Genomic DNA, 288,358 nt, shown 5'->3' with positions numbered 1-288,358 from the left:
GCCAAAGCGTCCCAATCTTTACAAGGACATTAACCATCAGGACATTGACCTTCCGCCTGATCTCACCTACGGTGAGAAGCTGATCCGCATTCTGGATGAAGCAGAGCGTTGCACCAGAAGCCGCTCCATCAAGTATTTCATGGTTCAATGGAGCAACCACACCGAAGCAGAAGCAACATGGGAGCATGCAGACTATCTCCGATCTGAGTTCCTAGACCTTTTTAGCACCTAGCTTAGCAATCTCGGGGACGGGATTATTGTAAGGCGGATAGGTCTATCACACCCTATTTTTGCTACCACATTCTCTATAATGCAAAAATCTGAGCTTGTTAAACCTTTTCCAAAACTAATGATGTGAGTGCCATGATTGTCATTGTATGCTTGTGTGTGTGTGATCATGTGATGATAAAAGCCCCATCTCACAATATTGAATTATTTCTAAAAATCCTTACTTGTTTCTAATCAAGTTAAAAACCCTACTTTGAGTTGCACTGCATGCCCTTGATGGCAAGAGGTGTTTTTACCCAAAGTTGGTGATCTGATTTTACTTACCTTTATATTCCAAAACCACAAAAATAATCATTTTTATAATTATTTTCTTAATTAATTGCATGTCCATTTCTGAGGCCAAAATTGGCATTCCTATATGGAAAAATACTTTTCTGCCTTAGAAAAATTTGATTAAATTTAGTAATGATGAGAAGGACATATATTTCCCTACATAAGATTTTAAACACTATTTTATATTATAATTATTGAATAAAACCCTAAAAACCATTTCTGTCTGTTTTCACCTTTTAAAATATATCCAAAGGAAATATTCTCAATAAAATCCTAGAAAATTCCAGTGGTATCCCTAAGCCATATTTGGTGTCCACATAATGTTTCACCTTGATCCAAGGTGATTAAGGACCCCAAATAACTCTAAAACCCCTTCTGTCCACATTGAAGTTAGAACAGCTCTACATAGCAAAGTTTGTCCAATGATGCTGAATCTTTGCAGGAGTGCCTAGTATCTCAAATGAGGGTTCCACACCAAAAATGGGATTTGTGGGACTTAGTTCTCCCATACTCTCTTTGGAAGGGACATATCTGGTCATATGGAGTTGTTTTCAAGTTTACAAAGCTAAACTTGCCCAATGGAGCTCAAACATGGTGAAACCCCATGTTTTAGCACCAAACCCAAACCTGTTAAGTTGCAGCACCAGTGGTGGGGTGCAAGCCCCTCAAACCACTGTCGAGAACCTTCGGACAGAAGGGAAAAAGCCATCTGAGCCATAGCTAAACCCAACCCCTTTGCTCCAAACTCATAGATTAGGTGGCTAGTATCCATACCCAACCCCAGTCAACTGGCCCCTCACTGGTTCAAATTGGAAAGGCCAAAAACTGCAGTTGAGGCTTCAGTTCAAGGCTGACAGCACCAGTATTTCTTGTCTCCCTTGACCAGCCGAAGCTCCCACAAGACCCAAACGGCTAACCACACTCCTAGCCAGTGCGAGGACATGCTAGACACGTCCAAAGTGCCTCAGAGCGCACTAGCATGCCGTGGCATGCAAAACTGATGGAAATATGCCCTAGAGGCAATAATAAATTAGTTATTATTATATTTCTTTGTTCGCGATAATCGTTTATTATCCATGCTATAAATGTACTGGTTGGAAACTCAAATACACGTGTGGATTCATAGACAAAACACTGTCCCTAGTAAGCCTCTAGTTAAATAGCTCGTTGATCAAAGATGGTCAAGGTTTCCTAACCATAGACAAGTGTTGTCACTTGATAACGGGATCACATCATTAGGAGAATAATGTGATGGACAAGACCAAAACTATGAACGTTGCATATTGATCGTGTCCTTTTATTTCTATTGTTTTCTGCGTGTCAAGTATTTATTCCTATGAGTTAGTATGGATCAAGATGGGATTTGTCACTCCGTGTGATGGAGAGGTATCTTGGGGTACAACATCACACACAAGCCTTGCAAGCAATGTGACTAAGTGTCAGTCACGGGATCTTGTATTACGGAACGAGTAAAGACACTTACTGGTAACGAGATTGAAATAGGTATGCAGATACCGACGATCGAATCTCGGGCAAGTAACATACCGAATGACAAAGGGAATAACATACGGGATTATATGAATCCTTGACACTAAGGTTCAACCGATAGCATCTTCGGAGAATATGTAGGATCCAATATGGGCATCCAGGTCCCGCTATTGGATATTGACCGAGGAGTACCTCGTGCCATGTCTACATAGTTCTCGAGCCCGCAGGGTCTGCACACTTATGGTTCGACGATGTTTTAGTATAGTTGAGTTATATGTGTGGTTACTGAATGTTGTTCGGAGTCTCGGATAAGATCACGGATGTCACGAGGGTTTCCAAAATGGTCCGGGAACGAAGATTGATATATAGGATGGCTTCAATTGGTTATCGGAAGGTTTTCGGGCATTACCGGGAATGTACCGGGAGTGACGAATGGGTTCCGGAACTTCACCGGGAGGGGGCAACCCACCCGGGGGAAGCCCAATAGCCCTAGGGGTGGCACACCAGCCCTTAATGGGCTGGTGGGACAGCCCAAGAGGGACTTGGCGCCAAGTAAATAAAACGAAAGAAAAAAAAGAGAGGTGGGAAGGAAGAGAAGGACTCCACTTTCCAATCCTAATTGGAATAGGATTGTAGTAGGACTCCTCCTCTCCCTTGGCCGGTGCACCCTTGAGGGCTTGGCCCTCAAGGCAAGCCTCCTCCCCCTCCCTCCTATATATAGTGGTGGTCTAGGGCTGATTTGAGACAACTTTTGTCACATGCAACTCAACCCTAGACCACATAGTTCTATCTCTAGATCGTATTTCCGCGGAGCTCCGGCGGAGCTGGGCAGGAGTAGATCATCACCACCACTGGAATGCCGTCATGCTGCCAGAGAACTCATTTAGTTCTCCGTCTTGCTTGCTGGATAAAGATGGCCGAGATCATCGTCGAGCTGTACGTGTGCGGAACGCGGAGGTGCCGTTCGTTCGGCACTAGATCGGAACGGATCGTGGGATGGATCGCGGGACAGTTTGTGGGACGATTCGCGGGGCGGTTCGAGGGACGTGAAGACATTCGACTACATCAACCACGTTTCTTAACGCTTCTTGCTGGGCGATCTACAAGGGTACGTATATCCAAATCTCCTCTCGTAGATGGACATCACCATGATAGGTCTTCGTGTGCGTAGGAATTTTTTTGTCTCCCATGCAACGTTCCCCAATAGTGGTATCAGAGCTAGGTTCATGCGTAGATGTTATCTCGAGTAGAACAGAAAGGGTTTTAAGGACGATGATGTTCGATTTTCTACCGTCCTTAGTCTTTTCTCAATTCGGTGGTATTGTTGGATTGAAGCGGCCTGGACCGACATGGGATGCAACCTCGTTGCATAAAGATGACTCGCGGGTGTCGGTTTCTTCAACTTCAGTAGAATTGATTTTGACCGAGGCGGTCCTTGGAGAGGTTAAATAGCAATTTGCACATCTCCATTGTAGTTTTTGCGTAAGTAAGATGTGATCATACTAGATACCCATAACAACCACATAAAACATGCAACAACAAATTAGAGGACATCTAACTTGTTTTTGCAGGGTATGCTTGTGATATCATGTGGCCAATGACGTGATGTGATATATTGGATGTATGAGACGATCATGTTGTAATAGTTAATATCGACTTGCACGTCGATGGTACGGCAACCGGCAGGAACCATAGGGTGTCTTTAAACTAACGTTTGTGTTTGCAGATGCGTTTACTATATTGCTAGGACGTAGCTTTACTAGTAAAAGCATAAGTAGCACGACAACCCCGAGGGCGACACGTTGATGGAGATCGTGATGATGGAGATCATGGTGTGGCTCCGGTGACAAGAAGATCATGCCGGTGCTTTGGCGATGGAGACCAAGAAGCACATGATGATGGCCACATCATGTCACTTATGAATTGCATGTGATGTTAATGCTTTTATGCACCTTATTTTGCATAGAACGACGGTAGCATTATGAGGTGATCTCTCACTAAAATTTCAAGACGAAATTATGTTCTCCCCGATTGTGCACCATTGCTATAGTTCGTCGTGTCGAGATACCACGTGTTGATCGGGTGTGATAGACTCAACATTCACATACAACGGGTGCAAAACAATTGCACACGTGGAACACTCGGGTGAAGCTTGACGAGCCTAGCATGTGCAGACATGGCCTCGGAACACATGAGACCGAAAGGTCGAGCCTGAATTATATAGTTGATATGATTAGCATAGAGATGCTCACCACTGAAACTATTCTCAACTCACATGATGATCAGACTTGAGTTAGTGGATTTGGATCATGTACCACTCAAAGACTAGAGAGATGTACTTTTGAGTGGGTGTTCTTAAGTAATATGATTAATTGAACTAACTATTATGAATATAGTCTAATGGTGTTTGCGAATTACGATGTAGCTTGCGCTATAGCTCTACTGTTTTTATATGTCCCTAGAGAAAATTTAGTTGAAAGTTGGTAGTAGCAACTTTGCGGACTCAGTTCGTAAAACTGAGGATTTTCCTCATTGCTGCGCAGAAGGCTTATGTCCTGAATAAACTACTCGGTGTGTTGCACGTCGAGCGTCGTCTGTGGATGTTGTGAACATCTGACATACACATTTCTGATGACTACATGATAGTTCAGTGCATAATACTTAATGGCTTAAAAACAAGGCGCTGAAGACATTTTGAAACGTCACAGAACATAAGAGATGTTCTAAGAGATGAAATTGAGATTTCATGCTCGTGCCCTTGTTGAGAGGTATGAGACCTCCGACAAGATTCTTTGTCTACAAAGTAAAGGAGAAAAGCTCAAATCATTGAGCATGTTCTCAGATTGTCTGAGTACAACAATCGCTTGAATCAAGTGGGAGTTAATCTTCCAGATGAGATAGTGATGGCTCTCCGAAGTCACTGCCACTAAGCTGCTAGATCTTCGTGATGAACTATAACATATCAAGGATAGATATGATGATCCTTGAGCGATTTGCAATGTTTTACACTGTGAAAGTAGAAATAAAAAAGGAGCATCAATTGTTGATGGTTAGTAAAACCACTAGTTTCAAGAAGGGCAAGGGCTAGAAGGGATACTTCTTGAAACAACAAACCTGTTGTTGCTCTCATGAAGAAACCCAAGATTGAACCCAAACCCGAGACTAAGTGCTTCTGTTATGAGCGGAACGGTCACTGAGGCAGAGCTACCCTGGATCCATGGTGGATAAGAAGGCTGGCAGAGTCGACAGATGTATATTTGATATACATGACATTGATGTGTAGTTTACTAGTACTCCTAGTAGCACGAGGGTATTAGATACCGGTTTGATTGCGAAGTGATTAGTAACTCGAAGTAAAAGCTACGGAATAAACAGAGACTAGCTAAAGGCGAGGTGACGATAATTGTTGGAAGTGTTTCCAAGGTTGATGTTATCAATCATCACACGCTCCCTCTACCATCGGGATTGATGTTAAACCTAAATAATTGTTATTTGGTGTTTGCATTGAGCATGAACATGATTGGATCGTGTTTATTGCAATATGGTTATTCATTTAAAGAGAACAATAGTTGTTCTATTTGCTTGAATAATTACCTTCAATGGTTTATTGAGTCACGATTGTAGTGTTACACATGTTCATAATATTGGTGCCAAAAGATACAAAGTAATAATGATAGTACCACTTATTTGTTGCATTGTCGCTTGAGTCATGACGGTATAAAATGCATGAAGAAGCTCCATGCTAACGGATCTTTGTACTCACTCATTTTTTAAACACTTGATACATGCAAACCATACCTGTTGGTATTAATGCATGAAGAAACTCCACGCAGATGGATCATTTGCACTCGCTTGATTTTTAATCACTCGAGACTTGCAAAACATACCACATGGAACAAGAGAGTAACTTGTTGGGAGTGATACATTTTTGATGTGTGCAGTCCAATGAGTGCTGAGGCACATAGTGGATATCTTGATGTTCTTACTTCACTGATGATTTGAGTAGATACAGGAATATTTACTTGATGAATCACAAGTCTGAAATATTGACAAGTTCAAAGCTATTTCAGAGTGAAGATCTTCGTGACAAGAGGATAAACTGTCTATGATATGATCATAGAGATGAATATCTGAGTTGCGAGTTTTTGGTGCATAGTTAAGACAATGTGGAAATTGTTTCACAATTTATGCCACCTAGAACACCATAGTGTGATGGTCTGTCCGAACGTCATAGCTACGCCCTATTTTGATATGGTGCATACTATGATGTCTCTTATCAAAGTACCACTATCGTTTATTGGTTATGCATTAGAGACAACCACATTCACTTTAAATAGGGCACCGCGTATTTCTGTTGAGATGACGCAGTATAGACTATGGTTTGGAGAAACTTAAGCTGCCGTTTCTTAAAAGTTTGGGGCTGCAACACTTATGTGAAAAAGTTTCAGTCTGATAAGCTCGAACACAAAGTGGATAAATGCATCTTCATAGGATATCCAAAACAATTGGATACATCTCCTATCTCAAACCTGGAAGCAAAGTGTTTGTTTCTAGAAACGGGTCCTTTCTAGAGGAAAGGTTTCTCTCGAAAGAATTGAGTGGGAGGGTGGTGTAACTTGATGAGGTTAGTGAACCGTCACTTCAACCAGTGTGTAGCAGGGAACATGAAGATGTTCCTATGGCCCCTATACCAATTGAGGTGGAAACTGATGATGGTGATCATTAAGCTTCGGATCAAGTTACTACAAACCTCGTAGGTCGACAAGGTCGTGTACTACTACAGAGTAGTACGGTAACCCTGTCTTGGAGGTCATGTTGTAGAACAACAATGAACCTATGAGTTATGGAGAAGCGATGGTGGGCCTGGATTGCGACAAGTGGCTGGAGGCCATGAAATCCGAGAGCCGATCCATGTATGAAAGCTAAGTATAGACTTTGGGAGAACTACTTGATGGTCGTAGGACTATTAAGTAAAGATGGATCTTTAAAAGGAAGACAAACGATGATGGTGACTATTCACCATCAAGAAAAGCTCGACTTGTCACAAAGATGTTTCTGACAAGATCAAAGAGTTGACTATGATGAGACTTTCTCGCTTGTAGCGATGATAAATTCTATTGGAATTATGTTAGTAGTTGCTGCATTATTTATGAAATATTGCACATACGATGTCAAAACATTGTTTCCTCAACGGTTTCCTTAGGAAAGGTTGTATGTGATACAACCATAAGGTTTTGTCGATCCTAAGGATATTAACAAGTATGCAAGCTCCAGCGATCCTTCTATGGACTGGTGCAAGCATCTCGGAGTTGGAATATACGCTTTGATGAGATGATCAAAGCTTTTGGGTTTGTACAAGGTTTATGAGAAACTTGTATTTCCAAAGAACAGAGTGGGAGCACTATAAAATATCTGATAAGTATATATGGTTGACATATTGTTGTTCAGAAGTAATGTAGAATTTCCATGAAGCATAAAAGGTTGTTTGAAAGGAGTTTTTCAAAGGAAGACCTGAATAGAGCTATTTGAACATTGAGCATAAAGGTATATAGAGATAGATAAAAATGCTAAATGGAAATCTCAAATGAAATGCATGCCTTGACAAGTTTTGAAGGAGTTCAAAATAGATCAGCAAAGAAGGAGTTCTTGTCTGTGTTGTAAGGTGTGAATTTGAGTAAGACTCAAAAGCCCGACCACAGCAGAAGAAAGAGAAAGGACGAAGGTCGTCCCCTATGCCTTAGCCATAGACTCTACAGTATGCCATGTTGTGTACCGCACCTGATGTGTGCCTTGCCACAAGTCTATTAAGAGGTATAGAGAGTGATCCAGGATTGAATGACTGAATAGCGGTCAAAGTTGTCCTTAGTAACTAATGTACTAAGGGATTTTCTCAATTCTGGAGGTTGTTAAGGAGTTCTTCGTAAAGGGTTACGTTGATGCAAGCATTGACACTAATCCGAATAACTATTTGTAGTAAAAACGGATTCGTATAGTAGAGTAGATGTTTGGAGTATTTCCGAATAGCACGTAGTAGCAGCATCTATAAGACGACATAAAGATTTGTAAACCACACACGGATCTGAAAGTTTCAGAACTGTTGACTAAAACCTCTCTCATGAGCAAGACGTAATCAGACCCCAGAACTATATGGGAGTTAGATTTGTTAAAATCACATGGTGATGTGAACTAGATTATTGACTCCAGTGCAAGTGGGAGACTGCTGGAAATATGCCCTAGAGGCAATAATAAATTATTTATTATTATATTTCTTTGTTCGTGATAATTGTTTATTATCCATGCTATAATTGTATTGACTGGACACTCAAATACATGTGTGGATACATGGACAAAACACTGTCCCTAGTAAGCCTCTAGTTGACTAGCTCACTGATCAAAGATGGTCAAGGTTTCCTAACCATAGACAAGTGTTGTCACTTGATAATGGGATCACATCATTAGGATAATCATGTGATGGACAAGACCCAAACTATGAATGTAGAATATTGATCGTGTCGTTCTATTGCTATTGTTTTCTGCGTGTCAAGTATTTATTCCTATGACCATGAGATCATATAACTCACAGGCACCGGAGGAATACCTTGTGTGCATCAAACGTCACAACGTAACTAGGTGACTATAAAGGTGCTCTACAGGTATCTCCGAAGGTGTTCGTTGAGTTAGTATGGATCAAGACTGGGATTTGTCACTCCGTGTGACGGAGAGGTATCTCGGGGCCCACTCGGTAATACAACATCACACACAAGCCTTGCAAGCAATGTGACTAAGTGTCAGTCACGAGATCTTGTATTACGGAACGAGTAAAGAGACTTACCAGTAAAGAGATTGAAATAGGTATGCAGACACCGACGAGCGAATCTCGGGCAAGTAACATACCGAAGGACAAAGGGAATGACATACGGGATTATATGAATCCTTGACACTGAGGTTGAACCAATAAGATATTCGGAGAATATGTAGGATCCAATATGGGCATCCATGTCCCGCTATTCAATATTGACCGAGCAGTACCTCGGGGCATGTCTACGTAGTTCTCGAACCCGCAGGGTCTGCACACTTAGGGTTCGGTGATGTTTTAGTGTAGTTGAGTTATATGTGTAGTTATTGAATGTTGTTCGTAGTCCCGGATGAGATCACTGACATCACGAGGGTTTCCTGAATGGTCCAGAAAAGAAGATTGATATATAGGATGGCTTCATTTGGTTACCATAAGGTTTTCGGGCATTACCGGGAATGTACCGGGAGTGACGAATGGGTTGCGGAAGTTCACCGGGAGAAGGGCAACCCACCCGGGGGAAGCCCAATGGCCCTAGGGTGGCACACCAGCCCTTAGTGGGCTGGTGGGAGAGCCCTAGAGGGCCTTTGCACCAAGGAAAGAAAACCAAAGAAAAAAAAGAGGTGGGAAGGAAGAGAAGGACTCCACTTTCCAATCCTAATTGGAATAGGATTGGAGTAGCACTCCTCCTCTCCCTTGGCCGGCGCACCCTTGAGGGTTTGGCCCTCAAGGCAAGCCTCCTCCCCCTCCCTCCTATATATAGTTGTGGTCTAGGGATGATTTGAGACAACATTTGCCACGTGCAACTCAGCCCTAGACCACATAGTTCTACCTCTAGATCGGAGCTCGGGCGGAGCTCCGATCTACTTCTCCGTCTACTTCTCCGTCTTGCTTGCTAGATCAAGAAGGCCGAGATCATCGTCGAGCTGTATGTGTGCTGAATGCGGAGGTGTCGTCCGTGGGATGGATCGCGAGACGGTTCGTGGGGCGGTTCGAGGGACGTAAAGAAGTTCCAATACATTAACCGCCTTTCTTAACGCTTCCTGCTGTGCAATCTATAAGGGTACGTAGATCCAAATCTCCTCTCGTAGATGGACATCACCATGATAGTTCTTCGTGTGCGTAGGAAATTTTTTGTTTCCCATGTAATGTTCCCCAACAAAAACTGCGCTCTGGGCGCGCTACAGGAAGCTAGCGAGGTGGGGGCGACGCTCTCGGCAAGTTCCAGCCTCCCCCGATGTGTCAAACCTCTTCCACGACAACCCCTCTGCGTCGAGCAACCCTCAGGGCCACTCCTCCCCCGCGCTAGAGCTCGTGCAACGCGTGCCCGTGCGCACCAGAACCGGCCATGGTTGCACGGTCACGGATGCTCGACTCCTCCCTCTCTCCCTCTGTAGTAGATGGTTCTGGCAGTCCCAAACCATGTCCTGAGACCGTGGTTTCGACCCCAGCTCCTCCCTGAACCCCATGCACGCCACGGTGAGTCACCGGCGCTACCGAATTGGCTCACCGTCGAGGGCCTATTTATAGCCCTCCCCCTCGCTCCAGCACCCCTCGGAAAGTTTCATCACGACCACTAGCACCTCCCTAGCCACCCAGCAAACCAGTAGAGCCCCTGTGCTCGATATCGACCGAGGACCCTCCGCCTCGGAGCTTTGATCAATCTCCTTCTACACGACAGATCATGCGTCCGTGGACCCACCAAACTGATCCCCTTAAACCCAGGAAGCTTTCCCCCAACTCGCCCGAGCATTTCCATGCCCCTAGCTACCTCCTCGACCACCCCGGAAACTCCTCCACCGCGGCCATCTCATCGCCGGCGAACCCTTGCCACTCCGACGTTGTTCCGACCACCAGGAGGTAGGCACGTCATGGTGAACCCATTCCTGTCATTGTTGGGGCTTGAGAACGTCGGCAGCCTCGCCATTGTGCTCCTCCTCCTCTATGGCAATAGGTAGGAGACGACCCCGACAATTGTGCTTCACCTATTGGTGGCCCAGCCTCCTCCCCCGCGCTTCCCGCAGCCACTGACCGTAGGGCCCCACAGGTCAGGTTCAAACCTGACGGCGCGCGCGCCTGGGCAGGCTGTCGGATCGCCATGGGCCAGCCCAGTTCCAGGCCGAGCCATGCCAGGGACTTAGCCCATTTCTCTTTATTTTTAAAACCCGATTTCTAAGATTTTTATAAAAACATTTAACCAGTGTAAAAAAATAATTTTTCCACTGTTATTCTTCTAAAAATATTTATTATTTAATGACATGATTGGATGAATTTTTCAACAACTATTCTGTTTTACAATAATAAAAAGGACTAAATTGGAATAGTTTTTCTTCTGTTTGGTTAATTTTAAAAATGTTCCTACATGAGAATTTGAGGCAAATATTTTTCAAAATGACAACTTAGATTTATCAATAATAAAGAACACTTTTACAATAAGTCTGTGATCTGTTTCTGAGTGAGCAATTTCTTATTTATTCTTTTCTCGACGATAGAATATCAGTGTGACGAGGGAACCAGAGCGGAAGCCCTCGAAGACCCCGGATACCTAGCTGACCAAGGCAAGCAGCTCTTTGACCATGACTGAACATATGTTATGTTGCATATTAAGATAGCAAGTATTTCTGTTGCATATGACCATAAGTGCCGGTAATAATTTGATATGATTTTACCGATGTCTCCTCCGGAGCGCATGCATTCAGCTTGATCCTACCCCTTTTGAGGATCACGCTATTATCATGTTGACAAGTAATGCTAGAGTAAATAGCATAAGCATGTTGTTGGTATAAATCAAAGAGTTTATGAAAACCCCGTCGGTGCCACTAATGCGCGAGGGTGATGATGAGTTAGGTGGCCACTTTGGGTGAAGTGGTGCACCGGGTATTTTGAGTGAGTATGGTTTCGGAAATGGGATTAGATTTATGATGTGTTGACCGTCCTAACCTTACCAGTACGACCACGTTACCCCTTATGGGATGGGGCTATGTTTATTACTCTGGTCGGTGCTAGCAAAGAGCCACATTACTAGTGGTGGGAGTGATGTGTGGACACTCTCATGATGGGGTCGTGCCAGGTAGGACGACTATGACATTTTTATGAGTTCCAGGCACACCGTTGGTCCCTGCATGGTTGATACTGTCCAGAGTTGGTGCTTGTAAGACATACAACATGTGGTCTGGGTACCAATCGAGTGGACTTCTTTGTCTAGTATCGTCAGGGGAAAGGCATTGATCGGGTACTTACCTCGGGTACGTTATATACCGCGAGTCGTGGATGACATGGAAGTTTCCCGGATCTCGTGGGTCCAGCATACTACCTCTGTAGAGTGTAAAACTATTCGAATAGCCGTGTCCACGGTCAAGGACAGTTGGGTAATCCTGCTTAAACTACGTCAAGTTGTTTCCGCATAAACCAAGTGTGTGTGAGTAGTGTTAAAAAGGTGTTGTTATGAAAGTGATGATATGACCAAGTTCGGTGACTTGGCATATAGGGTGAACCCGGATGGTTCCGCCCTCGACAGATATATTGATATCTGTAATCTGTTCTTCAAAAGTAATTCTTTAATTTGATGCATATTCATGATCATTCCACCAAGAGTAATTCCACCAAAGTTGCATGTTATTGTTATCCTTCACTTTCAATGTTCATATCATGGGCTGATTGCGAGTACATTCAAAGTAATCATTGGCTTGCCACTAGTTATGTTATTGACCAGACATGGAAGGACCGGAGTTTGGAGATGAGTATGTCTTCGAAGACGCCCTTGCGAACTAGGACGCTTCCAAGTCAGATTGCCTGTCGGTGTAGGCTTAATGGCATGGGCAACCATTTAGCCCCTATGATTTCCGCTACTAGTTGTATTTGAGTGATATGGACTTAGGCCCTGCCTAATGAACTTGACCATTCGGTCTTGTGTTGTAATAATCAGTACTTGGATGCAATACTCTTTTATTCGGTATCTCTGTTCGGTGAGCATTGATCTCTGGGATCACTAAGCACGGCGATCTCAACTCGTAAGTCGGGGTCCCCACAGATGATGATCATTATTAGAGCATTGTCCTAGTGAGGAAAGGATGATAGAGACTATGATTACCACACAATTCGATATGAGACTCCGGAAGAAAAATAAAAAATGGTGGAGGCCAAATGAGCCCAACAAAAAAAAATAGAAATGGGGGAGGCGACAAAAAAGAGCCCACCATGAAATATATATATATATATAAAAAATAAATAAATGAGATAAAACTAGAGAAGGGACTTTTCTGCTATCCTTTACTACATGTGTGCCTCAAAGGGGCACCATGTTCTTCATATCACTAGTACAAAACAGGGCTTTGGTTCGGGCCTCGCCAGCCCATTAGTCTCGGTTCTTCACGAACCGGGACCCATGGGGGGCATTAGTCCCGGTTCATGAGACCAGGGGGCCGGCCGGGGCCTCGTGGGCATTGGTCCCGGTTCGTCTGGACCCATTTATCCCAGTTGTAGGCACGAAACGGGACCAATGGGCCGTGCTCCTGGCCCACGTCCATTGGTACCGGTTCGTGCCTTGAACCAGTATAGAAGGGGGGCGTTAGTCCCGGTTTATGCCACGAACAAGGACAAATAATTTGCCTATACATACCCATCGCTGCAGCAGAGCACTTTGTTTTTTCTGGCCGGCAAGGGGAGAGCATTTGGGTGACCTAGCTCACCTGCTATGCACATGAGGTGGTCGATGAAATGCCCGAGCCACACTAGTTAAGCTTTCTCCTCTCGAAGCTGGACCTCGGAGCTCCATTTTGCCCGAGATTTGTCTAGATTTAGCGGTCTGTCACGCCTCGTCCCTTTTTTCACCACCGTTGATCGCACGCGTCGATCTCGTAGCCGGCACCAGCGTGCTGAGCCTCTTGTTCTTATCTTGTTTCTGATTTTCTTCCTTTAGATAGAGACTTGTCTGATTTTCTTACTTTAGATAGATACTTGTCTGATTTTCTTAATTTTGACACACATAATTATATATAAGGCACGCAGATGAACCGGCAATGGATGTATGGTGACAAACACACCTCCGAGTACATTAAGGGCGTGCATAATTTTCTCGAAGTGGCCGAGGCAAACAAGCAGAATGCTTTCATGTGTTGTCCATGTCCTAAATGTGGGAATACGAAGTCTTACTCTGATTGGAAAATACTTCACACCCACCTGCTTTACAAGGGTTTCATGCCACACTATATTGCCAAAACGTCAAAAATTCATAAAAAATAAAATATAACTCGGATAAAAATAATTTATATATGAAAAATTATCACAAAAATGGAAGGAATCCAATAGTACCATTTCCGTGCATGTTTCAACAATTTAACCTTGCTGAAAATGACAAATTCACAATAGGTTTATATATGAAATGTAAGTGGATTTTGAAAATGATTTATATAGATCAAATAAACCTCAATCAACTTGTGATCACTTGCATTAGGTAAAATAAGCATCATGATAACCTGCCATGGTCATGCATCATTGTGAAGCATTTGCCGTGATTAACCTATGCTTGTTTGATCTGTTGATAGACCTTGCGAGATGTACTTATCACCGACATCGAAGAATAGATGAGTTCTTCTGATCAACTAGCAAGCAAAACCCCCTAGTCCATTCCGATACAATCCCACTCTCCCGCTCTTGCTCTCATTTCAATGCATTAGGACATAAAGATTCAACTGCTACTTATGTTCGGTAGATGAACCCATTCCTTTGCATGACCTGTCTTTGTCACAATAAATAGTTAAACCAAGCAACCTAGCATACCTGGTAGATGTTTGAGCCATGTTGTGGCATTACCTTGATATTTTTTCTAAGCTTAGAGTTGAGTTGGTGTGATCATCTAGATGATGAATTGGAATGATCATGTCCTACTGATGAGAGTTAAGTGTGTGAACCTGTTTTGGTAACGGTAGCGATGAGAGGCCATGTAGGAGTACATGGTGGGTTGTCTCATTGTCGCCGCACTTAGGACCTGAGATCTTGTGTTGGTGTTCCAATACTAGCTACTACCGCACATTGGGTTCCGGTAACTCGAACCCTCTCGGCCTATTAACTACTATGTTCTCAGTCCAGGAGTCGCAGCAGTTCGAAACGTTCATATGTTGTGGCACGGCCTGTTAAGTGGATGAACGGCCCACTCTGGACCGACTTGGGGCCCTGCTCACATCGTTTGAGGCCATGTTGGAAACCTCGGCCGAACTTCCATTATGGGTTCTAACTTAGATAGGCGACTGCCTTGGGCGTGAGTCATTATAGGTTAACGTCCGTGGCCGACTCCCTCGCTAGGATTCCGCTTGAAGGTTGCCGAGGTGCTTGTTTTATGTGCACTTGGCGCTAAGTGGAGGGAGCATGTGTGACAAAGTACACCCATGCAGGGTAATTATCTATTCAAATTGTCGCGTCCTCGGATATGGACTGCTTGGATACTTGCATGGTTCATAGATAACTTTAACGGATACTCTAAAATGGTCCACATCAGTGTGAGTGCTATGGATGGCCTTCTCGTAGGATGACGAGAGACGATCCATGGTGGTGTATTGATGTGATGGTTGTGTGGACTCGGGTGCGCTCTCTCGTAAGCAGACGAGAGAGGTATTAAACATTGTTGTAGAATAGATTAGCCAAAGGTCAAAGCTGGCTTTTCTGCAATAAACCCCACAATTTCGTTCATTGATACATGATGCATATGTAGTTAGTTCTGATGTAAGTCTTGTTGAGTACCTTCGTACTCATTGTTGATTATTTACATTTTTGCAGAAATAGACGTTGTTCTCTCGATGTTACCTCTTGACGTTAACATTGATGGAATAGCTTGGTAACCCAGATAGTGATCTGACTCCTATGGTAGGGTCATGGTAGCTTTTAGGATCTTCCAGCCGCTTTTAATAGATGTGTGTACCCAGACATGTAACTTCCGCTTGATGCTTGTATGCAATGCATTGATATGTGTGGGATTCGACACCTAGTTCTGTGCCTTTAGTAGTACTCTTTACAGGGAAATGCCGCTTTGTGCTTCCACCGAGCCTTGGTAGCTTGCTACTGCTCCGGACACATTGATTTACCGGCATGTATCCTTCTTGGCTGCTTTGTTTGTCCCCTCGGGGAAATGTCACGCGGTGTAATGGAGTCCCTGTGCGTAGCTTGCTACAACTCGTCTACACTCACTGATGACCGACACCTGCCTTGTTGGGTTATGTATGCATGTCCCTGTACGGATGTGCCACTTGGGTTCATCACTAGCTATGTCGATCCAGGTTCTCTGACATATGATTGCTGGCGACATAGTCATATACGTGAGCCAAAATCCGCAAACGGTCCCGGCCAAGGTAAGGTGGCAGCCATGGTGATTATCGTGCGTGAGGCCACAAAGTGATATGATGTGTTACAAGCCGGAGTTGTACGGCTTAGGATCGGGGTCCCGACAAGCATGAGTCGGGTTTGATTTTTCACAGTGGCCCGAACCTGGGTAAAAAACCCCGGGTCTCATCACAGTGTTGTTTTTTGTAGTCTCTCCTCTTTGTGTGATACGACCTCCCCACCAAACCACAAGGGTCGTGAAGGTCCCATGGGTGACCATGTGCACACCTGCACCAACAATGCTCGAAGAAAAACATATATCATGTGATGACTAAAAATATAGCTCCAAGTGACATACCGATGGATTGAGACGAAAGAGGGTATGTTTTCTAGGGCATCCCAAGCTTAGACGCTTTAGTATTCCAAGAACTTGACTTTGGGTGCCTTTTTCATCACCAATCTTAGGCTCTTGCCAATCCTTATTACTTCATTCATCATGATAACACCCAAAACCTCAAAACTTCACAAAAAAAAACTCGATAGAAAACTCGTGAGATCCATTAGTAGGATAGGCGAACCATACACATTAGGTAATATTATAAATTGCTTAATATTTTATTATTGCACAAGGCACTCTCTTCTAACTTCTCCATTACTTATACCCCCCGATATAATCCATAGCAACATCAAAACTAGCAAACTATGCAGGCAAAAATAGAATTTGTCTAAAACAGAACAATGTATAGTGATTAGCAAAGACACCTTACTTCTGTAACTGTGAAAATTTTGAACAATTAGGAAAATCTGAGGAATTTGTATATAAATACTATGTAAAAAATGCAGACCAAAAACACGTTCCAGTAAAATCAAAGAAATTATGTAGTGGATGCAAAAGTTTATGTTTTTGCACTTTAGCAATTCTTCTTATCATTCAAATCGTCCGAAAGGCTTTACATGGAAAAATACTAATTTAAACATAAAAACACAATCATTACAGTATAAATAATCATTTGATATCCAACATATAAAAAGTAGAACAAGAAAAATAATATAACTACTGGGTTGCCTCCCAACTACCGCTATTGTTTTACGCCCCTAGCTAGGCACAATGCATATGATCAAGTGTTTTCATCTTTGACAATCCCCCCAATAATTATCCCTAATGATAGACTCATAAGGTGGTTTGATTCTCTTCCTAGGTAAGTGTTCCTTATCTTTCTGAAATGGGAACTAGAACCTTATGTTTCCTTCTTTCATATCAATAATTGCATATATAGTTCGTAGAAAAGGTCTCCCGAGTATTATTGGACAAGATGGGTTGCATCAAGAACTATGAAACCTGTAGGAAAATAATTTATATTAGCAAGTATGAGAATCTCATTTATTCTTCCCAAAGGTTTCTTGATAGTAGAGTCTGCAAGATGTAAGTTGATGGAATACTCATGTATATCGTTGAGACCAAGGACATCACATAAAGATTTAGGTATAGTTGAAACGCTAGCACCAAGGTTGCACGAAGCATTAGATTCCTATTCTTTGAGCTTAATTCTAATAGAAAGTTCCCACTCATCGTGCAACTTCCTAGGAATAGAGATTTCTAGATTAAGTTTCTCCTCGTAGGCTTTTATCATTGCGTCTACTTTATGTTTAGTAAAAGATTTATTTTGTTCACAAGCATAGGGTGAGATAATAATAGATTGCAGAAAGGAAGTACATTATACTAAAGAGCAACTTTCATAATTAAATCCCTTGTAAATCAAGATAGTGGGCACATCACTATTTAAAGTTGTGACCTCTCCAAACACACTTATTTCAATTTTATCATTAGAATCATCACCCTCAAGCAAACGGGACACCTTCTAGATAAAGTTGACTCATATCCAGTCCCTTCATCATCTATTTTCAGGTTAGTAATAAAAAATTTAATGGGAGACGTACCAATAATTTTAAGATCTTCATCATGATTACGATAAAAACTAGGTGGAAGAGCCTTTTCTAAGAATTCTCGTTTGGCTCTCAACCTTGCGGTCCTCTCCTTACTCTCATTAATAGATATTTGTATGGATTTCCTAGACTCGTTGATATCATGCTTTGGTGGCATGTTTTTATTTTGAAGAGTTTCCCCATCAAGAGTAGTTATACCCATGTTCCTAGGCAAATCATCAACTTTATGCAACTTTTCTCCTACCATAGTATTAAAAATATTTTGAGAACTAACGAATTAATTAATTTTGTTCAAAATCTCAGAGGATATCCTATTGTAATTTTTAGAAGAAAATCATTAAGAGTTATAATAGTTGTTAGAGGAATTACCGGGGTATCCTCTAGTGTTGAAATTTCCTCTGTAAGCATTGTTGTTGAAGTTGTTTCGCGATTTAAAATTCACAAAAATAGCATTATCATTTTGCTCAATTAAAGTAGATGAAGTAATATCATTGGGATCAACATGATAATTTTTAATAGGAATCATATCAATAAGAGCATCCACTTTGATGCAACTACCTAGGAATAGGGACTTCTAGAATTTTTAATAGCAACCATATCAATAAGAGCATCCACTTTCCTCAACAGAATTTACCTTCTTACCAATAAGAGCTCTTTATGTATGCCATTGAGAATAGTTTCTCATGATGTTGTACAGAAGTTTCGTCGCCTCTCCTAATGTCACCTCCGTGAAGGTACCAACTACGATATAATCTAGAAGATATTAGACACAAAATTTAGTCCAACATAGAAATTTTAGATAATCATCCATAAGTACAAACCATGAGTAGGGCAATAATTAATCATTAATCTCATATGATCCCATGCTTCCACAACATGTTCTTGGTCATGTTTCTTAAAATTCATAATATGATTTCTAAGGGAGATGATCTTAGCAGGAGGAAAATACTTGGTAATAGAAGCATCTTTATAGTTATCCCATGTTCCAATACTAGTACGTGGTAAAGATTAGAACAAAGATTTAGCTTTTTCTCATATAGAAAACGGAATTAATTTTTGTTGATGCTCTCATTTATTCTTCCCAAAGGTTTCTTGATAGTAGAGTCTGCAACATGTAATACTCATGTATATCGCTGAGACCAAGTACATAACATAAAGATTTAGGTATAGTTGAAATGCTAGCACCAAGGTTGCACGAAACATTGGTTTGATATTCTCATATTAAGTTCCCACTCATTGTGCAACTTCCTAGGAAAAGAGACTCCTAGAATTTTTAATAGCAACCATATCAATAAGAGCTTCCACTTTCCACAATAGAATTTAAATTCTTACAAGTAAGAGATCTTTCTATATGCCATTGAGAATAGTTTGTCATGACGTTTTATAGAAGTTTGGTGGCCTCTCCTAATGTCACCTCCATGAAGGTACTAACTGCGATAGAATCTAGAAGATATCTAGAAACAAAATTTAGTCCATCATAGAAATATTGGATAATCATCCATAAGTTCAAACCATAAGTAGGGGATATTATTAATCATCAATCTCATATTATCCCATGCTTTTGCAACATGTCCGTGGTCATGTTGCTTAAAATTCATAATTTGATTTCTAGGGAGATGATCTTAGCAGGAGGAAAATACTTGGTAATAGAAGCATCTTTATAGTTATCCCATGTTCCATTACTATTACGTGGTAAAGATGAGAACGAAGAGTTAGCTTTATCTCATACAGAAAAAGGAAATAATTTTAATTTGACCACATCATTATACATGTACTTTTCATTTTGTATATTAAATAATTCAACAAAGGTATTAAGATGAGTTACGTGATCCTCATTAGGACTTCCAGAAATTTGTTCTTTCATCACAAGATTCTGCAATGCAACATTATATCATAAACCTCTACAATAGTGGTGGTTTGTATATGACTACTAATAAAATAATCATTATTAGTATTTGAGAAGTCACACAACTTAGTGTTATCTTGAGACATTGTCACCGAGCAAGCAAAGTAACAAGCAGAACAAGTAAACTAGCAAGTAAAGCAAGGAAAATGTATTTTTTATTTTTATAGGAAGCAAAATATAACAGCCAATAAAAAGTAGAACAAGTGAATGATAATTTGTTAGAAGGTACCTGAGAGTAAATTGGTGATACTCCGTGGCAACGGTGCCAGAAATACATCATGATACTTGTGATATGACTTTGGGTTTTCCCCAAGATGAGGGGATGGTGCAGCAGAGTACAAGTAATTATTTACCTCAGTGAGAACCAAGGTTATCGAACCAATAGGAGGATCACGCAACTCCCGTATTCTGCACCTACGCACAAAAGATCAAACACTTGCACCCAACGCGGGCAAGAGGGATGTCAATCCCCTTAAACTTGTTACTTGCAATAAAATAAGTAGTGTAGATTATATTTTGATAATTAGAGTGGAAAATAAATAAAAAGTAAATAATGGAAGGAAGTAATAGTAGAATTTGTAAATATATATGTGAATAGACCCTTGGGGCATAGTGTTCTCTAGTGTCTTCTCTCTCGAAGAAAGCATACAATGGGTAAACAAAGTACTGTTGGGTAATTGATATAAAATTGCATAGTTATGCAATATTTATTCATGGAAATTATCATGTATATATAGGAATCATGTTCATAAGCATGTAGTCCGACTCCTGTCTGCATTTACTACTATTAATCCACCCGTCGCCCGCTATCTAGCATGCACATAGAGTATTAAGTAAAACAGAGTAATGGTTGGAGAACAATGACATGATGTAGACAAACAAAATCCAATTAATATGAATATGCCCCATCATTTTGTCCTTAGTGGTAGTAATAAACTTATGTATAATGTCCCTTTCTGTCACTCGGATTGAGCACCACAAGATTGAACCCACTACAACGCACCCCTCAGAAACCAAATTAATAGATTGGAGAGATTTACGAAGCTATAACAATCATGAAAATAAGAATCATATAATAATTTAGAGCAGACTCAAATGTTTTTCATGAACAATCTGAACATAAACACATAATTCATCGGTTCACAACAAACGCACCGCACAAAGTAATTACATCGACTAGATCATCGCGAAGATGCGATTAACTTTGTATTGAAGAACATAGAGACACAGATAGTCATCTAGGTACTAGCTATGGGCCCGTAGGTCTGTGGTAGACTATTCACAAATAACCATGGGAGAAGTAAGGTTGATGTAGAGGCCCTCCATGACCGACGCCATTTCGACAGGGCACCAGAACAGAGCACCAAATGGGCACATGGAGGAACAGAGACTTTTAGCGGCGAAAAATGTGTTTCGGGGTCTCCCCTAGGGTTATTGGAATATATGAGAATTTCTAAGTCAGAGAACAAGTTCAAGATAGCCGGGATGGGCCCACAAGCTAATAGGGCGTGACCACCCCCTGGCCACGTCCTATTGGATCTTGGGGCCAATGATGTCGGGACCCCGATCCTAAGCCATAGGAATCCCGCCTGTAAGACATCACATCTCTTTGCGGTCTCACGCACAGTTATCCCCACGGCTGCAGCCTTACCTTAGTCGGGACCGTTTGCGCCTTTTGACTCGCGTATGCAATTGTGTCGCTAGGATTCCAATGTCAAAGAACCCGGATCGACATGTCTAGTCCTAAACTTAATTGGCAGTTCCGTACAGGGACAGACATACATCACCCAGCAAAGCATGTGTCGATCAACAGCGAGTGTAGACGAGTCGTAGCAAACTACAAGGACTCCATTACACCGCGTGACATTTTCCCAAAGAGACAGACACAACAGCTAAGAAGGACACATGCCGGTCAACCAATGTGTCCGGAGCAGTAGTGAACTACCGTGGCTCTGTGGAAACACAAAGGGGCATTTCCCCGTAAGGAGTGCTACTAAGGCATACGACTAGGTGTTTGAACCCCATACATATAAATTACAACACACGTACGCATGGAATACCGATATGCATAGATACATTGATGGCATCACAATATAACCATAAACGTACAAATTTTATTTAGAAGGCTCGGAAGAACCTCACAATAATATTACACAGATAGGGGTCTCACGACCCATCATCACAAGTCATTCAAACAAGTCTTAAAAGCCAGCGGAAGATTAAAACTGTCTGAGTACACACATATGGAAAGGTAAAGGAACATGGCCTGACTATCTATAGACCCAACCTAGGGCCAGGTCGTAGCTGTGACACCAGCTACTCGTCGTCGTCAACGTCTAGATAGAACTCTCCATTAGGGTCATTAACAACCTCTGCAACAATTTATTAAGCAAACGTGAGTACAAAAGTACTCAGCAAGACTTTAGGATAATCTATCTACTCATGCAATGTATCAACAAGGAGTTGTGGGGTTTCATGCAGAAAGCCGGCATTTGACTCTTGGCTAGACAAACTTGCATTTTCAAATAGCTTTGACAACTTTGTTTTCTCGCACACGAGTCCACTAACACCAGAACAATACTCCACCGTGGAATCATTCCGTCTCCCTACGGAAATGCCATCCACGACACTCACACTTATCTAGACAGTTTTAGGAGTATCCATTATAATTGTCTATGAACAACATATGTTTCCAAGTAGTCCATATCCGCGGACGCGACTATTCGAATAGATCATAACCCTATAGGGGTGTACTTCTTCACACGCGCTCTCGCCACTTATCGCCATGTGCACGTCATGCTCCTCGGCAACCTTCAAGCGGACGCCTAGCGAGGGAGTCGGCCACGACTTTTAACTACTCTAATACCTACTCCAGGTTTATCGCCTATCTGAGGGTAACCCGCACGGAAGTCCGGCCGAGGTTTCCGCCACGGCCCCAAACGATGTGCGCAGGGTTCCCAAGCCCACTATCCGGGTGCCACTTGGTACACCGTGCCACTGCCTACCGCATCATAGCCCACCTCTAAGGTTACCGCTACGCACGGCTTCCAACATGCCTATAAACACCAGAAACTACTTGCAACTCCTGGACCGAGTACTAAGCGATTAATAAGTCGAGCGGGGTCATATTTCAGGGCCCAGCATGTGGTAGTATCTTTTCTTGTATTACATACACGGAACTCAGTTCCTAAGGATGGTTCCAATGAAACAACCCACCATGTAGTCCTACATAGCCTTTCACTGGTACCTTTACCAAATCAGGTTCAACACACAACATTTCTGAACTGAACACATTCTCATGATCCTGTTCATCATCCAGATGACAGACCATACACAACTCTAAGGATAGCATGCATAGCAGGATAAGGTACATCAGAGTTCAAGCATCTACCAGGTATGCTAGGTTGCAAGGTTCAGCTATTTACTGTGACAAGGACAGGTCATGCAAAGGAAGTGGGTTCAACTAACGTGGTAAAGCATTGAAAACATTTTGACGTAATGCAATATGTAAGAGCAGGAGCGAGAACATGGGATTTATCGGGATGATCAAAATGGTTGCTTGCTTTGTTGCTCAACAGAAGGGTGATATCCACCAGTCGGATATTCAGTCGAATCCGGAGGGGCGGAGCCTACCGGAATAACGACAACAATCAATAACACTCATATGCAACAATATAATGCATGAGCATGGCATGAAAATATTGTTGCATATGAGAGCCTACCGGATCCCTGTTAATTAACTATTTCACTCATATGCGACACTCATATGCAGCAAGTTTGTAGTTTAAGTTTAACTTAAATAGTTAATTAACAGGGCTGGACCCACATGTCAGTGAGTGTTTAGGGTTTAATAAATTCTTTAATTTTTTTATTAAACTTCATTGGTTTGAAGGTGGCCCCACATGTCAGTGACTCTGAGGGGCTCAGATCCACCGGCGGTGATGTGGAACTTGCCGACGGTGACCTCTGGGGACCACAGAGACGGCAGAGGGGCTCGGGTTTCCTATTCCGGCAACCAAACACACGGCAGAAGGGCTCATTCGATCTGCCACTCGATCGCGAGCAGAAAGGAACAAGCCACAGGGGCTGAGATGACCGTAATCGACGCCGGCGATGATCTCGGCGGCTGCCGGAGCTCGGCCATCGTCGAGGTCATCGAAACAGAGGGCATTTCGTGCGAGGCTAGGCTCCTAGAGCATCTATGCGATGAGCTGGAGCCATTGCAGGCCTCGGGTGGACCAACCGGTCACCGTAGGATCACCGGCAACGAGCTACCACGGCGGTCCTCGTTGGGCTTCGGTGAAACTAGGCCTAGAGCTCAGAATCGAGAGGGGAAACAAGGGGGAAAGCACCCTGAGCTCACAGGGAGCTAGAGACATTGAAAGAGGGATCGGGGATGGCCTGAGGAGGCAGAACGGTGGTCGTGAACGTCGGCGATCCAAGGAAGAAGACGACGGTGTTGAGGTGATGCACGGCTCGAGAGCTTGCGTGACTTGCTGGAGAGCTTTAGGAGTTCTCGGTGGTTCTTTTGCACGGATCAGAAGCGAGGGAGAGGAGCTGGAGCGGCGGCGAGCTCGAGCACGGCTCGGGCTCTAATGGCGACCGAGAGGAAGAGGGTAGAGAGACCGAATGGAGAGAGGATGAGGTCGGGAATGGATCTCGGAGGACTTATCCCTCCTCTCCAGCGCATCAGGGAGGTCCAGGCAGACGCACAGGTGGGTGCCGCGCCGGAACGAGCGGCGGCCACCTCCTGCTGCTCGCTGGCACGATGTAGACGACAGGAGAAAAGGTGGGCTGGGCCTCAGGTAAGCGTTAGATAGGGTTTTTTCCATTTTCTTGCTTTCCAGTTTCTGTTTATTCTTCTGACATTTGTTTCCATTTTAATTTTGACTCAAAACTAAATCAATAATAGTTTGAAAAATACTAGAGTGTTAGTTGGAATATTTCCAACCACACATAAAGTTTTCAACATTTTTGGAAACATTGAATTATTTGAAATCAAATATATAATTGATTTCAGTGACTATCAAATTCAAAATAAAATGCCAAAAGCATTTTGAAAATATGTTTCACCCCTGATATCTTGTTTTCAACATTGATCAGAAAAGATGAACTTTTCTAATGGCCATTTTGGGTTCATTGATTTAGCACTAGTTGAATTTTTTTTTCGAAAATGAGTGGCTAGGGTTTTGCTTTGATTTCACCACTTCCTTTGAGTTCATTTCCATTTCTTGAATGCAAAGAAAGAAAACATGAGCACAACTTGCTGAACTATAATAGGGATCAGGGATGTGACACTTGAGAGGCCCTCAACCTTCTCCCAAAGCTTCCACGTCTTCTTTTGGTCTTGAAAAAACATCAAAAAGTTTCATGATATTTGGACTCCGTTTGGTACTATAAACCCGAAAAGCCAAAAACATGCAGAAAACAACAACTAGCACTTGACACTTGGTTAATAGGTTAATGCTCAAAAATAATATGAATCATCAAATAAATGCCCAAAAAGTATCCTAGAATGATAATATTATAGCATGTACCAATAAAAAATAATAGATAAGTTGGAGACATATCAGGGGCTGGTGCCTTGGTGTGCTATGGATGTCGAGAGGATGTTGTCGTCGAGTGTGGAAAGCACGAGGCTGCCGAGTGGCTCGGGTTGGACGGTACTACAGTGCGAGAGAGCACACGACAATTGCATTCCAAGGCATGCCCCATGCGCTCTAGGTGTGCCTTCCCTTGTACATTAGCCCCTGGGGGTTCCGGACATGCCATATGTAGCTTAGGAGTTAACGAAAGGGGTAGGGAAACTAAAACTGTGGGAGAGGGTGGTGCTACCATGGCAATCCGGGGAGGTAAATGGGGTTTTTCTCCTTCAATGAATGAGCACTAGATAGTGGTGAGTTTTTGGGGGTAGGGGGTAACTAGGCGGAGCTACGGTAGAAGGCTCGAGTTATGATGAATAATAAAATTGATCAAAACTATAACTTTTAGAAAAATTACTAGAATCTGTTTGACATGGATTTGAGCTAGCTAAATGATTCTACTTGCCATGATATTGAACATGAGTGAAGGGTATGGCCAAATGAACTTGCTAACAAATTTTTAGCGCATTCGGAGAAAGTTGTCAACGCAATTATTGCAAACCGTAGAAATCAACAGTAACATATTTGGTGGGATTTGAGCAAGTGTCCCTATTCTCCTTAATGCACCACCTTGTGTACATGCATAATTAGAGGACTTGACAAGATCTACAAAGTTTGAGCTCAGTTAGTGACACTTGGCAACGCAAGGGTGATCGAACTTGGATCCGAATAGAAAGGGTTTTGTGGCACTTTTGTGAATCAAAACAATTTGGATTGAGATGAAACTTGCTAAGATCATCATAAGATGAAACTTGCTAGAGTTTTGCTAGATTTATTTGACAATAGTTCTTACAGAAATATTTCAAGTGCTTAAAATATCCAGAAAGGGATTTGCAGGGTTTTGTCCAATATTTCAAAAACGATCATGTGTTCAAACTCGTATATATGGAAAATATGTGTCCACTAAGTTTCCGTAAATTTTCACAAATAGTTTTGAAACATTAAAATAAATTTTCCCTATAAAAGACTACTTATGTCCTCTTAAAAAGGCATTTAAATAAAATACTATAATAAATTTTAAAATATTTTTTTATTTTTGGGAAGTATCCTAGATAATAGGTTCCAAATAAAATATACCAGGTAAAATATTTACCTTAATTTAAGGACTTGTAGTTCAAACCTCAATTTAGGGGATTTTCGAAACCTAAATTTGATAAATGTTTTTTGGCCAAAATAAATTTATATAGAAATAGTTTTATGCCCTATACACATGGCATGATCGTTGGGTAAGGATTTCGATCAAGTAGTTGAGTTTTGAGAGTAGGAGGATTTTTGTGAATTAAAGCACATACAAGTAAACAAGCAATTAGTAAATCACTCAAGCATCACATCCACACAAAAAGTTTTGTTGGTCCATATTTTTAGATTTATCCTCTATTCCTAAATAGCTACAACCCATTACCTAATTTTCCTAGTCATGCAACCATGACACATAAGCACGTGCGCAAGAAAGACATAAATAACATCTTATGCATTACTCGACGCATGCAATGGTGCTACATCATCAATTCATGCATATTACTCATAAGCAGTTTTCTCTATTGGCGTTCATCCTCCACATTTTGTTAGAAATTACATTTTAACTATAATTTAGACTCTCTTTTTATACGGTTTGTATTTTATTGTTTTTAAGATTAGATACGCTTTCCATTAGTTATAGATTTTTTTATAACAAATGTTCCCGCAGCAACGCGCGGGGCATCATCTAGTGAACATAGTGATGTGATACAAAACTCAGGTTGTGACAGACCTACCCCCTTACAATAATCTTGTCCCCAAGATTCCTAAGCTAGGCGCTAAAGAGATAATGAAATTCGGATGTGAGGTAGTCTTCACGTTCCCATGTTGCTTCTACTTTGTCACAAAAGAACTCTTGTTCTAATTCCTACTCTTCCATGCCTGGCAAATAGATATGCATGGACAAGACCGGGAGTACTTTTGAATGTACTCGCAAGCAACCCATGTTGGGAACAAAGTAAACAATGCATGGTGTAGCACTAAGTAGGCATTTTTGCAAAAAGCTAGATTTGATTCCAATATCAAGTCCTATCATTTTGTAAAGCATGCATCATGAGGATACAGATATCAACATAACAGATTTTGACCAACACAAACTTAATAAACTCAATTTTAATCATCTCATCATGTCATTCGACTTAGTTCAAGGATTTCTTTTTCACACCAAAGTTTTGTAAAACATAGGACATAGTTTAAGAAGGACCACCCAACTGTCTATGGATGTGGAGATGGCTATTCGAATAGTTTGACACTCATTAGAGGTTGCACACTTTACCCACAAGACCGAGGGAACTTTCTTGTCATCCACAACAAGTCATATATTAATTACTCGAGGTAAGCACACGAACAATACCTTTCCCCACACGCTACTAGCATTGAGCCGAGTTGTTGGTACTCGACCCTCATGTCAATACCTCGTAAGTGAGGAAAAATACATGCCACACGCGAGAGGATAAACACATCTAGGTCAAGAGCAATGACACCACGACGCGAGGGGACACAACGGTGTGCCCGGTGTTTGTAAATACAACCATAACCATATATTCACGCACGACCCCGTATTGAGAGTGAACATTTCACTTCCCCCCACTAGTATTACAAACTCTTCGCTAGTGATGAGCAAGGTACTCAATAAAAGAGAGCAGTGATTTGGCCCCGGGCTTAGATGAGCCCGGGCATGAATAGTACATTGATTTCAAGTAGAGAAAAAGTTACAAATCCAAAAGAAATTGTGGTGCAATATGCTTCTGCCCAGGACTTCCGTACAAATTTTTTTGAAATTTGGACAATCGAGGAGCTCGTGGCAAAAAGAAAAATTTCAGATGTCTAAGAAACTTTTGAAAATCGTACTATTCACGCGTGATTTTCTCTTTATTGCCACGAGTTCCTTGAAAGTCCAAACTTCACAAATATTTACACATATTTCACGTAGAGAGCATCTTGCACCACAAAAATTTGAACTTTTTTGAGCTTTTCTTCTACTATAAATCATGGTACCATTCACCAAGCTCAGACGAGCCTAAGCTCAGTGTCCATTTATCGTTAATAAAGCCCTTCCCATAAAAGGTATGGTGTGGTTGTACATGTATAGTTTGGACGATCAGTAGATGTGAAATCTCTCTATTTTTTAAAACAACACGCTAAACTTGCCTCTATACACCAATTTTTTATCAAGTTGTTACCTAGCTCAACCTATCCCACTGGTATTAGTGGCATCCAATGGGGTTTTAGAAAGTCTTCGGTAAAACACTTTTGTTTCCATCTCGATGCATATCCCTGTCCCACTTGCGTAGCAACTACTTAGCTCCTAACTACTTCCCACCCACATAACTACAAAGGAAATAGAGTGATGGACAATGCAAGAATCAACGGAATATGCAATGGGGACAAACCTAGTATGTTTTTCACCAGAATCATCATGCCTTTGATGCTAGAGTAAAGTGCAGTAAGGACATGAATATAATGGTTTCATCAACATGGTCGAAGGTTGCTTTCCGAGATCAGTAAAGCCTTCAAAGTCTTCAAATGCTTCTACTCCAACTCCTCCATCAATAACATGATCTAACATTGCAAAATAACGGGCCACAAATAAGGCCATAGCAAAAACATGAAAAATAACGCACTCACAAACATGTCAATCTATTTTTATTAAATAATACATTTAAAACTAAAAATACCATATTTGTTAGATTTGGAGTTGGAGTGATAAAAACTAAGATTTTAATTTTTAGGAGAGGATTTAAATGTGAAAATAAGGATTTAATTTTGTACAATACACAAAAGATTGTCCAAATGTAGTGGAAGTTGCAACCTTAAATAGGTTCGATTATCACAAATTTTTAGCAATTTGAATCACAAGATTTGGAAAAATATTGGAATCTCTCTAAGTTTTCGAAACCACTAAAAATAGAAAAAGAAAATGGCCACACGGCAGCTGGGTGAAGGCAGACCCAGCTGGGCCAGCCCGGAGCCAATACAACCCAACGAAACGGTGCGCGCGCACCGCGATCAAGCCCGACTCGCACGGCCCAGGCGCCACTAACTGAGAGATGGGACGGAGAGAGAGGAGAGGATGATGGGTGAGGACCACCTCTTGTCTCCTTCCTCATGACAGGGACATGGCGATTTAACCGACGCTGATTTGTAAGATGGCAGGGGAAACATAGGGTGTCCGACATCGCTCTGTGAGTGAGCTCCTAATTCTCAAAAATCCACCTGCTCTCATAACACTTCTTCTGGATCCAAAATCTAGCCCAATGATCATGCCATGTGTATAGGACATAAAACGATTTTTATACCAAATTATTTTGGCCAAAAAGTATATATTATATTTTGGTTTACAAAACCCACTAAATTGAGGTTTGTACTACAAGTCCTCAAACTAGGATACAAAAATTATCCCAAAGATTTTCTTTGGAACTTATTATGTTTAAAACTTCCCAATACAACAACAAATATATTTTCAAAGTTATTTCTATATTTTATTTAATTTTTTTCTGAGGACTAAAATGGTCTTTTATAGGGGAATACTATTTTAACGTTTCAAAAATATTTGAGGACATTTAGAGAAACTCAGTGTACATATATTTTCCATATATGTGAGTTTCAACACATGGTCATGTTCGAAATATTGGACAAAACCCTCGAAAACATTTTTCTGGATATTTCAAGTATTTGAAATATTTCAATAAGAAATATTGTCAAATAAATCCTAGAAAAATCTAGCAAGTCAAGTATGCCTCATATGATGATCTCGGTTTCATCTCAATTTTTTTGGTTCATCAAAGTGCCCCAAAACCCTCCTTGTCCATTTCCAACTTTTACCAACTTTACATTGCCAAGTGTCACCGAATGAGCTCAAATTTGGTGGCCATGTTCAAACCCTCTAATGATGCATCTAGATCAAGTGGCGTCTGAAGGAGAACAGTAACACTTTCTCAAATACCACCAATCTATTTCTATTGAATTTTAGGTTTTGCAAGAATTGCATTGGCTACTTTCTTAAACCTCATGGCAAGAAGAACCTTGTAAGCAAGACCATTTGAACCTACAATTAACTCTTCTTAAACCTCATGGCAAGAAGAACCTTTTAGCTATCTCAAATCATGATCGAACACCTTCTGTTGAAAACTAGAAGTCGCTATTTTCACTAATTTTACTATTCTCCGTGACCCTAGATTTCTACCATAGCTCCACCTAGTTACCCCTACCTCTAGTAAAAGTCCTAGACCCTCACATAAATTATTGGAGGGGTAAAACCCCCATTTCCCTTCCTGGACAGCCATCAAAGCAGATCCCTCTCCTCTACTTTTCTTTTCCATACCTCTTTACTTAGCTCATAAACTACTAAGGGCATCTCAAGAACCACCAAGATCTAGTGGAGAAGGGTGGGCACGTCCAAAGCACGTGGGACACACTTTGGCATGTAAAGTCCACGCTCTGGAGCATGCTATAGTGCACACCCACATTGTAGGAAGGATGTCGTGAGGACCCGACCACCTAGGGCACTGGGAAGTTTTTCTCCCACGATCGTCTTGGCATTCGTAGTAATAGGCCCGACCCCCTCCTTCCTCACCCCTCCCTCACCATACTTGTGTGTACCCGACACTTCCAAGCTCTACCACTCCTTGCTCGCGCGAGGGCCCCGCCTCAGCCTAGCCCCACTCCCTGTCTCACTCCCTTTCACCCTTGACTACCCCTACGAGCACCCAGAGAGCTAAGGTCACCCAAATCTGCAATGCCATAACATATATCAAGTGAATCACTTTAATACCCCAATGTCACTACGGCTATCTACATGCAAGACATACATCGAGTGTTCTCAAACCAAAATATTCAATCCAAAATAACAAGATCTTAAAGGGAAAGATTCAGTTCATCACAACAAGTTAGCAAGGGAATAACATCATATGATCCAACTAGATTAACATGGCCCGTGATACAAAAATTCGTGCCATATCAAGAACATGAGAGAGAGAGACTGAAGACATAACCTCAATCCCGAGGGTGAATTACTCCCTCCTTGTCATGGCCTCTGCCGGGATGATGAAGATGGCTACCGGAGATGATCTCCCCTCTCTGGTAGGTTACTCCAAAGGATCTGGATGGATTTTTCATCGATAGAGAAAGTTGCAGCAGCAGGGAGGAATTTCTTTCAATGTTTCTGGGGTTTCTAGTATATATAGGATTTTTCATCATTGGAATCACACCAAACGGAGCCACGCGGGCTTCACAAGCCATCTTGGCGCGACCTAGGGGGTACCCTATTGGCTTGTGGCCCACAGGTTGCTCCCTTCCGTTGGTTCTTTGATCCAATATTACTTATTTCCTAGAGAATGAATTACAAAAGAGTTTCAGGTGATTTTGAGAACTTACATTTTCTGCACAAAAAGAACACATGGCAATTCTACTGAAAAAAGCATCAGTCTAGGTTAGTTCTAAATAAATCATATAAAGTGCATCAAAACCATATAAACTATTGTACACAGAGGAAAACATGTCATGAATACTTCATTAATTATTGATACGTTGCAGAGGTATCATCATCCCCAAGATTAATTCCTACTCGTCCTTGAGTAGGTAAATGACAAAAGAAATAATTTATGGAGTGTGAATGCTAGGATAGTATGTAAGTTTGATCAATGGTAATTCCAATCACTTTCACGAGCATCATAACCAGCAATTTTTTCATAAAGATCATCATGAGTGAGTAGCAATCAATTCACATGTCATGGCTCAAACATTGCATTTTCTTAAAACTCAACATCATATGTTCTTAGTCATCAGTCAATTTCAATGCGTCATCAATTCTAAGTAAGAGCTCCACATACTCAATTATCATATAGTCTTTGATGATTGCTAATACTCAAGGCATATTTTTAGAACAAACAACATCCAGCGAACACAGACAAAGATAGGGCTTTAAAGCTTCATCTCCCAACATATTTATCATAATGATAATTGTCAACAATAATGAATCATGATCAAATGTATTTGAGTGGATATATATGTTTGGATATTTCCCCACCACATGGTGCTTGACAACTAATAGACTGAGGTGGACTTAATAAGGTGACTCAACATGAAAAGTAAGTAACATGAAAGTAACTGGATTGTACCTTTGTATAGGGAAGAAGGGATTTGCAGTGGTGCCAGAGTTTATTGTTTTCAAATAGAGATGAATATGTAGTTTTGGGTGGTGGGACTTTCATGTCAACTTCAAAACAGAGTTTTCAATATCTTTCATGCTAATCACATTATTGGTGGTTCCCAAAAAGAATTGAAATTTTAAACCCCCTTAACCATTCAATCACATTCCATGGGTGCCCTGCAAACAATCAACTTCCTAGGGGGAGTTATTGTTTTTTTGTGTGTTATGCAGGACTGAGCATCCGTTTTACCATCCTCTCTCATGCAATGACAAGTGAATAAACACTCATCATGAGAATAGATCGCTTAGCATGTAAGATAATGATCGCCCCGTCGCTCCGTGAGCGGTACAAGCACACAAAACAGATGTTCATTTGAATGTTTAGAGGTGGCACATGAAAGTTTACTTGGAATGGCAGTGAAATACCTTATATAGGTAGGTACGATGGACTCTCATGGAAGAAACTTGGCTCAAGGAGTTGGATGCACGGGTAGTATCTCTACATAGTACGAAGTTTTGTCTAGAAAAAGGTTCTAAACAAGCACCACATGTTGGAGTATCCATAACAATATAACTTCTATGCAAATATACCGAAACATAACCATTAAGTTGTCTTTCTTGTTCCAAATCCAGATTTTGATTAAATTTGAAAATAATTAATGGGTGTTCACAATCATAAAATATATCCAAGATAATATATTTATAAGTGCAAATTCCCTTTCTTATACTAGTCATTCATCAATTACTTGTATGACCAATACTATGATTGTCTAACTTCGATGGATTTTGCTTTCTAAACTAAATGTCAAACTACTATTAAGAATATAGAACATTGATAAGTTCATATTTATGATATTCAATTCATTCAAAATTCACTCTTAGGATATAAGTGAAGCACAACAGCAAGCAATTAAACTACTCTCAAAAGATATAAGTGAAGTCCAATGACTAGTCAAACAATTAAGTATCTATGTAAGGACTCTCTATCTGTCTTTCTCTATCAATAAATTTTCAGATCTAATTATTGTATTCAAACATAAAACTAAATAAAAATGCACTCCCAGAATAGCACATATCATGTGGACAAAAAAAACTTAGGATCAACATCGTCTAACCGATAGTTGTTGATGAAGAGAGGTGGGATGCGTAGCATCCCAAATCTTAGATGCTTGAGAACTCTTGTAATATTTAGTTGGGGTACCTTGGGCATCCGCAAGCTTGAGCTTTTATATCTCATTCAAACCTCTCATATCCCGGTGTCACCTAAGTCTCAAAAACTTCATCCACACAAAACTCGAAAAACTCGTGAGATAGGTTAGTACACATAAGAATAAATCAACATTTCATGTACTGCCAAGACAAGTTGCATAATACTATCATTTCTACAATTTATATGCACTATTGTAAGCAATGAATACTCTAGGATAAGTATGTTGGAAATGTGCCCTAGAGGCAATACTAAAATGGTTATTATTATATTTCCAGTTCATGATAATTGTCTATTATTCATGCTATAAGTGTATTAACCGGAAACCGCAATACGTGTGTGAATACATAGATCACAATGTGTCCCTAGTGAGCCTTTAGTAGGCTAGCTCATTGATCAATGGATGATCATGGTTTCCTGATCATGGACATTGGATGTCATAGATAACGGGATCACATCATTGGGAGAATGATGTGATGGACAAGACCCAATCCTAAGCATATCACTAGATCGTGTTGTTCTTATGCTAAAACTTTTCTAATGTCAAGTATACTTTCCTCGGCCGTGAGATTGTACAACTCCCGGATACCATAGGAGTGCTTCGAGTGTATCAAACGTAACTGGGTGACTATAAAGGTGCACTACGGGTATCTCCAAAAGTGTCTGTTGGGTTGGTACGAATCGAGACCGAGATTTGTCACTCCGTGTTACGGAGACGTATCTCTGGGCCCACTCAGTAGAACATCATCATAATGAGCTCAATGTGACTAAGTAGTTAGCCACGGGATGATGTGCTATGGAACGAGTAAAGAGACTTGCCGGTAACGATATTGAACAAAGTACGGGGATACCGACGATCGAATCTCGGGCAAGTATCATACCGATAGACAATGGGAATTGCATACGGGATTAAGTGAATCCTTGACATCGTGGTTCATCCGATGAGATCATCGTAGAACATGTGGGAACCAACATGGATATCTAGACCCCGCAATTGGTCATTGATCGGAGAGTTTCTCGGTCATGTCTGCATGCTTCCCGAACCCGTAGCGTCTACACACTTAAGGTTCGATGACGCATGTGTTATATGGGAATAGTGTATGACGTTACAGAAGGTTGTTCGGAGTCCCGGATGAGATCCCGGATGTCACGGGGAGCTCTAGAATGGTCCGGAGGGGAAGATTGATATATAGGATGAGGGGTTTGGGACACCGGAAATGTTTCGGGCGTCACTGGTAAAGTACCGGGACAACCGGAAGGGTTCCGGGGGTCCACCAGGAGGGGCCACCAGCCCCAAAGGGTGACATGGACCAAAAGGTGGAAGGGAACCAGCCCAGAGTGGGCTGGTGCACCTCCCACCAAGACCCAAGGCGCAGGTAGAGAGGGAAGGTTGGAAACCCTAAAGGAGATGGGCCCAAGGCCCATCTGGTGTGCGCCACACCCCCTCCTCCCTTCCTGGCCGCCACCACCAGCCATAGATGGGGCTGTCGCACCCCTTGGAGTTAGAACGCTAAGGGGGGCACCCCTTCCATCTCCCCCTATATATAGTGGAGGGTTTTGGCCCTTCGAGGATACACAAAAATCGTTTCCCCCCTCTCCACGCAGCCCAGTTCTTCCTCCTCTTCCGCGCAGCGTGGAGAAGCTCCGCCGGAATCCCTTGTAGCTCCACCGCCACCGCACCGTCGCGCTGCCGGAGCTCTCCCTCATCCTCTCCCTCCTCCTTGCTGGATCAAGGTGCGGGAGACATCGCCGGGCTGTACGTGTGTTGAACGCGGAGGTGTCGTGGTTCGACACGTAGATGGGAATCACACTCCAATCTGAATCGCTGCGAGTACGACTCCATCGATCGTGTTCCAATAACGCTTCCTCTTAGCGATCTTCAAAGGTATGAAGATGCTCCACCCCATTACTCGTTGCTGGTTTCTCCATAGATAGATCCTTGTTTGGCATAGGATTATTTTCGAAATTACCACGTTCCCTAAAGTGGCATCCGAGCCAAGGTTCTATGCGTAGATTCTTTGCACAAGTAAAACACAAAATTTGTGGGCGCTGATATTGTCTATTGCTTGCCATTACTAGTCTTATCTTTATTCGGTGGTATCGTGGATGAAGCGGCCCGGACCGAATTTACACGTACTCTTACGTGAGACTGGTTCCACCGACTGACAGGCACATGTTGCATAAGGTGGCTAGCAGGTGTCTGTTGCTCCCATTTTAGTCGGATCAGATTCGATGAAGAGGGTTCTTACGAAGGGTAAATAGCACTGGCATATCAACATTGTGGCTGTCACGTAGGTAAGAAACGCTCTTGCTAGAAACCCAAATCAGCCACGTAAAAATTGCAACAACAATTAGAGGACGTCTAACTTGTTTTTGCCGGGTATGCTATGTGATGTGATATGGCCAAAATGATGTCATGTTACATATGGGATGTATGAGATTGATCATGTTCTTGTAATAGGATTCACGACTTGCATGTCGATGAATATGACAACCAGCAGGATCCATAGGAGTTGTCTTAATTTATTGTATGAGATACAAATGCCATGTGATTACTTTACTTTATCGCTAAACGTTAGCTATAGTAATAGAAGTAATAGATTGGCATGACGACTTCAGGGAGACACAATGATGGATATCATGATGATGGAGATCATGGTGTCATGCCAGTGACATTGATGAGCATCGTGCCCCGAAGATGGAGATCCAGGGAGCAAGATGATAATGGCCATATCATGTCACTATATGATTGCATTTGATGTTTATCATGTTTTACATCTTATTGCTTAGAACGACGGTAGAAAATATAAGACGATCCCCCATGAAATTTTTAAGAAAGTATCCCCCTAAGTGTGAACCGTTGCAAATTGTCTCGAAGCACCATGTGATGATCGGGTGTGATAGATTCTAACGTTTGAATACAATGGGTGTATGCCAGTTTCACACGCATGACACTTAGGTTGACTCTACGAGCCTAGCATGTACAAACATGGTCTCGAATATGGGAGAAAGAAAGGTCGAACATGAGTTGTATGGTTGATACGATCAGCATGGAGATGCTCACCATTGATGACTAGTCCATCTCACGTGATGAGCGGACACGGGCTAGTCGACGTGGATCATGTTTCACTTGGATGATTAGAGGGATGTCGATCTGAGTGGGAGTTCATTGAATAATTTAATTATACGAAATTAATCATCATGAACATAGTCAAATGGTCCTTGCAAATTATGCTTGCCCTATAGCTCTACGGTTTTTGATATGTTCCTAGAGAAATACTTAGTTGAAAGATAGAAGTAGCAATTATGCCGACTGGGTCCGTTAACTAAGGAGTGTCCTCATTGCTACGCAGACGGCTTAGTCCTTAATGCACCGCTTGGTATGCTGAATCCCAAGCGTGGTCTGTGGATGTTGCGAACATCTGACATACATGTTTTTGATAACTACATGATAGTTTAGTGCACAATGCTTAAACGGCTTAGAATTGAGGCGTTAAATATGTTTCGAACGTCGCTGGACATATGAGATGTTCCAAGAGATGAAATTGGGATTTCATGCTTCTTCCCTTATTGAGAGGTATGAGACCTCTGACAATATTCTTTGCCTACAAAGTAAGGGAGAAAAACTCAATCGTTGAGCATGTGCTCAGATTGCCTGAGTACTATTGTCGCTTGAATCGAGTGGGAGTTGATCTTCAAGATGAGATAGTGATAGTTCTCCGGAGTAACTGCCACCAAGTTGCTAGAGCTTCGTGCTGAACTATAAAAATATTAGGGATGGATATGATGATCCTTGAGTTATTCATAATGTTTGACACCGTGAAAGTAGAAATCAAAAAGGAGCATCAATTGTTGATGGTTCGTAAAAGCACTAGTCTCAAGAAGGGCAACGACAAGAAGGGATACTTCATGAAACAGCAAACCAGTTGCTGCTCTAGTGAGATACGAAGGTTGAACCCAAACCCGAGACTAAGTGCTTCTGTAATGAGGGGAACAGTCACAGAAGAGGAACTACCCTAGATACTTGGTAGATGAGAAGGTTGGCAAAGTCGACAAAAGTATATTGGATATACATGACATTGATGTGTATTTTACTAGTACTCCTAGTAGCACCAGGGTATTAGATACTGGTTCAGTTGCTAAGTGTTAGTAACTCGAAATAGAAGCTACAGAATAAACGAAGACTAGCTAAAGGCAAGGTGACAATGAGTGTGGCAAGTGTTTCCAAGGTTGATGTGATCAAACGTCGCACGCTCCCTCTACCATCGAGATTAGAGTTAAACCTGAATAATTGTTATTTGTTGTTTGCGTTCAGTATAGACATGATTGGATTATGTTTATTGCAAGACAGTTATTCATTTAAAAGAATAATGGTTATCCTTTTTACTTGAATAATACCTTCAATGGTCTGGCACCTAAAATGAAGGGTTTATTTAATCTCGATCGTAGTGATACACGTGTTCATAATATTGTTGCCAAAAGATAGAAAGTAGTAATGATAGTACCAGTTAGTTGTGGCACTGCTGCTTAGTCACATTGGTATAAAAATGCATGAAGAAGCTCCATACTGATGCATCTTTGTACTCACTCATTTTTGAAACGTTTGATACATCCAAACCATGCCTGTTGGTATAAACGCATGAAGAAATTCCATGCAGATGGATCGTTTGGACTCACTTGATTTTTTGAATCACTTGAGACATGCAAATCATACCACATGGGCAATATGACTGAAGACCTCGTTTTCAAGTGATATGGAACAAGAAAGTAACTTGTTGGAAGTAATACATTTTGATGTATGCAGTCCAATGAGTGTGAGGCACGCAGTGGATATCATTATGTTCTTACTTCACATATGATTTGAGTAGATACTAGAGTATTTACTTCACGAAACACAAGTCTGAATTATTGAAAGGTTCAAGTTATTTCAGAGTGAAGTTGAACATCATTGTGACAAAGAGGATAATATGTCTACGATGTGATCGTGGAGGTAAACATATATATATATATATATCTGAGTTACGAGTTTGGTAAACATTTAAGACAATGTGAACATCGTTGCACGTGAAAATTGTTTCACAACTCATGCCACCTGGAAAACGATAGTCTGATGGTGTGTCCGTATGTCATAGTCGTGCCCTATTAGATATGGTGCATACTATGATATCTCTTATCAAATTACCACTATCGTTTATGGGTTAGGCGTCAGAGACAACAACATTCACATTAAAACAGGGCACCACGTAAATCCGTTGAGCTGACACCATATGAACTATGGTTTAGAGAAACCTAAGCTGTTGTTTCTTAAAAGCTTGGGGCTGTGATGATTATGTGAAAGAGTTTTAGCCTGATAAGCTCGAACCAAAAGCGGATAAATGCATCTTCATAGGACCCACAAAACAGTTGGGTATACCTCCTATCTCAGACCCGGAAACAAAGTGTTTGTTTCTAGATATGAATCCTCTCTCGAGGAAAAGTTTCTCTCGAAAGAATTGAGTTGGGGTATGGTGGGGACTTGATGAGGTTACTGAACCATCACTTCAACCAGTGTGTGTAGAAGGGCGTAGGAAGTTGTTCCTGTGGCGCCTACACCAATTCAAGTGGAAGCTAATGATAGTGATCATGAAACTTTGGATCAACTTACTACAAACCTCATAGGACGACAAGGTCATGTACTGCTGCTATAGAGTGGTACAGTAACCCTGTCTTAGAGGTTATGTTGTTGGACAACAATAAACCTACGAGTAATGGAGAAGCGAAGGTGGGCCCAGATTCCGAAAAATGGTTGGAGGCCATGAAATCCGAGAGAGGATCCATGTATGAAAACAAAGTATAGACTTTGGAAGAACCACTTGATGGTCATAAGACTATTAACTGCGAATGGATCTTGAAAAGGAAGACAGGCGATGATGGTGAAATGTCACCATTAATAAAGCTCTACTTGTCACAAAGATGTTTCCGACAAAGTTCAGAGAGTTGACTACGATGGGACTTTCTCACTTGTAGCAATGTTGAAAGTCTATTGGAATTATGTTAGTAGTTGCTGCATCATTTATGAAATCTTGCAGATATGATGTCAAAATATTGTTTCCTCGACGGTTTCCTTGAGGAAAGGTTGTATGTGATACAACCAGAAGATTTTGTCGATCCTAATGGATGCTAATAAGTGTGCAAAGCTCCAGTGATCCTTCTAAGAACTAGAGCAAGCATCTCGGAGTTAGAATATACGCTTTGATGAGATGATCATAGATTTTGGTTTTATACAAAGTTTATGAGAAACTTGTATTACCAAAGAGGTGAGTGGGAGCACTATAGAATTTTTTATGAATATATGTGGTTGACATATTGTTTATAGGAAATAATTTAGAATTTCTAGAAAGCATAAAGGGTTGTTTGAAAGGAGTTTTTCAAAGGAAAACCTGGATAAGCTACTTGAACATTGAGCATCAAGATCTATGGAGATAGATCAAAATGCTTAATAGAACTTTCAACAAAATGCATGCCTTGACAAGTTTTTGGAAGTGTTCAAAATAGATCGGCAAAAGAAGGAGTTCTTGGATGTGTTGTAAGGTGTGAATATGAGTAAGACTCAAAACCCCGACCATGACAGAAGAAAGAGAAAGGACGAATGTCGTCCCCTATGCATCAGCCATAGGCTCTACAAGTAAGCTATGCTGTGTACCGCACGTAAAGTGTGCCTTGCCATGAGTCAGTCAAGGGGTAGAAGAGTGATCCAGGAATAGATCACTTGACATCGGTCAAAGTTATCCTTAGTAACTAATGGACTAAGGAATTTTTCTCGATTATGGACGTGATAATAGAGTTCGTCGTAAAGGAGTTACGTTGATGCAAGCTTTGTCACTAATATGGATGACTCTGAGTAGTAAACCGGATCGTATAGTGCATCAGTAATTTGGAATAGTTCCAAATGTGCATGTAGCAGTATCTATATGAAGACATAGAGATTTGTAAAGCACACACGTAAATGAAATGTTCAGACCCGTTAACTAATAAACCTCTCTCACAACCAAGACATGATCGAACCGCAGAACTGTATGGGTGTTGGATTCATTGCAATCACATAGTGATGTGAACTAGATTATTGACTCTAGTGCAAGTGGGAGACTGTTGGAAATGTGCCCTAGAGGCAATAATAAAATGGTTATTGTTATACTTCCAGTTCATGATAATTGTCTATTATTCATGCTATAAGTGTATTAACCGGAAACCATAATACATGTGTGAATACATAGATCACAATGTGTCCCTAGTGAGCCTCTAGTTGGCTAGCTCGTTGATCAATGGATGATCATGGTTTCATGATCATGGACATTGCATGTCATTGATAACGGGATCAGATCATTGTGAGAATGATGTGATGGACAAGACCCAATCCTAAGCATAGCACTAGATCGTGTTGTTCATATGCTAAAGCTTTTCTAATGTCAAGTATCTTTTCCTTGGAACGTGAGATTGTACAACTCACGGATACCGTAGGAGTTCTTTGGGTGTATCAAACGTCAGAACGTAACTTGGTGACTATAAAGGTGCACTACGGGTATCTCCGAAAGTGTCTGTTGGGTTGGTATGAATCGAGACCAGGATATCTCACTCCGTGTGACGGAGAGGTATCTCTGGGCCCACTCGTGTCGGCGACGCTAGTTCGACACCTAAGGGAATCAACATGATAACCTTGTGATCGTAGGGCGGGGAAACACAACGTCAACAGCAGAGCTAATGATCAACACCCGGTAATCCTTTTTACCCAGATTCGGGCCACTTATGCGTGAAACCCTACGTCCTGCTCGTCTGATCGTATTAAGCATTTCGTTGTTCGTTACAGTGCCCGATGATAACCGTCTTCTTGTCCAATCCCCAAAGAGTCTAACCCCTGGTGAATGAGCTAAGGGCCTCCTTTCATAGGCAAAGGGGTCACCTACAGTGCTCAATTGTAGGTTCACGAGAAGTTACAGTGAACCTAGAGTGGTGCTTATCCATATACCGCTGTTAGGTGCATTAAATGCACGTCTTGTCCTGGTCAGCACCGTGCTGGGGAAGACATGTGTCTTGGTTTTTCGACACTTAGAAGCCGCACTGGCGCATGCGGAATGCGCTGGAACTCGGGGGGCGGTGGCACTGTGGAAAGGGCGGTCACCCTCCAGTGCATAGCCTCGTCATCCTGGCAAGGGAGCTTGCCGGGGCGTTGGATCTTCGTCCCGGAAAGGAAGCTTGCCGGGGGCTTCGATTGTATTCCCGGCGAGGGAGGCTCGCCGAGGTCTTGTGCTTGGTGCATTCATCATGTCCACTAAACGGGCGTGGCCTTGGTAATATTCCCAGCAAGGCAGGCTTGCAGGGGCCTTGGTAATCTTGGGGGTGTATCTTTTCTATATCCCGCTACACCTTGACGTCAGGGGCTCTTTGCGCCTGTGCACAAGTCTGGGGCACTAGGGACCCCAGTCTTTAGTGCACCGACAGGAGCCCCCGGGCCTGGTCCACACACGCATGCGAAGCGTTGTTGGGCCAGGACCAAAGAAGTGCACGGGCCTTAATGGCTGGATCTGCTGGCGCTTGTATTTCCCCATGCCGCGCATTGGACGGCGAAGTGGGAGGTCGTGCGTGCAGTGGCCCAGGCGGCCGGAAGCGTGGCGAACCGTTGGTAGAGATTTCAAAGGGTCGGCCCGTGCCCCCATAAGAAGGGGGAAACACAAGCTCTTCTAGCCCATTGTTCCCGCTCCTTTCCCAATCTCAAACACCGCCACCATCGCCACCCTTTGCTAGAGCCTCTCCATGCCTTCCCTTCCTCCCTACGGCTCCGCTTCGGGCGATAGCATCGATCTTCTGCCGTCGTCATGCCGCGAAGGTCTCCGGGGGAAAGGGTGCCACCTCGGAGAAGGAGTTGGCGAGGCTGCGGAAGAAGTACGCATACTTCCCCAAAGGTCTGGATATGGGCACACTGAGGAGCCGCTAACATATTAGGTGGGCTGCCGAGACGAAGGCGCATTCGGCCACCGAGGAGCTCCCCGGGATGGGAAGCGGGGGGCCGGACTAGCTCCCCTTCTTCGTCGACTATTTCTTCTGTGGGCTTTGACCGGCATTTTCATAGTTCTTCCTTGACCGCATGCACACCTATGGCTTCCGCCTCCTCGACTTTACGCCGAACGCGGTGACGTGCATGTCCATCTTCGTGCACCTCTGCGAGAACTTCGTCGCGATCACCCACAACACAGCTCTCTTCTGCCACTAGTTCACTCCTCACATCGAGGGTGGGGAGGCCCTTTCGGGCTCCATCGCCTGGGTCCAACGGACTGGGCGCAGTGAGGCGTACCTAGGTGGTACCCTTCACGAGAAGTGGGATGAGTGGCGGGGGAAATGGTGTTCGATCCATCAGGAGGGGTACCTGCCCTGCTGCGATCCCAGGACCTCCAGAATTGGGTCCCAGGGAGAGGGCTAGAGCGATCTGTCCCCTGATGGCGACAAACTGACCATCGCCACCACCCGGATCCTCCACCTCAGGGCTGCGGGGTTGACGATGGACATGGTAGCCGCCGATTTCATCCGCAGGCGTATCACCCCCCTCCAGTATAGGGGAGGGAGGACAGCCTCGGCCTTCGTAAACGTGGCGAATGTCATGTGGCTGTGACCAAGGGTGGAATATAGTCTGACGGCCATGGAGGTTGGGTACTTCTGCCAAAAGTTGTTTAGCTCCAAGCTGAAGATCCGGCTGCCGTGAGGGGTCTTCCCACTGTGCAACAGCTCGGTCCTAAGCAGCCTCACGGTGATGATGCTGGATTGCGATGCCCACGACGTGGTCGCGACCTGGCTAGAGCGTGAGGCGGAGGTGGTCTTGACTTTCTTTGATAGGTTTTCGGAGATCCCCCTCTGGGAGGAAACCAGCCTCATCTGCAAGACCACCGCCGGGGAGGAAGCGCACATCGCCCGCCGGATGGAGGATCATACCCTCGCCCTCGGGGCTGGGGGTGCGGTCCCCCAGGGCGGGGAGGTGGCTGGTGGAGAGGCGTCGCCGCAAGCGAAGTTTTCCGAGGGCGCTGGCGGCTCGGCTGTCGGGGTTCTTCTAGAGGAACGGGTGCCTGCCACCGTGGCGCAGGAGGAGGAGACGGAGGAGTGCCTGGCTCGCCGGAAAACCAGGCGAGTGCTTTGTCGCGTCGGCTCCAACATCCCGGTGCATCAAGGCCCTCCTGCCGCATCCTGCAAGCGTCCGAGGGTTCACCCCCTTCGGTGGGCGCCAGGGTTGAGGTGGATTACGACATATCGACCCTCAGTTCGGGGGAGGAGGAGGAGTAAGAGTTTGTTCTCCCGTCTCCCCCTCGCCCTTGCTTGTTTGTTGCTTTTGTTTACTTGGTGCTGTCATCCACCCATAGGGACACCCAGACGCTGGCCCAAAGGTCGGCGAAGAGGGCCAGGGCGTGGGCAAGCCCTAAGTGCTCGGCCGAGGGCGCCCCTTTCATGGATGTTGATGTGTCGGTTGGTGAAGGTCCCCCGGCAGGTGCCACGAGGCCAACTAGTGGCGATCCCTTGACGGACACTCCGGAGGCTCCTCCGGCGCCTTCGGGCACTCTCGTGGCTAGCCCTCGGCAAAGCCCCGAGCATGCATCGTCTGAGCAGGTGGAGCTTGAGGACAAGCCCCCGGCCACGGTCGTCGTCGGGGAGGGGACAGCTACCATCCACCAGTAGGAGGAAGGTGAGCGCCTGTCGAGAGGCATCCGCAAGTTGGCTCTTGATTTTTCTTCCTGGTTAACTTGTCTAATCTCGATCATCCCTTTTCTTTTCCTGCCCCATAGATCCTTCTCCCGTGGAGGAGATGGCCGTCGACACTGTGGTTATGGAGGTTTCCCGTGAAGCATCGGCTGAGGCCTCCGACGCCATGGCGCGAGAGGCCGTCCACGAGGAGCGGGAGCAGCAGCAGGATATCCAGGAGCTTGCAGAGGGGCCCGTTGAGGGACCGGAGGCGCACAATGATGATTTCTGCCTGCTGGGTTAGAGCAGACTGCCAAGGGTGAGGAATCCCATCCCACCGGCAGGGAGGTAGGCGTCGGTCAACCCCCCAGTCCCGAGGATATACCGGGCAGCGCGTATCTCTCTGTTGGGGAGTAGATGTTCGTCGTCCCACCGGGGGCGGAGCGATCGAGGGTCTTGGTGGAGGGGGAGATCGTTGATGCGGAGGTTTTCGCTGGCATAGGCCCCGATGCCCCGGTGGGGAAGGAGACCGGCGACAGAAAACTCAGCGAGGAGCAGCTCTTCTTCTCCATGAGAGACCACGTCAGCTAGCTCCAAGCCTTGTACCATGTTAGGAGGGAGAAGTTGGACTCCCGGGACGCGGTCATCAAGGCGGCAGAGGAGACGTTTGAGAAGCGCTTAGAAGAAACGCGAGCTCATTTCGACGAGGCCTACAAGGTGCTGCAGGCCGAGCGCGAGAAACTATAGGCCGAGGATCAAGCGCTCAACCTTTGGTCGGATGACATCCGGAAGGAGGAGGAAGAGTCTCGGCGTCGAACCGCAACCGAGGAAGCCCGCCTCAGCAACATCCGGATTGGCCTGGAGGATCATGAGAAGGAGCTCGCCGCCCGCGAGTAGGCGCTCAGTGAGGGGCTCCGCGCCAAGGACGAGAAGGTCGAGAAACCGGTGGCGCAGCGTACTCACGAGCTGGCGGACCAGTTCAAGAGCGACCTCGAAGCCTAGGCTTCAGAGTACGCCGGCAATCTCCAGGAGGTCACTGAACTAGCGTCTTTCGCCCAAGTCGCCAAGGATCGGCTCACCGGGATGGTGAAAGAGCTCGAGGAAGAGCTCGATGGCCTCCATGATAAGGTGTCGGTGCTTTCCTCTACAAGGGACACAACCCTCGCCAGCTTAAAGGATGTTGAGGCCGCTGTGACTGACAAGGCCGCCCAGCTTCATAGCGCCAATGTCTCCCTTGGAGCCCTGCAAAACTAATTGACTCCTATGGAGGAGGCGCCTAAGGAGAGCGCAGCCCGGGAGAAGGACTTGACTCGGGGGCTCCAGGCTACGGTGGAGCAGCTCGATGGCACATCCACTGACCACAGCAAGTACGTGAAGATGGTCAAGTTGTGGACGTAGCACCTTGTTAACGCTGCGTCCGCCATCGCCGACCAGCTGGCCACCATGGATCTCAAAGGACCTGGCCATTCTCCTTCCCAGGGGCTCCTCCGAGCGTCAAATTGGCTCTATTCTTCGAGAATCTGACCGACGCCCTGAAGTGTCTTCAGACCGATGAGGCGACGCGGCTGGAGAGCGAGGTCCGGCGCCTCTGCCGGAATGTTCTCCTCAAGGTGCTCACCAACATAGCATAGAGGAACCCCGATCTAAACCTCTCTATGGTACGCTGATACTTCTCCGTCGTATCTACTTTTCCAAACTCTTTTGCCCTTGTTTTGGACTCTAATTTGCATGATTTGAATGGAACTAACCCGGACTAACACTGTTTTCAGCAGAATTGCCATGGTGTTGTTTTTGCGCAGAAATAAAAGTTCTCGGAATGACCTGGAAATTTACGAGGATTTTTTGTAGAATATACAAAAAATACTGGCGCAAGAATCAACCGATGAAGTGGAGCGTGGAGACCACAATCCCACAAGGCGCGGCCCACCCTGGCCGGTCCTAGCAGGCTTGTGGGGCCCTCGGAGCTCCACCGCCTCCAACTCCAGCTATATTTAGTCCCTTTCGTTCGAAAAAAAAATTCAAAGAGAGGAGTTCATCTCGTTTTACGATACGTAGGCGCCACCACCTCTTGTTCTACCTCTGGAGGGCAGATCTGGAGTCCGTTCTGGGCACCGGAGAGGGGAGATCGTCGCCATCGTCATCACCAACCTTCCTTAATCCCCAATTCCATGATGCTCGTCACCGTTTGTGAGTAATCTCATTGTAGGCTTGTTGGACGGTGATGAGTTGGATGAGATCTATCATGTAATCGAGTTAGTTTTGATGGGGATTGATCCCTAGTATCCACTATGTTCTGAGATTGATGTTGCTACTACTTTGCCATGCTTAATGCTTGTCACCAGGACCCGAGTGCCATGATTTTAGATCTGAACCTATTATCTGGTCATCAATATATGTGTGTTCTTGATCCTATCTTGCAAGTTGTAGTCACCTACTATTTGTTATGACCCGTCAACCCCGGAGTGACAATAGCCAGAACCACTCCCAGAGATGACCATAGTATGAGGAGTTCATGTATTCACTAAGTGTTAATGCGTTGGTCCGGTTCTTTATTAAAAGGAGAACCTTAATATCCCGTAGTTTCCATTAGGACCCCACTGCCACGGGAGGGATGGACAATAGATGTCCTGCAAGTTCTTTTCCCTAAGCACGTATGACCACATACAGGATACATGCCTACATTACATTGACGAACTGGAGCTAGTTACATATCTCTCCGTGTTATAACTGTTGCATGATGAATACCATCCGGCATAATCATCCATCACCGATCCAATGCCTACGAGTTTTTCCTACTCGTCCTTGCTACGTTACTTTGCCGCTACTGCTGTCACTGCTGCTACTGTTACTCTGTCGCTATTGCTGTCGCTGCTGCTACTGTTACTCTGTTACTACTGCTGTCACTGCTGCTACTGTTACTATTGCTACTATTGCTATCACACTACCTTGCTACTGATACTTTGCTCCAGATACAAAGTCTTTCACGTGCGGTTGAATTGACAACTCAACTCCTAATACTTGAGAATATTCTTTGGCTTCCCCTTGTGTCGAATCAACAAATTTGGGTTGAATACTCTACCCTCGAAAACTGTTGTGATCCCCTATAATTGTGGGTTATCAAGACCTTTTTCTGGCGCCGTTGCCGGGGAGGCCGAGCACTATTCTCTGAGTCACTTGGGATTTACGTCTGCTGATCATTATGAGGAATCCGAGAGATCCAAAAACTAAAGTCTTGCCCTGAACTACGAGGACATGTAAGGAACTGCCATCTAGCTCTGCACTTGATTCACCTTCAGTTATGAGTAAGTTTGCGACACCACCTCCTGCTAAATTTTTTGATGTGTCGCCTGTGCTTGATGATGCTACTTCTGCTATCCATGATACTTGTGATGATGCTATGCTTGATACTGCTTTGCGACTAGGTGCATTCCTTCATGCACAAATTGCTAGAGTTGCTGCTAGATGTGATGATACTTCTGAAACTGCTGAGATTATTGAAGTAGAACCTGCTATTTTGCCTGTTAGAACTAGCTCTCCTAGATATGAATTGCCTGATATGCCTGAGGGTTATGTTATGGAGGGAGAGATAGCTGAGGACTTTCTTGCTTGTAAGGATAGCTATGATGTTGAGAAATTACTACGCAAGTGGAAAGAAAAATCTTTGAATGCTTGGATGAAATAAGACCTGAAGTTTGCTACTTCGCCTATCTTTATGACCGATAAGGATTATGAATTCTCTGTCAACCCTGAGTTAATCACTCTGGTCGAATGTGATACTTTTCATGGTTATGAGTCTGAAAGGGTTGTAGCCCATCTTACCAAACTACACGATAGAGCCACCCTATTTACGAGTGAGGAAAATATCCACAACTACTATATCCTTAAGTTGTTTCCTTTCTCGCTAAAGGATGATGCTAAAATTTGGTTCACTTCTCTTGCTCCTGGTTGTGTGCATAGCCCCCAGGGTATGATCTACTACTTCTCTGAGAAATATTTCCCTGCCCATAAGAACCAAGCTGCCTTGCAGGAAATATACAACTTTGCACAAGTTGAAGCAGAGAGTCTCCCAGCTACTGAATGCTTTGCCTGATCACCCTCTTGAGAAGAATGAAATACTTGATATCTTCTATAATGGACTAACCGATGCTTCTAGAGACCACCTAGATAGTTGTACTGGTTGTGTTTTTAGGGAACAAACCGTAGAACAACCTGAGATCCTATGGAATAATATCTTGTGCAATGAGAATGCTTGGACTATTCCCGGACCACCTCCGAAGCCAACTCTGATGAAAAGAGGTATTCTATTCCTCAGTCCTGAAGATATGCAAGAAGCTAAGAAATATATGAAAGAGAAAGGCATTAAATATGAAGATGTCAAAAATCTACCACCTATCGAAGAGATCCATGGTCTTGATAACCCGATACAGGTAGTAGAGGTAAATTCTCTTCGTAGATTCAATGAGAGTGATATACCTTTTTATAAACCTGCTAGCTTATGCCTGGATGAATTTGATAACTTTGTTGCCAAACAACAAAGTTTAAATGATCATGTTAGCAGACAATTGGAACAGAATGCTCGTATGCTTAGTCGTTTAAGTGCTTCTGTGGACAGAAATGTCAATGATCTTAAGCTCTTGAGTAAACATGCGTCTATGGTTACCACTCAAGTAGAACAAGTACTTAAGGCTTAGAATGACTTGCTGAGTGAGTTGAATGACAATTCTGTCAGAGTCTTCACTAGAGGCGGTAGAATGACCCAGGAACCTTTATATCCTGAGGGTCATCCTAATAGAATTGAACAAGATTCTCAAGGAGTTAGCACTGATGCACCTAGTCATCCTAGGAAGAAGAAGAAAGATGATAGGAACTTGCAGGCTAGCAACCCTGTTGCTGTTACACCCGAGAATCGAAACGATGTCTCTGATGCTGAAACACAATCTGGCGATGAACATGAGCCTAATGATAATATCAATAGTGATGTTCATGATGATGCTCAACCTAGCAATGATAGGGATGTGGACATTGAACCTGTTGATCTTGATAACCCACAGCCTAAGAATAAGAGATATGATAAGAACGACTTCGCTGCTAGGAAGCATGGTAAAGAAAGGGAACCATGGGTTCAGAAACCCATGCCATTTCCTCCGAAACCATCCAAGAAAAAGGATGATGAGGATTTTGAGCGATTTGTTGAAATGATTAGACCTGTCTTTCTGCAAATGTGTTTGACAGATATGCTCAAAATGTCTCCGTATGCTAAGTACATGAAGGATATTGTGACTAATAAGAGGAGGATACCTGAGGTTGAGATTTCCACCATGCTCGCTAACTACACCTTCAAGGGTGGAACTCCTAAGGAACTAGGTGATCCCGGAGTGCCCACTATACCTTGCTCCATTAAAGGCAACTACGTTAGAACTGCTTTATGCGACCTTGGAGCCGGTGTTAGTGTTATGCCTCTCTCTCTCTTTATCGTAGGCTTGAATTGGATAAATTGACACCCACTGAAATCTCTCTACAAATGGCCGACAAATCAATTGCTTTCCCTATCGGCATTTGCGCGGATGTACCTGTTGTGGTTGCGAACATTACAATCTTAATGGACTTTGTTATTCTGGATATTCCCGAGGATGATGCCATGGCGGTCATCCTTGGAAGACCCTTTTTAAACACTGCAGGGGCTGTTATTGATTGCAAAAAAGGCAATATCACTTTCCATGTCAACGTTAATGAGCATACGGTGCACTTTCCGAAGAAACAATATCGAGTACATTGCATCAATGCTATCGAAAAAACTTCATTGATTCTTAATGGGAGCTTTGAATGCCCTATACCTACTGTCAAGATGAAGTATGATTTGCTTGTTGGGGATATGCACATCCCTATTGAGGTAACCTTGTGGCTATTCGAAAAATTCTCTGTTTTCTTTTGCGATTCAAAAAAGTTTGTCAAGCAGACTTGATCAACCTCATTGACGATTTCTTTCAACGACCATGAGATGGATGAATCAAGGAGTCACAAACCTCTGTTCAATGCTTTCACCTTTGGTTGCTTAGAAGAAAAATGATAGATTTAGCTTTAGTGTCTCCTGTTTTCTGTTTTTAGCGTCCCGTAGAAAAGTACCCCGAAAATAAAAATTCTCCTAATGACGTGAAAATGAAGTATGATTTTTTGTGGAATATTTGAAAAACTCTGAGACGGAGAGCTAGTCAGGGGGATGCAGAAGTGGGCCACAACCCCTGGAGGCGCGGGCACCCCCCTGGCCACACCTACCAGGCTTGTGGGGCCCACATGTACCCCCTCTACTTATTCTAGCTCCCATCTGCTTCTCCTACCTCCAGAAAAAATCGTTTCGCAGGTCAAACCCGTGTTCTTGCTCTTCTTGCTGCGATTTTCGATCTCCTTGTGCAAAGCCCCATTCACCAAACTGTTTTGGGGAAATTGCTCCTTGGTATGTGACACCTCCATTGATCCAATTAGTTTTTTCTCTAGTGCCCTATACGTCGCGTATTTTTGCTGCCTTGGTGACCCTGTTCTTGAGCTTTGCATGCTAATTTTAGCTGGTCCCAAGTAGTTTTGATGCTTGATATGGCCTCTAGGCACTTGTAGGAGTAGTTGCTATGAGTTTCGTTGAGCTTTGTTCACTTTTCCTTAGAGTCACTTAAAATTTCAAAAAAATTCAGAGATAGAAAAAGAAAAAGATGAGGAGGTTCTTAAGAGGCTCTTCAAGCCATGACCCCAAGGACGATGCAAGTGATAAGAAGAAACCCAAGTATCCTGTCCCCCGAGTTGCAGAAGTTCGAGCGTGCGAGTGGCCAAACAATGTGTTCTTACGCGCCGCCGGACTTTATGAGGACTTTTACTACTTGGTGGAGAACGCGGGCCTTACCGCCTTCGTTGAAGATAAGGGTCCGCAATACCTCCTCCTCACTAATATTTTTGTGCAAAGCTTTAATTTCTATCCAAGGAAGAGTCCTCCTATGTTGAGTTCAAATTATATGATATCCCCCAGCGCATGTCACTTCAGGATTTTTGCAATGTTTGCAAATGACCTTATGTTGGGGATATTCATGAACCTCGTCCACGGGACTTGGAGGCTTTCATAGATACTATCATTGTAGGAGAGGAGAAAGGAGTGTCTTGCACTAGAGCTGCTAGCATACATTTTCCCGTGCTTCTGTACTTCTCATTATTCGTGGGAAAATGTTGGATTGGCCATGGGAAAGCTAGGCCCTTAGCTCCCCAGATCTTGCAGTTTTGCGCGAAGCCCTTTATAATTATAAAACTTAAGCTTGGGCGCTATAGTAGCTCAACGGTTGAATACGAACCATTCTAAAGGCGTTGTTTATGGAGGTATGTATGCTACTCGTCTTGCTAGACATTGTGAGATACCTATTAGACTGGACGAGGAAGAAGAGATTCTTCTTCCTGAGAGATATCTAGATTATGATAGCATGGTTCGCCATGACTTTCTTGTTAAAGATATAAATAAGAGGATGATTTATAGCCTGGTATTTAATCAGGCTACTCGTGAGACTATTACCTTGACTGCTCCTTATTTGTTCAATTTTCATCTAGGCAGGTACATTATTATGCCCTCAGACATCTACGCATATTGGGGCATAGCCCAACCACAGGCGCCCATGCCCGAGCTACCAGTCGAGTACCAGCCGCCAGTTTATCAGTGGGAGCCAGAGGAGCTCACACAACAGTGACACCCTCAGTCCACTCTGGAGTACCCCGGAGACGGTTACTTCCCACCTTGGGAGTAGACCAACTTAGGCCAAAAGCCTAAGCTTGGGGGAGTACGTGTTTCTCACCGACTTTATATCCTTGCTTACACTTTCACTTTGTTAGTCGGTGTTCACACTTTGCAACTGTATCATCCATGCTAGTTTATTTATTTTCCTCGTTTTCTTCTCGTGTGTTTGTCTAGTTTGAGAAAACCCAAAAAGATTTCCCGTTCTTCTTTTGCTTGTTGGGAGCTTTCCCATGTAAATAGTTTTATTTTTCTTTGGGTCAAGGTACAAGACCATGGTTACAATGTTTAGTGGCTCTTGCATGCATATCTGTTTATCTGTCAAAGAGCCATATTACTTTGCAGATTCCATCTTAGTCCAATGCACGAGCACTCTTATTATTGTTCACATCATTCGGTCGTGCAAGTGAAAGGAAATAATGATGATATATGACAAAGTGAATGAGCCTGGAAAAGATGGTAACAACTCGATCTATTTTGTTTTTGTAAATATGACTAGCTCATCTTTCCCAATTCAGCCTTGTTGTGAGAGAAACATGTTTGCAATGACAACTTAGAGATCATAGTTTCTGATGCCATGCTTAATTAGCTAGGAGCTTATAATGGTTTGTCTTGGATGCCAACATGAATCTTGAGATGATTATCATGTAGTATGATAGGATGGTATCCTCCTTTGAATGATTCAAGTGGCTTGACTTCGCACATCTTCACGCTTGTAGTTGAAACAAAATCAACATAGCCTCTATGATATTCATGTTCATGGTGATTTATGTCCTACTCATGCTTGCACTCAATGTTGGTTAATGTCAATGCATTTTGATGATTGTTGTTGCTCTCTTGTTGGTCGCTTCCTAGTCTTTTGCTAGCCTTCACTTGTACTAAGCGGGAATACTGCTTGTGCATCCACTTCCATAAACCCAAAGTTGTTCCATATGAGTCCACCATACCTACCTATATGCGGTATTTACCTGTCGCTCCAAGTAAATTTGCATGTGCCACTCTCTAAATCTTCAAGAAATAATCTGTTTTGCATGCCTGAACTGCTCATGTGGTGACACGGGGCTATCAGTATCTTCCATGCTAGGCGTATTATTCTCGATATGTGTTTATTCACTATCCCTCACGAGAAAGGGGTCGGTAATTGGAATGCCCAGTTCCATGCTCAAATCGAAAAGATAATTGCAAACAAAACTCCCCTTGGATTGTTGTTGGTATGGACGGCACCTGAGTATTCGGCTAGTCGTGGAGTGTGATTGATCGGTGGTGGGGGAGTCAAAACTTTACGTTTCTGTTTGGGAACCGCCTATAGTATGTGTAGCATGGAAGATGGTGAAAACTCTAGGTCATTGCGTTGACAATGAAAGCATGCCACCCAAAATTATTTATCTCTATCTTCAAAGCTTGAGCTCTGGCATCTGTGCCAATCAATGCTTCCCTCTGCGAAGGGCCTATCTATTTATGTTTCTGCTGAGTCATCCTCTTCTTATAAAAGCACCAATTAGAGAGCACCTCCGTCATTTTTATGCTTTGCTTTTGACTGATGTTGAGTACGACTGTGACTAGATCTTCTTTCCCATGAATTACAATGTTTAGTCAACCCTTGGTCTTTGAAGGTGCTCTGCATTTATGTTTTGCGGTCTCAGAAAGAGCTAGCGAGAAACCATCTGTTTATACTGCTTCATGATTGTTTTGATTGAAGTGTTGACGTTTGAAACTTATTATTATTGCTCGCTAGATGATTATGCCATTGATATGAGTTTACCATGAGAACTAGATGTCATTGCTTATGTGGTTTGCTTGTGATCTTGCTGAAATTTTGGATATGAGTTAGGCAAAATTGCAACAACAAGATCAAATAGAGTTCATAAAAGTTTTTCTTTTGTCTTTTTCAGTTTGTCAACTGAATTGCTTTAGGACAAGCAAGGCTTTAAGCTTGGGGGAGTTGATACGTCTCTGTTGTATCTACTTTTCCAAACTCTTTTCCCTTGTTTTGGACTCTAATTTGCATGATTTGACTGGAACTAACCCGGACTAACGCTGTTTTCAGCAGAATTGCCATGGTGTTGTTTTTGCACAGAAATAAAAGTTCTCGGAATGACCTAGAAATTTACGAGGATTTTTTGTGGAATATATAAAAAATACTGGTGCAAGAATCAACCGAAGAAGTGGAGCGTGGAGCCCACAAGCCCACAAGGCGCGAGCCCCCCTCGCCGCACCTAGCGGGCTTGTGGGGCCCTCAGAGCTCCACCGCCTCCAACTCCAGCTCTATTTAGTCCCTTTCGTCCGGAAAAAAAGCAAAGAGAGGAGTTCATCGCGTTTTATGATACGGAGGCGCCGCGACCTCCTGTTCTTCCTCTGGAGGGCAGATCTGTAGTCCGTTCTGCGCTCCGGAGAGGGGAGATCGTCGCCATCGTCATCACCAACCTTGCTTCATCGCCAATTCCATGATGCTCTTCACCGTTCGTGAGTAATCTCATTGTAGGCTTGCTGGACGGTGATGGGTTGGATGAGATCTATCATGTAATCGAGTTAATTTTGACGGTGATTGATCCCTAGTATCCACTATGTTCTGAGATTGATGTTGCTACTACTTTGCGATGCTTAATGCTTGTCACTAGGGCCTGAGTGCCATGATTTCAGATCTGAACCTATTATGTGTCGTCAATATATGTGTGTTCTTGATCCTATCTTGCAAGTTGTGGTCACCTACTATGTGTTATGACCCGGCAACCCCGGAGTGACAATACCCGAACCACTCCCGGAGATGACCATAGTATGAGGAGTTCATGTATTCACTAAGTGTTAATGCGTTGGTCCAGTTCCTTATTAAAAGGAGAACCTTAATATCCCGTAGTTTCCATTAGGACCCCGCTGCCACGGGAGGGATTGACAATAGATGTCATGCAAGTTCTTTTCCCTAAGCACGTATGACTACATACGGAATACATGCCTACATTACATTGACGAACTGGAGCTAGTTACATATCTCTCCATGTTATAACTGTTGCATGATGAATACCATCCGGCATTATCATCCATCACCGATCCAATGCCTACGAGTTTTTCCTACTCGTCCTTGCTATGTTACTTTGCTGCTACTTCTGTCACTGTTGCTACTGTTACTCTGTCGCTATTGTTGTCGCTGCTGCTACTGTTACTCTGTTACTACTGCTGTCACTTCTGCTACTATTACTGTTGCTACTGTTGCTATCACACTATCTTGCTACTGATACTTTGCTGCAGATACTAAGTCTTTCAGCTGTGGTTGAATTGACAACCCAACTGCTAATACTTGAGAATATTCTTTGGCTTCCCGTTGTGTCGAATCAACAAATTTGGGGTGAATACTCTACCCTCGAAAACTGTTGCGATCCCCTATACTTGTGGGTTATCATACGCCTGCTGAAGGACGTGGAACTGAAGCCCTTTGAGTATAAGGTCATGTCTATCGTCGACGGGGTAGACAAGGTTAAGAGAGTGCAAGTTCCACGCCGGGTCGAGCCCCCGTGCTCCTTGTTATTGCAATCTGTTTCTTAAACGTAACAATTGTTAATTTTTAGTATATTCAGTGCTCCGTTTGAAAGAGCAATGCTTCTCTTCCTCTATTGCCCCCTTCTCTTTTTTCTGTGATACCTTGTTGGGGCCGTTACTATTGGCAGAATACCCAGCTATCTTTCTGGCCTTGTCGCCGAGCATGCTTCTTACAAAAAAGGTATGCCGAACAGGCCACCTCGGTTATTGAACGCGCTTCGAGGCAATGTTTGGAAGGCTTCTGACAGTGATCCCCGGCGCACATGTTTTTCCTCGTGAGAGAATCTAGGACGTCTTTAGACAAGAGAGGAATGTACTCACCCAATAACTTACTCAAAGCATTTGCAACTCGTATGCCGGTTGCGTTTACTTTTTCTTCGTCCTTGAGTGGATTGTCTTGGCTCTTGTTACTGCTCTAGGCAACCCCACTATCTCTGTAGGCGTCCCCACTATCTCCCCCCGGCAAACTTGTGCGCAGAGGTTATACCTGTCTTTGAAGGGAAAGAATAGAGGGAAAATATCTGTCGGGGCTATGGTCCCCTTGTTAGCTTATGCGTTTCACAAAGTCATAGATGCATGCATGTTTTCTATCATGAGGATCTATATGATGATGCGGAACACTATGCTTTATTTGACTGCGCTCATGGTCTTCACATGGCTTTGTACAAAGGATTACATGCAACTTCGGCAAGACTTGTACAAAAGGTGGTCGCCGGTTAGCCCGGTAGTTCATCAATCCAGTGGTTTCCATGCTCGCGTAGCTTTTCGAAAGTTCTGGTCTTCAGCTCGCGCAGTACCTCGGCATTTGCTCTTTCAGCTTGACCGTTGCTCCTTGGGTGAGCGACGAAAGCGAAGCATATTTTGCTGCCGAGGTCCTGGGCGTACTGCATGAAGATGCGGCTCGTGAACTGGGTGCCGTTATCGGTGTTGACCCTGTTCGGGAAGCCAAAGCGACAGACTATCCCCTTGAAGAACTTGACGGCTGATTGTCTTCTTACCCTTCTCGGTGGCTCCACTTCTGGCCACTTTGTGAACTTGTCAATTGCGACATACAAGTACTCAAAGCCCCCGACGGCGCGGGGGAAGGGCCCGAGGATATCGAGCCCCCAGACCAAGAATGGCCATGAGAGATGGATTTTTTGGAGAGCTTGCGCTGGTTGATGAAGCTTTCTTGAATAAAACTGGCACGCTTCACACGTGGTTACTAGTGCAGTTGCATCCTAAAGGGCTGTGAGCCAGAAGAAACCTTGCTGGAACGCCTTGCCGGCAAGGGCCCTTGAGCCTATGTGTGATCCACATATCCCTTTGTGAATTTCCGCAAATAGCTCCAGTCCTTCCTCCCGGGGGATGCACTTTAGCTTCACGTCGTTCAATCGTCTCTTGTAGAGGGCATGCTTGACTGGCGGGCTACTTTTTATGCTTCCTCAGGTTCCTCGGGCAATTCCCCGGTTTGGAGGTATCGGCCTATGTGTTGCGCCCACGCCGGAGCGCGTGGCTCGACGACGAGGACTAATGGCATGTCTTCTGCCGGGGTGGGATCCCCCCGACACGCTCTGCTTCTCGTCCGACAACTTCTTCCACGGCAAGGTCCTTGTCGGGGCTCCTTGGTAGGTCTGTCAGAGGTACTTGCTAGAGTTAAGCTTCTTCCTTTGGTCCTGCTTGGTAGATGGTGCCATGGCAGGTTGAGTCACTCGTAGTTGGAAACTCCCTGGTTCCTGAGGAAGTTTAAGTGCTGCACGCTTTGACAGGTCATGTGCGATGGTGTTTTCGGCATGGGGTACTTGCTCCATATTGTAGACCGTCAAAGCGTTCCTCCAACTTTCACACTTCCTCCACGTAGGATTCCATCAACGGGCTTTGATAATCCTTGTTGACTTGACGGATGACTAGCTGGGAGTCACCTCTGTTGATGAGCTTTCTAATTCCAAGATCTGTCGCGATCCTTAGCACGGCAAGCAGCCCTTCATATTATGTTGTGTTGTTGGTTGACTTCTCTCGGGGGAAATACATTTGGATCACGTACTTGAGATGCTCCCTGGTAGGCGCGACTAGCAGCACGCCAGCCCCGGCGCCCTGGAGGGAGAACGCTCCATCAAAGTACATGATCCACTCTTGGGTTGATTCCCTCCCCGGGAGGGTTGATTCTGGTATTTCTTCGTCTGACGTTGGGGTCCATTCTGCAATGAACTCCGCCAAGGCCCTCTCTGTATGGACGAAGTAATCTCGAACTTGAGACTGAAGCCGGACAATTCGAACGCCCTCTCCACTATCCCGCCGGTCGCGTCGGGGTTTCGCAGAACCCTCTACAGCGGGAAGCGAGTGACGACGGTAATCTCATGTTCTTGGAAGTAGTGGTGCATCTTCATTGAGGCCATGAGGAGGCCAAAAAGCAATTTCTGCACCCTGAAATATCTCGTTCTGGCCCCTTGTAGGAGGGAGCTGACGAAATAGACTAGGCGTTGCACCAACTTCTTCTTTTGCATATGTCCGTTGGTTAGCGAGGACTTCTCTTGGTCGCCCTCTGCCACCGTAGGGGTCTCTCGCTCGCCACCATGCACATCCTCATTGAGTGGCGTCGCCTTTGTCGGGGCTTCATCGTCTTCCTCCCTCTGCGCCACCAAGGCAGCCCTGACCACCTGGTTGGTTGCCGCTAGATACAAGAGCAGTGGCTCTTGGGGTCTAGGGGCCACCAGCACAGGTGCGGAGGAGAGGTATTTCTTCAAGTCTTGTAGCGCCACTTCCGCCTCAGGAGTCCACTTCATCGGCCCCACCTTCTTTAGGATTTTGAAGAAGGCAGGGCGTGTCCAGCGGACTTGGAAATGAATCGGCTCAGGGGAGCTACACATCCGGCTAGGTGTCGCATATCCTCGACACGCTTCGGTGCCTCCATTTGTTTGGTGGCCTTGATCCTGTCGGGGTTAGCTTCGATCCCATGTTGGGACATGAAGAACCCGAGAAGCTTGCCAGACGGGACGCCGAAGACGAGTTTCTCGGGGTTGAGTTTGAGGTTGATTTTTCGCTGATTGGCAAATGTTTCTTCCAGGTCTGGCACAAGTGTGGATATGTCCTTGGTTTTGACCACTATGTCATCCATATAGGCTTCCAGATTTCCATGGAGTTGGGGTTCACAACCGATTTGGATCACCCTTATGAAAGTCGAGCCGGCGTTCTTCAACCCAAAAGGCATCCGTACAAAGCAATATGTGCCAAATGGGGGTGATGAACGCGGTCTTTTCCTCATCCTCCTCGGCCATGTAGATCTGGTGATAACCGGAGTAGGCGTCAAGGAAGGACAGTAGGTCATAGCCGGCAGTGGAGTCGACAATCTTGTCGATGCGCGGTAAGGGAAAGGGATCTTTGGGACAAGCCTTATTGACGTCGGTGAAGTCAACATAAAGCCGCCATTTCCCGCTCGCCTTGCGCACAACGATTGGATTCGCCTACCTTGTAGGATGGATGACCCCCCTAACAAGGCCGGCTGCTTCTAGCTTCTTGATTTCTTTGGCAATGAACTCTTGCCGCTCCAGGGCCTGTTTCCTGAGCTTCTGCTTGATCGGTCGCGCGTGTGGACAGATGACAAGGTGGTACTAAATTACCTCCCTGGGAACGCTGGGAATATCTGACGGTTGCCACGAAAACACATCAAGATTTTCCCCTAGGAGGGCGATGAGCGCGCTTTCCTATTTCTTGTCGAGGGCGGAACTGATCGTGAAAGTTCCGCCCGAGCCGTCTTCCTTAGCTGGCACCTTCTTGGTCTTAGGCGCAGCGGCCCTGGACCTTTTGCTTCGCGTGGTGGAGGTTTCAAGTATGTCCTTGCCGGTACCGCAGCACTCTAACGAGGCGCGCTTGCCGGGGTCGACACGGGAGGCTCCCCTGCTATCCTTCTTTTATCCTGGGATCCTTGCCAGGGTCGACGCGGAAGGGGCCCTGGCGACGGGCGCCGCCACGGCCTCCCTATAGAGGCGGTCCATGCATCGGAGCGTGTCTTTCTTGTCGGTGCGGACGATGATGACGCCGATCAGGCCAGGCATCTTCAGGGTACCGTAGGCGTAGTGCGAGGCCGCCATGAATTTGGCCAGTGCTGGACGCCCCAGGATCCCATTGTACGCGAACGAGTTATCGGCAACGTCGAAGATGACCTTCTCCGTCCGGTAGTTCTGGTCGCTGCCGAAAGTTACCGGCAACGTGATATTTCCCTTGAGCTGGATCTTCCCGGGTTTGATCCCTTGGAACGCGCCTGTGTCCTCAAGGTCTTCTTGGGGGATCTGCAGCTTTTAGATCACATCCGGGGAAACGAGATTCAGGCCAGCCCCGCCGGCAACCATCATTTTTGTCACTCTAAGGTTGCGGATCGTCGGTGATACCAACAACGGCAATCACCCAACCACGGTGACGCGGTCTGGGTGGTCCCCAGAGTTGAAAATGATCGGTGTCTGCGACCATCTCAGGGGCTTGCGTGCGCCGATGATGGGCTCTGCTGCAATCACTTCACGCGCCCACTTATTGAGTTGGCGGTGGGAAGAAGAAGAATGCAACGAGGCGCCTGCTTCAAGGCACATCATATCCATTGACCTCTAGAATTTGTGGTCGCTGGAGTCGTTGTCGGGGCAGTCTTCATCACCATCCTCCTCCGTCTTCTCTCGTGGTTGCGTGGGCCTTGCTTTCTTGCCCTTGAACTTGCTAAGACGGCTCTCTTGGACGCCCTTCTTCCCCCTTGACCCTTCGTCACCTTGCTGGGCCTTCTCTTTATCGCATCTTTGGTATTCGGCTAGCTGCTTCTCGGGAAGTGTTCGACCTGCTGACAGTGCTGGAGGTCATGGCCCTTGGTGCGGTGGATCTTGCAGTACTGGGCGTCGGAGCCATCCGGTTTGTCGGCGGCCACCAAGGCCCGGCAGGAGCTGCACCCGGCGGCATCCTTGCCGGAGGTCTCGGCTTTCGCCTTCTTCGCGGAGTCATCATCTCCAGTCGCCTCAACGGCAAACATGGTTTTGCCGTTCCGCTTCTTTTTATGCTGCTTTCCCCTCTTGGTGGGATGTCGGCGTCTTCGCCTTTGGAGTCAGCTTCAACACCGACATTCTCGCTAGGAAGCCTCCTTCCTTCTTCTGCACGTGCGCACCTATCCGCCAGAGCGTAAAGCTCGACGACATCTCATACTTTATTCATCGCTAGTTGTTCGTGCATCTTCCGATTGTGCACATTCTGGTGGGACACGCTGATGATGGCAGCTGGGTGGACGTCCGGGATGTTGTGTTGGATGCGGCTAAACCTCTGGATGTACTTTCGCTGGGTTCACCCTCCTTTTGGGGGATGATGTGCAAGTTGCTTTCCTCACTAGGAGCTCAGTGGCCGCCGGTGAAGGCACCAACAAAGTCCTGGCACAATTCCTTCCAGGAGGAAATGGAGTTCTTGGGGAGGTGCATCAACCACGACCTGACGTTGGGCTTAAGCACCAACAGGAAAATGTTGGCCAGTATCTTCTCATCTCATCCCCCGGCAGCCTGCACCGCGATGGTGTAGATGCTGAGGAACACCGACGGGTGGGTCCTCCCATCGTACTTTTCCGGGATCTCCGACTTGAAAGTACGGGAGCTGGGCCACTGGACGAGTCGTAATTCGCGGGTAAACACTGGACAACCCACCTCGTAGGGTAGGTCACGAGGGTCCCCGAACACGACGTGCCAGCGGCGGTCCCAGCGGTCATATCTGATTGACGGAGAGTCTCGCGCCGTCGCTTGATGAGGGTGCGGGCATCTTCCCTCCGTCGCTCTCGGAGAATGTCCCGCTGATCACGACGATGGCGAGGGTTTGAAGATCCAGTCGAGTCGTCAGACACGATGACCCGTTCCCGCCGCCTTCGAGGAGAGTGCACGGTGGCCGTGGGAGCTCCTGCCTTCTTGGCACGGTCCCGAGCGTGCTTTCTGGAGGGTCGTTTCGACGTCCCCATCTGCTGTAGCTGGTGTCCATCGGCGACTGGGAGGAGGCTCTGGATGTTGGCTCTCCACTCCATTTGCTTGTCCGCAAGTGGAGGAAAATCTAGGAGCAGCTTGGCCCGCTTCAGTGCTTCCGCCGGTGCGGGCGGCGGCGAGATGTGCGAAGTCCTTAGAGGGCTCTTACTCCAAACCGTGTTGGAAGGAGCTCCATGTTGGTCACGCGGTGGCCCGCCAGCCCGCGCCGTAGCAGAGCAGGTACGCATGCTCGGCGTACCTCGAGAATGGGGTCCAGGGGTCCCCTTAGGTGGGGGCGGATCGCGGCCCTCCAGGGGCAATCCGTCATGCGTGGCGTGAGAAGGCCGTGACGTCTGAGCTCGCGTGGGTGCCTTGAAAGGCGCGGACGCGTCTTTGGCCATGGCCGGACCGTCGGTTGGCCGCGCGGCCGTGTCCATCGATGCACTAGGGTGAGGATGACCGCCGCGGCCGCGGGCGACACCACTCGCCTAGGTTTGCTGTGCAGAATGCTGCGGAAGCTCGGGGCCTGCGCCTTCTTGTCCCGCGCCCGCACCTTCTCCTGCCCCCGCCGGGACCGGAGGACTGGGTACGGGAGCGTTGGTCGCCGGAGTGCCCCTCCTCTTGGGGGCCATGGCGATGAAGAAGAGGTTGTGCGCTGATGGCTAGGTCAGGTCAATGCAACATTCCCCCCCCCCTACGTGGCGCGCCAAAGATGTCGGCGATGCTAGGTCGACACCTATGGGAATCAACGTGATACCCTTGTGATCATAGGGAGGAGAAAGACAAACGTTAAGAGCAGAGCTAACCCCAGCAAGCCTTTTTACCCAGGTTCGGGCTGCTTACGCGTAAAACCCTACGTCCTGCTCATCTAATCACATTAAGTGTTTCGTTGTTCGTTACAGTGACTGATGATAACCGTCTTCTTGGCCAATCCCCAAAGAGTCTAACCCCTTGTGAATGAGCTAAGGGCCTCCTTTTATAGGCAAAGGGGTCACCTACAGTGCTCGATGGTAAGTTCACGAGATGTTACAGTGAACCTAGAGTAGGGCTTATCCATCTACTGTTGTTAGGTGCATTAAATGCACGTCTTGTCCTTGTCAGCACCGTGCTGGTGAAGACATGTGTCCAGGTGTTTCGACACTTGGAAGCCGCTTTGGCACATGCAGAATGCGCTGAAACTCGGGGAGGGGGGACGGTGGCACTGTGGCAAGGGCGGTCGCCCTCCAGTGCCTAGCGTTGTCATCCCTTGCCGGGGCCTTGGATCTTCGTCCCGGAAAGGAAGCTTGCCAGGGGGTTCTGTTGTCTTCCCGGCGAGGCAGGCTCGCAGAGGTCTTGTGCTTGGTGCGTTCTTCACGTCCACTAAACGGGCGTGGCCTTGGATATCTTCCCGGCAAGGCAGGCTTTCTAGTGCCTTGGTAATCTTGGGGGTGTATCTTGTCTAAATCCCGCTACACCTTGCCATCAGGGGCTCCTTGCGCCTGTGCACAAGTCTTGGGGCACTAGGGACCCCAATCTTTAGTGCACCGACAACTCGATAGAACATCATCATAATGAGCTCAATGTGACTAAGGAGTTACCCACGGGATGATGTGCTATGGAACGAGTAAAGATACTTGCCAGTAACGAGATTGAACAAGGTATGGGGATACCGACGATCGAATCTTGGGCAAGTATCATACCGTTAGACAAAGGGAATTGCATACGAGATTAAGTGAATCATTGACATCGTGGTTCATCGGATGAGATCATCGTGGAACAGGAGGGAACCAACATGGATATCCAGACCCCGCTGTTGGTTATTGACCGAAGATTGTCTCGGGCATGTCTGCATGGTTCCCGAACCCGTAGGGTCTACACGCTTAAGGTTCGATTACGCTAGGGTCATATGGGAATAGTGTAAGAGGTTACCGAAGGTTGTTCAGAGTCCCGGATGCGATCCCGGACGTCACGAGGAGCTCTGGAATGGTCCGGAGGTGAAGATTGATATATAGGATGAGGGGTTTTGGGCACTGGAAATGTTTCGGGCGTCACCGGTAACGTACCGGGACCACCGAAAGGGTTCCGGGTGTCCACCGGGGGGGTGGGCACCAGCCCCAAAGGGTGACATGGGACAAAAGGTGGAAGGGAACCAGCCCACAGAGGGCTGGTGCGCCTCCCATCAAGGCCCAAGGCGCAGGTAGAGAGGGAAGGGGGGAAACCTAAAGCAGATGGGCCCAAGGCCCATCTGGGGTGCGCCACACCCCCTCCTCCCTTCCTGGCCGCCACCACCAGCCCTAGATGGGGCTGCCGCACCCCTTGGGGGTGGGAACCCTTTGGGAGGCAACCCTTTCCCTCTCCCCCTATATATAGTGGAGGGTTTTGGCCTTTGGAGGATACACATAAATCGTTTCCTCCCTCTCCAGGCAGCCCAGTTCTTCCTCCTCTTCCGCGCAGCTTGGAGAATCTCCACCGGAATCCCTCGTAGCTCCCATTCCACCGCACCGTCGCGTTGCCGGAGCTCTCCCTCAACCTCTCCCTCCTCCTTGCTGGATCAAGGTGCAGGAGACGTCGTCGGGCTGTACGTGTGTTGAACGCGGAGGTGCCGTGGTTCGGCATGTAGACCAGAATCACACCGCGATCTGAGTCGCTGCGAGTACAACTCCATCGACCCCATTCCAGTAACGGTTCCGCCTAGCGATCTTCAAAGGTTTGGAGATGCTCTACCCCATTACTCGTTCTTGGTTTCTCCATATATATATCCTTGTTTGGCGTAGGAATTTTTTTGAAATTACTACGTTCCCCTAAAAGTAAATAACAAAACTTTGACAACAATCTATCCACATAGTATAGTATATAGAATTCTATTAAAATAGTGTACTTTTTTAAATCCAAAGATTCAGAAAAATTATGAAGTGATAAAAATTTTGTATGGAATTAGTGTGTAAAAATTGCAGAAACTTTCCATCCAGTAAAGTATGATAATTCAAATAGTACAGCATAAGTTTCTGTTTTTGTACATCACACATCACACATGCAATTCAAGCATTCTAAAGGCAATTCTTGGAACTTTCTATGGAAAAAGAAGATAATAAAGAACATACAACAAAGTAGAACAAAATAAAATGATGCTCCAAGGAAAACACATATCATGTGATGAATAAAAATATCGCTCCAAGTAAGATATACCGATAATGTTGGAGATCAAAGAGGGGATGCCTTCCATGGCATCCCCAAACTTAAATGCTCGAGTCTTCATTGGATATTATGTTGGGGGTTCCTTGGGAATCCCCAAGCTTAGGTTCTTTCTCCTCCTTATTTTCATCATATTTGTATCTCCCCCAGAACATGAAAACTTCAATCACACAAAACTTGACGGATCTTCGCGAGATGGGTTAGTATGATAAATTTAGATCATTCTCTTAGGTACTATCAAGATTGTATGCTATAATTGTTAACACATAATACCTATTGTATTATATCATTCCCATAATTTATATCACCAAATATAAGTTGTGGAAAGATTAATATAAACAAACTATGCATCCAAAACAAAATGTGTAAAAAATAGAACAGTCCGTGAAGATCTGAATGAACAAGGTAGGAAAACACAGATCATTTGAAATGATATTTTGTGTAAATATTTTAGAATTTTTTGGCTCTCTAGTACAATCACATAATTCATACACTCGATGCAAAAGTTTCTGTTTTTACACAAAATCTAACAAACGAGTATCCACACTATCCTAAAGGCTTTACTTGGCACTTTATTGAAATAAAAGCTAGTAAACATGACTACCACAATAGCTTAAGAATGTGCGGACAAAAAACATAAAGTAAAAGTGTTGGGTTGTCTCCCAACAAGCGCTTTTATTTAATGCCTTTTAGCTAGGCATGAGTGTTTCAATGATGCTCGTATAAAAAGTAGTAACTTGGGCATGCAAGAGCGCATCATGAATCAAATGACATGAACATTTAACTCTAGCCCACCTCCTATGGATAGGGATTTTGCAAGTAAACAATTTATTGTAGAAATAATTAACTTGCATAGGAAGGCAAAACAAGCATGACTTCAAAACTTTGAACACATAGGGAGGAAACTTGATATTATTGCAATTATTACAAGCATATGTTCCTCTCTCATGCTAATTTTCAATAGCATCATGAAGGAATTCAACAATATAAGTATCACATAAAGCACTCTTTTCATGATGCACGATCATAGAATTTTTATTACTACCCACACAAGCAAAATTCTAATCATTCATAGTAGTAGGAGCAAACTCAACAAAATAACTATCGTGAGATACTTGATTGATATAATACATGTGAAAATTAAAATCATGATGACAAGTTTCATGGTTATCCTTATTCTTCATAGCATAACTGTGATCACAATAATAATCTTTGATAGGAGGCATGATTTCATCATAATAAATTTCCTCATCAAAACTTGGGGGACTAAAAATAGCATCTTCATCAAACATAGCATTCCCAAGCTCGTGGCTTTGCATATCATTGGCATCATGGATATTCCGAGAATTCATACTAACAATATTGCTATCATGCTCATCATTCAAGGATTTTACATTAAGCATTTTCATAAATTCTTCCTCTATCAATTGAGCATAATTTTCCAAACCATTATTTTCACGAAAGACATTTTAGAGATGAAGCAAATGAGGCAACCTAAATTCCATTTTTGTAGTTCTATTTTATAAACCAAACTAGTGAAAAACAAGAAACTAAAATATTTAATTGCGAGATATAAATATATACCTTCAAGCACTTACCTTCTCGGCAACGGCGCCCGAAAAGAGCTTGATGTCTACTACACAACTTTATTCTTTTATACTATGTTGGGCCTCCAAGCGCAGAGTTTTGTAGGACAATAGAAATTTTCCCTTCAGTGGATGACATAATGTTTACTAATCCGTGGGAGGTTTAGGATGAAGATGGTCTATCTCAACCCTCCAATCGAATACAAAAAATCTCATGTGTCCCCAACACACCCAATAAAATGGTAAACAGTATAGGTGCACTAGTTCGGCGAAGAGATGGTGATACAAGTGTGGTATGTATAGTAGATATATGATTTTGTAATCTGAAAATATAAATTCAGCAAGTAGAAAGTGTAAAATAACGAGAAAAACATTGTATAAATGCTTGGTAATAAGGCCTAGGGTTCATACTTTCACTACTACAATCTCTCAACAATGCTAACATAATAGAATCATATGATCATCCCTCAACGTGCAACAAAGAATCACTTCAAGGTTCCTATCTATCAGAGAAAAATAAGATGAAATTGGTGTAGGTAGTAGAACCAACTCAAAGTTATTCTTTTTGATCAATCTGTTGAGCAATTCGTATAAGTGACACAAACAGCCCTAGAGTTCGTACTAGAATAACACCCATGATACATATCAATCAACCCTAATGTCACCTAGATGCTCCAATGTCACCTCATGTAACCGTGGGCTAATTATACGACATGCATCAAACAATTTCAGGTTCATCATATTCAGTCCAACACAAAGACTTCAAGGAGTACCCCAAGATTACTATCATAGAACGTAGTATGAAAACATGCAATCAACTTCTATTCATAGATCCCCAAGGTCGCCGGTATCTGCAACGCCATAACATATATCAAGTGAATCACTTGAATACCCCAATGTCAATACGGGTATCCGCATGCAAGGAATACATCAAATGTTCCCAAACAATAATATTCAATCCAACATAATGAGATCTTAAAGGGAAAGATTCAATTCATCACAAAAATGTAGCAAGGGAATAACTTCATATGATCCAACTTAATTATCATTGTCACATCCCTGAAACCCTAATCAAGTTAGCATTGTGCTCATATCTTCTTTGCATTGCATCCAGGAAAATTTCAACAAGAACAAAGCAAGTGGTGAAGGAAACCTCAAAAACCCTAGCCACTTCTCAAATTCAAAGGAATTATAAACTTGTTCAAATCAATGAACCCAAAATGGCCTCAAGAAAAGTTCAACTTTTCTGAAAATTCTTGAAAGGAATTAAGCAATGAAGAAAACCATTTTCTTAATACATTTGGCATATTAAATAAATGCAAAAGACTACTCGTTTCAAGTTTTAAATTTGAATTCAAAAATATATAGTTTCCAAAAATGCTGAAAACTTGATGGGTGATTGGAAATATTCCAACTAACACCCCAGGATTTTTCAGACTATTTCTTAGTTTGCTTTTGAAGCCAAAACAAGTAGAAATCAATGTCAGTATTAAAACAGAAACAAAAGAGAAAAAAAGAGGAAAGACTTACCTGTCGCCCTGAGGAGGCCCAGCCCACCAGGGGCGGGGTCGTCTTCTTCCTGTGCCTTCTAGTAGAGGAGAGATCGACCAAGGCGGCCTCCTCCACCTCCTGCTTCGTCGTGGCGACCTCCGGTGCCCCCAAGGACAGCGTGACAGCGGGGTAACCTCCCCGGGCACGTCCCTATCCGTTCCCGAGTGCCATTTCCCCCTCTCCTCTCAGGTTCTCTCCTCCCTCCTCCTGCCGCCATTGCCAAGAGCTCGAGCTCGAGCTGCCGTGCCCCTAACCACAGGGAAGCCCCCCCGAGTGTTCCATCCTCTCCGCAACGTCGAGCCCGACAAGCACGACGTCGAAACCATCCTCCCCGACCCCGGCAACGCCTCCAGTGTCGTCGTCTTCAATCTTCGGCCGCCGGCAAATCGATGGTGGATCGCCGGCTACAGCCCCTCCCCGAGCAGTCTGAGGCCAGCTTCACCTCCACCGTGAGCTTGCGAGCATTTCCCCTCTGTTTCCCCTCTCTCTCCGGCACTCTAGCCCCGAGACCCATGAACCCGAGCTCCAGCAGCCGCCTCGGCTCGTCGCCGGCATGCTCCAGCCATCCATATCCCCTCCTGATGCCCGTAGAGGATGAGGCCGAGCCTGGGGATCATCCCAGTGCTCTCGGCACTTGATTCCGAGCACCACAGTGCGTTTTAGTGCGTCTCCGGCGAAGATCAGTCGCGGATCTGTTCGCCATCGGTCAGTCTCCGGCGGGGGACGACGTGGCCGGCCTAATCCTGGTGGATTAGCACTAAGAAACCACTGACAGTGGGCCCTAGCAGTGGGTCAAACCCACTTAGGGGCGGGTCTGCGCGGGATTAGCTCCTGAGAGGCTGACCAGTGGGTCCCCCCTGTCAGGTTTGACCTGACCAGGTTAGTTGACCTGCTGACGGATTGCTGATGTAGTTATGACGCAATAAGTGGATTTCTGATTTAAAAGAATTCCAGAAAAATGCCAAAACTTTTATAAATCATAGAAATTAATCTGTAACTCCAATGAAAATAATTTATATATGAAAAAGTATCAAAAAAATCCAAGGAATCTGAATATGTCATTTTCAAATATGTTTGAAAATGTTACTGGACCCAAACATACAGAATAATGAATAAGTTAAATTTTATAAATACTTTGGAGATGGAATTTGGAAATCATTTGAATTCCACTTCAAATGATATGATCAAACATTGTTGAATCACAAACCAGCAACCTAACATGTCATTTCCATGCATGTTAAAAACAAGTTGATCTGAGCATCAGGTCGAATCAATTAAAATGGTATTCGAGAATACCTCGTTTGAAGTAATATTTGAAGCTGATTCAAATCAACTTCAAACCTAACAAATGTTAGCTATATTAGCAAACCACCTTGCATCCTCATGCCATGCTCATGCATCATATTGTTGCACATGATTGTTATTGATTGTTGTCATTCCTTTCGGTAGGCTCCGCTCCTCCGGATTCCACCGAATATCCGACTGACGGATATTGTCCCTCCTCTAAGCAACAAGGCAAGCATCCATTTTGATCATCCCGATAAATCCCATGTTCTCGCTCCTGCACTTACTTATTGCATTAGGATCAAATGCTTCAAATGCTTTTTCCATGTTAGTTGAACCCACTTCCTTTGCATGACCTGTCCTTGTCACAATAAATAGCTGAACCTTGCAACCTAGCATACCTGGTAGTTTCTTGAGGCATGAGGTGCCTGTTGGGGAACGTCGCATGGGAAACAAAAAATTTCCTACGCGCACGAAGACCTATCATGGTGATGTCCATCTACGAGAGGGGATGAGTGATCTACGTACCCTTGTAGACCGTACAGCAGAAGCGTTAGTGAACGCGGTTGGTGTAGTGGAACGTCCTCACGTCCCTCGATCCGCCCCGCGAACAGTCCCGCGATCAGTCCCACGATCTAGTGCGAACGGACGACACCTCCGCGTTCAGCACACGTACAGCTCGACGATGATCTCGGCCTTCTTGATCCAGCAAGAGAGACTGAGAGGTAGAAGAGTTCTCCGGCAGCGTGATGGCGCTCCGGAGGTTGGTGATGATCTTGTCTCAACAGAGCTCCGCCCGAGCTCCGCAGAAACGCGATCTAGAGGAAAAACCGTGGAGGTATGTGGTCGGGCTGCCGTGGAAAAGTCGTCTCAAATCAGCCCTAAAACCTCCGTATATATAGGTGGGAGAGGGGGAGCCTTGCCTTGGGGCTCAAGGAGCCCCAAGGGGGCCGGCCGAGCCAAAGGGGGGAAGGACTCCCCCCCAAACTGAGTCCTACTTGGTTTGGTGGGTGGAGTCCGTCTTTCCTTTCCCACCTCCTCCTTTTTTTTCTGTTCTCTTTGATTTTTCTTCCAATGCGCATAGGGCCCTTTTGGGCTGTCCCACCAGCCCACTAAGGGCTGGTGCACCACCCTCAAGGCCTATGGGCTTCCCCGGGGTGGGTTCCCCCCCCGGTGAACTCCCGGAACCCATTCGTCATTCCCGGTACATTCCCGGCAACTCCGAAAACCTTCCGGTAATCAAATGAGGTCATCCTATATATCAATCTTCATTTCCGGACCATCCGGAAACCCTCGTGACGTCCGTGATCTCATTCGGGACTCCGAACAACATTCGGGAACCAACCATATAACTCAAATACGCATAAAACAACGTCGAACCTTAAGTGTGCAGACCCTGTGGGTTCGAGAACTATGCAGACATGACCCGAGAGACTCCTCGGTCAATATCCAATAGCGGGACCTGGATGCCCATATTGGATCCTACATATTCTACGAAGATCTTATCGTTTGAACCTCAGTGCCAAGGATTCATATAATCCCGTATGTCATTCCCTTTGTCCTTCGGTATGTTACTTGCCCGAGATTCGATCGTCAGTATCCGCATAACTATTTCAATCTCGTTTACCCGCAAGTCTCTTTACTCGTTCCGTAATACAAGATCTCGTAACTTACACTAAGTCACATTGCTTGCAAGGCTTTTGTGTGATGTTGTATTACCGAGTGGGCCCCGAGATACCTCTCCGTCACACGGAGTGAAAAATCCCAGTCTTGATCCATACTAACTCAACGAACACCTTCGGAGATACCTGTAGAGCATCTTTATAGTCACCCAGTTACGTTGCGACGTTTGATACACACAAAGTATTCCTCCGGTGTTAGTGAGTTATATGATCTCATGGTCATAGGAACAAACACTTGACACGCAGAAACAGTAGCAACAAAATGACACGATCAACATGCTACGTCTATTAGTTTGGGTCTAGTCCATCACGTGATTCTCCTAATGACGTGATCTAGTTATCAAGCAACAACACCTTGTTCATAATCAGAAGACACTGACTATCTTTTATCAACTGGCTAGCCAACTAGAGGCTTGCTAGGGACAGTGTTTTGTCTATGTATCCACACATGTAAATGAGTCTTCATTCAATACAATTATAGCATGGATAATAAACGATTATCTTGATACAGGAATTATAATAATAACTATATTTATTATTGCCTCTAGGGCATAATTCCAACAGTGCCTTATCCTGCTACGCATGCTATGCTTAGGGTTGTGTATGGTCTGTCATCTGGGAGATGAACAGAATTGTGAGAATGTGTTCAGTAAGTAAAGGTGGTGTGTTGAACCTGATTTTGTAAAGGTACCGGTGATAGGTTATGTAGGAGTACATGGCGGGTTGTTTCATTTCAACCGTCCTTAGGAACTGAGTTCCCTGTATGTAATCCAAGACTAGATACTACCACACGTTGCGATACTTAATTGACCCTCTCGACTTATTAATCGCTTAGTACTCGGTCCAGGAGTTCCAAGTAGTTTCTGGTGTTTATAGTCATGCTGGAGGCCGTGCATAGTGCTGACCTGAGCGGTGGGCTGTGAGGCGGTAGGCAGTGGCACGGTGTACCAAGTGGCACCTGGATGGTGGGCTTGGGAACCCCGCGCACATCGTTTGGGGCCGTGGCGGAAACCTCGGCCGGACTTTCGTGCGGGTTGCCCTCAGATAGGCGATAAACCTGGACTAAGTATTAGCATGGTTAACGGTCGTGGCCGACTCCCTCGCTGGGCTTCCGCTTGAAGGTTGCCGAGGTGCATGACATACACATGGCGATAAGTGGCGAGAGCGTGTGTGAAGAAATACACCCCTGCAGGATTATGATCTATTCGAATAGCCGCGTCCGCGGATATGGACTACTTGGAGACATATGTTGTTCATAGATAACTTCAATGGCTACTCATAAAATTGTCAAGATAAGCATGAGTGTCGTGGACGTCAGTTCCGTTTGGAGACGAAATGATTCCACGATGGAGTATTGTTGTGGTGCTAGTGGACTCGTGTGCGAGAAATCAAGTTGTCAAAAGTATTTAAAAAATGCAAGTTGTCTAGCCATGAGTCAAATGCTGGCTTTCCGCATCGACGACGACGAGTAGCTGGTGTCCCAGCTATGATCTGGCCCTAGGGTAGGTCTGTAGTATAGTCAATCCACGTGCCTCTTGTTTCATCAGTCTGTACTCAGACAGTTTAATTACTTCCGCTGGCTTGTAACTTGAATGATTGTTATGATGGGTCGTGAGACCCCTACTGTGTATTATTATATGTGTGGCTCTTACGAGCCTCTTAAATAAAGCTTGTATGTTTATGGTTATGTTGTGATGCCATCGATGTGTCTATACAAATTGGTATGCCATGCATACGCGTGTCATACTTGATATGTATGGGGTTCGATTACCTAGCCGCAGACTTTAGAAGCATTCCTTACAGGGAAATGCCCCTTTGTGATCCAACGAGCCATGGTAGCTCGCTACTGCTCTGGACACATTGGTTGACCGGCGTGTGTCCTTCTTAGCTGTTGTGTCTGTCCCCTTTGGCGAAATGTCACGCGATGTAATGGAGTCCTTGTAGCTTGCTACGACTCGTCTACATTCGCTGGTGACCGACACCTGCTTTGCTGGGTCATGTATGCTTGTCCCTGTGCGGAACTGCCACTTTGGTTTATGACTAGACATGTCAATCTGGGTTCTTTGTCATTGGATTGCTAGCGACACAATTGCATACGTGAGTCAAAAGGCGCAAACGGTCCCGGCTAAGGTAAGGCTGCAGCCGTGGGGTTAACCGTGCGTGAGACCGCAAAGAGATGCGATGTGTTACAGGCTGGATTCCTATGACTTAGGATCGGGGTCCCGACAACGTTGGTATCAGAGCCTGACTGACTGTAGGACTACTAAGCCAAAATGGTCGAAGTTGAGTCTAAAATTGCTTAGTTATATATAAGGGAATTGTTTGTGGAAGGGAACGTAAGACTCTTGTTCTCTTCTCAAGTTATTCTGTTCTGGTTATCCTCGTCTTTTCTGCTGGAATTAAGGACTAGGTTACTCATCTTCTTCTAGGCTCGTGTTTCTCATCGATAGATTATAAGACTACAGGTCGAGAGATATTTGGGTTTCTTTTATCCCTAGGAAGAAGGAAGTAAGTTCGATGATCATAGAATTGAACTTCATAAGTTGAGTGGTTACGCCATCCTATTTTTGGGGTTGTCTCAAAATTGTTTTTGACCATTTACAGCCGTTATGCTGCCCAATTTTGCATTCAGAGCTCTAATGCTTTTGCATTACTCTCTATTTTCAGATGCCTGGCCGTCCTTCTCGTCAGGTGGTTCGTCTGACCAGGTGCATTGATGTGCCGGGTCATATGGCCATGCTGGTCACGGTGATGTCGGTGTGCGGTTACCACTGGAACCCAGAGTACACAATGGAGGAACAGTACCGAGACTTCAACCAGAGCGAGTATATCTGCACTGTTAGGGTATTTCCAGACTACCCTGGAGCTGAGGAGCCAATCCATTGGTCCTATGGGTTGGGAGTCACAGTTGACATGGCAGTACAAGATGCTGCCTATTCAATACTGACCATTATGAGGGTGAGACATACATTACTGCAGAATTCAGAGTTCTGCTATGTTCCTGCCTCTTAGCCTGGTGAAGAGGCATACCTCAACAGGGTCTATTTTGATTCGTCTATGGAGGATACGCTACTGCAGTCCATTGCTGAGATGCTAGAGAACAGAGACACAAATGCTCGTGCTCTCCGCATGGAGCTTTATGCCACACGTGCCTGTCTGTGGACGGCTTTGATGCAGCTGGCACCAGTAGTCCAGACAGGGTACGGAGATATGGAGATGTTGAACCCTGCTAGGACCCATCTTCCGTCCCATGTTGACTGGCCCGCTATAGGAGGAGTCACCCCTCTTCGGGGACCCCTACTACCACCAGTCAGGGGACCAAAGCCACATCCGTGTCCTTATGGATCCCAGGGATCTCAGGCCAGAGTGTTTCCTGATCCGCAGGTTGAGCTTCCAGGCCATGCAAGCAATCTTTATGAGATGTTCCATGCGGATGCCTGAGCCGTGAGTGGAAGGATAGCATGGTAGTAGCCGTACGTTCGCAGTCCTGTGTGACTTGTCAAGTATGCTTGTGATGTGAAATATATTCCGGAGGCCTAGATAAATAATGTATAGGAAGCTTGTAAGCCTCTAATGAGTAGTTTCATGATTTCAGTAGTTTGCTCTTCGGTTAAGGTTGTACTAAACTATGTAAGGGTGTGTATGAACCATGGTGTATATATAGCAGTTGCTTGTTACCATGTTGTTCGGATATTCATTTCCGCATTCCATGTGTTCAGTGCATTCTTAATCCACAGCTAGTATTAATAATGATATTGGTCTAAGCTGTGAGTTTGTTTGTCAGGATGGTGTTCACCAGGTTGAACCGTGCCCCTGCTCATGAGCAAGGCGAGGGTAGTCAAGCATCGCAGGAAGACCTGGCTCACCCGCCCTCTCTGGCGGAAGTGATGCTTGAGGCAGAGAGGAACAAAAGGGAGACCAACCGACTGTTAGAGCGTATTGAGCAGAATACGACTCGTTAGCCTAGGAATGCTGCAGTGTCCCTCAATGACTTCGTAAAGCTGAATCCTCCAAAGTTCCATCACTCCGTCGATCCCCTCGACGCTGATGACTGGCTGTGCAGTATCTCACGTAAGATTCGCTCTGCGAATGTTTCTGAGGCCGACAAGCTGACCTTTGCGGCATACTTTCTGGAAGGACCCGCCAATCTGTGGTGGGAGAACTTTGAAGCTATGCGTCCTGCTGAACCAGCAGCCACATGGGCACACTTCAGTGCAGCCTTCCGCCTACACCATATTCCAGAGGGCCTGATGGACAGAAAGAGAGAGGAGTTATGTGCATTCACCTAGGGAAAGTTGACCGTGGATGCCTATAGCCGCGAGTTCGGTAACCTCGCCCACTATGCAACAGAGAGGAGTCTACTAACGCCAAGAAGCAAGCAAGATTCCATAAGGGTCTGAGCCCTGAGCTTCGTCGTGATTTGCGCCTTCACGAGTGTGCAAGCTTCCAAGCCCTGGTTAACAAGGAGATCAGTGCCGAGACTGGTCATACCGACTTTAAAGCCACAAGGAAGCACTCCCGTGACTTTGGCTCGTCATCTAATCCCGCGATTCCAAAACGCAGGCTGTGGGTTCCAAATAGTTCTCTGCCGCCAAGATACACTCCGAGGCCATCCTACGTGGCTACTCAGACGAATCAGACCAACCCTCCAGCAAAAACTTATGGTGGTCCAGCTAGCAATGCTGCACCACGTGCTAACCAAGTGATATGCTACAAGTGTGGAGAACCAGGGCACTATTCCCGTGAGTGTCCACAGAATGTGGGTGCCAAGCAAAACGGTAAGCTCGTCGGGCAAGGAAAGTCGGGCAAAGCTTACTATGTGAAGCCAACTCCTACACGTGGCCGTGTGAACTATGTCTCAGCAGAAGAAGCTGCAGAGGATCCCGACGTCATACTGGGTACGCTTCTTGTTAATCATCACCCAACGTCTGTTTTTTTGACACTGGGTCTTCTCATTCCTTCATTTCAGAAAGTTATGCATAGTTGCATAACATGTCTTTTTGTGATATGCCAATTCCATTGGTTGTCGAAACTCCCCGTAGTAAATGGCAAACCTCTAGGATAACCTATGACAATGAAATTCTAGTAGACAAGCTAGTTTTTCTAGCCTCATTGATAGCCCTGAAATCTTCGGATATTAATATCATCTTGGGTATGGACTGGATGTCAGCTCATTATGCCAAGATTGATACTCAAACTAGAAATGTTCAGCTTACCCATCCCTTGGGTGAGATAGTCAATGTCTCTACTCGAGTTGCCAAATGCCAACTCTATTCCCTCAATGCCAACCCTCTTCCGGAACTTGAAGACATCCCGGTAGTCCGTGACTTCCCGGATGTTTTTCCAGAGGAACTGTCAGGAATTCCACCTAACAGAGATGTAGAGTTCGTGATAGATCTTGTTTCGAGAACTATTCCCATAGCCAGAAGACCATATAAGATGGCACCCTTGGAGCTAGCCAAACTTAAGAAGCAACTAGATGAGGCCTTGAATAAAGCTTTCGTTCATCCTAGCACTTCTCCTTGGGCTTGCCCCGTCCTCTTCGTCAAGAACAAAGACGGAACGGATCGGATAGTTGTATATTACCGACCAGTTAATCTGGTCATCATAAAGAACAAGTATTCGCTCCCCAGGATCAACGACCTGTATGATCAGCTCGCTGGATCCTCGGTCTTCTCCAAAATGGATTTGAGGTTGGGATACCATCAAATCAAGATCAAGAACGGGGACATTCCAAAAACGGCTTTTGTTACTCGTTATGGCCAATACGAGTACACCGTCATGTCCTTTGGTTTAACCAATGTCCCAACCACCTTCTCTCGTCTGATGAATTCAATCTTCATGGAGTATTTGGATAAATTCGTCGTGGTATACCTCGATGATATTCTCATCTACTCGAAGAACGAACAAGAGCATGCCGAGCATCTAAGGCTGGTATTGATGAAACTTCGAGAGCATCGCCTTTATGCCAAGTTTTCAAAATGTGAATTTTGGTTACCAGAAGTGACCTGTCTAGGTCACGTAATCTGTGGTAAGGGTATTGCTATCAATCCCGAGAGAGTTCAAGCCGTCCTTGATTGGACTCAACCTGAATCGGTTAAGCAAGTTAGGAGTTTTCTTGGTCTAGCAAGCTATTGTCGCCGCTTTGTCGAGAATTTCTCCAAGGTTGCAAAGCCTCTAACTGAACTCCTCAAGAAGGATAAAAAGTTTGAGTGGACACCACAGTGTGAGCATAGTTTTCAGGAACTGAAAAGACGCCTGACTTCCGCACCTGTGTTGCTACCACCATATTTTTCCAAGGACTTTGTTATCTATTGCGACGCCTCGCGACAAGGATTAGGTTGCATTCTCATGCAAGATCGTCATGTGATTCCATACGCATCTCGACAGTTGTGTACACATGAGGATAATTATCCCACACATGATCTTGAGCTTGCAGCTGTAGTCCATGCACTAAAAACCTGGCGACATTACCTTCTAGCTAATCGTTGCGAAATATTCACTGATCACCAAAGTCTGAAATATATCTTCACCCAGCCGGATTTGAATCTCATGTAAAGATGGTGGGTTGAGTTGATCTCGGATTACGACTTAGGGATAACTTACACCCCGGGGAAGGCCAATGTTATGGCTGATGCACTAAGTCGTAAATCTTATTGTAACTATTTGATGCTACAACAAGGTCAACCACATCTCTATGAGGAATTTCGGAAGTTGAATCTTCATATTGTCCCTCAAGGATTCCATTCTACCCTGGTGGCGAAGCCTACTCTTAGGGATCAAATCATAGCCGTGCAGGCTTATGATAAGGGTATATCCCGGATTAAGGAGAATGTTGCTAGCAGTAACGCTAGGGATTTCTCCATCAATGAGAAAGGTGTTGTGTTCTTTCAGATCCGTTTAGTGGTACCTAAGAGCAAACATCTGCGGCAATTAATCCTTAAGGAGGCTCATGATTCTCCTCGCACCATTCATCCCGGTAGTACTAAGATGTATCAGGACCTACGCTAGAGGTTCTCGTGGATTAGGATGAAGAGAGAAATTGCTGAGTTCGCTGCTAACTGCGCCGTTTGTCGTCGAGTAAAGGCAGAACATCAAAGGCCTGTTGGCACCCTTCAATCTTTAGCTATTCCTGAATGGAAATGGGATAAAGTTAGTATGGATTTCATTACCGGATTTCCCAAGACCAAGAAAGGAAATAATGCTATCTTTGTGGTCATCGACCGTCTCTCCAAAGTAGCTCATTTTCTTCCAGTTCGTGAGAGTATAACAGCTAGCTAGCTAGCAGAGTTATATCTCTCTCAAATAGTGTCTCTTCATGGTGTTCCCGTGGAGATTAACTCAGACCGTGGGAGTATCTTTACTTTACTCTTCTGGGAAAGTTTTCAGAATGCTATGGGGACTCACTTATCTTTTAGCACTGCTTTCCATCCTTAGTCGAGTGGTCAAGTCGAAAGAGTAATCAAATCCTTGAAGATATGCTCCGAGCTTGTGTTATATCGTTCGATATGAATTGGGAGAAGTGCCTTCCATTCGCCGAATTTGCTTATAACAATAGTTGTCAATCAAGCTTGGGCAAAGCTCCTTTTGAAGTTTTCTATGCACGAAGATGTCGAACACCTCTTAATTGGTCAGAAACCGGAGGGAGGAAACTCTTTGGCCCGGGTATGATCCAGGATGCACAAGAGCAGGTTCGCATTATTCGTTAAAAGTTGAAAACAGCCCAGTCTCGTCAAAAGAGCCAATATGATCGTCATCATAAGGCTGTGACCTTTGAAGTTGACGAGGAGGCTTACCTTCGGGTTACACCTTTGAAGGGTACCCATCGATTCGGTATCAAGGGCATGTTGGCTCCTCGTTACATTGGTCCTTTTCGCATTCTTGCCAAACGAGGAGAAGTTGCCTACCAATTGGAACTTCCTCCGCATCTTTCCAAGGTTCATGATGTCTTCCACGTCTCGCAACTCAGGCGTTGCTTTTCGGATCCTATCCGTGAAGTGGACCACGAAACGCTTGATCTCCAAGATAACCTTTCATACCGAGAATACCCCGTGCGTATTTTTGATCAAGCTGAGTGTACCACTCGACATCGAAACCTCAAGTTTCTTAAAGTTCAATGGTCAAATCATTCTGAAAAGGAGGTACCTTGGGAAAGAGAGGATCGTCTCTGACTTGAGTATCCTGCGTTATTCCCGACGACTTCTAAATCTCGGGACGAGATTATTTTGAGTGGGGGTCAGTTGTCACATCCCTGAAACCCTAATCAAGTTAGCATTGTGCTCATATCTTCTTTGCATTGCATCCAAGAAAATTTCAACAAGAACAAAGCAAGTGGTGAAGGAAAACTCAAAAACCCTAGCCACTTCTCAAATTCAAAGGAATTATAAACTTGTTCAAATCAAAGAACCCAAAATGGCCTCAAGAAAAGTTCAACTTTTCTGATAATTCTTAAAAGCAATTAAGCAATGAAGAAAACCATTTTCTTAATACAGTTGGCATTTTAAATAAATGCAAAAGACTACTGGTTTCAAGTTTTAAATTTGAATTCAAAAATATATAGTTTCCAAAAATGCTGAAAACTTTATGGGTGATTGGAAATATTTCAACTAACACCCGATCATTTTTCAAACTATTTCTTAGTTTGCTTTTGAAGCCAAAACAAATAGAGATCAATGTGAGTATTAAAACAGAAACAAAACAGAAAAAAAGAGGAAAGACTTACCTATCGCCCTGAGGAGGCCCAGCCCACCAGGGGCAGGGCCGTCTTCTTCCTGTGTCTTCCTGCTTTGCCGTGGCGACCTCCGATGCCCCGAGGACAGCGCGACAGCGGGGATAACCTCCCCGAGCGCGTCCCTATCTGTTCCCGAGCGCCATTTCCCCCTCTCCTCTCAGGTTCTATCCTCCCTCCTCCTGCGGCCATTGCCAAGAGCTCGAGCTCGAGCTGCCGTGCCCCTAGCCACAGGGAAGCCCCCCCCCCCCGAGTGTTCCATCCTCTCCGCAACGTCGAGCCCAACATGCACGACAGCGAAACCATCCTCCCCAAGCCCTGCAACGCCTCCCGTGCCGTCGCCTTCAACCTTCGGCCGCCGGCAAATCGACGGTGGATCGCGGGCTACAGCCCCTCCCCGAGCAGTCTGAGCCCAGCTTCAGCTCCACCGTGAGCTTGCGAGCATTTCCCCTCTGTTTCCCCTCTCTCTCCGGCAATCTAGCCCCGAGACCCATGAACCCGAGCTCCGGCAGCCGCCTTAGCTCGTCGCCGGCATGCTCCGGCCATCCATAGCCCCTCCTGATGCGTGTAGAGGATGAGGACGAGCCTGGGGATCATCCCAGTGCTCTCGGCACTCGATTCCGAGCACCACAGTGCATTTTAGTGCGTCTCCGGCGAAGATCCGCCGTGGATCTAGTCGTCGTCGGTCAGTCTCCGGCGGGGGACGACGTGGCCGGCCTAATCCGGTGGATTAGCACTAAGCAACCACTGACAGTGGGCCCTAGCAGTGGGTCAAACCCACTTAGGGGCTGGTCAGCGCGGGATTAGCTCCTGAGAGGCGGACCAGTGGGTCCCCCCTGTCAGGTTTGACCTGATCAGGTCAGTTGACCTGCTGACGCATTGCTGATGTAGTTATGACGCAATAAGTGGATTTCTGATTTAAAAGAATTCCAGAAAAATGCCAAAACTTCTAAAAATCATAAAAATTAATATGTAACTCCAATGAAAATAATTTATATATGAAAAAGTATCAGAAAAATCCAAGGAATCTGAATATGTCATTTTCAAACATGTTTGAAAATGTTACTGGACCCAAACATATAGAATAATGAATAAGTTAAATTTTATAAATACTTTGGAGATGGAATTTGGAAATCATTTGAATTCCACTTCAAATGATATGATCAAACATTGTTCAATCACAAACCAACAACCTAACATGTCATTTCCATGCATGTGAAAAACAAGTTGATCTGAGCATCAGGTCAAATCAATTAAAATGGTATTCGAGAATACCTCGTTTGAAGTGATATTTGAAGCTGATTCAAATCGACTTCAAACCTAACAAATATTAGCTATATTAGCAAACCACCTTGCATCCTCATGCCATGCTCATGCATCATCTTGTTGCACATGATTGTTATTGATTGTTGTCATTCCTTTCGGTAGGCTCCGCTCCTCCGGATTCCATCGAATATCCGACTGACGGATATTATCCCTCCTCTGAGCAACAAGGAAAGCAACCATTTTGATCATCCCGATAAATCCCATGTTCTCACTGCTGCATTTACTTATTGCATTAGGATCAAATGCTTCAAATGCTTTTGCCATGTTAGTTGAACCCACTTCCTTTGCATGACCTGTCCTTGTCACAGTAAATAGCTGAACCTTGCAACCTAGCATACCTGGTAGTTGCTTGAGCCATGATGTGCCCTATCCTGCTATGCATGATATGCTTAGAGTTGTGTATGGTCTGTCATCTGGGAGATGAACAGAATTGTGAGAATGTGTTCAGTAAGTAAAGGTGGTGTGTTGAACCTGATTTGGTAAAGGTACCGGTGAAAGGCTATGTAGGAGTACATGGCGGGTTGTTTCATTGGAACCGTCCTTAGGAACTGAGTTCCACGTATGTAATCCAAGACTAGATACTACCACACGTTGCGATACTTAATTGACCCTCTCGACTTATTAATCGCTTAGTACTCGGTCCAGGAGTTGCAAGTAGTTTCTGGTGTTTATAGTCATGCTGGAGGCCGTGCATAGTGCTGACCTGAGAGGTGGGATGTGATGCGGTAGGCAGTGGCATGGTGTACCAAGTGGCACCTGGATGGTGGGCTTGGGAACCTGCGCACATTGTTTGGGGCCGTGGCACAAACCTCGGCCGGACTTCCGTGCGGGTTACCCTCAAATAGGGGATAAACCTGGACGAAGTATTAGCATGGTTAACGGTCGTGGCCGACTCCCTCGCTGGGCTTCCGCTTGAAGGTTGCCGAGGTGCATGACATGCACATGGCGATAAGCGGCGAGAGCGTGTGTGAAGAAGTACATCCCTGCAGGATTATGATCTATTCGAATAGCCGCGTCCGCGGATATGGACAACTTGGAGACATATGTTGTTCATAGATAACTTCAATGGCTACTCATAAAATTGTCAAGATAAGCGTGAGTGTCGTGGACGGCATTTCCGTTTGGAGACGAAATGATTCCACGATGGAGTATTGTCGTGGTGCTAGTGGACTCGTGTGCGAGAAATCATGTTGTCAAAATTATTTAAAAAATGCAAGTTGTCTAGCCACAAGTCAAATGTTGGCTTTCCGAATGAAACCCCAAAATTCCTTATTGATACATTGCATGAGTAGATAGTTATCCTAAAGTCTTGCTGAGTACCTCCGTACTCATGTTTGCTTAATAATTGTTGCAGAGGTTGTTAATGACCCTAATGGAGGGTTCTTCCTAGACATCGACGACGACGAGTAACTAGTGTCCCAGCTACGATCTGGCCCTAGGGTAGGTCTGCAGTATAGACAGGCCACGTGCCTCTAGTTTCACCAGTCTGTACTTAGACAGTTTAATTACTTCCGCTGGGTTGTAACTTGAATGACTGTTATGATGGGTCGTGAGACCCCTACTGTGTAATATTACATGTGTGGCACTTCGCAGCCTCTTAAATAAAGCTTGTATGTTTATGGTTATGTTGTGATGCCATCGATGTATCTATACATATCGGTATGCCATGCGTACGTGTGTCATACTTGATATGTATGGGGTTCGATTACCTAGCCGCAGACTTTAGTAGCATTCCTTACAGGGAAATGCCCGTTTTTGATCCAACGAGCCATGGTAGCTCGCTACTGCTCCAGACACATTGGTTGACCGGCGTGTGTCCTTCTTAGCTGTTGTGTTTGTCCCCTTTGGGGAAATGTCACGCGATGTAATGGAGTCCTTGTAGCTTGCTACGACTCGTCTACATTCGCTGGTGACCGACACCTGCTTTGCTGGGTCATCTATGCTTGTCCCTGTGCGGAACTGCCACTTTGGTTTATGACTAGACATGTCCATCCGGGTTCTTTGTCATTGGATTGCTAGCGACACAACTGCATATGTGAGTCAAAAGGCGCAAACGGTCCCGGCTAAGGTAAGGCTGCAGCCGTGGGGTTAACCGTGCGTGAGACCGCAAAGAGATGCGATGTGTTACAGGCTGGATTCCTATGACTTAGGATCGGGGTCCCCACACATACCCTCAGCCCCGAGGGTAAACTACTTCCTCCTCATCATGGCCTCCGTCGGCATGACGAAGATGGCCACCGTAGATGATTTCCCCTCTCTCGCAGGGTACTGGAAATGCTCCGAATAGGTTTTTCATCAATTCATTGAGTTGCGGGGGCGGAGCGGAAGTTCTCTCTTTATTTGTGGGGTTTCTGGTATATATATGATTTTTTCAGCGTTGGAATCACGCCAAGCAGAGCCACGTGGGCCTCACAAGCCATCACGGCTCGGCCCCTATTGGCTTGTGGCCCATAGGGGGCTCCCCTCCATTGGTACTTTGCTCCAATATTGCATATTTCCTATGGAAAAAAATATAAAAAAGTTTCGTGCGGTTCCGAGAACTTTCATTTTTTGCACAAAAACAACACCATGGCAATTCTACTACAAACAACATCAGTCCGGGTTAGTTCAAAATAAATCATATAATGTGCATCGAAACCATATAGAAGTATTGTAAACATAGGAAAACATGACATGAATATTTTAGATCTTATCGATATGTTGGAGACGTATCAGCGGTGCACCGACGCTTTCCCGTAGGAAGCCCCCGGGACCTCTCTCTGTTCACATGCCTCTCCCACCTCCTCCCAATTGTGTTCCTGCATCATCCCAACATGCCCTGGAGCACCCCGAGCTCGATATCAAGCTCGAGGTCCGCCTCTCCAACCGTTCGACCACCACACGGTATAGAGCATCTGTGGCCCCCCTTTGGTCTCCCCAATTCTCTCTCGTCCCCATGAACCTAACCCTGTCCTCTGTTTGACAGAGTTTAGGTGAGGGCGAGCAAAGCATCTTCCATTTCCTCCCTCGCCACTTGGGTTAGACATTGTTATTGATCACGTCACCACCAGCGACCATTTCTACTAGCACCCGACTATCGACGCTCCCGTGATCTCTTCGGTACCCTCAGTGGGCGCCGTCGTTGACTGTATCATTGCCGATGAGCCCCATGCTCTATGTCATGTGGTAAGGGATGACATGTGGATACCACATTTCACACCCTCACTCTCCCCCTCTCACTTCGAAGATGGTCCTATGGATAAGTTAAATAGAAACATGTATCATGTACTGCTTTGCCCTGGGTCGGATCCCTTCTCTGCGTGCTCGGCTATCCCAATTTTTTCCTAATGTGAACAATGCTATTTCACGTTTTCTATTGGAAGAAATTGTGCAAAAAATCCTCCAGTTTAAATACTTGTCCGAAGGCAGTGATTTAAATTCCTATAATCTTCTAAAAATCCAACTTCCATATTTTTCCACCACACTTCTATGTATTGTTCAAATTTAAATTTAAATTCGAAGTATGAAAAGCCCACTTTGTAAATCCTTAGAGCATTCATTCTAGCTCAAAATGGGATGACTCCCATTTCTATGTGATCTATATATCATGCCCTATTTATCTAAAAATAGTGGGCATTTTTCCCAAGCTTTGTTTCTATTGGATCTAATAAATAGTCCGCTTCGCCATTTGTTCAATCCTGGAAACATCCTAAAATTTTCAACTCAATTTCAAATCCAGTGAAACCAATTTCTAGATATTTCTAAAATCATGCCTTATTTAATGAGTGCTTTAACTCATTTTTATAAATATATATTGTGTTAACTTAGTGGGATTTTTACCGTAAATTCATTATTCCCTCGTTTCCAGCTTAATGGGATTGTTAAACAATCCCTATTGATCCAAATCTAGTAGAACTACTTTAAGTATTTTTCTTATAACTAGAGATGTCCTAGAAAATTAAACTCCTATTTTTAGCACTTTTATTTTTCTACCTTGTTTTGTTTCTTATTCTGATTACTTCTGATGTTAGATGACGAATGAAACGGAGTGCTTGGCAAAGGACCACAAGAGTTGAAGACTTACCAGATCCATTGTGGGGACAATGACTCATAAGTCGGAGTCATAGAATGCACATGTACAATGATCCGAGAGATCAATGCTCACTAAACACACATAAGCTGAATAATCAAGAGTCTTACATCCACTACATACCATCTTACACAATTATGACCATTATGGTCAGTCTTACATAGATAGGGCCACGAAGGTCAAACACCAAACATAAACTTGGAGCCGAAATCTTGAATGATAGCGTGAACCCATGCTACTACCTTAACATTTGTTTTCGAACTCATGCATATTCCCGTCCCACTTGCGTATCAACTACTTTCTCCTAACTATTCCCACCCACATAACCCTCATTGGAAGGTAGGGTCATACATCATGCAAGTATCAATGGGCAATGCATCAAAGACAACCCAACAAGGTGGTCACCATATCATCATGTTATATCATGCAACGATTCAAGTACTACAATGCCATGCATAAAAATAGTTTCACGACATGGTGAAAGGGCTCCTTGCGTGGCTCAACAAAGTCGTGGGGGTCTTCAAATGCTTCTGGTCCAACTTCCTTGTTACATTGTAATCTAACATCGCAAAATAACGGGCAGAAATAAAGCCATAGCAAAAACAGGAAAAATAAAACATGTAGAAAAATGTCAACCTAATTTTATTAAATACAAGGTTTAAAACCAAATAGTACGTGTGTTGGTTTTGAAGTTGGAGTGACAAAATGAATATTTGGATTTTTATTGTGATTTTAAATACTCCAACATGGATTTAAATGGGAACAGTGTATAAAACTTGTTCCAAACGGTCCATAAGTGGCACCATTAAATAGGTCAGAATTTAATAAAATTTACAACTTTGAATCACTGGATTTGGACATGTATTTGGATCTATAGAATTAGTGCAAAAGTCTACAAAAAAGGAAAAAAGAAAAAGAAAAGACACTAAGTGGGTCGGCTTGAACAACCCATAGCTTGGTTGACCGGTGCGCAGACGCGTGCGTTTAAACCTAATGACTAGGGCCCGACGGCGAGTGATAGAGAGAGGAGGGAGAGAGTGGTGAGGATGAAAAGCAGGACCTACCTGTCATCTTCAACCTCATGACCAGGGTGTCGGGGACATCACCGCCAACAACTCCGACCATCGCGAGGCAAGCTGATGGTGGGAATGGAGTCAGGGTGATCCCATCATTTCGGTGAAGGGAAGAGGACGTCGGTGAGCCCTGGTTTACTGGTAACGATGAAGAGCAATGGAGAAGCTTCGGGACGTTGTCGTCACAGTCACCTCTGACTCAAAAACACATGGAAGGAAGGAGGAGCCATGTCAAGATGATGTGGAGCGCCCGTAGGGCGACCGATGAACATCGGAAAGGCTGCCCACCGTGAGATCGCCGGTGTCCCGATGCGGCAGAGCTCGAGTTTCATCTTGAGATCGGGTGGCTCAGGGGAGGAGTGGGTGTCCTAGGGGGTCGAGTAGGTGGGAGAGAGAGGGCGAGGGAGGCCCTAAGATATACCCAGGGTAGCTTAACTATCGGTGGTGTTGTGCATCATGATCTCTGCTCACGGGTGCCCGCGGGATCGGCTTTGAAAGTCGTTGGAGAGGGCCATCTGGAGACTATGTTGTTCAGGGGCGTTATTGTCACACCCTGTGTTTGCACCACCTTTCTATGCTTTGAGTTTATATAAATTTGGACCAATTAAAACTTTTTGTGTGCTCGTGATGCTTGAATTGATTGCTATTTCCTTGAGTGCTAGTTTGGGTTTTAAATCACAATAATTCTCCTTCTCTCAAGACTCATCTTATTTCTCTAAATCTTTTCCCAATGACCATACCATGTGTATAGGACCTAAAACTACATTTTACAAAATATTATTTTGACCAATAAGAATTTATTTAATTGAATCTTTCACAAACTACTAAATTGAGGTTTGTACTAGAAGTCCTCAAATTAGGGGAGATGTTTTGTCCGAAGTAATTTATTTGGATCCTATTATAAAAAAGATTTTCCAAAACCACAAAATATTTATTTTAAAAGTTATTTTAATACTTTATTCCGAGGCTAGAAATGGTCTTTTATAAGGGAAAACTATTTTTATGCTTCAAAACTATTTGAGAAACTTTAGGGAAACTCAGCGGACATATATTGTCCATATATAAGAGTTTAAACACATGGTCATGTTCAAAATATTGGACATAACACTTCAAAACCTATCCTGCCTATTTCAAGTATTTGAAATATTTCTATAATAAATATACTCAGATAATTCAAGGAAAATTCTAGAATGTCACACATGATATATGTGATGATATTTCCAAGCTTCATCTCAATCCTGATTGTTTTGTTTCACCAAAATATTACAAAACCCTCTCTGTCCAGATCCAAATTTGAGAAACTCTAAATTGCAAAGTTTTCCCACTTGATCCCAAACTTTGTAGGCATTCTCTTATCAACAGATAATACCACCATACCAAGTGGTGCATTGGGACTAATAGTTTTGCATGACTAGATCTAAAGAAAACCATTTCTATTGATTTGTAGGGTTTACGAAGTTTGCATTAGCACCTTTCTCTAAATGAGCACAACTTGGAAATCAAGCTTGTTTATTCCAATCATTTGACCCTGCTAAGTATGAACACCATTGGAGCACCAGTGTCAACCCAAACATGGATCAAACACCTTCTGGTGGAATCCAAAGTCCAATAATTGAGCCCCCGAGACTCTTATCCTTGGGGTGAAATTTTTACCACACCACCAGCTAGTCCTCCCCCACCTCGGGTAACTTTCGTAGCACCTAGTTGCATGATTGCATGGGTGAAGAAAACCCCTCCCCCTCTCTGGAACAACCACATTTCTCTTTTCTCTCTCCGCTCTCTCCCACTCATAGCCGTGTCCATTGCATCCAAGGCCACTTTCTAATTGTTTACTCCCCCTGGCAAAGGTAGACACTCAAAGACTAGCGAGAGCGTGTAAAAAGCCTGGGCATGCAGAAAAAAGTCGTGCTCTGGAGCGCGCTTCCGCGCTCTAGAGAGTTGACCTCTCTCTCCTGCCCACGTCAGGCCTCCCCCTCATGCTAGTCAAGGCACCTTGGTGTCCACAACACGTTGTTTTGTCGGGCCGCTCCTCTCTCTCTATCCCTCCAACGAATCCTCACATGCATGCCATTTCCAACCCTCTTAACCAATCAGCAGCCTCGCATGCACGAGTGCTAGATTTCTTCCCCGCTTCTTCTCTTTCCTCCCCTAGTCATAGACCACGCCCAACAACTCCCCACACTCTCGCGGCGGATACACCCTCGTCGGAGCATGGGCGTATGGTGGACCTAGCCCAAACTATTCAAGCCACCCCTGGGCCTCCCTCTCCCCTCTAATTCCTCTCTTATCTACCCAATCGCAGCCCGAGACCACCCATTTCTATCCAGGAGCTCTCGACCTCGAGATCGAGCTTGAGGTCTGCCGCATCGGCTCGCTAGAGATCCCTTGGTACGGGCCCCCTCTAGTGACGCATTCCTTCTCCTTGGCCCCCACACACCTTTCTGGCGCCGTCCAGCCTCTTTCCTATGCAGATTGCGGTCGAAAACGACTAGGGAAAACTCGCGCGGAGCTCCATCTGCCACGTCCATTCGACCTCGACCTCCTCCCGAAAGATGACGACGCGCTGAACCCGTTCCTACTCTCAACTCCCTCTATTGTTCCGCCAAGCGTCGTCAGTGAGCCCCTTCACCCTATGGATATGGGTTGACGATGACCCTGATAGAACGGCCCCGTTTGTCAGCCTCTCGCAACCCTCCCGAGTCTCTCTCTCTTTTTGCCACAGGGCCCGCCCATCAAGTTTAAAACCTGGTGGCGCGTGTGCGCCTAGCTCGCCTAGGCTAGCTAGCCTCTGGGCTAGCCCAGCTATGGGTAAATCTAGCATAGGGCATAAAGCCCTTTTTATTTTTCCTTTTCTGGCATTTTCTTTGAAAAATTCCATAGAAATAAATACTCATCCAAATCCAGTGATTCAACTCTGTAATTTTTTGTTAAAATACCACCTATTTAATGATACCACTTGTGCACCATTTAGAAAATATTTTTTGTACTATTTACTTAAAACCCTCTTTTGAATATTCAAAACCACTTTTCAAATTCTTCTCACCACTTTGGACACTTCAAAAGCAAATCCTAATAAATTTTACAATGCTAGTATTCATACTCGTATTTTACAAAAATGATTTTTCATTTTTAAGAATAGTTTATTTTCTCTAGATTTCTCGTGGCCTTATTTGTGCCTTTATTCTGCAACGATAGATTACGTTGTTGACGAGGGAGTTGGATCAGAAGAATTTGAAGGCCCCGAAGACTTTGTTGAGCTAGGCAAGCAGCCCTTTGTCCATGTTTAAGAAACCCTTTTTGCAAGTTATATAGCACATTATTTGTTGCATCGAATCATGAATGAAACGGTGACCATTTCGATGGGTTACCTCCATTGCTTTCCTCATTGATACTTGCATGATGCACGACCCTACATTCGTATGAGAATTGTGCGGGTGGGAAGTAGTTAGCATGCTAAGGGAAAGTGCGTTATATCGACTAGAGGGGGGTGAATAGGTGATTTTTACAAATACATCATTGAGAAAATTCCTTGTGAGGAATGTCCCCTGTCATGAACTGAGTGCATCGGAAATAGTAATTGACAGATATGCAAAAGCGACTACAGCAAAATACTTAGAGTGAATTGATAGGTTCGTTTGCACATGCCACGTATACAGGATAAGTAGGTGATGAATACCTCAGGTGAAGAATTAGAGGTGAGAAATTCAGAGAAAGTCTTCAGTCAAATTCTTCGAATAGTACAGATGAAAGTGTTCAACATGCAATTGACGTAATGCAGTACAAATGAAAGTCTTCAGTCAAATTCTTCAGATAGTCCATATGAAAGTCTTCAGACAGTATAAATGGTTGCTCTATAGACAAAAATGGATCTTCGACCAGGAAGTAGTTGATCACCGGATCATCATCGGTCTTGGGGTCGACCGAAAAGGAAGTGACGTAGGGGAGACACAATAAATAAGAGAGCAATCAAATGCATCACAAAGCATGACATAGCTATATGCCGCGCTATGCATGAGCTTATGCAGTAACACCCGTCATGGACGGATCGGGAAAATGTCTGATGATATTTTCCGGGTCCCTAGCTACTACCGGGCATGCAAAATGGATGGAAAAGTTCCATGTTCTCTATGACAGAGACGCGTGACAGAAAAACGGATAGCGTATTCGAGCTCGTCTCGCTTATGTGATCAACTTTCATGTACAAATATTTTCATCCGAATTACAGGTTATGTTATATTAATTTTCAGATTTTCATAAATTATTTAAGTATTAAATAGGTTTAATTAAATTCAAGAAATAGCTATGAAATCAGCATGTTGTCATGCTAACATTAGCAGTCAACAAGGGGTTGACTGATCAAACCAAACAAGTGGGCCCCAAGTGTCATAGACTCCGGTTAACTAATCTTTTAGTTAACTTCAAATAGATTAATTAATAGGTGAGATCCACATGGCATAGAGTGGTTAGTGTTATTAATTAGTAGACTTAATTAAGTTGTTTTAATTATCTAATTACCCTGCAATACTCTTTTTGTTAAGAGAGTGCAAATTTAATCTAATTAATATAATTAAATTAATTAAATTGCTAATTAGTTACTTATTTAATTCAATAATTAATTAATTAATTATCTAATTATTTATTTTTATTTTTATTGTCTAAGCAACATTGTTTTTGCTAACAAGCGCTTGGCCATACATGTCATATGACCAGGGGGGTTAGTGGGGGATCAACCCCACTACCGGATCGATTTAAAGAGGGGGAATGAGCCCCTTTGGCCACCGGCGGTGGCGATGGCCGGCGATAGCGAGAAGCGGCATTGGAGGCTAGGGTGGACGGGGCCGGCATGTGTGAGGAGTGCAAGCCGAGATACAACCAGGGGGGCACGGCTGTGGCAATAGCCGGAGCACAGCAGAGGGGTGCAGCCGGTGCGGCGCAGTGACATGGTGTTCGGAGTGGCCACGACAGAGACATGTGTGAGGGGGGTCGAGCGGGCTCACCGGAGGGATATGGGTCGCCAGACCAGGAGGAAAGGACGAGAGGGGCGGGATCCTCACATGCCGGTGTAGCTGGCAGGGGATCGGGGGCGAGGTGGGGGAGCTGCCGGCGGTGAGGAGGACGCCGAGGAGGCGATAGTGGGCGCTGGCGGAGGTGGCCGATGTGGTCGGGGCGCCAAGCGGTGGCCCTGGGAAGCACCGACGGGAAAAGACCGACGAAATGAGGCGGACGGCGGCGGGGGGTGCTCATGCTAGCGTGGGGCGGCGACGGGGCAAGTCGGGGGTCGACCCGATCCATATCGGGACTAGAGGGGAGGTAAGAGATGGGGTGGGGGCGAGTGAGGGGAGGGAGTGGGTGCGGGGGGGGGGGGGGTGGGGCTAGTGCTGCCCTAGTAGGTGCGGGGGTGTTTCTTTTTTTAAAACAAATTGTTTTTATACTTTTTTTGCTTTATTTAATTTTTTGTATCAAATTTACTTTTGTAAAATTAGGTGACTTAGCCCAATATTTATAATGCAATATTTGGCATGGCCAAAAAATGTTTAAGGGTTCTTTTTGAAAAATATTTGAAAACCACATAATTAAAAAGACATTTAATTAAATGATTTGGCCTCTGTTTTATATATTTTGAGGCACTTAGATACTCACAAAAATGTTGGTTTCAATTTGACTAACACTTGAAGAATATTTGCAATCCAACCAAGATTTGAATTTATAGTTTGAAGAAAGAATAATTTGACTTTATTTTTAAATTGAAATATGGCTTTGATTTTACTAAGTGACAATCTGGCTTAGACAAACTTGATGACCTGGCATCATTAGGGTGCGATTAGTGTAGCTTAAATACCGGGGCGTCACATCGGAAGTTATTTATTGCCTGTGTGCATCCCGCCACGATATGAAATTAATGCCCCTAATGGTATGACTGTTGGGTGGATAAGATTGGGGACAAGTGGCGCACGGTGGGGCAACGGTCGGAACTTTCAACAGTGAAAGTCCTCATGTATCTCATTTACCTCACTTGAAGGATTTGGTAGGTGTAGGTTTGAGTTGAGCATCATGAGGAAATTCTTTACATACTTTTACCTTGACCCCCTTTAATAGTATGGTGTTCTTATGACTCAAGAACGAAGAAAATGAAACAGAAAGAGTAAATATTCAAGCTTCAAAGTCTTCAGAGCATTTTCTTTGGGACACACCGAATTCCTCATTCTTGAATGTCTTCATGAGGAATATCAATTTCTTTGCAGTAAAAGTCTTCATGGAATGACCAAAGTCTTCAACCGAAGACATACATTTTTAGGGTTCGATATTCTTTCAATAAATCAAACTCCTCAGCGACTTATAAAGGCTATGTACACTCACAAACATATCAGTCTCTTAACCTATAAGTCTTCAGTCCACCAAAGTTACTAAGGGGCACTAGATGCACTTATAATCTCCCACTTTTTGGTGTTTGAAGACAAATAGGTTAAGTTTGCAACGGGGATAAAAATATGAAGTGTAATTACAAAGTTTAAGGAATTTGATTGCAAGAGATAGAGAAACTCCCGTGAACATGTGCATATTTGAGTAATTTTCTTTGGACTGCATATGCCCATTGATGATTTATATCATGGAGATCTCCGCCTATATCTTGTAATTCATGCATGCATTTAACATATAGTATGAGGAATTTGAAATGCATGATGAACAATGGTGTCTGACGAATTTTAGCATGTATGCATTTAAACAACTTGAGGAATAAGCATGCGAGGAGAAATGTTTAAAAGCAACAGACCACCACCGGGCTTGAGTTACAACTCATTACAATAACAACTTCAGAAGAACGAGAGTTTGGAACTTAATAAAGTTTATAATAGCCCATAAAGTAGACCCGCTTGAAGACGAACTCGGATTTCTCCCCCTTTGTCATCAACGTCTTCAGCTTCATTGGTTATGCGGGTTGAAGAAAATGAGTTGACTACCAGTTGAGGAACAGGGATCTTCTTGAACTTCTTCTTTGGAGGCCAGGACCAGTCATAGTCTTGCTGGAAGTCCATTTCAACAGGATCCTTAGGAGTATTGTGGTGAGACCGAATAGCCCATGTGCTATCAAAGATCTCCTGCAGGTAGTAGTGATTTTTCTTCACGGCATTCCTGGTTGCACTAAGGTCTTTCACAATTTCTCCAACCTGACTCTTGACCCAATTATGGTTGCGATCAACCTTCCGATGAAGACTTAACAGTAGCTCACGGTCAGTTATCACACGCGGTGCAGTTGGGCTTGGTGGTTTTTGGGATACAGTGTCATCATTTGTAGAATCTGATGTTGGTTTGCAAAATTGTCCATCAAGGGACCTTGGGGCTTCATGAATCACTGATTTGCCTTTCCCTTTAATTCATTAACGGAGCTCTTGACAACTTCAATTGGAGGTAGATAAGTCTGATGATTCAGAATGTCAGTCTTGTATGGAATACCTGACCTCTTTCTAATGAATTTCATGATCCATGGAGCATAAGGCTTCAAATCAAGTAGTGAGAGAGCGGAGTGGGACAAAGTCCTTATGAAGAAGTCATGAATATTTATGGGAATTCCATGTATGATGTGAAAGAGAAAATTCTTTATGATGCCCACTCTTTTTTCATCATTTGAGTCATGACCCTTGATAGGACAGAATGTCTTGGCCAAGTTGCGATGAACTACCCTTGGCACATAGATTAATTCCTTTGTGAGGAATTTGGTTCTTGGTGGTTGACCAGGTGCCAATGGCTTCATGAGGACTTGCATATAGTGATCTCCCAGTTCAGGTTCATCATATACGCATCTGGCACCATCTGAGGGTATTGGCAAAGGAAGAGCCTGAACCAATTCCGTTGCTGGGGCTTTGAAGTGTGTGGCCTTTGTCATCCAGTCCATAACCCATGTGTTGACATCTTGAGGAACTCCTGACTGGTGCAGTGTAGCATAGAACTGAAGAATAATTTTTTCATTCCAGTCGCAGATTTCCGAGGAGAAATTCAGGAGGCCAGAATCATGAAGAACTCTCGGTACTTGTTCGTACGAGGCAACTTCCTGCATATCTGGATGAGGAATATGCATGTGAAGAAAAGCCCTTTCTCTGTCAAAGAGCACAACACTTTAGTAGTTCGTCTGACTTTGAGTCCAAAATCTTCTACGCCTATACCGAGGAGATTTGTATGGACCAGGGCCAACGATGTAATGATGTTCATCAAAGAATTGTGCCATGTCAAACATTGGCCTTTTTCCATTGTACGTTTTGATTCCCTTCGGCTGAAGATCTGGCTTGAAGCGGCTTCCAAGTCTTCAAGTATTTTCTGCTTGAGAAATGTGAGCCACCACAAGTATTGTCTGAGGATTTGCAACATGAGGTTCATCAGCACATTCGTCATTTTGTGCCAAAGCAGAGTCTTCAGGCACATGTTCTTCAGTTTGAGGAATATGCTGGATCAGTGTATCAGTTGCGGGCACAACAGTTTCTTCCACATTTCTATTTTCATCAACTGATGCAGCTGATTCCATAGCAGGAGCAGACTTCGCTGGAGTGCTCTTTTCTTCAGAGCCAGTCGAAACTTCAGTGGATGCATGAGGCTCGGGGATTTGAGGAATTGGAGGGACCATTGGGGAGTTTGGATGAGTCTGTTTGCAAAAGTCATCATGAATCACAGGTGTGTTGCAGCCAATGTACACATCGTCCTCCTTTTCTTCACCAGTCATCTCAGGGTTCTAAGGAGGAGAGTTGAGACTTGAGGAATTTCATCAGCTTGAATTTCCTCATCTATGGGTGTGGAAGCAGCAGACCGATTTTCATCCATTTCCTCATCCCTTTCTGGAATGACATGTTCTTCACCAAATCGTACAATCATGTATGATGGTGCAACACTCATAGGAGTTGCATCAATTGGCGCAGATGAAGCAGTAGGCAAAGTCTTCGGGTGTTTTGGCTCTGAAGACTTTGAAGGTGTTGATGTCTTTCTCTTCTTGGCTTCTTTCTTAGCTCCTTTTGTTTTCTTCACTTCTGATGCAGAAGGAAGTGTCACTTTCGTCGCATTTAAAGACTTTGGTGAAGGTGCATTTTCTTCAGGCGTTGCATATGTTGTTGCAGGCCTGGCAGATTCTTCAGCAGTTTGATCAACTGTAGTTTCATCAGCAGCGGGTGTATAAGCAGCAAGTTCGTCATCTTCATCAGTCAGGTCTACAGTGTAGCTAGCGTGAGGAATTGATGGTTGCGTTGGGACTACAACCCTGTTGTTCTACTCAGCAATGGCTTTAGTAGCAGCCTTGACAAACCTCACTTTGACGGCCATATTGTTAGCTTGAAGACTTGTGTATTTCTGAGTGAGGGTTTTCAGCTCAGCTTGAGTGGAGACAAGTTGCTCTGGTGTCAAGGTCAGAAGATTTTGTTGCAAATAGTTATCCTTTCCAACCTTTGTTTTTCTGAGCTTGTTTGGCTTGCTGAGCCTTCCACTTTTCTTCGTTGATGAATGAGGCCACCATGTGACTAGGTCTAGGTGGAAGCTGCAAGTCATCAATGGGTGTCTTGGGTTCTTTGTACCAAAGGTCGATGACATTTAGTATCACCTTCGGATCTAGTGCGAGAGGAATGGTGAAACCCTTAGCTTGTGCAACCCTTTCTTGCTTGTTCACGATGATGGCTTGAAGGGTTTCCTCATCATATTCATCACTTTGCTCTGATGCACAGGGAACATTGAGGACAACTGTATTAGGACTGGACCTAATTCCTGGCCGAGCATTCGTCTTTGTCTTCACTATGCCACTTGAGGATTTGTGGGCAGTGCCACAGGGTGATGGTTTTGAGGGAATTGAGGTCCCTTTTGGTTGCTGACAAGACTGGGGTTGCACAGGAAGTGAATATTTTACTGGAGTTGAGGACTTCGGAGTTGTTCAGGACTTTGCAGTCCTAGTTGACTCTGTCTGAGGAATTTTCTCTTTGGACGGTGTTGTTGAGGACTTTAGTTTGACACCGGATTTACTCACCAGTGCCTTCTTGGGAAGTTGTTCTGTGGTAGAAGCCTCAGCAGCAGAGGAGGAGGCAGCAGCAGCCTGAGCAGCAGAATCCTCATTGAAGTTCTTCAGAACTTCTTTGGCGTTTTTCCTTAGTTTTGCCAAATACTTGGCCTTCTCATCAGGATAGTATTCAATTCTGACCATGCTTGAGTGATGGGAAGTTTGTTGCCGTTCTAGAGGAGGTCTGGAGCAAGGATTCTTGACGAAAAACTTCTTGGCATACTTTGGAGTGACATACGTGTATCTCTTCCACTCCCGAGCCCATCTTCTTTCAATCTTTTCAAGCCTGATCTTGCGCTTCGCAGAGGTTTCTTTCCCACATATCTCTTCATGAGGTGTGCAATTGTCAGCATAGATGTCATCGGGAATCTCAAAGGAAGTCTTCTTTTTTGGCTTCATGCCACCCATCTCTTGCTTGTCATCTTCCATTTTCTTCAGTTGAGAACTTCGCTGAGGAATTTGTATTTTGGAGGAATCTGATGACACAGGTATATTTTCTTCAAGAAATGGTGCAAATGAGTTAAGTTGATGAGAACATAGTGATTCATCAGCTGATGGTTTTGTATATGTGAACAAAGTATAGGTGCGAAGAATTTGGAGGTGTCATATGTGTTCTCAGATTTGAGGAATTTGAAAAACGAGTGATGGTGAGGGAATTTGACCAGTACTCTATTGATGAATTTTTCTAAGCATTCTGATCTTGGGTTCTAGAGTTGTGCAAATTTTGAAATTTACATAATTGAGGAATCTCGTGAAGAATTTAGTAACTTAGAGAAATTGATCATGTGTTCTAGCCATGTATGTGTTCATTTGAAGGATTTTCTGAGGAATAACAGATTTCACATATCTAATGAAAATGAATGCGTCAACAGGGGCAGTGAAATTAGATTCTTATTACCCTATGTGAAGAACACGATGAACTAAGGAAGTGAAAACTGAAGCTCGTCAGTTCAGATCTCAAGTGCCCTAACTCATCGACTGAAGATAGCTACGGCGACGAGGGAGGGAGATGAACCGCAGTCGGTGTGAGTCCGGCAACGGTGAGGTCGAGGCAGCAAAGTTGTTCCTCATCGGCAACGAAGATTTCCAGCAGTGGCACTAGGGTAGAGATCGAGCGAGGGAGGATGAAAGCGAGAGGATTTTCATTGGAGGGGGTAGGGGCAATTTATAGCTCAGGTGAAAATGGTCCAAAGCGAAACTTTTGAACTGAACTGCCCCTACCCTTTCCTCTCCACATGACACGTGTTACCCACGTACGAAGTGGTGGAGATAGTGTAGATCGTGGTTATCCTATCGTGAGTAGTGGGTGCAATTAGAGAGGTAACGATGGGAAAATTGAAGTTTTAAAATTTTGAAGATTTTATAGCAAAGTCTTCAGCTGACAAGGACACAGTGAGGACTATGAACAGGTATAAATTGGAACGCATATGAAGAATTTATAGTTTGGTTGAGCTTAGCATAGAGAGGAGACGGGTCCGATCACATTCACTTAGATGAAAATCCAACTTGCAAACTTAGCAATAAGTGAATGTTGTGGAGAACATTGAAAGCTAATATATATATATATATATATATATATATATATATATATATATATACAGTCAATGAAGATCATCAGGAAAGTTTGAAGACTTTGATTTTTTTTGAATATTTTCAAAACTTTTAGGAATTTGCAAAAAGTCTAAGTTTTGAAGAATTTTAACTTTGAAGAACTTTGAATTTGAAGAATTTCAAATTTTGGTGGTGGCGTGACCCACCATATAATAATGATGATTTCAGGTGCCGCGTACAACGGTCATAGGGCCATGAGAATCAAATTCTTCATTAATTTCTTCGCACTTAGAGTGTTATTCTTCATTGATGGAAGAAAAATGCTACTTCATGTGTTGCGCATCTAACTAATCAATTTTGCTAAGTGTTAGGATGTGTGCATTTCTACAGAACATTTGAAGATTCTAGGATATTTAGCTCACACCTCAACTTGCAAAACCTTTTCTCATCCAAGGGCTTAGTGAAGATATCTGCTAGCTGGCCTTCAGTCTTCACATGGTTGAAGATGATGTTGCTCTTGAGTACATGATCACGAAAAAATGGTGACGAATCTGGATGTGATCGGTTTTCGAGTGTTGTACTGGGTTGTAGGCGATTTTGATTGCACTTTCATTGTCGCAGTAGAGGTAAACATTCTTCATGTTAATGTCGTAGCCCTTGAGGATTTTATTTATCCATGACAGTTGAGCACAGCAAGATCCAGCAGCAATGTATTCAGCTTCAGCAGTGGAGAGGGATACGCGGTTCTGGTTATTTGAGGACAAACAGACTAAGGATCATCCGAGGAAATGACATGTGCCTCACATTGACTTGCGCTCCACACAGTCAACAACATAATCAGAATTAGAATATCCAATGAGGTGAAGATTTGAGACCTTGGGGTACCATAATCCAAGTGTTGGTGTGTGAGCTAGATATCAAAGAATATGTTTCACAGCCTTATGGTGTGATTCCTTCGGTTTTTTCTTGGAAACGTGCACACATACAAAGACTAAGCATAATGTCTGGCCTAGATGCACATAGGTACAATAAAGAGCCAATCATAGAGCGATATACCTGTGGATCGAATTCTACACCATTTTCGTTAGTGGAGAGGTGACCGTTGGTAGGCTTAGGAATTTTGACGCCTTTGTATTCATTCATGCCGAATTTCTTCAGGACATCCTTGAGGTATTTCTCTTGAGAGATGAAGATGCCATTGCGTTGCTGACGTTGAAGCCCTAGGAAGAATTTCAGCTCCCCCATCATATACATTTGAAATTCTTCACCTATCAAGTAGCCAAATTCATCACTCTAACGTTTGTCAATACAATCAAACATAATATCATCCACATATATTTGGCATACAAACAGTTCATTGTCATAGGATTTTGTGAAAAGAGTGGGATCGAGTGAACCGGGTTTGAAGCCTTTCTCCACAAGGAATTCCTTCAATGTATCATACCATGCCCGAGGGGCTCGCTTGAGGCCATAGAGTGCCTTTTTTAGTCTGAAGACTTTGTGTGGATGCTTCAGGTATTCAAAACCTTGGGGCTGAGAAACTTATACTTCTTCCTCAAGCTTACCACTGAGGAATGCATAGTCTGATATTCCGCAAGCATAGTCCATGCCATTTCGACCAGAGTCATGTCCTTGCATTCAACTAGTACATTCCATTGAGGAGTATAAGGAGCAAACAATTCGTGAGTAATACCAAGTTCATCAAGATAATTATCAAGGCCAGTATTCTTGAATTTTGTCCCATCGTCACTCCTGATGTGTTTGATCTTGACGCCGAAGTTCATCGAGGCCCTTGAGGAAAATCGTTTGAAAACTTCCTGCACTTCAATTTCATACATAATTATATAAACCCAAGTATATCTAGAATAATCATCAACAATGACAAATCCATATAAATATGTTGCATTGGTTAGAGTAGCATAATGAGCAGGTGTCGGATTTTGGGCTCCGCAAAACCCTAAGGAATCGAACATTGGTGCGTGTACGAAGTTCTCTCCCTGCTCAGCCTCACCTAGCCTACTACTCGATGGAAACGATGAAGGACTCACTCTATGGTGATGGTATCACAGGACACAACAGTTTACCCAGGTTCGGACCGCTACGATGCGTGAAACCCTACTCCTGCTTTTGGTGGATTGCCTCTCGCGGAGGTGGTGGATGAACTAGTATAGTGCTCCCGAGCCTCCGGAGGCCAAGTGGCTAGGTGTATTGTTCTACCGTTGGAATGAACTCCCTCTCTCAAGTATCCTACCCTCCCTATTTCTAGCGGAGGCCCGGGTCCTCTTCCCCCGTAGCTTCGGCAGGAAGGGGTCCCATAGCGGCCAATTTTAAAGGGGAACAGGGGAACACGGGAACATGCTCCCCTGCCCAAAGGTTGTCTTCGCGTGCGAAGTAATTGTCCGTGCTGCAGAGACGGGCCCGAGGATGACGTTTTCCCTACTGGCGGGCGGCGGTGGCTTTGTTGCACCAGAAAGGAAACCTTTGGAAGATGCCTTTGGAACCCCTGTACGCTCTCACCTCCTTTGCACCATAGGGGAAACTACCCCGTCCTACCATCTTCTGCTCGTCTGTACTTTCCTGGTGTCACCCTTGACTCTTGAGGCCCGACCTTTCCTTGAAATATCCGCCACTCCAGAGGGGTCCTGAGGAGGCCCCCTGCGGGTCTTGACGCTGCTCCTCCTCGTGAGGCTTGGCCCCTCACGAGGGCCTTACCTTGAACGATGTCTGGCCCGTTGGTTTGTTCCGCTGAGGTGAGCCCACCCTGGGCCACGGGTAGGCAGGTCTGGGTACCCCAATCCCCAGAACGCTGACAGTAGCCCCCAGGCCCCTGGAGTGCTCGGTTGGCTTCGGGGCGGAGCCTCGGGGGGCTGCACGAGGCGCCGTGGTCCCTCAAATGCTTGTGGGCCAGGACGGCGCGCGTCACACGGCTGGTGTCGGGTCCTCCTTGTCCTCTATCTCTGGCCCGCTTATTAGGTGCCCTCCTTGTAGCTTCGGTGCCTTATTGCTTTCCTTCTTCCGTCCCCCTTCTTCTTTGGTCTCCAACTCCATCCAGCACCTCCCTGATACAGTGCTGCATAGCTCCTTGCCAGTTGAGCAATGGCGCTCGCCGGCAAGCAGAAGCTAGAGGGGCATGGTCCGGCCCCAGCTTCTCCGCTCCTGGAGTAAGCCGTCTCCAATGACGTGAATCTCGTCCCCGCGCTTCCATGAATCGTGGCCAAGTCTAGCGAGCACGAGCGAACCCTGATTTGGCCTGGCGTAGTAGAGGAGCGGCCCGCGCCCGGGGCGGTATACCCCTTCTTCCTTCACAGTATTTTCGCTGGGTTGGTGCCGCCTTTGTCCTGGTTCTTCTCAGCTGTCTTGGACCACTATGGGGTCCAAGCCCTTCATCTCCAGCCCAACCCCTTCTTGCTTTTGTCCGTCTATGCTTTCTACTATGAGTCTTTCGTTGGCGTGCAGCCTTCGGTTTCCCTCCTCCGCCAGTTCTTCAGCTTGTGCGAGCACGACGGTGCTCATTTGTCGGCGTGCGTTTCCTTCGTCGTGGCCCAGAGCGGCAACATGCTCTTGAAGGCCGGGAAGAAGGGGTAGAACTTTAGGCACCGTTGGGTCCATATGTGTCGCAAGGATGCCAACCCTTGGCTCGAGGAGCCGATGGAGTTGTCGGAGAAGACCTCCGCTTGGAGCTTGGCAAAGCTCTCCGACCCTCAGGTTTTCCCGCGACATTAGCACCAAGAGGCTGACCGGGGGAATAATAGTGAAGGAGTTCCTGGCGTAGCGCTTGGCGCCTTTTCAGGCACATTCCACGCCCCTGTGGGAGTACGGGGCTGGCGATGACGAGCTCCTGCTCCGGTCCCAGGACCTCCGCACAGAGGACCTAAGCAGGGCCATGGCGATTTTGCTGGGCGGCGACCCTAGCGACCTTCTGGAGGCCCTAGGTCCATTATACCATCGTGACGACCGGGCCGACCTGCTCGCTACGATGCCTGTCTTCAACGAGCGGGGGCTCCTCCCGGCTGATGGCTCCGGTCCAGAGGAGGTGTCATCCAGTAACACCTCGGTGAAGGGGACTCGGAGAAGACCGTCGATGACGTGCGGCGAGCGTGCCTCTCCCGTCGCAATCCGCCCTTCTGCGCGAGCTCGAGGATTATGATGCCACTGGTGATATCTGCGCTGGGACCCCCTCGTGCCTGGCCAGGGCCTCCAGGGGGCCCGTGCCGACCCAGCGCGCCACGCGGTGTGCATGTGTGCTTGCTTCCCGGAAGCTCGGGGCTGAGTCGTCCCCGGTGCACCCCGCCTCTGCCGGCGGGAGATCCAAGGCGCCGAGCTCGCCTCCCTCCATGGGGGCCCTGTTACCTCTGTTGTCACCGAGGTGGAGAGGAGGAAGAAATGGCGCAATGTCAAATAGTAAGTTACTTGCTTCAGAATGCATTGTGTGTCTATTGTTCGTGCTTGGCTGATTTACTCCTTTTTACTTGACGTCTAGGGATGTTATCTCGCCGGGGGCGAAGAGGAAGAAGACGGTCGATAAGACGAAGGCGACTCCCGACGCCCCGCCTGATCTCTTCGGCGCATCACTGTCTGTAGGTGGGGAGGAGGAGGCTCGTGGGGCGGTCTCCCTGGCCTTGGTCGTCGATCCCGTCGAGCCCCCGAAGCATCCTGAAGTGACCGTGGGGATGCCGCTGCCCAGGGGGTAGGCCTGCGAGCGTCCACATGCTCCTGAGGTGTTGATGCCCGCAATTGTTGGGCAGTTTTCGAGGCCCCTTATTCTTCATGGCACTGCCCCTCCAGCAGCATAACCCGCGCCTGCGCTGGAGACTATTCAGGAGGAGGTCCAGAAAACCTCGATGCTCACCCAAGGTGTCTTGGATGCGTCCTTCACCGCCTGGGTGATGTCGCAGTCAAGATGAGCAAGGCCGAAAGGAGATCTAGGCCGCCTGCGCCGCGTGGGAAAAGCCGCTGAAGGAAGCCAAGGCTGCTATCGAGCGTCGTGAAGACGTGGAAGCTCACCGGAACGTCCTCCAAGGAGAACAAGCCAAGATGGCCGAGCAATGTCGTGTGCAGGGGGACGAACTTAAGTCCAACGAGATCAAGCTCGTTGCCTAGGAGGGAGAGCTGTCCCAAGAGGCGAGCAGCTTCAGCAGAAGCAGGCACGCTTGGAAGAGCAGGAGAAGGAGGCCGCCTCGAGGAAGGCCCTCCTTGACGCCCGGAAGAAAGCTCTCACCACAGCCGAGGAGAGGAAGACCGTGGAGCTGGCCTTACGTTGAGCTCAGGCTTCGCACTGCGCTCCGCTCCCTATGCCGGGACGAGTTTGATGAGCCCCTGGCCACCCCGGAGGGCGGGTTTTCTGCTCCCACAAAGAGGCTCGTCGCGGCGCTGGATATCTCCATTGTGTAGGTGGACAAGATCTTGGACAACGAGTGCAGCGACCTCTTCTTCGCGACTTCGACTCGCTTCTTCAGCCATCTTCATCTTCGGGAGCCGGAATTCGATCTAAGCACCATGATCGTGTCGGTCCCTGCCGAGGCCCACGACCGCGCCGCGGAGGCGGTGAAGGGTCATGTGGAGTCGTTGGTGAGGAGGTCCGCCCGCTTTGTGGATCCTTAGTTTCCAGGTGCCTTCGAAGCCGATGATGGGGAAGACGACTCCTATGACATTGACGACCAGCCCCCCATGGTTGGGGCGACCGGCGGCGGCTCCTCCTGATTTCCTATCCCTGTTTTTTTCCTGCAATGCACGTCGTGCCTCGTGGAGGCATTCAACTTATTTGTGTTAATAAGAACTTGGTCGCGGTTTGTAATAACTGAATGCCTGAATGTTTTCCTCGCCTTGTTCCTGTCATGTTTGCTGTGTTACCCTACGTCGGCACGGCCCGCCCCACGCGTACTTTCCCGCGATTGAACCGACCAGAAACCAAGGACGGCCCAAAGGGGGAAGGGGCTACGAGCGTAGTTAGGCTCCTGAGTTGCGATGGTCAAGAGCCCCTGTGGACACGTGAGCTACCCTGATGAGGAGAATGCGACGAAGATTTCGAAAGATGGGACATCTTCAGCACTCCGTGTCGGCAGGGCCTGCCCCACGCGTACCTCCCCGTGGTTCGGCCGACCGGAAACCAAGGATGGCCCAAAGGGGGAAGGGGCTACGAGCGCAGTTAGGCCCGTGAGTCGCGATGCTCAGGGGTCCCCCTTGACGTATGAGTGACTCCAATGTTCATCCTAAGAAGCCCATAATTTCAGACTCTAGAACTCCTTCAGCACTTTGCGTCGGCAGGGCCCGCCCCGTGCGTACCTCCTCGCGATTGAACCGACCGGAAAGGGTGGCTCAAAAGGGAAAGGGGCTATGGGCGCAGTCCAGGCTCCTGAGTCGCGATGATCAGCAGTCCCCCTTGACGTACAAGTGACTCGAGTGTTCTTCCTAAGGGATCCGAGGTGAATTGTGGAGCGCAATGGGCTCTGCATCGGTATGGCCTGGCACATGCGTACCTTCCCGCGGTTGAACCGTCCAAGGACGACCCAAAAGGGGGAAGGGGCTACGGGCACAGTTAGGCACCTGACTCGCGATGCTCAGGGGTCCCCCTTGATGTGCGAGCGGCTAGGTACCTTCAGCTCTTTGCCCCATGTACTGGGCTTGGGCGAAGTTGCGGGGGACTGTATTGATCTCCTTGCCGGCCGAGGGAGTAGCCGCTGACGGGATGTGTTGGTGCTTGTTGTGGGCATAGTCATTGGCAGACTGCATTGGTGCCAGCTGAGGGCGTAGTCATTGGTGGACTGCATTGGTGCCAGGTGAGGGCGTAGTCATTAGCGGACTACATTAGTGCTAGATGAGGGCATAATCATTGGAGGACTATGTTGATTGCCCCTATTTGTACCCAGCACGGAGCATAGGTCTTCCACTGGGCATGGGTGGACCCCTCCTCGTCCTCGGGGGGGCCTGGGCATATACAACCTCGGCTCGGTATTATGTGAGAGTTTCATGGTGGGGGTGTATATGGGAAATCGCGAGGACAGTTTGGCCCCGCGAATGTCCCTACCCTTGAGTCATTGGTGGACTGAGCTTCTCCCCAGCGCGGAGCATAAGGCTTCCACTAGTCGTGGGATGGACCCCTCCGCGCCCTTGGGGGGCCCTGGGCGTATACAGCCTCGGCTCATTATTATATGTGAGAGTGTCATGGTGGGGGTGTATATCGCAGGTCGTGAGGATGCTATGGCCTCGCAAGTGTCCCTACCCCTGAGTCATTGGTGGACTGAGTTGATTTTGTTTGGGTCATTGGTAAACCATGCTTACTTCTTCTTCTATGGAGCGCGGTTGCGTATCTGCATGGACAAACTTCGACCGGAGCCCCCAAGAGGGGGCCGACCGCCAACAATAAGCAATGCAAAATGTTAGGGTTCTGGACGGGTAAAACTGAACAACGAAACGATGCATAAACGAAAGTAGGAGTCGGAGGAGTGTCCTGAGCTCGGGGAGACCGCAGGGCCCACGGGGTGCCCTCAGACGGGGTGAATAAAAAAGTTACGTGGCAGCAACCAACAAAAAGTCACCTAGCAGTCGTGCCGCTGAAGTACCGAAGATGACGTCGTCGATTGATCTCCTGTCTCCGCGATCGCGACCCTCACGGGTCTACCGCCTCGAGAGGCTCGGGGCCTTCGCTTGGCCCGAGCATCTCCTCCCCTTCGTCGTGGTGCCCCAGCAGGCGGGGTACGAGCATGGCCCGCTGGAGCCTCTGGTAGGTGGCAGTCGCGTTCCCCAGCCCGAAGGGCATGACTGCATTGGCATCCGGGTAATCCCACCGGTAGCCAGCGAGTGTAGGCCAGAAAGGGCCATGTGCCGCGGCGATGTTGGTTATGGGCGCGTTGATGCAGATGCGGGGCTGGTCAACCGTGCTGACGACGGCGACTGCGATTGGTGGTGCAGGGAAATCACCCTGTCACATGGCCAGGGCCTCTCGAAGTTCTTGGATTGCTCTAATGATGGATTCACGGAAGCTGGGTGGACGTGCTCTTGAGCGCATCCCCGGGATGTGCTCGAACGCCGCCCCCGCCTCACTGGTCAAACGAGGGACCTCCCAAGCGGGAGCCCCCAGCCCTAACCTAAGGGGGGCCTCGAGCACGTATTCCTATGCAACGAGGGGCATGGGCCCGTCCCCTGGAACGGAGCTCAAAACCCCGACGTGCTCCGTGGGGAGGAGCTCCTTCTTCTTCTTGCGCGGGTCCTCGGGAGGCAGCTCGTCTTCTTTGTCGTCCAAGCGTTCTACCGCCGCCTCTTAACGCTAGAGAAAGTTCCCCCCCCTTTGTTTTTCGAACGTCAGGCACTGAAAATTAGAGAACAACTTATGGAACCGACAAGTGTAAGTTCAGGGAATTTTTTTTCGAAATCCAAGAAAAGCAAGCAAACGCCGCATCCGGCACTCGGGTTGGCATAGTCTTTGGCGGACTATATGGGTTTCCTTGCCAGCCGCGGGCATGGTCATTGGTGGACCATGCTGATTGCCTTCGTCTTCTCCCCAGTGCGGAGCGTAGGGCTGCCACTAGGCGTGGGGTGGACCCCTTCCGCGTCCTCAGGGCGCCTTGGGCGTTTACAGCCTTGGCTCGTGATCACATGAGAGTGTCACGGTGGGGGTGTATATGGGAGGTCGTGAGAATGCTTTGGCCTCGCGAGTTTCCCTACCCCCGAGGCATAGGCGCGTGATTCTTGAAGTCATTGGTGGACTGTGTTGGTTTCCACCATCTGTACCCAGCGTGGAGCATAGGTCTTCCACTAGGCATGGGGTGGAACCCTTACGCGTATTCGGGGGGGGGGGGGCTGGGCATATACAGCCTTGGCTCGTTATTACATGAGAGTGTCACGGGATGAAGTAGGTTCCGGAAGGATTGAAGGATGATGCAGAGGTTCGACGGGTTGATGCAGGTCCTGCGTGTTCCTTCCCCGGAGGACAATTAAGGGCTTTTATGGGTTTACGTTGACAGGTCCCAGTCCCACACATTTCCCTGCTATCGTGAGGCGCCTCACGAGGCAAGGCCTCGACATCGCCTGATACCGACCAAGACTAGACATCACCTGGGTAGTCAAGTGGCTTTGTGACCGGTAAGGCTCCTAGGGCGCGATGCTCCGGAGCCCCTCTTAACATTCCATCGGGTTTACGTCACTAGGATCCAGTCCCGCAAATTTCCCAACCACCGTCGCGTCTGACCGAGTGAACGAATGTGGCTACGGGGTCACGCCCTTCCACTCCTTATAATGACCGGCTAACCGAGGACGCTGTGAAGGGCGGCAGGTGGCCATGTGACCGGTAAGGCCCGTTTGAGCCAATGCTCAGGAGCCCCCTTTTAACGTTCAAGCGACTCTGCATCGCCAGGATCCAGTCTCGCACATTTCCTAACCACCGTTGCGTGTGACCGAGTGAACGGATGTAGCTACGGGGTCAGGCCCTACCACCCCTGATAACGACCGAATAACTGAGGACGCTGTCAAGGGCGGTAGGTGGCCTTGTGACTGGTAAGGCCCCTGAGCCGCGTTGCTCAGGAGGCCCCTTTGATGCTCAAGCGGCTATGATTTTATCATGTCGATTGTGGTCTTGGGGAGCCGCGGGGCTTCCCATCCTCCTTCGTCAGGGCGAAGCGCACCGGCCGGAGCCCGAGCGAGGGAGGTAGATCGCCCAAAGATGCAGGCAAGGCAGCGTGTTAAGTCACCCAAAGATGCAGCAGAAATCATAAAAGATTGCGCAATAGATACGATTCGCATAAGCATGCCCTTAATATTTGAAGTTCCTGCAGTCAGCAGACACTTCCTAATGCATTCAATCCAAAAAATTACCTCAAATAGCTCCCTTGTGCCCGAGGAACGTCTCGGGAGGCTTGGCCCTCGGTGCCCAAGCCTGCATCGTGGTTGCCGCGTGTGACCCGTGCCGCTTGCGCCCCGTCGCTGCACTCGACTCGTCCTCTTGAGGCCTGGGGTTTGGCCCTATGTAGTCCTGTCGCGGGGAAGGCGGTTGGCGCCACGTCCCACGGCTCGCGGGCGCCTCCCTGCCCGCACCTCTTGGGCCCGACTCAAGGAGGGGCCCCAAGGTGTTCCTCACTTCTGAGGAGGATAGGCGTCCGGGGGGACGCCTGAAGCTCTTCCTCGTTGGGAGGGTCAGGTGACGCCGCATACTCAGGCACGTACGACTCCATGTAGGCGTTTGATCGCCCTCCGTGGCCGCTCAGAAGTGCGATGGTGGCGGTCCCTCTCGATGGTGGAGGGGGATCTCCCGAGCCATACTGCTCGGAGACCTTCCTACGATAAGCCTCCGCGCGAAGTCTCTTGGTCCTATTGCTGCCATTGGCCGCTCCTGGCGCCGCCCGAAGCTGATTCCCTCCTTGATGCCCCAAAATGTCTCTGTCGTCATAGTTCGCCCACGCCTGCGCCTCCGCCCTCTGCTGGTTGCGCCGCAAGGAGCGCTCTTGTATTACCGCCCAGGGCTGTCGGGGGGTAACCTGGTCTTGGTGATGCACACCGGCGTGTTCGTCGGTCGTACCGCCATCCCCTTCGGGCCCGTGGTGGTTGTCAGCTTGATGTCCCTCGGGGCTTGCCGCCGGAACCTGGAAGAGGAATAGGGCTGCATGGGACGCGTCTCTCTCGGCCCCGCCCAGCATAGGAGGGGACCTATTGCTCACAGCCCCAGGGGCCGGAATAAGGTGCAAGCCCCCGGAGCCCGACGCTAGCGGCCTTGAAGAAGAGCGGGTTTGGACGGAGTTCCGAGCGATGGCGATCAACTCCATGATGTGGCCTGCCCAGGCGTTAAAGCCCCCCTGTGTCAGTTGTTCACGGAGCATCTCGCCCGCCATATGCAACGCGTCGTGATCGCCGAGGTCCCCCAAGTTGATGCGATGCATTGTGGGTGCCGGGGGCACCACCTAACCACCGGGGCGCCTCGGTGGCGCGGGTGGTTGCGACGGTGGAGACGACGTTCATGATCTGGTACGAGCCGCCCGGTACCATAGTGCCAGCGTGTGCGCTTCCGGCCGCCGTGACGTAGTGGTTCGTGGCCAGCTCGATGAGGCTCGAAGATGCCGGTTGGTCACCAGCCATCTGAGCAGCGGGCCTGCGATGCCGGAAGCTCGGAGAAGACCTTCACACGCCCCTACCTGGCATGCCAAATGTCGGATTTCGGGTTCCGCAAAACCCTAAAGATTCGAACACAGGGGCATGTACGAAGATCTCTCCCTGCTTAACGTTGCCTAGCACGCTACTCGATGGGAACGACGAAGGACTCACTCGATGGTGAGGAAAACACAGAACACAAGAGTTTACCTAGGTTCGGGCCACTCGGAAGCGTAAACCCTACTCGTGCTTTGGTGGATTGCCTCCCGTGGAGGTTGGCGGATGAACTAGTATAGTGCTCTCGAGCCTCCGGAGGCAGGGTGGCTTTGTGTGTTGCTCAAAGGCAAGAATGAACTCCCCCCTACAAAGTATCCTACCCTCTCTATTTATAGCGGAGGCCCGGGTCCTCTTCCCTTATCACTTCGGCGGGAAGGAATCCCACAATGGACAATTTCGAAGGGGGACAAGGGAACATGCTTCCCCTGTCAAAAGTGGTCTTCGCCTGCAAAGTAGCTACCTGCGATGCAGGGGTGGGCACAGCGATGACGTCCGTCCTGCTAGCGGGCGTCCATGGTCTTGTTGCACAAGAAGGGAAACCTTTAGAAGATGCCTTTGGAAACAACATTCGCCTTTGCCCTCTTTGCACCAAAGGGGAAATTGCACCGCCTGTTGCTTCGCATGTCCTCCCTCTACTTCAGCCTTGACTCAGGAAGTTGGGCCTCGCCTCTGAATATCCGCTGCTCTGAAGGGGTCCGGAGGATGCCCCCTCCGGGTCTTGATGCCGCTCCTCCTCGCGAGGCTTGGCCCCTCACGGGGGCCTTCACCTAGGTGGTGTCGTGCCAGTTGATCTTATTTTGATGAAGTGGGCCAGCTTTGGGCCGCAGGCAGGCAGGTCAGGGAACCCCCATTCCGAGAACGCCGACAGCCCCTCCCATGCCTAGTGGCAGCCCTACGCTCTGCACTGGGAGAATACGGTGGCAATCAACTCAGTACGCCAATGGCTATGCCCTACCCAAAAGGAATCAGGCGCCTATGGCTTGGGAGTAGGGACACTCGTGAGGCCAAACCGTCCTCGCGACCTCCCAGATACACCCCCATCGTGACACTCTCACGTAATAACGAGCCGAGGCTGTATACGCCAAGGGCCACCGGAGGACGCGAAGGGGTGCATCCCATGCCTAGTGGAAGCCCTATGCTCCGTGCTAGGGGGGAGACGGAGGCGGTGAATAGCTTAGGTGCCGAACGCGGCCGTTTTCTCGTTCCTTTCTCGTGTTTTCAAGTTGTGGCCCTCGAGGGCCTCCCCTTTTGTATTTGGAGCTATCAAAAGCTCGAAGATCTCTTTGCTTAATGTTTTGAAAAGAAAAGAAGGGCGTGGATTTCTTCTCTATGTTTCTCTCATATTACCAAACTCGAGTCCTCTTTCTCCCGTTGTTTTGATTGGTGTTTTGCGGAAACCTCGGGAGACCTTCGGGCCTCCCGAGGAAAACACAAGAGGGGCGGAGTGGGGAATCGCTAGAGCATCAAAGGGGACTCCTGAGGCTTGCCTCAGCAGGCTTACCGGTCATAAGGCCACTTTCCCCCTTTGATGTCGTCCTAGAATACTGGTCGGTATTAGGGGAGGCAGGACAGACGTAGAGCGGTTTGAGTATCAAGGGCGACTCCTGAGAAACATGCCTTAGGAGCCTTACTAGTCGCAAGGCCACTCGGCCACCTAGGTGTCTCCCATGTCGGCACCTAGGACATCGGGGCTTTGCCCGGTGAGGAGCAACCTTGGTAATGGGTTGTACCTCACGGTGGTAGGGAAATGTGCAGGACCGGACCTGCAGACACAGAGTGACAAAAGGGTCCTCAACTGCCCCACAAGTAGGTAGGAAGGGCCACGAATGGAGCCGTGCTCGCGGGCTAGACCACGAGCGTTGCGACAACACGGGGCTAGCAACGACCACGGTCAAGAGAAAAGTATGGTGCACACCTCATCTTCAGAGAACACACTGAAAGGTACCCTCCAGATTCATCAAATCTGTTGTTAAACCTAGTACATAACCCTATCAGGAGAACAAGGCGGCGGATCAAGGGGACGCATCATCGCCAGAGCTCACGCCGCAGCCCTCGGGAGCTAGCCTTGTCACCAGGTCTTCTACGTGGACCTCGACGCATTCAGCCAGGGCGGCGCGGATCGTCTCTCGCACCGGATCAAACACTATGGTGACGTCAAAGTCTGGGTTGAGGCGAAGGAGGTGGCTGAAGACGTCCGAAGCCGCTTGACACAAGAGGTCACGGCTCTTCTCCTCAGCGAACGCGTGGGCCATCTCGGCACCTGCCTCAAGGCATTTCACAACCTAGAGGAAGAAGCGCAAGTACCCAATGTCGTCGGGGATCAGGGGGCTTGAGGCACCCTCGCCGAAGATGTCACTCAAAGCCCGGGAGGCTCTCCTCTCGAGGGATTGGATCATCCGGGAGCGTTCAAGTTGGACGCCGCGAGCATGGATCGCCTCTTCAGAGGCCTCTCCAACCAGGGAAACCGTGCGTTTCACATGTCTGTAAAGAAGAGACAGTTTATCTTCGGCAGTAGCCTGGGCGTCCAATTTGACCTGCCGACATTTCACTTCATGATCCAACCTTTTCCGGAGGGCATCGACCTCATTTTTCAGGTGGCCACGATGCTCATGGGAGCCTCAGCTTCGCACGATAGTCAAGAAGAAGGGAACGTTGAGCCTCCGCCACTCCTCTGCGATGTCCTCCTAAAGCTTCGCCTCACTTGAGGCAAGGGATTCCTCAGCAAGCATCACCTGACGCTCCGTCACCTCCAAATGCTCCTGCTCCAAGCTCTGATCCACCTCTACAAGCGCCGGCGAATTGGCGAACACTCTAAAACCCACGCTCACAGGGAAGAACTCAGCACGCGGACCCCCTAGGGTGACCCTCCGCTGAACCTGCTCTTCAAGATCGGCGTTGAGGGTGCAAAGCTCCCTGTGGCGAACCTCGGAGGCCCTACGCCGATAATTAGCCTCCCGAGCCTCGGAGAGAGCACGCTCGTGGGCTTCCGCCGCCATGACAAGGGACCGTCTGCCTCCATGTGAGCGAGCTCACACTACAGACAGCCGAGGTTCACGGCAACTTCAAGCTGACGCCACCCCGATGTAAGATGTCATCACCCATCCTCAAGGCGGACTTTATTGATGGCAAGCCCCGCTCTTAGACACTGAAGTGCATCCACCTCGGTGCGAAGAAAGCTCCACGGCATGGCATGCACACCTTCAATAGGCTCTAGTGGCCAACAAGAGTTCGCACTTTCTACATGGCGGACGGGGAGGCGTGCGAGGAGTCTCTCTGCCCGAATTCATGCTCGGGGGCTGGGGGCTCATGCACCGGCGCTTCGCCGGAAGGAAGCGCTCCCTGAGGCCCCACGTCACCAAGTAGAAGGGGTCGGGAAGGGGGGCGCAACACGACCCTAGGAGGGGGCCCAGGCGAGGGGAATGGCACTCTTTTGGGAACCCGGAGGCCACGGGCAAGGAAGACCGCGGGATGGTCACGCGCGAGGTACTCGGGAAGTGGAACCCCGCGGGGTGCGGGGGAAGAAACCACAAGATGCTCGGCGATCTCAGGGATGGGCAGCACCGACCCGCCTCCTCTGTCGATGGTGGAGAGCCTGCACAACAAAGACTCGGGAGGGAGGCTCAGAAAGAAAGGATGATGGAAGGTATGGGCGCTTACTCGTCTACAGCGGGGCCCACCGCGTCGAGGTGCGGCCGCCCTTAGGCGACAACCTCTTCTATCCGACGCAGGTGGCCTAGAATGGAGACCCGGCGGCCCTCGGCTGAAGCTTGGAGGCGAAGGCAGTGACTTCCACCATCGACCGGTCGTGACCACCAACCCCGGCTCGACCCGAAGCAAGAGCCGGGTTAGCGGGCGGCGATACACCGCCCACCCCGGTTGCGGGAAGGGGCCGCACCACCAGAGTAGTCGTGGGCCTAAACCCCAAGGGTCGAGCCACCCTGGGGGCGCACTGTTGGAAATATTCCCTACGGGCAATAATAAAGTTGTTATAATTATATTTCCACTTCATGATAATTGTCTATTATTCATGCTATAATTGTATTAACCGGAAACCGTAGTACATGTGTGAATATATAGATAACAATGTGTCCCTAGTGAGCCTCTAGTTGGCTAGCTCGTTTATCAATAGATGATCATGTTTTCATGATCATGGACATTGGATGTCATTGATAACGGGATCACATCATTGGGGAATGATGTGATGGACAAGACCCGGTCCTAAGCGTAGCACTAGATCTGGTTGTTCGTCTCCTAAATCTTTTCTAATGTCAAGTATCATTTCCTTACAGCATGAGATTGTGCAACTCCCGGATATGGTAGGAGTGCTTTGGGTGTATCAAACGTCACAACGTAACTAGGTGATTATAAAGATGCACTACGGGTATCTCCAAAAGTGTTTATTGGGTTGTACGAATCAAGACTGGGATTTATCTCTCCGTGTGACGGAGAGGTATCTCTGGGCCCACTTGGTAATCCATCATCATATTGAGCTTGGTGTGACTAAGGAGTTAGCCACGGGATGATGTGTTACGGAATGAGTAAATAGACTTGTCCGTAACGAGATTGAACAAGGTATGGGGATACCTACGATCGAATCTCGGGCAAGTATCATATTAGTAGACAAAGGGAATTGCATACGAGATTAATTGAATCCTTGACATCATGGGTCATCCGATGAGATCATCGTGGAACATGTGGGAACCAACATGGATATCCAGACCCCGCTGTTGGTTATTGATCGGAGAGGGGTCTCGGTCATGTCTGCAAGCTTACCGAACCCGTAGGGTCCACAAACTTAAGGTTTGATGATGCTAGGGTTATAGGGAAATAGTGTACATGGTTAGCGTAGGTTGTTCGGAGTCCCAGATGAGATCCCGGACATCACGAGGAGCTCCGGAATGGTCCAGAGGTAAATATTCATTTATAGGAAGTGAGGATTTGGATGCCGGAAGTGTTTCAGGCGTCACCGGCAATGTAACGGGACCACCGGAAGGGTTCTGGGGGTCCACTGGGAGGGGCCACCAGCCCCAAAAGGTTACATGGGCCAAAAGGTGGAAGGGAACCAGCCAAAAGTGGTCTGGTGCGCCTCCCTCTCTCAGCCCAAGGAGCACAATGGTGGGGAGGGGCAAACCCTAGGCGTGGGAGGGCACCCTTGGGCCCAGAGCCCACCCTAGGGCGCCTCCACACCTTGGCCGCCGCCCCTTTGCCCTAGATGGGGCTGCCGCACCCCTTAGGGTGGGAAACCCTAAAGGGTGGGCAACTCCTCTCTCTCCTCCTATATATAGTGGAGGGTTTTGGCCTTTTTGAGACACACAATTGATCTCTCCACAGCGCAGCCATACTCCTCCTCCTCCTCGTCCTCCGTACAGCTTAGCGAAGCTCTGCCGGAATACCACGTAGCTCCACCGTCACCATGCCATCGTGCTACCGGAGCTTTTCCCCAACCTCTCCCTCCTCCTTGATGGATCAAGGCATGGGAGACGTCACCGGGCTGCACATGTGATGAACGCGGACGCACCTTCGTTCGATGCATAGATCGGAATCCACCGCGATCGGAATCGCTGCGAGTACGACTCCATCAATCGCGTTCATAGTACTGCTTACGCTTTGTGATCTTTAAAGGTATGAAGATGCTCTAGTCCTTTGCTCATTGCTGGTTTCTCCATAGATAGATCCTTGCAAGGCGTAGGATTTTGTTTGAAATTACTACGATCCACAACAGTGGCATCCGAGCCAAGGTTCTATACGTAGATTCTATGCACGAGTAGAACAAAAAACTTGTGGCCGTTGATTTGTCAATTTTCTTGCCGTTACTAGTCTTATCTTGATTCGATGACATTGTGGGGTGAAGCGGCCCAGACCTACTTTACACGTACTCTTACGGGAGATTGGTTCCACCGACCGACATGCACTTGTTGCATAAGGCTGCTAGCGGGTGTCTATCTCTCCCACTTTAGTCGGATCTGATTCGATGAAGAGGGTCCTTATGAAGGGTAAATAGCATTGGCATATCTATGTTGTGGCTATCACGTAGGTAAGAAACGTACTTGCTAGAAACCCTAACCAGCCACGTAAATCTTGCAACAACAATTAGAGGACGTCTAACTTGTTTTTGTAGGGTATGCTATGTGATGTGATATGGCCAAAAGGATGTGATGTTACATATGTGATCTATGAGATTGATCATGTTCTTGTAATAGGATTCACGACTTGCATGTCGATGAGTATGACAACCAGCAGGAGCCATAGGAGTTGTCTTAATTTAGTCTATGAGATACAATGCCATGTTGATTACTTTACTTTATCGCTAACGGTTAGCTATAGTAGTAGAAGTAATAGTTGGCGTGACGATTCCTGGGAGACACAATGATGGAGATCATGATGATGGAGATCATGGTGTCATGCCCGTGACAAGGATGATCATGGTGCCCCGAAGATGGAGATCAAAGGAGCAAGATGATATTGGCCATATCATGCCACGATATGATTGCATGTGATGTTTATCATGTTTTACATCTTATTGCTTAGAACGATGGTAGGAAAGATAAGATGATACCTCATAAAATTTTGAGATATGTCTTCCCCTAAGTGTGCACCATTGTGAAGGTTCGTTGTTTTGAAGCACCACGTGTTGATCGGGTGTGATAGATTCTAATGTTCGCATACAACGGGTGTAAGCCAGTTTACACGCGCAAAACACTTAGGTTGACTCGACGAGCCTAACATGTACAGACATGGCCTCGAATATGGGATACCGAAAGGTCGAACATGAATCATATGGTTGTTACGATCAACATAGAGATGCTCACAATTGATGACTAGTCTGTCTCACGTGATGATCGGACACGGACTAGTCGACGTGGATCATCTGTCACTTGGATGACTAGAGGGATATCGATCTAAGTGGGAGTTCATTAGAAATTTGATTAGATGAACTTAATTATCATGAAATTAGTCTAAATGTGTCTTTACAAATATTGTAGATCCAATGGCCAACGCAAATGTCTTGTTCAACTTCAACGCGTTCCTAGAGGAAACCAAGCTGAAAGACGATGGGAGCAACTATGGGGATTGGGCTCGTAACTTAAAGCTCATCCTCAATGCTGCCAAGAAGGCATATGTCCTTACTGCACCACTGCATGATCCTCCCATCCCTGCGGCAGACCGAAACACTAGGACGGCTGGTAGTAGCGGAGTGATGACTACTCTCTCGTTCAGTGCGGCATGCTTTACAGTTTAGAACCGGGGCTCCAAATGCGTTTTGGGAAAAACGGAGCATATGAGATGTTCGAGGAGCTGAAACTTGTTTGTCAAGCTCGTGCCCGGGTCGAGAGATATGAAGTCTCCGACAAGTTCTTTAGCTGTAAGATGGAGGAGAATAGTTCTGCCAGTGAGCGCATACTCGGAATCTCTGGGTTGCACAACCGCTTGACTCAACTCGGAGTTGAAATTCCAGATGATGCGGTGTTGACATGATCCTCCAATCGCTTCCACCTAGCTATAAAGGTTCGTGATGAATTACAACATGCAAAGGATGGAGAAGCCTATTCCCTAGTTGTATTGAATGCTGAAATCTGCAAAGGTAGTGTCACACCCTGTTTTCACTACCATCTTTCTTTATAATGCAAAAATCTGAGCTTATTAAAACTTTTTCAAAACTAATGTTGTGAGTGCCATGATTGTCATTGTACGCTTGTGTGCTTGATCATGTGATGATAAAAACCATATTTCTCAACATCAGATTAATTTCCAAACCCTTTCCTCATTTCTGTATAAAATAAAACCCTACTTTGAGTTGCACTACATGCCCTTGATGGCAAGGAGTGTTCTCTCCCAAAGTTGGTGGTTTGATTCTAGCACTATTTTAGTGCACCAAAACCACAAAATAATTATTTTTTGAATTATTTTTCTAATTTAATTGCATGTCCATTTCTAAGGCGAGAAATGGTATTCCTATATGGAAAAATACTTTTCTACCTTAGAAAATATGATTAAATTTAGAGATGATGAGAAGGACATATATTTTCCATACATAAGACTTTAACCCCTGTTTATATTAATATTAATTTAGTAAAACCGTGAAAACCATTTCTGTCTGTTTTGACCTTTTGAAATATTTCCAAAGGAAATATTTTCAATAAATTCCTAGAAAATTCTAGTGGTATCCACATGCCATAATTAGTGTCCACATAAAGTTTCACCTAGATCCAAGGTGATTAAGGACACCAAATAACTGCAAAACCCCTTCTGTCCAGATTAAAGATAGATCAACTCTACGTAGCAAAGTTTGTCCAATGATGTTGAAACATTGCAAGAGTGCCTAATACCTCAAATCAGGGTTCGACACCGAAAATGGGATTTGTGGGACTTAGTTTGCCCACACTCTATTTTGAAGGAACATATCTGCTCAAATGGTGAAGTTTTCAAGTTTACAAAGCTAAACTTGTCCAATGGAGCTCAAACTTGGGGAAACCCCGTGTTTTAGCACCAAACACAATCCTGTTAAGTTGCAGAACCAGTGGTGGGGGTGCAACCACCCTACCCCACTGTCGAGAACCTTCTGACACATGGGTAAAAGCCCCTCTAACCATAGTTAAACCCAACCCCTTTGCCCCAAACTCTCAGATTAGGTGGCCAGTATAATGCCAAACCCCAGTCAACTAGCCCCTCTTTGGTTCAAAGTAGAAATGCCAAAATCTCCATTCTAAGCTTCAGCTCAAAGCTATGAGCACCTGTTTCTCTTGTCTCCCTTGACCAGCCGAACCCCCCATGGGACTTCAACGGCTAGCCACATCCCAGCCAGTGCCAGGACATGCTAGACACGTCCAAAGAACCTCAGAGCGCGCCAGCATGCCAAATTGCGCTTTGGGCACGGTACAGAGAACTCCAAGATGGGGGCGACACCCTCGGCCAGTTCATGTCTCCCCCGAGGTATCCAACTACTTCCCCAACAACCCCTCTGCATCACGCGACCATCAGGGCCCCTCCTCTCCGGCCCTAGAACTTGTGCATGTGTGCCCGCGCGCACCAATACCAGCCAGAGTTGCGTGGTCGCTGATGCTCGACTCCCCTCTCTCTTCCTTCCTCGCAGTAGGTTCTGGCAGTCCAAAACCACGTCCTGAGACCGTGGTTTCAACCCGAACTCCTCTCTGCACCCCCATGCGCGCCACGGTGAGTCACCGGCGCTCCTGAGTTGGCTCAAAGTCGCGGGCCTCTAAATAGCCCCCCTCACTCCAGCACACCTCAGACAACATCGCAACAACCTATAACACCTCCCTAGCCACCTCAACAAGCCAGCAGAGCCACGATGATCGAGATCGACCGAGGCCCCTCCGCCTCGGAGCTCCGGTCGATCTCCGGCTACACGACGGCTCCTGCGTCCCTCTTCCCACCAAACCACTCCCCTTGACCTCAGGGACCTTTCCCCCAACTTTCGCAAGCTAACCCGTGCCCGTAGTTACCCCCTCGACCTTTGCCCGAAACTCCTCTGTCATGGCCTCCTCGTCGCGGGTGAACCAGAGCCTCTCCGTCGTTGTTCCAACCACCAATAGGTAGCCAATGACTAGCCGGACTCATTTCCGTCTTCGTTGGGGCCCGAGGACGTTAGTAGCCACGCCGGCATGCTCCTCCTCCTCTCAGGCCAGAGGTAGGAGACGACCCCGACAAGTGTGGCCCATCTCTCTCTCCCTCGCTGCCCGCAGCCACTGACTGCAGGGGCCCGCTCGTCAGGTTCAAACCTAACGGCGCGCGCGCCTGTCCATGCTAGCTGGCTGGCCTTTAGGCCGGCCCTGTCCTAGGCCAAGCCAGGCCAGGGGTTGTAGCCCTTTTTCTTTATTTTAATAACTGGATTTTCAAAGCTTTTTATAAAAAGATTTAACCAGTGTAAAAATATAATTTTTCCACTTTTATTCTTCTAAAAGTATGTAGTATTAAATAGAACCATTGGTTGAATTTTTGCAGCAACTATTCTGTTTTATAAGAATAAAAAGGATTAAATTGTAATAGTTTTGCTTCTGTTTAGTTGATTTTAAAAATATTTCTTCATTGGAAACAGAGGCAAATATTTTTAAAATAACATCCTAGAATTACCAGAAATAACAAACATTTTTAAAATGGCTTTGTTTTGGAGTGAGCTATTTCTTATTTTATCTTTTGACGACGATAGAAAATCCGTGTGACGAGGGAATCGAAGCGGAAGACCTCGAAGACCCCGGATACCTAGCTGACCAAGGTAAGCATCCCTTCGACCACCTCTTCGGCGTCTTGTTGACCGAAAATACCCCAACCCCCGACGCCAGTGGCCCTCGACCCCCGACGACACTAACCCCCGACCACCGACACAACTAACCATCGACATCCGAGCCACAGATACCCGACACCACCGACCATTGACGCCACTAAGCCGACAGGGTCATAGTTTTGTAAATTATGAGTTAGGTCACATAGTTATGTTAATTATAAAAACATCATATTTGTGTTGATCATGTGAATTTCAATGTGCAGTTGTTCAACGACCTCCACGTGTGTTGGACGAGCTCCGCCCCTCCGTTTGTTGGTGAGCACAAATGACTTCTCCTCCTACCCCCTTAATTTGCTCTATTCCGGTCTTCGTGCCGATGAAAATTTCTAGCTATAGGTTTCTTCAATCATGAGTATGCGTGACCAGTATGCGTCTCCCGTTCAAAAGGGAGACATCTATAAATATGCATCTCTTTGCATATTTATAACCGCCATCCTTTTTAATATCCAACGTTATCCATGGACAGCCTCAATATGTGTAGATTGGGTTCGTTTTCCCGTATGCTGTGCTCCGGATCTGATGCGGAATTTCATCAGTGCCTCCCTGTTGTTCTCCACGTACACATCCTCTCTGCTTATTGCCGAGACGTGTATCAGGAGAACTGCAGGGAGGTGCTGCCAAAATTCTGTGTCACTTCTGGAGCAGAGCATGGGAAAACGAACCCAATCTACACATACTTAGGTGGGATTAGGACCTATCTTTACCTATTAGCGTGTAGGTTGCATGGACGTAATAAAACTAACAAACTTGATTAGCGGATGAATATAGATGATGAATTATATATTTATTTCTTGTGCGTCCATAGGTAGCTAGGGAACATGAGTGATCGTGCTTGGATGTACACTGGCCACCCTAGTCAGAAAGACATGACAAATGAATGGTTAACAAAAACCAGGGGGTTCGTGAGAGCCGCATTTTCCAAACAGAGTTTAACAAAAACATGGTGCCCCTGTCCCAACTTCGAAAACTGGAAAATGCAGACAGAGTTTGAAATGGGTAAACACCTGTAGAAGTGGGGTTTTACGCCTAATTATACGGTGTGGACTTTCCATGGTGAGTCTGACCAACGTGCCAGAGCTGAGGTGATTCGTCGTCATAGCGACGAGCATGGTATCGGGATCGAAGACATGGTGCAAGACTTTGACGATGTTCGGGATTGAGACGATGAGATGGAGGAATATGCAAAGGCCTTCTATGAAATGTTGGAGGCTTCAAAACATCCTCTCCACGAGCAGATTGAGCTTTGTCAGCTGGATGCCATCGCGCAAGTAACGGCGCTGAAGGCTCAATTCAACCTAGGCAGAGAATGCTACGACGCGATGATGACGATATTTGGACGCTTTCTACCCAAAGGCCATGTACTGCTAGCAAACATGTACCAGTCACAGAACATCCCCCGTGTACTTAAGATGCCCTATGAGAAGATACATGCCTGTGAGAATGGATGTGCCTTATTTAGGCTTGAGTATGCAGCCTTGAACTATTGCCCCATTTGCAATTCTTCCAGGTATATTGTGGTAGACAACGGTATGGGTGAGAAGAATCAGACCAAAATCTCCATGAGTTTTCTTCGGTATGTGCCAATCATAGCAAGACTTCAACGACTTTTTATGGTCGAAGAGACGGCCAGACAGATGACATGGCACAAATTGGGCAAAAGAACCGAACTAGATGCAGATGGGAACAAGATTCTCGTACACACTTCAGATGGTTTTGCATGGAGGCACTTTGATGCATTACATAAGGATAAATCGGAAGATCCAAGGCATCCTAGAGTTGCCATCAACACAGATGGGTTCAATGTGCATGGTATGATGGCAGCACAATACAGTTGTTGGCATGTCTTTGTCATTCCACTCTATTTCCCACCCGGAGAGATTATGAAAAGAAAGAACATTCTCCTGACGTTGATAATTCGAGGGCCCAACTATCCGGGGAAGAATATGAATGTGTACATGCAGCCGCTTAGGGATGAGTTGCAACAAGCCTGGGATAATGGGATCAAGACCTACGACGCCACTACCAAAACAAATTTCAAAATGCATGTGTGGTACATGTACTCGACGCATCATTATCCGGCGTTTGCGCTATTCGCTGGCTGGTGTGTGCATGGAAGGTTCACGTGCACCACATGCAAGGCTGCTCTTCAGTTCCGTTGACTGCAGGCTGGTCGCAAGTTTTCTTGCTTCAAAATGCATAGACAATTCCTGGATCCTGACCATAAGTTCAGAAAAGACAAGAAGAATTTCATCAAAGGTAGAGTTGTCAAAAACACTGCACTAGCTGCGTTGACAGGCCAACAGACCCTTGATTAGTTGAACGCTCTCGAGCCTGATCCTTTGCGTCCAGGATACTTCAAAGGGTATAATACGAAACACGCCTGGACTCACAAGTCATGCTTATGGGATCTGCCTTACTTGAAAGACCTCCTTTGCCCACACATCATCGACGTGATGCACACTAAAAAGAACATTGTGGAGGCCATTTTTGGTACATTGTTCGGCATAGAGGGGACGTCAAAAGATAATCCTAAGGCTAGAATCGACCCGGAGGCTCTATGTGATAGACCGTTGCAAGACTTGCGACAACAGAAAGAAAAGCAAAGCATAGCGAACCCAAAGGCATGGTTCAATCTTGAAAGGCCAGCTATGAGGGAAATGCTATTGTGGGTGAAAATGTGGTTGATGTTCTCCGATGGGTATGCTGCGAATCTAAAGAGGGGAGCGAGTCTTGAGAAATGGAAAATATTTTGTCTCAAGAGTCACGATTGGCACATATGGATTGAGCGGGTAATGCCGGTGATGTTGCGTGGCCTTATCCCTGAGGGTGAATGGCTAGTACTGGCAGAGCTGAGCTATTTCTTCCGTTCTCTTTGTGCGAAAGAACTATCGCCTCGCATGCTAGATGAAATGGAAGAGTTGGCGGCGGAGTTGATCTGCAAATTAGAAAAGATCTTTCCACCGTGCTTCTTTAATCCAATGCAACATTTGATTTTGCATCTCCCGACCAAGGCAAGAATGGGGGGCCCGTTGAAAATCGATGGTGCTACTGAACTGAGAGGATGTAGAAGACGCTTCGAGCTAAGTGTAAAAATAAACATAGAATTGAAGCATCGATGGCCGAGGCATTCATTACTGAGGAGGCGGCAAACTTCGTGACAACACACTACGAAATGAAAAGTCATCATTTGCATAACCCGAGGCCTCGGTACAATGACAGCGATAAAAAAAAAGCTCGATCCAACCTCAACCTATTCAAAGGTAAGCTCGCACCATCCGGAGCTTCGAAAGGGAAATTATTGGATGTCGAAGAATGGCGGACCATTTCATTGTATATCTTCACCAACCTAACAGAAGTTCGGCCATACATCGAGTAACTTGTCGGTAAATTATTGTTCTGCAACTTCTAATTCCTTTCAACTACTCTTATTCTCGGATATTTGATATAGTCGATACATCTCGGATGGAGCGGTCATCGAAAAGGATTTCGTCGAAGAGTATGAGCTTCTCGCAAAGCATTGAGGCGACTATCCCAGTTTCATCTCTTGGTTGAAACAAAGGGTAATTAATTACCATTAATGGCCCATTTGATTTCTTAGTCTAATTTGTAGCTAATGCATCCATTCTTTCGTATTAAACTTGTATGCTGATGCAGAGTCTATGGACGCCGAGTTGAGACAAGTCGCTAATGGTTTTGACTATAAGGTCCGTTCATTTGACAAATACAACATCAACGGGTATCACTTTCGTACCTTTGGCAAAGAGCTATCTATGCCCGACCTAAAGACTACAAATTGTTCTGTCTCTGCTATCGGCGAAGGAGGCACTGAGTATTATGGAAGAGTTGAAGCAATTTATGAACTTCTATTTTATGGTGAAAACCCACCGACCGTCGTAGTCTTCAAATATTATTGGTTTGGGCGGAGGGAGACTAGAAGGACTCATGAACATATAGGACTACTCAAGATCAACCCAAACACCGACTTAGATGTTCCCGATGTCTATATTACGGCTCAACAGGCGACACAAGTTTTCTATCTACCGTGGGCCTGCCAAACTCATCCAAATCTCAAAGGTTGGGATGTCGTTTATGAAGTGCCACCACATTTTAGACCACCTACCCTCAATGAGGAGGATTACGAACCTCACATTAACCCAGACACATATGAAGGAGAATTCTTCCAAGAAACACGTATGTCCAAGAAACGTTTCAAGAACCGCTCTACTTCACCCTAGAACATTGAAGTAGACAGCGACAGTGATTCCATCTAAACCCCTGAGCCCGAACAGGAAGAGCTGGAAGAAGAAGAGTTACTGATGCGGATGATCTGTCACTTCTTGACCGATTACATAATGGTGGCCTTCCACATGTTCTTCCTGATAGTGATGATGATGATGCATTTATTGATGATAGTGATGATCATGATGCATTTATTTACCCCAAAGCATATATAACGAGCACGATTGTTATTAGTTCATGTCAGGTATTCAACTATTACTATATATAAATTTTGAGTTCATGTTACGTATTCAATTTTTATTAGTCATGTTGGTATTTATGATGATGATACACTTCAATTATATACATTTTATTACTCATGTTGGTATTTATGTTGTACTAATTTCATTTACTCTTTGTCATGACAGGTGTTGAAAGATGGTGGGAAAGGGTCGAAAGCACTCCGCGTCTCCTTCTTCGTCGGCGGGTGGTGGGATGGGTACTTACATTCCTGCCTCGCCTCTTCGTAGAGCGTTGCTCTCTACTCTGCATGGAGCACCCCCCGTGAGAGGAGGTCGACCCCCCGCGAAGCCGAGAGGTACTGAAGGTATTACTCATGTTGGTATTTATGTTGTACTCATGTTGGAATTTATGTTGTAGGCATGTTGGTATTTATATACATTTTATTGCTCATGTTGGTATTTATGTTGTACTAAAGGTACACGTGGCCGCGGGAGAGGTAGGGCGGTGGCTGCCACGCCTTCCTCGCCGCCACCACAAGCTGATTCACCTGAGCACAGGACTTCTAGGGTGGATTCGTCTGAGGTGGAGGCTACACGGTCTCCGGTTCATGAGCCTCAGGTCCACAAGCCTCAGGTCGACTAGCCTTCGACCCACGAGACTCGTGTCCCAGAGGCTTCGTTTCAGGCGACTCCGGCGCAAAGCAGGGATGAGGGTACGTCCCCAGAGTCCAAGTGGGATACCTGGGATGAGCCAAGTGTCCATGCTGATAGCGACGAGGAGCTGGGTGAGGGGGCTATCGTCTACCAGCGTGGTAGTTCGTGGCTCCTGCTCGCCGGCGACCCGCGACCAGAGGTGGCTGATTAAGCCAAATGGGGACAAGTAAGTTCATTTAATCTTATTTAAACTTTTGCCTTCACGTTTTCTCAAATATCTAATGTTTTGGCTTTAATTTGTCATACTGCAGGGGTTGGATTGTTGCCAAGGGTGTCCGCAAGCCCAACAGCGTCCTTGGTGTCCTTTGCCATAAAAACTTCCGAGGGTTTGTTATGTTGCCCGGTCGGGAGTGAGAGGTAGGAATGACATGGGAGCACTACTTGGGTGCCCCAGCCCCGCCGGAGGTGGAGATCGACGGTATTTGGTGCCACACGAGGGCCGACATGGTGATCCGATAGTTCTGGGTAATTTCTCCTTTACACAATTATAAATCAACCATAGCTAGTTATTGTACTAATCCGTGTTGTCTCGTTTGCAGACCTACTACACGTGTGAGGAGGGATACGAGGAGGACGCAACAAAGGTTATCGAAACAGAATGTCGCTGCCTACATCAAAACTTTCGGCATGAGGCTCGGGTGTAGGCTGTTCAAGACTACTATGCCTCATGGCGTATTAGGAAGGACAAGGCGAAGTGCCGTGATTCTAAGATGGAGAAGGAGCATTACATGAAGCTAATTACATATTATTAAGGCTTTGTAGTTAGTTTCCTGGATTTGGTTCTTACGTGCTCAAATTTCTCTTTATTAACTTAGGTGCCCTCGAGATGTTGTGTGGATAAGATGGATTGTTGGGAGGCCTTGGTGGATCAATGGTGCTCCAAACGTAGGAGGCCAGCCACAACAACGCCAAGGAGAGGCGTGGCAAAATGGTTGGTATGCCACACGATCAAGGGAGCGTCAACTTAATCCAATTTGGCGAGAATTGCGTATGTGGTTTGCTTCATGCCTCATGCAATTCATTATTAATGCTATATTGAGCCCTTTACTACTACAATTTTCCTCTCTCTTTCTTTTAGGCGCGTCACAATAAGACGGAGGTGCCACAGATGTACGACCTGTATGCGATGGCCCATACTGCCTCGTACAAGAAGGTCAAGGCATTCTCTGAGTCTGACCTCGAGCATCCAGAAAACTTCACCAACATCTCCTCCCACCACAAGCTCGTGAAGTACAGAGATCACGGGAAGGCGAGGAAAGGGGAGGAATTTCAACCGAGCGATGGGCCTATTGATCAAGACCTGGTGATGTTAGCTGGCAACGGGAGGCCCCATGGCTCGATTGCCATTGGAGATGGCCTTATACGTTGTCCTATCACTCTCCGGTAGATAAAGGCATGCCAAACAAGCTCATGTCGTGAGATAACACCTCGTCCACGGCCAGTCAAGCTCGCCATCGAGGTTAGTTTAATGGACTCAGCTATCTTTCCGCATTATGTTGTGCGTTGGAACCAATATGATTACAATGCTAACAATGAGTTGTGTTGCAGGCTGCTATTCTGAAAGAGAGAGAGGCAATGCAGGCGGTTTTGGCGGAGAAGGATAAGGAGATGAAGGAGGTGGAGGAGAGGACGGCTACATTGGTGGAGGCGGAGAGGGCATGGAATGATGCGTCTAATAGGGCCATATACGAGCTCTTCGTGGTAAGATTCTTCTTCATATTATTTCAAATCTTGTATTTTAATGTCCGTTTCATTAATAACTAAAAAGTTTGACTCGTCGAAACCAAGTCCCTCCGGCAATGCCAGTCCTTAACATGGAAAGTCTATGTGCGAGAACCTTGGTTAGCTCAATAAAATGTACAGTCTATGTCCGAGAACCTTGGAAAGCTCATTAAAATGTACAGTCTTTGTGCGAGAACCTTGGTTAGCTCATTAAAATTATATAATAAGCTCATAATGGACTATTTAATAAACAATGAGCTATACTTACCTAATTATTCTCTAAAATGACATAATTAGCTCCAAAAAGGCATAATTAGCTAATTTAGCTCGAAGAAGAGGACAAGAGGAGCTCAAAGAGGGAAAATGAAAAGAAGGAACAAGAAGAAGAAGAGAAGAAGAAGGAGAAGGAGCTAGCCTCCTCCTTCTTATTCTTTTCCTTCTTCTTCTCCTTCTTCTTTTCTTCTTCTTCTCCTCTTCCTTCTCCTTCTCCTTCTCCTGCTCCTCCTTCTCCTTCTTCTTTTTCTTCTCCTTCTTCTTCTCTTCTTGCTTCTTCTCTTACTTCTTCTACGTAGATTATTTTCCCCAACATCGACATACTTAGCTAATTTCCTCCAAAATGACATAATTAGCTTAGTTAGGTAAAAACATCATCAAAACCTTGGTTAGCTCATTAACATGACTAATTTAGCTCCAAAATGACATAATAAGCTCATAATGTCCTATTTAATAAACAATGACCTATACTTACCTAATTATCCTACAAAATGACATAATTAGCTCCAAAAAGGCATAATTAGCTAATTTAGCTCGAAGAAGAGGACAAGAGGAGAAGAAAGAGGAAAAACGAAAAAGAAGGAAGAAGAAGAAGAAGAGAAGAAGAAGGAGAAGGAGCTAGCCCCCTCCTTCTTCTTCTTTTCCTTCTTCTTTTCTTCTTCTTCTCCTCTTGCTTCTCCTTCTCCTTCTCCTCCTCCTCCTCCTTTTTCTTCTCCTTCTTCTCTTCTTGCTTCTTCTCTTTCTTCCTCTACGTAGCTTATTTTCCCCAAATATACATACTTAGCTAATTGTCCTCCAAAATGACATAATTAGCTTAGTTAGGTAAAAACATCATCAGTACCTTGGTTAGCTCATTAAAATGACTAATTTAGCTCCAAAATGATATAATAAGCTCATAATGGCCTATTTAATAAACAATGACCTATACTTACCTAATTATCCTCCAAAATGACATAATTAGCTCCAAAAAGGCATAATTAGCTAATTTAGCTCGAAGAAGAGGACAGGAGGAGAAGAAAGAGGAAAAATGAAAAAGAAGGAAGAAGAAGAAGAAAAGAAGAAGAAGAGAAGAAGAAGGAAAAGGAGCTAGCCCCCTCCTTCTTCTTCTTTTCCTTCTTCTTCTCCTTCTTCTTTTCTTCTTCTTCTCCTCTTCCTTCTCCTTCTCCTTTTCCTCCTCCTCCTCCTTCTTTTTCTTCTCCTTCGTCTCTTCTTACTTCTTCTATGTAGCTTATTTTCCCCAACACATACATACTTAGCTAACTGTCCACCAAAATGACATAATTAGCTTAGTTAGGTCAAAACATCATCAGTACCTTGGTTAGCTCATTAAAATGACTAATTTAGCTCCAAAATGATATAATAAGCTCATAATGGCCTATTTAATAAACAATGACCTATACTTACCTAATTATCCTCCAAAATGACATAATTAGGTGCAAAAAGGCATAATTAGCTAATTTAGCTCGAAGAAGAGGACAAGAGGAGAAGAAAGAGGAAAAATGAAAAAGAAGGAAAATGAAAAAGAAGAGAAGAATAAGAGAAGAAGAAGGAGAAGGAGAAGAAGGAGAAGGAGCTAGCCCCCCCCTCCTTCTTCTTTTCCTTCTTCTTTTCTTCTTCTTCTCCTCTTCACCTTCTCCTTCTCCTCCTCCTCCTTCTTCTTCTTTTTGTTCTCCTTCTTCTTCTCTTCTTGCTTCTTGTCTAAATTAGCTCATGAATATTATATAGTTAGCTTGGCTTCTACCTAAATAACATAATTAGCTAATTTAGCTCCAAAATGCCTTAATAATCATAGTTGGCTCCAAAATGACATATTTTACCCAAGTTAGCTCTAGAATGGCCTATACTTAGCTTGGCTTCCACCTAAATGACATAAGAACCTTGGTTAGCTCATTAAAATGACTAATTTAGCTACAAAATGACATAATAAGGTCAAAATGGATTAATAATCATAGTTGGGTACAAAATGACATACTTTATCCAAGTTAACTCTAGAATGACCTGTACTTAGCTAAGTTCTCTCCTAAATGACATAATAATATTATATAGCTCCAAGATGACCTATTCCACCTAACTTAGATATTAAATAGCATATAATTAGCTAAGTTCTCTCCGAAATAACCTATACTTCTCTTCTTCATTTAGTATTCTTCTTCTAACTTTCTTAGATCATTTCACAGATTACATTCACTTGACGGGAAGCTTGGATTATATTGATGGAATGCTTGAATACGGTTTACTGTACCATGGCTTCACGGAAGCTTGTATTGAAACTATTGTAGTATATGGATAAATATGAAACTTTGTATATGCATGGATGAAACTTGTGTAATATATGGTTTGGTTTGCCGTCACCGGATATTATTTTGTCATCTAGTTTGCCGTCCGCTGACGGACGGCAAAGCCTTTGCCGTCTGGGGTTCCCCCCTTTGCCGTCAGCCATGGCAGACGGCAAATTCTCAAATTCCTATAGTGACAAGTCTGAGGAAGCTTCTGACTTCCTTCACACTGCTTGGGGATTACCATTCATTCACAATTTCCATATTGGCATGATCCACTAACAAACGTTCTACAGTCAACACATGACCCAAGGATCCAACAAATGTTCTACATGCCATAATTCGCATTTGCTAAACTTGGCATAAATCTGGCGCTCTTGAACCTTGTGTGGCACCATTCTCAAGTGTTGCTCATGTTCTTTGTAAGACATGGAGTAGATGAGTGTGTCATCAATGAAGACAACGATGAAGTTGTCCAAGTACCCCATGAAAATTTGTTCATGAGGTACATGAATAAGCTAGGGCATTGGATAACCCAAATGACATGACCATGTACTTGTATAGTGTTGATGTCCTAAGAAACAGGCTCCTTAGTCCCCTTGACTTAGTCATTGGCAGCTAAGACCCTAGGCTAGCAACTCCTTGCCGGGATCACTCTAGCTACCTAGGCAAACCCAGACCAAGGCCGAGGCGGGCCGGCAAGACTCCCATCATCCTACACATACGTCCACTCATGGTGCGCAGAAAGATGCCATCCCGCCAAGCCGCCGCTCCACCTCACCGGGGGCTGATTGTCTACATCAGTCGAGGTGTCGAGCGTGAATAGGGCAAGCAGAGCTAGTAGGGGCACTTGTTGTGGCAGCGGGCATGTCCTAGTGTTGGAAATATGCCCTCGAGGCAATAATAAATTAGTTACTATTATATTTCCTTGTTCATGACAATAATTTATTATCCATGCTAGAAGTGTATTGATTGGAAGCTCAAATACATGTGAAGGTAGATACACAACACACTGTCCCTAGTGAGCCTCTAAGTACTAGCTCATTGATGAAAGATGTTCAAGGTTTCCTGGCCATAGACATGAGTTGTCATTTGATAATAGGATCACATCATTAGGAGAATGATGTGATAGACAAGACCCGAACTATGAACGCATCATATGATCGTGTGAGTTTATTGCTACTATTTATGCATGTCAATTATCTGTTTCTATGACCATGAGGTCATGCAACTCCCGAGAACTGGAGCAATGCCTTGGGTGTATCAAACGTCACAACGTAACTGGGTGACTATAAAGGTGCTCTGTAGTTATCTCTAAAGATGTCTGTTGGGTTGGCGTGAATCGAGAATGGGATTTGTCACTCCGTATGACAGAGAGGTATGTCTAGGGCCCACACGGTAATACAAACATCACAATGAGCTTACAAGCAATGTGACTAAAGAGTTAGTCACGGACTTCGTATTACGAAATGAGTAAAGAGACTTGCCCATAACAAGATTGAACTAGGTATAGAGATACCGACCATCAAATCTCTGGCAAGTAACATACCGATGGACAAAGGGATAAGTATATGGGATTAACTGAGTCCTTGACATAGAGGTTCAACTGATAAAGATCTTCCTAGAATATGTAAGAGTCAATAAGGGCATCGAGCTCCCGCTATACGGTCGAGCCAACCACCCCGGGGGGCACATAGGCCTAAGAGGTGGCGCACCAGCCCCTAGTTGGCTGGGAGGCCAGCCTGATGGGCCTATGCAGCCGAAATAGTGGAGAAGGGGAGGCGTTCGACTAGGAGGAGGAGGCCTCCTAGAGCCTCCACTAATCCCACTTGGTGGAGGACTCCTCCTCCTCTTGGGTGCGGCCGGCCAACCCTAGGGGAAACCTTAGGGCTCCACCCCATCCCCCTCCCTCCTATATATACTAGAGTAGAGAGAGGGCAACCTAGACACAATCCAAGGCTCAGCCCCTCTCGCTCCCTCTAATTCGTTCTTCCTCTAGATTAGGTTTGGCAGTGAACGACAAAGCCCTGCCGGATCAGCTCCACAACCACCGTCGCCATGTCGTTAGGCTGTCAGAGAACTCAGCTACCTCTTCGCCCCCTCTTGCTGGATTAAGAAGGCAGATATCGTCATCGAGCTGTACGTGTGCTGAACGCGGAGGTGCCATCCGTTCAGCACTAGGTCAAGATGGATCGTGATGGGATCGCGGGATGGATCATGATGAGATAGCGGGACGGACTGCGATTTGGATCGCGAAGATGTTCGACTACATCAACCGCATTATATAAGCTTCCGCTTAGCGATCAACAAGGGTATGTATATACAATCTCTCCTCTCATAGATGGTCATCACCATGGATAGATCTTGTGTGTGCGTAGGAAATTTTTTGTTTCCCATGTGACGTTCCCCAACAGTGGCATCATGAGCTAGGTCTATGCGTACATGACATATCGAGTAGAACACAAAAGAGTTTGTGGGCATTGATATTCAGATTTCTTCCCTCCTTATTCTTTGCTTGATTCAGCAGTATTGTTGGATGAAGCGTCCCAAACCAACATTACTCGTACGCTTATGAGACACCGGTTTCATCGACTAACATGCAACTTGTTGCATAAAGATTGCCGGCGGGTGTTTATTTCTCCTACTTTAGTTGAATCAGATTTGACACATGCGGTCCTTGGAGAAAGTTAAATAGGAACTTGTATATCACCATTGTGGTTTTGCGTAAGTGAAATGCGATCATGCTAGATACCCATAGCAGCAACGTAAAACATGCAACAACAAATTAGAAGACGTCTAACTTGTTTTGTAGGGTATGTTGTCATATGATATTGCCGAAGTCATGATATGATATATTTGATGTATGAGATGATCATGTTGTAATAGTTAAATAGCGACTTCCATGTCGATGCTACGACAACCGACAGGAGCCATAGGGTTGTCTTTAATTATTTTGTGCTTGGTGATGCTTTGCTTTATCGCTAGATCGGTATCTTTGGTAGCAACAACATAGTTAGCATGACAACCTCGATGGCAGCACAATGATGGAGATCATTGTGTGGCTCAGGTGACGATGGAGATCATGTCGGTGCTTTGAAGATGGAGATCAAAAGCACAAGTTCATGGCCATAACATGTCACTTATGGTTTGCATGTGATGTTAATCCTTTTATGGACCTTATTTTTCTTAGAACGACGGTAGCATTATAAGGTGATCCCTCACTAAAATTTCAAGATAAAATTGTGTTTTCCCCGAGTGTGCACCATTGTGAAAGTTCGTCGTTTTGAGACACCACTGTTGGAAATATGCCCTAGAGGCAATGATAAAATAGTTATTATTATATTTCCTGTTTCAAGATAATCGTTTATTATCCATGCTATAATTGTATTGAATGAAAACATAGATACATGTGTGGATACATAGACAAAACAATGTCCTTAGCAAGCCTCTAGTTGGCTAGCCAGTTTATCAAGGATAGTCAGGGTTTTCTGACTATATGCAAGTGTTGTCACTTGATAACTAGATCACATCATTAGGAGAATCATTTTATCGACTAGACCCAAACTATGAACGTAGCATGTGATTGTGTCATTTTGTTGCTAATATTTTGTGCGTGTCAAGTATTTATTCCTATGACCATGAGATCATATAACTCACTCGCACCGAAGGAATACCTTGTGTGTATCAAACGTCGCAAACGTAACTGCGTGACTATAAAGGTGCTCTATAGGTATCTCCGAAGGTTTCCATTGAGTTAGTATGGATCAAGACTGGGATTTGTCACTCCGTGTGACAAAGAGGTATCTCGGGGCCCACTCGGTAAAACAACATCACACACAAGCCTTGCAAGCAATGTGACTAAGTGTAAGTCACAGGATCTTGTATTAAGGAACGAGTAAAGATACTTGCCGGTAACAAGATTGAAATAGGTATGCGGATACTGACGATCGAATCTCGGGCAAGTATCATACCGAACGACAAAGGGAATGACATACGTGATTATATGAATCCTTAGCACGGAGGTTCAACCGATAAGATCTTCGGATAATATGTAGGATACAATATGGTCATCCAGGTCCCGCTATTGGATATTGACCGAGGAGTGTCTCGGGTCATGTCTGCATAGTTCTCGAACCCACAGGGTCTAAACACTTAAGGTTCGATGATGTTTTAGTATAGTTCAGTTATATGTGTGATTACCGAATGTTGTTCGGAGTCCCGGATGAGATCACGGACGTCACGAGGGTTTCCGGAATGATCCGAAAACGAAGATTGATATATAGGATGGTTTCATTTGGTCACCAGAAAGTTTTGGGCATTACCGGCGGTGTACCGGCCATGACGAAAGGGTTCCGGGTATTCACCGGGAGGGCCCCACCCACCCGGGAGTGAGCCCAGTAACCCTAGGGTGGCGCAACAGCCCTTAGTGGGCTGGTGCAGCTAGCCCAGTAGGGCCATGGCGCCACAAGTGGAAAAAAACTAAAGGAAAAAAGGAAAGAGGGAGGTGGGAAGGAAGAGGAGGACTCCTCCCCCAAACCGAATCGGAGAAGGTGTCCTCCTCTCCCTTCGGCCGACGCACCCTTGGGGTCCTTGAGCCCCAAGGCTAGCCCCTCCACTCCTCCTATATATACTGGTGGTTTTAGGGTTTTTGAGACACAACTTTGCCACGTGCTACTCAAACCTATACCACATAGTTTTACCTCTAGATCGGATTTCTGCGGAGCTCGGGCGGAGCCCTGCAGGAGTAGATCATCACCACCACCGGAGCGCCGTCATGCTGCCGGAGAACTCATCTACTTCTTCGTATCTCTTACTGGATCAAGAAGGCCGATATCTTCATCGAGCTATACGTGTGCTGAACGCGGAGGTGTCGTCCGTTCGGCGCTAGATCGGAACGTATCGTGGGATGAATCGTGGGACGAAGGTGATTTGAATCACGAAGCTGTAAGACTACATCAACCGTGTTTCTCAACGCTTCCCGCTTAGCGATCTACAAGGGTACGTAGATCTAATCTCCTCTCGTAGATGGACATCACCATGATAGGTCTTCGTGTGCATAGGAATTCTTTTGTGTCCCATGCAACGTCCCCCAACAGTGGCATCATGAGCTAGGTTCATGCGTAGATGTTATCTTGAGTAGAACACAAAAGGTTTTGTGGATGTTGATGTTCGATTTGCTTCGCTCCTTAGTCTTTTCTCGATTCGGCGGTATTGTTGGATTGAAGCGGCCCGGACTGACTTTACTCGTACACTTACAAGAGGCGGGTTTCATCGATTGACATGCAACTCGTTGCATAAAGATGACTGGAGGGTGTCGGTTTCTTCAACTTTAGTTGAATTGGTTTTGACTGAGGCGGTCCTTGGAGAGAGGTTAAATAGAAATTTGCACATCTGCGTTGTGGTTTTTGCGTAAGTAAGATGCGATCGTACTAGATACCCATAGCAACCATGTAAAACATGCAACAACAAATTAGAGGACGTCTAACTTGTTTTTGTAGGGTATGCTTGTGATATGATATGGGAAATGACGTGATGTGATATATTGGATGTATAAGATGATCATGTTGTAATAGTTAATATCGACTTGCAGGTCGATGCTACGGCAACCGGCAGGAGCCATAGGGTTGTCTTTAAACTAACGTTTCTGTTTGCAAATGCGTTTACTATATTGCTAGGTCGTAGCTTTAGTAGTAATAGCATAGATAGCACGACAACCTCGATGGCGGCACCATGATGGAGATCATGGTGCGGTGCCGGTGACAAGAAGATCATGCCGGTGCTTTGGTGATGGAGATAAAGAAGCACGAGGTGATGGCCATATAATGTCACTTATGAATTGCATGTAATGTTAATCCTTTTATGTACCTTATTTTTCTTAGAATGATGGTAGCATTATAAGGTCATCTCTCACTGAAATTTCGAGATGAAATTGTGTTCTCCCTGACTGTGCACCGTTGCAACAGTTCAACGTTCACATACAACGGGTGCAAAACAGTTGCACACACGGAACACTTGGGTTAAACTTGATGAGCATAGCATGTGCAGACAGGGCCTCGGAACACATGAGACCAAAAGGTCGAGCATGAGTCATATAGTTGATATGATTAGCATAGAGATGCTTATCACTGAAACTATTCTCAACTCACGTGATGATCGGACTTGAGTTAGTGAATTTGGATCATGTACCACTCAAATGACTAGAGAGATGTACTTTTTGAGTGGGAGTTTATCAAGTAATTTGATTAGTTAAACTCTAATTAGTTTAAACATAGTCTAAGTCCACTTTGCCATATTTGTGTTGTAGACCAATGGCTCACACAGTAGCAATCCTGAATTTTAATACGTTCCTAGAGAAAGCTAAGTTGAAAGATGATGGAAGCAACTTTGTAGACTGGGCTCGTAATCTAAAGCTGCTCCTACAAGTTGGGAAGAAGGATTATGTCCTTAATGCTGCGCTAGGAGATGAACCACCCGCTACGTCTAGCCAAGATGTTTTGAACGCCTGGTTAACACGTAAAGTGGACTACTCAATAGTTCAATGTGCAGTCTTGTATGGCTTAGAGCCGGAAATTCAATGTCGCTTTGAGCGTGATGGAGCATATGAGATGTTCCAGGAGTAGAAGTTTATCTTTCAGAAGAATGCCCGGATCGAGAGGTATGAGACCTCCGATAAATTCTATGTTTGCAAGATGGAGGAGAATTCGTCTGTCAGTGAACATGTGCTCAAAATGTCTGGGTTCTCAAACCGTCTAGCTGAGTTGGGGATAGAACTCCCGAAAGAGGCTATCACTGACACAATTTTCCAATTACTGCCACCTAGCTATAAGAGCGTTGTGTTGAACTATAACATGCAAGGGAAGAACAAGTCACCCGGCGAGTTATTCGCGATGCTGAAAGTCGCGGAGTCAGAACTCCGTAAAGAGCATCAAGTGTTGATGGTCAATAAGACCACTGGTTTCAAGAGAAACGACAAATGCAAGAATGCTTACTCCAGGAAGAGCGGCAAGCATGTCGCCAATCCGAGGAAGAAACCCAAGGCTGGACCTAAGCCTGAACTAGAATGTTATTATTGCAATGGACTAGGTCACTAGAAGCGCAATTGGCCCAAGTATTTGGCTAATAAGAAGGCGACCAAGGAGAAATCAGGTATATTTGATATACATGTTATTGATGTGTACTTAACCAACTCCCGTAGTAGTGCCTAGGTATTCTATACCGGTTCTGTTGCTCATATTTGCAACTCAAAGCAGGAACTGTAGAATAAACGAAGGTTGGCGAAGGATGAAGCGACGACGCGCGTGGGAAATGGTTCCAAAGTTGATGCAATCACCGTCAGCACAGTCTCACTTCAGTTACCATCAGGATTAGTTATGAACTTAAATAAAAAATTTAGTGTCTGCGTTAAGCATGAACATTATATCTGGATCTTGTTTATTGTGAGACGGTTACTCGTTTAAGTCAGAGAATAATGGTTGTTCTATTTCTATGAGTAATATCTTTTATTGTCATGCACACAATGTGAAAGGACTGTTCATATTGAATCTTGACAATGACACACATATACATAACATTGAGACAAAAAGATGTAGAGTTAACAATGATAGCGCCATGTTTTTGTGGCACTGCCGCTTAGGTCATATTGGTGTAAAGCGCATGAAGAAACTGCATTCCAATGGGCTTTCGGAGTCACTTGATTTTGAAGCACTTGACACGTGCGAACCACGCCTCATGGGCAAGATGACTAAGACTCCGTTCTCCGGAACAATGGAGCGTGCAAGTGACTTGTTGGAGATCATACATACCGATGTGTGCGGTCCAATGAGTGTGGAGGCGCGCGGTGGATATCGTTATTTTGTCACCTTCACCGACGATTTGAGTAGGTATGGATATATATACTTGATGAAGCACAAGTCTGAAATGATTGAGAAGTTCAAGCAATTTCAGAGTGAAGTTGAAAATCATCGTAACAAGAAGATCAAGTTCCTACATTCTGATCGTGGGGGTGAATATTTGAGTTTCGAGTTTGGTGCTCACTTAAGACATTGTGGAATTGTTTCACAGTTGACACCGCCTAGAACACCACAGCGTAATGGTGTGTCCGAACGTCATAACCGTACTTTGCTAGACATGGTGTGGTCTATGATATCTCTTACCAATTTGCCGTTATCATTTTGGGGTTATGCATTAGAGATAGGTGCATTCACTTTAAATAGGGCACCATCAAAATCCGTTGAGACGACACCATACGAGCTGTGGTATGGCAAAAGACAAAAGTTGTCGTTTCTTAAAGTTTGGGGATGTGATGCTTATGTCAAGAAGCTTCAGCCTGAAAAGCTGGAACCCAAAGCGGAAAAGTGCGTCTTCATAGGTTACCCAAAGGACACATTTGGGTACATCTTCTATCTCAAATCCGAGGGAAAAGTATATGTTGCGAAAAACTGAGCTTTTGTTGAGAAGGAGTTTCTCTCGAAAGAATTGAGTGGGATGAAGATAGAACTTGATGAGGTTGTCGAACCTCTAATCCCTCTAGATGGTGGCGCAGGGCAGGGGGAAACCTCTGTCGAAGCGACGCCGGTTGAGCGTGAAATTAATGATGATGATCATGAAACTTCGGATCAAGTTCCTATCGGACCTCAAAGGTCGACAAGACCCCATACTACTCTTGAGTGGTTCGGTAATCCTGTCTTATCAATCATGTTGTTAGACAACAATGAACCTGTGAATTATGAAGAAGCATTGGTGGGCCCGGATTCCAACAAATGGCTAGAGGCCATGAAGTCCGAGATATGATCTATGTATGAAAACAAAGTGTGGACTTTGGAAGTATTACCTGAAGGCCGCAAGGCTATTCAGAACAAATGGATCTTTAAGAAGAAGACGGACACGGATGGTAATGTGACCGTTTATAAAGCTCGACTTGTGGCAAAGGATTTTTCACAAGTTCTAGGAGTTGACTATGATGAGATGTTCTCACCGGTAGCGATGCTTAAGTCCGTCCGAATCATGTTAGCAATAGCTGCATTTTTCGATTATGAAATCTGACAGATGGATGTCAAAACGGCGTTCCTTAACGATTTTCTTAAGGAAGAGTTGTATGTCATGCAACCCGATGGTTTTGTCGATCCAAAGAATGCAAACAAAGTATGCAAGCTCCAACAATCCATTTATGGACTAGTGCGAGCATCTCGGAGTTGGAATAAGCGCTTTGATGAGGTGATCAAAGCATTTGGGTTTATACAAGTGGTTGGAGAATCTTGTATTTACAAGAAAGTGAGTGGGAGCTCTCTGGCGTTTCTAATATTATATGTGGATGACATATTGCTGATTGGAAACACCGTGGAGTTTTTGAGAGCGTAAAGCATTACTTGAATAAAAGTTTCTCTATGAAGGACCTAGGAGAAGCTGCTTACATTCTAGGCATTAAGATCTATAGGGATAGATCGAGACGCGTGATAGGACTTTCACAAAGCACATACCTTGATAAAGTTTTGAAGAAGTTCAAAATGGAACAGTCCAAGAAGGGGTTCTTGCCAGTGTTACAAGGTATAAAATTGAGTAAGACTCAGTGCCCAGCAAGTGCGGAATATAGAGAATAAATGAGTTCCATCCCCTATGTTTCAGCCATAGGTTTTATCATGTATGCAATGTTGTGCACTAGACCAGACGTCAGCTTGGCGATAAGTATGGTAGGCAGGTTTCAAAGTTATCCAGGAGTGGATTACTAGACAGCGGTCAAGAATATTCCGAAGTACCTGAAAAGGACTAAGGAAATGTTTCTCGTTTATGGAGGTGACGAAGAGCTCGTCATAAAGGGTTACGTCGACGCAAGCTTTCACACTAATCCAGATGACTCTAAGTCTCAAACCGGATACGTATTTATTCTTAATGGGGGTGCGGTAAGCTGGTGCAGTTCCAAGCAAAGCGTCGTAGCAAATTCTACATGTGAAGTGGAGTAGATGGCTGCGTGAGGCAGCTAAGGAGGGTGTCTGGATGAAGTAGTTCATGACGAATCATGGAGTTGTGCCGAGCGCACTAAATCCAATAACTGTGTTGTGTGAGAACACTGGTGCCATTGCTTTAGCAAAGGAACCAAGGTATCACAAGAAGACAAGGAACATCAAATGATGCTTTAACCTCATCCAGGACTACATCGAAGGAGATGACGTGAATATTTGCAAAGTGCGCACGGATCTGAATGTAGCAGATCCGGTGACTAAACCTCTTCCACGGGCAAAACATGATCAACACTTGAACTGTATGGGTGTTAGATTTATTACAATGTAAATCGCATGGCGATGTGGGGACTATATTATTGACTCTAGTGCAAGTGGGAGACTGTTGGAAATATGCCCTAGAGGCAATGATAAAATAGTTATTATTATATTTCCTGTTTCTAGATAATCGTTTATTATCCATGCTATAACTATAATGAATGAAAACATAGATACATGTGTGGATACATAGACAAAACAATGTCCCTAGCAAGCCTCTAGTTGGCTAGCGAGTTGAACAAGGGTAGTCAACGTTTTCTGACTATATGCAAGTGTTGTCACTTGATAACTGGATCAAATCATTAGGAGAATCAAGTGATGGACTAGACCCAAACTATGAACGTAGCATGTGATCGTGTCATTTTGTTGCTATTATTTTCTGCGTGTCAAGTATTTAATCCTATGACTGTGAGATCATATAACTCACTGGGACTGGAGGAATACCTTGTGTGTATCAAACGTCACAACATAACGGCATGACTACAAATATGTTCTATAGGTATCTCCGAAGGTGTCCGTTGAGTTAGTATGGATCAATAATGGGATTTGTAACTCCGTGTGACGGAGAGGTATCTCGGGTCCCACTCGATAATACAACATCACACACAAGCCTTGCAAGCAATGTGACTAAGTGTAAGTCATGCGATCTTGTATTACGGAACGAGTAAGGAGATTCGCTGGTAACGAGATTGAAATAGGTATGTGGATACCGACGATCGAATCTCGAGCAAGTAAGATACCGAAGGACAAAGGGAATGACATATGGGATTATGTGAATCCTTCGCACCGAGGTTCAATCGATAAGATCTTCGGAGAATATGTAGGATCCAATATGGGCATCCAGGTCCCGCTATCGGATATTGACCAAGGAGTGTCTCGGGTCATTTCTGCATAGTTCTTGAACCCGCAGGGTCTGCACACTTAAGGTTCGATGACGTTTTAGTATAGTTGAGTTATATGTGTGGTTACCGAATGTTGTTCAAAGTCCCGAATGAGATCACAAACATCACGAGGGCCTCCAGAATGGTTTGGAAAAAAAGATTGATATATAGGATGGTTTCATTTGGTCACCGAAAAGTTTCGGGCATTACCGGCAGCGTACCGGGAGTTATGAAAGGGTTCCGGGTATTCACCGGGAGGGGACCACCCTCCCTGGAGTGAGCCCAGCGACCCTAGGGTGGCGCACCAGCCCTTAGAGGGCTGGTGAAGCCAGCCCAATAGGGCCATGGTTCCACAAGTGGAAAAAACCAAAGGAAAGAAAAAAGGAAAGAGGGAGGTGGGAAGGAAGAGGAAGACTCCTCCTTCCCCAAACCGAATTGGTGAAGGAGTCCTCCTCTCCCTTCGGCCGGCGCACCATTAGGGTCCTTGAGCCCCAAGGATAGCCACTCCCCTCCTCCTATATATACTGGTGGTTCTAGGGTTTTGAGACACAACTTTGCCACGTGCAACTCAAACCTATACCACATAGTTTTACCTCTAGATCGGATTTCTGCGGAGCTCGAGCGGAGCCCCACAGGGGTAGATCATCACCACCACTGGAGTTTCGTCACGCTGCCGGAGAACTCATCTACTTCTCCGTCTCTCTTGCTGGATCAAGAAGGCCGAGATCGTCATCGAGCTGTACGTGTGCTGAACGCAGAGGTGTCGTCCATTCGAAGTTGTACCACTACATCAACCGCATTTCTTAACGCTTCCCGCTTAACGATCTACAAGGGTACATAGATCTGATGTCCTCTCGTAGATGGACATCACCATGATAGGTCTTCGTGTGCATAGGAAATTTTTATGTTTCCCATGCAACGTTCCCCAACAACCACGTGATGGTCAGGTGTGATAGACTCTATGTTCACATACAATGGGTGCAAGACAATTGCACACGCGAAACACTTGGGTTAAACTTGATGAGCCTAGCATGTATAGACATGGCCTCGGAACACAAGAGACCGATAGGTCGAACATGAGTCATATAGTAGATATGATCAACATAGAGATGTTCATCATTGAAGCCAACTCAACTCACGTGATGATGGGACTTGAGTTCGTGGATTTGGACCAGGTACCACTCGAATGACCAGGGGGATGTCAATTTTATTGGGAGTTCTTATGATTAATTGAAATTATTATCATGAACATAGTCAAAATGTATTTGCAAATTATGTAGTAGATGATTAGCATGCGTTGTAGCTCCTATGAATTTTGATATGTTCCTAGAGAAAACTAAGTTGAAAGATGATAGTAGCAATTATGCGGACTTGGTCCGTAAACTGAGGATTGTCCTCATTGCTGCAAAGAAGACTTATGTCCTTAATGCACCGCTCGGTGTGCTACCCCAAGCGTTGTTTGTGGATGTTAGGAACATATTACATAAACGTTTTTATGACTACGTGGTAATTCACTGTGTACGCTTTATGGCTTAGAATTGTGGCGACCAAGACGTTTTGAACGTCATGAAACATATGAGATGTTCCAAGAGTTCAAATTAGGATTTCAGGCTCGTGACCGTGTTGAGAGGTATGAGACCTCCGACAAGATTCTTTGCCTGCAAAGTAAGGGAGAAAAGTCAATCGTTGAGCATGTGCTCAGATTGCCTGGGTGCTACAATCACTTGAATCGAGTGGGAGTTGATCTTCCACATAAGATAGTGATTGGCATCATTCTCCAAAGTCACTGCCACCAAGCTACTAAGCTTCGTGATGAACTATAACATATCAGGGATAGAGATGATGATCCATGAGCTATTTGTGATATTACCACCGCGAAGGTAGAAATAAAGCACGAGCACCAATATTTGATGGTTACTAAAATCATTAGTTTCAAGAAGGGCAAATGGAATGAAGGGAAACTTCGAGAATGAAACTAAATTGTCACTCCGATGAATAAACCCAAGGTTGAACCGAAACCCGAGACTAAGTGCTTGTATGATGAGGGGAAGGATCACTAAGGCGGAACTGCCCTAGACACTTGGTAGATAATAAGGCTGGCAACGTCAACAAAACTATATTGGTATTGGATATACGTGTTATTTATGTGTAGTTTATTAGTACTCCTAGTAGCACATGTGTATTAGATACCGGTTCAGTTGCTAAACGTTAGTAAGTCGAAATAAAAGCTACGGAATAAACGGAGACTAGCTAAAGGCGAGGTGACAATGTGAGTTGGAAGTGTTTCCAAGGTTGATGTGATCACCAGCGCATGCTCCCTCTACCTTCAGGGATTAGTGTTAAACCTAAATATTGATTGGTGTTTGCGTTGAGCATGAACATGATTTGATAGTGTTTATCGCAATACGATTATTCATTTAAAGAGAATAACGGTTACTCTGTTTACTTGAATAAAACCTTCAATGGTCATGCACCTAATATGAATGGTTTATTAAATCTCAATCGTAGTCATACACATGTTCATAATATTGAATGCCAAAAGATACAAAGTAGTAATGATAGTACCACTTACTTGTGGCACAACCACTTGAGTATTATTGGTATAAAACGCATGAAGAATCTCCATGTTGATGGATCTTTTGACTCACTCGTTTTTGAATCGTTTGAGACATGCGAACCATGCCTATTGGTGTAAATGCATGAAGAAACTCCATGTAGATGGATCTTTTGGACTCACTTGATTTTGAATCACTTGAGACATGCAAATCATGCCACATGGGCAAGATGACTGAAGGTCTCGTTTTCCGGTGAGATTGAACGAGAAAGTAACTTATTGGAAATAACACATTTTCATGTATGCAGTCGAATGTGTGGTAAGGCAGGCACTGGATATCGTTATGTTCTTACTTCACAGATGATTTGAGTAGATACTAGTGTATTTACTTGATGAAAAACAAGTCTGAATTATTGAAAAGTTCAAGCAATTTTAGTGTGAAGTTGAAGATCACCGTGACAAGAGGATGAAATGTCTACGATGTGATCGTAGAGATGAATATCTGAGTTGCGAGTTCAGTACACATTTAAGACAATGTGGAAATTGTTTCACAACTCAAGCCACCTGGAACACCATAGTGTGATGGTGTGTCCAAACATCGTAGCCGCGCCCTATTAGATATGGTGCATACTATGATATCTCTTATCGAATTACCACTATTGTTATGGGGTTATGCATTAGAGACAACCACATTCACATTAAATAGGGCAACATTTAAATCCGTTGAGAGCACACCATATGAACTATGGTTTGGAGAAACCTAAACTATCATTTCTTAAAGGTTTGGAGATATGATGCTTATGTCAAAAGGCTTCAGCCTGGTAAACTCGAACTCAAAGCGGAAAAATGCATCTTCATAGGATACCCAAAATAGTTGGGTATACCTCCTATCTAAGATCCAAAATCAAAGTGTTCGTTTCCGGAAACGAGACCTTTCTCGAGAAAGAGTTTCTCTCAAATTAATTGAGTGGGAGGATGGTGGAACTTGATGAGGTTGTTGAACCGTCACTTCAAACAGAGTGTAGAAGGGCGTAGGACGTTGTTCCTGTGGCGCCTACACCAAATTGAAGAGGAAGCCAATGATTGTGATCATAAATATTCAGATCAAGTTACTTCCAAACCTCATAGGTCGACAAGGACACGCACTACTCCAGGGTGGTACGGTAATCCTGTCTAGGAGTTCATTTTTTGGACAACAATGAACCTACGAGCTACGGAGCGGCGATGGTGGGCCTAAATTCCGATGAATGGTTGGACGCCATGAAATCCGAGATAGGATCCATGTATGAAAACAAAGTTTAGACTTTGGAAGAACTACTTGATTGTCGCAAGCCTATTAAGTACAAGTGCATCTCTAAAAGGAGGATAAACGATGATGGTGAATGTCACCATTTAGAAAGCTCGACTTGTCGCAAAGAGGTTTCCGCCAAGTTCAAGGAGTTGACTACGATGAAACTTTCTAACCCGTAGCAATGCTAAAGTTTGTTGGAATTATGTTAGTAGTTGATGCATTTTTTGAATTATGTAATCTTGCAGATGGATGTCAAAACATTGTTTCCTCGATGGTTTTGTCAATCCTAAGGTTGCTGACAAGTATGCAAACTCCAGCGATCCTTCTATGGACTGGAGCAAGCATCTCGGAATTCGAATATGCACTTTGATGAGATGATCAAAGCTTTTAGGTTTATACAAAGTTTATGAGAAACTTGTATTTACAAGAAAGTGAGTGGGAGCACTATAGAATTTCTGAGAAGTATATGTGTTTGACATATTGTTGATCGAAAATGATGTAGAATTTCTTGAAAGCATATAGGGCTGTTTGAAAGTAGTTTTTCAAAGGAAAACCTGAATTAAGCTACTTGAACATTGGGCATCGAGATCTATACAGATAGATCAAGATGCTTGATAGAACTTTCAATAAAGGCATGCCTTGACAAAAAAATTGAAGGACTTCAAAATGGATCAGTTCAAGAAGGAGTTCTTGAATGTATTGTAAGGTGTGAATTTGAGTAAGACTCAAAGCCCGTCCATGGCAGAAGAAAGAGAAAGGACGAAGGTCGTCCCCTATGCCTTAGCCATGGGCTGTATATTTTGCCATGTTGTGTACGACACTTGGTGTGTGCCTTCCCATGAATCTGTCAAGGGGTACAAAGAGTGATCAAGGAATGAATCACTAAACAATGGTCAAAGTTATCCTTAGTAACTAGTGAACTAAGGAATTTTTCTCGACTACGGAGGTGATAGAAGAGTTCGTTGTAAAGAGTTACGACGATGCAAGTTTGACACCAATCTGGGTTACTCTGAGTAGCAAACCAGATTCTAATAGTGGAGCGGTCGTTTGGAATGGTTCCAAATGGCGTGTGGTAGCAGCATCTACAGGATGACATAGAGATTTGTAAAAAAACTCTCTTACAAGAAAACATGATTAAACCTAGAACTTATTGGTTATGAATCACATAGTGATGTGAACTAGATTATTGACTCTAGTGCAAGTGGCAGACTGTTGGAAATATGCCCTAGAGGCAATAATAAATTAGGTATTCTTATATTTCCTTGTTCATGATAATCGTTTATTATCCATGCTGGAATTGTATTGATTGGAAACTCAAATACATGTGTGGGTACATAGAGAACAAATTGTCGCTAGTGAGCCTCTAAGGAGTAGCTCATTGATCAAAGATGGTCAAGGTTTCTTGGCCATAGACATGAGTTCTCATTTGATAATGGGATCATATAATTAGGAGAATGATGTGATAGCGGGATCACATCATTTTGCATACCAAGTATCTGTTTCTATGACCATGAGATCATGCAACACCCGGGCACCGGAGGAATACCTTATGTGTATCAAACATCACAACGTAGCTGGGTGACTATAAAGGTGCTCTACATGTATCTCCGCAGGTGTTTGTTGGGTTCGCGTGAATCGAGAATGGGATTTTTCACTCCGTATGACGGAGAGGTATCTTTAGGGCCCACTCGGTAATACAAACATCACAATGAGCTTGCAAGCAATGTGACTAAAAAGTTAGTCACGGGATTTTGTATTACGGAACGAGTAAAGAGACTTGCCAGTAACGAGATTGCACTAGGTATAGATATACCGACGATCGAATCTCAGGCAAGTAACATACCGATGGACAAAGGGAATAGTATACTAGATTAATTGAATCCTTGACAAAGAGTTTCGACCGATGAAGATATTTTTAGAATATGTAGGAGCCATATGGGCAACCAGGTCCCGCTATTGGTTATTGACGGAAGAGAGTCTCAGTCATGCCTGCATAATTTTCAAACCCGCAGATTCTGCACACTTAAGGTTCGGTGACGTTTCCGTATAGTTGACGTTACGTATGTTGGTGAACGAAGGTTATTCGGAGTCCTGGATGCCATGAGGAGTTCTAGAATGGTCCGGAGATGGAGATTGATGTACAGGAAGACAATATTGGGGCTCTGAAAAAGTTTCGGGCATTTTCCGTAGTGTACCGGGAGAGACGAATGGGTTCTGGGGGTTCACCGGGAGGGGCCAACCACCCTCGAGGTCCACATAGGCCTAAGAGCTGGCGCACGAGCTCCTAGTGGGCTGGGTGGCCAGCCTCATTGGCCTATGCAGCCGAAATAGTGGTGAAGGGGGTTGTTCGACTAGGAGGAGTCCTCCTAGCGCCTCCACCAATCCTACTTGGAGGAGGACTCCTCCTCCTCTTGGGTGCGTCCGGCCTAACCTAGGGGAAACCCTAGGGCGCCACCCGTTGCCCCTCCCTCCTATATATACAAGAGGGGAGAGAGGGCAGCCTACACACAATCCAAGGCACAACCCCTCTCCCTCCCTCTAGTTCGTTCTTCCGCTAGATTAGGTTCGGTAGTGCACGACGAAGCCCTGCCGGATCAACTCCACCATCATCGCTGCCACGCTTTTAGGCTATCGGAGAACTCAGCTAACTCTCCACCCCCTCTTGCTGCATCAAGAAGGCGGAGATCGTCATCGAGCTGTTGTGTGTTGAATGTGGAGATGCCGTCCGTTTGGCACTAGATCGGGATGGATCGTGATGGGATCGCAGGACGGATCGTGATGGGATCATGGGATGGACTGCAATTTGGATTGCAAAGATATTCGACTACATCATCTGCGTTTTATATGCTTCCGCTTAGCGATCTACAAGGGTATGTAGATACAATCTGTCCTCTCGTCGATGCTCATCACCATGGATAGATCTTGTGTGTGCATTGGAAATTTTTTGTTTCCCATGCGACGTTTACCAACACCCAGCCATGATGAAACCCGTCCTGCAGCATGGCAGCACAATAAGAGGTAGCTAGACGAATGACACACAAAGAGAGAGAGGCAATCCTTGTGGGGAGACATCGTCCACGCACCACCTCACAACGCATTCAATTAGCTTGTCCTAGTCCATCAGAGTTAGATATTTCCCACTACCTATTCTGGAAAGCAGTCCTGTTACTCTTGTGCGTACTATACACCTAGTAAAAAGACTGTTTTAGCCCCTTTGGTAACCCTTTACACTATAAAAGGAGGTCCATGGCCACCATAAAAAAGGTTGACACCCTGTTCAATCGCACGAGTAGCTGAGGCTCTCGGGCATCCTTGCTAGATAGTTGCACTCTTGTACTCAACCCACCGAATCAACTAGCACCAAAAACAGGACGAAGGGTTTTATGCTACCTGATGACCCACAAGTATAGGGGATCAATTGTAGTCCTTTCGATAAGTAATAGTGTTGAACCCAACGAGGAGGAGAAGGCTCTGATAAATGGTTTTCAGCAAGGTAATAACTGCAAGCACTGAAAGTAGCGGTAACAAGTGATGGTGTAGTGAGGTGCAACGTAGCAAGCGAAAAGTAACAAGTAACAAGTAGTAGCAACGGTGCAGCAAGTGGCCCAATCCCTTTTGTAGCAAGGGACAAGCCTGAACAAAGTCTTATAAGAGGAAAACCGCTCCCGAGGACACACGGGAATTTCTGCCATGCTAGTTTCATCATGTTCATATGATTCGCGTTCGTTACTTTGATAGTTTGATATGTGCGTGGACCGGCGTTTGGGTACTGCCCTTACTTGGACCAGCATCCCACTTATGATTAACCCCTCTCGCAAGCATCCGCAGCTACGAAAGAAGAATTAAGGCAACGTCTAACCATAGCATTAAACTAGTGGATCCAAATTTGCCCCTTACGAAGCAATGCATAGACTAGGGTTTAAGCTTGTGCCACACCAGCAACCCATCATCTACTTACTACTCCCCAATGCCTTCCTCTAGGCCCAAATATGGTGAAGTGTTATGTAGTCGACGTTCACATAACACCACTAGAGGAAGAACAACATACAACATATCAAAATACCGAACGAATACCAAATTCACATGACTATTATTAGCATGACTTATCCCATGTCCTCAGGAACAAAAGTAACTACTCCCAAAGCATAATCATAATCATGATCAGAGGTGTAATGAATAGCATCAAGGATCTGAACATAAACTCTTCCACCAAGTAATCCAACTAGCATCAACTACAAAGAGTAATCAACACTACTAGCATCCTTACAAGTACCAATCGGAGTCGCGAGACGGAGATTGGTTACAAGAGATGAACTAGGGATTGGAGAGGAGGTGGTGCTGATGAAGATGTTGATGGAGATGCCTCCCCTCCGACGAGAGGAGTGTTGGTGATGACGATGGCGGTGATTTCCCCCTCCGGGAGGGAAGTTTCCCCGGCAGGATCGTCCTGCCGGAGCTCTAGATTGGATCTGTTCAAGTTCTGCCAGGGTGCCCACAAGCCCTGTTGGCGCGACCAGGGGGTAGGTCGTGGTAACCAGGCTTGTGGGCCCCTGGTTGCTCCCCTCTGACACTTCTTTCGCCTAGTATTTTTTATAAAATCCAAAAAAAATCCATGTTGATTTTCATGACATTTGGAGTTGCGCAGAATAGAGCACTCAGACTTGCTCCTTTTCCAGTCCGGAATTCCAGCTACGGGTATTCTCCCTCTTCAAATAAACCTTGAAAAATAAGAGAAAAAGGCATAAGTAATGTTCCACAAAGTATAATAACAGTCCATAAAGAGATAAATATCAACATGAAAGCATGATGCAAAATGGACGTATCAACTCCCCCAAGCTTAGACCTCGCTTGTCCTAAAGCGAAAACCAAGAGCCAAAACATGTCCACATGTTTAGGGATGAAGGTGTCGATAAAACATAATACGGACATGAGGGAATCATGATCACACATAGAACAACAATACATCAAAGAGATTCTTATAGGAAAGTAACAATTCCTTCACAAAGAAAAGTATGTGACAAAAACCTTACCGAGAAGTGGCCAACAACCGTCCAAAGTCATTGAAGCAATTGCAATTTATCACATTATCAGAAAGAGTCCAATAAGAGCTTGTAAGGCAAATTCACATACTCAATCATCTCTTTTGTTTTTCACAATTGTTACTACTCACGTGGTACTCATGGTATCGAAGTTTCAGTTGGACAGAGAGAAAGATAGGGGCTTATAGTTTGCCTCCGAACCATTTACCTTAAGGGTAAAGTCAACAATAATAAAGCATAAGTACTCAGCTCCAAGTTGATATATGAATATAGATCTTTCCCAAGCATATGACGTTCACCAAGAAAAAGGCTAAATAAGGAATTGGTGAAGATCATATGACTCTTACAAGGGCAAAAAGTAAAGGTACAAGATAGGCCCTTCGTAGAGGGAAGTAGAGGTTGTCATGCGTTTTTGAGGTTTGGATGTGTGTCCTCTTAGTGTGAAGGAACGTCACTTTATATTGCCCCCTGTGATAAAGAACTTTATTATGCAGTCTGTAGCTTTTATGTCTTCCTCATCACAGGTTCGTACAAAGCTTATTTTCCACACACTAATACATCATACATATTAGAGAGCAATTTTTATTGCTTGCACCAATGACAACTTACTTGAGGGATCTTATTCAATCCATAGGTAGGTATGGTGGACACTCGTGGAAAAACTGGGTTGAAGGTTTATGGATGCACAAGTAGTATCTCTACTTGGTGCAGGAGTTTTGGCTAATATGAGGTGGAAGCAATCCACACATGCTAAGGGATCTCTAATCATATAACATTGTTTGGAACTAAGCAAACACAATTCATTATGTTGTCTTCCTTGTCCAACATCTACTTCTAGGCATGTAATAGTTTGCTGAGTGGTCACAAATATAGAAAGTGTCAAACATGATATATTTATATATGTTAACCTCTCTTTCCTTATTACTTCTTATTAATTGCAACAATGACTGAGCTCTATGTTGGTCTACTCTCAACAAGTTCCAATCTTCATACTTGTTATATGTGAAGCTATCTCTTTCCATAAGATTATCTCATGATCTCTCATGCTATCGTTCTTTTCTTACTTTTGATCATGGCACAAAACAAAGCCCTTGACTAAGATACTCTTTATTATATAGCTCGCAAGCTCGAATACATCGGGGGAGACACAAGGCAAAAGACTCAAACTAAACACTAAAGACTTATTCCACTAAGAGAGGAAATAAAAACTGAAAAGGAAAGAACTAAAACAAAGGTAAAAGCAAAAGATATAAAGGTGATACGATACCAGGGCAACTCCCCCAAGCTTGGCAAAAGCCAAGGGGATTTCCCATACTAATGCTTAGTTGTCTTCCTTTGGTGGTGATGGTGGTGGTGTTGTTGAAGTAGTTTGATCCTCCGTCTTCCAAGGCATAGGTGCTCCATCATGGCAGGATGAACGAGTCACCGGAATCCTCAAATCTGCAGCCAGCCGTATTGATTTAAATCTATACTCATACTCACAGTTTTGGTTCTGCAGGTCATAGATCTGGCCCTGGAGTTGATCAACCCTGTCATAGAGCTTGGAGAGGTGCTTCCCAATGTCAATGGCATCCATCTAGTGATTGCTGGTGAACTCCGTGATCATCATGTGGTTGGAATTGAGACCATGTTCCACCATACCTTGGCACTTGAAGACTTGTTGCTCCATTGCTTCGAGCCTCGTCTCCACGCTTCCGGTGTGCTTAGGCCCCTCAACATCACGGATGTGCAACATCCCCTCGCATTCTTAATAGACTGAGGGTGTTTCGGCACTTCCGTGAGGTAGGGATTGATGACCTTCTTGAAGATGATGTCCTTAGGAGCTTTTGGGGAAGTCATGATGGTCTAGATCTGTGACAGAAACAAGCTCGAAACGAAAACAGAGGAAAACTGCGCGATACGGAGATCAAAACCCTCGGGCGAAAATATAATGATTTTTTCTGGACCATAAGGAGTGCTCCGCAAGAAAACGGAGTCTGGGAGGCACACGAGCTGCACACAAGCCATGTTACCGCGGCCAAGGGGGAGGCCGCGGCAACCAAGCTTGTGGCTGCCTCGTGCGCTCTCCGTACTGCTTTTTATTTTTCTAATTTTCCGTCAATTCCAAAACTGAGAAAATTTCCTATTGAAAAAGTTTCGGAGTCCAATTACTTACAGAAACAGATACTTCTTGGTTTTCAGGGTCTGAAACAGGCTGATAAACATTCCTTATGTACTCCTCTGGAGTTATGATATTGATGATATTGGTCTCAACATTTATTGGAGTACCAGAGATATAATGCTTGATTCTTTGCCCGCTTACCACTCTAGGAAAATTGCCTTCCGTGTTATTGATTTTGATGGCACCGGAATGATATACTTCCTCGACAACGTAGGGACCTTCCCATTTAGAGAGAAGCTTGCGTGCGAAGAATCTTAAACGAGAATTGTATTGCAGGACATAATCACCTACATTGAACTCTCGTTTTTGTATTCTTTTATCGTGCCACATCTTAACCTTTTCCTTGAACAACTTGGCATTCTCATATGCCACGACCCTCCATTCATCTAATGAGATGATATCAAACAACTGCTTCTCACCGGCAAGTTTGAAATCGAAGTTGAGCTCTTTGATTGCCCAATAAGCTTTGTGTTCCAGCTCAAGAGGTAAATGACAGGCCTTACCGTAAACCATTTTATACGGTGACATGCCCATGGGGTCCTTATAGGCAGTCCTATAAGCTCATAGTGCATCGTCAAGTTTGCTAGACCAATTATTTCGAGATCTATTGACGGTCTTTTGTAAGATCAATTTGATCTTGCTATTACTCAACTCCAGTTGACCACTAGACTGAGGATGATAAGGAGATGCAACTCTATGGTTGACATCATACTTAGCGAGCATCTTGCGGAAAACACCATGAATGAAGTGTGAACCGCCATCAGTCATCAGATATCTAGGAACTCCAAATCTTGGGAAAATGACTTATTTAAGCATCTTAATAGAGGTGTGGTGATCAGCATTCTTAGTGGGGATAGCCTCTACCCACTTAGTGACATAATCCACAGCAACTAAGATGTGAGTGTACCCGTTGGGACTCGGGAAGGGTCCCATATAATCAAAGCCCCAGACATCAAATGGTTCAATGACCAGTGAATAGTTCATAGGCATTTCCTGACGCTTACTGATGTTCCCTATTCTTTGGAAATTTGTCACAAGACAAGACAATCTTACGGGCATCCTTGAAGAGCGTGGGCCAATAGAAACCTTATTGCAATACCTTATGAGCAGTTCTGTCTCCAGCATGGTGTCCTTCGTAATCCTCGGAATGACACTTCTGCAGGATCTGTCCTTGTTCATGTTCAGGCACACAACGTCAAATAACACCATCTACTCCTTCCTTATAGAGGTGAGGATCATCCCAAAAGTAGTGTCTCAAATCAAAGAAGAATTTCTTCTTGTGCTGGTAGGTAAAACTGGGTGGTATGTATTTGGCTACGATATAGTTTGCGTAATCAGCATACCACGGTGCACTATGTGAAGTGTGGATGACATTCAATTGCTCATCAGGAAAGCTGTCATCAATAGGTCGTGGGTCATCAAGGACATTCTCTAGCCTAGACAAGTTATCTACTACAGGGTTATCAGCACCGTTTCGGTCAACGACGTGCAAATTAAATTCCTGTAGCAGGAGAACCCATCTGATTAGTCTAGGCTTAGCGTCCTTCTTCTCCATCAGGTACTTAATAGCAGCATGATCAGAGTGAATAGTGACTTTGGAGTCAACTATATAAGATTTGAACTTTTCACATCCAAACACGACTGCTAAAAACTCCTTCTCTGTAGTGGCATAGTTTCTTTGGGCACTGTCTAGAGTTTTACTAGCGTAGTGAATGACATTCAACTTCTTGTCAACTCTTTGTCCTAGAACAGCACCAACAGCATAATCACTAGCATCGCACATGATTTCAAAGGGCAAGTTCCAATCAGGTGGTTGAACAATAGGTGCGGTTATCAAGGCCTTCTTAAGTATTTCGAAAGCTTCCTCACAATCCTCATCAAAAACAAAAGGAACATCCTTCTGCAAGAGGTTGGTAAGAGGCCTGGAAATCTTAGAGAAGTCTTTAATGAACCTTCTGTAGAAACCAGCATGACCTAGGAAACTTCATATACCTCTGATATCTGTGGGGCAAGGCATTTTCTCAATTGCATCAACCTTAGCCTTATCAACTTCAATGCCTTTCTCAGAGATTTTGTGTCCTAAGACGATGCCTTCATTAACCATGAAGTGGCACTTCTCCCAGTTCAAGACGAGGTTGGTATCTTTGCATCTCTGTAAGATTCGATCAAGGTTGCTGAGGCAATCTTCAAAGGAAGAACCGTAGACGGAGAAATCATCCATGAAAACCTCAACAATCTTTTCACAAAAGTTAGAGAATATAGCCATCATACATGTTTGAAAGGTGGCAGGTGCATTGCACAAGCCAAAAGGCATACGTCTATAAGCGAAGGTACCGAAGGGGCATGTGAAGGTGGTTTTGTCTTGATCAGATTATGCAACCGGTATTTGCGAGAAACCTGAATAACCATCTAGAAAGCAGAAGTGTGTGTGTTTAGATAGCCTTTCTAGCATCTGGTCGATGAACAGTAAAGGATAATGGTCTTTCCTGGTTGCCTTGTTCAGTTTTTGGAAGTCTATCACCATCCTATAGCTAGTAATAATCCTCTGCGGGATTAGTTCATCCTTATCATTAGGTACGACGGTGATACCTCCCTTCTTAGGTACGCAATGTACTGGACTTACCCAATCACTATGAGCAACAGGATAAATGATTCCTGCTTCCAGAAGCTTTAATATTTATTTTCTCACAACCTCTTTCATCCTCGGATTTAATCTCCGTTGATGATCAGCAACTTGCTTAGAATCAGGATCAGTTCTAATCTTGTGTTGACATAGAGTGGGACTAATACCGTTAAGATCATCAAGAGTATATCCAATAGCAGCACGGTGCTTCCTCAAGGTTTTTAATAACTTCTTCTCTTCGTGATCCGAGAGGTGAGCACTAATAATAACACGATATATCTCCTTCTCATCAAGATAGGTATACTTAAGAGTATCTGGTAACAGTTTTAGCTCGAACACAGGATCACCCTTTGGTGGGGGAGGATCCCCAAGCAATTCAACAGGCAGATTATTCTTCAGAATAGGATATTGCTCTAAGACAATTTTATCTATTTCATCTCTTTCCTCCATATGCATATCATTTTCATGCTCAAGCAGATATTGCTCTAAAGGATCCGTAGGAGGTACGGCAATAGAGGCAAGAGCAATGATTTCAGCCCTACCAGACAACTCTTTTTCATGGGGTTGTCTTCCAAACTTGGAGAAGTTAAATTTATGAGACACACCCTCGAAACTAAAAGTGACAGTCTGCTTGATGCAATCAATGTGAGCATTGACAGTGTTGAGAAAGGGTCTACCAAATATGATGGGAAAAAAGCTATCTTGTGCAGTACCAAGGACGAGGAAATCAGTAGGATACTTCGTCTTACCACACAGGACTTCTACGTCTCTCACAATTCCCAGAGCGCACATAGTGTCTCTATTAGCTAGCGTAATAGTGACATCAATGGGTTCTAACTCAGCAGATGCAATCTCCTATTTGATTTCATCATATAGGGAACGGGGTATTGCACTAACACTAGCACCCATCACTACTGGAATTCCTATATTTGCCGTCCGCCAAATCTTTGCCGTCAGCCAGCAGACGGCGAAGAACCTCTTTACTGTGCGTTGGCAAAAAACAGACGGTAAAGAGGAGGGTGATGGCAAAATATATATTTGCCATCAGCCACCTCTTTTCCATCTGCTGACAGACGGCAAAGGTAGGGATGGCCGACGGCAAAGTTGTCCCACCCCACCCCTCCTCTCTCCCCATCCCACCCCGGCCCCACCCACCCCTTTGCCGTCCGCCTGAGTAGCTTTGCCGTCCGTGGCGGACGGCAAAGGGGATCAGTGGCAGACGGCAAAGGGATGGACCCCCGAAAAGTTAACGGCGCCGCGCGCCTACCTCTCTCCTCTCTCCCATGCACTCTCTCTCTCCCACGCGCTCTCTCTCTCCCACGCACGCCCAGTGCCGCCGCCCCACCGCCGCCGCCGCCTTCCCCCCCACCTCCCCACCGCCGCCCTGCGACCCCCCCTGCGGGCCTCCCTGCGCCCCTGCGCCCTGCGCCCCCAGCGCCCCCAGCGCCGCCGCCGCCCCACCGCCGCCGCCGCCGCACCGCCGCCGCCTCCCCCCCCCACCTCCCCACCTACACACCCCACCGCCGCCCTGCGCCCCCCCTCCTGCGGCCCTCCTCCTCCTCGGTGAGTCCTTTTTCCTTTTTTCGTTTAATTCATTAATTAGGTTAGTTAGGTTAGTTGTTAATTACCTATTGTTAGTTAGGTTAGTTAGGTTAGTTGTTAGTGGTTACGTACTGGTAATTAGGTTAGTTAGGTTACTTGTTAGTAGTTAGTGGTAATTAGGTTAGTTGTTAGTGGTATTACCCCTCGAGGTAGGTTAGTTGTTAATTACCTACTGTGTGTTAGGTTAGTTGTTAGGTTTGTAGTTGACCGTGTAGAGCCCTCCGGTCGCCGCCTATGCTTGCACTAGCCACAACGTTGAGGATATTACAACAGCTCGCAATAGTAGTTGTCGCACCGACACGACATCTCGACGACACCCCTGACACCCGTCACGATGCCCCGAAACCACGACACGACGCCCCGACACGACATCTCGACGACACCCTTGACACCCGACACGATGCCCCGAAACCCCGACACGACCCCCCGACACGACATCTCGACGACACCCCTGACACCCGACACGATGCCCCGAAACCCCGACACGACGCACCGACACGACATCTCGACGACACCCCGACATGAAATATTTTTTTATGGAACCTGGAAAGTTTTATAAAGTAGTATAGGTAACCTGGAAAGTTTTATAGGTAACCTCGACCCCCGACCCCCGACCTCCGACAACACTCACCCTCGACCCCCGACCCCCTACCCCGACCCCCGACGCCTGCGTCGTGGTGGCCGGTAGCGACTGTTGGGGCAGCCCCCCCAGCGGCGCGGTGGTGGCCGGCCACACCAGCCAGGGAGTGCTCGCGGCGTGGTAGTGCTGCAGCAGCAGCTGCGGCGGCAGTGGCGGCACCCCTCCGTGGAGTGGCTGGAAGGCCGGGGTGGCCCACGGCAGCGACGGCGGCCCGTAGGTAGTGGGGCGACGCTCGGCGGCGGGGGTTGGGTCCCAGCGGGGCGGTGGTGGTGGTTTGCAGCAGTGGGCGGTGGCGGTGTTGAGCGGCGGCGGTGGTGGAGGGAGCGACATGATCAGCCTGGAATCTCTGGATACCAAATTGGTAGGACTAGGGTTCCTACCGGGCCTCCGGCGTAGGTTGTAAGGGCAGGGAGGAGGGGAGCGAGGGCTGGAGCAGACGCGCCGGTGAGATGGCGCCGTCGCGGCTAGGGTTAGGTGCGGCGGAGGCTAGGGTTCCGGCTCCTTGGAGAGCCGGGCAACGGAAGATAATATATATATTTTAATATTTATTATTCATGTACATATTATTATTCATGTCAGTCATTCAATTTTTTTATGTTGTACTAATTTCTTTTAATCTTTATCATGGCAGGTGTTGAAAGATGGTGGGCGCGGGTCCAGAGCGCTCGACGGGTTCTTCCCAGGCGCCCCGCACGAGGGGTGGTACTTCCCTTCCACCCCTATCTCTCCGTAGAGCCTTGGCAGACAGTCTTTTGACACCAGCCGGGGGTTCTTCTTCGTCGGCGGCATTGCCCGCTGGTAGAGGTGCTGGTCGGGTAGGGAAGAAGGGGAAGGGTACAGGGAGAGGTGTTGGCCGCGGAAGATCCAGGAGGACTGTTGAGCCGTCCTCGCCACCACCACCAGCTCATTCACCCGAGCATAGGACTAGTATGGTTGACCCGTTTGCGGAGGAGGCTACGGGGACTCCGGTCCAGGAGCCTGGTGTTCACGGGCATTCGTCCCATGAGACTCCGGTCCAGGAGCAGCCTCGGGTCGAGGTGCATTCGGCCCAGGAGCAGCCGGAGGAGACTACGGTTCCGGAGTCTTAACCCGACGTGGAGAGGTCCAGATGGGAGCCTTGGCCGGATCGTACCGAGTTGCCGGATTGGACCGAGGGTCCGGGTGGCGCAGGGTGCAGGGATTGCGGGGATGAGCTTACAGATAGCGAGGGCGATGTGCAGGTGGACGGGGCCCCGGCTACCGTGTACAAGCGTGATAGTGCACCTCTCCCGGTCGCCCCGGCTACCCGCGAGCAGAGGCCGGTGATAAAACCTGAAGAAGATAGGTAAGTACATTTACCCTTTTTTTAGCTTTTGCCTTCAAGTTTGTTCAAATATCTAATGCGCTGACCTTATCATACTGCAGGGGATGGGTACACCCTCTTGGAGTCCGCAGGCCGAACTCCGTCCTTGGTGTGCTTTGCCGGACAAATTTCCCGGGGTTTGTAACGTTGCCTGGTGAGGGTCAGGTTCCTACACTAGGATTTACCTGGGAGCACTACCAGGCTGCGCAGGCCCCGCCGGAGGAGATTATAGATGGTGTCTTGTGCCACACGAGGGCCGAGATGGTGATCAGGAGCTTTCGGGTAAATTATCCTTTTACAGAATACCGTAGCCGGGGAGGAGGAGGAGGAGGAGGAGGAGGAGAAGGCCAAGGACCTTCTCCTCCTTCTCCTCCTCCTCCTTCTTCTTGATTTCTTCTTCTTCTCCTCCTCCTCTTTCTTCTCCTCTTTCATATTATCCTTGCTTTAATTAACCCAACAATGACATAGTTAGCCCATTTAGCTCCAAAATACCGTAATAAGCTCAAAATGGCATAAGAACCTTGGTTAGCTCATGAATATTATATACTTAGCTTCTTTTCCTCTAAAATGACATAATTGGAATATTTAGCTCAAAAAAGACATAATTAGGTAATTTAGCTCCAACATGAGGAGAAGAGGAGAAGAAATAGGCAAAATGAAAAGAAAGAAGAAGAAGAGATGAAGAAGAAGAGAAGGAGGAGGAGGAGGAGGAGGAGGAGGAGAAGGCCAGGGGCCTTCTCCTCCTCCTCCTCCTCCTCCTCCTCCTCCTCCTTCTTCTTGATTTCTTCTTCTTCTCCTCTTCCTCCTCGTTCTTCTTCTTCTCCTCCTTTTTCTTCTTCTTCTTCTACCATAATAAGCTCAAAATCAAAAGAAAGAAGAACAAGAGATGAAGAAGAAGAGAAGAAGGAGAAGGAGGAGGAGGAGGAGGAGGAGGAGGAGGAGGAGGAGGAGAAGGGAGGAGGAGAAGGGAGGAGGAGGAGGAGGAGGAGGAGGAGGAGGAGGAGAAGGCCAAGGACCTTCTCCTCCTTCTCCTCCTCCTCCTTCTTCTTGATTTCTTCTTCTTCTCCTCCTCCTCCTCCTCTTTCTTCTCCTCTTTCATATTATCCTTGCTTTAATTAACCCAACAATGACATAGTTAGCCCATTTAGCTCCAAAATACCGTAATAAGCTCAAAATGGCATAAGAACCTTGGTTAGCTCATGAATATTATATACTTAGCTTCTTTTCCTCTAAAATGACATAATTGGAATATTTAGCTCAAAAAAGACATAATTAGGTAATTTAGCTCCAACAAGAGGAGAAGAGGAGAAGAAATAGGCAAAATGAAAACAAAGAAGAAGAGAAGAAGGAGGAGGAGGAGGAGGAGGAGGAGGAGGAGGCCCCTGGCCTTCTCCTCCTCCTCCTCCTCCTCCTCCTTGTTTTTGATTTCTTCTTCTTCTCCTCTTCCTCCTCATTCTTCTTCTTCTCCTCCTCTTTCTTCTTCTTCTTCTACCATAATAAGCTCAAAATGAAAAGAAAGAAGAAGAAGAGATGAAGAAGAAGAGAAGAAGGAGAAGGAGGAGGAGGAGGAGGAGGAGGAGGAGGAGACGGGAGGAGGAGAAGGGAGGAGGAGGAGGAGGAGCAGGAGGAGGAGGAGGAGGAGGAGAAGGAGGAGGAGGAGAAGGCCAAGGACCTTCTCCTCCTTCTCCTCCTCCTCCTTCTTCTTGATTTCTTCTTCTTCTCCTCCTCCTCTTTCTTCTCCTCTTTCATATTATCCTTGCTTTAATTAACCAAACAATGACATAGTTAGCCCATTTAGCTCCAAAATACCGTAATAAGCTCAAAATGGCATAAGAACCTGGGTTAGCTCATGAATATTATATACTTAGCTTCTTTTCCTCTAAAATGACATAATTGGAATATTTAGCTCAAAAAGATAAAATTAGGTAATTTAGCTCCAACAAGAGGAGAAGAGGAGAAGAAATAGGCAAAATGAAAAGAAAGAAGAAGAAGAGATGAAGAAGAAGAGAAGAAGGCGGAGGAGGAGGAGGAGAAGGCCCCTGGCCTTCTCCTCCTCCTCCTCCTCCTTCTTCTTGATTTCTTCTTCTTCTCCTCTTCCTCCTCGTTCTTCTTATTCTCCTCCTCTTTCTTCTTCTTCTTCTACCATAATAAGCTCAAAATGAAAAGAAAGAAGAAGAAGAGATGAAGAAGAAGAGAAGAAGGAGAAGGAGGAGGAGGAGGAGGAGGAGGAGGAGAAGGGAGGAGGAGAAGGGAGGAGGAGGAGGAGGAGGAGGAGGAGGAGGAGAAGGCCAAGGACCTTCTATCCTTCTCCTCCTCCTCCTTCTTCTTGATTTCTTCTTCTTCTCCTCCTCCTCCTCCTCTTTCTTCTCCTCTTTCATATTATCCTTGCTTTAATTAACCCAACAATGACATAGTTAGCCCATTTAGCTCCAAAATACCGTAATAAGCTCAAAATGGCATAAGAACCTTGGTTAGCTCATGAATATTATATACTTGGCTTCTTTTCCTCTAGAATGACATAATTGGAATATTTAGCTCAAAAAGAAGGAGAAGGAAGAAGAAGAGGAAGAAGAAGAGGAAGAAGAGAAGAAGAATAGAAGGAGAAGGAGAAGAAGAAGGAGGAGGAGGAGAAGAAGAAGAAGGAGGAGGAGAAGAAGAGAAGAAGGAGAAGGAAGGAGGAGAAGAAGAAGGAGAAGGAGAAGGAGCCCTCCTACTTCTTCTTCTATGCTTCTTCTCCTCCTTGTTCTCCTCCTTCTTCTCCTTCTTCTTCTCTTCTTTTTTCTTCTTCTCCTCCTCCTACTCCTCCTCCTTCTCCTTCTCCTTCCCCTTCCCCTCCTCCTCCTCCTTCTTGTTTTTCTTCTCCTTGTTCTCTTATTGCTTCTTCTCTTTCTTCTTCAATTTAGCTTATTTGTCATATATGTTGTTGTTCTTCTTCTACTTACTTTCTTATTCCCATTTTGCAGATTGGATGTACTACATGCATGGAAGCTGGCGTTGGAGTGCTTTAGTTTCCTTTTTTATTTTAGTTGATGAACAATGTGTTGGTTCTTTGTATGTGTTGATGAACAATGTGTTGATGAACAATATATGTGGAACTATATGTATATATATATGGATGAAACTTTGTATATGTTGGTTTCTTTCGATATATGGATGTCCATTGATGAACAAATGACATTGGTGAACTTTATATGTATATCATATATGTGTTGTGAACTATATATCATATATGTGCTATGAATTATATATATTATTGCTGTGAAATAACATAAAATAAACAAAACAGTGACAATATGGGCTCTTTGCCGTCTGCTGGCTGATGGCAAAGGCCTTTCCCATCAGCCAGCAGACGGCAAAGGTGCCACATGGCACCCAGCTGTGCTTCCTGGGCAGTAGAAGCTGGCCATATAGGCTCTTTGCCGTCTGCCAACTGGGGGGGCAGACGGCAAAGAAGAGGGCACAGAGGAGGGGCAGGAGTGGAGGGAGAGAGGGGGAGGGGAGGACACGGCAGACGGCAAAGATATGCAATAGGGCAGACGGCAAAGATTGACCAGCAGGCACACGGCAAAGAGCCTCCGTTAACCCCTAACGGAGGCAACGCCTCTCGGCTGCCGTCTCAAGCTCTTTGCCGACTGCTCCTCAGGGAAGCTGACGGCAAAGACCTTTGCCGTCCGCTTTGGTGGGGCTGACGGCAAAGAATGTCCTATGCCATCGTAGGCTGACGCAGAAAATTTGCCGGCCGTGACAATCTTTGCCGTCTGTGGTACTGTCTTTGCCGTCCGGGTGTTTGTCTTTGCCGTCTGTGATGGCAGACGGCAAAGAAGGTGATTCCTGTAGTGCATATCACATAAACCATGGTAACAGTGATCTCCAATCTTGACATAAACAACGAGCAGGCCAACTACAGGTTCGTATTTATCTTTCGCGTGAGGTTTAGCTATTCTAGCGGAGTCCTCACAGAATTTGATAACATGCCAATCTATGTCTTCGGCTAAGAGATCTTTGATAATAGAAACACTTGGTTCAACTCCAATTTCCTCAGGGGGTGCTAGTGGTCTAATGTAACCCTTACGTATTACAGTTGAAGCTTTAGAATAATCCTTTTTCCTAGCAGGGTAAGGTGGTTTCTCAGCATAGGCACAAGGAACAACTAGATCACTAAAAGCAATGGCTTTCTCCTCAACTAGATTGGTTTTGACTATGTTGCTTTCTACAGGAGGATGATACTTAAACCACTTCTATTTGGGAAGATCAACATGAGCAGCAAAAGATTCACATAGAGAAGCTACTATCTCAGAGTCAAGTCCATACTTAGCGCTAAAATCTCTAGAAATTCATACCTGACTCCCTACCTTCTTCCAGCTCCCAATCTTCAGAGTTACATTTGATTCTTTCCAATAAATTCCACTTGTGATCAATATCCTTCTTCATAAAAGAACCGGTACAAGAAGTGTCAAGCATGGTACGATCTTCATGGGAAAGCCGAGCATAAAAGTTTTGAGTGATAATTTCTCTCGAGAGCTCATGATTGGGGCATGAATATCGAATTGATTTAAGACTCCCCCAAGCTTGAGCTATGCTTTCCCTGTCATGAGGCCAAAAGTTATAAATATATTTCCGATCACAATGTACTAAATGCATAGGATAAAACTTTTGATGAAATTCCAATTTCAACCGATTGTAGTCCCATGATCCAATATCATCACATAGCATATACCATGTCAACGCCTTATCCTTCAAAGATAAAGGAAATCCTTTCTTATTTACCTCATCCTCGGGCAAACCTGCAAGCCTAAATAAACCACAAACTTCATCTACATAGATTAGAAGCAAGTCTGGATGTGAACATCCATCTCCTGTAAAAGGATTAGCCAGCAGTTTCTCAAGCATACCCAAAGGAATTTCATAAAAGATATTTTCAGTAGGTACCTCAGGTGGAGGAACAACTCCTCGTGCTTCCGTTCATGGTCAATATACCCCGAACAAACTCCTCAAAGTAATAGTTTCCATAGTGACAAGTGATAGTAAATTTCAGCACAGTATACTAATGTTTCCTTACCAAATTCCACTTACCAAAGGCGCTCTTTCCTCCCCCGCAACGGCGCCAGAAAAGAGTCTTCATGACCCACAAGTATAGGGGATCAATCGTAGTCCTTTCGATAAGTAAGAGTATCGAACCCAACGAGGAGGAGAAGGCTCTCATAAACGGTTTTCAGCAAGGTAATAACTGCAAGCACTGAAAGTAGCGATAACAAGTGATGGTGTAGTGCGGTGAAACATAGCAAGCGAAAAGTAACAAGTAACAAGTAGTAGCAACGGTGCAGCAAGTGGCCCAATCCCTTTTGTAGCAAGGGACAAGCCTGAACAAAGTCTTATAAGAGGAAAAGCGCTCCCGAGGACACACGGGAATTTCTGCCATGCTAGTTTCATCATGTTCATATGATTCGCGTTCGTTACTTTGATAGTTTGATATGTGGGTGGACCGGCGCTTGGGTACTGCCCTTACTTGGACAAGCACCCCACTTATGATTAACCCCTCTCGCAAGCATCCGCAACTACGAAAGAAGAATTAAGACAACGTCTAACCATAGCATTAAACTAGTGGATCCAAATCAGCCCCTTACGAAGCAACGCATAGACTAGGGTTGAAGCTTCTGTCACTCCAGCAACCCATCATCTACTTACTACTCCCCAATGCCTTCCTCTAGGCCCAAATATGGTGAAGTGTTATGTAGTCGACGTTCACATAACACCACTAGAGGAAGAACAACATACAACATATCAAAATACCGAACGAATACCAAATTCACATGACTATTATTAGCATGACTTATCCCATGTCCTCAGGAACAAAAGTAACTACTCAGAAAGCATAATCATAATCATGATCAGAAGTGTAATGAATAACATCAAGGATCTGAACATAAACTCTTCCACCAAGTAATCCAACTAGCATCAACTACAAAGAGTAATCAACACTACTAGCAACCTTAGAAGTACCGATGGCGGGCGCCGATCCCCCAGCGACGGTGATGCCTCCACCGGAAGGAGCCCGAGCGAAAGCAGCTACGATGAGTCGCGTCACTGTTGTGCCCGAGCCTCAGGGATGAGCCCCTAGGCATTGTGCCGCCCGTCTGCTCCTGCAGCGCCTGTGAAGGAGGAGGACACGGACTGAGTGTTGGCGTGCAGGTGCCGGATGCCAGCGGCGGTGACCCTCCTCCGGGATCTCCATCACTAGCTGTCTCCTCCTTGCTTTTGACCCTGCATGCACAGAAGCTGGGATAGGCCCTTCGGGCGTGTAATGGACTTGCGTGGCTGCCTCCTTTTGTTAGTGATATTGCATCTCTATTGGTTTAGATACTTAGCTTGGTACGCTTGCGGGGAACTCCTTCATAGTGACGCATGATTGTGGTGCTTGGGGGTGGGCCCATTTGTCAGTTGGTCTTTTCCTCGCTGCAGGTGAAGTGGGTCGATGCTCTATGCGTGCTGGACCCGGTCCGGCACATCTCCCTCCCGCACATCTCACGGGGAAAAGCCCTGGAACTAGGGTGCCAGGTGGCTTTGTGACCGGTAAGGCTCCTGAGGCGCTGTGCTCAAGAGCCCCCTTAGGCATTCAAGCGGCTCTACGTCGACAGGTCCCATCCCTGCACATTGCCCAGCCGCGAGGTGTGACTTGTCAAGGTCGCCCCTTGCGAAAGAAGGTCGTGGCACCCGGGTACCAGGTGGCTTTGTGACCGGTAAGGTTCCTGAGGCGTGATTCTCAGGAGCCCCCTTAGACGTTCAAGAGGCCCTCGGGAGTTCCGTTTTTGGAGGTCCCTAACCTACATTCAGGAAGCCCTATGTCGACAGGTCCCCATCCCGCACATTTCCTCGCCATCGTGAGGAGTGACCCATTACCAAGGTGGTTCCTCACGGGGCCAGGCCCAGCACCGGGGTGCCAGGTGGCTTTATACCCGGTAAGGATCCTGAGGCATTGTGCTCAGGAGCCCCCTTAGGATCTAAAACAGTCCCAAGATAAATAGTTGTTGTGAGAAAAAAACAAATGTTGTTCCCTATCCAGGACGGTGCATCGAGCCGCGAATGGACCTCTTGAGCGAAAGCTGGTTGGCGTGCGTATGCCCACTCGTCAGTGAGTACATCATGTGGATTCGGGCGCCAAGGCCTTAGCGAGGTGCCGACACCGTGCCCCCAGCCCCTGATCACGGGGTACGAGCAGGTGAGGGGAGACGGACGCACGACTTAGAGGAAAAGAGCATGCTGCAAAGAGTTGCAGGGAAAATAAGTTTTTGCGGAAAGCTTCATTTGGAAAAGCCCCCGAGTTTTGATTTCATAAATACCAGTAAATCCAAGCCAAAAAAAGCAAATGCAAGCCGTGTCCGGCACCTAATCTATTCTCCGCCTCCGTCACCCTCCCCCCCCCCAGCGCTGAACATACGGCTTCCACTAGGCATGGGGTGGACCCCTTCCGCGTCCTCGGGGGACCTGGGCGTATACAGCCTCGGCTCATTATTACGTGAGAGTGTCACGGTGGGGGTGTATCTAGGAGGTCACAAGGACGCTTTGGGATCGCGTGTCTCCATACCCCGAGGCATTACGCGCCTGATTCCAGAAGTCATTGGTGCACTATGTTGATTTCCTTCGTCTTCCCCACTAGGCGTGGGATGGACCCCTTCCACGTCCTCGGGGGGACCTGGGCGTATACAGCCTCGGCTCGTTATTACGTGAGAGTGTCACGTGATGAAGTAGGTTCCATAAGAATTGAAGGACAATGTAGGGTTGATGCAGAGGCGGCGCGGAGGCGGTGCAGGGGTGGTGCATTGTCGTCATGGGTAGAACATGCGGAGGTGCTGGATGTTCCAGGCTTTCTTGATGGGAACTCCTTCTTGAGTCTCTAGACGCACGGAGCCAGGCCTAGAGACATGGGCGACCTTGAATGGGCCTCCCCACATGGGTGAAAGCTTATGCAAGCCTTCCCTAGACTGGACCCGCCTCAGGACGAGGTCGCCGACTTCAAGGGTCCTAGAGCGGATGTTGCGGCAGTGGTAGTGTCGCAAGGCCTGTTGGTACCTCGCGGCTCGAAGTGAGGCCCAGCGGCGCACCTCCTCTCCAAGCACAAGGTCCCTCCCCCGCGCAGCCTCCTGACACTCCTCATCAAACGCCAAGACCTGTGGGGAGCGGTGCTTGATTTCATGGGGAAGAACCGCCCTACTCCGTAGACGAGGAAGAACGGGGTTTCGCCGGTGGGCTTGGTTGCAGTCGTGCGGATGGACAACAGTATTAACGGGAGCTCATCGACCCAACCTCAGCCGCAAGCTTCGACCTTCTTCTTGAAACTCCTCACTCTGAGACCCCGTAGGACCTCTGCGTTGGCGCGCTTCACCTGGCCATTGCTCTGTAGGTGGCCCGCTGATGCGTAGCATATCTTTGTACCAAGGTTAGCACAGTAAATCTTGAAGAGCTGACTGGTGAACTGTGAACCGTTATCAGTGATGATGTTGCTGGGGACGCCGAAGCAGCTCACGAGGCCCTTGATGAACTTGACGGCAGACCCGGCCTGGATGGTGCGCATGGGCCCCGCCTCCGCCCACTTGGTGAAGTTTTCGATGGCGACATAGAGGTAGCGGAAACCCCGAGCAGCCCGCGGGAAGGGCCCCAATATGTCCAGCCCCCAGACCGCAAAAGGCCAGGTGACCGAGATGGTATGGAGGCCCTGCGCGGGCTGCTGGATCTGCTTAGCTTGGAACTGGCAAGCCTCGCAAGGCCTGACTAGCTCAGTAGCGTCGTCCAGAGCTCTGGGCTAGTAAAAACCTGACCTGAACACCTTATCTGCGAGCGTGCGCGAGGAAGAGTGATGTCTGCAGTTCCCTCCATGAATGTCGGCGAGTAGCTCGCGCCCCTACTCCTTGGAAATGCACCGTAGCACGACGTCGTTCGGGCGCCTACAGTACAAGGCGCCGTCTCGTACGCAGTAAGGCGACGCTTGTCGTACTACGCGTTCCGCATCCTCTTCCTTCTGCGGCAATGTGGTGCGAAGCAGATACGCTCCGAGTTCCAACATTCAATCATCATCTTGAACCGCCAGGGCCAAGAGCAGTTGAGCCCCCGAGGCATGGCCGCAGTCCGGAGCCCCCGAGGGTGGTGCTGTGGGGATCTCCTTTCCGTGCGGCGCCGGGTCCTCGGGTGACAGTGTCGCAGAAGGCTTGAAGAGTTGTTCCTCAAAGACGCGTGGCTCCTAAGACTCGCGAGGCGAATCTCTTTTGGTGATGTCGTCTACCTCCTTGTTTTCGTCTGGCGGGATGTGTTGTAGCTCCAGGCCCTTAAAATGTTTCTCGATCTTACGTACCTCTTGCAGGTATGCCTCCATATGGTCGTTCTTGGGTGTGTACTCCTTGTTGGAGAAGCTGACGCGGAGTTGAGAGTCGCCCATCACGGTGAGGCGCTGGACCCCCAAAGCCGCTGCTGCCTTGAGGACGGCAATGAGGCCCTCGTACTCCGCTATGTTGTTGGAGACCTTCTCCCCCAGTTGGAGGCAGAGCTGCACAGCGTAGCGAAGCATGTCTCCCATTGGAGAAGGGAGCAGGATGACAGCCCCTGCTCCCATTCGCGCGAAGGCTCTGTCGAAGTGCATCATCCATCCCTCGGGCGCCTATGCTTCAGGGGCAAGGGATTGGTTCCCTTCCAGCCCCCGGTCCAGTGCATCCGTCCACTCCACCATGAAGTCGGCCAGGCAAGCTCCCTTGATGACCCTTGTCGTGCTGAATTCGATGTTGAACGCCCGAAGCTCGATGTTCCACTCAGCAACTCTTCCTACCGCGTTTCGGTTGTGCAGGATCTTCTCCAAGGGGTAAACGGAGACGACCTTGATCGGGTGTGCTTGGAAGTAGTGACGCAGCTTGCTCAACGCAACAACGAGCGCCAGAAGGAGTTTCTGCTGCATGCGGTAGCGCGAGCGGGCGTCCCGCAGTACCGTGCTAACAAAGTGCATGGGGTGCTCAACAAGGACGTGCACGCCCGGTGCGTCATGCTCCTTGGTGGCTTCAGGAGGTTGGGACGCTTCACCGTCCAGAGGAAAAGCCGGGGCCTTGGGAGGACAAGGCTCTGCATGACCTGATTCGCCAGTCTGGGCCTCAGGTCCCTCCGCTCGCGGGGGAGTAGGAGCTTGTGAGTCGCGCGAGCCCTCAGGAGCATCTAGCCAGGGCCCGCTGTGGCTTCCCAAAGTAGCACCCTTGTCGGCTTGCTCCTCCCTTACTGCCACCAAAGCGGCGCTGGCGGAGTGTGGGTGGCAGCAAGGAACAAAAGTAGGGGTTCTCGATGGCGAGACGCCACCATGACCGGCGGGCTCGTGAGGTAATGACTCAGCTCGTCGAAGGCAGCGTGGCCTCCAGGGACCACTCGAAAAGCCCCTTCCTTTTCATGATCTTTAAGAAGGGCAGGGCCCGCTCACCAAGCTTGGAGATGAAACGACCCAGGGAGGTGACACACCCCGCCAATTTCTGCATTCCCTTGAGGGTTGTGGGCGCGCTCATCTTGTTTATGGCATTTACCTTTACTGGGTTAGCCTCGATTACCCGGTGCGACACTAGGAAACTAAGTAGCTTGCCTGATGGGACTCCGAAGACGCACTTCTCGGGGTTGAGCTTCAGGTTCACTTCCCGCAGGCTGGCGAAGGTCTCTTCTAGATCCTCCACCAGAGTCTTTGCTTGCCTTTACTTGACCATGATGTCATCGACGTAGGCCTCCGCATTCCTCCCGAGCTGCGGTACCAAGGCAATATGCATCAGCCGCTGGAAGGTTGCCCCAACACTCCGCAGCCGGAAAGGCATACACTCGTAGCAGTATACCCCGCATACGGAGAGGAAGGCTGTCTTCTTGCCATCCTCCACTACCATCTTGATCTGGTGGTAGCCCGAGAATGCATCCAAGAAGCACAGGAGGTCGCATTCCGCAGTGGAGTCCACGATCTGGTCGATGCGTGCTAGCGGAAATGGGTCCTGAGGGCAAGCCTTGTTCAGGTTCGTGAAGTCGACGCACATGCACTCCTTCCCACACTTCTTTGGGACAACCACCGGGTTGGCCACCCATTCTGGGTAGCGCACCTCCCTTATGACCTGTGCTTCCTTGAGCTTGCGCACCTCTTGAGCGATGAACGCCTCATTCTCCGGGGCTTGCCTCCTTGCCTTTTGCTTTACCGGACGCACGTTCGGGCACACCATGAGGTGGTGCTTGATGACGTCTCTCGGAACCCCCACGAGGTCGGAGGCGCTCCAGGCGAACGCGCTCTTGTTCGCCCTAAGGAAATCTACCAATGCCTTCTCTTGGTCTTGGGGGAGATTCACACCGATGGTGAAGGTGGAGGTCAGGCTCCCTTCGTCCACCGGCACTTTCTTCATCTCCGTCCGGTCCTGGGTCCCCCACGGCGGGCCTCGCCCCTGAGTCAGCACGCGCTGCGGCCGCGGCCTTATGGGATGACCCGAGCACCTGTGAGGCGTCCTTGATGTACCCCGCAACAGTAAGCACGCCGTAGCTCCCTGGCGTCTTGACGATGTTGTAGCCCGGGTGCGTCGCCGGCATGAACTGCACGAGGGCGGGGTAGCCGAGTATAGCATTGTACGGAAGGTGGATGTGAGGAACGTCGAAGTCGATATGTTTGGTGCAAAAGTTGGAGCGGGTGCCGAACATGACAGTGAGACGGATTCATTCGACGGGAACGACGGATCCTGCCACAACCCCAGAAAAGAGCTTAGAGGGTGCAAGTTGTTCTCGAGGCAACCGCAGCGCGTTTAAGGCCTCCAGTGAGAAGACGTTGAAGCCCGTGCCGCCATCGATCATGGTCCTGGAGACAGCCACGCCGGAGATGGTCAGCATGCACATCATGGGAAGTGCCCCGGCAGCTGTCGTGGCTTTAGGGTGGTCGTTGGGGCCGAAGGTGATGTCGACCTCTGGACACACGTGGCGTTCCGGCTGATCGGGCCTTAGGCAGGCCGTCCCCCCGCGATGCAAGAAACGCTTGACGTGGCGGCTGGAGGTGGCGCCTGCGATTCGCCGAGAATGCAAGCAACCGCAGGGACGGCCCTGCTTGCTTGGATGTCGTCCACCGCCGCGGATCGGCGGTTGTCGATGGTTGCACTTGGCATGGTGTCGCTGAGTCGAGATCTGGTTCCTGATGTTGGCATGGAGGATCCTACATGTGTGTAATGCCCCAAGAGTGTAAATTACCATATTTGGAACCTTCTCTATGTGGGTCCACCTTGTCATTGCTATGAGAGCCTATGCACATGTTATTTCATGTGTCACCTTGTCTTTCCTTTGCATGCATGCATTCCATTCATTCCATGCTATGAGAGCCTATGCAGCAGTGTCCATTGTGTGTCTCTAGGAGTATTTGCGTTAGTTGATCGCTGGCGCAGCAGTAGCGGGAGGTTATGCTCCGGTGAGAGACGATGTGTGTCTCTGTTGCAGGAGCAGAGAGGGGTACCCAATAGGGAAACCCCCTCTATTCTGTCGAGATTTGTTGCGTAGCGTAGTGGTGCAGTCCGTTGTTGTGGATCAGCCGATCATAGGTTCGAGTCCCGGGCGTGCCACCCCCTTTTTGAAGTTTATTCGGCACAGTAGCGTAAGCAGCAGTAGAGACAGTTTAACGTGCTTCCCTCCTTGTTGGTGTCGACCAGAGGGACAGTAGCAGAGTGTTGACTTTGATTGTTGGTGATACAGGGGGTCTGGGGTTTGATCCCTCCCCCGTCCTTTTATTTTTTTTGTGCATTTCTTCTCTGTGGTGTTTTGTTTACTTGCTATTTAGTGATGCAGCATGCTTTTGAGGAAAGTTTTGGTTGATAGATTTATTCTAGCAGGTGCCTAGTTAATTGCTAGCATGTGGAGTTGTTGCATGTGTAGGAATTGTGACAGGTGTATGTGTGAATGATCTACCATATATGATGTTTGTGTGTGTGTTGAGATTGTGGGTTTTTGCACTAGCCTAGTGTGGTGCATGTGTGTGTGCTGCTCATCCTCATGGTGATGAGCTGATGCACTAGTGAGTGCAAGTGTGATGTGTGTGTGTGTGTGTGCCCCCCCCCCACATACCTTGTGTGTGTGTGTTAGTTGATCTTGTATTGTTGTGTGTGCATATGTGAGAGTGTATGTGTGTGGTGTCGCACACATGCCAAGGCATGGTGTGCCTTGATAAACCCATGTGCAAGTATATGTGTAGATGTAGAGGTGCTTGATATGGGTGTATCTAGTGGAGTGTTTTAACTAGCATGTGTAGGTGCTTCTTATACATGTGTTTGATGTATGTGTGTGTGTGGTGGTGTGCTAAAGCACATGAACATGAGGTTCACCCCTCATGTGCACCATTGGACTTGTGAAAGTGTGCATATACTTGTGTAGGTGTTGTTCTAGTGAATAGCACATGTGATGATGCACTATTAACTCTATGTGAATCCATGTAGATTTTCCTTTCTAGTTTGTGCCCATTTGTTCTATGCAAGTGCCAATGTATTATATATGTTTTGGGGTAGAAACATCCCAGGAATCCATTGGTGTAATAAGTTTTGCCTTTGGAACACTTTCTGGGAATGTCATATTTTAGTTTTGTTCCATGTTTAGAGCTTGGTTCCATGTGATGTGATGAGCCCAAGAGGTTGATTCTTTGTTGTGGCAGTAGAGGGTGAACCCCTCTAAAACATGTTGGTTTCGTTTCATGCTTAGGAGTTCATATGGGCAAGTTGTTCCTAGTCAAAGTAGGCATGTGGCTGAAATTCCAGTTTAGTGAAAATCTGTGATTTTCACGAAGTCTGAGAATCTTCTTATATTTTCTTCTCCTGTTGTTGTTCTTGTAGAAGTCCATGTGTTGGGAATCAGCACTTTCTATCAACTGGAAAGTTGTAGATTTTGTGTTTTTCTAGCTCTTTACCAATTTTCATTCCGTTTGGCATCTTCTAGATATTGTTGTGGGTGCTGTCAAAATTCTTCAGAGCATAAACAACTAGTGAGAATCTGGAATTTTCACTAATTCCCTGAAAACTGATATTTTGTTCCAAGTTTGCAGCTGTGTAACTTTCTGTGCGAAACTCCTTGGTATTATCTTTTTACTTGTGCTTGTAGTACTTTAGAATAGCTTCAGCAACATATCCTATTTGGCATATTTGGGCGGCTGTAGGTGCTTTGCATGTAGCCTTTAAACTGCTATGATGTTGTTTATGCAAAATTGTATTGTTTTGATGTTTTGATGCTTGCGAGTGCATAGATGATGGTGTGGTGATATTCCTTGCACCACCCCATCCATACTTTTTTTATGTCTCGGAAACCTGGGAATACCAAAACTATGCCATTGGAGTGTGTTGTGATGGTTTTGACACGTAGGACTCTATTTCTTGTTTCGTTGTTTCCGGTTGATCCGTCGCTCTGTTTGTAATGTTCTTTATATGTTTTTGCATCGTTTTCGCGTGACGCATCTGTTCATGACATCCTCATGCATGTCAAGATATCTTAGAGTGTAGTTCTGTCCAGGAACTTCAATATTCTTCTCATGCATGTGCAAGTGAGTAGAATAGAGATGCATGTTCATTTTCATCTCATGCATCATGTGCTTGTTGCATCTTGTTGTGCTGTTGTTCCTTGGATGCTACTCTTATGTTGGGTAGCACTGGGATCATAGAACGAGTACGTGGATCCGGAGAGTACGTGCAGGACAAACAAGAGCAGTTCCTAGCTGAGGACATCACAGGCAAGATGATATGACCTTGATTCCATCTCTAGACTTGTTATGCTAGATTACGTTTCTTCCGTCTTATGCTCGCTGCCTACCACTGAATTAATTGCCTCCTGAAAATGCCATGAAACCCAAACACTTATTCCTTCCTAGCAAATCTTGAATGGCTAAGTAGGCTTTGCTCAGCTACTAATGTTAGCGTTGCTAGTTGCAGTTGCTTTGTCTCATGTGATAACATGAGCTTGATATCATTATGATAAATCTGTTATTTACTTAATGCACCTATATACTTGGTAAATAACGGAAGGCCTAGCCTTTTTCTGGGTGTTTTGTTCCATTATTGCCGCCATAGTTACCGGCTACCAGTGTTTGATTCCATAACTGATCGCTCCTAACACATTCGGGGTTCTTACGGGGACCCCCTTCATAAATCGTGTAGTGTTAAGACTTGTCCGGATGGACCCAACATTGGTGTTAATTTGCTAATCATTTAATAATAATCTGCATAGGGAATGATCACCCCGAGGAGTTAATCAACAAACCGGGCCAGTGCTCCTCATGAGTGTTGGTCCAAACTGAGCACTGTTCGGGGCCAACTCAGGGCAACTTGAGTGATTTCTATCAGGCCATCGTGCGCGTAGCTCATCCGTCGTGTCCTTAGACTGAGATTCGCGGCTCTTATCGGGGTCGTCGACACGATAGGAGGTCCTGCTAGTCTTGTCTTACATTAGCGATATATCTTGCGTATAGGAATCCCGGTGAAGCTTTGGTTCTCCCAAGAGTTGAGGTTTTCCTCTAAGGAATCCGACGAGATCACGAGATTCGTGATAGAGGATTACTTTGTGGCCCGTGACCGTTTGTGATGGACTAGTTGGAGCACCCCTGCAGGGTTTAATCTTTTGGAAAGTCGTGCCCGCGGTTATGTGGCAACTTGGATTATTTGTTAACATCCGGTTATAGATAAATTGAACCTAATCTAATAAAATTGCCAAATGTGTGTGTAACCGTGACTGTCCCCTCGAAGACCTCTCTTCGATCGGGAACATGGTGGGGTTATGTTTGACATAAGTAGGTGATCACGATCACTTATTGATCAGCTAGTCATCGAGCGCTAGTATAGACCACCTCCAATACTTGTTCTACATAAGTTAGACACCATAAAAGCTTAGGATGCTGCAACCTAAACACTGAACCTTCCTTACCTAATAACTTGACTAGTTCTGGCACCGAGGTCATAGATTGCTGAGTCCTTGTGGCTCACAGATTACTTCAACACACCAACAGGTACAGGTACCCCCGACACAGGTGATTCCGATGGCACGCAGCTGGCGTGGCAGTATGAGGAGGAGAATGACCGCCTGTGCATGAACTATCCAGAAGACTGAGGCGTGGTCGTGATCGTGGGCAAGCATGCAGGGTAGCATAGTCATTGCTCATGTTTTCTAGTCCATAGCGGAACTACCTTGTTTGAATGCGTGATGTAACTCTGATATTATTTATGAGATGACAGTTGAATCCCTAATTGTCATTATATTATTATGTATGTGCTATGTTACCATGCTTGTGAAATGCTTAGATGCGCTCCTTTCCTCTTTGGGGCCTCGTTCCCCTAAACCGGAAAGGACCGCATCTTAGTCGTTACGACGCGCCCCCTACCTGGCGCGCCAAACGTCGTATTTCGGGCTCCACAAAACCCTAAGGATTCGAACTCAGGGGGCACGCGGAGGCCGCTCAACAGATTCGGTTTACCAAACTCGCTACACATTGGGCCAGGCTAAGAACTCACGCAATCGTGAGGATAACACAAAACACAACAGTTTACCCAGGTTCGGGCCGTTGAGAAGGGTAAAACACTACTCCTTCTTTTTGTGGAATGCCAGTCACGGAGGTTTGGGGATGAACTAGTAAAGTGCTCTTGAGCCTCTAGAGGCGAAGTGGTTAGGCATATTATTGTGGGGTTTCAATGATCCGATCGCCCTTGCCAAGTATCCTACCCTCTATTTATAGTGGAGGCCAGGGTCCTCTTCCCTTATCGTAGGTGGGAAGGGATCCCACAAAGGCCAATTTCGGTGGGAGACAAGGGAACATGCTTCCCTTGTCAAAAGTGGTCTTCGCCTGCAAAGTAACTGTCCGCGCCATCAGAGACGGGCCTGAGGATGACGTTTTCCCTACTGGCTGTCGGTGGCGGCTTCATTACGCCAGAAGGGAAACCTTTGGACCCCTGTACGCTCCTGTCTACTTTGCACCAAAGGGGAAACTGCCCCGCTCTGCCATCTGCTGCTCGCTTGTCCATTCCTGGCATCACCTTTGACACCTGAGGCTGGGCCCTCCCACGAAATGTCCGCCGCTTCGGCAGGGTCCTGAGGAGGCCTCTTGTGGGTCTTTATGACGTTCCTCCTCGTGAGGCTTGGCCCCTCACAAGGGCCTTGTCGAGCTTGCTGATGCTTGGTCGGTGAAGTGTGCCTGCCCTGGGCCGTAGACAGGCGAGTCCAGGTAACCCCGTTCCGAGAACACCGACAACATTGGGTTCTATTTAAAGTTAAAAGGAGCTACTCCAAGGTTAGCAGCGGCGGTGACGAGGTGAAGTCATGGTACGACTTCATCTAACACTGTCGTTGACAACTTGGAGGAGATCTACCACTACGATGTTGTGATCGATCCATAAACGGCCCCACAGAATGGGGCCATGTTTTCTGAATCCCTCCGGCGTCGGCCATGCTACTCGGAGTCGTCGCACTCCTTCTCGACACTGAACACGCTACTGTTGTCGCCACTATCGCTGGCGGTCTTGGCTTCGCTGCTGCTTGAACTTTCAGCACAACACTCCACGCGGATACCATTCCCTGTGAGGATCTTCACGAACAGGGTGTTGGAGGCGTCGAACCGAAAGTGGAGGAGATGCCCGGGCCCAATGCCCCAGGAACAGGCGAACGAATTCCACCCCCGTGTCAAGAACATTGAACTTCCGGGGGTTAGGTCGACCGCCACCGACATAGGTCCATTGTAGCAACTGACCTCACGGAGCCACAAAGCCAAGGGGTTGGCTGCCCTCCATGGCCCTCACAAAATGGTATGGGAGACGGAGCTAGCTCCGGTGCCCCCAGTAGGTCACCACGACAAACTCATGCACTTCTTCCCCCGCATGAATCCCCGCATGGGGCTGCGGAGGAGGAGCGCCACCGCGACGAGCGCGGATCAAAAATGCCATGCTCGCACGGCCCATGGATGCTGCCTCATCCGTGGGAGCTCGATCCTGCCCCTTCCGCCGTCACCACGATCCACATCAGACTCTAGGGGGTGCCCCTTCCAGCACCCCTAGAGCTTCGGGTCCATCTGTGACCCTTCACTATCATTGAGGGGGAGGACTAGAGGTGCGGTGGAAGAATAATATGAAGACACTAGACAATGGGGAGGAGCAAGAGACCATTAGTGAGCTGCGCCCTCCCTTCGATCCTCCCCCTATTTATAGGGACGAGTGCTAGGATAATGGGACACGGGTGGCTCCTTATGGTCCAAGGCGAGCGCACATCCACGCGCACGTGGCCACCCTCCTTGACCAATGACGAAGCGTCTGTGACCAAGGCGCAGTAAACACAAGAGGGGGAGTGAATCCATTGAATGGGGGAAGGCGAGCAGGCACCGCATTGGGTCCCCATTACAAGCCCCGAGGAAGGCCAGGAGGCTGGCCGCCCGTGTTCCAACATGACAGCTCGCTTCGGAGCGTTCTGCTTGGGTGACCGCCGCTCTCCAGCAATGTCATCCCTCGCATGGTTGCACTTCGTGGGGATGAAGCCCCGTGGCCGAGCATGCCCGCACACTGTTTTTGGGCCTAGCCCAACAATGTTGCGCATGCGTGTGTATGGCCCGGGCCCGTGGCCTACTGTCGGTGTCCTAAGACACGGGGTCCTTAGTCCCCCTGACTTAGGCATGGGCAGTCGTCGCCCAAGGCCGGCGACTCCTTGTCGGGCTCACTACGAGCCCCTAGGCAAACCAAGACCAAGGCGGAGGTGCGGCAGCAAGACACCCACTGGCCTACACAAACATCCACTCACGGCGCATGGCAAGATCCCAGCTTGCCAAGCCGATGCTCCACCTCACGAGGGAGCTACTGGTCTACATCAGCCGAGATGTCGAGCAGGCACGCGGACACGCAAAGCTGGCACGGGCATGTGGCCATTGCAGCAGGCACGTACCAGCCGCGATGACACCCCTCCCGCAGCATGGCAGCAGAATAAGTGGTAGCTAGACGATCGGCACAAAGAGAGAAACAATCATTTCCGGGAAACGTCGTCCGCATGCCACCTCACGACGCATTCAATGTGTTTGTCCCAGTTTGTTAGAGTTATGTATTTTCCACTATCTATTCTAGCAAGCAGTCCCATCACTGTATACACCTAGTAAAAAGACTATTTTAGCCGCCGTGGTAACCCATTTACCCAAAAAAGGAGGTCCATGGCCATTGGAGAAAAGGTCGACACCCTGTTCAATTGCATGCATTGTTGAGCCCCTTGAGCATCCTTGTTGGGCAGCTACGCTCCTATGCTCAACACACCTAATCAGCTACAACCAAAAATAGGACATAGGGTTTTACGCTCCCGAGCGGCCCGAAAATGTATAAACACTTGCGTGTGATCTAGCTGACTAATGCTCTGTGCGCGTTTAAGCCCCCCTACACAACCGTAAAGGGGTCTCGGAGGTCCCATAAATCATCGTTGGAGCTTTCCCCGGACATATTTGGCACGCCAGGTAGTGGTCGCACCTACCAAAATAGGTGTGTGTCAGGGGGAACTGAGAGCATGCCCAGTCCCTCGGGTCATCGCGGCGAGGATGACAAGTGAGACATGACGGGCGTAGTTCCACCAAGAGAGTGCTCAGGATCTATCATTAGAAGTGTCCCGTGGAATGATGACACTCAGTAGCAAGCGTTCCTGTCACACGTTAAAGTCAGAAGGGCACCCGAGTGCAACCTTCACGTTTGGAAGGGAGTTAACAAAAAAGAGAGAAAGAGGCAAGTGAGATCACTAAAACAATGGGAGTACCCAACATATTTCTTTGATTTTCTTTCAGGATTACATTGGGTACTATTCAAAGGTAAAAAGAAGATACTCCAAGGTCAGCGAAGGTGGTGACGAGGTTAAGTCAGAGTACAACTTCCTCTAATGCCGCCAACGCCGCCACCAGCACCTGGGAGGAGATCTGCCACTACGATGTGTCGATCGATCCGGAAACGGACCCACAAAATGGGGCCATATTTTTTGAATCCCTCCCTAGTGCCGGCCATGCTACTCGGAGTCGTCGCCCTCCTACTTGGCACCGAAGACGTTGGTGTTGTCGCCAATGTCATTGGAGGTGTCAGCGTTGCTGCCGCTTGAACTTTCCACGCACCACTCCACGAGGATACAAACTGGTCCGAAAAAGTTCATGAAGAGGTGGTTGAGACATTGAACCGAAAGTGGAAGAGATGCCTGAGGCCAATCCCCGAGGAACAGGAAAACAACTTCCACCCCCGCGTCAAGAGCATGGCACTTCCGCGGGTGAGGTTGACCGCCGCCCACATAGGTCCATTGCACCAACAGTTCGCCCGGAGCCGCAAGCCACGGTGTCGGCTGCCCTCCACGGCCCTCACAAAATGGTCAGGAGTCGCAGCTCGATCCGGTGCCCCCGCGGGTCACCACGACAAACTAATGCACCTCTTCTCCCACATCAATCCACGCATGGGGCAGCAGAGCAGGAGCACCACCATGAGCGTCACAGTTCGACGGGGCCACCCTCGTACGGCCCCTGGACGACGCCCGTCCGCGAGAGCTAAAATCGGCCCCCACCGTCGTCACCATGATACGCATCGGACTCTGGGGGCTGCCCCTTCCAACACTCCTGGAGCTTCGGGCCCATCCGCGACCCCTTGCCATCATGGAGGGACGCGCTAGAGGTGTAGAGGAGGAAGAAGATGAAAACACTAGACAGTGGGTAGGAGCAAGAGACCTAAGTGAGCTGCGCCCTCCCTTTGATTCTCCCGAGATTTATAGGGAGGAGTGTGAGGAGAATGGGAGAGGAGTGGCTACTTACAGTCGAAGGTGAGCATGCATCCACGTGCACGTGGTCCCATCGGCCGCCCTCTTTGACGAATGGTGAAACGCGGGTCACCCAAGGCGGAGTAAAGATAGGAGGGGTGAGTGAGTTCCGGATTAAAGGGTCCTTGGGCAGTCGGGTTGTCCTTAAAGGGCCGATCATATGGGCTTCCTTATTGAAGAACCGGATTATGTGATGACTACGTGATAAGGATGGAAAGCTCCGATGACAGATGTACACTCCAAGGAAAGATGAGCTCTTCGGCCCGTCTACTACTGATCGATGTCGGTAGAATGTAACCCTAGGGGTCTTGGTGTATATATATAAACTAGAGGCCCTTGTATGTAGAGGGGGATTATTCCACCAACGGCTTAGTATACACGATCTCGAGGTAGACTTTGTAATCATCATCCACATCTATATTATCAAGCAGGACGTAGGGTTTTACTTCCTCAAGATGGCCCGAATATGGGTAAACATTGTCTCCCCCTCTCTCCTATAATCCATCAATCCAAGGTCCACAGTTCGGGACCCCCTACCCGATATCTGCTGGTTTTGAAGCTGACATTGCTGCTTCCATTGAGAGCTCTGCTGTTGGATTACCGAATGGATCGATGGCTCTCTTGATCATCAACGATCGAGTCTCCGACAAGGGCATATTTTCCCTCGAACACGTCTCCGCTCTCGGCCACTTGATGTCGAGTACTGACCTAACCGGCCATCCTCGCCTGATCGTTGGTTTTGTCCCCGGTCCCCGGATAAGGTTCGGAGAGTTTGATGTCTCCACCGACTCGTGGGGAAATCTGTTCCCTGCTAACCTCACAGCCTCGACCGAGGAGCGACAAAACCTCGAAGCCTTGTCTCTGAGTCCTCTGTCCGACCATGGTCTTGGTCCCCTCCTTGGAGAGAAGGCTTCGAGCTTGGAATCGACTACTCCGTCCGGAGAGAGGGAACGTCTATTGCCGAGTTTGTTTCCTTCCCGGAAGTCATGGAGGTTAACTCTAAAAACATATAAAAGACTGGTGAGGTCAGCCTCTCGATGTTAATGAGACGCTTGACCAAATCTAGCCGCTTCAAATCTCGCTTACCCGAAGTCCGGCTTGTTTAAATATCGGCTCTGAGGTGGACGATGGGGACTTTTGCGACCCACCCACCACCCACTTGAACGCCACCGTCCAAATCTAACCAACGCAGACACTATGCCTCTGAAGAGTTTGAGTATATGGACGAAGAGGCCTACAACCCCACCCTCATAAACACAGGGAAGTTGACCGCAACTTCTACTTACGATGTCTACATGGTAGACACGCCTCGTGGTCGAGATAATGACACACCCAAGCAGAACAACTATAAGCCCATAGAAGCCCACTCAAAACACCGAAAGTCACGTAAGTGCTCAAAGGCAAACAAGGGAAGGGGCTCCACACAAGGCACAGGGAAAATGTAACCCTTGAGGGACATTGCAACCCCGAGGCTCCCAACACGAACCAAAGGAACCGACCAATATCGATCTCGACGGCCGCAACAATTCGGGCGACGATGACGATTACCTCCGTCCCGTCGACGACCTCAACATCCTTGAAGTTGAAGAGTTCGTAAATCCCGAACACCCTGAAGGCCACGATTAATTTCGGTAGAAACTTATAGCCACTGCGCTAAGCTTAAAAGAAAAACAACAACAGCTCCAGGACGAACAAGATACCATCAATAACAGGTGGACTAAAATCCCAGCGTCCGAAGAAGGATACAACACAGAATGGCCAGACCAGAAGAAAAAATACCCACACCGACGACTGCTCCCATAGTTCGACAACGAGGCCCCAGAACATGTGTCCCCCCAACGCACCGGCTACGACCATCTTGATCGCCCATCGACGGTCGTGATAGAACGATCTGAGAAACGGTTATAAACCCGAACCTCCACGCTGAAAAGGCAAAGAGCATATGCACCATGGGGACAGACCCGACCCACGATTTGATAAATCGGGTCGAAGTACGTCCATCTACAGATCAAGGAGGCACTCTCCCACTCGATGGGATGACGAACCACCTTGGGTCACTTACAAGAGTCGAGGCCGGGAAGCGTACCGGGCTCAATCCGGAGCCGATCTCTGGCACGGCATAGCCTGGATTAGAGGCGCTGCTCACCCACTAAGTTTCACGGATGGGATCATTCAACACAAGTTTCCACAAGGATTTAAACCCGTAAACATCGAACTATATGACGAGACAACAGACCCCACAGTGTGGATAGAGGATTTCCTCTCCACATTCATATGGCCAGAGGAGATGATCTCCATGCCATAAATATTTACCATTAAAACTTAAAGGACTGGCATGACACTGGCTAAACAACCTACTGGAAGACTCCATCGGACAGGCCGAGAACAATGTCCGTCCTTACCTTAGTCATGACCTTGCTCGGCGCAGCCACAACATGGACGACCCTGGAACCTCTGAGGTTCAGGAAGGAAACGACAAGCCAAGGAAAAACAAAAACAAATTTCGCGACCATAATGGTGATGCCGACGATACACCGTATTGGATTCCGTAGTACCAAACATGGACAGCAGAAGAAACCATTCAAAGGAACCAGGAATGGACCAACCGAATGGGGAAAATCATGCAGCGGCCCTTCCAGATTCATGGCACGCAAGATAAGCCCGCCACGCACAACAACCATAATTGTTGGTTGTTCAAACAGGCAAGCAAGCTGTCCATCGATGACTAAAACAGGGGCCCATGAAGTGAAGACCATCAGGAGACCCTTTGCTCAAATAATGGAGGCCAAAAGCAGTTCCCTCCCGAGGTCAAGACCGTGAACATGATCTATGTCACCCATATACCCAAGAAGGTGAGGAAATGGGCAATGTGGGAGGTATATGTCATAGATCCTGTAGCACCCAAATGCAACCCATGGTCAGCTTGCCCGATCACTTTCAACCATAGGGATCATCCGACCAGCATCCTTCATTGAGGGTCGGCCACCCTAGTCCTCGACCCTATCATCGATGGCTTCCACTTCACGCGTGTCCTCATGGATGGAGGAAGTAGCCTCAATCTGATCTATTTAGATACGATGAAAAAGATGAGCATAGACCCATCATGCATCAAACCAAGCCACACTACCTTAAAAGCCCGTTGTTGGGGCACGATAAAACTAGAAGTCGTGTTCGGATCTCAAGATAACTTCCATAGCAAGGACTTGATCTTCGACATCGTCCCCTTTCGTAGTGTCTACCACGCACTGCTCAGTCGCACAGCCTTCCCCCGCTTCAACACCGTACCCAATAATCCCTACATGAAGCTCAAAATTCCGGACCCAAGGGTTTGATCAAGGTCAATGCCAACACACAACGTTCTCTCCGGACTGAGGAGCACACGGCCTCCCTAGTAGCTGAACGTTAACACGATAGCGACACTTAAAACCACGAGGCGACAGCAAAGGCGTTAAAGGGAGGCAAACAGGACCGAGCTCAAATAGACCAGCCGGATAATTCTTTGGCCGAGAGCGCATAGGGATACGGCTCCCACGACATGACCCGAACACCACCAAGGTATGTACTTCGACAACACAATTTCATCCTTCAAATTCCATGGGCGGCCATGGGAGCGACCAACCAGGGATCATGGGGGCGGGCCAATCGAGCTACGGTACAACTAATCAAAGATAGGGCATCATGAAGAGCCCAAGCATCAAGCTTTTCTGCGTCATCAGCAGCTTCTAAAGACCCTCCACTTAAGGTCCGCTCGTTGATCGCAACTTCCAGCAAAGGATCGTACCCCCACCCCTATTAGGGGCAATATATATAGTGCGGCCGAACACAGGGCGGATGTCAAGTCACCCATGCAAAGTCGCTTGCAAAGTTGTTTCAACATACTTGTATCGATAGTTACCTATAACAGCTGCCTTTGTGCTATGAGTAATAAAAATTCACTTCACACATTTTGCCAAGTACCTTCATACACATATACTTTATGCTTATCATCACTATTACGTCAACACTGTTATTTGTATACACTAAAAGTTCTATCGATCATTGACCGGGGGCTTGGATGGTAACACCTTCCAGATCACCATACTGTCACTATTTCTTATCTTGACTGTTCTGTTTCTCAGGACTTGCTTTATATGCACCGGTTCCAAATTATGTCTTGGGTCTATAGTTAGATTGCCCGGCTCCTGTACTTAACCCCTTATGTCCTGCTAGTTCGGCTAAAGGGGTAATGGGATAACCACTGAGATTTAATTCCCAGCTGGACTGGTCTAAAATAACTTAGTGGAGAAAGCCGAAAACTGACTGTAATAATAAGCGAGATATGGTCTCCAATCCGAGCTCACTTACGAAGTTGATAGAGGTTACTCCGCGTAATGTGGATGGGTTTTTACTTCCTCAAACCTCGCGGTAATTATATAAATTTTCGTTTTTCCCCGATTACCGCAAAAGGCTGGGGGCTTGTCACTAGCCCCCGCATGCAAAATTCATAAGTCTAGGCGAAAGCGATAAAACCACATAATCAGATTGCCTTGTTTCCCTCATGCACTACCGCCCTCGGGCACTGATACGTCGAGTAAGGGTAACAGTGCGCACGATGAAAGACCCCAAGTAGTCTCTACATGGGGATTGAAGCCGACGACCGGGAACTTCCCGATTAAAAATCCAACATGGGAATCAAAATAACACAAAATGTAATCCATCTCGGTAATACATCTTAATAGATATGTTTTTCCGAAACACACTAAAAATATTTATTCTAATATTACATCTTTCGGGCAATAGGACTCGATCACCCGAGCACCTTCCATAGCGGCAGAGAAATACAGCTCGGGGCACCTATGCTCCTTTCACGCAGGTGGTGCATAAGTGTCCATCTTAAGGGGCTTCACCCCCGACAAGTGCACCATCGTCCGATTAAAGGCCATTCGAGCTCCTTCCATGCAAGCAAAGTGTTGTAGGACTTCAATCCTGGACGCGACATCGACCAACTTCTCCACCAATATGAAGTAACTAATCAGCAAGGGTTCGACATGCCATAACCGAGCATAGAGGTCCTTCGTGGCCGGCTCCGCCATCCTATGCAGTTTCATCATCTAATAGCTCATTCTGGGGTTGAGCTCGGGAGCTTCAAACTGGGCCGAACATAGCCACTGCTCGGCATCCCCGTCATGGGTTGCAAAATGCTTGGCCGCATCCGCCACACTACACAGGAGGTTCGAGAAAGCGCTTGCAGAACACCATATCTATGTATGAAAGGCATACCTATTTCCACCAAAGGTACGTTGCAATAAGTATTGCTTACCGGTTGCCATAAGCTTGGCTTGGTGCACTTCTTCTTCATAGAACCTCCGCTACTCCCGCTCTGATTGAAGCTCGGAGCACAATTTGGTGTGATCGGCCACGTGCTCTTTAGCCTTCTGCTGCAAGGCCTCACACTTTAAGCTCACCTCTTCCAGATACTCCTTGATCTTCGTCACCGTGGCCTCATGTTTGCTGCTAATGACCTTAAGGGCGTCCAGCTCGGCACTCGCTTGTTCGGCCGCCACCTTGCTAGCAACGGCCTCTCATTTGTATTTCTCCACCTCGACCCTGAGCTTCTCAAGCTCTTGGTCTTGGGCTGCTAACAAAGTGTAATGACTAAGATGCGGTCCTTTCAGATTTGGGGAACGAGGCCCCGAATTGGAAAGAAGCGCATCTAAGCGTTTCGCAAACATGGTAACATAGCACATACATAATAATAGAGGAATGATAATAAGGGATTCAACTGTCATCTCATAAATATATCAGAGATACATCACGCATCCAAACAAGGTAGTTCCGCTACGGACTACAAAACAAGGGAAATGACTATGCTACATTGCATGCTTGCCCACGATCACAACCACGCCTCAGTCGTCTGGATAGTTCTCCTCATCGTACTACCACGTCAGTTGCGTGCCGTCAGGATCACCTGTCTTGGGGGTACCTGAACCAGTTGGTGTTATGAAGGAATCTGTGAGCCACAGGGACTCAGCAATCTATGACCTCAGTCCTAGAACTAGTCAAGTTATTAGGTTGGAAAGGTGGAATATTTAGGTTGCAGGATCCTAAGCTTTATATGGTGGCTAACTTATGTAGAACATGTAATGAAGGTGGTCTATACTAGCGATCGATGGTAAATTATCACTAAGTGATCCTGAACACCTACTTACCTCAATCATAACCCCACCGTGTTCCCGATCGAAGAGAGATCTTGGAAGGAGACAGTCACGGTTACGCACACAGTTGGCAATTTTATTAGCTTATGTTTAAGTTATCTATTACCGGATGTTAACAAACATTCCAGGTTGCCACATAACCGCGGGCACGGCTTTCCAAAATTTTAAACCCTGCAAGGGTGCTCCAACTAGTCCATCACAAACGTACACGGGCCACAAAGTAATCCTCTATCACGAATCTCGTGAGCTCGTCGGATTCCTTAGAGGAAAACCTCAACTCTCGGAGAACCAAAGCTTCACCTAGATTCCTATACACAAGATAGATCGCTAAGGTAAGACAAGACTAGCAGGACCTCCCGACATGTCAACGACCCTGATAAGAGCCGCGTATCTCTGTCTCAGGACACGTCGGATGAGCGATTGTTAACACGCCAAAACACCGAGTTGCCCCGGGAAGCGTAATAAGCTGCTTTGGGTTGGACCAACACTCATGAGGAGCACTGGCCTAGGTTGTTGATTAAATTCCCTGGGGTAGCTATTCCCTATGCAGATTATTATTAAGTGATTAGCAAATTAACACCAATGTGTGGTTCTGCCGGACAAGTCTTAACACTACGCGATTTATCAAGGGGGTCCCTATAACAACCCTGAACGTGTTAGGAGCGATCAATATGGAATCAAACACCGGTAGCCGGTAACTATGGTGGCAATAACGGAACAAAACACCCGGCAAAAGGCTAGGCCTTCCGTTATTTACCAAGTATATAGGTGCATTAATTAAATAACGGATTTACCGTAATGATATCAACTCATGTTATCACATGAGACAAAGCACCTGCAACTAGCAACGTTAACATTACAAGCATAGCAAAGTCTACTTAGCCATTCAAGATTTGCTAGGAAGGGACAAGTGTTTGGGTTTCATGGCAATTCAGGAGGCAATTATTTCAGTGGTAGGCAACGAGCATATGACAAAGGAAACGTAATCTAGCATAACAAGTCTATAGATGGAATCAGGGTCATATCATCTTGCCTGTGATATCCTCAGCTTGGAACTGCTCTTGTTCGTCCTGCATGTACTCTCCCGAATCCACGTACTCGTTCTTCGATCCTCGTGCTACCCAACATAAAAATATCAACCAATGAACAACAGCACATCAAGATGCAACAAGCACATGATGCATGAGATGAATATGAACATGCATCTCTATTTCTATCACTAGCACAAGCATGAGAAGTAATTACATGTTCCTGGACATAAATGCATTCTAAGCAATCTTGACATGCATGAGAATGACATGATCAGATGCATCTCATAAAAACGATGCAAAAGCATATAAAGAACATTACAAACGGAGCTACGGATCAACGAGAAACAACGAAACAAGAAATGAAGTGCTACGTGTCAAATTCATCACAACACACTCAAATGGCACAACTCTGGTATTTCCAGGTTGCCAAGACATAAAACAAACCAACATGGATGGGGTGCTGCAAAGAATATCACCACACCATCAACTATGCACTCACAAACATCAAAATATCAAACTACACAATCTGCCATAAACAACATCATAGCACTTTGAGAGCTACACGCAAAACACCTACAGCCACCCAAATATGACAAATAACATATGTGGCAGTAGCTATCCAAGATTATTACAAGCACAAGCAAAAATATCACACAAAGGAGTTTCACACAGAAAGTTACACAGCTGCTAACTTGCCCAAAAACATCAGTTTTCACGGACTTCTCACTATCTGTTTACACTTCTCACTATCTGTTTATGCTCTGAAGCATTTTGAAAGCACCCAAAACAATATCTACAGGACTCTAAATGGAATGATAATTTACAGGGTGCTAGACAAACATAAAAGCTACAACTTCCTAGTTGAAAGCTAAGGCTGAATCACAACACATTGACCTGCACAAGCTCATCAACAGGAGAAGAAAATATAAACAGATTCTCAGACTTAACTACCACAAAACCAATATGAATTCCTAAGCATGAAACAAACCAACATGGGGTAGAGGGGGTCACCCTTAACTACCACAACCAAGAATCAAACTCTTGGGCTCACCACATCTCATGGAACCAAACTCCAAACATAGAACAAAACTGAAATAAGTCATCTCCAGGAAATGTTCCAATGGAAAAACTGACTTCACCAATGGATTCCTGGGATGAATCTACCCCAAAAACATATATAATACCTATTCACTTGTATATAATAAATGGGTACAAACTAGAGAAGAAAACATACATAGAATCGTATGTAGTGAATAGTGCATCATCACATGTGCTATTCACTAGATCAACACCCACATAAGCATAAGCACACTCTTAACATTACCTAGGTGCACATGAGGGGTAGACCTCATGCTCATGTGTCTTAGCACACCACCACACACTCACATGCATCACATCTAACATGCTCATGGGGAAAACACCCACATTTGCTACTCACTTGCACCAGATGGATACCCCATCTACACACATCAACTAACCTCTATTCCCTACACGTACAAGCACATGTGCTTATCAAGGCACACCTTGCCATGACATGTGTGTGATATACACACATAAGCACACACACACTCACATCATGAACAACTATCTACCACACACTATCTCACAAGGTATGTGGGGAGGGGGACAACCCATCCACACACATACACACACTTGCACAAGGTCACCACCATGTGGATGACCAGCAACCCACATAATCTCTAGACTAAGCAAGACACACAAGTTATACACACACACTTGCATGGCAACAAACTCACATACACACACTACACCACCTACACATGTAAATAAAAACTACAAGATAGCAAATCACACACACATGTTGTTTAAGGGCATGAATAAATGCCACATAATTATCCTAGTAGCTGTAGACAAAATACAAACATGCTTATACAAACAAAAAGTAAACCAAAAGAAAAGAACAAACAAAAAAATAAAATATATGGGGTGAGGGTTCGAACCCTGTACCCCTGGAGCCACAACACTGCAGCTACACCACTGGGATACTGCATAAGTGCTCGACAGAGAAGGAAGTAAGCAGGGTAACTACTCTGCTTCTATAGGGAGGCCGCCGTGGCTGCTCTGCAACTGCTGCTATGCCGCGAGGAGGGAATACGATCTATGCTACTGCACAACTACACCGCGGTGCTAACCCATGCCCTACTCGGCTACTGCACGAGCACACACCCAAGCACACCCATGCACACAAGCCTGTTGCTTCTTGGTACAGGGACGCTCTGCGAGTCATCTCGTCGGATCTACTCGAGGGAGAGGGGAGGAGAAGGCCGACTCACCTTGGGGAAGGAAGAAGAGGCGTCGATCTGAAGGGGAAGAAGTTGGAGGGGAAGAAGTTGTCGTTGTGCCAAACCGAAGAAGAAGAATGGAGACCACCGGGACTGAGCCGATGGTGACGTGCTAGCCGTCGGTGAGGATGCTCCCCGGCCTCACCGGGGACGGGAATGGGGCGCGGGAACCTCTCCCGTGCCCCTAGCCATGACGGAGGCGCCGGATGACGACAGGAGCGGGGTAGACGACGTCGGCGGCCTTCTCTCTCTCACTGCTAGTCCCTACAGAGACTCACGTGAGGGGGGAAAAGAGAGATGGATGGGGATGGAGGAAGGAGTGGCGGTGGAGGATGGGAGAGGAGGAACCCTACAAGAGGGGGGCACGGACGTCCACGCTTTATGGGGAGGCCTTGACGTCTGTGCCTCACGGCGCTTGCTCTCTCTCTCGGCAAGTCTGATGGAAAGAGGGCGCGCGGTGCAGACGGCGTCAGGAAGGAGAAGAAGGTCGCGTGCCTGGGCCACCGCGAGAAGGAGAGAGGGATCTGGGCCGCCAGGACGGAGGAAGCCCACCTGAAGCGCATAGTAGAAGGAAATAAACCCTGGGGTTTTTTCAATTTACAGGAAAAGCCAGAGAAGCAAAATAAAGCACAGCAAAAACTACTAGGGATAAAAACAAAACAAAAATACCCCTGGTCATGGAAAAATATGACCTAATTGTATAAAATGTAAAATGAATATATGCAGCAACTAAATATTTACAAAATAGATTTATTGGAGTCTGTTTTGTATCTATTTGCACCACTGCTCACCTATTCAAAAGAGCAAAATCACATTTCAAAATCACCACAAGAATAAACTAAACCTTGGGCATTTGTAAAGCAGAAAAGAATCAAGTGGAACTTGATCTTGAGATGAAATAGAGAGGGGAGATGATGGTTTCGAAACTTATGCAAATCACAAGGTTACCTATTAGCATTAGCACCACTCCACTTACATCACCTACCACATCACATCACAAATCATGTCAACACAACACCACAAAGATCACCAAGCAAGTAACACCATGTAATGATATGGAATGCATGCATGCAAAGGAAAAATAACAAGGGGAGCTCCACACGAAATCATAAGCATAGATCTCTCTCATATCATTGACAAGTTGGACCCACATAGGAAGGTTCCAAATATGGTAAGCTACACACTTGGGGCATTACAAAAGTTAGAATAAAAAGAGTCAACTCGCGTGGACGGGACGTTTATTTACAAAAATGAAAGGACGGTATGAAGTTCTTTGACCCAACTTACCATGCTTCTTGGTAAGCCGACCATTTATGCGGTGAAGCTCTTCATCTGAAACTATGAGTTTCCGGTTAAGCTTAGATATTTCCAATGCATTGGCATTGGCAAGCGAGGACGAGGCCTGCAAGGTAAAAAAACATGTTAGTGTGATTCCAAATTATCAGGGCAAACATGCCTCAGTCCAAATTCTCAAACAAAACAATTTAACCAAGTCTTCGGGCTATTCTTCATTTCTCCCACGAAGTTTTGAGCCACGGCTGAGTTCTCCTTTCCAACTCACCCATGGATTGGGGGCTGTTATACCACTAAAAGTATATATATCATTTTGCAAAATAAAACCTACAATGCTACACGGCTTACCTTAAAGCCCGTCAGCAAGCCGTTGAAGGCCTAATTCAGCCCAATGTTGACACACTGAATACTTTTTAATACCACACCCATAAGGGTGCGATGCTCTTCGGCTATAGCGGAGCCGATCAAGATGTCTTCCAGTATGGACGGCCCCCCATCCATGGCTTGTTCTGTTGTGGGCACCGTTGGGGGTGGCACAGAAGATGCCGGAGCATCAGGTCCCCTAGAAAATGTCTCCGGGCAATGCTCGGAGGGGATTGGGTTCTTTTCCCCGCTTACGAAGAATGAACCTGTCCTCGGAGTTTCAATTACCCAGGTATGTACCTTTGTCAAAATCTCCTGGTTCTTGGCGACCGGTGTAGTAACACCAGCCGGCACCTCTCGGTCCTCTGAGGCTGGTGTCTCTTCTTCGGCCAAGATATCCCGATCATTGGCACGTGATTTATCCGTGTCGACCATCACCTCCTCGATAGGGTCGGCGGGGCTTGAAGGGACGTCACCTCGGCCAGCTCCTCCGAGGTTCGGGGAGGGGTGTTGTGGGAAGCGAGCCCACTCTCGGCTAGTTCGCATGCAATGAGTCCCCCTCCGACACCCAATTTTTAAGAAGATCAAGAACCGGGTTGTGATAGAAAAAAGCTCGGTCCTCATTACTGATAAATATTGGAATAAATATGTTAAAACTAAGGAGTAGACTCCGTACCTTTGGCTCGGGGGTTTGACAATAAGTGTTTGGTCGAGGGCTGCCCTGACCTATTCGTCGAAGTTCGGTCGCGCACCGAGATGGACAACCTTGCGCTTCCAGGGTTTCTTTAGAGCCCGGGGAGATATCCCCTCTTCGGCCCCTTCTGTTTCCACCCTCTTCCTCACCTGAAGAGAGTGTTTCTCTTCTTCCTTGTCGGCTTCCTCCCCATCGTGGGCAGAGTAGGCATGTGTATCCACGGCTTTTGTATCTGGAGGACCCCTTGAATGGAGACCCCCGTGGGTCTCCTTCGTGTTGTTCGGTGCCACATACCGCGACTCTACAAGCATCTGCTCCAGCACAGGAGTCCGTTCTTCCTCGGGCAGGGAAGCTGGGTCTTCTATGTTCTTGGCCACTTCCAGCCACTCCTGCAAAAGATCAAGGATAATAAGATCCTTAACAAAAATAAAGTTCGAAGTGTATAAAAGAGCTCGGACGTACCTCCACTGGGGAGCATTGTCATCTAGGACGGTATCTTCATCCTCAGCTGGCAACTCGTGTTGCGGTTTAAGAAGCACGCACCACAGGTCTTCATGGGTGGTGCCATAGAACTCAAGCACCGTCAAGGCTCGTCGGCCTTGTGAGACCACATCAGGTTGTCCCGATGATGGCAGGGAAGGATATGGCGATGGAGCGCGACCTGAACCACATCGGCTAGCCAGATATGCGAGTCCACCATTTGCCTGGTACGGTTTTGCAGAAGCTCCACATCCAAAGACGAGACCCAGTCTAGGCCTTACCTGACCCATCAGCTCAGCCTCGCAGGGGGACCAGACCTGAACTCGACGCTCATTGCCCAGTTTTGTTCTCGTGGTTGAGTGATATAGAACCACTCCTTCGGCCAATTCTTGATGGTGTCGATCAGTGTGCCCTCCAGCGATCTTACGTGGCAGATCTTGCTTATCACAACCCCACAGCAGTCGGCATGCTGGCTGCTGACCAAATTCGTCTTAACACAAAAGACCTTGAGCCAGAGACCAAAGTGCGGATGAATCCACAGAAAATCTTCACAGACGATGATGAAGACCAATTATGTGCAAGATATAGTTTGGGGGGAGATCATGAAAATCCAATCCATTGTAAAGCATCACACCCCTGGTGAAGAGGTGGAGCAGGAAGCCCAGTCCCCGGAGTAAGTGGGGGACGAACACTACCCTCTCCCCAGGCCTTGTCATAGGAACCACCTGGCCCTTTTTCGATGCTCGGTGGGCGATGTCAGTGGCAATGTAGCCGCAGCGCTTCAGCTCCTGTATGTCTCCTTCGGAGATGCTAGGGACCTCCCATTTGCCATGATCGCCCAGCTAGCCATTGCGGAGCTTCAGATGGACGGCGCCTGGAGGGATGGGAGGCCGAATGGATCTGGGCACTCGAGCGACGAAGAAAAAGGGGCAAGGGTTTGGAATGCATGTGGTGGGCTTTAGATCATTTTCCACTTATAAAAAGGGAGGTCGTGAAACCAAGGGTTTCTGCTTACTGCACCACCAGCTCCTCCACTTCCCAAAACAACCGAACCGTTGGGGCATGCGTAGATTGGCTCGGGTCATTTAAAATAAAATCACCATAAATACGGGACACGATCTCTGCTGATGATGGAACGTGCCTCGGGAAAGTGGTCTCGAGACGCGACTCAAGTTTTATTCATTATTTTTTAGTGTGACTTTTCGTCACAAGAGTTTTCAGACGAGTTATTATTCACCTTCGGGCTTTTAATTCCTCATGATTGTGTGATGCCTATTTTCGATAACACTACATCGGAGAAATGACTAAATCCATGTTAGCCAAATATAAGGGGAATTCGCCGTTCAAGCCGATTTTTTTATGTGCTCCACTGCCGAAGACCACACTCATCAGCGTTTAAGGCCAGTTTCGGGGCTATTGAGGGATATCTGGATTATGGGGTCCTCAGGCAGTCGGGTTGTCCCTAATGGGCCAATCATAAGGGCTGCGTTATTGAAGTACCGGATTATCTGACGACAACGTGATCAGGATGGAAAGCTCCAAAGGCAGACGTACACTCCAAGGCAGGATGACATGTTTGGCTAGTGTACTACCAATCTATGTCAGTAGCATGTAACCCTAGGGGTCCTGGTGTCTATATAAAACAGAGGCACTTGTACATATAGGGGGATTATTCCACCTTGGGTTTAGTATACACGATCTCGAGGTGGACTCTGTAATCATCATCCACATAAATATTATCAAGCACGACGTAAGGTTTTACCCCCTCAAGAGGGCCCGAACCTGGGCAAACATTGTATCCCCCTCTCTCGGGTAACCCATCGATCCAAGGTCCACAGTTTGAGACCGAAAACCCAAGGTCTTCAAGTTTTGACGCTGACAAAGGGGAGTAACGCCACTTACTGGTGGAAGGAGAGCATGTGATGCATCGTGTCCCCATTACGAGCCCGGAGGAAGGCCCAAAACAGTAGGGTTACTTTCGGTGCCCTAAGAAACGGGGTCCTTACTAGGTGCCCTAAGAAACGGGGTCCTTAGTCCCCTTGATTTAGGCACGGGCAGCCGTGGCCCTAGGCCGACAACTCCTAGCCAGGATCACTCCGAGCCCCTAGGAAAACCAAGACCAAGGGAGAGGCGGTCTGACAAGACTACCACCAGCTTACACAAAGGTTTGCTCATGGCACCCGGCAAGATCCCAGCCCACCAAGCCGCCGCTCTACCCTACCAGGGGGGCTTATTGTCTACATTAGCCGAGGTGTCAAGCGAGCAGGTGGGCAGTGGGCGCGTCCTAGCTGCAATGACACCCGTTCTGCTGCCTGACAGCAGAATAGGAGGTAGCTGGACGAACGGCACTGAGAGAGGTAATCCTTGTCGGGAGACATGGTTTACGCACCACCTAATGGTGCATTCAATGCGCCTGTCCAAGTCCATCAGAGTTAGATATTTCCCAATACCTATTCTGGCAAGTAGTCCCGTCACTGAAGTGCACACTGTTCACCAAGTAAAATGACTATTTTAGCCATCGTGGTAACGCCTTTACCCAATAAAAGGAGGTCCATGGCCACCGAAAAAAGGTCAACACCTTGTTCAATCGCACGAGTAGCTGAGCCCCTCGAGCATCCTTGTCGGGGAACTGCGCTATTGTACTCAACCCACCTAATCAACTACCACCAAAAACAGGACGTAGGGTTTTATGCTCCTGAGCAGCTCGAACCTCTACAAACCCTCGCGTGTGATCTGTCCAACTGATGCTCTTCGTGCCGAAGCCCTATAGAGCACTGCAAAGGGGCCTCCCAGGTCCTATAGATCGTCATTGGAGCATTCCCCCGACATACAAGCCATATCGGGTTATGAATGTCGTCTTTGGATTGTCTTGAGATCTGATCTTCAAGTGGTAGTACCCAGATGTGAGGTCGATCATGGAAAACACCTTGGCACCATTCAATTGACCGTACAGGTCTTGAATCTTGGGGTGTGCTTACTTGTTCTTTATTGTGACTTCATTGAGAGAGTAGTAATCAACAGAGAGTCCGATAGTTCCGTACCTCTTTGACACAAATAAAACAGGTGACCCCCAAGGAGAGGCACTAGGGAGGATAAATCCTTTTCTAAGTTACTCAGCGAGTTGCTTGTTTAGTGCATCCAACTATTCGGATCCATTCTATAGGTCTTCTTATAGATGGGTCCTGCTCCAAGCATTAGCTAAATGATGAACTCAATGTCATGGTCAGGAGGAATTACGGGCAACTTAGTAGGGAAGACATCTTGGTATTCGCATACCACTAGCATTTGGTCCAATTCAACTCCTTCCAAACAATTTTGCGTGAGGAGCTTGAGCGGAGGAAGGGTTGGGAACATAATTGACTTCAACTCCTTGGCTATTGATCATGGGAACAGTCTGCTTGGCACAATCTAACAAGGTTTGGTGCTTGGTTAACCAATCCATGCCTTAGATCACATCCAAGCCTTGCGACTTCAAGATGACAAGGTGTGATAGGAAATCTACCTAATTTATGACAATCCCAACTCCTTTACACCACATATTTGTTCTCAAAACTAAACGCGTGGTTTGTACCAACATATGTATACCGAGAGTTTTAGGCTTCATATCACTTTCTAGTGCAAACTTTTGGGTAACAAAAGAATGCGAAGCTCCACAATCAAACAAAGTGGGTGCTGGGTTTAATTGAGAAGGAACATACCTAGTATGATGTCCGGGTCTTCCTAGGGTTCGTCAGTGGTGATGTGATTCAGACGACCCTTGCCATTGTTGGCCTGGTTGCGGGGATCTTTGTTCCTGGGTGGCAGTCCATGGCCTTGAACTTTGTTCGACGCATTGGGGCGCGGTGCATCTCGCTTCTTGTTGGGGCACGGACTTGAGATGTGCCCGGGTTGACCACATCCACAACATGTGACTTGTCCTGAGATGGCGTTGTTTATTCTTCCACTGTTTTTATTGGGGTTGTTGTATGATGTACTGGGATTGGTATAATACTGAGGCTGGTAGCTCAAACAAGGTGGAGGAGTCTTGACATGAGGAGGCTAATAGGTTGGCCTGGCTGGGGCTGGCTGCCAGGGAACTTGCTGATCATCTTGTACTTGTGAGTGTATTCCATGGCATGGCGCTTGTCCTCAAGTATGAGGGCCTTGTTCACGAGATTGAAGAAGGTCTGGTAGTCATAGATAATGAGCTAATACAATAGGGTTGCTGGAGTCCTTCCATGAAGTATTCCATCTTAGCCGCATCAGCGTTGCCATCTTCATGGGCATACCTTGACACACTACAAGGAATATGCTAATACACGACGCTATTTTTTCGTCGCTACATCATCACGGTTTTTCATTTACGACGATCGCACGACGAAAAACCAAGCGTCGAAAACGGAGCGTCAGAAATGAACAGCAACGACGTTTTGGTCAAAATCGTCGTAACTTTACGACGATTCCTGGATTGTCGTAACCTTTACGACGATCCTAAATCATCGCTGACAATCAAACCCAGTCCTACGTGGCAGTCCTACGTGGCAAAATTACGACGAAATCAAAACGTCATGGCTGAAATCAGCCCAACCCATTTCAATTGATCACATGGGCTCGTTTTATTTTTTTGGGCTATTCTTATTGGGCTTCTTTTGGGCCTTGGCCTATTTTCAGCCACTTCAGTTTTTTTTTGAATTTTTTTTGGGCCCTCGCCTTTTAGTGCCCAAATACATTTGGTCCAGTTTCATTTTTGGCCTTTTTTCATTTTTGAATTCAGCAACTTTTTGTTCCGAAACTTGGTTTCGTTTCTATTTGTCGGGCCTTTTCAACCCAATTATTTGTCCAGTATTAAAGCCAACACTATTTCATATTCAAATCAAGAAATATCCAAGTAGAATTAAAATTATCCATCATATAACATGACAAAATACATCTCCGAGGTTTACATGACACAATAACTCATCTCATGAATACATTTCCTAACACACATATAGCAAGAACGGACAACATCCTCCAAAGCCTTTTGTCCATCGCCAAGCTGAAGCCAGCAGCGGCTCCTGCTAGCGAGCATCTTGCCATCAGAAGGATCGCGAGCATCTTGCCATCAGAAGGATCAACTTTCAATGCCTGCACCCAACCAAGCATCATGCATGTGTCAACATATATACTGACTGAAGTTATAATAGCAAATTATTCCAAGAGATACAATAAAATTGCAAACGGATATAGAAAATAAAGGGCAGACACATAATCGCAGGTACTGAATCATCAAAATAACTCATGAAGATAATATCTACTCAACAGAGGCCTATGCAAGAATTAATACTTCATGTCACTTTTTGTCATCGGAACTTCTACAGCATAATCGCACGTACTGAATCATCAAAATAACTCATGAAGATAATATCTACTCCACAGAGGCCTATGCAAGAATTAATACTTCATGTCATTTTTTTTCATTGGAACTTCTACAGCAATTCTTCTGTAAAACAGGTTAATTGCTGGTTTTGTGGTTTACACTTCAGACAGTAAGCTACATCCAAGGAGAAGATGATGCTGATACTAGCCATTTAAAAGATTAAACTCTATAAAAGGTGTGTGTGCATGTAGAACATTTCCCACTTCAAACTTTTACAAATTAACTTTTAAAAGATGTAGACCGACCAATTCATTCCAGTTTATATGATCATGTACATAATGTTCAGCATAGTCACAACATCCTTACTGTAAATTATGTTTTATTTCCAGATTATATGAACATGGAGTCCTTATAAACATGCAAACATGATGTTTCTTTCCATGGTTCAAAGGACAAAATCCTGAAGAGACATCACACACACAAAAACACTATTCATCATGTAGCTGTGGGCATGCAAGTACTTGAGTCTAGTGCAAAAAGTAATGATGGAAAGGACTGACATTCATAACCGAGTTCAACCATCAGGTTGGACATAACACATTCATTCAACAAATGATCCCAAGCTGTTCATCAACTTACTTGTGGTTGCACACCAATGGCCGTGAACCTCGTCGGTTATGATGGTATGCTGTACTGGTGGCTTACGAACATCGATGTGATCTAAGTACAGTTCTTCATCTCCATGGTGATCGGGCCATAGGCTGTTCTCGTGCAGCGCTCCATGCTGGCCCTCAAATGGCATACCTGAGAAAAAACATGGTCAAAATCTGTTTATCATAGTATACGTACTGCTTATGAATTATATTGTTTCAGGTCGCACTACATGTGATGCTGAAGATGATTTGCACATTTTACTGGACACGCTATTTCATCAGTAAGAAAGAGTTGTGGGTATCAAACTTGTAGCAGTTATTCTGGACAAATTAAAGAAACTAGTCGACGAAGTGCACGAGCTAGTATCATAGAAATAATATGCTTTAATGTATACTAGAATACATTCGACTTTCCATTGAAATAATATACTTTAATGTACAATGTTGATTTGCGTCAAACTTTCTAATATATTATTTAAGGAGGCGTACCAACGTTGATTTCCATTGAAATAATATGCTTTAATTTACATCATAAGTTTATTGTCATTGAAGTTATCTTCATGTTTTGTGTCTATTTCTGCACTTTCCTAGTTGTGTCATGCTAACTGCAGTCAACACATTATACTACTTCTAATATACATGAAACAATCAGAACAGAAAACGTCAATGGAGAACTGATATTATAATGGACTTAATGTGGAAGTACACAAATCTCTCCCACAAAATTGGAATGAAAAGAACGGTATCGCGATGAAACATTCTGTTTCTGCTTAATTTAATCATTGAGTTAAATGGCATCAGATGTGGACATATTATGAGTACATAACCAAGAAATAAAACACCACTACAATATGCACAAGACAAAAAAAATCAGGCTCAAGACATTGCAGCAAATCAGCTTAGGGGAGCTTGCCGATACAGTGATAGTGCAAGGAGATTATGAAACAATACTTGAGAACACAAAGTTAACATATCATTAGTGATTGAACTAACACAAAGTGCATTTTACCGGGTGAAGCTTATATTCCTGATATATGATACTTATGTTCGCTCCTTATTTTATTACATGTGAATAAATAGACCATGCAACCAGAAAGGAAGAGTTGATTTACTCACCAGCCCATGTAGTACTAGTCAGGGTTAGTAGGCGGCAGCTCTTTGAACATTGTAGTCTTGACAATGTCAACCCACTCGGGAAGCTCCATCTGTAGGAACAATATATAACTTCAGTACTAAGAATGCAAGAAGGTAACCTGGACAAGTAATAAATACTATGCCTTTCTTATAATTCATCTAGGAAATGAGCATCTGCAATAGAATCACATGTAGTCACACAAATCAAAACAACATAATGTGTGTGCATCTGTAGTACCATTGTATTTAGTCACTCAAAACACTAGAGTGAGCACATTTCCTATGATAAAGGCATATTAAATGTATAACAAGAAATATCCAATGCTCGCTGAACAAACATATTTAGGATACCCAAAGTGACACTATTGAGATCACTCTAGAGTAAATAATATAAGATAAGTGAGACATGCTAAATAACATTCGGATATGGCGGTGGACAGGCAACAAACTCAATACCATGCCTAGGGTACAAAGGAAATCTACAATCTGCAATACCGAAACCAATATATTAATGTTCTCTCACTCGATCTTGCACACTAGCAGGAACAGAACAATGTTCAAGATGTAAGCATGACTAGTAGGGAGCTCGTGAATACCCGTCCATGGCATGGCCCGCGGCCGGCGGCACTGCCGAATGATCGATCACCGCAGCATGGGGCACGCGAGCGCTCCGACGAACTAGTCGCCCCCTGGTACACCATCGTGCCATTGATGAGCGACAGGCCCGCCGGCGCCTGCGTGTTCAACCCGGCCGACTTCACGCTGCACAGCACACACAAAATAAAACGTACTATCATCAACACAAAATGTTAATAGTATATGGAATATGTATACCAGTATACGTACACGTCAGTGCAATAGTGAGCGGCTATCGTTAGAAAATAAGCCACGGAGAGGAGAGCGTGCATCGTGACGGGATAACACGTTGCGTGTCCCCTACGAGAGACGACGGTTGACTAATCGAGTTGCCGTGGGCAGGCACGATTTTGCTTGGAACTGTTCGATTGGCGGCATGCGAGCCACCGACCGCACTCTCGCGGACGGACGCGGCAAGGTCGTTGTTGGCCGGCTCGTCTCGTCGGTGCGCCGTGCACGTCAACCGGACATCAGTACCTTTCTTTTGCTTTTGGGAGAGCCGAGCCAAGGAAAGGAAGCTCTCTTTTGGGTTGAGAAAATGCAACGATAGATAGATACAGCCTATCTAGAAGCGACCTCCGTTTTGTTGGGCTAGAAACAAATCTCCCCTAGCAGTTTTAGCACAACAATTTAAGAAAATCTAGCCCGACTGTTCTAAGAAAAAAAGGTACATCTAGCAGATTATACGCTCGACCTCTTACAAAATAGCAAGGCATGGCGCCAAGATCCTGACGGGAGGAGGCCTCCTGCTACAAATCCCCAACAGGAAGATACCCTAGCGACGGATCTAACGAGAACTGGCTTGCGTTACCTTGCCGGAGCGCTTGAGGTGCGCGGAATAGGCCTTGACGAACTCGTGGGGGTTCACGTCCTTGACCGTGCACGCCAGGAGGCCGCGGTCTCGGCTGCGGGAGCAGCCACGATCGCCATCATGTGCTCTTGCCGACGGCGGCGCTGTCTTCAGGAAGGGAGGGAGAGGTGTGCGTGCCGCTGCGGCTGCGAGGGACTAGGGTTTTCTGGTGGCGGGGTGTGTGAGAGGAAGCGTCCGAATTTATACTGGAGGGACCTAGGTTATGGGCCATGTAACGAAACGATGGATCTGGTTGCATGGTCTACTTATTTGACCGGTAGACGGCCCACCTCTCACCGGACGACGTAGGAAAAGGGCGCGGGTAGGCGAAAGAAATTTTGTAAAACATCTATCAAAAATGTTTTTCAAAAAGGCACCACACAAATTTTTACTGAAGTTAGAACACATTTTACGGATGAGGACCAATTTGTTTGCATTTCTGATCTTTCTAGCTATTTTTAATTATTTTTCGAGTGGCAAAATTTGGTTTTTTGTGAAGAACCTACCAAATATTTGTTGCAAAATTGAACTCCATCAATTTTCTAAAATACTAGTACATATTTAATATAAAATTGACCAAATGAATGCGTGTCAAAAGTTTTTATCCACCTCTGGTGAAAAAGAAAACTTTTTGCCGATTCAGTTGGAAACAGGTCAAACTTGAACTGCAGCTGCCTCAAATTTTAAAATTTGGATAAACAATAATTGTACTTCCTTCACAATGCTCTCTACTAAACAGAATATTGGGAAAAATATTGAGGAAAACTAGCTGAATTAAATGAGCTAAAATTTGGTGGAGTGAGGTTATATGGTCAGTTTCATCCCGTGGTAAATTTTATTCAACTATAAAGCAATATAAAATTTAGTTGCTTCATAAAATGAAAATATTACCAGAAACAAAGATTCGATGATGAGCCCATATGGATTATTAGATGGGGCTAAATTTTTTGCAGAGCTATGTTTTGGGCACATAGAAGATGTGAAAAAAATTCAACTCATCAAGATATTCCTATCTAGTACTTCCTTCACAAAGTTGTTAGCTGAACACAAACTTTGGAAATTTGCTGAGAAATATTTACTAGGAAAATGGTTACGAAAGTTTTCATGAGGCAATGATTTGGATAGGAAAGAGTGCCCAAAAAATATGAATGTAATCAAAGAAATAGAAATAGCACTTCCTTCACAAAGTGCTATTTTGAACAAAATAGGAAAATGAATATTGCTAAATTATTTTTAAATAATGGAAGGAAGGGTTTTCACATATTTGAGGAATATATGATCCAAAGTATTTATGAGAATTTTTCGAGAAATTTTGCAATGATATAATAGTAGGTTGCTTCACAAACTAGTCGGGTTTGACGCGTGACATAGAATGGACCCACCAGTGACATGTCAACATAGTTAGAACATGTTACTACATTTTTATAATCATCGTAAAAGTTATGACGATCTCATATTATGCGGTTATGACGTTTTGACTCACATCGTCGTAATTTATATGTAGATTTGATCCCCTCAAACGGCTTACGACAATCTCGGATGAAATCGTCATAGATTTATGACGAATTCATCAACGACGTCTTAAAAACGTCATGTATGAGCATATTTCTTGTAGTGACAGGAGGTTGAACTTCTACATGTACTCCTTGACAAAGCCACTTCCTTGCTTCAGCACTTAGAATTATCGCTTCCTCATAGCCATGATTCCACAAGGAATTTGGGCCTTGAGGAATCCATCCTTGAAATGAGCCGAAATGATCACATGGTCGCCTTTCATCACCTTGAATCCATTCCACCAAGCTCTGGTAGTTCCTCCGAGGCAGTGAGAGGCATAAAGCATCTTGTCGTGATCCTCGTTGCAGTTGACTAGTGCAAGGAAGTCCTCGATGGTGCGGATCCAGTCGGCAGCGTCCAGATGTTATGCAGTATCAATGAAGGTTGGCGGTAAATTCCTCATGAACTCCGAGAGAGTGGTAAGACCATTGCCGTTTCTTCCTTGTTGATGATTGTTTGCAAGGACCTGATCCATATGCTGGATAGAAACAATGTTGTCTTGGGGTTCCTCCCAGAGAACTTAGAGAAAGTGGGCTACGGTCATATTCTCAAGTGGAGGTGGTGGCGGGGGATGTTGCCGTGTGGCTGCTCCTAGTGATCTCTAGCCTAAGCAGACCCACAAGCTCACTACTGCTGTCTAGAGTTCTTGGCGTTGGGGTTGGCAAAGGAGCCATTGTGGGTTGCAGTCGCCATCCTGTTTTGAGGATCCAAGTCAAATAACTAGGATAGATAAGAGGGAAAAGCAATAATCAAGGAAGCGCACTTAAGGGGGTTGGTATAGTGCAAGTATGATCACAGAGGGGTCGAAGGACCAAACACATAATATTAAGAAAGATAGACGATGTAGTCACATAAATGCTGCCTAAGGAAAAAAGCATGACTTGCATCGAGACACAAAAAACAAAAATAAACAACAAGCACGAATGGTTTCACATGAACCATTACACGGACTCGACTTTACATGAGGGATACATGACTTGTCCTACCCTAGGGGTTCTCAGAATCAAGTTGCGGAGTGCTTGGTCTCGTACTCATGCTCCTCCTGATTCCTCCCTGTCATCATCCGTACAGGTGTCATCTCAAGTCGAGGAGGCCGAAGAACGAGGAGGTTCATCCAAATGACGCTTCTTCGGTGGGTCTGAGAAGAGCGCACTGTACTCCTTCACACTCATGCCATGACGCTGAGATGTTCCCAGAACGGGAGCTTCTCTAGCTAGGGATACTCCTCCTCTAAGCGACAACTACTCGTCCCTCGGGGGCTCATCCTTCTGGATCATGTATGGCTTCATGTTGGCTTGACGAAGTAGATCTAGGGTGTGATGAAGTTCTTTGCGGACCTTCATGGACTACTTAATCAAGTTGTGAGCCAGACTGTTGGCGGAGAGGGTGAAGTAGGTATGGAACCTGAGTGGTGTTCCATCCTCCTTGGGTGGGACCAACGTACAACTCCAACTAATGACATCCTTCCTGAAAGGTAGGTGTCGATTAGCTGGCTCATAACCTATCTCTGGGTTGATGTCACGATGGTCGATAACTGCCTTCCGTGCAGTCGTCTCTATTGTGATCGCCAAAGTCTCCATTTGTGGTCCTTCAAAGAATCAACTCATCGGGGAGTCATTTGCCTTCACCACCACATCAATGTGGTACTCCTTCGTGGTAGCATTGATCCAGGGCTCATGATGGGGAAAATGGTAGCTCAGCGAAACTCGCAGTTCCCCAGGCTCTCCTCAAGGAGTAGGGAAAAGATGGATGCTAGGAGGTCATAGGGTACGACGGTCATCTGCAAGGTTTAAGTGGAGGAGATTCAGTAAAGTTTTGAAGGTAGACTAGAAGAGATAAGCCATATAGAACCTCCTAAGTATAGGTACTAAGTTCGGTTTTTGAAAATGGTTTTATCATATCTTACATCCATGCTAACTAAGGCTTCCTACAGTCAGGATGGCTGTGATACCATCTCTGTGGGGACCCTGACACATAAGTCGAAGTCACAGAATGCACGTGTATACTGATCCCAGAGATCAATGCTCATTGAACACATAGTAGCTGAATAATAAAGAGTATTACATCCATTACATACCGTCTTACACAATTATGACCATTGTGGTCAAGTCTTATACAGATAGGGCCATGAAGGCCAAACACCAAGCATAAACTTTGAGCGGAAATCTTGAACGATAGCGTGGACCCATGCCATCTGCCATAACCATATAGGCATTCTGACTGGGAAGGCCTAATTTGCATGTTTGTCACCAAGGTATTCTTATCTATATTCCTATTCTTTCATACCTAGTCAATTAAATAGCTAGTGAAAAGCCAATGAGTAATTTGAATGTATGTGCAAGCAACCCATGTTTTGAACAAGATAATCATGCATGGTTTATCACTAAGCAGGTAGTTTTGTGGAAACTAATTTTGAGTGCACTATCATGACCTAATATTTTTAAAATCATGCACCATGAGGTTATAGGTAACCGTATGTACAGGTTACAGATATCAATATAAACAGAGTATCTCATCATTTCATCAAGTCAAATAACTTGTCCCAAGTATTTATTTTTCCCACTCACACACGCCAGGTTTTGTAAAACAATGGAGGTAGCCCATGAGTGGTCATCCAAGTGTCCTTGACCATGGACACGGCTATTCGAACAATTTACACTCTGCAGATGTTGCACGCTTTACCCACAAGAGTCGGGGAACTTTCATGCAAGCCACGACTCGCGGTATATTACATATCCGACATAAGCACCTGAAAAATGCCTTCCATTGACAACACTAAACAAAGAGTCCACTCGTTGGTACACGGCCCTCATTATGACATCACAAGTACCATCGCTAAGGGGACATAATAGTGCCTGATGTCTGTGAGAACAGTCATAGTCGAGAGAGTAACACATGCTCTTCCAGGCATGACCCCGAATCGAGAGAGTAACACATGCTCTTCCGCCTGTAGTAATGCAGGCTCTCTGCTAGCATTGACCAAAGTAATATACAAAGCCCGTCCCATAAGGGGTATCGTGGTCGTACATGTAAGGTTAGAGAAATTATAACAACTTAAACCAATCTCTTTTCAAAACCAGGACACACACTTGCCTCGGTACACCATTTTTTATCAAGTGGTTACCTAGCTCAACATCTCCCTCGAGCATTAGTGGCACCCGATGTGGTTTTCAAAAATGTCTTTGATAAACATTTGTTTTCCAACCCATGCATATTCTCGTCCCACTTGCATAGCAACTACTCGCACCTAACTATTCCCACCCGCATAACCCTCATAGGAAGGTAGGCTCATGCATCATGCAACTATCAACTCGCAATGCATCGAAGACAACCCAACAAGGTGGTCGCCATACAATCATGCTATATCAAGCAACGATCAAACTACTACAACGTCATGCATAAAAATAGTTTCACAACATGATGAAAGGGTTGCTTGTCTAGCTCAACAAAGTTTTCATGGACTTCGAATACTTCTGGTCCAACTCCCTCGCCGACTTCGTAATTAGGAATTAGGCCATACCAAAACAGGAAAAATAAAACACTCAGAAAAACGTCAACCTAATTTTATTGAATTCTAGATTTAAATCCAAAAATAGTACATGTGTTGGTTTTGGATTTGGCAAGACAGAAATGGAGATTTGGATTTTTATAAATACTTAAACATGGATTTAAATTGAAACCATGTAGAAAACTTGTTCCAAATGATGCACAAGTGGCACCATTAAATAGTTGAGGTTTTAAAAAAAAATTAAAATTTTGAATCACTGGATTTGGACAAGTATTTGTATGTGTAGTATTTTACAAAATCCTACATAAAAGGAAAAATAAAAAGAGAAGACACAAAGTGGCTCGGCTTGAATAACCCATAGCTAGGCAGGCCCAGAGCCACGCCAGCCTAGGCAAACTGGTGCACACGCCCAGGTTAAGACCTGATGGCTGGGGCCCGGCGGTCGGCCAAAGAGAGAGAAGGGATAGAGAGGTGAGGAAGATAGGCGGGCCCCACTTGTCATCTTCAACCTCATGACCACGGGCGCAGAGATCTCACCGCCAACGACTCCAACCGCAGTGAGGCTGGCTGAAGGTGGGAATGCAGTTAAGGTGATCCTGTTGTTCGGTGGAGGAGAAGGGGGACGTGAAGGATCCCTGGTTCACAAGTGGCGACGAAGTGTGGTGGGGGGATCTAAGGGAGGTTTTTGTCATGGTCGCCTCCGAGTGCCAAACAAATGGAGGAAGGAGGAGTCGCATCACGATGTTGTAGCAGGCCCGTAGGGAAAAAAAGAAACATCAGAAAGCTACCTCCCACGAGATCGACAGGGTCCTAACATAGTGGAGCTCGAGTTTGATCTTGATCTTGGATGGCTCAGTGGAGGAGGAGTGGGTGGCCTAGGGGGTCGATTAGGTAGGAGAGAGGGCAAGAGACGCGTTAAGATAGACTTGGGGTGGCTTCAAGAGCGAGGGTGTGGTGCACCATGAGATTTGCCCACGGGTGCCTGTGGGATCGGCTGGGATGTTTGATGGAGAGGGCTGGCTCGAGTATGGGGCGTTCGGGTGTGTCGTCGAGATCACTGGGGATGGAAAGATAAGAAGAGGGAGAGGCCCTAGCGCGTGCATGTGAGGTCGTGCATTGGCCGAGCTGGGCGGTGCTCGAGCATGTGATGCAGGGTAAGAGAGAGAAGGGGGCGACAGACAAACGTATCGCGAACGCCAAGTTCTGTGTGACCAATATTCTGTTGCCAAGATAGACAAAATCAGAATTTCCGAGCTTGAGTATCGGTGCCACTAAGTTTGGCCAACTGACCGTTAGACACCTTTTTGGTGCCACCGAGTTTCATATATCGGTCTCACCGAGATTCAAATTTTCACACCTTTGAGCTAGCCGGTACTTCCGAGTTTGCCCTTTTGTGTGTAGCGGTTGGATTTTGGCTGCTGCCTATATATACCCCTTCACCGACCTCTCATTCATGGGAGAAGCACTCAAAACACACACTTCACTCCCAGATCCATTTTCTGAGAGAGAACCACCTACTCAAGTGTTGAGACCAAGATATTCCAATTCTATCATTTGAAACTTGATCTCTAGCCTCCCCAAACTTCTTTCCACCAAATCAGCCTTTCCTACCCATGCATATTCTATGAGAGAGTGATTTGTGTTGAGGAGACTATCTTTAGAAGCACAAGAGCAAGGAGTTCATTGATCTACCACATCTATTACCTTTTGGAGGGTGGTGCCTCCTAGATTTGTTAGGTGTCACTTGGGAGCCTCCAACTTCATGTTGTGGAGTTGAACTAAGATGTTTCTAAGGATAAGGAGATCTCCTACTTCGTGAAAATCTACGTTGAGTAAGGCTAGTCCTGCATGGACGGAACCTGTGGTGGAATAGACAAGGCAGCTTCTTTGTGGACCCTCTGTGGGTGGAGCCCTCTGTGGACTCTCGCAGCCATTACCCTCTGTGGGTTGAAGTCTCCACTAACATGGACTTACGGTAGCGCCACCTATCGGAACCATGCCCAAAATTGCCATGTCAACCTCATGTGTTTGATCTCCCTACCTTACTCCTCCATATTACACTTGCATATTTTACATTCCACTGATATACTCTTAGAACTTCATGTGTAGGGTGTACTTCACTTGTTATAACTGCCGAGTTTCTGTCCTACTAGAATTTGCGTTGGGCTAGAAATTTTTATCTAGATAGGTAGTCTATTCACCCCCTCAAGACACATCTTCAATCGATCCCTCACATATTAATATTTTATAAAAATAGTGTTATGTCTCATTGTCACGCCCCAAAAATTTCTAAATATTTATTTAATTAAAATTTTGTGTGAAACAGAACTTTTGAATATAATTTTCTTACTTGCTTATTTGTGAGCCTCCTTTCAATTTTCCCCTTCAAGTAGGATTTTGAAAATAATTGTGGACTTGAGCGTTTGTTCGAAATCATTTTAATTCATTTTATTAAATTCCATGGGGAAATATTTTTATAAAATGAATTGTCAAACTAAATTCTTTTAAAGGCATTTTCATTATTTTGAAGAGCCTCTATTACAGTGCAATAATTTCATATATTTTTGAGATGTCAAGTGATTCATGTGATTCACTTTTATGCAAAAACAATATTTTGAGTTCTTTGAAAAATTTGAGCAAAGCATCACCATTTCTATTATGGTCCAGTTTAGTAGTTTGAACTACAACCCTATTTTCACTTTCCCTCTTTGCCATGACATTTTTCTTGAATGAAATTCATCCTACCAACCCTTAAGTCAAGGAGTTTAGACCCATTGGATTCTTTTAAGTGTATGAAATAACCAAGTGCATTTTGTGACGGAAAATATTTTTCACCAAAAGTTGCGCTAACAAGTTTTCTGTTTTGCCCATCTAACACCACCATCACCTTTAGTGTTCAAAGAGACCCCTAAAGTTTGGATGCCAGCAAAGTCTTCTAGATGCCACTCGCATTTCGTCAAATACGCAGAGTGATTGACCATATTTGGCATGGTTCTACAATTGCATTGTGAACTCGCTTCCCTGGCCTAACCAGGATGTCTAGGAGCCCTGCCTTAGCCTTTAATCTAACATTGGGAAGTTGCAACTTCATCTCAGCACTCTATGTGCGCCTGAAATTTAGTTGAGCACTTGGTGGTCACGTCCAGAGCGCCTGTTTTGTACTCCCTCCGTTCCTAAATATAAGTCTTTTAAGCGATTTTACTAAGGGACTACATACAGAGCAAAATGAGTGAATCTACACTCTAAAATATGTCTATGTACATTTGTATGTAGTCCTTTAATGAAATCTTTAAAAAGACTTATATTATGAAACGGAGGGAGTATATGCTAGCGTCCGAGCTGACGCGTCTACCAACCGTCGCGCCCATTGGCTCTTCCACGCCAGTAGAGCCGCACGGCGCTGAGCCAAACCCCAACCAAACTTCCCCTCCTTCTCTGAAGCGTCCTGCCAAGCCCCCAGACATGACAAGCGCAAGCCACCATCGCCGCCAATGGTGGTTGGTGTAGTGCAGGCCACCTGGCGCGCCCCCGAGCGTCCCAACTCGTCGTCCTCATCCCTGGACGCGTCCTCTTCCCCGACAGCCCTGCCAGCCTGCTCCTGCCGCCCCTGTTCTGCAGCAGTGGCCTACCGCCATGCTTATCCGCGGGCAGCCGATGAATCGACATCCGTCCCCTATATATAGCTATCCCCAAGATCCGTTGGTAGCATCGCCTCGCTTAGTAAGCACCAAGACCGCTCCACAACCCCTCTATCGAGACGTCCGTGGTCCTCGCGACCACTTCTGGTGAAACTCACCACCGCCATGGTCCGGTTAATTCGAGCCAGCCAGTGCCATTCAGTGAGAGACCCTGCACCGCTACCCTCCTAGAGCATCCCTGCTCCTCCCTCCCTCGCCAATTTCATCCAAAGCAAACCGTGGGAGAGTTCCCTGGTTCATTGAATCCCCTCCGCCATGAGAGACGCTCTGCTCGAGCCCGAGCTCTCCAGTGTTGGCCTTCACCACCAGCGGATACGAACAACTTCTGTGATAACGCTGTTGCGCCAAGCGAGAAGAATGGAGCACCCTAGACGCTGCAATCATCACCGAAGACCGTCCTTCTCTCAGGTTGTGTGTACGAGGGGAGGAAGATGAACCTGACAGGTGTCCCCACCTGTCCGGTGAGTTTAAACTATTTTTGAATACGTATTTCCGACAGGGTGTCCCCACCCGAGAGTGTTTCCATACCTGTGCATGAAACCGACAAGGGATATTAAATTTCGTTCCCCTAGTTAGGTCACACTCGGCAGGTTTATCCCTAATTCCTAATACACTTGTTCCTGCCCAAACCAATTTTCTTCTCTTATGCTTTTGCTATTTGATCGTTTGACCATAACTTTCAAAATTTCTGAAAAAAATCATAGTAACTCGAAAAAATTAAATAAGAAATCAAAATGTTCATAAAAACATAGCCTATATGTGCGTGACATTACGCATTCACAACAAAAATGTTGGAAAGTCCCCATTTGAGTTTTATTTGAAGTCAACAAAATGGGATTTCCAACATTTTTGTCAAGAATGCAAATGCCATGCACATATAGGTGATGTTTTTGTGAACATTTTGATATCTCATTTGATTTTTTAGGAGTTAGTATGAGTATTTTGTGAAGTTTTTAAAGTGTCGGTCGAACTATCAAAGGGCAAAGGCATAAGCGAAGCAAAGTGTTATGGACGGGAATGAGTTTTTTCTGGAACTAGGGGTAAACCTACCGAGTGTGACCTAACTAGGGGCATAAATTCAGTTTATTCATTAGTTTTTTTGAAGACGTACTTCCACCAAAGCGATTTCTTTAAACCATTTCTTTAAACAGATTTTGACTAAAGTTTGACTCCATTGGTTGATTCTTTTTTTGTTATTTCGCAAATTTCGTCTAGTTTATTTACAACTTTATTTCAAAAAAATTCAAACAACTTTTCTACACTATTTTGGGAATGTGTGTTGCTTCCAATATTTTCCTTTCAAAAATAGGAAAAATGGAGGGAAGAATTCTATCAAAGATTTTGGAGTGCACACTACCCTTCTTCATACCCAAGGAAAGCATCTTGAACACTGATTGGTCATAAGTTGTATGATTTCTTGCTATGATAAATGAATGCATTTCTATTTTCTAAGATAAAGAGTTCCATATAGGAAATATTATGCATGAATGCATGTGACATGTATTCATTTACTGTTGAGCATAGAATAAGTTGATAGTGGGTACTCCCTCATACCATTTATGCCTATGATGGTCCGGACAAACTAGGAGCAAGGTTGGTTGTGGTAAATGTATGTGTGACCGTGAAACTGATATCTTGTGGTGACGAGAGTGATCAATGAGGGCATGTCGAGGTTTGATGGTGGTAACACTATCAGATATCATTAAGAAGTTTTGTGGTGCTAACCATTGGAGGAAAACTTAAACCTCGTGAGTCGACCGTAGATCGAGTCTTGTGCGAGTAACCCCCATACCTGATTTGTGCTACCACTAGTCCCTGCCATGGGTAGAGTATGGTTCAGTAAATCGCCAACCCCTTCCCTTGCACACACCGTATAAAGAATCCATAGTGAAAGATACCACTGATCACTCGTCGGCATGTCACTTGGTCCTGGGGCATGGGTGTTCCGGTTGGACCGAGGGGGTGGTGCCCCTGTTTTGTGTGCGGTACAATTATGTTAATCCCATGCTAATCTAGATTGTGGTCTCCCCACTTAGACTTTTTACTAAACAATTGCTTGGGTGATTCCTCGCATCGGGAAGTTAAGCTTCTGTGTGCGGGTCAAGTGTGTTTTCTACCCAAAGACCGTAAGCGGAATTAGCCACCGCCTCATGTTGACTAAGGAAACACGTTACTCATTGGTAAAGAGTATACCCTCTGCAGAGTTAAATATCTATTCGAATATCCATGTCCGCAGGTAAGGACTACAGTGTGGGATCGGTCAAGTGTATGTCTTCGAAGGAATTAATTGAAACATGATGATGATCATGAACCATGATGGATGATCATAATTAGTACGAATTTTTTTCTGGACTAATCATTTCGTGTATATGAATTTTTCAGTGTCCCTAGGAAGATTCTACCTCGGATACTCGATGTTATTATTGTCTTTATAAGCCCTTTAGCTGGCGTCGCTCAGACCACCGACTGTGGCAACTTTTATTATTTTCCATATGGGCCCTATATGTGGCATCGATCACACACCTTACTATGGCAGATGTTATGATTTCCATATAAGCCCTTTAGGTGGTGTCACTCACATGCCCGACTATGGCACGCGTGTTATTACTTACACATTGTTATTATCATCTTATAAGACCTTTTTGTGGTGTCGCTCCACACGCCCAACTATAGCACAATGATTATTATTTTGTTATAAGCCCTTTATGCGGCATCGCTCCAGACGCCCAATTGTGGAATTACTTTTACTATGCTGATATAAGTCCCTTTATGTGGTGTTGCTTAGACACACGACTCTGGCTTATATTGCATGTCCTTTCGAGTTGTCGTCTGAGACGCTCGATCGGACTATTTTACTTGCTTATAATATTTGGAAGGACTATCGCCCGATGTTCCAATTTAATTTCATTCATTGATTTATCATTTATTTTCAGTATGAAGAAATTACCTACTTACCTAAATTTATGAATTTATTGTGTGACTAACTGAATATCTGTAAATTTAAGTTATTGTTACTCTCTTTCTTGATTTCTTATACATAATTGATAGAAATGATTTATCAGCATAATTGCATCTATAAATTAAATCCTATGGCATCTGTTGGTTATTAAGATCTTAGTGCATGCATCTCACCTGCTTTTACTTATCTGTTTTCATGATGTTTGGGAGTACATTCAAAATACTCATTGGCATGTACCTGGCTATTGTCTTGATCGGATTGCACATTTGGAGAGGAGCTCGATGACGTCAACCCCAAAACCTAGGCGTCGAGGATAGCATCCTTTAAAGATAGGAATTATCCAAGTCAATTGTTCCTATGGGAATGAATTCCCATGGACGCTGGAGATCCACGAGTCGCTTCCGCCATCACCCACTAGACATTTTGTTAAACCCCATGGACCTTCATGGTATTGTACACCAAATTTTGCACTTTGCTTTGAATTTATGTATCAAGTGAGTGTCCACTAGCTAAGAGTATTCCTGGGGGTGGTGAGCACAAGGGCATGTTAGTGGGAATTTTATATCGTAGAAAACCGGTCCCTACAACCTTGGTATCAGATCCGACCCACAAAGACATGCATGGATCAGGTGCATGGGCATGCGACGCATGTCGCGTGTGGTCCGTTGTGGCACATGGCATGGCACATGTGCTGGACTAGACGCGCATACATGTGCCAAGAGGGAAAGTTCTTTATGGGCCGATGAGGACATCGACTCCTTTGAGTTGGGGTCTATGTGAGAGCTGGGCTTATTAGGAATGATAAACTACTCATATCAACAAGGAATTCCTTCTTTTCTTGGAGCCCACTCGAAAAGAACTCCAAAGTTAAGCGTGCTTGCCTTGGAGCAATTCTAGGATGGGTGACCGATCCGTAAGTTCGTCCCGGGTGCGCGCGAGTGAGGACAAAGTGCGCAGGAAAGACTAATGTTGGTTTGTGGATTCAGTCTAGATCCTGCCAAGCATAACAGGGTGTTACAATTCGTATCAGACCAAGGCTGACCATTGACTAATCCTATCTTAACCAGGTCGCTAGCAATAGATCGGATATTTATATATCCAAATCCCATCCTAGCCTGCCCGGTAGCCATCCACATTGTCCATCTGACACCTTTTTGGCAGTCGATGCTCAACCTGCCAGCCAGTCCATAGGCCATGTGTTTGTGACCAACACTAGAGATGTCGCATCCCCTAGCATGCGATAGAAGACTCCCTTCGCCTATAAAGGAAAGCCTTGCCTCAACCCAGCACCCCACAACCTTCAGTCCAACTCCAATACCCCAGACCAACAAGATTTCTAACCCATCATTTGCCACGATACCACCGTATCCGAGCCTGAAGACTTCGTAGCTATCCTCGCCGACCTCAACCGCGAAGTTTTTGGCATGGAAGAAACCCCGGTGTATGTTGAGCATGAGGAGCCTGCGAGTGATGCTATCCATCACCTTTGGGTCGCGGTGCACATCTATGGAGGGAGTTCCTCATTGGAACGTCCTTTCCATTTCACTTGTAGAGCAGCCGCCAACGAAGCCCAAGCCCGCCAGCTTGTAGCCTGAGCAGTTATAGTCGAGCTGCGGCATCTGTCGCCAAGAATGAATAGCCGCCTATTCTGCTACTATTCGAGCTGTAAAGGGTATGGTAGCCCGACCCAGGTCGCCAGGAGAGACCTTGAGACAGATCCTACATTAGTGTAGGTAGTGCGCTACTTAAGAGCGCAGGAGGTGTTAACCGATTAGATCACCTTTGACCTGGTAGCGACCCGTAGGTCATTCGTTCACCGGACCATGGTAAGTAGTGAAGCTGCACGTGCATCCAACAACCAACTAGTATTATTTAGAAGACCTGTTAGATCCCTGAGGTCTGCCGTAGTTCTCCCTTTAGACATCCTGATCATGACCCCGGAAGAGCTTCACCGTAGTTTGGATGCATACTACAATGAAGTTGTGCCTAGGGCGTGCCATCCGAGACGTTGTCGCCACCGCAACCCTACAACCGTGTCCCATGGCCTAGTAAATTCTAGAACTATGTCAACCAGAGAAGCCTCATTGGATGTTGAGCACATCAACGCAGAATCCATCGAAGGTGGAGCGAGTCCACCAGAGTAGATGTCACGCCCTAGTGGTCGTGTTGCCCTGTAATGCTATATTTGCGTATTTTTCTGAAGTTTTACTAAGGCCGTTTTAAATAAAATTGCAGGATGCGCACACATTGTTATTCTTTTTAACGGCAATATGCATAATCAACGCTAAACTAGATGACGTATGGACTTAAATTAATTTTGGGGGGTAGCTACCAAAGCCACATAATCAGCTACCTGAGTAATGCGTCAACTTGGGAATTGATATACGAGACCTTCCAAGGAGAAGCAGAATGTGTCCCCTTGACCGGGGATATTTGCTCGGAGCCCTATCGCTCATACTGTGTAAATGACTATCGGAGTGTTCGTTAATCTAACAATTAATTGCATGACGCTATATCACTAACTCTGTGTTATATATAATTGTCTTGATTGCACCTGCATATGGGTGACCTTGTTCCATGTTTCACAAGTGAGTTATTTTCCACCCTTAGAAAATCTCGAGGACTAGATTTTTCTATAAGGGTATTAGTGTTTGTCACGCCCCAAAAATTTAATTGTATTCTTATTAATTAAAATTTTGACTAAAATAAAACTTTTGAATATAATTTGCTTCCTTGATTATTTCTCAGCCTTCTTGCAAAACAAAAATCCCTCCAAGTAGGTTTTTGAAATCTTTGTGGACTTGAGGGTTGGTTTGTAATCATTTTATTTCATTTTACTTTATTCAGTGGAGAAATATTTTTATAAAAAAGTGTCAAAATAAATTCTTTTAAAGGCCTTTTCATTGTTTTAAAGAGCCTCTATTGCACTGACACCATTTCATAGAATCATTTAAAAATTTCATAAAAATTTGGAGACGTCAAGTGTTCATGTGATTCACTTTTATGCAAAAACTTCTTTTGTGTTCTCTGGAAAATTTGAGCAAAGCATCTCCACTTCTATTCTGGTCCAGTTTAGTAGGTTGAACTACAACCATATCTTAACTCGCCCTTTTGGCCATGAGATTTTTCCTGCTTGAAGTACATCCTACCACACCCTTAAGTCCAGGAGTTTACAACCATTGGATTATATTAGGTGCATGAAATAACCACCTTCATTTTCTGGCGAGAAATGTTTTTCACCAAAAGTTGCACTAACAAATTTTCTGTTTTGCCCATCTAACACCACACTCACATTTAGTGTCCAAAAAGACCCCTCCCTAGAAACTTTGGATGCCGGCAAAGTCTTCTAGATACCACTGGCATTTCATCAAACACCTAAAGTGCATGGCCACATTTGGCATGGTTCTACAATTACATTGTGAACTCGCTTACCTAGCCTAACCAGGATGTCTAGGAGCCTTGCCTTAGCATTTAACCTAACCATGGAGAAGTTGCAAGTGCATCTGAGTCCTCTAGTTGTGCCAGTCACTTAGTAGAGCACTTAGTGAGCATTTCAAGAGCGAACTCAGAGAGCTCGTGTTGCACGTGCTCGTGTCCGAGTTGTCGCATCCACCAACCCCCATGCCTCTTGGCTCTTCCTCGCCCGCAGAGCCGCGCCACGCCGAGCCAAACCCCCACCGATCTTTCCCTCCCACTCTGTAGCGTCCCGCCAAGCCCCTAGCCGTGCCAAGCGCAGGCCGCCATAGCCAACTGATGTATTCGGTGTCGTGCAGGCCACCTGGCGCGCCCCCAAGCATCCAATCTCGCCGTCCACATCCCCGTATGTATCCTCTTCCCCCGACAGCCCTGCCAGCCTGCTCCTGCCACCCATGTTCTGCGACAGTGGCCGTACGCCATGCTTATCTACGGAAAGCCGATGAACCGACCTCCATCCCCTATATATAGCTAGCCCCGAGCTCCGTTGGTACCATCGCCTTGCTTAGTAAGCACCAAGACCGCTCCCCAGCCCCTCTATCAAGTCGCCGATGGTCATCGTGTCCACCTCCGATGAAACTCATCGCCACCATGGTCCGGTTAAGTTCGAGCTAGCCAGTACCATTCCGTAAGAGACCCTGCACGTCTACCCTCCTAGAGGCTGCTCCCTCCCTCACCAATTTCATCCAAAGCGATCCGTGTGCAGAGTTCCCTCGTTCACTGAAGCCCCTTTGCCATGAGACAATCTTTGCTCGATCTCAAGCTCCCCGGTGTTGGCCTCCACCACCTGCGGATTCATACAGGCTCTGTGATCATGCAGGTGCTCTAGGCATGGAGAATGGAGCCCCTAGCCACTGCAATCATTACTAAAGCACGTCCTTCTCTCTGCCAGTGCACATGATGGGAGGAAGACGAACCCGATAGGGTGTCCCCACCTGTCGGTGAGTCAGCCTTTGCCCAGATGGCACAGATCCCCTGGTGCATTTTCGCTTCTAGGAGACGTATGCCCTAGAGTACGTTATCTTTTTCCGAAGATATATTTCCACCGAAGCATTTTCTTTAAACTATTTTATTAAATAGATTGTGACTAAAGTTTGACAAACTCTATCTTTTAAAATATAACTCAAAGTTCATCTAGTTTATTTGTAGATTTATTTCAAAAATATCAGACAACTTTTCCGCATTGTTTTGGGAATGTGTGTTGATTCCAATATTTTCAAAAATAGTAAAATTGAAGGAAAGAATTATTTCAAAGATTTTGGAGTACGCACCACCCTTCTTCATACCCAAGGCAAATGAATACATGTCTATGTTTGTAGGATAAAAACTTCATTTGTTCTTGCGTGATTACTTGGTGAGAGAAATGAATGCATGTCTATGTTTGTAAAATAAAAACTTCAATATAGGAAATATTATCCATCCAAGCATGTGACATGTATTCATTTGCTGTTGAGAATAGAATACAGATGATAGTGGGGACTGCCTCATACCACGTATGCCTATGCTGGTCCGGACAACCGCGGAGTAGGGTTCGTCGTGCTAAATGTGTGACCTTGAAACTGATATCTCATGGAGACGAGAGTGATCAGTGATGGCATGTCGAGGTTTGATGGTCGTAACACTCTTGAATATCGTTAAGTAGTTTTGTGGTGCTAACCATTGCAGGAAAACTTAAAGCTCGTGACTCGAACGTAGATCGAGTCTTGTGCCAGTAACCCCCATACTTGATTTGTGCTACCACTTGTCCCTGCCACGGGTAGGGTATGGTTCAGTAATTTGTCAACCCCTTTCCCTCCACACACCATACAGAGAGGCCATAGTGAAAGATACCCTTGATCACTTGTAGGCATGTCACTTGGTCCGGTGGCATAGGTGTTCCCCTTGGACCGAGGGGGTAGCGCCTCTGTTTTGCACCCGGTAAAAATATGTTGATCCCATGATAATCGAGATTGTGGTCTCCCCGCTTAGAGTTTTTCTTAACGATTGCTTGGGTGATTCCTGGCATCGGGATATTAAGTTGATGTGTGCGGGTCGGGTGTGTTTTCAACCCAAAGACCATAAGAGGAATTAGCCAACGTCTCCGGATGACTAAGGAAATCCGTTACTCGTGGGTAAAGAGTACACCCTCTTCAGAGTTAAATATATATTCGGATAGCCATGCCTGAGGGTAAGGACTACAGTCTGGGATAGGGGATAGGTCAAGTATCAGTCTTCGGAGGAATTAATTGAAACACGATGACTATCATGAACCGTGATAGATGATCATAATTAGTATGAATTTTGATGTGTACTAATCATTTCTTATATATGAATCTTTGAATGTCCATGGGAAGGTTCTACCTCCCTAATACTCGATGTTATCATTGTCTTTATAAGCCCTTTAGGTGATGTCGTTCAGACGCCCGACTATGGCAACTGCTATTATTTTCCAAATGATCCCTTTTTGTGGCGTCACTCAGACGCTCGACTATGGAGTTGTTATTATTTCCATATAAGCCCTTTATGCGGCGGCGCTCAGACACCCGAGTATGGCACACATGTTATTACTTATTCATTGATATTATCATCCTAAAAGCCCTTTTTGCGGTGTCACTCCAGATCCCAACTGCGGCACATCGATTATTATTTTGTTATAAACCCTTTATGCGGCATCGCTCGAGACGCTCGATTATGGCATAACTTTATTATTCTGAAATAAGTCACATTATGTTGCGTCGCTTAGACACCCGACTGTGTCTTATATTGCGTGTCCTTTTGAGTTATCGCCTCAGATGCCCGATCGGACTATTTTACTTGCTTGGAATATTTGGGAGGACTACCACCCGATGATGCAACTTATTTTCATTCATTGATTGCTCATTTATTTTCAGTCTTAATAAACTACCTACTTACCTGCATTTATAAATTTATCTTGTGACTGATTGATTATCCATAAATTTAAGTTATTGTTACTCTCTTTCTTGATTGCTTATACATAATTGGTAGAAATGATTTGTCTACACAATTGTATCCATAAATTAAATCATATGGCGTGTCATGGTTATTAAATTTTTTGTGCATGCATCTCACCTCCTTTTACTTATTTGTTTTCATGATGCTTGCGAGTACATTCAAAGTACTCGCTAGCATTTTCCCTGGCTATTGTCTTGGCCAGATTGCTTATTTGGAGAGGAGCTGGATTAGGTCAACCCTAGAACCTAGGAATCGAGGATAGCATCCTTGCGAGATAGTATTTATCCAGGTCAGTTGTTCCTGTGGGAATGGAGTCCCATGGACGCTCGAGATCCACGAGTCGCTTATGTCGTGAGCCACTAGACATTTTGTTAAAACCCATGGAACTTCATGGTCTTGTACCCAAATTATGTATTTTTGTTGGCATTTCTGTATCAAGTGAGTGTCCACCAACTAATAGTAATCCTCGCGCTGGTGAGCACAAGGGCCTATTACTAGAAATTTTATATCCCGGAAAACCGGTCCCTACACCCATACACATGGCCTGATCATTGGGCAAAGGGTTGGAACAAGGAGATGAGTTTTGTGAGTGGGATGATTTTTGTGAATTAAAACACAAACAAGAAAACTAGAAAATAGCAATCAACTTGTAATGGCCAAGATGATATCTTATCCTTATTTCGGGTCGAGGGCCTCAACAAGGATGGAACCGCATCTCGTCGTTTCGCCAGAATGGATATCGTTACAAGTACATGTACATAATAGATGAGTATATGGAATTGGCCTACACTTTCCACAAGCTATAACATGAACATATCAACACAACAGTACATTCAACCACCATTTAGAAGAGGAGGGTTTGACTATAAACGAAATCAAACGATAAAATGATATCCATCCGTGCTATCCCAGGTAGTTGGCCTCGAACCCATCCTAGATCGATGAGGAAGAAGAAGAAACTCCAAGTAGAACAATAATCGCGCTCACACAAAAATATTGCTTTAACTGTACCTGCAACTGTTGTAGTAGTAATGTGTGAGCCGCAGGGACTCGGCAATCTCATTTCCAAATTTATCAAGACTAAGAAAGCTTAATGGGTCGGATATGGTTAAGTGGTGAGGTTGTATAAAGCACTAAGCATTTACTTGAGTGGCTCACTAACGAGTACAAGAATATGAGGGGGTGATCTACGCATAAACTACCATGAATTAATAATGATCAACAAGTGATCCTGAACACCTACTTACAAGTCAAACATAACCCCACCGTGTTCTCTCTCGGATTCAGGACTCACGAGAAGAAACAATCACGGTTACGCACATAGTTGGCATATTTTATTTGAGTTTACTTCATGTTTTTTATGACCGTGTGTTAAAGAAAATTTCAAAGTTGCCACATAACCGCGGGCACAACTTCCGACATTTAACCCTGCATGGGTGGTCCAAATCATCCATCACAGACTAGCCACAAGGTGCGTGGAAAACCTCAATCATAGAAAACCCGTAGTCTCTTTGGAATCCCGGTGGAAAACTTCAACCTCGAGATAGCCCAAAGTATCCTCCCAATCCCTGTGTATACGATATTTCATAAAAGGTAAAACAAATCCAGCAAGGTTGCCCGATGTGTCGATGAACCCGATAAGAGCCGCGTATCCCATGCTCAGGACACGAGCGGATGAGTAAGACGTCGGGTTGGCTGAGACCCCGGGTGACCAGGGGACGCCTGACATCGCTCAGTTTGGACCAACACTCATGAGGAGCACTGGCCTCATTTGTTGATTAATTATCCACGGGTTAATTACTCCCTATGGGGGTTTAGTAGTTATTAGGCAAATGTAGTACCCAAGTTGGGCCCTATCGGAAGAATATCAATCTAAGACGAATTATCAAGGGGGTCCACATAACAACCCCGGGCATGTTAAGAGCGCTCAATATGGAACGTAACACCGGTACACAAGTAACTAGGGCGACAAAGGTGGAACAAAACATCGAGCCAAAATGTCAAGCTTTCACTTTTTACCAAGTTTAAATGTACATTAAATTAAATAGCAATAATATTGTGATATTTCAAGAAATCCATGCTGACACTTGGAAAACAGCTTTCACGTGCAACTAGCAACGCTATAAGAAGGGTTGAGCAAGCGTTACATAGCCAAACAAAGATTTGATGGAACGTGGAGGGGGGTTAGAGGTTTTTCATGGCAATGTTTGGAGGATTGACATTCAGGTGGTAGGTAATTATACATAACAATACAAGTTAGACAACTTGCATAGCAATGATAGTAGTGGTATACAGGGAAATGGTCATCTTTCATGAGGTCCCGCTTGGAAGAAGAACGAGTCCACGAAGTAAATGAACGGGCATAGTCGAGCAAGTCCTCACACACCCTGAATCATATTCAGAACTCTATCGAGAGGAAACAATATGGAAACAAACAACCAACACACAATAACACCACAACATATGCATGGCATGATGCATAATAAATTATGATGCATTATGCATGACATGGCAAAGCACAGAGATCAACTTCTACACATTAAGTGCAGCTCAATATTCAACGAGTTGCATATTGACAAAATTCCATATTTGAATTACTTAGTTCACTCCCGTTTAGGTACATGACAAGTTAAAATATTGTTAAACATGGCAAGAGGTGAAGCATAAATAAACTTTATATCTAGTCATTTTAAATGAGGTCGGAAATAACATATAGCATTTCCAAAATGACCCCATATGTTAATTTCGAAATTGGTCCCGATCTGAACTAACCACATTTTATATTCATTAAACAAGGAAACAAAATGAACCATGCGATTCTACACGTCATTCTAGATGACTTACATATATAGGTCATCTAAAACAGAGCTACGTTCTAAAAGATATCACCAACAAAAGATAATATGTCATGTATGCCAAATGTATAGAGATGACAACCACAAACATTCCAAATCATGGATGTCGCAATATATTATGAAACTACATGAGATTCTATGCAAGTTTCATATATGGCATGTTCAAAACAGAGCAACGGTTCCACAAATACAACCAACACAAGTTATAGCAATAATCTACCCAAAATAGCAACATGGAATTTTGGACACACCAAAACAACAATCTACAGGAATCTAAAATGAACAAACAAGACATTAGACAATAGCTAACATGATTCACAATAATTCATCTCACTCCTCTGCTCAGGTGAACCTTCCCGACCCTCCCCTCGTGGTCGTGCATGGCCTGCATGGGTGGTTCTATGTTGGATCTGGATTTCTCGCACGGTTTGGCTTTCTCTAATGAGGTTTATCGCCACTCGGGTTTTACGGTGCACCGTATGAAGCATCATCGCCCTTTCATCATGGTGATTTCCTTTGGTCGTCACGTGTTCCGGCTTTCACCTGACACAGTCGCCGCAGCTCTGGAATCGGTGATTGGAGGATCGGCTATTGAGTTTCGTGTCTCTCAAATCACAGATTCGGTGTTCTCCTTCAAGGTCTCCTGCATGCAAGTTGGTTTTCACATTCTGGAATTGCGTTCTTTCAAGTGTTCAAGTTTTAAGTGCTTCTTCCATCTTTGGGGACATGGAGGTCCTAATTGGCGTCGGGAATTTGCTCTGTGGAAGAAGCAATGTGATGCGGAGTGGCTTATTGTGAGCCCTTCTAAGAGAGAGCCTCTTTAGGTCTGATGGCTATGCATTCCAGACCTCTTAAGTCTTCTCTTATATCTGGATCTTCTGTTCGTAAGAAGCTAACTTTTGCATCCCTTCAGCAATATGAGGTTTGCAAGGGTTACAGATATCCTCTTTGCCATGATGAGTTAGTCACACTTGAGCAGGCTGGTTATTCGGTGCCTTCCCCCGAGCGTGTCATCATCTCCGCACCACCGCCGGCGGAACTCCGGTGGACGACAGCCATGCCGCATATTACGTTTGGGACAGTTTCTTGCCAAGTTTCATCTCCCGGTTCTTCCGGCGAGGATTTTCAAACTGCCAAATTATTCGGAACTTCCCACGTGCAACAAGAAGCTACATCTGATCCAGCCGAGATTCATGGTATTTTCAATGATGAGAATTAATTTTCGGTGGCAAGTTTGGATTCTGGGAAAATTTCCTCTCTCATTAATGAGCCTGCCGACGTTATTTCTTCCCCTGTGCCCGAGCCTAATTGCCCAATGGATATTCCTTCCTCTCAGGAGGCCCATCTGGCTTTTGACGAACTCATTAATAGCATGGTGGAGGATATCTTTTCTTGCTCTATTTGCAACGCTCGGGGCCATCTAGCTGCGAACTCTACGGCTTTGCCTGGATGCTCTGACAACACGGTGGGCCACACACGATCTAGAGGAGCTTCTTTTATGCGTAATAATTGTCTTACTTGGAACTGTAAGAGACCCACCACCTCCCCTGTCGCTGGTATCTCAGGAACTGCTGATACTCTCGGCGAAACAGCAACCCCTGTGACACAGTTCCGTCCTGTCTCATCGCTGTCGCCTCCTCAAACTCCCTCTGAGACACCACCGGTCACTCCGCCACTGCCTCCCGCAATGGAGAACTTTGAGCTTGATGCTGAGTTCTTCCTCCCGCCTGGTCACAATATCATCGATGGAGGAGTCGACCGGCTACCTCGGACCTACACCACGCCTGCGGTCCCCATCACCACACGTCACGAGCGCTTTGTCATCGCTGACGTCCACCCGGCGCCACCGGCTGACGACGTGATTCACGTATGGCAAGAAGTTGCTGCACTTCTCTTACATCAAGGGTTGCATGTTCGGTCTGCTCAACCTTGCATTGAGGGACTTGGATTGTTTGAGCTCCGAGACGCTGCCGAGAGTTATGCTGCGGTCCACATGGTTCCGCAGCCAGTTGCTCAGATCTCTGTTCTGCGCTTCATGCGTCACGATCAGGGTCTTGGGTTCCGCGACCAAGAGGGTTTTCGTCAGGGCTGCCTCATGCTTTTGGGGGTCCCGTTGGATTTCCGCAATACTGAAGATCTCCGGGCGGCTGTCAACACCTTTGGGGAGTTTCACCATTGGATCAGTGATGATCCATATTTGGTTCGCTCTATTGTGTTTGCTGCCTTCCGAGATGACCGACTGGTACCCCGCAGTATCACTTTTTCTGAATATGCTGCTTGGGGTGGCGCCAAGGTTTCCTGGTCTGCTCCTGTGAACATTCTGGGTGCGGCGGCTGCAGAGATTCTACGTAATGATGAGAATCCGATGCCCCTCAATGGCAACCCTCATCTGCTCCCTGGACATCTTGTTCATGATAATCTGCAGTTTGCTCTGCCCCCATATCCTGCACTGGGCTAGAATGCGGTTCCGCTGGCACCTGGAGACCCTGGGCCTGCTGCTGCTGCTGTTGATGACGGAGGCTGGGAGCAGCCGCCTGCTACTGCTGATGATGGAGGCTGGGATCAGCCGCCTGCTGCTGCTGCTGGAGGAGGTTGGGAACCTGAAGTGGCACCGGCAGCATGTGCTGCTGATCCGGTTCAGGACCAAGAATCTATGGTGATTGATAAGCCGAGTCCCTCTTCCTCGGATTTGGTTCACGAGTTGGTGGACCTTGATCTACCGCAGGGTGACATGGAGGCGGAACCTGCTTCTCAAGAACCACCGCTGGATAATCCTGACGCCCCTAATGCTGATGCTCATGAAGCTGATTTACCAATGGCTGCCCCGGACAATGCTGCTGAGCCAGAGGATGAAGTGCCTGTGTTGGAGGAGGTGCATGATGAAAACCCTCTGGCAATTGTTCTCTACAAAACCCCTCCACCCACTCAGTCTGGCAACCTCTTTGTTGGGGCTGCTAGGGTTATGTATGGTCCTCCTCTGCCGCGTGTAATGTCCTGGGCCCGCACCTTTGATTCTCTTATGGGCCCTGCTGCTGCTATGCATGTACCTCGTCAATTACAGCTGCCATTTCTTGAGCCCATTATGATCCCCAAGCGATCCTGGGATGTGGCTTTCGATGCTGATGCTCCAGGACCTTCCATGTCGGAGCCTGCTAGTGCCTCTCTCCCACTGCAGGAGGTAATCCCACTTAGTCCTTCTTCATCATCAGAAGACTTATCTTTTCGTTCTCTTGCTCCATCCAAGAAGGGGACCCGCAAGAAGGCCACCCGAGTGGTTGACTCCTCGGCAAGACGGTGTACTCGTGGCTCCATCCAGCATGACGGCTTCAAGCCAATCCTGCAAGAGCTGCCTGCACATGTCCCCAAGAAGAGGAAGCCCAAGGCCAAGCCAATGTCCTCTACATCTCATGAGACTGAAGATGTTCAAGTACCTCCTGCCACTCCCATCCCAGTGATTCAGGAGGTGGGACAGTCACTCGGCATAGCCCCTAAGAAGCTCACGGTGGATCGACTTATGGAAGATCCTGCTAACTCTGCGCCATCATCTTCTGGTGTTTAATCCATCTATGTTTATCTATTACTGTACTGGTTCTATGTACTGTCGAACTTCTGCTTGCGATGTCTTTTGGTTTTCGGAACCTTGGTTGCACTGGCTATTACATAGCCTTGCTTTTGCCATATATATGATCTGCAATGGATAGTCGTTCCATGAGAAGTTGGCGTGTGCTGTGTTAGAACGTGCGTGGCCTAAATTCGGATCATAGGCAACAGGCAGTCCGTAACAAGACTGATGAGAGCCTAGCTGCTGTGGTCTGCTTGCAGGAAACAAAAATGCAGTCCATTGAGTTTCGCGCCGTTAAAGGTTTTTGCCCCAAACGCTTTGATCAGTTTGCTTACTCCCCTTCCAGGGGTGCATCAGGAGGGCTTATCACCCTTTGGAACTCCTCCATTCTCACTGGTCATTTAGTGAAATGCACCCCATATGGATTGATCATCTCTTTTACCTCAAATCACACGGGTGAATCATGGACTTTAGTTAATGTCTATGGGCCATGTCAAGGAGAGGCCCGAGATCTTTTTGTGAGCTGGCTTTACAATCTTGATATCCCCACTTGGGCTAATTGGTTGCTTCTTGGAGATTTAAATTTCATTAGATCTCCTGACAACAGAAACCTTCCTGGGGCTGATGTGAATGACATGTTCATCTTCAACGAAATTATTGGGCATCTGGGATTGCTGGAACTTCCCATTAAAGGCATATCTTACACTTGGGAAGAGACTAACGCATTAAGTAAGATGACATGATGTAGAGGGATAAACTCAAGCAATATGATGAAAACCCCACCTTTTTAGCCTCAATGGCAACAATGCAATACGTGCCTCGCTAGCCCTACTTTGTCACTGGGTGAGGACACCGCAAGATTGAACCCAAAACTAAGCACTTCTCCCATTGCAAGAATTACCAATCTAGTTGGCCAAACCAAACCAATAACTCGAAGAGACTTGCTAAGATATGAAATCATGCATATAAGAATTCAAAGAAGATTCAAATAATATTCATAGATAATTTGAACATAAACCCACAATTCATCGGATCTCGACAAACGCACTACAAAATAGTATTACATCGGACAGATCTCCATGAAGATGATGAAGAACATGGCATTGAAGAACAAACTGAGAGAAGAAGCCATCTAGCTACTAGCTATGGACCCGTAGGTCTGTGGTGAACTACTCACGCATCATCGGAGGGGCAATGGAGTTGATGTAGATGCCCTCTGTGATCAATTCCCTCTCCAGCAGATTATCGGAAAAGGCTCCCATATGGGATCTCACGGGAACACAGGCTCTCGGCGGCAGAAAAGTATTTTTGTGGCTCTCTTTGGTAATGGGGTAATATTTGGGAATTTATAGTCCAAGGATTAGGGTAGGAGAGCTGCAGGGGGGGGCAACAAGCCAGGGGCACGCCCTGTAGGCTTGTCGCCTCCCGTGGATCTCCTGCCTGCTTCGCCAAGTCTGATGTATGTCTTTTGGTCCAAGGAAAATCATTCTGGGGATTTTATTCTGTTTGGACTCCGTTTAATATTCCTTATCTCCAATACTCAAAAACATGGAAAAACATAAACTGGCACTAGTCTCTAGATTAATAGGTTAGTCCCAAAAATAATATAAAATAGCATATTAGTGCATATAAAACATCCAGAACATATAATATAATAGCATGGAACAGTCAAAAATTATAGATACGTTGGAGACGTATCAATCCACTACTTGTGGTATTTTCCATACCCGAGGTAAGTACCCGAACATTGCCTTTTCCCATGATGATACTAACAAGGAGTCCACTCGTTGGTGCCATCCCTCATGATGGACATCACATGCATCATCCATGCGGGCATGTAATGGTGTGCTCGATGTTCGTGAAAACAACCCATGGTCGTTCTTTCCGGCACGACCCCGTATAGAGAGTGACCACGTCACTCCTGGAACTAGTAATGCAGGTTCTCTGCTAGTAACAACCAAAGTGATCAACAAAGCCCCGTCCTATAAGGGGTATCGTGGTTGCGCATGTAAGGTTGGGATGGTCAGCACAACTTAAATCTAATCTTTTTTCGGTAACACACACACATCTTGGCTCGGTACACCAATTCGTTCTCAAGTGGTTATCTAACTCAACACCTTCTTCCTCGGGCATCAGTGGCACCCAACGGGGTTTTCGAGAAGTCTTTGAAATCATATCCTTTCCATCGCTATTGATGTTTTCATCCCATTTGCGTAGCGTCTACATAACACGCTAGCTAATTCCCACCCAAACAACCCTCATAGGAAGGTATGGTCATGCTGAGTGCAAGTATCAATGAGGAGTTATCGGAGACAACCCACCAAGGTAGTCACCGATTCAACATGATTCAAATGCAATGAAGTAAACTCCATATGACATGCGTAAAAATGGTTTCAAGTCATGGTCAAGGGGCCGCTTCCTTGGCTCAACAAAGTCTCTGGGGTCTTCAAAGTCTCCTATTCCATCTCCTTCGACAACAACGCAATCTATCGTTGCGATAAAAACGGGTAAATATAAAACAACAACAAAATAGGGAAAATATAACACTCGTGTGAAATACTAGGGTGAATATTATCTTTGTAAAAATCATTAGGTTCACGTTTTGAAGTGTAAAAATTAATGAAAAGCAATTTAACACACTCTCAATATATGAAACACGGTTTTAAGTAAAAACACTGTATAAAACGTTTTCCATAAATTGCATAAGTGGCATAATCAAATATATTGTAATATTACATGATTTTAGTAGGTGAAACATTTGGATTTGGACGAATATTGTTGTGCATGGAATTTTTGCAAAAACAAAAGAAAAATAAAAAGAAAAATGGGATGTGTTTCCCTAGGCCAGATCACCCATAACTCGGCCGGCCTAGAGCTAGAGTGACGTAGGCGGCCAGGTGCACACGCACCGCCAGGTTTCAAACCTGACGGGCGGGGCCCGGTGGCAGAGAGAGAGATGCGCGAGGAGGCGAGAGGTTGACGAACGGGCCCCTCAAGTTAGGGTCGTTGTCAACCCCTAGCCATAGGGCCGCGAGATCACTAGTGTCAGCAGAGAGCATGGCAGCGGGACGCGAGGATGGAAATGGACCCAGGACATCATCGCCGCTCGGGGGGTGGTCGAAGGGACCACCGACGTGGCCTAAGTCACAAGTGGCTAGGAGGTCAGGTGGACTTGCTTCGAGAGTTGGTCGAAGTCAACGTCTCCAGCTGTAAAACGCACGAGAATTTGGGGGAAAGAGTCACGGAGATGAGAGAGGATCGAGGGGAAGGACAACAGTGCCAGAGGGTGGCCGTACTCATAGATCACTGGAGCTCTGATGCAGCGAAGCTTGGCTCGATCCCGAGCACTCATGCACTAGGGCTTGCTAGGGGAGTCCTGGTGTTCGATTGGGGGTGATAGAGAGAACCCTTAGGGGAGCAATGAGCTCGGGGGTGCCTTTTATATGTTGCCCACGGTCAACCGTGGATTTGGCCATCGGAGTTGGGCGTAGAGGCGGTGCAGGCCACAGGAGGTGGCATAGGTGAGTGTGCGGTGTCCCTAGGCATGTCCTACGACCAGGGGGAGCAACAGAGGGAAAGGAGTTGTGCGTGCGTGCGAGGCCCGCAGTTGGCTGAGTGGCGGGGGTCGGCCGCGCGCTGCAGATGGTGAGAGAGAGGGGGAGAGGCAGCTTCCGACATGGCAGCATTTCGCTAACGCCAAGGCAAATCCATTGGCGCAAGGGGAAGGGCTCGAGATGGATAGGGGATGGGCAGGGTGTGAATTCCACTCTCCACTTGCCCTGTAGCATGCTCAAGAGCGCGTTTTGACCGGCATGATGACACCTTTGCCATGTTCTGGCGCGTCCTCAAGTTTCCATTAGCTACAAAGGGATTAAACAATGGGGGAAAGGGGAATTGGCTGCCCCGGACCTTGCCAGGAGAGATGGAAGGCTGAGAGGGGAAAGAAAATGGCTTTCCAGATGGTGCAAGTGGGATTTCCTCCCTCAACCATGGAGCCATCTATTGCGGTTGCTACTGGAGTGGGGGAGAGGGATGTTGGAGCTATTTTAAAGGTTTGAGGTCAAGGAGAATCGAGGAGGAGGTGAAAACATCGTTTTTACCAGTCCGACAAAAGGAGTTTGATTTAGATTTGGGCAAGATAATTTTACCCGCTTACTATGATAAGTAACAGTATTCAATGGTGGGTAAAAATGAGATGGATCACAAGGTATGAGCTCTTTTCAACCATTTTATAGATCAACAGCATCGGGTTTCTGTAGATCTAGCTAAGAAAATCTATTCCCCCAAATGCACAACCTGGTGTACCATCATTATTTGGGAACTAGGAAACTCCTGCAAAATTTGAGAGCAATTGGAGAAATTGGCAATGTAGAGTTGCTCAAATTTGTTTCAGGATAGAGAGGGTTCAGGAATATTTTGGTGAATCAAATCAACTTGGATTGAGATGAAACTTGGCAACATGATCACATATATGATGTGTGACTTGCTAAAATTATCCTGGAATTATTTCAGAATATTTCTTATAAAAATATTTCAAATACTTGAAATAGACACAAAGGGTTTTGGAGGGTCTTGTCCTATATTTTGAACATGACCAAGGGTTGACACTCTTATATATGGAAAATATATGTCCATTGAGTTTGCCTAAATTTGCTCAAACATTATGAAAGCAAAAAATTATTTTTTCCCTATAAAAGACCATTTGTGGCCTCAGAAAAAGGTACTTTATTAAAATAGGAAAAATTATCATTTAAGATAATAATTTTGAGGTTTTGGGAAGTCTTTTTGGTAATAGGATCCAAATAAAATATTTGGGGTAGGACCACTCTCCTAATTTGAGGACTTGTAGTGCATACCTCAATTTAGGGGGTCTTTGAAATCTTAAATTAATAAAAGCTTTTTGGCCAAAATAATATTTCATAAAAATAGTTTTAGGTCCGATACACATGGTATGATCATTGCACAAAAGTTTGGATCTAGGAAATGACTCTCGAGAGAAGGAGAATTTTTGTGAATAAAAACCCAAATAGGGTAACAAGCATATAACAACCAATTCAACCATCACAAGCACATAAATCTTTTAACTATTTCCAAATTTTATAAAAATCATATTGTCGCAAAGTGGTACAAACAGAGGGTGTAACAGGTAGCTAGGTATATGCATGCATGGTGTAACAGTGTGGTGAAGCTATATGATGTTGTATAGTCTCATGTATTTCAATTATGAAATATCGGCTGCCATAATACAAATATAAAATATATTGTGTTCTTGATATGAAATATCAATTTGATTACTAAATGGATTAAAAATAATAGGTATATTAGGCTGCTTATTGGGTTTTTCTATTGCAAACGGTTTCTCATGCACCTCCATGGGCGATGACGTTAACAAACACACACAGTTTCTAGAAAGTTGGCATGCTGGATGAGTGAAGAATAACACACAACTTCCAGGAAACAACTATGCACGTTATGTCACCTTGCATGAATGTTTGCACATAAAAAATGTGTGACGGACAACCATTTGCCAAACAGTTTTTCTAGGCACCATTTGTGATGTATTGAAGAGCGCAAACGATAGAATTATAACTACTTTATATGATCACCACCCCTATCATAGACGATGCTATGAATACAATTCTATTTGATGTACCATACGAACAGAAACGTTCCTTTGGGGTTCACTATCTGTGAAGCTAAGAACATCTCACACGGTTTCTACAATATATCTGTTTGTGATGGCTATTCCAATCGGACACGAGCTCTTTTTGCAACACAGGTGTGATCGGAGGAGGCATCCCCGACGATTTATGTATCTCATGTGGGAGACCGCAATCCCCCCCCCCATCACACAGACATGCAAGGGTATCCAAATCATTCCGATCACACACACATGCAAGGCCATGATTTAAAAGTACGTCGAGGAAAGATGGTAAACACTGTTTGTATAGGAGTCGCTTGCACTAGTGAATTCATCTTTCAACTGAACAAATTGATGGGGAACACTTATAATAAAAATACGCATAGGTATGAGGTTTTAATTCTTACAAACATGTATTTGTGTTAGGACCATATATGATTTGTGTTCTGGAAGTCACCCATAATTTTCTTGTTCAAACCGAAGTGGGGGATGTGTCAAAATTATGTCTTGATTAGCACGAGTCGTGGATCAAGAGTCATTATCCCAACTGAAGGCCCTATCCGTCTTATGGGGTTGCCTTGATAATTAAGATTGCAAAAAGTAGACAAAAGCTTTGGGCGTTTAATAACTACACCTCTTGAATCCCCATAGATAGGATTAGTGTTACCTTACTAAACCTTTCTGTCACTCGTGTTCAGAATAACACTTCTCGGTCTCCTTGGCCTTATCCTTTGTGTGGCTCGCTCGCCATGATCCTGGGTACCTACAGGGATGAAGAACGCACACGACACAACATACATATACAAAACAATTTGATATCACACAGACGAGAAATTAATTCGAAGCCCTTCCATTGACCCCCACAAAAATATAGAGGGTCGTTAGCCTCTTGTCTCAACCCATACCTTACTGAACTACTCACACCTGTAGATCAGATCACTTGCAGAACACATCACAAAGGTAGACTGATTAATGTGTTGCAATGTATGCCCTATGCGATGCAAGATTAAAGTAAGATCTAGTGGAGGAAGAAATGTGGTGATTATGGTGGCTATGCAGATGGAAATGGCGGTGGCTAGGGTTGATGGAGATGGATGAGGATAAATCTGTTCTCGTTCTTCTTGCGGATGTTGTGCTGACATTTTGGCTTCACCCCATTATAAAAGTTATTCAGGTGGATGAGTGGCCTCGGTTTCCACGTCATATGACCGCTCATGCGAGCGATTGCGGTCGCATGAAACACCGCCTGGTGCTATTTCTCCGGGAGTGCCTCCTCTTGATTTCTTCTATCTCCTCCTTTAGCCCTTTCCATGTTCAAACTCGACTTCACCCATACTTAGTCCATTTCGTGTAGAAACTCAATAAAGAGAGGATTTCTAGAACCCTCAACATTGATTAGTCATTGGTGCCAATATCAGAGTGAATATCTTGATTTTAATGAAATATTTTGATTTAAACAAAGTGTAGAGGAGTGTTAAAATATCACGTATCATTCTACATCATACATGAAAGAAAGGCATGAAGCATACACTGATGTATTAGACTATGCATTGTTTGACTGTATTGAAAGGTTCTTCTCTACTTGGACTTCCTTTCATGAATTCGGATGGTTAAAGAAATTTATTTAGGTAACTAATATCCCCATCCACATGTACATTATGTTGTTTATGTTTATGTGCGAAACGCATGTGTTGGTTCCAATGATGCGAAATAGAGGGAAGATTTAGGAATCACATCTCTCATGATAGCACTGTATTTTGAATGAAGTGAAGTAAAGTAGAATTTAAATAAGTTTACATGTAATGTTAAAATTTCTTACCGATTACTTTAACGTTTACTATGTTCCTGACATTGCTGATTTTTTTTTATTTCTGCGGTACACTATTCCTATTTCATGACTTCTAATGTTATGACATTCGATGAAACTGGACTGCAATAAAGTGAAGATCCATTTATGTCTTCTAAAAATGATTGAGAGATTATAGTTTGATGTCATTATCTATGAATTAAACAATTACTATTTCTAATAAGGATTATGGTGATGTGTTTTCACGTCTATGATTTGCATTGAAGATTTTAGTTATGTGTAATGGTCCTATAGTACAATGATAATTGGAATAGCATTATATTCATGACGTTAAAGTAATGAGTTCAAACACATCATATTATTTGATCTTGTTACCATGGTGGTCTATTTACCTATTTGTACCACTAACTCAATATATTTTACAAGTGTTAAGTTTACGATAGAGTAAAGTATGTATCATAATATATGTTGAATCTTCATTATTTAGTACTTCTAAAACACAATGGAAATGTTGGAAATATGCCCTAGAGGCAATAATAAATTGGTTATTATTATGTTTCCTTGTTTATGATAATCGTTTATTATCCATGCTAGAATTGTATTGATTGGAAACTCAAATACATGTATGGATACATAGACAACACACTGTCCCTAGTTATCCTCTAGTTGACTAGCTCGTTGATCAAACATGGTCAAGTTTTCCTGGCCATAGACAAGTGTTGTCACTTGATAACGGGATCACATCATTAGGAGAATGATGTGATGGACAAGACCCAAACTTTAAACGTTGCATATGATCGTGTCAGTTTATTGCTACTGTTTTTTGCATGTCAATGTATCTGTTCCTATGACCATGAGATCATGCAACTCCCAGACACCGGAGGAATACCTTGTGTGTATCAAATGTCACAACAAAACTAGGTGACTGTAAAGGTGCTCTACAGGTATCTCCGAAGGTGTCTGTTGTGTTGGCGTGAATCGAGACTGGGATTTGTCACTCCGTGTGATGTAGAGGTATCTCAGGGCCCACACGATAATACAACATCACAATAATCCTTGCAAGCAATGTGACAAAGGATTTAGTCATAGGATCTTGTATTACGGAACGAGTAAACAGACTTTCCGGTAACGAGATTGAACTAGGTATGGAGATACCAACGATCGAATCTCGGGCAAGTAACATATTGATGGACAAAGGGAACTGCATACGGGTTTGATTGAATCCGTGACATCATGGTTCGATCGATAAAGATCTTCGTAGAATATGTAGGAACCAATATGGGCATCTAGGTCCTGCTATTGGTTATTCACCGTAGAGGTGTCTCGGTCATGTGTGCATAGTTCTCGAACCCGCAGAGTTTGCACACTTAACGGTCGGTGACGCTAGAGTAATACTGGGATATATATGTTGGTGACAGAATGTTGTTCGGAGTTCCGGATGAGACCTCAGACATCATGAGGAGCTCCGGAATGGTCCGAAGGTAAAGATTTATATATGGGAAGTCCTATTTTGTCTACAGGAGAAGTTTCGGGTTTTATCGGTATTGTACTAAGAAGCTTCTGGAAGGTTCCAGAAGGTTCCAGAGGGTTCCGGATGATTCCAGACGGGTTCCTCCCACCCCTAGGACGTGCATGGGATGTAAGGAGGCTTTCAAGCCTTGTTGGGCCAGCCCCCAAGGGGCCATGCGATTGGGAGGGAAGAGTCCCTAAAGGGGAAGGCACCTCCTAGGTGCCTTGCGGAGGGAGGAAACCTCCCTCGACCCACACCCCCTCCTTGGAGGAGGGGCTAGGGCTGCGACCCAACCCTCTTCCTAGCAACCTATATATAGTGGGGCAGAGGGAGGGGCTGAACACATCAATTCCCATGCCGCGGTGGCAACCCTACCTCTCCCATAACTCTGTTTTCTCCTCAGATCGGTTCCGGCAGCGCTTGGTGAAGCCTTATTGGCACTGCTCCACCATGCCCTCATGCTGTTTGAGATCCCATATACTTATCCTTCCCCTCTTGCTATATCAAGAAGGAGGAGACTTCATCGAGCCGTACGTGTTTTGAACTCAGAGGTGCGTCCGTTCGGTGCTAGATCGGGAAGGATCGTGATGAGATTGCGGGACGGATCGTCATGAGATCGCGGGATGGGCTGCGATTTGGATTGCGAAGATGTTCAACTACATCAACAGCGTTATATATGCTTCCGCTTTGCGATCTACAAGGGTATGTAGATTCACTCTCCCCTCTCGTAGATGATCATCACCATGGATAGGTCTTGCGTGTGCGTAGGAAATTTTTTGTTTCCCATGCAACGTTCCCCAGCAGTGGCGTCATGAGCTAGGTCTATGCGTAGATGACATCTCGAGTAGAACACAAAGGAGTTTGTGGGTGTTGATACTCAATTTTCTGCCCTCCTTAGTGTTTTCTTGATTCGGCGGCATTGTTGGATTGAAGCGTCCCGGACCAACATTACTCGTACACTTACGAGAGACCGGTTTCATCGACTAATATGCAACTTGTTGCATAAATATGACTAGCGGGTGTCCATTTCTTCAACTTTAGTTGAATCGGATTTGACCGAGGTGGTCCTCGGAGAAGGTTAAATAGCAATTTGCATATCACCGTTGTGGCTTTGCGTAAGTAAGATGCAATCATACTAGATACCCATAACATCCACGTAAAATTTGCAACAACAAATTAGAGGACGTCTAACTTGTTTTTGTAGGGTATGCATGTGATGTGATATGGCCAAAGACATGATATGATATATTGGATGTATGAAATGATCATGTTGTAATAGTTAAATATCGACTTGCACGTCGATCCTACGGCAACCGGCAGGAGCCATATGGTTGTCTTTAATTATTTTGCGCTTGGAGATGCTTTGCTTTATCGCTAGTAGTAGCTTTCGTAGTAACAACATAGTTAAATTTACAACCTCGATGGCGGCACAATGATCGAGATCATGGTGTGGCGCCGGTGACGATGGAGATCATGCAGGTGCTTTGGTGATGGAGATCAAGAAGCACAAGTTCATGGTCATATCATGTCACTTATGATTTGCATGTGATGTTGATCCTTTTATGCACCTTGTTTTGCTTATAAGGTAATCATTATAAGGTAATCCCTCACTCAAATTTCAAGATAAAATTGTGTTCTCCCCGAGTGTGCACCATTGCGACATTTCATCGTTTCGAGGCACCACATGATGATCGAGTGTGATAGACTCTACGTTCACATACAACAGGTGCAAAACAGTTGCACACGCGGAACACTTGGGTTAAACTTGACGAGCCTTGCATGTACAGACATGGCCTCGAAACACAACAGTTCAAAAGGTCGAGCATGAGTCATATAGTGGATATCATCAACATGGAGATGTTCACCATTGAATCTAAACTCAACTCACGTGATGATTGCACTTGAGTTAGTGAATTTGGATCATGTACCACTCGAATAACTAGAGGGATGTCAATTTGAGTGGGAGTTCTTATGTAATATGATTAATTGAACTCATTATCATGAACTTAGTCAAAAGGTATTTGCAAATTATGTTGATGCTAAACTCAAATCGGACTGTTTTTGATATGTTTCTAGAGAAAATTTAGTTGAAAGTTGATAGTAGCAATTATGCGGACTAGGTCCGTAAACTGAGGATTGTCCTCATTGCTGCACAGAAGGCTTATGTCCTTAATGCACAACTTGGTGTGTTGAACCCTGAGAGACGTCTCTGGATGTTGCGAACATCTAACATACACGTTTTTGATTACTACGTGATTGTTCAGTGTGTAATGCTTAACATCTTAGAATTGAGGCGGCCAAGACATTTTCAACGTCACGAAGCATGTGAGATGTTCCAAGAGCTGAAATTCGTATTTCAGGCTCGTGCCCGTGTTAAGAGGTATGAGACCTCCGACAAGATTCTTTGTCTACAAAATAAGGGGGAAAAGCTCAATCGTTGAGCATGTGCTCAGATTATCTGAGTACTAAAATCGATTGAATCGAGTGGGAGTTTATCTTCCAAATAAGATAGTGATTAACATAGTTCTCCAAAGTCACTGCCACCAAGCTATAGAGCTTCGTCATGAACTATAACATATCAGGGTTAGAGATGATGATCCTTCAGCTATTCGCGATGTTTGACACCATGAAGGTAGAAATCAAGTACGAGCATCAAATGTTGATGGTTAGTAAAACCACTAGTTTCGAGAAGGACAAGGGAAAGAAGGGATACTCCATGAAAGGCAAACCAGTTTCCGCTCTAGTGAAGAAACCCAAGGTTAAACCCAAAACCCGAGACTAAGTGCTTCTATTATGAGGGGAACGGTCACTCGAGCGGAACTACCCTAGTCACTTGGTAGATGAGAAGGCTGGCAAAGTTGACAAGAGTATATTGGGTATACATGATATTGATGTGTCCTAGTACTCCTAGTAGCACCAGGGTATTAGATAAAGGTTAGGTTGCTAAGTGATAGTAACTCGAAATAAAAGCTACGGAATAAAAGGATACTAGGAAGGTCTGTGTTGGAAGAAATTTCAAGGTTGATGTGATCAAACATCGCACGCTCCTTATACTTTCGAGATTAGCGTTGAACCTAAATGTTGTTTGGTGTTTGCGTTGAGCATGAACATGATTGAATTGTGTTTATTGCAATATGGTTATTCATTTAAAGAGAATAATGGTTATTTTGTTTACTTGAATAATACCTTCAATGGTCATGCACCTAATATGAATGGTTTATTGAATCTTGATCATAGTATTACACGATGCCAAAAGATACAAAGTAGTAATGATAGTACCACTTACTTGTGGCACTCTCGCTTGATTCATATTGGTGTAAAACGCATGAAAAAGCTCCATAGTGATGGATCTTTGGACTCACTCATTTTTGAATCGTTTGAGACATGTGAACCATGCCTATTGGTGTAAACGCGTGAAGAAACTCCATGCAGTTGGATCATTTGTACTCACTTGATTTTAAATCACTTGAAACATGCAAATCAGGCCACATGGGCAAGACGACTAAGGCCTCGTTTTCCAGTGAGAAGGAACAAGAAAGTAACTTATTGGAAGTAATACATTTTGATGTATGCAGTCCAATTAGTGTTGAGGCACGCAGTGGATATCGTTATGTTCTTACTTCACAAATGATTTGATCAGATACTAGTATATTTACTTGATGAAACACAAGTATGAATTATTGAAAGGTTAAAGTAATTTTAGAGTGAAGTTGAAGGTCGTCGTGACAACAGGATAAAATATCTACGATATGATCGTAGAGATGAATATCTGAGTTGCGAGTTTGGTACACAATTAAGACAATGTGGAAATTCTTTTACAACTAATGCCACCTGGAACACCATGGTGTGATGGTGTGTCCGAACGTCATAGTCGCGGCCTATTGGATGTGGTGCATACTATGATGCCTCTTATCGAATTACGACTATCATTTTTCGGTTAGGCACTAGAGACAACCGCATTCACTTTAATTAGGGCACCACGTAATTCCGTTGAGATGACACCATATGAACTATGGTTTGGGGAAACCTAAGTTGTCATTTCGTAAAAGTTTGGGGCTATGACGCTTATGTGAAAAAGTTTCAACCTGAAAGATCGAACCCAAAGCGGATAAGTGCATCTTCATAGGGCACCCAAAACACTTGGGTATAGCTCCTATCTCAGATCCTGAAGCAAAGTGTTTGTTTCTAGAAATGGGTCGTTTATCGAGAAAAAGTTTCTCTTCAAAGAATTGAGTGGGAGGATGATGGAACTTGATGAGGTTATTGAACCGTCACTTCAACCAGTGTGTAGCAGGGCGCGAGAAGTTGTTCCTGTGGCGCCTACACCAATTGAAGTGGAAGCTGATGATAGTGATCATGAAGCTTCAGGATCAAGTTACTACAAACCTCATAGGTCAACATGGTCACGTACTGCTCCAGGGTGGTACGATAACCCTGTCTTACAGGTCATGTTGTTGGACAATAATGAACCTACGAGCTATGCAGAAGCGATCGTGGGCCTGGTTTCTGATGAATGGCTGGATGCCATGAAATCCGAGGTAGGATCCATGTATGAAAACAAAGTGTAGACTTTGGAAGAACTACTTAATGGTTGTAAGACTGTTAAGTACAGATGGATCTTTAAAAGGAAGACACACGATGATGGTGAAAAGTCACTATTAAGAAAGCTCGACTTGTTGCAAAGATGTTTCTGACAAATTCAAAGAGTTTACTATGATGAGACTTTCTGACTCGTAGCGTTGTTGAAAGGTCTATTGGAATTATGTTAGCACTTGCTGCATTATTTATGAAATCTTGCAGATAGGATATCAAAACATTGTTTTCTCGAAGGTTTCCTTGACGAAAGGTTGTATGTGATACAACCAGAATGTTTCGTCAATCCTAAGGATGCTAACAAGCATGCAAGCTCCATTGATCCTTATATGGATTAGAGCAAGCATCTCGGAGTTGGAATATACACTTTGATGAGATGATCAAAGCTTTTGGGTTTATACAAGGTTTATGAGAAACTTGTACTTCCAAAGAAGTGAGTGTGAGCACTATAGAATTTCTGATGGGTATATCTGGTTGACATATTGTTGAACGTAATGATGTAGAATTTCTGGAAAGCATATAGGGTTGTTTGAAAAGTGTTTTTCAAAGGAAAACCTGGATTAAGCTACTTGAATATTGAGCGTCAAGATCTATAGAGATAGATCAAGATGCTTGATAAAACTTTTAATGAAATGCATGCCTTGACAAGTTTTTTTGAAGGAGTTCAAAATAGATCAGCAAAGAAGGAATTCTTGGCTGTGTTGTAAGGTGTGAATTTGAGTAAGACTCAAATCCCAACCACGGCAGAAGAAAGAGGAAGGACGAAGGTCGTCCCCTATGCCTTAGCCGAAGGATCTAAAGTATGCCATGCTGTGTACCGCACCTGATATGTGCCTTGCCATGAGTGTATCAAGGGGTGCAAAGAGTGATCCAAGACTGAATCGCTGAAAAGCGGTCAAAGTTATCCTTAGTAACTAGTGGACTAAGGATTTTTTCTCGATTATGGAGGTGATTAAAGGTATCGTCGTAAAGAGTTACGTCGATTGAAGCTTTCACACTAATCTGAATAACTCAAAGTAGTAAACCGGATTCTTATAGTGGAGCAGTCATTTGGAAAAGTTCCAAATAGCGCGTGGTAGCAGCATCTATAGGATGACATAGAGATTTTTAAAGCACACACCGATCTGAAAGGTTCAGACCCGTTGACTAAAACCTCTCTCAGAAGAAAGACATGATCAATCCCGAGAACTGTATGGGTGTTAGATTCATTACAATCACATAGTGATGTGAACTAGATTATTGACTCTAGTGCAAGTGGGAGCTGTTGGAAATATGCCCTAGAGGAAACAATAAATTGGTTATTATTATATTTCCTTGTTCATGATAATCGTTTATTATCCATGCTAGAATTGTATTGATTGGAAACTCAAATACATGTGTGGATACATAGACAACACACTGTCCCTAGTGAGCCTCTAGTTGGCTAGCTCGTTGATCAAAGATGGTCAACGTTTCCTGGCCATAGACGAGTGTTGTCACTTGATAATGGGATCACATCATTAGGAGAATGATTTTATGGACAAGACCCAAACAATAAATGTAGCATATGATCGTGTCAGTTTATTGCTACTGTTTTCTGCATGTCAATATATGTGTTCCTATGACTATGAGATCATGCACCTCCCGGACACCGGAGGAATACCTTGTGTGTATCAAATGTCACAACGTAATTGGGTGACTGTAAAGGTGCTCTACAGGTATCTCCGAAGGTGTCTATTGGGTTGGCGTGAATCGAGACTGGATTTGTCACTCCGTGTGATGGAGACGTATCTGAGGGCCCACTCTGTAATACATCATCACAATAAGCCTTGCAAGCAATATGACTAAGGAGTTAGTCACGAGATCTTGTATTACGGAATGAGTAAAGAGACTTGCCGATAAAGAGATTGAACTAGGTATGGAGATATCGACGATCGAATCTCGGCCAAGTAACATGCCGATGGACAAAGGGAACTGCATACGGGATTGATTGAATCATTAACATCGTGGTTCGACCGATAAAGATCTTCGTAGAATATGTAGGAACCAATACGGGCATCCAGGTCCCGCTATTGGTAATTGGACGTAGAGGTTTCTCGGTCATGTCTACATAGTTCTCGAACCCGCAGGGTCTGCACACTTAATGTTCGGTGACATTAGAGTAGTATTGGGCCATGTATGTTGGTTACCGAATGTTGTTCGGAGTCCTGGATGAAATCTGGGATGTCATGAGGAGCTCCGGAATGGTCCCGAGGTAAAGATTTATATACGTGAAGTCCTATTTTGGCTACCGTTAGAGTTTCGGGTTTTATCGGTATTGTACCGGGAAGCTTGTGGAAGGTTCCAAAAGGTTCCAGAGGGTTCCGAAGGAGTCCGGAAGGGTCCCTCCAGCCCCTAGGACGTGCATGGGTTGTAAGGAGGCGTCCAAGCTTTGTTGGGCCAGCCTCCAAGGGCCCAAGCGGTTGGGAGGGAAGAGTTCCTAAAGGGGAAGGCACCTCTTAGGTGCCTTGGGAAGGGAGGAAACCTCCCTAGGCCCACGCCCCCTCCTTTGAGGAGGGGCTAGGGCTGCGACCAAACCGTCCTCCTAGCGCCCTATATATAGCACGGGAGAGGGATGGGCTTAACACATCTAATCCCATGCCCCGGTGTGTAACATCCCAAACTTTGGAATGTTAATATAATTGTTAGAATGATTGTTTGTTTGTTCGTGTGATTGAAACTTGAGTGGTGTTTGAAACTTGTCAAAAAAACTTTTGAATGAGAGGGAATAAAATGATTTTCCCCTTCTCCGATGAATTCAAATTCATCCATTTAAATTCAATGAGAGAAGATGACATGACTTCTTCAAATTTTAAAGATTTTGAATGAAGGTGGAATTTGAATTTCTTTCAATTGTTATTTTGCAAATTCGTTTTCTACTTCACTCACGGAGTGCCCGCATTATTATCTTGCCAAGCAAGAAAGAGTGGAGGAACATGACCCTTCAAACCAGGGGCATTTATTCGAAGTATTTGAATCATAAAACCTAGGGTTTATTTGAAAATTATGCAAAAATAAATAAAACATTTAGGGGATTTTCTGAAAAACATTTTTTTAAGTTTTTATTTTGGCCGTGTAAAAATGTCCATCATTTCGATTTTATTTTTCTGATAATTTTAGTATATAAAAACTATTTATTTCGAATTTATTTGGTTTCCTTTTTAATCATTTACTTTCCGGTTTTTGAGAATAGGCAAGAAATCTCTTTTATTTGGAAACTCTTGCTGGCCCATTAAGAGGTTTCCTACTTTGGCCCAACAGAGGATCTTCTTCTTCCTTTGTCTCTTCCTCACGTTCCATGAACCTTCCATCAATGGAGGAAGGAACCCTCACCTTCCCGATCTCCCTCTCCCTTCCATCCCGGCGCCTCCCGAGACCCTCTATTTAAAGCCCCGATCATCCTCGTTCCATTTTCCCCCTCACCACGACCTCTCCCTGCCCGCAGTCACCTCGCCACCACCCTCCACTTCCCTGCCTCACCGAGCTTAACATGAGTTTCCCAAGCGCCCAGGCTCCCTGCCGAGCCCTCCTCTGGTACTCCATGTCGCTCCCTACACCAACCTGCAGCACCCCATCGCCCCCCTCGCCGAAGCAGCCCGACCTCGTCGACCAACCTCCGAGCCACGGCCAACCTTCCAGCCACAGTGAGCTTCTAAAAAATCCTGTCACAGTTTTTTTCTTCAGAAAAGTGCAAACTTAGAAAATTCATATCTATTAGTCTATAACTCCAAATTAGGTGATTCGTTTTGCGTTAGATCACAATTTTATTGTAGTTTCCGAAAATATATAATTTGTCTAGGTTTGGATTTATAAAATTTGAATTAGATCAGATTTGATTTAAATCTTGTTTTGCTTATACCGGGAGTTTAACAATAGCTTTTAAATTAATTCCTTTTTCTACTATTTCCTATTGATCATATCTTTCAGTAGTTTAAGTTTCAATTTTTTTTAAATAGTTTTACTTTGGGTTTTTACCAAAACAGAGTATGTTTTAGTTTTTTTAGGATTATGGCTATTTCTTTTTCTATAATTGTTTTTAATGTAGTAGAAGACTCCCTAGTCTTATTTGAAGTTTCTTTCGGATTCTTATTCGCTCTCTCTTATTGTTTTGATTGCTAGAATGATTGCTAGTATAAGTGCTTATGTGAATGATATGTTTGTTATATAGATTTCATCGGAGAGTGACGAATAGACTATCAGTTATTTCTCGAGAAACGATAATTCTTCTTCGTCAACATTACCAGGCAAGTTATTTGATCATGTATCACCTATGTTTTATGCATCGTAGTTCTACCATCCTATGCCCAATTGCATGCCGAGTAGGTACTTGGAAATTAGGGTTACATATTGTAGTATCATGTGGTAGGCACACAACAACCCCGTTACTAGGCCCGGGACGACAAATTTCATATTGCTATGCTTGAGTAGACGGGATTCTGGTTGAGAGTTTATCACGAGTGATGCGAGAATAATTTAATAACCAAGACCGGTTAAGTCAAGACTTTTCAGGACCTCGTGATGCAATGCAACTCTGGGTGAAGGACGGTTGATCGGCTCCCTGGAGAAACCAGTGGATGACCCGGGATGGTAGAGACGTGCCATGACATCTTGCGGAAATCTTCACCCAGGCTCAAAGAGATGGACGGATATTTTCAAGACCCAAGGCTTACCTACACAGCCACAAATCATTATGGGCTCTGGCTTGGTTGGACAACGTGGCGAGTCTGGACAGGCGGTGCTAGCAGATGTAGAAGAACGGTAGGATTGGATGGGCACCGGCAGGAATTCAGAGGGACCCGTTGAAAGACCATGTTTTGATCATCCAGTCTTCAAACACCCTGAAGTGCGAGGACATACACGGAGGCGATCAAATCTTGTGGGGAACGTGTGCAAAACACTGCAGAGTACTCAAACCTAATCGATTAGCCGTGTCCACGGTCATGGACAACTTGAGTCAAAGGAACTGAAGTTATCTGAAATTTTCAACACAAATAATAATATTGATGTGGGTATTATTGACAACATGGGTACGAGAATTGGTTGGTGGAACCATCTCGTTAACAACCAACAACGTAGTAACATTTTTCTTTTAGCCCTCTCTTGATGTAGGAGAAAACCTTGCTTTTTGCTAAAAACTTACAGCCCCACCTGCCATATATGCATATAGAATAGATGATTACTATTTTACCCCCTCTCTTATGTGACTTGCCAGCATATTCAATATGCTGACCTACACGGCTGCAACGTCTTATGTTGCAGATATTTTCCTCGACGAGTAAGAGTACGATTCAGGGTTACGGTCCGCACTCAACTTGCCGTTGGTGTTTATTGGGACTCCACTCCCTTGACTGTTTCCGCTGAAATATTGAAGGTATATATCAGTTTTACGCTATTCCCATGTGATTGCACTTTGATATATACATTGATGTACTGTGTGTGCCAGCATACTGATCCAGGGATGGCACAGATACACAGAGGCTTGACTCGTTTTGAGTCGGGTCGCTACAGAAATGGTATCAGAGCACATGTTGACTGTAGGACGTGACCCTAGAAACTGGAAATTTCTTAGGAAAGGATCTCTCAAAATTTTTATTTTCAACAACACCTTTTACTTCTCATCTCTTCTGATTTCATCGAATGTTCCCTCTCACCTCAGATAGTTAGACAATACCCTTACCCCTTTGACCACATGAAGAATCAACGGAGTTCTACTTCAAAATAAAGAGGATTTGACCATGCATTTGAAGAATTGAAGCTACACCCACTGAAGACTCTTAAGACCCGAAGAATTCAAAGACCCTGAAACGTTCGAATATTTATATGACCATTAGAAGTCCAAACCCCTCTTATATACCCATGTTAGTTACGATGATTTGTGAGCCGTCATTGGTGTGTGTTTTCCGACAGCCACAAATAAAACATATTCTAAAAAAAATATTGTTTGTATTGTGTGTATCTCCCTCTCTCTTACCCGTCTCATCCCCAAAACCTCAACCCTACCAGATGGAGTATGAAGCTGGACTTGTAGTCTCTGGACCAATGACCCAGCTGGAGGCTGATATATGGATTCAAAACATGGAGAACCACTTCGGGAGCAACTTGATCTCAAGGAAGTATGAAGTGGAACACGCTCTTCAGTACTTTACACAAAGTGCTGCAATCTGGTGGAAAATGCACCATGCCATACAAGGATTTAGTGGAGCAGAAACTTGGGTCGAATTCAAGAACACTCTGTTAAGATCCCGACTTATTCAGAAGTGCTATGATAATCCGAAGGAGAAGACTTATGCATGCAAGATATGTGGAGAAATAGGACACACCCAGGAAGAACACAAGGATGGATGCACTCATTGTGAAGAAAATCACCCAGCTGTGGAGTGCCCAAGTAGTCAGGTGACTTGTTTCCTTTGTGAAGGGACTACCCACTACCCAGCTCAGTGTCACATTTACCCCAAGGTACAACAAGTTGTCCAGCAGCAGAAAGAAGCAATGAAGGAAACACTCAAGAAGAAGATTCTAGAAGAGTCGATGATGAACGAAAATATTGAAGACCTGATGGACAAGGTCTGACCAGATTTTTCTCCAATGCATGCTACTCCTGTGGAGAAGAAGGACATTATTCACAGGATTGCACGAAGGGAAGCCAAGAGTATCTGGGAAACTTCCCGACGGAAAAAGTGGAGTTTGATCCACTTGAAATAGAAGAACTGGCCAAAATAAAGGAGTCCGGAAAGAAAAAAGGTACCCTCGGAAGAGCCAAACCTCTGCAGATATAGACCTGAGTCATGTCAGATGTTACAAGTGTATGGAATTTGGCCACCACAAATACATGTGCTTAGGAAGGAAGCCAGAAACCCAAGGAGGAAAAGCAAACACTAAGACGCCTCGAGACTGGTCAGAAGTCATTTGCTTTCGTTGCAAGGAAGCAGGACATTTTTCTAATGATTGTCCACAAAGGAACAAAGCTAAAAAGGAGTAGTTAAGTTTTGACCGCGGCAATTAGTGTAATCTGAAGAACTCTTGTTTTTCATGAGATTATGGAGTGAAATTTTTTGTAACAGAAATTCCTGAGATTGTAATAACATCATGAATAAATGGAATTTATTGTCTCATGATTGCCTATGTTGAAACTATATACGTTGTTTCTCTTTGAACAAAGATCTCTGAACAATTATGAGGATATGAGAAAATATGGTCTATGCAAGCATGAGTATAATTCATTTTAAGTGTGGTAGTAATCGGTAAAACCACAGGATCCACTGAGTAGGAATGTACCATAACTACCAAGGAGACATATACATTCCTCTAAGTACCTATTTACTGACACCTGCAGATGACAACGCTCTACGAGTCATTCCTCAAGGGCCCAGAAACGATCATGACCCTGGCCAGTGATCATGATTACCCGAAAATCCTGAAGTACAGGATGAAGCACATTCATCTTGAAGGAGATGCAGTCTACAAAGGCTACCCATTCATGGAAAGTGGAGTAGAACTTTGGTATGTGGAAGTACACCTCCACCATGTGAAAGGAGTTTGTCCAAAGACTATGGGGCAATACTTTTTCATTTCACGTGTACCACGAGCAACCTTCTTTGATGCTGTTCGTGAAGCTGCCATGGAAGCCATACATTAGATTGGAGAAATACTTGAAGCAAGACTCCGTCATACCCAGGAATACCTGAGTGAGGTACGTGCGGAGATGATGGAGATGAAGCTCATGGCCACCATGAGAAAGCAAAAGATGGATGATTTCAAGGAGCACCTCGGAAAGTTTTAGTGGAACTAAAGTACCTCCAAGAGAGACAGATGAATAAAGTTGGCAGAAATGCTTGACCATACCGAACAATGTGGATGGCAGCATTTGTAATAAATTACTTTTGAGTTAGAATTTTGAAGAAAGTAAGGATGTAATAAAGGATTGTTTATGAAATGAGTATGATTTATGGATGAACCAATACCTTTTCATGGTAAACACACCAATGGAAAGTATCCCACAGAGTGGAGCGTGTACCAAAAATAAGTCTGAGGACTATTTTTATGATAGTTACCCCAAGAGTATGATGGAATGAAACACTATGGAATTTAAAGGCAGTGTAATTCCAAGTATGCCTGAAACCCACAGACCCGGGACTAACAAGGATCAAGTACTATCTTTTGGGAAAGGAAACTTGTATCAGGAACATTTCCCTAGGAGCATACGAAAACCTGAGAGTTGTGAAGTTACGATAGATGTTTTGTTCAGCTTGGAGAATCATTGGATTTATCCGAACTTCGTTCGTGTACAAGAGAAATTCTACAATGCTTGTGAGGATGCCCAAGTGTTATAATACGAGATTCACTAATACTTATACAAGGTAATGATTTCTGTGCGACATGGCTTGGCCACCATGACGACTTACTCTTATCATTTATCTTGCTATTCGGATTGGTAAATCTGAGAGACATACCCATAGAGAGAGACGACGTTCTTTGAAGCTTTTGTTTAAGCCTTAGAATGGTCTGCTGAAAGCCCCATGTACATGGCACTTGCTGTCATGCGTAAGAAATTTTATGGTGAGGATGAAACCAAGACCCCTCTCTCTTCAGGATAACCACAAATGGTAGACCACCATGAGAACCATCGATATGTTATTTAGAATTGACCACGAGACTGTCAGTTAAGAAGACCCAGTAATGGAAGAAGCTTATATCAACAGAAGAACCCTCGTTTTAATGGAAACGTTATGAATATAACGGAAGAGCATCACGAGAGGAGTTAGTATGAAGACTGTGAGTAGTCAGATGCCAAACCCCGAGAGGAATTCTAAAATTTTGAGGGACCAGTAATTCTTATTTTAAGTGTGGTAGCACCCCACTTTGCCGGAGGTTGGATTTGTTAGAAGACCTCCAAACCCTAACCTTTCTTTCTAGCCCCTTCGAATCACGAGGACGAGATTCATTTTAAGTGTGGTAGGTTTGTAACATCCCAAATTTGGAATGTTAATATAATTGTTAGAATGAGTGTTTGTTTGTTTGAGTGATTGAAACTTGAGTGGCGTTTGAAACTTTTCAAAAAAACTTTTGAATGAGAGGGAATAAAATGATTTTCCCCTTCTCCGATGAATTCAAATTTATCCATTTAAAATCAATGAGAGAAGATGACGTGACTTATTCAAATTTTAAAGATTTTGAATGAAGGTGGCATTTGAATTTCTTTCAATTGTTGTTTTGCAAATTCGTTTTTTGCTTCACTCACGGAGTGACCGGATTATTATCTTCCCAAGCAAGAAAGAGTGGAGGAACATGACCCTCCAAACCAGGGGCATTTATTAAAAGTATTTGAATCATAAAACCCGAGGGTTTATTTGAAAATTATTGCAAAAATAAATAAAACATTTAGGGGATTTTTTGAAAAACATTTTTTTAAGTTTTTATTTTGGCCGTGTAAAAATGTCCATCATTTAGATTTTATTTTTCTGATAATTTTAGTATATAAAAACTATTTATTCCGAATTTATTTGGTTTCCTTTTTAATCATTTACTTTCCGGTTTTTGAAAATAGGAAAGAAATCTATTTTATTTGGAAACTCTTGCTGGCCCATTAAGTGGTTTCCTACTTTGGCCCAATAGAGGATCTTCTTCTTCCTTTGTCTCTTCCTCACGTTCCACGAACCTTCCATCAATGGAGGAAGGAACCCTCACCTTCCCGATCTCCCTCTCCCTTCCATCCCGGCGCCTCCCGAGCCCCTCTATTTAAAGCCCCGATCCTCGTCGTTCCATTTTCCCCCTCACCACGACCTCTCCCTGCCCGCATCCACCTCGCCACCACCCTCCACTTCCCTACCTCGCCGAGCTCTACATGAGTTTCCCAAGCGCCCAGGCTCCCTGGCGAGCCCTCCTATGGTACTCCACGTCGCCCCCTACACCAACCTGCAACACCCCATCGCCCCCCCCCCCGCTCGTCGGAGCAGCCCCACCTCGCCGGCCAACCTCCCAGCCACGACCAACCTTCCACCCAGGGTTAGCTTCTAAAAAATCCCGTCACAGGTTTTTTCCAGAAAAGTGCAAACTTAGAAAATTCATATCTATTAGTATATAACACCAAATTAGGTTATTCGTTTTGCGTTAGATTAAAAATTTCTTGTAGTTTCCGAAAATATATAATTTGTCTATGTTTCGATTTATAAAATTTGAATTATATCAGATTTGATTTAAATCTTGTTTTGCTTATACTGTGAGTTTAAAAATATCTTTTAAATTAATTCTTTTTGCTACTATTTCCTATTGATCATATCCTTTAGTAGTTTAAGTTTAAATTTTTTTTAAATATTTTTACTTTGGGTTTTTACCAAAACAGATTATGTTTTAGTTTTTTTAGGATTATGGCTATTTATTTTTCTATAGTTGTTTTTAAATTATTTTCTATTATATTTGAGAAAGTTTATAATTTGTTTCTGTTAGTTAATAGTAGGTTATTAACAAAATTTTATTTTTATTTTTATTTGCTATCATGAAATCAATTCTAGTTCTCTAATAACTTGCAATTGATTTCTCTACTAGGTCAACTCCCGTTTAAAAATAATTTCAAAATAGTTTTATGTAAAATACTTTATTTTATCTTGGTTAAATTTATATCTTAGTTCTTTGTTATTTAATTTTTTATTTTCAGTTAGAATAAAAAAAAACTATTTAGTGTTTGATGTAGTAGAAGACTCCCTAGTCTTATTTGAAGTTTCTTTCGGATTCTTATTCGCTCTCTCTTATTGTTTTGATTGCTAGAATGATTGCTAGTATGAGTGCTTATGTGAATGATATGTTTGTTATATAGATTTCATCGGAGAGTGACGAATAGTCTATCAAGTTATTTCTTGAGAAACAATAATTCTTCTTCGTCAACATTACTAGGCAAGTCATTTGATCATGTATCACCTATGTTTTATGCATCGTAGTTCTACCATCCTATGCCCAATTGGATGCTGAGTAGGTACTTGGAAATTAGGGTTACATATTGTAGTATCATGTGGTAGGCACCCAACAACCCTGTTACTAGGCTCCGGGACGACAAATTTCATATTGCTATGCTTGAGTAGACGGGATTCTGGTTGAGAGTTTATCACGAGTGATTCGAGAATAATTTAATAACCAAGACCGCTTAAGTCAAGACTTTTCAAGACCTCATGATGCAATGCAACTCTGGGTGAAGGACGGTTGATCGGCTCCCTGGAGAAACCAGTGGATGACCCGGGATGCTGGAGACGTGCCATGACATCTTGCGGAAAGCTTCACCCAGGCTCAAAGAGATGGACGGATATTTTAAAGACCCAAGGCTTACCTGCACAGCCATAAGTCATTATGGGCTCTGGCTTGGTTGGACAACGTGGCGACTCTGGACAGGCGGTGCTAGCAGATGTAGAAGAACGGTAGGATTGGATGGGCACCGACAGGGATTCAGAGGGACCCGTTGAAAGATCATGTTTTGATCATCCGGTCTTCAAAGACCATGAAGTGCGAGGACATACACGGAGGCGATCAAATCTTGTGGGGAACGTGTGCAAAACTCTGCAGAGTACTCAAACCTAATCGATTAGCCGTGTCCATGGTCATGGACAACTTGAGCCAAAGGAACTGAAGTTATCTGAAATTCTCAACACAAATAATAATATTGATGTGGGTATTATTGACAACATGGGTACGAGAATTGGTTGGCGGAACCATCTCGTTAACAACCAACAATGTAGTAACATTTTTCTTTTAGCCCTCTCTTGATGTAGGAGAAAACCTTGCTTTTCGCTAAAAACTTATAGCCCCACCTGCCACGTATGCATATAGAATAGATGATTACTATTTTACCCCCTCTCTTATGTGACTTGCCAGCATATTCAATATGCCGACCTACACGGCTGCAACGTCTTATGTTGCAGATATTTTCCTCGACGGGTAAGAGTTCGATTCAGGGTTACGGTCCGCACTCAACTTGCCGTTGTTGTTTATTGGGACTCCACTCCCTTGACTGTTTCTATTGAAATATTTAAGGTATATATCAGTTTTACACTATTTCCATGTGATTGCAGTTTGATATATACATTGATGTACTGTGTGTGCCAGCATACTGATCCAGGGATGGCACAGATACACAGAGGCTTGACTCGTTTTGAGTCGGATCACTACAGAAATGGTATCAGAGCACATGTTGAGTCAGGTAAGGCGCTACACGGTGGCAGCCCTACCTCTCCTATAACTCCATTTTCTCCTCAAATCGGTTCTGGCGGCGCTTGGCAAAGCCCTACTGGCACTGCTCCACTATCATCTCCACCATGCCGTCATGCTGGTTGAGATCCCATCTACTTCTCCTTCCTCTCTTGCTGGATCAAGAAGGAGGATACGTCATCGAGCCATACGTGTGTTGAACACGGAGGTGACGTCCGTTCGGCGCTAGATCGGGAAGGATCTTGATGAGATTGCGGGACGGATCGTGATGAAATCTCAGGACGGGTTGTGATTTCGATCGCGAAGATGTTCCACTACATCAGCCGTGTTATATACGCTTCTGCTTAGCGATATACAAGCGTATGTAGATTCACTCTCCCCTCCTGTAGATGATCATCACCATGGATAGGTCTTGCGTGTGCGTAGGAAATTATACCGTTGTGTTAATACTTTTTTACTCAAATGACCTTATATGTTCACAATATATGAATCACTAACAATGAGGTCTGCATTATCATCCGTATCCTAGAACTTTGTTAAGATTGCCAGCTCTATAATAGCACATAACTGTTGGACACACGAAAATTAATCAATGGAGAAAAAAATAATAGGACATGGGTGAGGAGTGCACCAATGTAGACATATAGATGGGGTCATGTAGCAGAATGGTGTAGTTAAAATAACCATTAAGCTGAATCAAGACACGACTCACTTGTTATTTTTGTTGAATAACAACCTATAGGAGGGTAGATTTATATAAATGTGTTGGCAATAACATACAATACTAATCTACCATTCTTAAGAAGTTGCTTCCCACTACTCCCAATTCTTTCACCATGCATATTGTCCATCTCATCATGGTGCCACATCAGCGTTCAACTTCTGCACTTCAGCAACTCCCACCATGCAAAATACTTTACTTTTACCACTGTCTTCTCCACACCTGCATGCACCACTATTCAGCTCCTATGCCCATAATGCACCGGATGTAAACCACAGGTCTGCCATGTTCCCTTTCTTCTGCTCCCTCTTGCGTTTGAGCAACCAACCAGCATTCAAAAGTGTAGCATATATATGTTGCTTGACCTTTCGGTCATGTTCCTCTTACATCACCTTGCTTTTGCTGCACTTTGACAAATCCATAGCTCTTGCAATGAAGCCAATACCTCCTGCTATAAGCATGCATCACTAGTGCAGAATCAGGCAATAGTTCCGGTTCGTAAGGACCTTTACTATTGGTTCTGCAACCGACACTAAAGGGTCCCCCTTCAGTGCCAGATCGTCACGAACCGGGACCAAACGCCCACCACGTGCCACGATCCCGCGTCGGGGGGCTAGGGGCCTTTAGTCCCGGTTGGTTACACCAACTGGGACTAAAAGGTTTAGGAGTTTTGGGTTTATGGTTTATTTTTCCTTTTAATTTTGTGTTTTCCATTTAATTATTTTTCATTTCAAACATATTTTTACAATACTACATATTGTACACGTTACGCATATATAAAAATAGAATTTATCGTAGAACTGATCATATATATATCATCGAATTTCTTGCACAACCATTCACACATACACATATATATATAATTTCTCCTACAATTTGCAGATCGTTACATGGAGGCATTACAACTTGTAATGGCATTCTCCTTTGGGATCTATGACCTCGTCGTGAAAAAATCCCGCTCTTTCCACTTGAATTGCTCGTACGAGGTCCGTTGGTAGGAGTTGATCCCGCTTTTGTTCCATATTTATTAAAAAAGAAGATAAATATGAATATATTAACTATGTGTATATATATTAGATCATGATAAAAAGAATTGTGAATCGTGTTCTGAAAACGTACCCAAAGTTGTCTATCACTTTTAGACCTCATCATGTGACTGTCCTCGCAAACGTAGTATGCACATAAATTATTCCCTGACACCTGCCTCAGTCACTTTACGAGAATAGAATTCAATTAGGTAATAATTAATCAAGCATGATAATAGTATTGAAACTAGAATTACAGAGATGGTAGCTAGCTAGTACCACTAAATTAATTACCCTGGGTCGCACCCATTTCAGTTTTTGTTTCCATGAGCCTTCAACTTGATTGATGAACTTTTCCCAAGCCCTGCCTGCTGGCAAATAAAATGAATAAAGGATTTATTAATTAGCTGATATCTCGAAATGAACTAAAGAGGCAGACATATAATTCGATAATGATTGAAATTACATGTGGACCATCCCACTCACGATTGCGTAGTCTCGATCGTCTATAAGTATTGAGTCAAGTACTAGAACTTTTCCCTTATCAACTTCAATGATTAGTAGGATCCAGTGAAAAATGCATGCGCACACGTTTGTATAATTAAGCGGGCATGTGCATAACTGATCAACTACACTTATTAAAATCTAGTAAGCAAAAACAAAATTGGTAGTACAAGACAGTGTCACTCATCCGAAGTTGTAAGGAAGTAGTATTTCTGGTTGGGTATTTAGTCGCACCAAGAACTCTAGCAAGATTTTCATTTTGTCTTTTCGTTCCCATTGATGCGTCCATGTCTCTTCATAAATGGTATTTGGGTCAATGAACCAAATGCCATAGCGTCCAACTTTTTTCATTTCATGCATCTTCATTCTACATAAGACCATAGAAAAGAACGACATCACATAGCTACTGAACATGGACTCATGGTCCAAGGAGGACTACTCACAACACGTCCGAGAAGTGTCCATGGTGTCCCAGAGGTCGCTCCTCCCTCCGGCAGGGTGTCGAGAAGAGATCTCCTGACGCTCCCGATCTCAGAAGTGCTTCGGCGGTGGAACGATCGAGAAATTCACAATTCCAGAAAGTCTCGGAGGGTTTCCTCTTGGGACTCTAAATATATGTCAAAGGAGGGCATCGGAGGAGGACGCCTGGGAAGGCCCTGGCCCTCCTTCGGTGATCTGGAAGCTTCTGTTTCGCAGATATTTTATATATTTTTTCTAGATTTTTTTGGGCTTCGGAAAATTGGGTAAAAGCCCCTGCAAAATAGACATCAACAGACAGAAACTGGCACTGGGTGCACTGAGTTAGTAGGTTAGTACAAATATGTGTAAAATGATATAAAAGTGTAGCAAAACATACAACAATGTCACCCAAAAGATCATGGAACAAGAAGAAATTATAGATACGTTTGGGACGTATCAACATCCCCAAGCTTAATTTCTGCTCGTCCTCAAGTAGATAAATGATAACACAATAATTTATGTGGTGACATGCTAACACACATATAAGAGGTTCAAAGTAAAGCAAAATATGCAATTCAAGTCAAGACAATAACAAGCAAGAGTCTATATATAGTATTGAGTTTAGCAAAGTAAGAACATAAAGGTGCAAGAGCTCTCCTGGTTTGTGAATCAAATGTCTCCAAATGGTGTTTGCGTGCAAGAAGTGGGAGATGGGTTGAGATAATAAAATATTTTTTTAATTGAGAACTCAATCTTCTAAAATTTCACATTTGGTCTCCTTCGGAATCTTATTTTGACTCATCCTTAGACCACTAGTCAGGAACAAATCAAAATGATCCTCTCCCTTTCCACTTTGAGCACTGATGCAATGGATGAGCGTAAGAAAGATATGTTTGCACTTCGGATGGCAAATAGAATAATGATGGGGAAGGAAGAAAAAAAGGTGTCAAAGGCTCACATCAATGAGGACAACCATAGGCGAGAGAAAGTAAAATGATAGATATGATGTGAGGAGTAAGGATTGCCATGTAACGGATGCACATATGAGCTAAGGTAAGTTCTGCAATGGAACTAGTGGGGGTGCATCCAACTTGTTTGCTCATGAAGACCTAGAACTCATTTGAGGAGGCTCATCATTGGAATATGCAAACCAAGTTCTATAGTGTAAGGGTCGCCACATAGTTATGCATGAATGATAATCTCTACGTAGTACCAATATATCAATGGAATACGAGTGTGGATCTTCAAAAGGAATAGTAGTGCTGCCCCCTTCTCTCATTTTATTTCTTTTTCTTTTTATCTTTTTTTTTTAATTTTTTTTGTGGCCTCTTTGGCTCTTTCTTTTTATCTCTCATTTTTCCTCTTTGGGATCTTTTGTTTCGTCCACTTTGGGATCTTTTCCTTACTTTAGGGCAACACTCTAAGTTTTACATGAATCAAAAGAAGATAATCACAGTTTATAGGAAGTACTCAACATAAAGGCAAGTGAAAACTATCATGATGTATGCAAATGTATGCCTTTGCTAGTGTAGTGGGATATGCAATGATACTAGCGCGTCATGTAGCAATAATTGGGGTAAGGCCCAACTATCATGCGACTCTACTATCAAGCAAAAGCATGTATGACATGAATATCTAGTCATGAGATGGTGGATGTTGCATGGCAATGTATCTCGGAAAGGCTATGGAAATGCCTTAATAGGTAGGTATGGTGGCTGTTTTGAGGAAAGATATAATGAGGCTTATGTATGACAGAGCATATCATGTCATGGGTTTGGATGCACCGGCGCAGTTTGCACCAACTCCCAATGTGAGAAAGGGCAAATGCACGGTACCGAAGAGGCTAGGAAAATATGGATGGTGGAAGTGCCAACAATTGAATACTCACATTAGTCCGAAGAACTCATACACTTATTATCGGTAAATCTCTATCTAGTTAGGAAATTAACAAAGAGACAAGTACCCCGAGGAGGAGCGTTTGGGGGTTTGGTTATCCTTGCGCATCCTCGACTCATGGTAACATGAGGGTACTCTATATATTCCAACCCCTCCAGAGGTTAGCGATCAATTTAGTAGCTAGAGTTCTCAATTAATTTTAGTTTTTGAAAAACACACAGATTTCCAAAAATACGACACCCATCACTAATAGGCTCAAGCTCTTGGCACTAATAGTCTAAACATTACTCAAATCAATACCGCAAAACTATTGCAAGTTACTACTATACTTAAATAGCAACTTCAATTACCTACTCATGCAAGACACACAATTCAGTGCAACGAGCCAACTCTCTAAACAAGATAAGCACGATAACTCAAGAGAGTTCCAGAAGCAACCTAAATAATAGCTCTTAAAAAGATAAGCATGAAAACTAAGAGCTAAGCATCACAGTAGCTAAGGAAAGATAAATAACACACAAAAGGATAAGCATGAAACATATGTTGTGTTCTAGAGTGGAATGGAGTGTGTCTCTCTCCCAAACAAGGTGGGCTAGGTTCCGACTTGTTATGAACAGCAAGCAAAACTAAAACAAACTAAAAAGCAAATAGCGGGACGCTCCAAGCATAGCACATATCATATGAAGTGATAAAAATATAACATGGAGATGGACGAACTGATGATTGTTTATAGAGAAGGGGATGCACGGGGGCATCCCCAAGCTTAGATGCTTGAGTCTCCTTGAATATTTCTTGGGGTGCATGGGCGCATCCCCAAGCTTGACCGCTTGACACTCATGTATGTTCTTTCATCATCTCTCCCATCACATACTTGAAAACTCCCTTCATACGAAACTCGTCATAAGCTGATTATAGTGGTTAGTTCCCTTAATAACATAATTCATTACCTGTTGGAAATAAATATTTTCATGAAAATCTACTGCTTCTAATGAATGCCAAAAGGTTTTTGCAAATAAAAAGTAAGCTTAGCATTTGCAAAACAATGAAAATGCAAAACATGGCAGAATCTGTGAAAAACAGAACATCACGTAGTAAATAATTTATTTCGGGCACTTATGCAACTCAAATAAAAAAAATCAAAACAGATGCCAGAAACGCAATTATATAGAGCATGCTTTCAAAAACATTCAGATCAAAAAGATGATCTGGTGAGTTTTGGCGAATTTTTCCGTCAAGCAGACAAAATCTGTTTGTGGAGAACATGTCACAATTTTTGAACTTTCTTGCAATCGGAGGCTATAACTTGGTACAAAGCTTAAAAATAAAATTACAATGATGTTGCTACAGTAGTAACACACATCAAGAACACTAAAACAGAAAGTAAAAACAAATTGGGTTGCCTCCCAACAAGCGCTTTCTTTTATGCATTTGAGCTAGGCATAATGCAAGAAGATCAAGTGTTATCAACTCCAAAAGAATAACTTGCCCTTGTAACGGACTCATAAGGTAACTTAATCTTTTTTCTAGGGAAGTGTTCCATTCCATTTTTAATAGGAAATTGGAATTTAATAATTCACTCTTTCATGTCAATGATAGTACCAACTTTGCCGAGAAAAGGACGTCCCAAAATAATTGGACATGAAGGATCAGATACAGTGTCCATAATAAGAAAATCAACGGGCACATAATTATCATTGACAATAATAAGAACATCAGGAATTCTCCCTAAAGTTTTCTTTATGGAAGAATCAACAATACGAACACCAAAAGAACATGAATCATAAGGTTTCCAATCAAGCATATCATACATTCTTTTGGGCATAACGGAAGCACTAGCTCCAACATCACACAATGGAAAGCAAGATATATTATTCAATTTAGTTTGACCATAGGATCCCAACCATCTTATATCTTCCTGGGAATAGAAGTCTCTAGCTTGGCCTCCTCCTCCCTACCTTTGATAAGAGCATTGGTAATATGCTCGGTGAAGGCAATATTGAGTGTACTAGTGTGGGGGTCTTTGACCATTCTTTGCCAAAAGGTGATAACTTTGGAGAGACTACAATTGTCAAAATGAAGGTTACTACCAATAATTAAAGTGGTAGTAATGTCATCTAAGCTCATTACTTTGGTAGTCTCTATATTCATAGGACCTTCTTGTCCTATAGTTGAGGTATTAGCATCACCATTAATAGGTCCATTGGGACTAGGAGTGCGATGGGTGCTAAAAGTTTTGAGATCCTCAACAACTTGTATAGTAGCAATGGTAGTGTGTGTAGGAAGGCTCTTAATTCTCTCTTCCTGTTCCTGAGGTACAACCACTTCGGGTTTGGCCACCATTTGATTTAGCAAAGTGGCCTGCGTGTGAGACATATTGGAAACTTGAGTCTCTCTGGTGGTGAGTCTAGTTTGGAGGTTTGAAATCTCACTATTCAGGCTCTCAAGTTGTCTTCCAATGTTTTGCAAAATAGAAGAATGCTCATCTAATTGTCTAGAGAAGGCTTTGTTTTATTCATATTAGGTGTGCATATAATTATTTGTAGCCTTCTCTATCTCTATAAGTTTTTCATAACTAGGCATTCTTCTATCATTGGGAGTGTTACTATAGGTGTCACTATTCCCAGGTTGTTGGATGGGATTGGTCTAGGATTGCTACCAAAATTACTCATATAGGCATTGTTATTAAAGTTGTTCCTAGAGATAAAACTAACATCAACTTGCTCTCTTTCTTGAGCAACCAAAGAATTCAGAGGAACATCAAGAGGATCAATAGGAACTTGCTTAGTAAGTAAAGTCATGATCATGTCAACCTTATCATTTAGGTAGGAGATCTTCTCAACAGAGTTTACCATACTATCTGTTGGTGCTCTCTCGGTGTGCCATCGAGAATAATTTGTCATCATCTCATCCAATAGCTTTGTGGAAGCACCAAGTGTAGTTGACATAAAGGTTCCTCCCGCGGCCGAGTCTAACAGATTCCGCGAGGTGAAGTTCAATCCTGCATAGAAAGTTTGGATAACCATCCAAGTAGTCAAAGCATGTGTAGGGCAATTCTTAACAAGAAATTTCATACGTTCCGAGCTTGAGCAACATGTTCATTATCCAATTGCCTAAAATTCATAATGTTGCTCCTCAACTGGATAATCTTAGCAGGCGGGTAATACTTCCCAATGAAAGCATCTTTGCACTTATCCCAAGAATCTATGCTATTCCTAGGCAAAGATTGAAGCCACACTTTAGCTCCTCCTCTGAAGGAGAAAGGAAAAAGCTTAAGTTTAACAATATCACCATCTACTTCTTTATATTTTTGCATACCACAGAGCTCAACAAAATTGTTCAAGTGCAAGGCAGCATCATCTCCAACACCGGAGAATTGATCTTTCATAACTAGGTTCAGTAAAGTAGGTTTAATCTCATAGGACGTGGCTCCAGTGGTGGGAGTAGCAATAGGAGTGCAGATAAATTCATTGTTATTGTGACTAGTGATGTCACACAACTTGGTGTTCTCAGTGGAACCCATAGCAGCGGCAACAAGCAAGAGCAAAGCAACTAATTTTTTTGTGGTTTTTGGTATAAGACTCTAAAGCAAAAACTAAAAAGCAAACTATCAAGACTAAAAAGCAAAGGTAAAAGATAGCGTGCAACTCCCCTATCTTGAAGATTGGAGTCCCCGGCAACCGCTCCAGAAATTCGCTTGATGACGAGTTGGTGGATATACTTCTCGCCCCTCGGAGGATACCCCAATTGGAAGGTGGAGATGTAGTCAGCAGCAGATTTCCCTTACACGGAGTCTGTAAGGTTTACCGAACCAAGATGACTCCTAGGCTCAACAAGTAGGTGTCTTCCACCATGGCGCTAGCAGAAGACGTGGACCTGCACACACAACAAATAACTTTGCTCCCAACGAGCACAGAGAGGTTGTCAATCTCTCCGGCCTTGTAGTTTGCAAAGGATCAAAACACAAGAGGGAAGGTAATAGTGATTGCAACGGAAAAGTAAATGAAAGCGGTAAATGATGGAGGTGTAAACAATGATGGTGATATGGACCGGAGTCACATGATGTTCACTAGTGATGTCTCTCTCCCAAAAGACGATAAACAACTATTCTTGGGTAAACAAATCACAGTTGGGCAATTGACATAATTATGATCGCACCACAATGCTAATTATGCTCCTTGATAGTTAGTGGTTCAATAGTAATGGGCAGTACACCAAGAAAAGTAGATCGTTTATTCATCAGCATCTACTTACTAATCATCCACCTTGAGATATCTATCCAGAACATCTCTCCGGTATTAAGTTGCGAGCCCCACCCAAAGTGTAAACTCAAAGCAACGGACAACTGCATTAACGAACTATGCATAAGGTAGACAATCCTTGCAATCGTGGTCACAAGCACCATTGTTTTCTCCCTGGTGGCACCATGCACATCCCCTAGTCTCATGTTTCTGTCACTCAAGCTAGACTTCGAGGGGCATGCACCCACAATCATGCATAACACTACCTCTTGGAGTTACAATATACTACTTGGCCAAAGCAATAAATATCAACGGAGAACATGCATGAATCACTAAGGAACATAATATAAAAGGATAATTAAATATATAACTCATAACAATTTGAACATAATCTCATAATCCATCGGATCCCAACAAATCGAGCATAGCAATAGCAAGAGAATTACATATATGCCTTGATCATGTAGGGAATCTCACAAGGACTAACCATTGAAGCACAAGATTGGAGAGAAGACATCACATAGATACTGGTCATGGACTCATGGTCCAAGAAGGACTACTCACGACATGTCTGGGAAGCGTACATGGTGGTGGAGAAGCTCCCGGAGGTCAATCCTCCCTCCGACAGGGTGCCAGGAAGAGGTCTCCTGATGGTCCCGATCTCGGAAGCACTGTGGCGGCGAAACGATGGAGAAATTCGCGATTCCAGAAAGTGTCCGAGGGTTTCCTCTCGGGACTCTAAATATAGGTCAAAGGAGGGCACCGGAGGAGGTGGGACCCACCCAGGTGAACTCCTGGCACGGCCTAGGGCCTGGCCGCGCCAGCAGGCCACCTGGGAGGCCCCTGGCCCCCCTCTGGCCCTCCTTCGGTGATCCGGAAGCTTCTGTTTTGCTAAAATTTTATATATTTTTTCTGGACTTTTTCGGGCTTTGAAAAATTGGGTAAAAGCCCCTCCAAAATAGACATCAGCAGACAGAAACTGGCACGGGGTTCACTCAGTTAGTAGGTTAGTCCAAATATGTGTAAAATGATATAAAAGTGTAGCAGAACATATAACAATGTCACCCAAAAGATCATGGAACAAGCAGAAATTATAGATACGTTTGGGACGTATCAGGAGGCGTCGAGCTCCGGCGTCGGGGAGGGCGGGACGGCGACGGCATGGCGATGTCAAAGAGGTCGAAGAAGAGAAACTGAAAATTATGAAGTTGAAGTGAGTATATATATGCGGAGACCTTTAGTCCCGCTTGGCGGCACCAAGCTCGACTAAAGGTGGTGCGCTGCCAGGCCACGGGCTCGGGGGTTGTTTAGTCCGACCTCGCTAGTTGAGGGGAGGCGGCAACTGTATATAAGCCCCGCCGCAGACTCTGCATCGAGCTCCTCTCTAATGCACACCTTCTAGGCCTACCTCACGTGGGCTTCCCTGGTGGGCCTACTTGGACTTGTGGGCTTGCCTCATGTCCAAACTACAAGTTAGGTTTCTAGTCGTATGCACGCCTTTGTGGCCGAGTAGGAGGGCTTTTTTAATTTATTTCTTTTTCATTTTTTTTGTTTTCTGCTTTATTTATTTTCTTTTGTTTCTGAGTTCTTTATTTCTTTATTTAGAGTTTCTTTGTGAATGTTTTTGCTTTTGGTAAAAAGTTTTATAAACTATTTGTTAGTGCGAGTAGTTTTGAAATTTGAATTATTTGAAATTTGTGTGAATCACTAGTCTGTGAATAATTTTACTTTGAAAATAGATTTTTTAGTGATTTTATATGTTTAATATTAGTGTGTTTTATCATTATATTCAATTTGGTAATTCTTAGGTTATTTAAAAAAATGAAATGCCTTTGTAACACATGTGTTTTCGTGTGAAACCCTGATACTTCGAAAGAGATTGTCCATTTTGTACATGAAGTGCTTCCAGCTTTTGTTGTAACCCTCTCAACTTTTTTGCACATGCTATTTGGATGATATGATGATACCATGCCAAATTTCAACCTTTTCAGAGTTCATTTCTAGTTATTTTCAATTTTAGGGTCATGTAGCTCAAAAAAACAGTAAATGAAGTCAGAAATGGTTGAAAACTGATGACGTGGCTTCGAATGGTAAATAGTGAATGCACAAAAAGTCTGGAGTTGAAATAAGTTATAAAAAATGAATTGGCTTTGTAACAGATGACTTTTCGTGTGAAACCATGATACTTCGAAAGAGATTGTCCATTTTGTACACAAAGTGCATCTAGTTTTTGCCGTAACCCTCTCAACTTTTTTGCACATGCTATGTGGGTGAGATGATGATACCATGCCAACATTCAACCTTTTCAGAGTTCTTTTCTAGTTCTTTTAAATTTCAGGGTCATTTAGCTTAAAAAATCGTTACATGCATGAAAAATAGCAAATGAAGTCAGAAAGGGTTAAAAATTGATGATGTGGCTTAGAATGGTGTATACTGAACGCACAAAAAGTCTGGAGTTGAAATAAGTTTAAAAAAATGAAATGCCTTTGTAACAGATGAGTTTTCATCTGAAACCGTGATACTTCCAAAAAGATTGTCCATTTTGTACACGAAGTGCATCCTGTTTTTGTCGTAACCCTCTCAACTTTTTTGCACATGCTATGTGGGTGAAATGATGTTACCATGCCAACTTTCAACCTTTTGAGAGTGCATTTGTAGTTCTTTTCAATTTCAGGGTCATTTAGCTCAAAAAATCCGTAAATGCATGAAAAATAGCAAGTGATGTGAGAAAGGGTAGAAAATTGATGAGAAATTAATCACACATAAGTACCTTAACTATTACAAAGATTCCCTCCGGTTTGTCCGAAGTGGGACTTTCCAGATATATATGTCCGGGAACTATCTTTGGGCGTAAAAATAATTCTTCGCGCGTGTCCCTTTGCACCGTAACCATGGACAATATTCATCATTTAACTGGATGCTCGGGACAATATTCACTTTGAAGGGAGCAATTTCATGAAACTTCTCATAATCTTCTGACTTGTATGTCTTGTTCTCCACTCCCACGATGTTTCTTTTCCCTCAAAGAATTATGTGGTGCTTTGGCTCATCGTACGATGTATTCGCTTTGTTGTCTTTTCTTTTTCGCGGCTTGGTAGGCATGTCTTTCACATAGAAAACATGCGCCACATCATTGGTTAGGACGAATGGTTCGTCTGCGTACGCCAGATTGTTGAGATCCACTATTGTCATTCCGTACTGCGGGTCTTCCGTTACCCCGCCTCCTGTCAGATTGACCCATTTGCACTGAAACAAGCGGACTTTCAAATCACGTCCAAAGTCAAGTTCCCATATCTCTGCTAAGTAATCATAATATGTGTCATTTGGCCTATTGGTGTTTGCTGCATCAAAGCGGACACCATTGTTTTGGTTGGTGCTCTTTTTATCTTGGGCGATCATGTTAAATGTATTCCCATTCATCTCATACCCTTTGAAATTTAATATATTCGAAGATGGTAACTTGGACAGCAAGTACAACTCATCTTCAACAACGTCGTCATGCATGAGACGTGTCTGCAGCCAACCGGCGAAAGTCTTTGTTTGTTCACATGTAATCCTGTCGTCAGACTGCTCCGGGTGTTTGGAACATAGAATATTCTTGTGTTCCTCGATATACGGAGCCACCAAGGAGGAATTTTGTAGAACTGCGTAGTGTGCTTGAGTGAGAGAATGCCCACCCATACATATTATTGCTTTCGGTCCTAGCGTGCCTTTTCCACCTAGTCTGCCCTCATGTCATGATTCCGGAACACCAATCGGCTTAAGGTCAGGAATAAAGTCAAAACAAAACTCAATGGCCTCCTCATTTTCATGGACCTTGGAGATGCTTCCTTCTAGCCTAGCACGGTTATGAACATATTTCTTTAAGACTCCCATGAACTTCTCAAAGCGGAACATGTTGTGTAGAAATACATGACCCATAATGGCAATCTCTTTGGCTAGGTGAAGTAGGACATGCGTCATGATATTGAAGAAGGATGGTGGGAACACCAACTCGAAACTGACAAGACATTTCACCGAATCATTCTCTAACCTTGGTATGATTTCTGGATCGATTACCTTCTGAGATATTGCATTGAGGAATGCACATAGCTTCACAATTTGGGTACAAACATTTCTCGTGATACTCTAACATGCGCTGCAACTTCAACATCTCCTTTTCACTTGTGAAGTTTCTCTTTGCATTGGCAATGGCCCGAACAAGATCATAAGCTGGCTCATACGATGCCTCTTCTTCAGCTTCTCCCTGCATTGCCGGCTCAGCTTCTTCCCGCATTGCCGCCTCAGCTTCTTCCCCATTGTTGTACCATGGCAAGGAAAGTTGTTGTCATCCTCTTCTTCTTCATTGTCTTCCATCATAACCCCTCTTTCTCGATGCTTGGTCCAAACATTATAGCGGGGCATGAAATCAGACTCAAACAGGTGGACATGAATGGTTCTTGACTTAGAGTAATTCTGATCATTCTTACAAACAGCACAAGGACAACGCATAAAGCTATCCGCCCGCTTGTTTGCCTCAGCCGCAACAGAAAACTACGCATGCCTTTAACGAACTAGGGAGAGCATCGGTCATCGCACATCCATCGGCTCATCTTTATTACACAACACCGAAAAGACCAAATTAATACAAGTTCATACACATTATTCAAATAAAATAACATATAAACTCTCTAGGTAAAGCATTTAAATTCAACAACAAATGCGATCAAGATCGCAACTAAGGTAACAATTGATCCAACAGCATAATGATACCAAGCCTCACTATCGATGGCATATTTTCTAATCTTTCTAATCTTCAAGTGCATTTTCTCCATCTTGATCTTGTGATCGTCGACGATATCGGCAACATACAACTCTAGTTTCATCTTCTCTTCTTCATTTCTTTTCAATTTTTCTTTCAAATACTCGTTTTCTTTTTCAACTAAATTTAACTTCTCAACAAGAGGGTCGGTTGCAATTTCTGGTTCACATACCTCCTAGATAAAAATATCTATGCCAACTTGATGGGCATAATTTGTCATAAACACGAAATGCAACAAATTGTTATAGAAGAGAATATACCACATCCGAATCATAAACCGGATGAGCGCAAACGGGGACGTATATCATAACCATGCCACTATGTATAACAAACAACGTACGATTAAGAAAATTATACAAGTAACTATATATCTAAATCACACAAACATGATTTTTTTAATAAAAAAGATAATAAGAACAAGAAGCTCACCAAGGTGGTGCCGGTGACGGGACGGTGCGGGTGATCGACGGTGGTTAGGACGGGGACGGGAAAGCACTAAGTAAACCACACCTACATATGCAAACTAGGAGTTAATTTGAGCATATAAATCAAATAAACTACGACATATAATTATCCCAAAGTAAAACCCAAAAATCACTAGAGCATTACAAGAGCTAATCTAGCAATGAGAGATAGAAGGAGAAAATTGTTAACCTTTGTGATCACTTGGATGGACGGGGGGCCTTCAAATGTTGACAAATTTTGTTCAAAATGAAGGATGAGATCGAGCTTTCGGGAAAAACAGAGAGGAGAGGATGTTGGAATTATGCCCTAGAGGCAATAATAAATGTATAGTTATTATTATAATTCCTGTATCAAGATAATAGTTTATTATCCATGCTATAATTGTATTGAATGAAGACTCATTTACATGTGTGGATACATAGACAAAACACCGTCCCTAGCATGCCTCTAGTTGGCTAGCCAGTTGATCAATGATGGTCATTGTCTTCTGATTATGAACAAGGTGTTGTTGCTTGATAACTGGATCACGTCATTGGGAGAATCACGTGATGGACTAGACCCAAACTAATAGACGTAGCATGTTGATCGTGTCATTTTGTTGCTACTGTTTTTTGCGTGTCAAGTATTTATTCCTATGACCATGAGATCATATAACTCACTGACACCGGAGGAATGCTTTGTGTGTATCAAACGTCGCAACGTAACTGGGTGACTATAAAGATGCTCTACACGTATCTCCGAAGGTGTTAGTTGAGTCAGTATGGATCAAGACTGGGATTTGTCACTCCGTGTGACGGAGAGGTATCTCGGGGCCCACTCGGTAATGCAACATCACACACAAGCCTTGCAAGCAATGTAACTTAGTGTAAGTTGCGGGATCTTGTATTACGGAACGAGTAAAGAGACTTGCCGGTAAACGAGATTGAAATAGGTATGCGGATACTGACGATCGAATCTCGGGCAAGTAACATACCGAAGGACAAAGGGAATGACATACGGGATTATACGAATCCTTGGGACTGAGGTTCGAACGATAAGATCTTCGTAGAATATGTAAGATCCAATATGGGCATCCAGGTCCCGCTATTGGATATTGACCGAGGAGTCTCTCGGGTCATGTCTACATAGTTCTCGAACCCGCAGGGTCTGCACACTTAAGGTTCGACGTTGTTTTATGCGTATTTGAGTTATATGGTTGGTTACCGAATGTTGTTCGGAGTCCCGGATGAGATCACAGACGTCACGAGGGTTTCCGGAATGATCCGGAAACGAAGATTGATATATAGGATGACCTCATTTGATTACCGGAAGGTTTTCGGAGTTACCGGGAATGACGAATGGGTTCCGGGAGTTTACCGGGGGGGGGGGGGAACCCACCCCGGGGAAGCCCATAGGCTATGAGGGTGGCGCACCAGACCTTAGTGGGCTGGTGGGACAGCCCAAGAGGGGCCTATGCGCCAAGGATAAGAAATCAAAGGAAAAGAAAAAAAGAGAGGGAGGAGGTGGGAAGGGAGGGGGACTCCCTCCCACCAAACCTAGTCCAACTCGGTTTGGGGGGGGGAGAGTCCTCCCCCTTGGCTCGGCCGACTCCTTGAGGGTCCTTGGACCCCAAGGCAAGGCCCCCCTCCCTCCCAGCTATATATACGGAGGTTTTAGGGCTGATTTGAGACGACTTTCTCACGGCTGCCCGACCACATACCTCCACGGTTTTTCCTCTAGATCGCGTTTCTGCGGAGCTCGGGCGGAGCCCTGCTGAGACAAGGTCATCACCAACCTCCGGAGCGCCGTCACGCTGCCGGAGAACTCTTCTACCTCTCCGTCTCTCTTGCTGGATCAAGAAGGCCGAGATCATCGTCGAGCTGTACGTGTGCTGAACGCGGAGGTGCCGTCCGTTCGGTACTAGATCGTGGGACTGATCGCGGGATTGTTCGCGGGGCGGATCGAGGGACGTGAGGACGTTCCACTACATCAACCGCGTTCTCTAACGCTTCTGCTGTACGATCTACAAGGGTACGTAGATCACTCATCCCCTCTCGTAGATGGACATCACCATGATAGGTCTTCGTGCGCGTAGGAAATTTTTTGTTTCCCATGCGACGTTCCCCAACAGTGGCATCATGAGCTAGGTTCATGCGTAGATGTCTTCTCGAGTAGAACACAAAAGGTTTTGTGGGCGGTGATGTGCGCTTTGCTGCCCTCCTTAGTCTTTTCTTGATTCCGCGGTATTGTTGGATTGAAGCGGCTTGGACCGACATTACTCGTACGCTTACGAGAGACTGGTTTCATCGTTACGAGTAACCCCCTTTGCTCAAAGATGACTGGCAAGTGACGGTTTCTCCAACTTTAGTTGAATCGGATTTGACCGAGGAGGTCCTTGGATGAGGTTAAATAGCAACTCATATATCTCCGTTGTGGTGTTTGCGTAAGTAAGATGCGATCCTACTAGATACCCTTGGTCACCACGTAAAACTTGCAACAACAAAATTAGAGGACGTCTAACTTGTTTTTGCAGGGTATGATTGTGATGTGATATGGCCAACGATGTGATGTGATATATTGGATGTATGAGATGATCATGTTGTAATAGAAATATCGACTTGCACGTCGATGGTACGGCAACCGGCAGGAGCCATAGGGTGGTCTTTATACTAACGCTTGTGCTTGCAGATGCGTTTACTATTTTGCTAGGATGTAGCTTTAGTAGTAATAGCATAAGTAGCACGACAACCCCGATGGCAACACATTGATGGATGATCATGGTGTGGCGCCGGTGACAAGAAGATCGTGCCGGTGCTTTGGTGATGGAGATCAAGAGGCACGTGATGATGGCCATATCATGTCACTTATGAATTGCATGTGATGTTAATCCTTTTATGCACCTTATTTTGCTTAGAACGACGGTAGCATTATGAGGTGATCTCTCACTAAAATTTCAAGACGAAATTGTGTTCTCCCCGACTGTGCACCGTTGCTACAGTTCGTCGTTTCGAGACACCACGTGATGATCGGGTGTGATAGACTCAACGTTCACATACAACGGGTGCAAAACAGTTGCGCACGTGGAACACTCGGGTTAAGCTTGACGAGCCTAGCATGTGCAGACATGGCCTCGGAACACATGAGACCGAAAGGTCGATCATGAATCATATAGTTGATATGATTAGCATAGGGATGCTTACCACTGAAACTATACTCAACTCACGTGATGATCGGACTTGGGATAGTGTAAGTGGATCATGAACCACTCAAATGACTAGAGAGATGTACTTTTTGAGTGGGAGTTTAGCATATAATTTGATTAAGTTGAACTCTAATTATCTTGAACATAATCTAAGTCCACTTTGAATATATTTGTGTTGTAGATCATGGCTCACGCGACAGTCATCCTGAATTTTAATACATTCCTAGTGAAAGCTAAGTTGAAAGATGATGGAAGCAACTTTGTAGACTGGGCTCGTAATCTTAAGCTAATCTTACAAGCTGGGAAGAAGGATTATGTCCTTAATGCTGCGCTAGGAGATGAACCACCCGCTACGGCTGATCAGGATGTTAAGAACGCTTAGTTAGCACGTAAGGAGGACTACTCAATAGTTCAATGTGCAGTCTTGTAGGGCTTAGAACCGGGACTTCAACGTCGCTTTGAGCGTCATGGAGCATTTGAGATGTTCCAGGAGTTGGAGTTTATCTTTCAGAAGAACGCCCGGATCGAGAGGTATGAGACCTCCGATAAATTCTATGCTTGCAAGATGGAGGAAAACTCGTCTGTCAGTGAACATGTGCTCAAAATGTGTGGGTACTCAAACCGTCTAGCTGAACTGTGGATTGAACTCCCGCAAGAAGCTATCACTGACAGAATCCTTCAATCACTGCCGCCAAGCTATAAAGGCTTTGTGTTGAACTACAACATGCAAGGGATGAACAAGTCTCCCGGCGAGTTGTTTGCGATGCTGAAAGTCGCAGAGTCTGAACTCCATAAAGAGCATCAAGTGTTGATGGTGAGCAAGACCACTAGTTTCAAGAGAAACAGCAAAGGCAAGAAGGGCAATTCGAAGAAGAGCGGCAAGCCTGTTGCCAATCCACCGAAGAAACCCAAAGCTGGACCTAAGCCTAAAACAGAGTGCTTCTATTGCAAGGGTATGGGTCACTAGAAGCGCAATTGCCCCAAGTATCTGGCAGATAAGAAGGCGGGCAAAGAAAATCAGGTATATTCGATATACATGTTATTGATGTGTACTTAACCGGCTCTCGTAGTAGTGCCTGGGTATTTGATACCGGTTCTGTTGCTCACATTTGCAACTCGAAACAGGAACTGCGGAATAGACGAAGGCTGGCGAAAGACGAAGTGACGATGCGCGTAGGAAATGGTTCCAAGGTTGATGCAATCGCCGTCGGCACAGTGTCACTTCAGCTACCATCATGATTAGTGATGAACTTAAATCATTGTTATTTAGTGCCTGCGTTGAGCATGAACATTATATCTGGATCTTGTTTATTGTGAGACGGTTACTCTTTTAAGTCTGAGAATAATGGTTGTTCTATTTCTATGAGTAACATCTTTTATGGTCATGCACCGAATGTGAGAGGATTGTTCATATTGAATCTTGATAGCGATACGCATATACATAACATTGAGACCAAAATAGTTAGAGTAAACAATGATAGCGCCATATTTTTGTGGCACTGCCGTTTAGGTCATATTGGTGTAAAACGCATGAAGAAACTCCATGCTGATGGACTTTTGGAGTCACTTGACTTTGATTCACTTGACACGTGCGAACCATGCCTCATGGGCAAGATGACTAAAACTCCGTTCTCCGGAACAATGGAGCGTGCACGTGACTTGTTGGAAATCATACATACCAATGTGTGTGGTCCAATGAGCGTAGAGGCACGCGGCGGATATCGTTATTTTCTCACCTTCACTGACGATTTAAGTAGATATGGTTATGTCTACTTGATGAAGCACAAGTCTGAAACATTTGAAAAGTTCAAGCAATTTCAGAGTGAAGTGGAAAATCATCGTAACAAGAAGATCAAGTTCCTGCGGTCTGATCGTGGGGGTGAATATCTGAGTTTCGAGTTTGGTGCTCACTTAAGACAATGTGGAATTCTTTCGAAGTTAACACCGCCTGGAACACCACAGCGTAATGGTGTGTCCGAACGTCGTAATCGTACTTTGTTAGATGGTGCGATCTATGATGTCTCTTACTGATTTGCCGTTATCATTTTGGGGTTATGCATTAGAAACAGCAGCATTCACTTTAAATAGGGCACCATCAAATTCCGTTGAGACGACACCATACGAACTGTGGTACGGCAAAAGGCCAAAGTTGTCGTTTCTTAAAGTTTGGGGATGTGATGCTTATGTCAAAAAGCTTTAGCCTGAAAAACTGGAACCCAAAGCGGAAAAGTGCGTCTTCATAGGTTACCCAAAAGAGACAGTTGGGTACACCTTCTATCTCAAATCCGAGGGCAAAGTGTTTGTTGCTTAAAACGGAGATTTTCTCGAGAAGGAGTTTCTCTCGAGAGAATTCAGTGGGAGGAAGATAGAACTTGACGAGGTTGTCGAACCTCTCATCCCTCTGGTTGGTGGCACAGGGCAAGGGGAAACCTCTGTCGTTGCGACGCCGGTTGAGGAGGAAGTTAATGATGATGATCATGAAACTCCAGTTCAAGTTTCTGTTGAACCACGCAGGTCGACGAGATCACGCGCTGCTCCAGAGTGGTACGGTAATCCCGTCTTATCAATCATGTTGTTAGACAACAATGAACCTGCAAATTATGAAGAAGCAATGGTGGGCCCAGATTCCAACAAATGGCTAGAAGCCATGAAATCCGAGATAGGATCCATGTATGAGAACAAAGTGTGGACTTTGGAGATACTACCTGAGGGCCGCAAGGCTATTCAGAACAAATGGATCTTTAAGAAGAAGACGGACGCTGACGGTAATGTGACCGTTTATAAAGCTCGACTTGTGGCAAAAGGTTTTTCACAAGTTCCAGGAGTTGACTACGATGAGACTTTCTCACCCGTAGCGATGCTTAAGTCCGTCAGAATCATGTTAGCAATAGCTGCATTTTTCGATTATGAAATCTGGCAGATGGATGTCAAAACGGCGTTCCTTCACGGTTTCCTTAAGGAAGAGTTGTATATGATACAACCCGAAGGTTTTGTCGATCCTAAAAATGCTAACAAGGTGTGCAAACTCCAGCGATCCATTTATGGACTGGTGCAAGCATCTCGGAGTTGGAACAAACGCTTTGATGAGGTGATCAAAGCATTTGGGTTTATACAAGTGGTTGGAGAATCTTGTATTTACAAGAAAGTGAGTGGGAGCTCTATGGCGTTTTTAATATTATATGAGGATGACATATTACTGATTGGAAACAACGTAGAGCTTTTGGAGAGCATAAAAGGTTACTTGAATAAAAGTTTCTCTATGAAGGACCTAGGAGAAGCTGCTTACATTCTAGGCATTAAGATCTATAGGGATAGATCAAAACGCCTGATAGGACTTTCACAAAGCACATACCTTGATAAAGTTTTGAAGAGGTTCAAAATGGAACAGCCCAAGAAAGGGTTCTTGCCAGTGTTACAAGGTAAGAGATTGAGTAAGACTCAGTGCCCAGCAACTGATGAAGATAGAGAGCATATGCGCTCCGTCCCCTATGCTTCAGCCATAGGTTCTATCATGTATGCAATGCTGTGCACTAGACCAGATGTTAGCCTGGCCATAAGTATGGCAGGAAGGTTCCAGAGTAATCCAGGAGTGGATCACTGGACAGCGGTCAAGAATATCCTGAAGTACCTGAAAAGGACTAAGGAGATGTTTCTCGTGTATGGAGGTGACGAAGAGCTCGCCGTAAAAGGTTACGTTGACGCAAGCTTTGACACAGATCCGGACGACTCTAAGTCGCAAACCGGATACGTATTTATTCTTAATGGGGGTGCAGTAAGCTGGTGTAGTTCCAAGCAAAGCGTCGTAGCAGATTCTACATGTGAAGCGGAGTACATCGGTGCCTCGGAGGCGGCTAAGGAGGGTGTCTGGATGAAGCAGTTCATGACGGATCTTGGAGTGGTGCCAAGTGCACTGGATCCAATAACCTTGTTCTGTGACAACACTGGTGCCATTGCCTTAGCAAAGGAACCAAGGTTTCACAAGAAGACCAGACACATCAAACGACGCTTCAACCTCATCCGCGACTACGTCGAGGAGGAGGACGTAAATATATGCAAAGTGCACATGGATCTGAATGTAGCAGACCCTCTGACTAAACCTCTTCCACGGCCAAAACATGATCGACACCAGACCTGTATGGGTGTTAGATTTATTACAATGTAATTCACATGGTGATGTGAGGGCTAGATTATTGACTCTAGTGCAAGTGGGAGATTGTTGGAATTATGCCCTAGAGGCAATAATAAATGTATAGTTATTATTATAATTCCTGTATCAAGATAATAGTTTATTATCCATGCTATAATTGTATTGAATGAAGACTCATTTACATGTGTGGATACATAGACAAAACACCGTCCCTAGCATGCCTCTAGTTGGCTAGCCAGTTGATCAATGATGGTCAGTGTCTTCTGATTATGAACAAGGTGTTGTTTCTTGATAACTGGATCACGTCATTGAGAGAATCACGTGATGGACTAGACCCAAACTAATAGACGTAGCATGTTGATCGTGTCATTTTGTTGCTACTGTTTTCTGCGTGTCAAGTATATATTCCTATGACCATGAGATCATATAACTCACTGACACCGAAGGAATGCTTTGTGTGTATCAAACGTCGCAACGTAACTGGGTGACTATAAAGATGCTCTACAGGTATCTCCGAAGGTGTTAGTTGAGTTAGTATGGATCAAGACTGGGATTTGTCACTCCGTGTGACGGAGAGGTATCTCGGGGCCCACTCGGTAATGCAACATCACACACAAGCCTTGCAAGCAATGTAACTTAGTGTAAGTTGCGGGATCTTGTATTACGGAACGAGTAAAGAGACTTGCCGGTAAACGAGATTGAAATAGGTATGCGGATACTGACGATCGAATCTCGGGCAAGTAACATACCGAAGGACAAAGGGAATGACATACGGGATTATACGAATCCTTGGCACTGAGGTTCGAACGATAAGATCTTCGTAGAATATGTAGGATCCAATATGGGCATCCAGGTCCCGCTATTGGATATTGACCGAGGAGTCTCTCGGGTCATGTCTACATAGTTCTCGAACCCGCAGGGTCTGCACACTTAAGGTTCGACGTTGTTTTATGCGTATTTGAGTTATATGGTTGGTTACCGAATGTTGTTCGGAGTCCCGGATGAGATCACGGACGTCACGAGGGTTTCCGGAATGATCCGGAAACGAAGATTGATATATAGGATGACCTCATTTGATTACCGGAAGGTTTTCGGAGTTACCGGGAATGTACCGGGAATGATGAATGGGTTCCGGGAGTTCACCGGGGGGGGCAACCCACCCCGGGGAAGCCCATAGGCTATGAGGGTTGCGCACCAGCCCTTAGTGGGCTTGTGGGACAGCCCAAGAGGGGCCTATGCGCCAAGGATAAGAAATCAAAGGAAAATAAAAAAAAAGAGGGAGGAGGTGGGAAGGGAGGGGGACTCCCTCCCACCAAACCTAGTCCAACTCGGTTTGGGGGGGGGGAATTCTCCCCCTTGGCTCGGCCGACTCCTTGAGGGTCCTTGGACCCCAAGGCAAGGCCCCCCTCCCTCCCACCTATATATACGGAGGTTTTAGAGCTGATTTGAGACGACTTTCTCACGGCTGCCCGACCACATACCTCCACGGTTTTTCCTCTAGATCGCGTTTCTGCGGAGCTCGGGCGGAGCCCTGCTGAGACAAGGTCATCACCAACCTCCGGAGCGCCGTCACGCTGCCGGAGAACTCTTCTACCTCTCCGTCTCTCTTGCTGGATCAAGAAGGCCGAGATCATCGTCGAGTTGTACGTGTGCTGAACGCGGAGGTGCCGTCCGTTCGGTACTAGATCGTGGGACTGATCGCGGGATTGTTCGTGGGGCAGATCGAGGAACGTGAGGACGTTCCACTACATCAACCGCGTTCTCTAACGCTTCTGCTGTACGATCTACAAGGGTACGTAGATCACTCATCCCCTCTCGTAGATGGACATCACCATGATAGGTCTTCGTGCGCGTAGGAAAATTTTTGTTTCCCATGCGACGTTCCCCAACAGAGGAAAGGGAAAGAACAGAGAGCTCGATCGCGGGCTGGACGAAGGATTTATATAGGTAAACTTTCAGTCCCGGTTCATGACACAAACCGGAACTAAATTTGAGCTTCTAGTACCGGTTCGTGCCATGAACCGGGACTAAAGGTGCTAGTGGGGCCCCAGCCTGACACCACCCCTTTAGTCCCGGTTCATGGCACGAACCATATGTAGGTTCAACACGAACCGGGACTAATGATGCCCGTCCCCTAGTTGTTGGAACCAACACTAATGGTCACATTAGTGTTAGTCCCTTTATAAATCAGGACTAATCTATCTCACGTAAACTAGTTTTTCTACTAGTGCAATGAAGAACCCTTACCATGATTGTAGCTGGGATCTCACATGGAGCCGCACCATTCTTTCTAAGTATTAATTCCAATTTTCACCCCTCCAGCTGGGTAGTTTAACAGAGTGATGGAACATATGATTCCCTCTCCCTCCCTCCTATTTATATTCTCCACAATTTCCTCTTCAAATTGTTACTTGTTCCCTTGTTGTTTGAATTCACCTTCTGCACCTTGCTCCATTAAAGTAAGGATGAGTTGCCGATTCGACATGCACAAGTCAGTAGCAGTGGTGGTCGACAAGACCACACGCAGTCGCTTACTCGCCTGGTCACTAAGGGATATCCATTCGATCTCCCACCAGGCAATGATGATGTCAGATTCGGTGAAGCCAACATAGTTCGTTGATACGCCTCCGTCGTATCTACTTTTCCAAACTCTTTTGCCCTTGTTTTGGACTCTAATTTGCATGATTTGAATGGAACTAACCCGGGCTAATGTTGTTTTCAGCAGAATTGCCATGGTGTTGTTTTTGCGCAGAAATGAAAGTTCCCAGAATGACCTGAAAATTTACGGAGAATTTTTGTGGAATTTATGAAAAATACTGGCGCAAGAATCAGCGGAGGAAGTGGAGCTGTGAGCCCATAAGCCCACCAGGCGCGGGCCCCCCTAGCCGCGCCTGGCAGGCTTGTGGGGGCCACAACGCTCCACCGCCTCCAAATCCAGCTCTATTTACTCTGTTTCATCCGGAAAAAATCAAGGAAAAGAGTTCATTGCGTTTTACGATACGGAGGCGCCGCCACCTCCTGTTCTTCCTCTGGAGGGCAGATCCGGAGTCCGTTTTGGGCTCCGGAGAGGGGAGATCGTCACCATCGTCATCATCAACCTTCCTTCATCGCTAATTCCATGATGCTCTTCACCGTTCGTGAGTAATCTCATTGTAGGCTGGCTGGATGGTGATGGGTTGGATGAGATCTATCGTGTAATTGAGTTAGTTTTGACGGGGATTGATCCCTAGTAGCCACTATGTCCTGAGATTGATGTTGCTACTACTTTGCCATGCTTAATGCTTGTCACTAGGGCCCGAGTGCCATGATTCCAGATCTGAACCTATTATCTTGTCGCCAATATATGTGTGTTCTTGATCCTATCTTGCAAGTTGTAGTCACCTACTATGTGTTATGACCCGGCAACCCCGGAGTGACAATAGCCAGAACCACTCCCGGAGATGACCATGGTATGAGGAGTTCATGTATTCACTAAGTGTTAATGCGTTGGCCTGGTTCTTTATTAAAAGGAGAACCTTAATATCCCGTAGTTTCCATTAGGACCCCGCTGCCACGGGAGGGAGGGACAATAGATGTCATGCAAGTTATTTTCCCTAAGCACGTATGACTACACACGGAATACATGCCTACATTAGATTGACGAACTGGAGCTAGTTATTTATCTCTCCCTGTTATAACTCTTACATGATGAATAGCATCCGGCATAATCATCCATCACCGATCCAATGCCTATGAGTCTTTTCCTACTGGTCCTTGCTACATTACTTTGCTGCTACTGCTGTCACTGCTGCTATTGTTACTCTCTTGCTACTGCCGTTACTTTCCTGCCACTGCTGTCACTTTGCTGCTACTAGTTACTATTGCTGCTGCTGCTATCATACTACTTTGCTACTGATACTTTGCGGCAGATACTAAATCTTTCAGGTGTGGTTGAATTGACAACTCAACTGCTAATACTTGGGAATATTATTTGGCTTCCCCTTGAGTCGAATCAATAAATTTGGGTTGACTACTCTACCCTCGAAAACTGTTGCGATCCGCTATACTTGTGGGTTATCAAGACCTTTTTCTGGCGCCATTGCCGGGGAAGCACACCTATATTCTCCGAGTCACTTGGGATTTGCGTCTGCTGATAACTATGAGGAATCTGAAAGATCCAAAAACTAAAGTCTTGCGCTCAACTACGAGGACAGGTAAGGAACTTCCATCCAGCTCTCCACTTGATTCACCTTCAGTTATGAGTAAGTTTGCGACACCACCTCCTGCTAGAAATCTTGATATGTCGCCTGTGCTTGACGATGCTACTTCTGCTGCCCATGATGCTTATGACGATGCTATGCTTGATACTTCTTTGCCACTAGGTGCATTCCGTGATCCACAAATTGCTAGAGTTGCTGCTAGATGTGATGATACTTATGAAACTGCTGATACTATTGGAGTAGAACCTGCTATTTTGCCTGCTTGAACTAGCTCTCCTAGACATGAATTTCCTGATATGCCTGAGTGTTATGTTATGCAGGGAGAGATAGCTCAGGACTTTCTTGCTTGCGAGGATAGCTATGATGTTGAGAAATTACTGCTCAAGTGGAAAGAAAAATCTTTGAACTCTAGGATGAAATACGACCCAAAGTTTGCTACTTCGCGTATCTTTGTGACCGATAAGGATTATGAATTCTCTGTCGACCCTGAGTTAATCACTCTAGTCGAATATGATACTTTTCATGGTATGAGTCTGAAACGGGTGTAGCCCATCTTACCAAACTGCACGATATAGCCACCCTATTCACGAGTGAGGAAAACATCCGCCACTACTATATCCTCAAGTTGTTTCCTTTCTCGCTAAAGGATGATGCTAAGACTTGGTTCACTTCTCTTGCTCCTGGTTTTGTGCATAGCCCCCAGGATATGGTCTACTACTTCTCTGGAAAATATTTCCCTGCCAATAAGAAGCAATCTGCCTTGCAAGAAATATACAACTTTGCGCAAGTTGAACAAGAGAGTCTCCCACAAGCTTGGGGGAGGCTGATCCAGCTACTGAATGCTTTGCCTGATCACCCTCTTGAGAAGAATGAAATACTTGATATCTTTTATAATGGACTTACCGATGCTTCTAGAGACCACCTAGATAGTTGTGCTGGTTGTGTTTTTAGGGAACGGACCGTAGAACAAGCTGAGATCCTATTGAATAACATCTTGAGCAATGAGAATGCTTGGACTATTCCTGAACCACCTCCGAAGCCAACTCCTAAGAAAATAGGTATTATATTCCTCAGTCCTGAAGATATGCAAGAAGCTAAGAAATCTATGAAAGAGAAAGGTATTAAATCTGAAGATGTCAAAAATCTACCACCTATCGAAGACATCCACCGTCTTGATAACCCGATACAGGTAGTAGAAGTAAATTCTGTGCGTAGGTTTGATGAGAGTGATATTCCTTTTGATAAACCTGCTAGCTTATGTCTGGATGAATTTGATAACTTTGTTGCCAAACAACAGAGTTTCAATGATTATGTTAGCAGACAATTGGAACAGAATGCTCGTACGCTTAGTCATTTCAGTGCTTGTGTGGACTGAAATGTCAATGATCTTAAGCTCTTGAGTAAACATGCCTCTATGGTTACTACTAAGTTACAACAAGTACTTGAGGCTCAAAATGACTTGCTCAATGTGTTGAATGACAATTCTATTAGAGTCGTCACTAGAGGGGGTAGAATGACTCAGGAACCTTTGTATCCTGAGGGTCATCCAAAGAGAATTGAACAACATTCTCAAGGAGTTAGCACTGATGCACCTAGTCATCCTAGAAAGAAGAAAGATGATAGGAACTTGTACGCTAGCAACCCAGATGATGCTACACCTGAGAGTCGAAAAGATCCCTCTGTTTCTGATGCTGAGACACAATCTGGTGATGAACATGAGCCTAATGATGATATCACTTGTGATTTTCATGAAGATGCTCAACCTAGTAATGAAAAGGATGTGGAGATTGAACCTGTTGATCTTGATAACCCACAGCCTATGAATAGAAGATACGATAAGAATGACTTCACTACTAGGAAGCATGGTAAAGAAAGGGAACCATGGGTTCAGAAACCCATGCCCTTTCCTCCTAAACCATCCAAGAAAAAGGATGACGAGGATTTTGAGCAATTTGTTGAAATGATTAGACCTGTATTTGTACAAATGCATTTGACAGATATGCTCAAAATGTCTCCGTATGCTAAGTACATGAAGGATATTGCGACTAATAAGAGGAGGACACCTGAGGTTGAGATTTCCTCCATGCTTGCTAATTACACCTTCAAGGGTGGAACTCCTAAGAAACTAGGTGATCCCGGAGTGCCCACTATACCTTGCTCCATTAAAGGCAACTACATTAGAACTGCTTTATGCGACCTTGGAGCCGGTGTTAGTATTATGCCTCTCTCTCTTTATCGTAGACTTGAACTGGATAAATTGACACCCACTGAAATCTCTCTGCAAATGGCCAAAAAATCAATTGCTTTCCCTATTGGCATTTGCGAGGATGTGCCTGTTGTGGTTGCTAATGTCACTATCTTAACAAACTTTGTTATTCTGGATATTCCCGAGGACGATGCCATGGCGGTGATCCTTGGAAGACCCTTTTTAAACATTGCAGGGGCTGTTATAGATTGCAACAAAGGCAATGTCACTTTCCATGTCAACGGTAATGAGCATACGGTGCACTTTCCGAACAAACAATATCGAGTGCATTGCATCAATGCTATCGAAAAACTTCATCGATTCTTGTTGGGACCATTGAATGCCCTATACCTCCTGTTAAGATGAAGTATGATTTGCTTGTTGGGAAGAAACACATCGCCATTGAGGTGACCTAGTGGCTATTCGAAAATTCTCCGTTCTCTTTTGCGATTCGAAAAGGTTTGTTAAGGAGACTTGATCAACCTCATTGATAGATTTCTTTCGATGACCATGAGATGGATGAATCGAGGAGTTAGAAACGTTTGTTCCAAGCTTTCACCTTCGGTTGCTTAGAAGAAAAATGATAGATTTAGCTTCAGTTTTCCCTGTTTTCTGCTTTTAGCGTCCCGTAGAATAGTACCCCGAAAATTAAAGTTCTCCGAACACCATGAAAATCAAGTATGATTTCTTCTGGAATTTTTGAAAAATACTCAGACGAAGACCTAGTCTGGGGGCTCCACCACTGGGCCACAAGCCCACCAGGAGCGGGCACCCCCCTGGCCGCGCCTACCAGGCTTGTGGGGCCCACGTGTAGCCCCTCCACTCATTCTAGCTCCCATGTGCTTCTCCTACCTCAAGAAAAAATCGTTTGGCAGCTCAAACCCGTGTTCTTGCTCTTCTTGTTGGGATTTTCGATCTCCTTGCTCAAAGCACCATTCTCCGAATTGTTTTGGGGAAATTACTCCTTGGTAAGTGAATCCTCCATTGGTCCAATTAGTTTTTGCTCTAGTGCCTTATACATCGCGTATTTTTGCTTCCTTGGTGACCCTATTCTTGAGCTTTGTATGCTAATTTTAGCTGGTCCCAAGTAGTTTTGATGCGTAATATGGCTTCTAGGCACTTGTTGGAGTAGTTGCTACAAGTTTAGTTGAGCCTTGTTCACTTTTCCTTATAGTCACTGAAAATTTCAGAAAAGGAAGATGTTCAGGAGAAACTATCATGAAGGTTCCTGAAGCAAGAGAGGTCCCCGTCTCGCGATTCGGGAACCCGATCCTTACCAACCGAGGAACGCATAGGTACAACCATGTGAATGGCCTTCTGATGAATTCATGATTGAGGCAGGTTTCAAAGACAAGTTTGATACACTTGTTCACAACGTTGAACTCGAAGAATTCATCTCCAATAAATGTGAACAACATGTTGCTCTCACTACCTCTTTTGTTCGTAGATTCAAATTTTCAGTTGGTCGTGATACATATGTACTGTTTGATCTCTATGACAAATCGTATACCATGGATTTAGAGGATTTCAATAGAATTTCCACGATACCTATTTGGGGTAGTCTCAATGATCCTCCTAAATCTTTGGTTAGAGATTTTTTCTCTGGTATAACTGTTGGAGAAACTAGATATATTACGCAGGCTACCATGGGGAGCATTCATTTTCCTGCCTTGCATTACTTTGCCCTCTTCATAGGCAGATGCATTAATGGCAGGATTGAGCATTGTCACCTCAGCGCACCAGACCTTAGTATTCTTAAGAGCGCAGTTACGGGTGATAGAAGTTTCAACATGGGAGGTATAGTAGCAAGGAGGCTGAATAATAATGCTAATGAAGGGGATTTATTTGGTGGGATCTATGCCACTCGCATAGCAAATTTTCTTGGAGTACCCATCCGCGAAAGAGATCCCCCGCTCCATACAGCTTTCCTTGACCGCGTCGCTTCGACACGCTACTAGTTCCTTGAGAGGGATGATGAATCCCTCCTATACCGCTTAATATTTAACCGGCAGCATGTTTTCCATATTACACTTCCTGCTCCTGCCTTCTTTGACTTTCAGGTTAAACGGAGATATTACATAACCAAAGGAGAGGCAGAGGAGTATGAGAGGGAGGCAAAGGCTGCTCGTCTCCGTGAGGCAGCTATTCAGGCAGTGGCTGCAGTGCTCGCGTATAACCCCCATTATGATTTTGGGTATTGCCTGGATCATCCTTGGGAGTAGAACAACTTAGGCCAAAAGCCTAAGCTCGGGGGAGTACGTGTTTCTCACGGACTTTATATTCTTGCTTACGCTTTCACTTTGTTTGTCGGTGTTCACACTTCGCCACTGTATCATCCATGCAAGTTTATTTATTTTTCTCGTTTTCTTTTTGTGTGTCTGTCTAGTTTGAGAAAACACAAAAAGATTTTCTTGTTCTTCTTTTGCTTGTTGGGAGCTTTCCCGTGTAAATAGTTTTCTTTTTCTTTGGGTCAAGGTAGAAGACTATGGATACAATGTTTAGTGGCTCTCGCATGCATATCTGTTTATCTGTTAAAGAGCCATATTACTTTGTCTTCTCCTTTATGTTTGCCTGCAGATTCTAGTGCAGTCCAATGCACGAGCACTCTTATTATTGTTCACATCATTCGGTCGTGCAAGTGAAAGGCAATAATGACTACATATGATGAAGTGAATGAGCCTGGAAAAGCTGGTATGAACTCGATATATTTTGGTTTTGTAAATATGACCAGCTCATCGTTCCAGATTCAGCTTTGTTGTGAAAGAAAAATGTTTGCAATGACAACTTAGAGATCATACTTTCTCATTCCATGCTTAATTAGCTAGGAGCTTATAATGGTTTGTCTTGGATGCCAACATGAATTTTGAGATGACTATGATGTAGTATGATAGGATGGTATCCTCCTTTGAATGATTCAAGTGGCTTGACTTGGCGCATGTTTACGCATGTAGTTGAAACAAAATCAACATAGCCTCTATGATATTTATGTTCTTGGTGATTTATGTCCTACTCATGCTTGCACTCAATGTTGATTAATCCCAATGCATTTTGATGACTGTTGTCGCTCTCTAGTTGGTCGCTTCCCAGTATTTTGCTAGCCTTCACTTGTACAAAGCGTGAATGCTGCTTGTGCATCCACTTCCATAAACCCAAAGTCATTCCATATGAGTCCACCATACCTACCTATATGCGGTAACTACCTGTCGTTCCAAGTAAATTTGCATGTGCCACTCTCTAAATCTTCAAGAAATAGTCTGTTTTGCATGCCCGAACCGCTCATGTGGTGACAGGGGGCTATCAGTATCTTCCATGCTAGGCGTGTTATCCTCGATATGTGTTTATTCACTATCATTCACGAGAAAGGGGCCGGTAATTGGAATGCCCTGTTCCATGCTCAAATTGAAAAGATAATTGCAAACAAAACTCCCCCTGGATTGTTGTTGGTATGGACGGCACCCGAGTATTCGGCTAGTCGTGGAGTGTGATTGATTGGTGGTGGGGGAGTCAAAACTTTACTTTTCTGTTTGGGAACCGCCTATAGCATGTGTAGCGTGGAAGATGGTGATAGCTCTTAGTCATTGGGTTGACAATGAAAGCATCCCACCCAAAATTATTATCTCTGTTTTCAAAGCTTGAGCTGTGGCACCTCTGCAAATCAATGCTTCCCTCTACAAAGGGCATGTCTATTTATGTTCCTGTTGAGTCATCCTCCTCTTATAAAAGCACCAATTAGAGAGCACCTCTTTCATTTTTATGCTTTGATTTTAACTGTGATTGAGTATGACTATGACTGGATCTTCTTTGCCATGAATTACAATGTTTAGTCAGCCCTTGGTCTTTGAAGGTGCTCTGCATTTATGTTTTGCGGTCTCAGAAAGAGATAGCGAGATACCATCTGTTCGTGTTGCTTCATGATTGTTTTGATTGAAGTGTTGAGGTTTGAGACTTATTATTATTTGCTCGCTAGTTGATTATGCCATTGATATGAGTTTACTGTGAGATCTAGATGTCATTTTCTTATGTGGTTTGCTTGTGATCTTGCTGAAATTCTGGTTATGAGTTAGACATAGTTGCAACAACAAGATCAACTAGAGTTCGTAAAAGTTTTTCTTTTGTCTCTTTCAGTTTGTCAACTGAATTTCTTGAGGACAAGCAAGGCTTTAAACTTGGGGCGTTGATACGTATCTTATTTTCCAAACACTTTTGCCCTTGTTTTGGACTCTAAGTTGCATGATTTGAATGGAACTAACCCGGACTAACGTTGTTTTTAGCAGAATTGCCATGGTGTTGTTTTTGCGCAGAAATAAAAGTTCTCGGAATGACCTGAAAATTTACGAAGAATTTTTGTGGAATTTATGAAAAATACTGGCGCAAGAATCAGCGGAGGAAGTGGAGCTGTGAGCCCACAAGCCCACCAGGCGCGAGGACCCCTGGCCGCGCCTGGCAGGCTTGTGGGGCCCACCACGCTCCACCACCTCCAAATCCAGCTCTGTTTAGTCTGTTTCGTCCGGGAAAAAATCAAGGAGAAGAGTTCATCGCGTTTTACGATACGGAGGCACCGCCACCTCCTGTTCTTCCTCTGGAGGGCAGATCTGGAGTCCGTTTTGGGCTCCGGAGAGGAGAGATCGTCGCCATCTTCACCATCAACCTTCCTTCATCGCCAATTCCATGATGCTCTTCACCGTTTGGGAGTAATATCATCGTAGGCTTGCTGGACGGTGATGGGTTGGATGAGATCTATCATGTAATCGAGTTAGTTTTGACGGGGATTGATCCCTAGTATCCACTATGTTCTCAGATTGATGTTGCTACTACTTTGCCATGCTTAATGCTTGTCACTATGGCCCGAGTGCCATGATTTCAGATCTGAACCTATTATGTTGTCGCCAATATATGTGTGTTCTTGATCCTATCTTGCAAGTTGTAGTCACCTACTTTGTGTTATGACCCGGCAACCCCGGAGTGACAATAGGCGGAACCACTCCCGGAGATGACCAAAGTATGAGGAGTTCATGTATTCACTAAATGTTAATGCGTTGGTCCGGTTCTTTATTAAAAGGAGAACCTTAATATCTCGTAGTTTCCATTAGGACCCCGCTGCCATGGGAGGGATGGACAATAGATGTCATGCAAGTTATTTTCCCTAAGCACGTATGACTACATACGGAATACATGCCTACATTAGATTGACGAACTGGAGCTTGTTACTTATCTCTATATTATAACTGTTACATGATGAATAGCATCCGGCATAATCATCCATCACCGATCCAATGCCTACGAGTCTTTTCCTACTGCTCCTTGCTACGTTACTTTGCTGCTACTGCTGTCACTGCTGCTACCGTTACTCTGTTGCTACTACCGTTACTTTGCTGCTACTGTTGTCACTTTGCTGCTACTCGTTACTGTTGCTATTGCTGCTATCATACTACTTTGCTACTGATACTTTGCTGCAGATACTAAATCCTTCAGGTGTGGTTAAATTGACAACTCAACTGCTAATACTTGAGAACATTCTTTGGCTTCCCCTTGAGTCGAATCAATAAATTTGGGTTGAATACTCTACCCTCGAAAACTGTTGCGATCCCCTATACTTGTGGGTTATCATTCGGCACATGATGCTTAGTGTCTGACCCAGTGCGACACTTGCCACCGTCCAATCCGAGATGCCGTCCCATCCTGGCCGATGCCGAGGCTTCCGACTCCAACGTGTGTTGCTCGCTACCATGTTTGATTCATGAACACCGGTTAGTCTACTTTGTAGTGTACATCATAGCGGAGGTAACCACGTACCGGCCATGTGCCTTCTCTCATATTCTCACTACCCTTCACTGACACCTCGATACTGACTCCTTCATCGAAGCCGCCAAGCAACACAGTAAATCACATCATGTTCGTCGATGAGGTGTCCGACCCCATCATATCGCTCGCCACACCGTCCGACACATGGACCTCATCCCATCCTAATCTAGCGCATCGCTCGTTGTCGTGTTGATGGGCACCAAGAAGTTCGTGTTGTACATCGTTGTAGAGGCCGATGCGTGTCAGGTCGTCCGCTTCTTCTCCTAGTCATCATGCTCCATTGCTGCCTCTACCCACAACAACTTACGCGTGACCGCCAAGCAAGGGCACACATGTGAGCTTCCTGTTTCAGTCCATTATTTTACACTATGTTGCCCATTCCATCTGAGCCTAGCCACGTTATTTGATTTGTTTAGTATTTTAGACTTCGCAATTTGATTTATTGGATATATATACATAGATATGTGGACTCAAAGACATGTTTTTCTCGGAAACACTGTAGACGTAGTTGTACGAGTGTACGGTGTCAATAGTTGTGGTTTTTGGTACTAATAATCACAAGGAAAATTCAAACCATAACATATATGATCTGATTCTGTAGATTTTTTTTGTAATTTGCACTAAATTGTAATAGGATCGCTATTCTGATTTTTATTTTTATTTTTGTACCAAGTGTTACTATATGGAGTGATTTAGATATTTAAATTATTTGTTTTGTATGTCCATGTGACAATGTTTGGAAGCGGACTATGAAGTACAATGCAGGAAGCCAGGAGCCATCTCTTGGAATTTCCAATATCCTTTTCTTTTCAATAGTTTAAGTGTTGTGTTTTTTATTGCATGTAAATAAAATTTACCATATAACTGATTCCAATTGTTATCATCTTGGCCGCAACAAACTCCTACAGTAACGCGCGGGGTGTCATCTAGTTGCTCTAAGTTTTATGTTCCAAACCATGATCTTCGCTAGTTGGCTGGATATCGAAACCATACAGATCTTGCCATGCATATCATTTAGTTTTGCAGATTGCTTTCATTGAAGTTGTGGTCAGCTAAGACAACTTTAAAAAGGAAATAGATGCTAACACTAGTAGAAAATGGGCCTTTTGGTCGGAGCAGAAAAGACCATTAGCCTCGGTTCAAATTTAAAGCCAGACCAATGCCAGGCATTGGTCCCGGTTCGAGTTGCCAGTCCAATAGTCCCGGTTGGTTTGTTTCATTAGTCCCAGTTTGGGGCTAAAACCGGGACTATTGATCCAGGAACTGACACGTGGTGTGCCGCGGAACACTAGTCCTGGTTTGTGGCTAGAACTGGGACTAATATTTAGTCTTCTCTCCCGGTTTTGGCCACAAACCAGGAACAAAGAGATGCATATATATCTCGCCCCTCTCCTCTGTTTTTGGTTGCGTGAGGTGTACATGCACTAGTAGAAAAGAGGACTTTGGTCCACTTGATGAAATCCCATTAGTCCTGGTTCACTTACAAACCGGGACCCATGGGGGCATCTGTTCCGGTTCGTGAGGCCATGCCCGCCGTGCTTCGTGGCCCATTGGTCCCAGTTCGTGTGGCCCCTTTGGTCCCGGTTCCAGACATGAACCGACACAAATGTGCCTCACTCCTGGCCCAAAACAATTGGTCCCAGTTTTTTGCTGGAACCCGGAACAAATGTTGTCCTTCACTCCCGGTTCCGTCCACAAACCGGGACCAATGCTTGGCATATATATACCACCCGGCCGCGAGCAGAACAGTGCAGTGCTCTGTTTTTTTTTTGGCTGGCCGTGGGAGAGCTTTGTGGTGCTCTAGCTCACCTCCTATGCACATGAGGTGTTCGATGCAATACCCAAGCCACACTTAAGGTTTCTCCTCTCGAAGCTCCTTGTCCAAGCTCCATTTTCCTCTAGTTTTGTGTAGCTTTGGCGGTCCGTCCGTGTCTCGTCCCCGTCCTCACCACCGTCGATCGCCCGCTCCCATCTCGGTGTCGGCACCACCGTGGTTAGTCTCTTCTTCTTATCTTCTTTCTAAAAGAAAAATGTTCTTACTTGTATGATTTATATAGATACTTGTGTAATTTTCTTACTTCTATTATTGTTTGTTATTATATAGTGCGATGGTTTTGGTATCCGCCTCCGTCGTCCCTCGTCCTGTCTATGATTCGGAAGTGGTATATATTGTCTTTTATAACTATTTATTTTATTTAGTGTTTATGAAAATTATGCCGACCAACTTGACATAATTTTTTTATCTAGGAGGTATGTGAACCGGAAATTCAAACCGACATACAAATTCTTGCCGAGAAGTTAAATTTGGTTTAAAAAGAAACTAGTAACTTGAAAGAAAAATTACAAAGTGTTGAAGAGGAGAAGATGATATTGGACTTGGATGTTGCCGATGTGCGTGACGATTACAAGATCAAGATGAATGCAATGCGCTTGAAGATTAGAAACATTAGAAAATAAGACATTCATATTGAGGCTTGGTATCATTATGCTGTTGGATCAATTTGTACCTTAGTTGCGGTTATGATCGCATGTGTTGTTGCATCTAAATTTAGTAGTTTCAATGTATGTTCTAATTAGATGCTCTAGAGAGCTATATGTTCTTCAATAATGAGAACTATGTAAGAACGTTATGTATTTATTTTGGTCACTACTGTACTTTCGCTTTAATGTGATGATGAATTTCTATTAATTTGGTCACTTCTCTATTCATGATATGTTGTAATGGTTTTTAATACACGCACCCATGTGGACAAAATTAAATAAGTTCAAAAAATTAAATGCCTTTTGTAACAGATGAGTTTTCGTATGAAACCCTCATACTTTGAAAGAGATTGTCCAATTTGTACATGAAGTGCATCCAGTTTTTGCGGCAACCCTCTCAACTTTTTAGCACATGCTATTTGGGTGAAATGATGATACCATGCCAACTTTCAACCTATTAAGAGTTCATTTGTAGTGCTTTTCAATTCTTGGGTCATTTAGCTCCAAAAATCTGTAAAAGCTTGAAAAATACCAAATAAAGTCAGAAAGTGTTGAAAATTGATGATGTAGCCTTGAATGGTTCATTTTGAACACACAAAAATACTGGACCAGTTCAAATAAGTTCGAAAACATCAAATGCCTTTTGTAACACATGAGTTTTCATATGAAACCCTCATACTTCGAAAGAGATTGTCCGATTTTTACACCAAGTGCATCCAGTTTTTGCGGCAACCCTCTCAACTTTTTAGCACATGCTATGTGGGTGAAATAATGATACCATGCCAAATTTCAACCTATTAAGAGTTCATTTTAGTGCTTTTCAATTTTTGGGTGATTTAGCTCCAAAAAATCAGTAAAGCATGAAAAATACCAAATGAAGTCAAAAAATGTTGAATCTTGATGATGTGGCCTTGAATGGTTCATTTTGAACACACAAAAAGTCTGGAGTTCAAATAAGTTCGAAAAAATGAAATGCCCTTTGTAACATATGAGTTTTCGTATGAAACCCTCATACTTCGAAAGAGATTGTCCGATTTGTACACGAAGTGCATCCAGTTTTTGCGGCAACCCTATCAACTTTTTAGCACATGCCATCTGGGTGAAATGATTGTACCATGCCAACCTTCAACCTCTTAAGAGTTCATTTGTAGTGCTTTTCAATTTTTGGGTCACTTAGATCCAAAAATCAGTAAAAGCAGGAAAGATACCAAATGAAGTCAGAAAGTGTTGAAAATTGATGATGTGGCCTTCAATGGTTCATGAAGACTCTGTTTTTAGTGTGCATCTATATGAGATGTTATGTTTCATGTGACGAATCATGTGAAGAATAGGTCTTGTTGGAATTTCTTGAATCATGTCAAATCCGGTAGAATCATGTCGAAGCATGTGAAGAATAGATCCTGTTGGAATTTCTTGAATCATGTCGAATCATGCGGAGCTTGGTGAAGAACCACCTATTCTTGCTCGCGTTGAACCTCTCCTCGAGCTTGGCCTTGGCGGACTTGGCGACGGTGAGCTTCTTGTCCTTGGTGGTGAGTGAGTCAGAGGAACCGGAGACCACCTCCTTGAGGTCGACGTCGAGGGTGTAGCGGGTGGGCATGAGGTGGGTGAATTTGACGAGCTTGAGGAAGACCTCGACGCATGACCTCTTGGTCGTCTTCTTGGCCGAGTCCTTGTGGATCACCTTCTTCGGGTATTTGGCCAGGCCGGTGAACAGGCAGTGCCCGTAGGGGCGGTCGCGGGTGCCCTCCTCAAACACGGGCACGATCACCGCCTTCTTCCCGGTGTACTGATGACCCACAAGTATAGGGGATCTATCGTAGTCCTTTCGATAAGTAAGAGTGTCGAACCCAACGAGGATCAGAAGGATCTGACAAGTGGTTTTCAGCAAGGTATTCTCTACAAGCACTGAAATTATCGATAACGGATAGTTGTGTGGTAAGATGATTCATAGCAAGTAGCATGTAACAACTAGCAATAGTAACAAAGGTGCAGCAAAGTGGCCCAATCCCTTTTGTAGGAAGGGACAAGCCTGGATAAACTCTTATAAGAGGTAAAGAGATCCCGAGGACACATGGGAATTTATGTCAAGCTAGTTTTCATCATGTTCATATGACTCGCGTTCGCTACTTTGATAGTTTGATATGTGGGTGGACCGGTGCTTGGGTTCTGCCCTTACTTGGACAAACATCCCACTTATGATTAACCCCTCTCGCAAGCATCCGCAACTACGAAAGAAGAATTAAGAACAAGTCTAACCATAGCATTAAACTAGTGGATCCAAATCATCCCCTTACGAAGCAACACATAAACTAGGGTTTAAGCTTCTGTCACTCTAGCAACCCATCATCTACTTACTACTTCCCAATGCCTTCCTCTAGGCCCAAATAATGGTGAACTGTTATGTAGTCGACGTTCACATAACACCACTAGAGGAAAAACAACATACAACGCATCAAAATATCGAACGAATACCAAATTCACGTAACTACTTATAGCATGACCTCAGGAACAAAAGTTACTACTCACAAAGCATAATTATGTTCATGACCGGAGAGGTACTGAATAGCATCAAGGATCTGAACATATAATCTTCCACCGAGTAATCCAAGTAGCATCAACTACAAAGAGTAATTAACACTACCAGCAACCGTACAAGTACCAATTGGAGACACGAGATGGAGATTGTTACAAGATATGAACTAGGGTTTGGTGATGAGATGGTGTTGATGAAGATGTTGATGGTGATGTGTCCCCTCCGATGAGAGGAGTGTTGGTGATGACGGTGGCAACGATTTCCCCCTCGAGGAGGAAAGTTTCCCGAGCAGGACGATCCTGCCACAGCTCTAGATTGGT

Source organism: Hordeum vulgare, chromosome 6H (genome assembly GCF_904849725.1).
Source record: "Hordeum vulgare subsp. vulgare chromosome 6H, MorexV3_pseudomolecules_assembly, whole genome shotgun sequence".
In the NCBI taxonomy this organism is placed as follows: domain Eukaryota; kingdom Viridiplantae; phylum Streptophyta; class Magnoliopsida; order Poales; family Poaceae; genus Hordeum; species Hordeum vulgare.
The sequence above is the reverse complement of the archived record's forward strand: the minus strand, read 5'-3'. Positions refer to the sequence as shown.